This window comes from Tachypleus tridentatus, chromosome 13, assembly GCF_004210375.1.
Source record: "Tachypleus tridentatus isolate NWPU-2018 chromosome 13, ASM421037v1, whole genome shotgun sequence".
NCBI lineage: Eukaryota > Metazoa > Arthropoda > Merostomata > Xiphosura > Limulidae > Tachypleus > Tachypleus tridentatus.
The window spans coordinates 155,399,258-155,687,615 of NC_134837.1; the positions used below are offsets into that span (position 1 = coordinate 155,399,258).

The 288,358-nt window shown below is 32.5% G+C and overlaps 6 protein-coding genes across 18 annotated transcripts; all 6 read right to left on the bottom strand.

Annotated features, from left to right (window-relative positions):
* Nucleotides 1–2,521: 2,521 nt before the first annotated feature.
* On the bottom strand, nucleotides 2,522–12,414 carry LOC143237203 (lysosome-associated membrane glycoprotein 1-like). Its single transcript, XM_076476194.1, has 5 exons — nucleotides 12,227–12,414; nucleotides 7,114–7,343; nucleotides 5,962–6,178; nucleotides 5,080–5,250; nucleotides 2,522–3,857 (listed from the first exon to the last, which is right to left on the bottom strand). Exons 1-5 carry the CDS (start codon nucleotides 12,285–12,287, stop codon nucleotides 3,709–3,711), a joined length of 828 nt encoding a protein of 275 aa, XP_076332309.1. The 5' UTR covers nucleotides 12,288–12,414; the 3' UTR covers nucleotides 2,522–3,708.
* A 2,363-nt stretch (nucleotides 12,415–14,777) lies between these two features.
* LOC143239133 (monocarboxylate transporter 13-like) lies at nucleotides 14,778–53,058 on the bottom strand. The gene is given in 7 exon segments (XM_076479976.1): nucleotides 14,778–17,241; nucleotides 30,820–30,945; nucleotides 31,372–31,762; nucleotides 31,765–32,456; nucleotides 36,995–37,138; nucleotides 37,995–38,499; nucleotides 52,935–53,058. Coding segments are annotated over 6 exon segments (1,797 nt in total). The 5' UTR covers nucleotides 38,263–38,499; nucleotides 52,935–53,058; the 3' UTR covers nucleotides 14,778–17,065.
* Nucleotides 53,059–71,521: 18,463 nt separating this feature from the next.
* LOC143240889 (4'-phosphopantetheine phosphatase) lies at nucleotides 71,522–132,024 on the bottom strand. 3 transcript variants are annotated; one of them, XM_076484117.1, is made up of 17 exons: nucleotides 131,905–132,024; nucleotides 117,706–117,826; nucleotides 115,653–115,738; nucleotides 114,431–114,648; nucleotides 111,146–111,329; nucleotides 110,726–110,818; nucleotides 103,765–103,936; nucleotides 102,220–102,404; nucleotides 98,084–98,165; nucleotides 97,161–97,255; nucleotides 89,278–89,433; nucleotides 86,084–86,196; nucleotides 82,760–82,847; nucleotides 77,758–77,962; nucleotides 76,852–77,006; nucleotides 74,951–75,120; nucleotides 71,522–73,169 (listed from the first exon to the last, which is right to left on the bottom strand). In XM_076484117.1, exons 2-17 carry the CDS (start codon nucleotides 117,800–117,802, stop codon nucleotides 72,959–72,961), a joined length of 2,310 nt encoding a protein of 769 aa, XP_076340232.1. In that variant the 5' UTR covers nucleotides 117,803–117,826; nucleotides 131,905–132,024; the 3' UTR covers nucleotides 71,522–72,958. The 3 variants fall into 3 exon arrangements, with proteins under 3 accessions (XP_076340232.1, XP_076340234.1, XP_076340233.1); XM_076484119.1 differs by having other exon boundaries at nucleotides 76,852–77,002; nucleotides 77,754–77,962; XM_076484118.1 differs by lacking the exon at nucleotides 131,905–132,024 and adding an exon at nucleotides 131,801–131,819.
* Nucleotides 132,025–145,694: 13,670 nt separating this feature from the next.
* LOC143240343 (glucose-6-phosphate 1-dehydrogenase-like) lies at nucleotides 145,695–168,116 on the bottom strand. Of its 2 annotated transcripts, none has more exons than XM_076482613.1 (11): nucleotides 167,811–168,116; nucleotides 154,892–154,929; nucleotides 152,572–152,680; nucleotides 152,091–152,308; nucleotides 151,406–151,564; nucleotides 150,153–150,278; nucleotides 149,948–150,041; nucleotides 149,576–149,792; nucleotides 147,105–147,310; nucleotides 146,653–146,822; nucleotides 145,695–145,982 (listed from the first exon to the last, which is right to left on the bottom strand). In XM_076482613.1, the coding sequence occupies exons 4-11, from the start codon at nucleotides 152,264–152,266 to the stop codon at nucleotides 145,892–145,894; spliced, it is 1,239 nt and encodes a 412-aa protein (XP_076338728.1). In that variant the 5' UTR covers nucleotides 152,267–152,308; nucleotides 152,572–152,680; nucleotides 154,892–154,929; nucleotides 167,811–168,116; the 3' UTR covers nucleotides 145,695–145,891. The 2 variants fall into 2 exon arrangements, with proteins under 2 accessions (XP_076338728.1, XP_076338727.1); XM_076482612.1 differs by having other exon boundaries at nucleotides 167,776–168,076.
* A 21,412-nt stretch (nucleotides 168,117–189,528) lies between these two features.
* Nucleotides 189,529–216,935, bottom strand: LOC143239809 (uncharacterized). 5 transcript variants are annotated; one of them, XM_076481337.1, is made up of 7 exons: nucleotides 216,838–216,935; nucleotides 207,644–207,779; nucleotides 205,391–205,516; nucleotides 200,640–200,770; nucleotides 199,415–199,447; nucleotides 198,495–198,652; nucleotides 189,529–192,341 (listed from the first exon to the last, which is right to left on the bottom strand). In XM_076481337.1, the coding sequence occupies exons 2-7, from the start codon at nucleotides 207,771–207,773 to the stop codon at nucleotides 192,227–192,229; spliced, it is 693 nt and encodes a 230-aa protein (XP_076337452.1). In that variant the 5' UTR covers nucleotides 207,774–207,779; nucleotides 216,838–216,935; the 3' UTR covers nucleotides 189,529–192,226. The 5 variants fall into 5 exon arrangements, with proteins under 5 accessions (XP_076337452.1, XP_076337449.1, XP_076337447.1 ...); XM_076481334.1 differs by lacking the exon at nucleotides 216,838–216,935 and adding an exon at nucleotides 210,884–211,042 and having other exon boundaries at nucleotides 200,646–200,770; XM_076481332.1 differs by lacking the exon at nucleotides 216,838–216,935 and adding an exon at nucleotides 210,884–211,042.
* A 2,837-nt stretch (nucleotides 216,936–219,772) lies between these two features.
* Nucleotides 219,773–259,858, bottom strand: LOC143237465 (uncharacterized). 6 transcript variants are annotated; one of them, XR_013020079.1, is made up of 8 exons: nucleotides 259,624–259,856; nucleotides 257,912–258,028; nucleotides 257,390–257,479; nucleotides 255,129–255,332; nucleotides 250,707–250,927; nucleotides 249,192–249,320; nucleotides 242,885–242,974; nucleotides 236,050–242,289 (listed from the first exon to the last, which is right to left on the bottom strand). XR_013020079.1 is itself a non-coding variant. In XM_076476743.1 (5 exons), exons 3-5 carry the CDS (start codon nucleotides 257,471–257,473, stop codon nucleotides 250,856–250,858), a joined length of 360 nt encoding a protein of 119 aa, XP_076332858.1. In that variant the 5' UTR covers nucleotides 257,474–257,479; nucleotides 257,912–258,028; nucleotides 259,624–259,856; the 3' UTR covers nucleotides 249,038–250,855. The 6 variants fall into 6 exon arrangements, 1 of the variants encoding a protein (XP_076332858.1); XR_013020080.1 differs by lacking the exon at nucleotides 236,050–242,289 and adding an exon at nucleotides 219,773–220,109 and having other exon boundaries at nucleotides 249,192–250,927; XR_013020081.1 differs by having other exon boundaries at nucleotides 249,192–250,927; nucleotides 257,912–257,942; nucleotides 259,624–259,858.
* Nucleotides 259,859–288,358: the final 28,500 nt, after the last annotated feature.

A 288,358-nucleotide genomic window follows, 5' to 3' on the forward strand; every position in this document is an offset into this window, starting at 1 on the left:
TTATCATCTATACTTCATATTGATGGCATTTTGGGAAGCTCCTCCACAGTTTACCTCAGCCCCCCAACGAAAATATCCTGGCGCCGCCACTGTAAGAAATCAACACTAGAAGCAAACAATCTCTGTATCGTATGTCATGAAGATAAAAAAAGACGAGTTAAGGGATGCAAGCAGTTAGGATCTACAAAGAATCGAAGAGGTGACGTAAATAAGGTCATGTGCTAGAAATGTCTTCACTTTGGAAAGGTTACTGTGTTCCGGCTGAGAAAGCTAAAGTTAACTTGCCGTCAATTGCAAATCGTCATTCCAGGAACTGTCTTCTGTCTAAAATAATTGACTTGTTATGCATGATCAATGTATATACTGTCACAAATACTGTGACGAGTGCAGTTAATTATGCCTTGTCTCATAGTTCTGTACACAGAACCTTAATGGTACTGTTCACTCTAGGATATTTTCTATGAAGGTGTGGTCAAATATATATATATATATATATTCTGAGGCACTGGCTGCATCTTTAGCTTACAAAATATCTATCATTAAGCATACGAATGCCAGAGAAAAGCGATTTTTTTTCGACTTCATGTCAACAGACCTCATCAACAGAATTTAAACCTGACTGTTATCAAATGACTAATTCGTACACCTTGAATCAAGGTTACAGTTCATACGAAACACATTAACATGTTACAACCCCCAAAAAATAAGAAATTTGGTTTTTCACTAATATGATTACAGTTTGATCCTCAATTAAGCTCATTTAATTCAGCGCACAAGCAAGCAAGTTGGATTTTTTTTAAACCTAACAGCACGTGAACTTAAAAAACAAGCAGGTTACAAACACAGTTCAGACAGTTATTTCATTGTTTTGTTTACTTTTGAATATCGCGCAAAGCAACACGAGGGTTATCTACGCTAGCCGTCCCTAATGTAGCGCTGTAAGACTATAAGGAAGGCAGCTGGTCGTTACCACCTACTCTATCAACGAATATTGGAATTAATCGTGACATAGCGCTCTCACGCCTGAATGGGAGAGTATGTTTAGTGCAACGAGGATTCGAACCAGCGATCCTCAGGTTACGAGTCGAGCGCCAAAACTACCTGACCACACCAGGCCAAACATGAAGTACGAGAGCTCATTGGTACCAAGTTTGTTTAATTAAGCTACAACGAGTCTAACAATTAAAATTGTTAAATATAATATTTCATATAAATATACTTTGAAATCGCATCACAAGTTTCAGCTATGACGTCATGTTTCATTTCGTTCGAGATGTAGCCACTAATCCAGATCCGCCTTTTAAAAGACAGCCGCCTTCACTACCCAGTGTTGACGTATGCTTTGAACGAGGATTACGAGGGTATATTGCATCTCCAGTGAAGCATGCGATCTTGAGACGGTGCCGTATCTACTACTACCCAGTGGCACCACTGTCGAAGTTAATCTCGATTAACTTCGCACCTTCAGCGAGAGAAGGACCCTAAACTAAAAATCGTTTGAAGTTTGACAGAATATTAAAAAGCCCAATCCGCGATAAACGCGTTATAGTAAGATATATTTTACTTTTTTGTACAGCGTATTCAGATTCCATTTTATGAAAAAATTGAACATTAACATTTCCTTGCGGAGTATATGTATGTATTTAAATATTGTTCTATACGGCGACTGCTCAGCGAGATTAACCATTTCTTGTAAATAATTTTTATCTTCTACATATGGCTGGAAATTATCGAATTTGTCAATTTCGCATTTATTTTAGCACTAAGTGTTCAGATTAGTAATCTAATTTACTAATGGAAAATATACAAATAACTGTTCCTTTCCACCTTTCGAAATTTCACAAACAAAACTAAATGTTTAATCGTGTCTCCTTACAAAGGGAAGCGAACATTTACCATTAATAAGCTTACGGTGTATAAGCTTACGGTGTACAAGAATTTATCACAGTTTCTCTTCCTACAATCTTATCAAGATTGTACGGCTACTGGTAACAAACGTTTCGTAACCTTAGATGACCCTGAACAATTACTAATGTATGTAGGTGTAATTGGGTGTAATGTGGAAATCACATGAGTAGCAATCACTAACATAAACTTCTGACTTACGTCATCGATCACACTAATCACATTTTAACCTTAAAAAACAAAAACAAGTGGCGTTCTAATCACGTGCTAAGCGTGTACTGTCTCCCCCCCCTCCCATTCTTTATTTGCAAACTACTTCGAAAACGTAAAACTAAACGGAGGGTAATTACGTTTAACCGCCTACGTAATTTTATTCACCAGATCATTGGTGTACTATACGTGTATTTATGTTGTTTAAAAGCTTTAAAGGCAATCAGGTTTTGCGATTGAAATTTAAAAGAAAAATACGTTTAATCCTAGAATAAAACTTGAAAGTTCCAGCTGTTTCGATGAAAACAACGATACAGGAAGAATACGAAAGGCTGAATCACAAACACTCAAGAAAATATTTATTCGGTATAGTGTTCCCTAACCGTGAGAGAAAATACTAGCAGAGTTTATTAATACCAATAGTTTATTAGTCTTCGTTATACTTTAATACAATGTAATCATAATATAATTAAAATAAAACTGCATTACTTTTACGTTTTTCTAATTACAATAAATACTTTTACAACCTTGTTTGAATTCTGAATAACGAAAACTTCTAATCACTAGCATTACAACACTACCCATGCAGTTTAACTGCATATTTAAAACAACTATTTGATCTATTGTGAATGTTCTTGTTCCAGTAAGCTAGGATGCAACATATTAAATAAACATTTACACTGAAACAAATAGTATACTTTGAAAGCTCTTCTCTTTTGTAATTCCACGAGCTATTTTTCAGTCATTTCATCCTTTATAATCTTTTGAAAAAGGTTAGAAAAACCCAATGAAAGTTCAGAATAGATACTGAATTTCTCTTCATGTTGTAAACATCTTAAAAGATGAAGGAAAATAATAAAAGCTTACTTGAAAGTTTCTATATAGTATTTTGGATACTCTTCAATTATTCAAACTAAGAAGTAACAGTTAAAGTTAGGCTTAAAGTGCAACATGTTACTCACTATATGCTCAGGTACAGTACAAGTCAAAGTTTCTTTATATTAAACCATCAACAGCTTAAAAAGGCAGAAATATTACTTATGTTAACTTTTCTAATGTTAAGAATTGTTCAGACAGTATAGTGGGAACATTATATACAATGTGTTCCTATAAAAAACATTTCATAAGATGAAATATCACTTTCTATCACAGTAATATTAAATTTAATACAAGTTCTGTTCACCCTATAATAAAAATTGCACATTAAAGTGGGAAGTATTTGGATAATTAACTTTAACAGAAGTATACAATACTCACTAAGAATTAGTTAAGATGCCAAAGTAGTATCAATGGTTATTACTAAAAAACAAATTAAAAGCAGTTATATTTACCAATTGCTAACTTGATGAATTATTGAAATAATCAAAAATTCTAGTCATTGTTACAGCATAGAGCTCTTTAAAAAAAAAAAAAAAATCAAATAAAAACAGAATTATACAAAACAGTTTACAAATAATTATTGAAAGTTTTTTTTGTAGAAGTGAAATTCTAGAAGTTATATTCAGAAGTTATTGTCACTGTACAATTTAAAACATGAAAAGATTTCAACTGGAGATAAATAAAAATGTCCAAAACAGGAAGCAATGGTATAATCTACATTGATTGGTAACTCTTTTTACGGTTGCGATGACGACCAACTATGTATGCAATAAGCACAATCAGTACCAATCCAGCCAAAGCACACCCAACAGCAATTGGAACAATATCACTAATTTCATCATCAGCAATACATTCAAAAGTATCTGAAAAGTAAATTTTATAACCAACCTTTAATGAAATTCAAAACTTTAGCTGATGGTCAGACCACAGTGAAGAATCTTAATTAACAATTAAGCCTAATTTCTCCAATGTTTAGAATGAAAGAAGAAGACTATGGTTTTAGTTAACAAGATTCATACAAAAGTCTTATTTTTCTAGTGTTGATTTCTATAAAACAATGTAAAATTAAACTTAAAAATTACTGCAAATGAAACATGTTAAATGAACAATTTAAAAAAAATTAAAATAAATTTTATTTCAGTATTAAAGTATAGAACACTGAAAAATTTAGTGTCCTACAAAAACAGGTTCAAAGTTACGTAAAATTCTACAGTTGTCTGGAGCAGCTTAAAATTTAAATTAAAGGATAAGTCCTACCAAAGATGTTTTGATAGAAATATGCTTAAACAAGTTATGTGGCTTACCAGGAACATTTACTCTTCCCAAGGTTAAGTAATAAAAAGGGAATGTGCATGCAAATTGAAAATAAGCTTAATATGACAAGTAACCTTAAAAAGGAGTCTTCTATCCCTCACACCCACATTATTCTAATTAGCAAACGAGTTTAAAAATTGGAGGTGTGTATAAATAGAATTTAAGTTTGGTGACACACTGAATGTCTAGGAGTCTTTTCCGTTTTGCATCACAATTTGTTACTTGGACTGTATGAAATTGTGTCCACCCAATGACACAGCAGTATGGGTATGGACTTTTAGTGCTAGAAAGAAAGTTTCAAAACCCACGATGAGCATAGCATGGTCCATTGTGCACCTTTGTGTTTAATAGCAAAGGTAATAAAACATGAGTGAGGTTTTACATGTGGTAGAATACATTTAACATTGTAGCACTGGATGCTCCAAGCTAGCTTTAAGGGTTAAGTACATAGGAAGAAAATTGAATGTGGTCACAAAACAAAGTACTAATGATACAGATCCAAAAATAAAGTTAAAGGACAATTACCTTTAAAACTGAAGAAGTAATTTAACGTCTATAATTAGAATAATCAATCTATATAAATAGTTTAAGATTACACATCTTCTGTTGGTCAATTTGAAATGTTTTTTTTTCATTCAACTTTCATCACTTAGGGAATATGTATTTATGTATAAATAGAGGCACAAACACTTATTCACTGGAATGTTTTTCAAGAAGCACATGAAACTAACCAAAATGTTTAGATGATAAAAGTTCCAAGTACAATCTTACCTTTACTGAAGTCTGAGCTGTTATCAGTCCTGAAAGCTTCTACTTGGAGGTTTGAGATGGTCATTCTTACATTTACATTAAAGTCAATATTCTGAGCCTTGTTGCACACATAACTTTTACCCTGGTCTACTTTAAAAAGAGTGTCATTGACTTCAACTTCTTTCGTTTCATCTGTTTGAAATTATGAAAAAACAAAGTGAGCATGACTAATGTGTTATCTTCCTTTTTTGTTTATGGTACACCAGTTTTACAAAGTACTGGAAGAATAAAGACAGTATTACTTGAATAATAAACTTGCATCAGTTAAACTAGTCTCATCCAAGTTATCCTCTTATAGACATGTAATTGAGTGAAGTAGGAGTACACATGCATTTCCATAGATTTTACTATTATGTGAATGTCTTAGACATTCAGTTAGAATCAATACCTTTAGAGCTTAGCAAGTTATGCAAGGTGTAAACATTAACTTTTATTTGCAGGAAGTGTGTAAACTTAAAATGTTATTAAAAACTGTTAACTATTTAGATTTACCAAACACTTTTCAGTAGGTAAGCGTACAAATGACTTAAGCAGTGCCAGCTTTATACACACACAATGCAAACAGGTGCTAAGGGCTTTGCACAGGTCTCAAAGACAAGATACTTTTTCCTTTTGCTATTAACCAAGAAATAAATGCTCATTTTACTTGACATTAAATTCAGAGTTGCTAAAGTAATAGCAAAACTTTAAATTTAGTTAATACTTTCTCTCAGATGTACAAGCAACTTGTGCTCTTTAAAATAAAAGCTACAACTCTAATTGTTTACAGAATTTAAGATTTAATTACATAAAATTTATTCATACTTACATAATGCACCATATACCATTGATCACCAAACTTACTTTGATAAGATGCATTAGGAAAGTTGACATCATCTAGAGTATAATTCAGCTTCATTTGCGTTATTGACACCGTTTTGTCACTCTTAGTAAAGGTCATCATCAAGGAATTGTTATTGAAATGCAACACAATAATCTGAGTATAATTTGCTGCTGAACATGTACTACGATTGGTATCAACTAAGGAATGTTTTGGAACAGCAAGTTTTCCAGTTCCTATCTGGAATATAGGAATGGACTTTTAAATCTTTGAAATATTTAATGAGTACATATTAAGTGTATTCATAAAATTCAATAAGGAATTTTAAAATAACCAAATATTCTGTAGGATTTTCAATGCCATGATGTAATTTTAGGTTTCAAATGTTACTTTAAAAAGATATTACTCTAGATATGACTAGAGTTTAGTCTGTTTCTTTGCATTTTATAAAACTTTGTAATAGAATATGTCATACTATTATAATTAGCTTGATTAAAATGTCATTAATGTACTTAGTGTCAAAATAAAGATGGGGTTTCAAACTACTGACCCTTCTGGCTATCAAGTAGGTTTGTTTAGATAAGAAATGCCTGGTGAAATTCACACAAACTAACTTACTATAAATTGGCAGAGGAAAGAAATATCACCAACAACATACAATAAGTAATATAACACCTAGTCTATACAAAAGAAAATGAACAATTTTGAATGAGTATGTAGATTAATAAAATGGTGCAGTTAAAAGAATCTATAGCTAACACCATGATAGCTAATTCTTTTAAAGTATGAGGGATTATATATATATATATATATATATATATAAACTTTGCTATGTAACGTTTTATTTAATATATATATATAGTTTGGCATACATGTCAGTATACACACACTGATAAAACAGAACAAGAGGGTTTAGTAAAATGTGAGCTTTAACGTGGATACAATTTATATACTATATCATATACATTAAAAAATAATCCCAGTCACACAGATGATAATCACTAAGTTTACATTAACTTTTATGAAAATATGAATTATTTACTTAAGACTCCTAGAAGTGTCTTCACACAGCACAACTGGCTTACTCTATGTAAGCTAATATGCATATTAGCTATGCATTTATTTTAAAATAAAACATTAAATGAAATATGACATCTAAAAAATAGTATACTTGCATTTTTATTAGACTTATATTTGATACTGAAAAAAGAATCCATGGTCAAGATAATACAGGTTTCATTTTTATTTTTAACTGTCCATTTATCATTGGGTGCTGAGGTTGAAGAACTCTGTGCTTCAGAGGAGGTTGGATGAGGGGTGTCTTCAGTGTCATTTTTAGTAGTAGAGGGTGGATGAATAGTGGTGTCTTCAGTGGATGAAGTATTATTGATGTCTAGTACAATTTCTAATGTGAAATCAAAAGAGAACATACTGTATGAAATTTGAATTATATTTAAAAGTTTACATATAATGAAACTGCTAGTTATAAGTGACTGATGTCTTATGTAACTGAAGTGGCAGTGTAATATTTAGGTTTTTAGAATTCTCCTACTCTACTTTACCTTACAGCAAGTTAATTGGAAATTACACTTCATAAAATATGAAACTACAACACTCACAATTAATATTTTAAAACACTTAACCAGGTTAGTCTTTTCAAAATGAGAACTCATTTGTATGGTTTTTTAATTATAATGAATATTTTGTCTTTATAACAACTAGTTTAATTGCATACTAAGTTTGGTCCTTCAGTTAAGAGATTTTGAAACAATGCATTTTAACAAGTATAAAACCAAAATCAGAGAAAGCATTAAGGTCACTGTACCCTATAACACTTAAAAAAAAATATATTTTGCTCCTAACTAACCAACAATTCACACTTTATACATTTTAGGTTCAACTAAGTGAGTAAATACGTGTCAGTTGAAGTGCATACCAGTAAAAACAAAACACCCAACTAAAAACATTGGATTTCATTTGGGCCATTTAAAATACTTATTTGCATGTTACTTTAGATCATTCATGAGGCGTTTTGTTGAAATTAGCTTAGAGTAAGCCCTGAAAGGTCAGGTCAGTTTAAATCTTAGACCAAATTAAATGCATTACCTAGTTCTGCATTCTTTATTATAGTACTATTCTTCTGGTAAGCTAAAAGTAACAATATTTAAGGTTAAAATTATCTTGTTTTTGAATAACAAATTAACCATTTACTCTTTCCACTACCAATAAATAGATAGCAGAGAGTTTGTATTTAAAATAAACAATTACCCCATAAATCTTTATTCATAATATTAACATTTGTATTATACAAAGGGTACTTTCTGAAAAGCTACTCTAATTACTACCATATATGAATAAAAATATGCATTTATCATTACTTTATTCTATCATGAAAGTTTTTATTCAATTTTTCAAAAACCCCCAGCATAATTCAAATTTACCATTTTTCTCGTAAAAGGTCTTAAAGATGTTTTGAAGATCAAATAAGCACTTCAAAATAGCATACCCTCATTCAAAAACCTGAACACCCAAGTTAAAGATTTGGGTATATTACAAACAGCTAAAGTGCAGTTAGCTTAGTTTCACAAAAATCAATTTATGCTAGTTACAATATGAAGTTATTTACAGATAGCTACTTTTTTTGGCCTAAAAAGTAACATCTTAAACTAATACCAATTGAGAGAAATTTACTAGAAATAAGAAAACAAACAAAAAAACAACAACAACTTAGATTTATTGTTAACTGCAAGTATAGGAATGATTGAGAGGAAAGAAACTGGGAATCTTCAGTAGAAGTGATCATTTCTCTATTGAAAGTTCAATATTGTGCTCCATATAGAGGTAAGGAGTGTTTTGTTACAAATTTCAAAAATAAGCTAAGATCTGAAGAGATGCAATAAAATATTCTGTTGTGAATTCTGCAGCCAAGTTATATGGATATTTGATCAATGTGGACAATAAGTTTGAAAGGATAAAGAAAATCTCTTGTCTAATGATTAAGAGATGGCAGGGTTAAAAGATATGCAAAACCACTTACAGTTAAGGATTTTACCAGATAGTCAATGTTTTTTCATTAAGAGAAAAATCTGTCTTACAATATCTTTTGATATTCTTATAAAAAGGAGAAAGTTTATGCAGATGAAGGTAGTAGTATAGATTGGGTGCATCTGGATTTTCAGGAAGAAAATAACAAAATGTCACATGAGGTTTGTAAAGATATCTAGGTGTAAGGATAAATTAAACTTGGACAGAAGAGTGGCTGGATGGAAGAAACACTAGATTAATGTTGCAAGCAAGATTACCTCAGGGCCCACTAAGGATCTTTAGAGTTTGTCTTACATCAATAACAGATGAAGGTATGGTACATTACATAATTTGCAGATAACAGTCTTGCATGTTGCCAGCTGCAAAGAGGATGCTGCCAGTTTACAAAAAGATGTAGTTAGTGGAGCAAATAAATAGCAACTGGATTTAAGTAATATAAATGATACATAAGTTATAATTTAAATTACAAGTATAATTTCAATTAAAATAACCTTAAGTGTCAAGAAAAAAAAAAATCTTTGTATAATGGTTGAATCTCTTAAGCCATCCACACAATATGCTGTTGGTAGTGTTAAGGCAAATAGGATTTTAGGTTGTATCTACAGATACTAGTCTGTAAAAAGACTACTTTTATTGTATAGACCAATAGATACTGCATTTGCAGTACCTCTTAGGCTCCTTACCTGAGGAAAGACATTAAACTACAGAGATTTCCAAAGTGTTCTTTTTGGAGAAAAAAAAGACGAGAATGAAGCTATGTATGGTAAGACTTAGAGATAAGGCACAAAAGCCACACAATATTTATCCTAGAATCATTAAGAAAAAAGTAGGTGGCTTATGGGTTGTTAATCTCACTATGCAGATGAAACCATTAAAAGTGGTTAGATGTTGGATTATTGCAGATGTTAATATAGTACTTTATTTTAAATATACATGTAGCAATGCCACAGCGAGCTGTCTGCTGTGTACAGAAAGTGGAAATTAAACATCCAATTTTAGTGCTGCAAGTTGAAATGTAATGTTATACCACCAGGAGACATAACATGTTGCAAGTTTATTGTCCCGAGAGATACGAAGTTACATCTAAAAAACATTCATGCACTTGATAGCTTAAATGCAAGCATTGTATCCACCACCATGTGCTTGATCACACTGCAGAAGCAAAGATCCAGGTACATTTAAAGTAACAACCCAGGCCTGTTAATGTTGTTGTTAATTCTTTGTCTGCATTATTATTATTATGTTAATTTATTTTAACAAGTTTTAAGAGTGCTTTAAAATGTTAATAGATCTGAATAAATTCTTATAATCCTTATGTCCATGGAAGGATATCAGAGCTATCCTATAGCAATTTGTATGAAGAAATACAATAAGCTCTTTTTCCACCTTGTAACCTATTTTGCACATCAAAATAAAGTTAAAGGATTGTTAGCTTGCAAGATCTTGACTTATCAAGAGTTAAGTGAGTGTGTATGAACAATAAAAAACTATCATGCTAATACAGACTTATAGACTGGATCTTATTAAAAGAGGCTCCCATAGGTAAAGAAAACCAGAGTTTTGTTTTTTCTTAGATACACTAAAAGAAGTGGAAAAAAAGCTTGCAAGTTACAATAATTTATTTACAACTTTTGAGTGGATTGAAATACATCAACTCAAACATCAAAACAGCTCAGAGATTACACAGATAATAAGGAAATAGTAATTTAAATATTGTAAGTATAGGCAGGGGGAAATTAAAAACATTTACCAAACCTGGCACAAGTGTTTACCACCTAGAGCAAAAGGACCAAGTTACAATGTGCTTTAACTTTACACTACATTGATAAAGCCATAGAACAAAGAATATACAACAAAATTATACATCCATCTTATCACAGAAGTAAGAAATTAAAATATACCTGATGAAATACATCAAGACCATTTTACCATCTATCATGTTCACTCTTCTATGCAAAATATTTTCTCAACCCAAACGAGCCATTTTTGCATATAAACCATGCAGCACAGTTTCTATTGAGAAAAGATGAATCACAAGAATGGCATCCAAAACAAACCACTCCTCCCTACTGCTTTTTACAATTCATCTAACATAGAATTAGAGTTTACTAAAAAATCACCCATTTCAACAGTCTAATTGCACAGAAATCAATAGGCACTAGATAAAGTACCCTAACCAGCAAGATTTATAGAGACTAGGTATTAAGTCTTCAAGAGTTATGAAGGAGACTAAGGATCATATTAAAGAGATCTTTTAAATGTGGTGTATCTTACACAAGTATCACTCATACAATTTTCTACATTAATGTTTTACTTTACTTTGTCATGAGCCACTATGTATTTTTCACTTGGAAAGCCTTCATTATTTCACACTTGTTGCTCGTAACAAGTATGCATTATGGACTGTTACTAGATGTGGGCTGTTACTAGAGTTAATTGCTTTAATCAGTTACCTAGGAGCAAACATTAATTAGTAGCACATAACTAATTGATTGATTAATATTATGATTAATTTAAAAACTGAAGCCAGCATTTCCAGTTACTATAGCTTTAAGTTATTCCAACAACTGCCAATAGAAAATCTAATGACATCATTTAAAAATAAATTAAATTAATTGAAGTTAGCATTTCTCATTATTCCAACAATTGATTAAATCAATTCTAATAAAAAGAACAAAACAATTGAAGTTCTGATAAGAGGGAAGAAAACTATTAACTAGCACCTGAAAAAAAAAAAAAATTTTTTTCGCTAACCATAGTATATACAAGCATACTAAAAAATAAGTCCGATATTAGATACACTTTACCTTGACATTTCTATTTACTCTGGCGAATTCCTTTACAAAAAACAAAGGAGTTGTACTGACTGTATAGAACTTTTAGCATTTTGTTTTTTAAACATCTAAAAAACATTAAGACGTTAGACTGGAGTAGTTTATTAAAATACGGTAACTTGTATTACAAATAAACAATGCAATACAAAACGTAATAGACTGAACTAGTGGATGATAAAATTTTTAAGATACAAAAAAACAACGTTTTTATTATTTAAAAAAAATAAAATAAAATCCAGTAATAGTATTTTAACTACTTCTGAAAAACAGTTCGTTTCAGAAATAATACTACTACTAGTAATAATATTAAAACATTACGTAGATAGTAACAAGTTAATCGGGTACTAACTACCGTAATAGGAACTCGTATTCCTCTTACGAAGTCTTATATAGTAAAAACAAAAATTACCTTGCTCAGAAGAAAATGCCAAGAAAGACAATAATATGAATGCAAGACCTGTCAACTTCATTTTGGATATGTCGTTATAACAGATGATAATAACTAGAACCACACCATTCACTACAACTCAACTCAATACCTCCTAATACTAACGAGTGCGAACCTAACTTAATTATACTTGGTGGAGGAGGGGGGGGGTTAAGAGGAGAAATCACGTGCTACCTTTTCATTCATTAGATAACCTCTCTCTCCTGATGAATAAGTATTTATAATCGCATATCTAGCACGGAGTGTATAATAGTCAATAGTATGCATGACGTCATATTCGGTGTCCTCAATTGCAATATTGAAAATAAAGGTAAACCTTTTGTGAGGTTGATGGGGTTTAAATAAAACTTAAATTTACAAGGTCGCTCACAATCACTCGACTATACAAAAATCACGAGTTATGTTAATTCACGGCACGACAAATCGTTTGTGCAGATCTATAGCATCTATAAATCAGTTTTCGTGAAAGTATCAGAATAAGTGGTATCACCTGTTTATCCTGCCATTACACAATTTAAAAAAAAAATTATGCAAACATTTTTACTGTATTATTAAAGAAAACAAACTATTTAACGATTAAAATACACAGTACTGTGTAAAGCAATCCACAATAAAGTTTAATCCAAACTAACGAAACAATATCAAATTTAAATGAAAACTTCTACATTGTACAGCGATATCAAACCAATAGTAGTAGTAGTACAAATACTAGTATTCCTAGCTAGCGAATTCTACCTTTATTTTGTTTACTGTTCATTTATTATTCATTCTATCGTTTACATTAATTATAAATTATTATTTATATTAGAGCATTAACTTATCTTCTATCAACAGCAGATTTATTTTTAAGTATGTATTACGAAAATGACATAAACCTACCCTAGTGGTGACGTAAAATATGAATGTTGTCATAAATTAATTAGGTTTTCGGTAGTAGCAAGTTACGATTTGTTTGTTTTGAATTTCGCGCAAAGCTACTAGAGCAATATAAGACTAGAGGGAAGGCAGATAGTCATCACCACCCACCCCCAACTCTTGGGCTACTCTTTTACCAACGAATAGTGGGATTCACCGTAACATTATAACGCCCCTACGGCTGAAAGGGCGAGTATGTTTCATGTTACGGGGATTCGAACCCGCCACCATCAGATTACGAGTCGAACGCCGTAACCCACCTGGCCATGCCGGGCCAGCAACTTACGAGTTGCAACCTTGTGACATAAAACTGTATGAAAACCTTCCTTGGTCTTTAAAACGAATTAGTTTACAAGATATAGTTAGAATGAGTTATGCTCGATATTGTACTTGATATACCGTACGTTGTTATACCGTTGTCCATCTTTCATAAAGATGGACTGGTTACCTAGAATAATAATTTAAATAAATATTGTATATATTGTCTAATTAGATATGTAACATATTCAACAACATGTAATTAGTAAAGTAGTAAAAACTAAGTCACGGTTCCTTAGTAACTTTAGACGACGTACGCCTTACACAATCCGACTCGTAGCTTGATATGCTTACAAAATACTATTTATTTCATTGTAATTTAAATAAAGAGGGAGTTGTAATATACCTGACAGAAAAGACAATTTTATTAAAATGCATTTGTATACTGGGATTGAAAGCTACACTGTGATACAGTTTATAATTTTAGGCAACTGTAGTCTATGGGACATAGAAAGTAAGGACTAAGATAATATAATAACTATGAACTCTTTCTGCAGTTCCAGAGGAAACGCTGATATTTTGTATAATTTGAAAAACGGTTGGTGTCGCTTTGTATGCGAGTGTTGTAGTACTATATAAAATCAATATCGCTGACTGTTTCAGATAAGTCTAGCATTTTTTAAAATAATAATAAAGGCATACTTTAGTGGCTTGTAACCAAAATAACCTGCAGAAAACCTGTAACAGTAATTTGTTACAACGCAGATACAGGCAAGGTATATGCTGAGATAAAGAGGATATTAAAGAATATATAATTTTTGGAGAGTGCTTTGTCATCTCCAGTATTGGTTATAGTGAATAATGAATGTATATAAAAATTACTTAAGTGAAAATGGTAACTCTCGTTGATGCTTTTTCCTTATTACGAAGATATGAATGTCTGAATACATTGGAAGGCTTCCATTAATCCATCGTTTTAGATTTGGTATTCATATACTAACTAGTCAAATTTTGTGATGAATACAGACGTAAGAATGGTTTTAGAATATATGATTCCGTGTCAGAGTTTTGTATCAGGGCTTGTATAAAACATCCACCAATTTTAAAAGACTAATGGAGCTTGTTAGTTTATGTTGACAACTTTATACTGTTTATTGAAAAGAAATAATATTTACATGTTTTTGTTTCAGAAATCAAATGAGAGTACAGTATATTATATAAATAGAAAATATAGTAGAAAAAATACATTAAGCATTAAAAATTCACTATTTAACATTGCATATTTGCAGCAAATAGCAACATGTTAAATGTCTTTATTTACAATTTCAGTGAGTTAATAAAAGTTTTATTTAAAGAAGTTTTAAATAGTTTTTAACACTATCTAGCTATCTGTTTTACAATACTAACATTTTAATATAATAAAAATGCAATAGAAATTACAATTCAAGTAATTCAAGAGCTATTGTAGAATTAAAAATTTACTTGATTATATTTGTTTGTTTGAAGTTAAGCACAAAGCTACACAATGGACTATTTGTGATCTGTCCACCACAGGTATAAAAACTGTTTCTAGCGTAGTAATTTCGCGGGCATATCTTGTACTACTGGGAGAGGGGTTATAAGCCCTTTTAAGCCGTAATCAATAATTTAAAATGTTATGTGCAGTTACCCAAAGAAGTGTTCCGAGTTAAGTTCTCGTGATTAAACCATTGTTTCAGCACAAGTTGAAATTTGCTAAACAAGTTAAGACAATTAAGACCACGAAAGAGTGTTTGTTTGTTTTGAATATCGCACAAAGTTATCTGTGCTAGCCATCCCTGATTTAGCAGAGTAAGTCTAGAGAAAAGGCAGCTACTTATCACCACACACCATCAACTCTTTTTTTTTTACCGACGAATAGTGTGATTAATCGTTACATTATGACGCTCCCATGCCTGAAAGGGCAAGCATATTTGGTGTGTAGGGAATTCGAACCCACTCTCCGTAGATTGTTGCGAGTCGAGTTTCCTAACTACCTGGCCGTGCCGGGCTCAGAAAATATATTACTCTTAACTAATCCTTTTAAACAGAATTATTGGTTCACAAAACTCATCCATAGTTTTCTTATATTCTAAAAGCATTTTTTATGCTCTAGATTTCATATTTTGAAATTAATTGACAATATATTCAAGAACGTAATGTAAAACATTTACTGGAACACATTCTGTATCAAACATGAGGATCAACTGTTGTTGAATATTGAATGTTATCTATAAATGTGGAATCTCCAAGTGCGACATTTCAAATGTACATCTGTAATTAGGTGTTATCAAACAGGCCGAGTTTTTGTATGCAATAATATGCATCTCATTACGACAAGCTGGATTATATAATATAGGTAAAATACTATTATTCTAGCCATAAAATATTTCATCAACAGCTTTTGATGGTAGGTTAAAGTTCACCAAAGATATTGCTGTTAGAAACCTACAAAATGCTTAAAATTCTACCAGAGGTTTTCAGCATAGATATACTAAGTTGAACAAACGCAAAGGATAAACGTATGATGTTCGACCTGCTTCGGACAGGAAAGAGTTTTAAATAATAAAATTTCTACGAAGCGAATGAAATTCGGAAATTTATTTACCCATTAACAAGGGGAAGATTTAAAAAATATATACTCCCTATTTAAATGGCTTTTTTTCATAAAATTCATACGAAATAACTCTGTAAATTATTACAATTATTATGGGAGCATTTATTCATGTTTGTTACAATCTTTTTTTTTAAGAAGGAAAACACAGTGTACTTTGAATAGCAGAAGTATCTAGAAAATGAAGGAAAACATGTTAGGTAAACTAAAAGTTTAACTTCAAAGTGTGAATTTCGATTAACAAAAAGCTCTTACAAGAATTATACCTTTTTTGTTACTCACATCTAAAATGTTAAAAAAATATTTAACTTTTATAAGAAGTACAAAATTTAAGCATTACTGTTTTGTTGGTGTTCAAATATGATGTAGTACAATACATGAAATGATACTTATTTTCTTATAACCCATCAGTATATAACACTTTTACTTCACTATAACATTGAATATTTTTCAGACAATATTTTTCAAATTTTGTTGTTAAACTTAAGGATAGTCAAACCAAAAGTAAACTTAGAATAAATAGTGAGAACATGCATTTTTTTTTATCAAGATTGATCTAAAGTTGTACAATGTTATCAGACTTTTCAAAAAATCTGGAGTTTGATGTTTTTAAAGTTTACTACAACTACTGGCTATTACGTTTCCAAAATTCTAAAATATAGCACTATTTTCAGTGAATTCATAAATCATTTTACTGTTTTCTTTCAAAAATACATTTTAATATTGTTCAGTACCATAATATTGAAAATGTTTAAACAAACTTACACATCTCTTCAGGTCATTCTTATTTTATAATAACTTTTGAAAGAAAAAGAAATATTCCCAAAATGTTTTCTAAATCATAAAATTTCCTGTCATAATAAGAGGTAAAACAAATATTAGTCTGATTGATTCGTCTTTGACAAGCTATGGTAAAGTCAGCACAGCTGAGCTTGGATATACACATTTAACAACGAAATGATTTTGTTATGATATCGCTATTAAGTAATTGTATATTAAACAGCCGTGGAAACTTCTTGAAACCTCTGTACTTGGCCACTTGATTTGGTCGAATGACTCTGAAACTTTTGAAGATATGGTAAACAAAACATCATCAGTCCACTTATAGTTATCACAGCTCCAGAGACAAAGAAACCTGGATCATATGATCCTGTCACATCATATAGCCAACCTGCAATAACAAATTATTAAAGAAAGTCAAATGTAACTTCAGCGTTTGTATTATTGAATATTAAATTTGTATCTAACAGAAATTATTGGAAAAGTTTGGATCAAACAGTAGTACATAAATTCATAACCTTAACACGAAGTGTTATTTGATGAATCCGACTCTGTAATTCCTGTGTTGATGCATCCAATTACTCAACATTATCTTTTGGCAGATATACTTTCAGCTGTATTTGAAATAAAACTTTCAAATTGAGAATGGTTATGTTCCCTTCCCCACACATATATATCCATGTTAGTATTTTTCTCCCTTGTAGTGATAGGTTGAGGAGCTTGGATATTTCTACCTCACCATAACAACATGCAAAATCTGCAGAACTTATTTTGAGACACATATTAATTGAAAAAAAGAAACCAAACGAAGGACAAGTATTCAAACAAAAGCATGAAGGACAGTGAGGAAATGTATCAGTAATGGAGTGTATTCCAAGCATTAAGAGTAAAAAAAGAAGCCAATGACTTGTCTTATTGACATTAATCCGACACGTTTCTAGCACTGGAAAAGGTAAGAAAGTTTTTGATATTAAATATCTAATTAATTGAAAAGTGTTCAATAAAAAGTAAGTGGCGGTCCCTTGATAGGAAGCAACATGTGGAAAAATATGTGAAAAAATCGATGATAGATGGCGTATGGTATTAACCAACCATTAGATATTCTTGATGATGAGAAACCCACTTGAAATAAAAATGTATCTCAGAATAGCTGGTATGGATATTAACATTTTTATTGATAAGCAGAGAACAACGTTTCGACCTTCCTAGGTGATCATCAGGTTAAGAAAGAGAGAGTTTGAATGTGACCGTTGACGGACACATGTCCTAGGGACGATAGTTTTTTTTTTGTTTTTTTTTTTGGAATTTCGCACAGATAGCCCTCGAGTAGCTTAGTGCGAGTAGCTGCCTTCCCTCTAGTCATCACCACCCACCGCCAACTCTTGGGCTACTCTTTTACCAACGAATATTGGGATTGACCATAACATTATAACGCCCCACGGCTGGGAGGGCGAGCATGTTTGGCGCGACGCGGGCGCGCCCCACGACCCTCGGATTACGAGTCTCACGCCTTACGCGCTAGGCCATGCCAGGCTAGGGACGAGAGTAAAAACGGGTACTGGAATGTAAGGAACGCTGCAGCTGGATGTTAGGTTATTAATTAGTATAGGTATAAAGGTGTTACTTTATATTGGTTTGAATTTGGTTTTAGTTACACCATTGTTAATCGTACACGCTCGTGCAATCCTAACGAAGCTAATTTAAATTTTAAAAAATCATGAACAGAAGAAATGACATTTATTTCATCCAACAGTGAAGAAAAGAAAAGCTCGAAATATAAAGAACTAAATAACCTACAGAAACAAAAAAAATTAATTTAGACTATTAACTGGCCTGCTGCATTCAACCAGACATTTATGGACTCATGCAACGCAACATCAATCAACTCAGTAGTACGAATGACAAGGAAAAGAAGGTCCGCCACAACAAGAAACAAGATAAACTAAGGTATCAACAACAAAAAAGACGTCAACACGACGAACCACCAACAAACCTCGTAATTAACAGATCCGACCGAAAATTAAGCAATGAAAAATACATCTACTCAACAAAGGACTCAATTTCGCAGTAACATCTAGAAATATTCCATCCATCGAAATGAAAGCCTGCCTTGAAGACTTAGTTAGAAGACTGGTATCCACTCTACACAAACTGAAAACACCAACAAAACAACGAAAAACAACCACCAGAAAGAAGAAAACTTTGACAATAATTCCACCGACAACCAACAACCTATCTTTTCAGGTAGAACTGAAAACATCTATTTCCATGAAACACCTCAAAACAGTATCTTAAGCAACTTTTTCAAAAAAAATTCACACAAAACTATCAACATAATTTCACTGAAAATATGTCTAAAAACAACCTCACACAAAAAGATATTCATTCCATAAACAACTTAAAACAAGACAACAACATCAAAATTCTAAAAGCAGATAAAGGCTTTGCTATAGTTATAATGAACACAAATGAATACTTTCAAAAAATGAACAACATCTTGTCAGATACTAACAAATTTAAACTAATAAACACAAATCCACCTGAAAACCAGTTAAATAAAATACTACTACAAATGAAAAAAAACAACAACACAATCTCAAAAAACATTTATTCTTACCTACGAAAACCGACTAACGCACACCACAACTATACGGCACCCCCAAACCTCACAAACTCGATTATCCACTACGACCCATAATGTCGACCTACGGATCATTTAACTACATCCTTGGTAAATATATAACGTGGGAATTTTATAAATATGTAACATCAACTGGCTCCTTTTTCAAAGACTCTTTCAACTTTAAATATATTCTTAATCAACTAAATCACAGAACCTTAATGGCTAGTTTTGATGTAATCTCCCTCTTCACAGAGATCCCAACAACTGAATCCTGAAAGATAACTTTAGAACTTTATATCCAAGACCCAAACCCATTGATACATATCTCCAGTAACCAGTTAGCAACCCTTATAGAATTCACTATCTCCAAAACTAACTTTATGTTCAATAACCAAAACTACCTACAAATAAATGGCCTAACTATGGGGAATCTCGTGTCATTTTTATGACACAGATTGAATCACAAGTGATCAGTTGAGCTTTACACCCACCACTATGCTGGTACTGATATGTTGATGATACAACTGCTGGATTCACATCTACATAAAACACACTTAGTTTTTTCAATCACGTTAATTCGATACACCCCAACATTAAGTTCACCTGTGAACAGGAAAAAAACTTAACCAAATAGCATTTCTTAACCTCAAAATCACTAGAACTGGCACACAATTCAAAACAGAAATCCACAGAAAAATCACCCATACTGGATTATACATGGGACTCAACATGAAACAAAACAAAAATTCAACATATTAAGAAACCAAATAAACACAGCCACAAAGCTTTGTTCACCCGTTAAAATTAACGAAGAAATCAACAAAATAAAACAACACTTCATTAACATCAACAAATTTCCTAAAAAAAATCGTGAAAAAAATTATACAGACACACCTAGATCAAGAACAACCAAACAACAATAAATCCCAAGATACAACAAACTACAAAACCTTATACTGCTGCATACCATATGTTCCCGACATGAGCGAAAAAATAACCAACATTTGGAAAAAAAAACTTATAAAAAACATAACATTCCATTACCACCAAATTTATTCAAAAAACAGGTACAAAACTAAAGTCCATATTATGTAAAAATCACACTGAAAAACACGACACCAATATATTTTATAAAATACAATGCAACAACTGCCACGGCTTCTATATTGGAGAAACAAGCAGAAAAATAGAAACTAAATTCAAAGAACACATACACAAAAAAAGCACCTTCACACGTTTTTGAACACTGCAAATCAAATAAACACAACATAACCATAGAAAAATATTAAATAGGGAAACAAATATAAAAAAAAGCAAAATCGAAGAAGCCCTACTAAATCCAAAATTAAATCAATATAAGGACACCTTTATACCTATACTAATTAATAACCTAACATCCACCTACAACGACCCCTACAATCCGGTACCCGTTTATACTCTCGTCCCTAACACATGTGTCCGTCAACGGTCACCATTAAAACTCTCTCTTTCTTAACCTGAAGATGACCTAGGAAGGTCGAAACGTTGTTCCCTGGTTTGTTAGTAATAGTGTTAATACCCATACCAGCCGTTCTGAGATACAACCACTAGTTAGTTTTTGTTCTGGCTTTAATATATAAACCATAAATGTATATAAAACATCATATTTCTGGGGCTCATAAATTAGTTCTCTCTAGTGAATTCGGGCGCCAGATCAGGAATAATAAAAAAAAAGAATATTTGTTTTCCAAACACGGGTGTCATTCAGTGCACAAACTCCTTGTGAATATATAATGGTACCTTATCTAATATAAGAATATGTTAATAAATGATGTATAATGTGTGAGAATAAGAGAATGTTAAGAGATGTCACTGGTACATTTAGCAACATTTATTGAAGAAGTAATAGCATTGTTGAGAGGTGTTTTAGCTAGAACGTATAAATCTAAACACGTTTGAATGCATTTTGCGTATTACTTTAATTGATAACTTGTTTGTAATAGTGTTTTATTTATTGAGTCTTCTTGACCATTTGCTAGCTCAGAACGAAGAGTTTAATGATGAAACTTTCCAAGCTAATTTTGGGGTTGTAGATATGAATGAACATTTTAAATTAAAGTTTTGTGTGTCATATGAATATCAGTTTTTAAGTCAATTTTGTATTCCAGTCATAAAGTTCCTCGAGTTGGTGGCTTAATTGTGTATTAACCTATGATTGCATAAATTTATTGGCTACAACTAGCTTTGTTTGTTGTTGTTTTTTTACTCTCGCACAAAACTGCTTAAGCACTATTTGCGGGAAGGCAAGTAGTCGTCACCACTCACTGCCATCTCGTGGGCTACTCTTTTATCAGCGAATAGTGGGATTGACTGTCACATTATAATGCTATCACGAGCTGAAAGGGTGAACATGTTTTAATGTGACGGGAATTCTAACCTGAAACCTTTAGATTAGGAGTCGAGCACCCAAACCACCTGGCCATGTTAGGCCGACAGCTAGCTTTCTGACTTTCTGTTACAGTAGTCATTGAGTACTGTAACACTCTTTTGCCACTTTCTATTGCTCACATGTAACACAGATAATGCAACCCTTTAATAATAAAATGCAACACATAAAGGTCCTTAACACTGATTCAAATTAATATAATTTCGTGAACATACGAGTTGATAATGATACAATTAAAATTCACTCACCTGATAATAACCTCACCAGCAGATTCTCAAGTGTGATAGTAATCTTACAACATATTTTTGGTGCACTTCTTTTTTTTTTTAGGCATAACTTTAGTGTTACTTTCTTATGTAGCTAGTTCCATTCTCTTTTATCTGTTTGCCATCTTTTGACAATGCCATTTCTATGTAGGGAGTTACTCTATCATAGGCTAACTGGTTATCACTTTCAGATGCAAATTTGAGATTTTCATTCAACTGTTTATAAGGTTGCTCCAGGCGTGTAAGTGAGGTACAAATCCTTGATTTCAATTATGTTAGAAAAACGAATGATCGGTGGTCAATGTCAATGCTCTCTCAATAAGTGCAAACCTCCTTTGTACCAGTGGTATTGGTCCATACACTGGCTGACTGATATGGTTTGCTGTAGTGTTCCTATCATTAAGTCTGATGGTCTCAACTGTGGAGCTAGACATCAACCAACTATCCTGGAATCTGGAAAATATCCAAGCTTTAGAAAGCTTTCATTTGGTTTGGGTATTCAGTGCCTCCACCAGTCATAAAAAGTTTTGCAGTGTTTAAAAGCATCAACTCAAGAAACACTGGGACTTGAAATGCTCTTTCATAGGGTGTACCATGTTTAAGCAACAACTAAGCTACAGATTAGAGAATTCTCCCATGTGAAATGTGTCAACCAGCTGTGTATCTTCATGCAAGGCCCCGACTACTAGAATGCCAAGATAGCTACATGAACCTGAGAATAGACCTAGTAATCCACTCTTCTCTATGAATGAAATATGTGTCTGGTCTTCATTGTTTTGGTGTTCCATGATGTAGCAAGCTAGATACTCGCGGAGGGTACCAAAAAGGAATGAATAATTACTAGCCAAAAGGTTCACGATTCTTTAAATAGAAGAAGTCCAGTTTGAAAATCTAAAGTCGTATGAATTTGATTTGTTAAAAGTTCATCCAAAAGTGTAGATTGTTAAAAGTGTTGTAACTTTCCAGTTAAAACCATGAGTTGTTACTATAACCCTTTTAGAGACAGGGTTATAAAATTATACTTTGTTCGAGTGGCATTTTAATGGATTTAAAGAATACTCATTCTCTTTGTCAGTCATAGAAAATATATTCCTAACATCTGAGAATTTTCAGTTACTCAGATTTCACTGATTTATGCTTCGCAACATCTGTCATGTTCTGGTGGTTAGGGTACTTGTTTTGTAACGGTCGCGGGTTCGAATCTTCACCAACAAACAATCTCACCCTTTTACTTACAATGTGATGATCAATCTTATTATTCGTTTGTAAAAAGTAACACAGGAGTTGTTGAAGGATGGTACTCACTGGCTACCTTCCCTTTAGTCCATCACTGCTAAGTGAGGGACGGCTAGCACAGACAACCCTTGCAAAGCTTTGTGAGAAACTCAAAACCAAAACAAACAAAGCAAAGCCAATACCTAAAGCTGTGTTGCCCCTTGTTATCAATGACACATAACAACCAAATTTACTCTTCAACTCAGTCTAGTTCCTTTCATTACTATCTGGCTACACATAAACTGAGCCTGGGTATATCATAAAAGGAAAAGCATTGAGACTTTAAACACTGGTACCTACATGCAACCGTATTTTTAAATCTAGAAATATGCAGTACACTTTATGTATAAATCAAGTGTATTAAAAGTGACCCAAAATAAATAAAATTAGTTAAAGTTTACATTAAAAGAGTTAACACGAAACTATAAGGATTTTGTTAGTTGAAAAACGTATTTGAATGTTTATGTTATACATTCTACAATCGGTTTCTTGATTTTGAAGGTGACGATGATTATTGAAGTCACGAAACTGGTTGAAGAAATGAGTAAAGAAGAAGAAAGAAAGAAGAACAAGAAATAAGAAGAAGAAAGATATGTAATAGTAATAGGAGGTCTGATCAAAAAGTTCGAAGACTTCTTCTGTTACAGGTACCAGTACAGAGTCAGTGAGCTTTACTGAGGTGTGTACAAAGTACAAATAGTGATCTACCCCACGAACAAGCCATTTCTCGAGACCTTATACCCGTGTTAGGAGAAACATGTTAAAAGGCATACTATCTCTTGCCCCTGTATTAATAAAAATGGACAAAAAAAGAAGAGCAGTGTGTTTCTATAAAGTTTTGTGTGAAAATGGTAAAGGAGGAACAGAAATCCTCGAAATATCACGAACTGCCTTTGATGATGACTGCTTAAGTAAGGCTGTCGTTTATCAGTGGATAAAACGCTTCTAAGATGGCCGGAAATCAATAAAAGATGGCCATCGTTCTGGGCAACTGTCGACATCGTCCACTAATAAAACGATCGCTAAGGTGAAAGAAAAGATTCGAAGTGATCAATGATTAACTATCCGCGAAACTGCTGATGAACTGAATATTTCCTTGGGATCATGTCAGGTGATTTTAACTGAAAAACTCTGCATGCGTCTAGTGTCTTCTGTGTATGTTCAATAATTTGTGGCAGAAAAAAACATTCCTGTGATATCCCCCCCATATTCTCCCGATCTTGTCCCTCGTGATTTTTTTTCTGTTCCTAAAAATCAAAATTAAGTTGAAAGGAAAGATATATGATGACATTCCAATCATCCATAATAATGTGAAAGCAGAACTTAGTTGTATAACAGTTGAAGACTTTCAGCATTGCTTCCGAAAATGGCAGGAACGTTGGAACAAGTGTGTAACAGCTGGGGGAAGATTATTTTGAATGGGATAGCATATAATACTGATGTATGTACATTATTTTTCTGAATAAAAGTGGTCTTAGAACGTTTTGATCACACCTCGTATATATGTAAGTGCAAAACTTGGCTTTTGTATATACCTATCATCATTACACATCAAAATATCATACTATATACATATGTATCACCATTAAGCATCAAAGTACAGTAATGCGTTGTTGTTATCTATTAACGATCGGCCCGGCATGGCTAGGTGGTTGGGGCACTCGACTCGTAATCTGAGGGTCACGGGTTCGAATCCTTGTCACACCAATCATACTGTCTATTTCAACCGTGGGGGCGCATTATAATGTCACGTTTAATCCCACTATTCGTTGGTAAAAGAGTAGCCCAAGAGTTAGAGGTGGGCGGTGATGACTAGCTGCCTTCTCTCTAGTCTTACACTACTAAATTAGGGAAGGCTAGCGCTGATAGCCCTGGTGTAGCTTTAAGTGAAATTAAAAAATTAAACAAACAAACAAAACAATCTGTGAGCCATCAAACTCAAATATGTTTTCAACCATCACAAAATAAGTAATAATAGACAGCCTAATTAAGCCTCTTAAAATAAATTTATCATCAGCTAGAATAAATACTCGCCCTATTGCTACAGCATATATATATATAATAGGCGGTGTGCTCCACTCAGTTTTCATAGCTCAGCTAGATCAAGTAAGCAATTCTATTGAATCACTGTCGGCATTTCAGTTCAGGAAATTACTTAGTAGCTTTTTTGCTCCAGTCTATTTTGTGGTCGGCAACTAGTATAACTTATAACAATTAAGCATCTATTATCTAATATCTCTCAGTAAGGTGATAACAACGCTTTCGTTGAGTCTTCGAACTTCAAATAGTCATCTTTAGCTGTACTAACAACATCAACTGTCCTAAATTGTATTAATCACGCATCTACTACCCCTTATTCTGTGGATATCTCCTATAGTAAAACTGCTTGATTGCTTGGAAATACCACTTGATAACTTAGAAAACAAGGATCACGAGGCTCTTTTAGTTGAGATTTGGATTTCTATTGACCATATCCAGTTGTACAAAGAGGAAGTGCTTTACGTATTACATCTGTAAGCTCGTGCCACCCTAGTTTATGAATTAAATTAGGGGAAAATGGTACATCAAAGTGTATCCATTGCATTGAAATAACGTATTGTAGCTCGGAGAGTAAGAGTTGCAGCTAAAGTTTAGAAATTTAGTAATATTTCATAGTTATGTTAATTGTTAACGCTCTAAATATCACACCTATGAATTAGTGTATGCGTCATACCATGAAATACCAACCGATAGATCAGAAAGCAAGGATTACAACATCTTTTCGTATACATTTGCTAACTCCTTGCTGTCATCCTAGTTGTGCAAACTAATGATGTATTAGATATTGTATATACTGGCACAACTCCCTCTAACTGTGAAGTACTCAAGTGGTAATCACACAATATAGTGCATATATTGTACCATGAAATACCAGCTTTCATATAAATTATTACCACTTATTTATAGTTACTAATTTTCCAATCAACTGATTGCCATGACTGTTTCATAATCTATTAATTCCAACTGTATAGATTAGGAAGTTGTTCGGCACAGTTCAGCCAACTGTTAAAGCTGTCTTTTGCCTCTAACTCCAGTGTTTCCTCGCCGCAACTTTAAACAAGACCCTCGGAGCCCTAACCTGACAATAAGACCACCCTCATATGCAAAAACGGCTCGTTTGGGTTGAGAAAATATTTTACATAGAAGAGCGAACAACGTTTCGACCTTTACGTTGAGTAAAATATTTTCTCAACCCAAACAAGCCGTTTTTGCATATGAATTTCTCAACAAGTGGGTTTCTCGACATCACTGATTATTATTTCATCAAGACCACCCTCAGTCCTATTAATCTCGAAAGAAGATGGACTTGACACAAAACTACCATGGGAAACAACAGTATATTTGCATTATTATTCAATAAATATGTATTGTGCCAATGTCTATGGTTAGAGTGCCGCTAACAAAACATTCTTTTTTTATCCAATGTTGGCTTCTGGCTAGTAAAACGTGAAACAAGTTACCAACACATTTATGGAAGCTAATGTGCCAAGACTTCACTTAATGGTAACAAGAACAAATGTGACGAAAATATATTAAGCTCCACTACAAATTACCAGGATGTAGTATCATTCATATCATTTGTTCATTAACAAAAAACTATAGTTTCTAATAACTGATATGCCAGTAACATTCACCAAGACCAGCTTAATACAAAACTATAAGACCTTTCCACGTGTGTAACAGTGCTGAAGGTAAAATTATTGCAAATCAAAGTTTAGCATATTATGTTCTTCTGGAACTTGTAACTAAGTGTTGAAACCTGTATTTAGTTTTAAAAAAATAAAGTATGATTTCATATAGTATGTAACGAAAGAGTTTAATTTATATCTAAATAACACAATAGCCTACGACTTGGAACTAGAACATATACTCGAAATGTGTGTGCTTTTTAACAAACGCTAAGTTATAACATTTAGTATGAATTGTTAGTGTTAGGTTTATTAAACTCCTACAGAAAAGTATCTTTTGTGACATCGGGCTTTGTGGAGTTGGAAAAACTAGATTGACAAAATCTGTGTAGTCAGTGGAAGAAGAGCACAATATAAATAAATATAGACTAATTTGTAAATTAGGTATAGTTATTAGCCTCGAAATTCATGTTGCAACGTTGTTTGTGAATTTAAGCCTACAACTTATGTCAAAGTGAATGTAGTCTTCTACAAACATTATAGAAGAAAGAAACTGTTTCATTGCTATTGCACGAACTGTTTGCATTACCATGTTTATGAAACAATATAAAAGAAGTCATCATGGGGGCCTGCAGGAAGGGGCATTTTTTTCCTTACATTTCATAAAAAGTTGCACATATTATGACGTAAACTTAAACTTGTAATCAAACTAACTATTTTAGTAATTTTTATGAAAACTGTAAATTTGTAGTCACGTTTAAGCACACAAAACACAGTATTTCAATCTGTTGACTTGAAATCTGAAAACTAATTTCTTACATATAGGTTTTGTCCTCCCCCCCGCTGAAAATATGTCTGTGGGCGTTTATGGAACTCAATCAACGATAAAATATGTTACAACATTGAAAAGTAAGATTCAAGTTCATGCCCAAAAAACTAGACTGCGAGTTTGATGAATTCAAATTCCGTCACCAACTGAAGAGATTCTATCAAGGATGCGCACATGCTGTGCTTCAAGGTAATTCTCATTTCATAATGCATTATGACATCTATGAATTGATTCTTTTCAGACCACAAAACTTAGTCTTTACATTTACCAATTATTTTTACGAAACTCTTTATCCTGTAATTGATTTGATTTTGTGCTTCCTTGATTTTACCATAACATTATTGTGTTATATTCTTCAACTTTCATGCCTCTTTCATCTGTGTGTCACTCCGCATTGTGTTATATTCTTCAACTTTCATACCTCTTTCATCCGTGCGTCACTCCCCATTGTGTTATATTTTTCAACTTTCATGCCTCTTTCCTCCGTGTGTCACTCCGCATCTGTTGGATAAGGCAGCTATCAATGTTTGATAATTGTTACAGTTTTTAGCTAGAAAATTGGTTAATCTTGTTCAGATAAATCCTTTTAAATGAGTAGCAATATGAATAGCTGGGCCCGGCATGGCCAAGTGGTTATAGTACTTGACTCGTAATCACACCAAACATGCTTGCCCTTTCAGCCGTGGTGGTGTTATATAATGTGACGGTCAATCCCACTATTCGTTTGTAAAAGAGTAGCCCAAGAGTTGGCGGTGGGTAGTGATGACTAGCTGCCTTCCCTCCAGTCTTACATTACTAAGTTAGGGACGGCTAGCGCAAATAGCCCTCGTGTAGCGTTGCGCGAAATTCAAAACAAACCAAACAAACCAATATGAATAGCATGTTTTTCCCTATTGTACTTACTACATAAATTATATAATATAGCTTTTGTCTATAGTTTTGGGAAATATTTCCTTTCATGTTACACTTGAAACATCTGTTTACTCGTGGTTTAAATTTTCCATTCCCACAACTAGTTATCTCCTTGCATTTCTCTCAAACTATCGTTAGAGGTTGTTGATTTTCCAGTCCTACTTTATATTATGATCCCGTATGTTGTTCGTGGGTGGGAATATTTTCCCGACAAGTGTTGAACAGATTATTCCAAAATGATAACAAAGCTCATGTAGGCAATTTATGAAAATTAATGTATGTGAGAGCGACAAATTCGTTGAGATTCGTTTTACTGTGTAAATGAATCTAGGCACTTTTTGAACAAAATAACAGACTCTTTGATCACATAATAAGCACAAAAACAGTGTGTGTACCTACAGTGAATGAGTAGACAGGCCCTTTTCTCTTAGTTGGAGTTTAAGGCTCTTTTCTTCCTCTCTCTCAAAATTAAATACTCAAAAACTAAGCACGCTGATCTTCCAAAACGAAAATAGGTCCTTTCTGTTGGTTGGCTAACGAAGAAATGAGCTAAAAAGCATGCTTGAATCTAATAATTTAACATGCTTTTCTTGCCCAGTAGACTGTATCACCTCCTAACATTTGTTCTCTAACAGCAATGGCCAGCTATCACTTTCAGGATATGTCATAATCAGCTAGTTAAGGATGTTCCAGTTTTAGTCCATTCGCCCCCCAGTGGCTCAGCGGTATGTCTGCGGACTTACAACGCTAAAAACCGTGTTTCAATACCCGTGGTGGGCAGAGCACAGATAGCCCATTGTGCAGCTTTGTGCTTAATTCAAAACAACAACAACATCTAGTCCATTCAACCAATTATATACCTTATTTTTATTATGAAATATCATTGTGAGTAGATGAAATATTACCTAATAAAGAGATCAAAGTAACTAGAAATGTTACTATCTTTCTGGACCATATGCTGCTGCCATGACAGTGTAAAAACTTGATGATAAAGAAAAATAGAATATTTCTGTAGAAGGTATAAAACAAAAGGTATATTCAAATGTCGCATCTATAGCTTCAAGAGGATACCTTTACTAGCTCAGTTTGAAGACTCATCCTTAAGATGTTGTCTCCTTGGATTAATTCCAGGTGTTTATCCCTCATAGTCTCAGTTGCAGTAGCCGCAGTTTCACTTCATGTCACTTCCCTCTTTTTGTTATTATTTGAGAGGAGTTATTACCATGACGTACTTCTCTATTGTTCATGATGTGCGAGTAATTAATATTGAAGAAAAGTGTTGTTGGGGATTAACTTTATGCAGAGGCATGGATGAGAGGTTAGGCTAGCTTCAAAATTTAGTACATCAGAGACTGGACTTTTAATAACAATAGAAAGAGTATTCATTGTACCGCCAAGAAGTAAAATACACTCCAGAAAAGGTAGAGTGTTGTAAGCTATAATTTCAATGTTATAGTTCATCTGTTTTACAAATGAGTTAATAATCATAATGAAGACACTGGATCTAGAACTCATAAGAGTAGTACTAGCACCTAGAGACTTTCCATACTTGGTAGAATAGACTTACAGATGAGAGTAGTTGTATGAAATGTTGCAATTTTTTTTATAATTGAGTGTCTATGTGTGTTCTACTTTTATCATTTGGTAAAAAAATAATGCCAACAATAATAAGAAATTAGTTTATTAATTCTGCAGTATTTCAACAAGCTAAGTTCACTTTGACACAAAGTTTAGGCCAATGTTCACAAATAACGTAGCACAGTATTAAAACATAAACAGATCTTCTTACCCATACAGTAATGATACTGTAGTAGAGTAAATTTGTCAACAGGAATATTTTTTTTCCTTTTTGTATTTACATGAACGTTATTGGATGGAAATTACAAATACTTCTGTTTTGCTATATATCTTACAAAAACATATTTAATGACTTTCATCTTATAGAATGTCTTTAGCTTGTTTAAAACTCACCTGTTATTGGAGGACCTATAAAACAGGCAACTCCTATAAAAACCAGAAGCAAACCAAAAGCACTTGTCAACGTATCCAACCCAAGAAGATCCACTAAGATGATGGAAGTAAGACTTACATACGCACCTGCAGGAAGAATCTTACGTCATAATTATGATCTCTGTCATAAATAACAATATCAAATCAAACTAATTTATCATAAACTTAAAATTAACATTCATATTAATAGTAATAGTGAAAATTCAATGCTGTTTGTAATTTATTTTGATGACACTTTAATTAGCCCCCCTACAGTAGGTTTCGATACCCGTGGTGGTAGCTTTGTGCTTAACTACAAACAAGCAAAATAACTCATGAAAAGGGAATTGAGATTTATACCCTTATTATCAGACACAAAATATGGCTACATACTGTAGCTACTCGTTTAATCATGCAGTTCAAATACGTGTTTCAGAAATAAATATTCAAAAGCACATTGCAAACATATAGTTTTAAAAAACTAATCATAAATAATGTACCCTAAAAGACGCTGATTAAAATAATGTCTCTCACCTGTTGTTACACCAAATGTTGCAGCATAAACAGCCATCAGTATGTAAGTGTTGCACAAAGAACTCAAAGCAGTTGAAATACCACAGATAATCAGACTGTAGTTGTACAACCAAAACCTATTCACCCAAATTTTGTCGGACAGATATCCCAAGATTACTCGACTTGCAGTATTAGCAATCCCAATCACAGAGAGAAGAAAGCTAGCATTTTCGTCTTCTGCAATACCCATTTCCAGAGCTCTAGCTTTGATGTACAAATAAGGAACATTGAACCCTATGCTGGTAAAAAAGTTGGAAAATCCAAACAGAAGAAAAACGATATCTTTAAGAAGAGAAAAATCGATCATTTTATGTAAGGCATCTCTCATCTCATTAGAATAATGAAAGTACCTCAGTATTTTCCATTCTTTTCCTGATGAAATTCTCTAGGGATAGATATAATACTTGTAGTATTTGCTACTGGAGATGACTGAAATTTAGGAATATTCATAAGACTTGCACTATAAAAAATATCTTTATGGTATAACGTTTCTTGTTGATTATGGTGGTGGTGATAAAGTCCATTACTATTATCTGGTGATGGTGAACGTACAACAGAAAGAGTACTATTTCTACGGTTTGCTGCGAATTTCCCTTTGAAGTTAAAGTTGTTTTCAATCAAAATGTCTGGATAGGATTGAAAATGTTTCAGTATAGCGTTGTCAACATTCACCACATATCTCTCTTTCTCATAAAATAATGTGTTTGCATTTTTATCGTCAGTTTCAACTTTAGTTTCATTACAAAGCTTGTTTGGTTTGGACTGAGAAACATGGATTCTCGTGTGACTTTTTTTAGGTGGTTTTCTTACTTGTAAGGGTCTATAAAGTGCTCCAAAAACAATACCATTGAGTAGTATACCAGATACAATCATCATTGCGCCTTTCCATCCATAATAATTTACTAACCAATCCGTTAGTGGAGCTAAAGCAAAGATTCCAAATCCTGAACCACAAACAGCAATTCCAGTAGCAAAGGCACGCTTTTTTTCAAAATAACAAGTGACACAAACAATGGCTGGAAGATACATTAGGCCTATTCCAGTTCCTAAAAGAGAAAATATTAACTTCATCGTCAAAATATAAAATGTTTTTTTAAAGATTTCTAAACCTGATCCAATATAGTTAATGTGAGTCATTTAAGAGGTGGAAGCTATCACTGAACACATTATTACCTATACCTAACAGTACACAAAATGCATAACTTAATACATTTGTTAGCATGACAGTATATTCTACTAATTTTTTTAAAGAATAAATGATAAGTATATGTATATTTAAATTGTTAATTATCAGAAAAGTACTATTTCAATTAGAATTTTAAGAGAACATTATTTTGTGTGACTGTATGGTATGTGGGTATTTATTTTAATATTACTGCAGATAACTGATTTTCTGGCTCTCTTTTCAACAGTCTGATCAGTCAGATATCCATAGACATTGTGTTTGTTGATTTGACTAATATATCTTCATATGGTATAAAATAACTTTCCGTGTCATTTTACAGACCTACTTAAAGTGTATGTGATGATTGACTGGATATCTTGTGGAAATAACTTATGTGCATGCGACTTATGTTCCTTTTACAAATGGAGATGCTTTTTGATTAAGTTGCATACTGGTGCCTAGGGCACATGGACAGCTTTTACAACTAACTGTTTTGTCTGTAGATGCTCACCTGTTACAAGTCCTCATATTTTTCTTACCATTAATAAGTTATGATTTATTATAGATCTCGTTTTTGGTGGTTCTGGTTCACCAAGTAAATCCATATTCCTTTGTTTTCCAAATCCTCATTAGAAATTCTAAGCCCTCAACTTGGACGTATATTTATGATCAAATGTATGAATATTTTGCCTTAGAAAGAGCTATTACGTGACTTTTGGTGGCATCACAGTACGCACAAGACACTAAACAATATTAAAATACAGTTCTAATAATTAGATTCTACTTTTACTTTATATCAACTGTGGTCAATACGCAACCAACTGATATGATTATATGGCTTTGGAATACAGTTGCTTTACTCTTGGGCTAGTCACATACATTCCAAAGGTATCATTTTCCCTTTGGATTTTCTGGGCTATTCCATGAAAGTTTGCGTTGGAATATATCTTAGGCTAAAGCTACAATAATGTCTTTAGTAAAGTGTTGTGCAGAGATGTAGAAATACCTGGATTTATTGAACTCAAACTTTATGGTACTTAAATATGTATTGTACTAATTTTACACCCTGTGTAAGTTTTCATCAAAACCTCATATAATGTTTATTAATTTATTGTATTTACATGTGTGATGATTCAGTATCATCATATTTGACCATTTCATAACATATGGAAGGTTACATATATAAGTCTCAGACCAATGTGCAAATGGTTGTGCGTGGACTTTCTGAGAAATTAGTTTATACAAGAAGGTTATACAGAAATCTGTATAAACCTGGACGGGTTGGTTTGGATTATGCAGATATAAAAATGGTTAAAGTATATAATTTAAAAATTGTGGAATAACACACTTTGATCTATCTATAAATAGAAGTTATCTACACAGTTCTCACTCAATTACATTTTCTCTAGCTCTTATTTGCTCTTATTCTCTTGCATATCGTCTCGTTGTCTTTCACCCTATCAGAAAGCTCATAAGTAGAGAGATTAGAAGCTTAATTAGTTTGGTTACATAATACAATGTTAATATTACATAATTTTATTTTTCTACGTTCACATACGTCTACTTGTCTGTTACGTTCATTTGGTATGTGTTTTCAAAATTATTCTCTGTAATAACTTTTCCTGAACCTTAGAATTAAAACAAAAATGATGAAATGGGATAGAAAATATATCATTTAAAAATTATATTTCGCCTCAATTAACAAGGCATCATCAGGTGCTCAGCACAATTGTACAAGACGATTAAATACACCCAGTTGATGACGTCACAAACAAAACTAAGTTCAGCATAAGTATACATTTAGTCCTTGTGTTGTTGTTTTTTTATCAAGCGTAGGTATTCCTCTATTAAAGTGGTTATTACTAAAGCTGACAAGGTAGTACTGTTACGGTAATGAAGTACTGTGATTATTTAAGTAAAAAGAGTGATCAAGAACATTATCATTTTTAAGTAACAACCCAACTAAAATAGATAAAAGAAACTGAACAAATTTTAATTAATTTTAAAAAAGAAATTTTAAATTGATTGTCTTTATAACTGCTTGAGAACCAGTGATCCAAAATCACCTTACATTTATGTATTACCCGAGATACATAGATATCATGTACCTCTAAAACCTCCTGTATCCACTAGAGAAGTGTTTAATTATAACAAAGATAATTGTTTAACTTAGATATTAAGTTTGTTTGTTTGTTTTTAATTTCGCGCAAAGCTACTCGAGGGCTATCTGTTCTAGCCGTCCCTAATTTAGCTGTATAAGACTATAGAAAAGGCAGCTAGTCATCACCACCCACCGCCAACTCTTGGGCTACTCTTTTACCAACGAATAGTGGGATTGACCGCCACATTATAATGCCCCCACGGCTGAAAGGGCGAGCATGTTTGGCACGACGGGGATGCAAACCCGCGACCCTCAGATTACAAGTCGCACGTCTTAACACGCTTGGCCATGCCGGGCCATCTTGTAAGTACTCATGTGTCAGCAGTAGTCATATTAAAAATTTAAAAATGGCGAAAACCTCAATATTAATTTGTGCGAAATGCATATATAAATCTTTGGGCATGTATAATTAATGGCCTAAAACTCTGTGCTCCCTGTAAGCCAGCAGTAACTTTGCGAACTTACAAAAATAAAACCTGGGGTTTGACTCCCTGTGATGGAAAAAGTACAAGTGATCTATTGTGCTAAAATAAAAAGAATTTAAAAATCTCAAATGGACAAAAATATATATATATATAGCGTATTTACAATATTATTTTCGTCACGCCATGCTAATATGTGTCAACTGATTAAATTATAATAGATCTGAAAGAAAAATTTGGAAGAACTTTAAAGTGTCTTTTAATTTTATTGATTTAAAATTGCCACATTGTCATTGCTACATTTATATTTGTCGTACAGTCGTTAAGATTGTCTACCAGGGTCTATTAACTATGGAAGTAGGTAACCATCAACACTCTAGTATCTACCACCCACTTTAAGGAATTGACTTTCACTCTTGCAGCGCATCTACGACTTATCGTGCGAGGAATATTTTGTCGTATCCTACAAATTCGAACTCGACACCTTTGAAATCTAGCTCTACCAAAGGTATGATTTGTTTTGGTTTTGTTTCGAATTTCGAGCAAAGCTACGGGAGGGCTACCTTCGCTAGCCGTCCCTAACTTAGCAGTGTAAGACTAAAGGGAAGGCAGCTACTCATCACCACCCACCGCCAACTCTTGGACTACTCTTTTACCAACAAATAGTGGGATTAACCATCACATTATAACGCCCTCACGACAAGGGCGAGAATGTTTGATGTGGCGGAAATTCGAACCCGCGATCCTCGGATTACGAATCGAGTGCCTTAACCACCTGGCCATGCCGGGCCTCACAGGTCTGACCTGTAACCTAAGTGTTATCACTAATATTTTATTTTAGCACGCTTAGTAAGAGCCAAGGGAGGTTTTTTTACTGTAAAGTTATTGGTTAAATATTTTAAATGCTCAAATTTTTAAGTTAAAAAATGTCTATTGATTTTTAAAATTCTCACGCTTTCTTTTTACACAAATTAAAAAAAATATTTCAAAACTTATGAATTTTTGTTTCCAAGGAGAAGTGCATAGAAAAGCACAGAGTTATGGTAACACTTACTATGAGATGGTAGCTCTTTGTGCTCTTCTGTGACTGTGTTTTAGAAACTAATGACATCAGTTGAGAACGTCATCTTTATGCTGCACCTTGAGCTTGCAGGCTGTATATTTAAGTGTAATACAGTACTTTGATTCGGACACAGTGGGCATCAATGTGTCTCTGAAAGGTTGCTGTTTTCTCTTGGAAAACAGTGTCACTAATACCATGTTTTCTTGTACTTCGTTGTCAGGGATGTGATACATTTAAGAACCTCCATGTCAAATGGTATATCGAATCGATCAGGATATATAGATCGCAGTAAAAATAGTACCAAACGTCTGCAATTTCAACTAATGAGAATTATCCCAAAGTTATGGGGGGGGGGAATCCACAACATTTTAGCATTTCTTGACTCATACGCCGTGTGTGAAAAATATAAAAATTATACTTTGGTAAGTGGTTTGTTTTGAATTTTGCGCAAAGCTACACGAGGACTATCTGCGCTAGCTGTCCCTAATTTAACAGTGTAAGACTGGAGGGAAGGCTGCAGTCATCACCACCCACTACTCTTTTATCAACGAATAATGGGATTGAACGTCACATTATAACGCCACTATAGCTGAAAGGGCGAGTATGTTTGGTGTGACGAGGATTCGAACCCGCGACCCTCGGATTACGAGTCGAGTGCCTTATTCACCTGGCCATGCTGGGACTACTTTGGTAATTGCACAGAAATTTCGATTTTAATTTCATTTGTGTTTTTAAGCGTTATTGCAAAGAAATGAAGCAGAAGAATAACCTACCTGTGCATACACCAATGGTAAAATATAGATACGTTATATTTGGAGAAAATATACTAATAAATAGACCGAAATATGCTAAAACAGAACCAGTGATGGTCACAACTCGACAGCCATATTTATTGGTAAGAGCACTGGCTACGGGGCCTAGAAAAAATCACAAGAAGAAAATGTTGTATTAAAGGAAAAATAAGATTAATATTAGAGAATATTATATCTTATAAAGATATAATTTACAAATGCATTTTTTTTTACAAAATTACGTTATGATTCACTTAAAACCTTTAAAATACCAGAAAATCAAAAACCAAAATAACGTGATTTCAAATAAGTGCATAATTTTCTGTAATTTATATGTGTTAATATTCTGTCTGTTAATAAACTGGCTTATTTTTATTTTCTGCTGCTTTTGAGAAAGCAGACGAGAGAAGTTTCAAATAATAATTACAGTAACCATTATCAGTTAACTTTATTTTCTCGTGACTAGACTGTATATTACGTAAAAAAACTACCTTGATTAATAATAGATAAAAATTTTATAACATAAGAAAGTTAAAATTTCGTAGTATTTCTGCACACCGCAATATTATCAAGCGCGAAACCGCTATGTTACTTAATACTGTTAACTGATTGTTGTGTTTTAATTGAACAGCACACACTTTTCGTCAGTACAACAAAATTTGGCTACTCAGTGGATGTTTCACATTTAAATATTTTATCTGAAACGTTACGTTCTGGATGAAGATTCCTCATGAAATGGTTTATATATTATCCGAGTTAGACCTAAGTTTACATGCTTACACGTTGCAGACTTCAGAACAAATATTTTTATTTTCACTTCGTCATGTTTTCTACGGGAATCTATATCAGTTCTTTAATCCTTCAGACATGACTTAATATCTTTTAGTACTTTAATAAATGAATAAATTATTTCCGTGTGTAAAATTTTAAAATTCGCCTATTTAAACGTTTAGATGAAGATAATATACAGCAAACCACATACCTACAATAAAAGTTACGCCGACCATTATTGAAGCAACCCATGCTGTCACTCCTTTGGTTTCATGAAAATATTTCAAAAATTCCACATAGAATATTCCAAATGTGTATGTTACGCCATCAGCTAGAACATGGATCATGAATGATGAAAAAACCACTACCCATCCCCAGCCGCCATCTGGTGGTAAAAATGTAGTTTCTTCAGGATCAGGCGAGTCGTCTTCCGTATCTTTATTTGATAGAGACAGCTCTTCCGTTTCGCTTTTTTCCATTTTGCTACACTGTATTTAATACACACCATGTAACACTCGCGAAATATGTTTAAGCAATTAAATATAGTTCAATAAAAGCCGACAGGTAAGGCTCAATTTAGGCATAAATGTTCGGCATATCCATCATTGAAAGAGAACAGAATAACTTGGTAAATCGTATACGTAGGTCAGAGAACGATTTTCACGGTTTAGTCGTACATTGTTGCCGTTGTATGACTGAAAGCTCGGTAAAATTGCCTGTAATTAGAATGTTATATTTAATGTATTAACTCGTGATATAACAAATACAATAACACCGACAAATGGTGATAAAACTACCACCTCTAAATATTTAACGAAGGATACGGAAACTAGGTGAGATAAAAATGTAAAAGGTTTTTGCAAAGAGTTATGGCTGTTTACAATGTTTATATTTTACTTTGTATATTTTTCTATAGTTTACATAAATATATATTAGGTGCAAATTAATTTATATTTTAAAAATATTTAGTTTTAGTGTATTATTTATTCAACAACATAGCGTGACGGTAATTTAGGTTAAAGTTTATAATCATATAAAGTATATAACCAGTGGCGGTCAGAAACGTCTGTCTCTGTTCACCCCGGCCTAGCATGACTAGGTGGTTAGGGAACTCGACTCGCAATCTGCAGAGCACGGGTTCCAATCCCCGTCACACGAAACATCCTCATCCTTTCACACATAGGGGCGTTATAATGTTATGGTCAATCCCACCGTTAACAGTGAGTGGTGATGACTAGTTGCCTTCCCTATAGTCTTACACTGCTAAATTAGGGACGCTAGCGCAGATAGCCCTCGTGTAGCTTTACGCAAAATTCCGAATAAACAAACAAATATACTGATTAAGTACACTTTACTACAATTACAGCTTTTACAGGCAGTAAAATTTATTTTTGAGAACAGATACGATGTTGTAATCACTAGTACGATCATTCTGAAGTACTTCAAATTTGTGTACTTAATAATGATTGAAGTGTATGCTTTTTAATTTTGCGCAAAGCTATACGAGGGCTATCTGCGCTAGTCGTCCTGTATAAGCAATTAAATTCTTTTATAGAGTATTTTTATGTCATTTTCGGAAACTTAACGATTTTTTTTCATTAAAATATACTTTTATTCTTTCTTTGTCACATATCTCTCAAGCATCATGCATCTAAGTGCCCATGCTTTATTTTATTTCCGTCTTTTTTACATAAAATTATTTCTAATAGCGGTAATAACGACATAGTTTACGTTTTTATTATGCACGATGGGCCCGGTATGGCTTAGTGTGTTAAGGCGTGCGACTCGTAATCTGAGGGTCGCGGGTTAGCATCCCCGTCGCACCAAACATTTTCGCCCTTTCAGCCGTGGGGGCGTTATAAAGTCATGGTCAATCCTACTATTCGTTGGTAAAAGAGTAGCCCAAGAGTTGGCCGTGGGTGATGATGACTAACTGCCTTTTCTCTAGTCTTATACAGCTAAATTAGGGACGGCTAGCACAGATAGCCCTCGTGTAGCTTTGCGCGAAATTCAAAACAAACAAACAAACATTATGCACAAATATATTTCCGATTTGAGATTTCAAATAGGCCGCGCTTTTTGGCATAATAAGCGCTAAAAAACAGATCTTCTTTATAGTGACAAAAATGATTTTAACGTTTTTACGAAATCTGGTACGTTTGTTGAAGTGTATCAGACTTTATATGGCCCTATACAAAGAGAAACAATTGAAAATCTAGTAAAAGCAATGGAAAATGTCTGAAATTGTGAGTTGAATTCAACAGCGTAAAACAAAACCAATACACAATCTAATATAAAGTAGGGACAACGATCAATACAATAACGTGAGAAAAATGGATACGCCAGTATTTAGATGAGAAATAGTTTTATTCGAATTTCGCGCAACGCTATACGAGGACTTCCTGTGCTAGTTGTTCCCAACTTACAAGTGGTAGAGAAAAATCAGTTAGTCAACACCACCTGCAGCCAACTCTTAGGTACTTTTTTTACCAACGAACAGTAGAACTAATGTTTACATTATAACGCCACAACGGCTGAAAGGGTGACATTTTCTAACATTTCAGTGCTGGGGTGTTCGAACTCGTGGCCGTAATATTGCGCGTCGAACACCTTATTCACCAGGTCATGCCTAACCTTTACGAAATTTACGTGATCATAAACATGTGCTTGTATTTACACTGGATACGTAGCTACATGTCTGTACAAAAAATTGCCCAAGTATGTATTTATGTGCATACAGGCTTGTACCTCAATTGTGCTAAAACATTCGTAGAATAATAAAAATGATTTCAACTGACTAATTTTTAAATAATGGCAGAATAATAAGAAAAATCCGATATAAACTGATACCATTATCAGTGAACAGATAGTTACGGTGTTTGAACTATTTGTATAAATAACACACTTTCGTTTCACTCTCTGAAACTTAACACGATCAAACGCTACATATCTCAAATAATGAGAAAGGCCTTTGTCTGAGGAGTCCAACATGCATATTGACTTTTCAACTGAGAATAATCTTACCTGGTTTTGCTTAGTCAAACTTTTCAATGCAGCTTGCGTGGTACATAGTGTCGTTTTCATCACGTGAAGACTGGCTTTGACTGCCTTCGATTTTAACTTTAGTTCTTTATTTGCAAAGTATTTCACTCAAATAACATTTAACCTGGTTTTAACTTCCTAACAAATGAACATTATATTAAATACAATTTTTATGAGTTTTCTCGACTTACTTAGATCTAAAATACGCACGTGTAGTTCATTGAAAACCATATGATTATCACTTTCTGAAAACACGCATTCAGTTTGTTTCCATTACAAGTTTACATTTATCTTACTTTGCAATAATTTAGTCTTGGTTCGTTTCATAGTCTGCTATAAACACCTTTTAGCTAATTGTTTCTTTACCACAATTTTTATTCTTCGTTTTTGTAAGTTTCTTTATCTTAACTCGTAAAACTGTATTTGTATATTTGTTTGAAGTTAAGCACAAACCAATACAGTGGGCTATCTGTGCTCTGCCCACCACGAGTCGAAACCCGGTTTCTAGCAGTATAAATCCTCAGACATATCGATGTGTTACTGTGTCATACGTTGAAAGTTTATAACGGTTTCATACTCTATACGCTACTATAAACACCATTTCTTTACATTATTATCACACCGAACTTACTCGCCCTTTCAGCCGGGGGAAATGGCATTATAATGTGATGGTCAATCCCACTGTTCGTTGGTAAAAGAGTAGTCCACTGCTAAATTCGGGACGGCTAGCACAGATAGCCCTCGTGTAGACATGCGCGAAATTCAAAAACAAACAAATACATTGTTGTTTACTTTACGGGTAGTAGTATTAAATGAAGTCATGCCTACGTGATTTTCTTTATCTGACCGCGTAAACTTTTTCAAATAGACTAGGATTTACCGACCTAACTAATACATAATGCCTGCGAGACTGTTTGTTTATTTGTTTGGAATTTCGCGCAAAGCTGTTCAAGGGCTATCTGCGCTTGTCGTCACTAATTTAGCAGTGTACGACTAGAGGGAAGGCAACTAGTCATCACCACCCACCGCCAAACTCTTGGGCTACTCTTTTACCAACGAACAGTGTGATTGACCGTCACATTATAATGCCCTCACGGCTGAACGGGCGAGCATATTTGGTGTAATGGGGATTGGAACCCATGACCATCGGATTACGAGTCAAGCGCCTTAACCACCTGGCCATGCCGGGCCCTGGCTGTAGAAAATCGTAGCTTAAATGGCGTGCGTGAAAGTAATGTAGTAAATAAAACTGAAGCGAAAATCATGGAAACCATCGCAACTGTTTTACGGGTCCTTTGAAACGAAAATCATGGAAACCATCGCAACTGTTTTACGGGTTCTTTGAAACGAAATCATGGAAACCATCGCAACTGTTTGACGGGTTTTTTGAAACGAAATCATGGAAACCATCGCAACAGTTTTACGGGTTTTTTGAAACGAAATCATGAAAACCATCGCAACTGTTTAACGGGTTCTTTGAAACGAAATCATGGAAACCATCGCAACTGTTTTAAGGGTTCTTTGAAACGAAAACATGGAAACCATCGCAACAGTTTTACGGGTGCTTTGCTTAATAGCTTTTTCCAGCGATTAGTTTGGGTGCACAGGTAATTCATTGAGATATTTTGCACATTACAAATCAGGAAATGTTTGCAAATAACCCATTACAAATACATTAAATAATTCTGCTACACTGTATAAAGCAACTGAAGGATAATTATAATTTTTTTTTTAAACCATAGTTATAACAAGCCAAAGTCACTGTTAAAACATCGTCAATCATTCTTTCCATTCATTCTTATACAATATATAACACAAGCAACCTGTGATCAGTAATATGATCGGAAATATAAATGGATAGACATTCAGCTTATACTATATATAGTGTAGTTGCCTTACACAGATGTGATTTAAACGTAACATTGAAGGGAATCACAATATTGTAAATGTTCCATTTTATTCATGAACCAAGATTAGGCCTCGAAGAAGACAATTTAATGTTTCATTCATGTGAAGATCCATCGGACAAATGGCATAAACTTGCTTATTGCTGCATTAGCTAAATGTCTCTCATAGTGCTATTACCGGAATGTTGGACAACTTCTAAGCCAATGGTGAATTTGCTCAAACGCCTTACCAAATCGAACCACCTTCCACAACCCATGAACACTACCATTATCTTCAATTTCTAATACTCTTGCCCCCTTCCAGTGGCATAGTTGTACGTCTTGCGGACTAACAACGCTCGAAACAGAGTTTTGATACCCGTGGTGGGCAGAACACAGATAGTCAATTGTATAGCTTTGTGCTTAACTACAAACAAACAAGCAAACCGTTATCGAAATATCAGTTTGAGTGTAAAAATAAAACAGTAGTGCCAGACTACACGTATTATTTGTGGTGATCATACTACATATTAAATGAAATGTCGTGAACAGTAAAGGTTTTAACAAATTTCACCAACCTTAGACTAAATGACCATTTACTTGCATTTCAGACCTACACTTCTTGTATAATAGACCTACATTTCAGACCTACACTTCTTGTATAATAGACCTACATTTCAGACCTACACTTCTTGTATAATAGACCTACATTTCAGACCTACACTTCTTGTATAATAGCAGTGGTGAAGTTATTCTTGGTTCTTGATGACGAGAAACCTACTTGAAATAAAAACTTATCTAAGAACGGCTGGTATTAAAATTAACACTTTTATTAATAAAGCGAAGAACAACATTTCGACCTCTTTGTTAATCTGAAGATGACCTAGGAAAGTCGAAACGTCGTTCTCTGCTTTATTGGTAAAAGTGTTAATACCCCTACCAGTCGTTATGAGATACATTTCAAACCATTTGATAAATCATCATGTAAATCGTTAACATACAAACTTCGCCTCCTCCAGTGACACAACGATATGTTTGTGGACTTGCATCGCTAGAAACCAGGTTTCAATACTCCTTTAATTACTTTGCGCACCATATTTGACCACTAATGGGTGATTTCAATTTTTGTTTTTTAGCTGCACTATTTTTAACAACTTGCTAGAATATGATGTTCTGATTAAGTAAATGGATGCTGTAAATATGACTGGTGTATTAAACAATACTCGTTAAAGGCAGTTTTAGTGAGTTTATGTTACAAAAATAGTGATATTCAAACAGTTTTTACAAAGTTCACATGGAAATATAAGTTTAACTCAAGCTATTTCGGATATTCATTACGGGTAGTAGTTACATAATGATTTTATTCAGAGCTAAAGCATGTAACTTTACCTAAAGGTTAGATAAAATATAATTTTTCTTCTACCAAAATTAGAAATTATAGTCCTTGTAGAATGGCCCGGCATGGCCAAGTAGTTAAGGCACTTGTTTGGTAATCAGAGGATTGCAGGTTCGAATTCCCCTCACACCAAACACGCTCGCTCTTTCAGCTGTGGGGGCGTTATAACGTGACGGTCAATCCCAGTATTCGTTGGTAAAAGAATAGCCCAAGAGTTGGCAGTAGGTGGTGATGACTAGCTGCCTTCCCTCTAGTCTTACACTGCTAAATTAGGGACGGCTAGCGCAGTTAACCCTCGTGTAGCTTTGCGCGAAATTCAAAACAACCAAACCTTGTAGAACAATTAAGTTTGTGCGAGGACTAATGTACTTTATTAGAACAATGTTCCATGTCCAGAGTTGTCGTTGGTTTTACTTCTTCCATCGTTAGTTATACTTAGTTCGATGGTCAGAATCATGCACTATTGTTACATTTCACAATTTTCATCGTGACAAACGTCTAAAGAGAACTACGAAGTCAGTCTTAAACCACATATGTTGACAAACTTTTTGCAGATTCTCTGACGCACCTGCATATCACCTCTCAGGGAATCATTCAAACAAATCAAAGGCAGGCACAAATATACATTAAAGGTGCTTTGGAGATTTGACAGGTATATGGGTATGTGTTATTGCTTTGATTATGTTTTTTTTTCTTTTCATGAAAACAGCAACTGATTTCACGGCATAGCTGAAAGTTTATGATATTATGGCTTGTCAATATTCGTCAACTTCAACCGTTTATTATCTTGTTAATACTAGAAATTGCTGTGCTTAGTTGCAATGACTTTTGATTCAGCCAATTTTCCTTCATTAGTATGGCTTTCATTTGATAACTGAGGGCGTTTCTCTAGATTGGCTTGAAGTTTGTAAATAGTTTTGTTTTGTTTTCATAGAAAATACTGAAATAGGTATAAAAATACTGAAATAGGTATAAAAATACTGAAATAGGTATAAAAATACTGAAATAGGTATAATATCATATGTAACGATGTGTCATACATTTCTAAACGTAAAACGTTTGTCATTAAGCCTCTATTCTTAAATAACTATTCGATACAGACGATTTTGAATGTTTTCTAATCATTTCACTTCAACTCATCAGTTCAGTTCGACTAAACGTTTTCTTTCTATTTCCTTCTAATTGATTTAGGTTAACAGGCTTTTGTTTATTTTATTATTGCTATCTAGAAATTTTCACCCCCTGGCTTGGAGGTAAGTTTAAGGGAATATAATCTAGCTTCTTTTTAAGATTCACTGTAATTTTTAAGTATCAGACCTTTCTTTCCGAGTGTTACAGCGGTATGTCTACGGACTCACAGTACTAAAAATCGGGTTTCGATACCCGTGGTGGGTAGAGCAAAGATGGCCCATAGTGTAGCTTTTTGCTTGATTCCAAACAAACATATGAATACCAAAACGACAGAATAACGTGATTTCATAAATATACGACTAGTTTTCAGTACTTCATGTGTGTCAATGTTTCGTTAAAGTTTAGGAATTGTCTTGTTGATGTTAGCAACTAAAATAAGGTAGTGTTACCTCAATACATGTTATTTTAGCTTCACTACTGGATGTAATCTTCTAAATCTGTTTTTCACTTCATGACCTCTATCTGTAATTGTTTTGATATCTCTAGTCATCTCCTCATCATTTAGTATTTTCTAATAGTACTTTGAACCTTAAAAGTACAGATTTCAAACGTCAAGTTTTAAAGCGAAAAATCTGCTAACTCTAGACCAAACAGTGGAATGAAACAAACATCACAGTCACACCGCTATTATTTACAAAGACTTCCTTTATACTGATCTATCTATATAATGATGTTAAACGCTTCCTTCTTAACTGGTTCAATATAGGTTTCTAGGAAGAAGTGTTTCAATAATATATTAGTTACGGTGTACAGTAGTGTCATTTGTAAACCCAACCATTCTTTCACCCCTTCATCTGAACTTCTGCCATTACTTAGCAAGAGTCACAGTTGAAGACCCGTTTAGGTCATGCGTGTGATATTAAGATATATGTGAATCATGAGAAAGTTGGTTAAAACACGACAGAATGTTAGAAGTATTCTTTGAGATATTGTGGTGTTTTATCACCCTATTTAAATTAAAAGCTGCATAGTAGAACTAATATTTTTTGAGTAGGTATTTAACAATTTTTAGTTCGCGCCCGAATCGCGCCAAACATGCTTGCCCTCCCAGCCGTGGGGGCGTTATAATGTGACTGTCAATCCCACTTTTCGTTAGTAAAAGAGTAGCCCAAGAGTTGGCGGTGGGTGGTGATGACTAGCTGCCTTCCCTCTAGTCTTACACTGCTAAATTAGGGACGGCTAGCACAGATAGCCCTCGAGTAGCTTTGTGCGAAATTCCAAAACAAACAAACAAACAAATTAACAATTTTTAAAATTGAAATGACAACTAATAAAGTTACATTTTTTCTAAACTTGATAACTGTTTTTTGAAGCTATTAATAACTGAAATAAGAAACAAAGTCAAATAAAAAACATTGTAAAGCGGTTAGTGTTTTCTCCAATAACTTCTGGTGAGAAATGAACTTTTAAAAATTTGGTCTGCTTTTCCTTAGGTATGAGAAAATATTTCTGTTGTACCACCCACAGTGCTAAGATACGCTGTTGTTTATTTTTAAGCACAAAGGTACACAAAGGGCTAATTATGCTCTGCTTACCAAGGGTATCGAAGTCCGGTTTCTAGTAGTATAATTTCGAAGACATACCACTGTGCCACTATGAGGAAGAACTTGAAAAACCCAAAACAAAATGGGTTGATATCGTTAAAGAAAGTGGCAAAAGGGGGTTACTTTCTTTTAATATTATCTATACATCTTAATATTTTCGCAACTACAAGAAATCCTTACAAGGATATCAAAGCAATATGGAAGAGAATAAATTATATCAAAATTTGATTGAATAAAAAATAACTGATGGACCTAATCATAAACTTGTATTAATACCTTAGCCTTTACATTACTTGAATGCGTTTATTCGTTTTTAAGCACAAAGTTACACAATGAGCTATCTATCTGTGTTGTGACCATCGCAAGATATAAATTTCAGACTTAACGCTGAGCCACTGAGGAGCCTACTTAAATGCAAGAGAAAATATCTATTTATCTGACAATCAGTTTATTTAAAGTTACGTCATTTAATTTATAAAATACGTGCTAATAAAGACTTTTAACATACCTGTAGACATAGCTTAAGTATGGTTTGTTTGTAGTTAAGCACAAAGTTACACAATGAGCTATCTGTCCTCTGTCCATCCGTGAGGATGTTGTAACGTAACGAGTAAACCCACTATTCATTATTAAAAGAGTAGCCCAAGAGTTTCCTTTCACTCCTCAATTAGAAACAGCTGGCGCAGATAGCCCTCGTGTAGCATTGCGCGAAACTGAACCCATATTTTGTGGCTAAGACTCATTTAAAGGGCTTTTACATCATTACGCAATATTGGTATTCAGCCACTTCTGTGTTTTGTTTATAACAGATTTTAATAATGTTTTTTTCTTGGCCTTCGTTTGTGTTTTCTACAATATGTTCATCAAAATCAACATTGCAGTTAAGTAGTAGTTCATTTCCATTTTACAGAGAAATACAAAGTTCACATATGCTACAATTCTGCCTATGGCAGGCTCTGCGTTTAAGAAAGGTTATAAAATTATATCATTTTACTTCTGCCAATTCTTAAAATAATGTAAAGTGTGCATTCGCTTTTAAATTTCTACAAAATAAAAGAAGTATTTACATTCGGTCCTTATATAATAAGACAAAGCAATGTGGTAATTTCACTTTTCTTTCTTCTGTTCGGCTTTGACTCATATATTTCTCATACATCCAATGCGCTTCCGCTAATTGAACTAAAGGCTTAATCCTTTAAGATGTGTTAATAATTCACTTTTATTTTTGAACTAAGTCTTCCACAACTGTTCTTAAACTAGTGTCGCGTAAATTAGTTGAAACTTAATTTAAAATCAAACTATCAGAACTGTTCTTAAACTTGTCCAATACAAATTTGTTGAGACCTAGTTTAAATTCAAACCACCATAATGTTCACAAAGTTGTACAACACAAATAAGTTAAGAGACCTAATATACTATTATAACCTGGGCCCGGCATAGCCAAGCGCGTAAGGCGTGCGACTCGTAATCCGAGGGTCGCGCTAAACATACTCGCCCTCCCAGCCATGGGGGCGTATAATGTTCCGGCAATCCCACTCTTCGTTGGTAAAAGAGTAGCCCAAGAGTTGGCGGTAAGTGGTGATGACTAGCTGTCTTACACTGCAAAATTAGGGACGGCTAGCACAGATAGCCCTCGAGTAGCTTTGTGCGAAATTCTAAAACAAACGTGCGAAATTCTAAAACAAACAAACATACGGTGAGAAAATTGTTTAAAAGTAGCAATGATTAATCACTGGAAGTTGTTTTATCAAACTTTTTACGATAAAAAAGAAAAAATTATCGATAATGTAAATTCATATTTAAATAAAAAAAATGAAACCACAAGTAATATCAAAAGTAAGCTAAAAGTACAGTATATTAAATTAAAGCGCCTATTAATAGTCTCTTTTAATATTGGTGATAGAATAAAGCCTTTCAACTACTGATTTTTATAGTAGGCCCATTTTAAACCTAGTTTATTTTGTAATGGGGCTATTCAAAACTCTACAGATAAAAGAAATAGACTTTATAAACTCATAAACACACCTACGTTAATTCCTGAATCTAAGCATGCATAAATTGAAATTATGTTTTTTTCTTATGCATTATATAAATTATAAAATGTTTTTTGAAATAGTATTTCCCACAGGAAGCATCATAAAGTAAGGTAGTAAGGGTCGCATTTTGATGGTGTGACCACAGGATTTATTATTCCAGGGTTGTTTTTCTTGATTACCGTGCTTTTCCGGGCTTGTGTAATATTTTGCAGCAAATGAGTTTGAAGAGTGGCACAGCTTGGAAACTATTTTCCAAAAAGAGTGCTTAATGGACAAGAGAAGAAGTTCAGTGTTAAGCGTTAATCATGGCCCAAGATAATAGTATGACCTAGAAGACGTCTTTCTCTGGATGTTGACTTTTTTCCATTTATGCATAGACATATGTCTAAAATGTTTTTTTTCTGGTCTCAGGTAATAGAGTATGCAATCTGGGACCTTCAGAACTGTTGACCTCATTTTACCCCTACGTTTTAATGTTGATTCACAAAACGTTCGGGAAAATGAAGGTGATTATGGTAGCTACGTGAACAGTGGTCTTAAAACCAAATGGAAAGAAAGGTCTTTAATAAAATCTTGGCTCGGCATGGCCAGGTGATTAAGACGCTCGACTCGTAATCTAAGGGTCGCGGTTTCGAATCTCCGTCACACTCAAACTGCATTCCCTCTGCTAAATTAAAGATGGCTAGCGCAGATAGCCCTCGCGTAGCTTTGTGCGAAAGTTCAAAACAAATACTGTGCCTCCTGTCCTTGAGCCCAACTATGCAAAACAGTGGCTTAGACTGAAATGTATAAGGAAGTAACCCGGGAATTCTTTACCCTTGAATATTGGAGAAGGCAATAGATTTGCATCACTGTTGAGACCTTTTTGGAAACGTCTAACAGTCAGTTGAGACGCCCATGAGATGACGGTCATGGATTGTTATCAGTTTCCAGGAGCATCTACATTCAGTAAATCTTTAGTCCTTGTTACTGGATAACAATATGATGAGTTAACGTATGAAACTTTCTTACACTGCATAAGCAGGGGCAAATTTAAGTCTAAATACCTAGTTAGCTAAAGAAAAAAAAAGTGGGGCAGTGGGCTCTATTCATACCAATATAAATATACCTCAAGCGAAAGTAGATAGGGGCCCTGTCAGGTTTAGCTCACCATTAAATCCGTCCCTGTTTCTATAACCCCTAGTAATTAAAGCAGTATGTTTCACCTTACAGAAAATTTTCAACTGACTCATAAGTTCATTTCATGAACATGAACAGATGCGAGACAGCGCAGCTGTTGGACTTCATCTTTCATTAACTCATGCAGACTCCTCTTTATGATCAGGGGTGACAACAATAATGGATGGGTTATATTAGATTGTTTGTTTGATTTCTGTATTTCGCACAAAGCTATTTGAGAGCTATCTGGACTAGCCGTCTCTACTTTTACAGTTTAAGAACAGAAGGAAGCTAGTTATCACCACCCACCGCCAACTCTTGGTTTCTCTTTCACCAATGAATAGTGGGATTGACCGTCACGTTAATAACACTCTTAGTTACTCGATTGAAAAGATTCTGAAGTGTCACAGAAAGTCATTTATTTCACAATATATATTTTTTATCCGGGCGAAATAAAAGAATAAATAGACATATAACTAGAATATAGTATTATGGAAAAAATCTATATTTAAACATGCTTTGGCTGTATTTGAAAATCACTATTAAAGCCAGGAAGTAGATAGAATCACAATGTTATTGTTTGTTTTTGAATTTCGCGTAAAGCTACTCGAGGGCTATCTGTGCTAGCCGTCCCTAATTTAGCAGTGTAAAACTAGAGGGAAGGCAGCCAGTCATCACCACCCACCACCAACGTTTGGGCTACTCTCTTACCAACGAATAATGGGATTGACCGTCACATTATAACGCGCCTACGGCTGAAAGGGCGAGCATGTTTGGTGTGATGTGGATTCAAACTCACGACCCTCAGATTACAAGTCGCACGTCTTAACCCACCTGGCCATGCCGGACCCACAATGTTATAAACTCTTATTAAGAAAGGAAAGAAATAAACTATAGCAGCATACACTATCACATATGACGCGTTTTTCCAGCGTCATTATGTCATCAATTATATAATTAAAAAAAAGAAGATGACAAACAAGTAAAATCGTGTCACGTACAAACATTTTCAACGAAGTACTCTGGTAGTTTGTGTGTCTGTTACAGACAACGAACGGAGGTATTCAGACTCTGGAAACTAGTCGAATTTTACTCTAAGTTTACAATTTTTGGATTAAATTATGTACGTAAGTATATTTGTACTAAATGCTCTAAAACATTCCTTTAAAGCCAACTAGTTTTAGAACATTCACATCCTTACTATCTATCAAGGGTTCATGTGAGATCACTTACAAAATCATAGGTCTCCCTTTTAGTGGGCCCGGCATGGCCAGGTTGTTAAGGCACTCGACTCATAATCCGAGGATCATGGGTTCCAATCCCCGTCACACCAAACCTTTCAGCCGTAGGGCCGTTATAATGTGACCATCAATCCGACTATTCCTTGGTAAAAGAGTAGTCCAAGGTTTGGTGGTGGGTGACGATGACTAGCTGCCTCCCCTCTAATCTTACACTGCTAAATTAAGGACGGCTAGCGCAGATAGTCCTCGTGTAGCTTTGAGCGAAATTCAAAACCAAACCTTTTTAGAGTTTCTTTTGTTAGCAGTTAAGCACAAAGTTATACAATGGATTATCTGTCCTATGTCAACCACGGGCACCGAAATCCGCTTTCTAAAAATTAACAATTTGGAAAAGAGTGAATAATTATCTGTAAAAATGATATTAATATATAAATTTTAATAAGAAAATGTAAGTAACGCCAAAACTTCAAACACGTGTATATCTTTATCTACGGTATACTGATCAAGACCTGGAACTGAGACGGTATGTATTAAAGGGACAAAGGAATCAATATATTAATTCATTGGAAAAACACACAAATATATGGTCTTGCTTCTTCACTCTGTATATTATTTTTCCTACTGGGAGAGCGAGTGATCAATGGCTTATTTTTGTTTTAAATGTATGATTTCTACGACTGTATTATTTTTAGTGTGTAAATTATCGTTAACATTTACAACGTAGTGGAAACTGTGTATTTTAATTCGACTCTTTGTAGCAGGTGAGACCAACTGAATGTTGCTAAGCGACAGCAAGCGTAAAACAATCTACTCGCTTACAAATATATAAGCCGTATATTCCACACTGCAAATATTTTCTTCTTAAAATTGAAGAAAATAAATAATATATGTGTGTGTGTGTTTGTACACAGATAAGAATAAATAAAAACACAAAATAACTGTGTACTCCGGACAATTCTGGGTATGTATATGACGGTTACAGAAAAACTGCGTATGTAGGAATATGTTAAGCCTTTTTAATATCGAGTAAATAAAAAAATAACTCTCAGTTTCTTCCTGTAACATCCTAAGGAAAACTTTCCCACTGCTAGTTAACTGGATGCAATGTAGCCCACTGAACTTATATTGATATTGTAGATTATACCTTGTGTTCTCGCCTAGTTATACATTAAAACAATACACGTATACCAGTGTAAGATTTAAATAAAACGCAATATATCGCTCTGATTTTAAATTTGTAATATTTTGGGCCATTTAAAAATATGATTATTTTTATTATTACGTAATGTACATATTTCAAATGATAAATGAATCATGTCATGCACTTGTAACATTGAAAGTTTGGTCTTATAACATAAGTTATCAGTTAACTGTTAACTATGTTGAAATAAGTTGAACAAACTTAATTTGTATTCCACGTGTTTGTATAAAACTGTTTTCCATGGAGGGGATACTATAATCTGTGTTTAATACAAATGTATAATTGTTGCAAACATTTATACGTAGTTCAGAGCTCTTGTAACAGAGAATGTCAGAGAAAAGTTGAGAATACCCGCAGAAATAGTTTCTAATTTGTAAATGAAGAAATGAGCAATATCTACTGAACAATACTGAATTAGAATAAGCTAACAATTACTTGAATAGTTCAACTACTTACCCTTTCAAGCGACAAAAAAGGATGAAATATACTCGCTTGGCACAATAAACCGTCTATCAGACTTGCGTGATCAACCTAACATACAATTATTTAACTAGAACTCAGCTGTTCTCGCGATTTCACTTGTTCTGCGAGAACTTACACAAGAACAGAGCATATCATTGACTCACAAATATCTTTGTACAATGGGCGATGCCATCAAATAGTGTATACAATCAATCTGTTTTTTTTTTGTATCAGTTTACGTAAAAAAAGTTTAGATGCAATGCAAATAAGTAAAACAAGCTCAAAATAATTTTGGAAAAGAATGAAACTAATGTTATTTGCAGCTTCATGATGAAATTCACTACTGTAGATGAAATCAACAAATTTATTGTTTAAAAATTTTATCGTTTCTTTGTGGCTGTTTAGTAAAGATACATTAATATTCAATTTAAATGATTTCCATAAGTTTATATAAAATTTAAAACAGATTTGTTTGTAGTTAAGGGCCAAGCTATATAAAGGGTTATCTGTGCTCTGCTCACCACGGGTATCGAAACCTGATTTCTAGCGTTGTAAATTCGCAAAAATACCATTATACCACTGGGGCCCGTAAGGGTTTGTTCTTTTAGCAAAAATAAAGATATTATATTGTGTATAATTAAGTGAAACGTTTTTTGTTTTGCTTTTCAAACTTTAACTTCAAATTTCGTTCTAATGACATGAAAGAGCAAAAATATTATTACAAACTTTTACTTTCGTTAGTGGATTCGGTGAAAATAATTCAACAGCTGGTCCAGATAACTATAACAACTGTGTTTCTACAAGCTTATAGACAGTGGTACTTATAAGTTATGTCGACAAATGACATTTTAACCATTCACTGAACTTCTTATGTATATGTCTTCCCAAACAAATAAACCTTATATAGCTTACTCTTAGAATTTCTAAACTTTAGAACTTTCTAGGCCTGCCTTATCGTCATTATTACAACCTGCGTCTCCCTCTAGCCAAATTTAAATTACAACCTTCAAATATAATATTTAATAATATATTTATGGCAGTTTGAAATTTTCAGGGTATCCATTCTTGATCATGTGAATATCAACATGAAATACAACAAAATTATATAATGTATAATCACATAGTACCTTTTATGCATTGAAGTGAACAAAGTAGAGAAAAGAATAATGTTTCTTTATTAATAAATATCCCACACAAAATATTAAACTGACTTTCTCGCAAATAATAAAATATTATTAGTATCAGGCATTATTAGCTAAAAGTAAAGTCAAATAAGAACTTAAGTAGTTTCGTGTAATATCTTTAAAATTACCGCATTTTTCTGATTTATACTTTTGTGCTAATTGAGAGCTTATAGTAGTCTTTTAAATGTTGACGTAGTGTCATGAATTTTTTTGGTTTATTGTTTGTATTAAGCACAAAGCTGCACAAAGGGCTATCTGTGCTCTGCCCACCATGGGGAATTTCTTTGGAAGACCCAAAAAAGAGTTAGATAAATGTATTGAAATTTAATTGGCAAACATAAAAATACTGTTTGTGGGTCTTTGATATGCTTATAATGATCAAGTTGTTTTGTAACTTTCAGAAAAGAAGAATTCTATAGAAATAATAGCTTTGGTAAGAATATTCTGTATATTTAGTTACCATACTTAACTGTTTCGTTTTCTTTAAAATGCTTCTTTTTATTTCTAAGTCTAGGTGACTTTTTCATACCTCTAAATGTTGCATAATACATAACGCATTCTGAGTTACTATAGGAAGTATTTCTAAAAATGCTCGAACAAATAATAGAAACCTCCAGCATATAGTTGGGTATGTGATCAAATTAAAAGAAAGAACATCGTGTTATCCTACAGAATACTACAACTTTAGTGATATATGTTGCAAGCCCTCTTCATTCTTAGTACACATTTAAAAAGAAAAGTCTCGTAATATTTGCATATTTTGCCTGCGACATTTCTACACTTGTTATACACATAAAGCTCTTCAGAACCTTTTCCTGTTCTTTGTCTGACACACATTGTAAACTTCCACTTAAACGAGGATGGGCAAATACTATATTTATTATTCATTCACACTTCACGTAATTAATATATCCTCTTTAGTTAAACTTCTGACCACTAAATGCTGCTGTTGAATCAGGGATAAGACTATTGTTCATACACATTTGAGATGGGAATTCAACCATTTCTCAAAACTTCTGAAAAAAAACAAACTCAACTTTTCTTTGATAGTTGAAAAGAAATCCTATACCTAAACTTTTCCCTTGTTCACTTGGTTTACTAAGAAGTGAAATGTTTCGGTATAGGATTTATTTTCAGTTATCCAAGAGAAGAAGCTGGTGTTGTTTTGTTGTTATTTTCAGAAGTATTCTTCGTATATTTTTTCTTCTACGATATTAAAAATCTGAGGGTTACGAGTGCTGTGCTTTATCATTGGGTATACTTTACTGCCTTCAGTTGTAATATTTAACAAATATTAGACTGTAAAATAAAACAGGCCATCCCACATTTACTACAAAACTTTCATAAAAGTATCCAATCGTAAGTAGTTCTTCAGGACAAGTTATAGGTAATGATGAAAAAAAGAGAGAGAGTATTCACTAATAGTGTACGGAAACTAAAAAACATGCACCGTATTTACAGTTCATAAAACACTTTATTGATGTGAATGGATAATATGTAATACGGCAACCATGGTTACTGTAGTGACCACACCTCACTCGTGTTGGAAAAGTTGTAAGGAACACGGTGAAGCGTGTTTGTTTGTTTGTAGTTTAGTAAAAAGCTATACAATGGACCTTCCGTGCTCTGTCCGCCGAAAGTATCGAAATACAGTTTTTAGCAATATAAATCAACAGATATGTCGCTGAGCCACTGGTGAAGGAGTAGGCGATAAAGTGTGTTAACTAGCCTTGTTTTTTACACATAAACACTCCCTAAAATTTTATATTCATTTACTTAGCTCCCAGTGGCTCAACAGTAAGCCGACGCCAAAATTCCGGTTTCGATACCGGTAGTGGGCAGCACACAGATAGTTTATTGTGTAGTTTCATTCTTAACTATAAAAATGAACCATATCATTTACTTAAGTTACAAAAATCTCAACTAAGTATCGAATACTTGGAAATAAGAAGTAAACCAACATACTTTTCTAGCTAATAAACTCTTAAGACATTGAAATTATCACAATGACTCCAATTTTAATAAATCAAAGTGAATGCTTATTTGAACCAGAAATAACAATGTTTAATAGAGAAACATGAAATTTTTGAACTGAGAAGTGTAATATGAGATTACAATGAAATTAACAGCAGACAACCTATAATTAAGCACTTTATACTTTGGCTGTCTAATATCGATAGTGCATCAACACCAGTTTTTGTTACAAGACGTTGCAGGTAAGGCGTTTCACCACCTCTAATCCTCAGGTCTAGAATTATTAACCAACCTCTTTGTTACGACAACCAGTAGTATGAGAAAAGTCAGTTGTTCTCAATTTTTTTAATTTTCTCTTAATTTTTACATTGGGCTAGCCATCCAACCACTACTGGAGTAAAAATTCTTAGAAATACAAGAACTTGAAAAGGTATTTCATGTTGTTCTTGGAAAATTTAACATTTAGTCTACCGTAGTGGAGATTTAGCAAGATTTTATTCAATATTCGGAATAAACAAACTACACAGACATTTGATGTGTATTTCTGAAGATATGATGAATTAGAATAGATGGTATTGGTATTGTGATACGCAGGCATATCCTGTTTTTACCAGCTTTAGTAATATACAAATTTTTGTACAGCTTATTATTATTATTATTATTATTGAATCTAAGTGGTGTTAGCATAAACTTGTTTCTTTGTTTGCTATAGAACTGCCTATATATTATAGTTGACTACTGCTGTGAGAAAGCAAGTGTCACTATCGACTACCAAAAGGAAAACAAGTTTACCTGTATAATTGAAGCACGTTTCCTCAGTTTAATTTCTATACTGAGATCGACAAATGTAGTCCTATTTAGAAATCAGCGTGTTTATTTCGACTGAAAACTACCCAAACAGAAAGAATGTTGTGAAATCAAGTAGAACATACTGAGTTTTCATGTTTTTAAGTACATGCACTTCACTTTTCTTTCTGTTTAATAACAAACCTTATGTTCGTCTTGCTAAACTTGTCTAGGCTCGTTATTTCATATGTACTAGGAAAATACTAACCACATATTAATCTTCTAGTTTCCTGAAAAAAGTTTATTGTTATTAGCGTGTCTAAATATTTGCTACTTGTAAGGAACTTAGATTTCACCTGAAAATACCAAACTATATATATAACGTTTAAATGTTTTTATACAGCGGCATAGCTGGAGGCTGTATTCTTTGAATCTTCATTCTTGCAAACTTGTTCACTTACCATAACAATATTTTTGCTATTTCACAGAATGTCTGTAAGACAGTATAAATAAATTTTACATTATTATTACACCAAACGAAAACAATTTTTTCATCTCCTTCAGGTATATTAAGTTTGATTGTGTTTTTTTTTTTCAATTTTTAATACAAGTTGCTTGTACTTAGTTTAACGTTTTATGTCATCAGAATGCATCCAGCAGCAAAACGAACTTATTCCTACCTTTAGGCTGTCACTTATCGTAAGATCTTGTATAGGATAAATGTGCCTTGCCATAAAATGAATATCATAACGCATGTTTTACTAACAGATTTACAACTAAACTTTCAGTGGGTTCTGCTCATTAAGGATTGTTTGTTTGTTTGTTTTTGGAATTTCGCACAAAGCTACTACTGTGCTAGCCGTCCCTAATTTTGCAGTGTAAGACTAGAGGGAAGGCAGCTAGTCATCACCACCCACCGCCAACTCTTTTACCAACGAATAGTGGGATTGATCGTACATTATACGCTCTCACGGCTGGGAGGGCGAGCATGTTTAGCGCGACGCGGGCGCGAACCCGCGACCCTCGGATTACGAGTCGCACGCCTTACGCGATTGCCCATGCCAGGCCCTCATTAAGGAACAGACATAACTTTGTTTAAATGCTGTTGCGTTAGTGGACATAAAAATGAATAATATTTCAGAAATTTTAACTGTGTGTAATTTAAAAAAATCAATAACTAAATTACTGTCTATAAAAATCTATATATATAAAGCCAAAATGTGGTAGTTTGTCATTCTCACAACACCGTCTGTAAGTACACAGTGCAAAACCTGGACTTTTTTATGTCGCGCATGCACGACACGTGTTTATCATAAAATATTTTAAGATAGCTGAACAAAATGTTTGACAACAACCTTTGTTTCTATAAACTTATAAAACTTTAGGCAAAGAATTTATTTCAAACTGACAAACAGACTGAAAACATCCTAAGAAAAACATAATATAATTAACAGGCGAAAATTCTTTATTTCTTAAAGATTTTAGTGTAATTGAACAAGCAAACATCTCAGGATTTATATCTTGATTATAATTACACTAAAATAAGCCACTGATGAAGCGTTCATGAAGTAGTTGTCCAAAGTAGTTATTTCTAATAAGATTACGTATCTTTGAACAAAGAGCCAAAATTTATGGTCCACAGTAAGTTTACAAACTTAAACACTAAAGACCGGTATTCAATTCTCTGCGTTGAACAAAGTGCATTTAACTCATTGTGTAGCTTTGCACTAATAAACCAAAAATACAAGATTATAAAATTTAATTATCATAAATTATTCTACGGTTTACAACTGAGCTACAAAATAATCGCTTCTTTTATAATTTGTTTGTGAAAATGGTTATCAAAAGTGATCCAGTTGAAATTATCATAAACTTTAAAGGCGTTTTTCAGTCGTCGGGTGAGGTAAAAAAGAACTGAAATTTAAAAATATAATTTTACATGTTTCGATTATTTCGCTCAGTAACTTTCTACAGGGTGGCCCGTAAGTCCCTACCCATCCATATGTTATGTTATATTCAATTACGCATTTATTATAAATTTTTCTTTTTTCAGAGAAATATGGCCGATTTAAGCCCATTTACACTTGAAAATGTCTCACAGAACATGGCGTCGCATAATATTATCCAGCGAGAATGAGGGACAGCATACAGATACACTGGATACATAAAATGTATGGATTGGTAGGGACTTACGGGCCACCCTGTATATACCTCACTTCTGGTAAGCTAACGTGTTGTTAGTCTAAGCCTACACTATGTTAAAACAAAAAAAAAACTTTTGAATATTTATTCAATTTGAATAAAATCTATTACAACGTGTGCTCATGTGCGTAAAAGACATATTTACAAATTATTTCCCATTATTCCTCGAGTTAAATTGTCCTAATTTTATCCAATTTTAATCTAACCTCAAACTTCATTTATTTTTCGTAATTTGATTTAACGGAATTATTTTTCCCTAATTAGTGAAATAATAAATTAGCCCTATAAATACAGTGTCGATCATTTATATAGCCATACACATACATATTTCAACTAAATATCTAACGAATCAAGTCTCAAGTTAAACAAATTTAATTCTGCCCAGAGTATTTAAATGCCCAAAGGTTTCAGGACAAACCAGAGGTTAACTGAAACATTGTTTTATTGAAGTCTTCGGGGGAGATATGCAGTCACATACGTCCGCCCCACGTTTTCTTTACAACGGTGAAGATTTGTTTGTTTGTTTGTTATTTGCATTGAACTATTTGTGTTGTGTGCACAGCGAAACCAATTTTACGCGTTATAAGCCCCCAGAAAAATCGTTGAGCCACAACGAGGCCCATCGACGAAGAAACACAAAACAACGGTAATCTTGAGGGCTTATAATTATAAAAAAAAACTGGTTCGATTCTTGTGGTAGACATAGAACAAATAACCCATTGTATAATTTTGTGCCAAACAAAGATACATGCACCGTATGCAGATGTTAAAGAGGTGTAGGTTTGTGTACGAATATTTGCATTTTACAAAGGTTTTTCGACATTACTGTTTACAACATCAACAACGAAAAACAAAAACACCTACAATGTGTAGGTTTAGTGTAGTGTAGCCTAAGTCTTCTCTGATAGTGAAGTAAAACTGTATTATTATTAATTTCATATACAAAGCAGAATCAGTAGTCTCGACATATAAAGATAATGGACACTAACACCATTTGTTATATCTCGCATTTCCCAGATCTGTTTTAATCTTTATTTCTAAAGAAATTGAGAATGCATTAACTTAATGGTCTCTAAACACACAACACCACTCAAAGTTATGAAGCTAAAATCCAATTAAGGCAAACAACCAGTTACGTATAATCAAATATCGCTTCAGGCCACTTAAGAACATAGATTAGCACTGACCCTAGAGACGTTTTTTTATCTAACACAAACAAACCAATTACATACTGCAGTAAAATCGAAGTTATGGATTAGTTTTAGGCCATGTGCTTCTATAATATTATATGAACATAGATAAGCACTGACCTTAGAGACGTGTTTTTTATCTAACGCAAACAAACCAATTACATACTGCAGTAAAATGGAAGTTATGAGTTAGTTTTATACAATGTGCTTCTATAATATATATGCAACGATGTGCTCAATCTTGAAAAACGTTAACAAGTTGGTTCTGTAATAACTCTTCAAAAATGATACATAATGTGTGTGGGGAAGGACAGCATGAACAGGGGACTTATCTTTTTTTGGAAAAGAGAAACAAACAAACCAATTTGTTGATAAGTAGATGGTAAGTTATAAATCATGGCTGTTACTTCGTGAATGAGTCCTAAAAGTTTGTTTGGATTTAAGTGCAAATCTACACAATGGGATATCTATGATCTTCCCACCACGGATATCGAAACTCGGTTTCTGGCGTTATAACACAGCAGACATATCGCTACGCCACTGCTGAGCGTCAACGAAGAGTTTTTTGGTTGGTTTTGAATTTCGCGCATAGCTATAAGAGGGCAATTTATGCTAGTTGTCCCTAATTTAGCAGTTTAATACTGGAAGGCAGCTAGTCGTCACCACCACCCACCAACTCTTGGACTACTCTTCTAACAACAAATAGTGGGACTGACCGTTACATAATAACGTCCCCACAACCAATGAGACTACATTTAATCACGACACAACAAAAAGAAGTATTAATTTTAATGAATAAATCAAAATTTCTCAAAAATAGCACTTAAAAATATGGTGAATATTAGTTGATGTCGTAATCACTACACTGATTCCATATATTAATGCATAAGACCACTCTCACGGATGTCTCTCTCTGTTTAAGAAGGAATCCCTACTTGGCATTTCTCTGCAAATAGTGGTCCCGAATCAGACAATTCGATGCGGTTCCTGGTACTCCATCACCTCACGTCTTCAGCAGATGCATACCACTAAGCACTATATGATTCGTTTTGTTCGTCTCCCATTCTCACCGCGAATCAGGTTTTCTGACCATCTCCACTTGTTACCCATGATGGTTCTAAGAATGCCCTCGACAGATCCCATTTGTTGGTATTCCTCTCTCAGATCCTCTCCACTGAGCCACTGCCATTCTTTCCTGATGCTCGAGTGTCATTGCTAATGTCTCAACTCCATATATCATCAGTAGCAGCACACATTTCTCAATGTTATAGTGGGCAACAGGTAAATACTTTATACTGAAATGCTAATGTTGGTTAGAGAAGCGATGTGATACTAACCTATTAAATATTCTTAAATGTTTTGTCACTATTTGAATTTCAAGCAGGATATGAGTGTTCCTAAAGCATGTTAATTCTTAGCTAACTTTGTTTGGCAACAAATATATCGAAGAATTTGTTTTACCCAGCAGGTTTACAAGAAATCATGGAGAAGCTCATAATAAAACGATCTAATAATATTGAGTTTAAAATGATTAACTTTCCGTGTAAATGTTTCATATAAAAGCATCAGTTAACCACGGATACTTACGAGAGAAAAGTGCCATGAAATTATAGTCAAAACTATTTACTAATATTACAATAACGATGAAAAAAGTTTTCAATAAATTACAAGAATGCAACCGAAAATAAATTACTGGGCATTTTAATTCGATGCAAAATGGCCACAATCTAAAATGATTGACAAGAAAGTTCGTGAAACAGTTAAATTCGCTGATAAAACTTTGTATTTTGAGTAAAAACAATGTATAATTTCCATTTAAACCATATGAAAAGAATTTTCATTCAAGAACCCTTCTCATATAAAATTATATCGGTAAGTGTTGCCCCCACTCAGTGGCACAGCGGCATATCTACGGAATTACAACGCTAGAATCCTGGTTTCGATACTTGCGGTGGTCAGAGTACAAATAGTCCGTTGTGTAACTTTGTGATTAATTACAAAGAAATAAAAACAGTAAATGTTACTTTTTGTTTTAAGCTTTACGATTGCAATATCCACCATACTTACATAATGTTGTGCACTCGATTCCAGCACTAACACATTTATAACTCCCTCTACATCGATTTTCTACTCTGAAACAACAGAAAATGTTCTATTTTCATCATACAATTACATTTGAAAAATTGGCATTTATCCTGACGGGTAAAATGGAAGGAAAAAGAGCGAGTGGCAGGTAAAAATTCACTTGGTTCAGCGACATTAATATGGATTGGAAATTAGAAACTCGAAATGGAAAGATTGTGCAGGTAACGAGGAACAGGAAACAGAAAAAGAACCACAGTCATTGGCCCTGAGGATTTTGACTGAAAAGAATATAATGTGTTAATCGAGATCAGTTATAAAATATCTGCAAATCTGTCATTTAATATTTAATTGGGAAAAATTATTTTTAAAAAGTTTAATTTCTTCTCAGACTAGGTAGATTGTCCTTTACATATGAAAGTGCACTTCCGTAGGAGTCTTCGATATATTTTTTTTTTTTTACATCTCTAATAAAATACTCTAAGATCTGATTTAGACCATTATTTTCATCACCACCAGTGGATAATAATAAAATACATAATTGAGGTTGATATGAAGAAGATTCTTTGTGTTCAGAAGGATTTGAACTGTTTTCATGAATAGTTAAGAACTTATTTAGGTTTCCGCATAGCCAGGTGGTTAAAGGCGCTCGACTCGTAGTATGAGGGTCGCAGGTTAGAATCTCCATCACACTGAACATGTTTGCCCTTTTAGCCGTGGAAGCGTTATAATGTGACGGCCAATCCCACTATTCGTTGGTAAAAGAGTAGCCTAAAAGTTGACGGTGAGTGATGATGACTAGCTTCTTTCCCTTTAATCTTACACTACTAAATTATGGACGGCTAATGCAGATAGCCCTAGTGTAGCTAGCTTTTCGCGAAATTCAACAATAAACAAACAAAACAGCTTGCGTACTTCATAGATATAATGTGGCATACATGGAAAACATTAATTTCTAAACTAGTGCATTTACGTATAAGAAACGCGAGTTATTTGAAGAAAGAGAGATTCATTTCGGTGTCGTGATTATTAATAGAAATGTTAATTTGAGAGGTTTAGAAGCGAGGAAAAATGTCAGAAGAGTTTTATAACCCATTCACAGTAATTTTGGATTTAAGAGGTTGAAGGTTGGTATCATATCGTATAAACTCAAGTTACCTCCCAATTACCAGTTCAAGCAAAACGTTGGGGTCATTGGCTTGCTCAAAGAATAGACACAAGAAAGATTCGAACCAGCAACCTATTGATTACAAATCTGAAAGTTTTTCAGGCTCCTAGAGAAGATAAAAATACATCAGCCTTTCAAGGCTTCTCATGCTAATGACTGCAATTATCTGGATAATGAATTATTATTTAAAAATACATATTACTGAGATACATACACAGAAAACTAGTAGTAACTAAAGAAATAATAATTACCTAACATATGAATGACCTACAGTAAACCGAAAATCTGATTCACTAACCACTAGGTCACAACGTCCTTTACACAATTCTATTTACAGCTGTGATTATCTTCATTCTAACAAGTGCAGACATACTATTATGGATGTTCAAAAATTGCTACCTGAATAAAACCTGTTTCGAAACTTCCAAGCAAACAAGCATATCGACTTAAACTGGAGCTTCATTGAAGAGCAGAGATAAAAGATGATTATTTAATAAAGTTAATAAGATTAGTTTAATCGCTTATGGGATTTCGTCTGAGCAGTAGCAGTTATATCAGAAGCAGGAAATTAAGTGTTTGGAGTAATGAACTAACTCTTTAATCTCATTTGTAAAGTTATTTTAAAACAAAATTCTCAAAAGTCGTACGGTTAGTTTGGTTTTTGAATTTTGCGCAAACCTACACGAGGATTATCTACGTTAGCCGTCCCTAAGTTGGCAGTGTAAGACTAGAGTGAAGTAAACTAGTCATCACCACCCACCTCCAACTGTTGAACTATTCTTTTTACCAACGAATAGTGGGATTAGCCGTCACATTATAACGTACCCACGGCTAAACGGGCGAGCATGTTTGGTTTGACAGAGACTCGAACCCGTGACCTTAACATTACGAGTTGAACACCCTAACTACCAGCCCATGCCGGGCCCAAACGGTTAGACAGGCAAATCGTTTTACTAAGAGTATGAAGAATAACTGCGCAGGATCAGAAGCGTCATTTGTAGAAGTCACTTCAGCAATATGACCACTCTGCCGGGCTCTCAAAGTGACACTCCTAATTGTAAAGTTATACAAGGCATGAAATATCAGTTTCTGAAAAAGCGACATTTCAGTAAAGCAAAAACTCCTGTAATATAAATTACAGAGTAGAACAATAGTCCGTAACCAGGGCTATTACGAATAACATTGTCAGGGGTATCAGAAGAGACTTTAAGGCAGTCACTCTTGTATAATTACCGTATATCATGAATACGTTTCTGCAGATCAGTGCTTGTTAAGCACAGATATATACTATGGTGATATTAGCATTATTCAGCTGTTAGACTTACCGTCGGCCACTCACTGACATATTGTATCGTTTGGTGAACGTCTTAATTGGTGAAGCGTGATCATAATTAATTATACATTTCATTAGACAATGGTATGATACTTTTTTTTTAAAACTACCTTCTTAAATGTTGCAGGTATAGCGTAATTTTAATTCTATTAAAATTATATGGAGAAACCGCCAGGGGCTGAATTAATAATGTATTGTATTAATTGCATTGTAACTGCCATGTGTCTGAACACAGGTGCTTGCAGTTAACTGCAAAAAGTAACAAAACTTAGAAGTACAGAAGGTAAATTATGATTCCACAGTGTTACGTATCAGAAAAGATTACAGCCCAACGTCCCATCCGAATCATTGTTCGACTGAACCTTCTCGGTGACTCCAACTGTTAGTGTGTGTGTGTTCATAACGCTAAAAATTACGATTTGATGCCCGAAGTGGGCGGGACACACACAGTTTATCGTGTAGCTTTGTACTTAACGATGAAACAATTTAACTGCAATCAGGCTATATTATTTTGTAATTGACACACACCGAGTTTTTTTGACGTTGATGATCCATTTTTAACTTTCTTCCGCTAAAGTTCCACTTCCAGCCCAATAATTTACAAAACGTTCACTTTTTTGTCACAAGTAGAATTATTCCATTCAACATACTTGTTTGTTTGTTTTGGAATTTCGCACAAAGCTACTCGAGGGCTATCTGTGCTAGCCGTCCCTAATTTAGCAGTGTAAGACTAGAGGGAAGGCAGCTAGTCATCACCACCCACCGCCAACTCTTGGGCTACTCTTACCAACAAATAGTGGGATTGACCGTAACATTATAACACCCCCACGGCTGAAAGTGCGAGCATGTTTGGTGCGACCGGGATTCGAACCCGCAACCCTCAGATTACGAGTCAAACGCCTTAACCCACCTGGCCGTCAGTACAGCCATGATAATACTAGGAGGGTATGGTAAATATCGTATTACTTCGGGTTGGTACAAGTTTCCATTAACATTTAGAAACGATGGGGGAGAGCTGTGAACCAGCTTTCCACCTTCTGACAAATATTTAAATACAAAAATCTCAGAATGGCATTTGACCATTCACATGTGGCTATTACAGTTAATACATTAAATTTATTTTTGGTTAGTTGGAACAAATATTTCCAGATATTTTGTTTATAATTCAACAGCAATAATACCCCTCTGGATATTTTTGTAGTTCTTGTAATATTACGTTCCAATTACCTTAAATTATTCTCATGTACAGAGTAAGATGTGCTCTCAGTAATCAATGCCATTACTTCTATAATGGATTTTCCACAGTTCCTGCAACCTCTAATACGTCCTCTCTAATATTAACCTACAAGTTTCTGACATGTGGCAACATTTCAACACAAGGAAGTTTTCATATCTGATATGTCCAAGTATTTTCACTCACCAATTTCTCTTGCTGGGCCTGATAAATATGCCACATGTTCAACACGTGTTTGTATAATTCTGGTAAAACAGTTTACATATGACTCAAATATTTTGTGTTTAAGAAGTATAATATATACTTCATAAAAAGATAGTCAAAAATAAGCCACTGAATATTAGAATATAATAAAAATGCAATTAAAACATTCTAAGCAAAGTTCAACATAGCTAACATACGCATTTTGTTAAAATGACCCAAGTGGCCCACATTCCCATAAAGACCTGATACAAGTTAATAATAACTTCCAGTCACAATAAGCTATAAACTTAGTGAAGCTACAGATAATCCAGCCAATCAGTATAGCTAATTAAATATACTTTTCTTACATTTCCATTAATAAAGATTAGGATGCAATATTTAAATAGTTAGGTACTCTTGATGTTACTAATACATTCAGCTGTAATTTCAATAGTATCTTAAAAGGTTTGACACGCATAGCAGATTTAGGTTAGTTTTTGGTACACATTTTAAGCTAATAATGTAAAAACAATCTTAAAGTGTAATAATAAACAATAAATAAAAAGGTACCGATATTTTATATCCTAACTAGAATAACCAATACTGCTAATTAAAGTAATTGAATCTTAGATATCACAGCACATTATTAGTGCTGTCCATTTATGTTTCAAGTTTTTATATTGTTATTGAACAAAAACTAACTTTCAATCAAAGAAAGAAAACTTTTGTTGAGTAACAATATTATAACCATACAAGTTTGTTTTTTGTTTAGAACAAGACAACTTTATTCAAAAGTGTACAACATATCTAATTATATTTTTCTTTACTGAACACTCACCAAGTTTCTTAATATCACAATTACATTTTAATTTGTGAAGACACTTATTAATGCATTCAATCACAGCCCTATCAATGTAATTAAAACAAATATTTGTCCAAACAATTTTAAATTTCTACATCTACTACTCTCAAAACAGATAGCACAAATAATAAATTATTTTATATTTGTTGTTAAGCCTTATGTTCACCTTTCTACATTTATTCATAATACATCGTCTTTATTTTTATCAATTATTATTACAAACTTGTCAGTGGTTTTATGATCGTGTACGATACATGACAACACAGTCATGGAAGTTCAATAAATATCTGAAACAATATAATGACTAATAATGATATACAATTTTTATAACACAAGATATATCAATGTAAATGCTTTACCAAAATAACAAACAATAAATCCAGACCAATCTCAGTTTCTGAAAAGCTTTCATATAAAACAATCCCAGAAGAAATACTAGGAAGTGAAACCTTTAATTTAATAAAAGTAATAAACTAAATATTTGAGGTTGTCTTCCAGTTGGAATAATTATTTCCCATATTAGTAAGACATTCTACATATACCAACTTTTAAAAGATGGAACTTACTGTAAATTCTTTTTTGTTCAACTTTCTTTACAACTAATCAACTACAAAACGTATGCACATATTTACTTTGGTAGGTAATGCTCTGGGTACATCCAGTAATAGAACATAAATCATTATGACTTTAAAAAATATTGGTCTTAGATATTTAAAAAAAAAATATATGAAAAAACCTTTCTTTGTCCAAATTGTCATTGAAAAGTAGCACAATTTGAAACTATATGCATTTTACTTCAGAATTTTATTATAATAAAACTGATAATGGGTAGACAGCCTGTCTTGCAACACACTTATGTTGCCAGATTTCTGTGAATCATATCTTTTCCAAATACACATGGAAACAGTAAGTTAAACAGTGCTAACAGTCTTTCATTTGTTACTCAAACAGAAGTCTTTTTCACCTTTAAATTTGATTAATGCAAACTTGTACAATACAAAATCCACTATACCAATAAAACTACTTGGTTTATAAAGCAGAAGCCTGAAATAATAACTTAGCATCAAATAAATAACAGTTAAAAATCACTTATAAAAACAAATTTTCCAATATTATTTATTCAAACTATTATGAACTGTCAATATGCCCATTCATGATCTACCAATACATACCCAACAACTCAGCAAACTCTACAGATAAGAGACCTATACACAGTTTATTATGATGTCAGTAGCTTTAAAAGGCATTATTAGTTCTCAACTTCTTGAAACTTACACAGTTGTAGATGCCTATTAAACATTAGTGCAGGCAATCATAAGCCCAACAATTAATTACAAGTATAATGTATTGTTGCAGTTACTTTCAATGCTGGTACCTAAACACTGATGTTCATCCACTTATAAAGTATGCAAACATCTTCTACTATTGCAAATTTTATTTATCAAGTGTTTTAAGGAAATCATTACTTATCTGAATATAGGTTGCCAGGTGTTCTTTAGACACTTGTCTTTACATATACTAAATGTACTCGATGAAAATAGAAACTGATAATAAACAAAAGTTGTTATGAATGATGAGTAAAGATAACAATTAAGGTATAGATCATAAAGACATTTATAGAAAACATGTATAAACACCTATTACACATTAATGCTCTACACATTACAGAAAATAAAATTTTTTCCATCACACTTAACCTAGGCAGAAACACTATTTGTAATATCTTTTTTAATAACAAAGATATTTCGATTACATGTAGCTAATTCTTTATTAAACAAGGTTATATGTATTGCACTTGTCCCTTGGAGAGAGGGATATATTAAACCTAACCAGATATTTTTTGAAGATACAAGTTTAGTTAAAGCTGTATCACACCTAGATATATTATTTAAACATTAAAGTTTAATTAAAGTATATAGAATAAATGAAGTAGAATAATTTATTAAAATATAACAGCTCCAGAACAGGTCTACAACTAACAAACATATAAAATGCAAGGTAAAACTTGAAACAGTTTCTAATGAAATACATTTTCTTTCACTCAACACTGAATTTTATTAGTTATTTTCAACTCGAACCACAGAACATTCAACATCTTACTTGTAAGAAAATGATTCAGCTAAGAATAAAACTCAAGCAATAGCATGCAAAACCTGTGTAGTATAAACAGTAAAATCTAGCATTTATTTTATATATACTTGGGTTAATGATTAAAGATACATGAAAAAGAGATACTTTCATTTATAAGGATGATGTTTTGCTTGCTACATTTATCACAATCACTTGACCATACCATGTTTGTTTATCATAAATATAAAATATGTTTTTTTAATTCTACAGCCAATCAAGTTATTGTTTCTCGAAATCAAACTGTAAAGCAATTTTATAAAATAGTCACACGGAAGTTTCTCATCTTCCAATTTGATTAAAGTTGGATCCACTATACAAATGAAATAGTATCCAGGTTATAAAGTAGAAAGAAACTTAGTATCAAGTAAATAAAGGTGTGTAAAATGTACAAGATTAAACAGCAGTAACTTTCTTTCATATCAAACTGTTATCCTAACACAGTAGAACCCATGCCAAAAGATGTGCATTTTCACTTTTTATATACATATTACAGGCAAACAAAAAGGAAGCAATAACATGGAATTTGTTTGATTTTTTTACAATTTATTGCACACTTGTGTAAAAAACGTTTCTGTTCCTTACAACATTCCAAGTATAAAATTGCAAGGCATAAGGTGCATCATCTGAAGATAAAAGTTACAATTAATCTTCTGATGATGTTGAATAAACATTTTTTGAAAAAGCTGATTATGAACAACATTGTGTGAAGTATGGTAGTGCTGATACAGATTACATTTTAAAAACACCAGGCTTAATCAGTTTCAGATAAATTTCAGTTATATCCAAAAGTATTATGTTCTTTATTTGTTAAGTATAACAGCATTTTACAATAACTTATGACTTTTAAACTGTGCCTAATCTAAATACTAAATTGTATACCTCAGTCACAAAATACATCTCTATTATGAGCTACACATGCTTATCCTACATTAATTCAATTCATGTTGTGTGTTGTCTGAACTCCTCGCACAACTTGTGGACCTAACAGGACCAAGCTTGATACGTGGATTTGAGATAGCTGTAGCTAGTTCCCTTACAAAGTGTCAAAGAAGGTCACTCAGGAATGAGTGGGCTCTAAAAGTAGGATTTTAGAGTACAACATCAGATTTTGTGTTCTAGCCCTCTTGGAATCCAGAGGGTACAATGTCTGGAACTGAGATCAAACTCCTATTCATAAACTAGTAGAACCAAACATATCACACATGCCCAGGTACTGCAGATGATTATCCTAATAAGGTCTATCCCAAATACAGACAAAAGTATATTTATAATTATGAGCTGATAAATGTCTGATAAAATTGAAATTCAAAATTTTGCCCCTTTTGATCAAAATGTGTCTACAAACCATACTTTGACTTTTTTTTTTTTTTAAGAAACAGCTAATATTTCCAAAATTAATTCTACAAATTTTGTTTGAATTTCATAAAATAATTTGAACTATATCCAGTTTTGCAAGCTTTAGCTAAAGCACACACAAACCATTAAAAAATTATTCCTACAATTCTCTAAGTATGTCAGTTCTAAAGCAACAGAATAAATTTTCCTATACTTACTGATAACTGAAGTCATGTTTTAACTTATTTGTTGACCATAATAAAATTCCAGCTGATTATTCAAGAAAAAAACATTTTTAGCAAAACATTACTTGCATTTGTTTTCTCATCTTACAAAACTACTTCAGAATGAATGTACATTGTGGTGAAATATTTATAATTCTAGTTCTATACTGAAACAAAAATTACTTCCATCCACTTTTATTTTCTGGCATGGAAATTTTTGTACTGCTATTTTTGGCATAGAAGACAAAAGTGTTACATAAAAACTAACACAATAATTAAACAGTGCCTGGCATTCAAAAGACGACTTAGAAAGTGTATAATTCTGGGGTGTTAAAGTATGTTCTCCACATGGATTTTTCTTTTTTTTACTCCCTTCCCCTAGAAGTTGAGAAGATAACTAATTTTGGTAAATTGAATTTACAAATTGGTAAGGAAAATCAGTAATGATTAGATTTGATAAATTCGAAAATCTTCATTGCTTTTACTTCCATTTTTTGGTAAAGTTTTTCTAAATGTTTTCTTTGATGCATTATTAACCAAATTAAAAATCAGTGAATCTTCACTTGGTACTTAAGCATGATTTATGTTGTTTGTTGTAATGATTAGAATTATACCACGTCTATCTTGTACTAAAAACGTAAATTAAACATTGTTATAATTAATTTGCAATTAATAATAAAAAAAATACTACTATTCCATCTCAGTATGGTTTACCATATCAATTTTTCACGTTTCAAATTTTACAGTATTCATATATTACAATATATTATCCATCATAACAGCAAGGCAAGAATATATTTGATACACATGAAATATCAATTACAAGCAAATTATAACACTTGTTTCAACAAAAATTAACCATTACATTAACCAAATAACTTCAAAAACTTGTTTCTACATTTTCTATGTAATTAGTCAATATAGCCCAAAGTAACAGTAAAAATATGAAATTACAACACAATTTAATAAGTAAATTGCAACTGAAAACTGACATCTTGAAAATTATATTTCTTAGAAAAACTTAGTTCAGGAAAAAAGACAAAACTATCTTGATAAATCTACAGCATTCACTTTAACACTTATTTTGAATACCACAGAACTTTCCTGTTAAAACATTCAAAACCACTGTGTTATATATTAACATATTAAATATTTAAAACTGAAAAAGGACAAAGAACTTTGTTTACAGAATCCATTTAACTTTTATAAATAATTTGCAATCTTTTTTTATCAGTAGTCAGTTATCATGCATTCCATTTAAAGAGCTTCACTACACAGTTTACATAAAAATAAGCTATGGTGACAGTTTTTACAGAGAAAACGAAGCAGTTCAAGGTAAACAAAAGCATCTGTTTTGCTTTATTGACCTCACTCAAACCTCCATCAGGTCTTTTCTGAACCTCAAGCAAAATAAAGTAAGTTTATTACAGTGATTTATAGTTTATATGTCTAGATAGAAAAGTTTATATAAATGAAAATTAAATATTTCTTTGGATTTCCTTTTAAACTTTTAATTTCATGTAGTATATAGTTCTACTGCACTACTAGTTAACTATCAAACTTAAACGTTTTGATTAATAATGAATAAAAGCAACTATATGTTCCCTTTGAATCTGTTTAGTACATGACATGTTCTAGATTTCAGGTAATCAATCACTAAGATTTTCTTTTATTGAATAACAATCTGTCTCCACTGAACCTGTTAGGAAAAATATCAGTTCTAGAGTCTAAGTAATCCACCAGCTAACTAACCATAATGATGTGTTTTTATACAAAAAGTAAATGTTTCCATCACACTTGCTAAGTAATCATCAGTTCTAATGCTAATAATGTGAAAATTGATTCAAAAGATGTTTCATACTTAAACATAAAATCTTCAAAAAGTCTGCTACCTAACCACCAATTCTAGATCTCAGGTTAACCACAAGGTAACTGATTGCTTGGATGGATTTTCCTATAAAACATTTCATGTCTGGGACTCTGTCTTTAAACACCAGATCCGTGGTTCTGTTAATCATCAGGTAATGAAATTTCAGCAAGATGCTCATTTGAGCATGAAGAGAAAGGTCTCCAACAATTTTGTTTGTTAATCATCAGTTCTAGAGATCAGGTTAAACATGGTAACTAATTGCTAAGATGGTCTTTCATACTTGAATATAACAGAATACATGACTCCACCAAGTCTGTTGGCTAACCACCGGTTTTTTATGACAGCTGCTTTGATAACTTCACATGTAAACTTAGTGTTCAGGTTGGTATGAATTGCACGACCCATGCCTTCCAACAAAATCAGATCTGTGCCAAGACGATTCATCTCTTCAGCTACCTTCACATTCAGACGACTGGCATGTTGGAAAGACAGTAAAAAAAACAATAAACCTAGGTAAGTGAGTTAGATAACTGAATGTGTATTACAAGATTATAATTAAAACATAATGATAAGTACACAAAGTGTTGTATTCATAAGCATTCAATTATTTCAATTCTTTATACATAGATGTATGATTTATCATCTTATCAAAATGAAATTTAAAATTTTAAAGGACAAGTGTATCTATATTAGATATTTTAACACAATCATTTGAACAGGAATTAGTATAATCTTTCCGTTACTTGCATAATTTTCAGTATTCCTTTTTTTATATGAACACCACATGATTTTGTTTAACAAGTTATTGCATGTAATTAGTTTTTACTAATTTTCAAAATGTACTTCTACAATTCCAGTAATACATTTCTTGTATCAAAATAACTACCTATCCTCAATTATTGTTAACAGTAGTTCATTAAAGGTTATTTTACAGCCAGGCAATCCTAAGTTTTCATAATAGCATTTAATATTACTTACCTCACTTATTTAAAACTATATAAAAAAAATGTATTCATATTAATATTGTAAAAAGCTTGTATGTCAAAGACTTCAAGCTTACAGAGAGAAAACTTAGAAATTTAAAGAGAAATTTTTTTCATGAAACACAAGTTTTAGTGTTTTATGGCACAAAGCAGCTAGGATATGTGCATCAGTATGAAGGCAATGTCCAGACGTGTGATACAAGTTTTTTTTTTTTTTTTTAAATAGGTGTGGGTTATTTTTAGACCATTTACCTTATTGGATCATTAATTTGCTTTGCAATACTACCAGTTGATTTTTTGAGCTTTAGGCCTACCAACTGCCAGAGTCATTAAGGTTAACATATTGAGACTCCTCACTATTACTAAAAACGTGTGTAACACTTGATTGATTGTTGTGTTGCCATGCAGCTTAAAGGGAACACTGATCATTATTACAATGAAACCTAATGCAGTGATAAAGTTACTCCTAAATTCAATTTTCTGGCATCATTTTCATATCCATAAGGTCTGCACAAACCAAATGGCAAGGAAAATGCTATATACAAAAATTTTTTGCATAAGCAAGTACAATTATTATAAATGTCATTTCAGCATGTTTGTCTGCTTTAATTATTAGAAAATTTGATATAGATTATGATTCTATTTGAATACAGACTTTTTATATTTCCAAAAAAATAAATAACCAACTGAATCTACTACTTAAAGTAAAACTATGCTAGAATTTCTTCATTTATTTCAATACCAAATTCACACTACTGAGTGTTTGAACTACTTTTAATTGAAGAATCATACAATATTCCATGATGTATCAAAATAATAGAGGTTAAAAGATGGGGTCAAATGTAAAAAAAAAAAAAATCTATGTGAAGATAATGATGCAAAATATAGGTGTGTACCTAAATAAATAACTATAAATTAATATTATTTAACTCATCTTTAATGTTTTTTTCACTAAATTAATCAGAAATATATTGATATAAAATCATGATCAAATAAAAGAAAACTTAAAAAATAAAAATAACTTTTTTATCCTAAAGCATTAAATAAAATGAGTGTACAATAACTATTACATGTGTAATAACAAATACTATCAGAAAACTAATGTACGTGTGTTTAAAAATGTATCTATACTTCATACTTGTGTTGTGATATGGTACTAGTACTAAGCATTATTTTAGTATACATTGAGTATTAATCTTTAAATTATTTTACAATTTTTTTTTTTTTTACTGTCAAAGTAGAAGGACTGTTTACCATATATTTTACAAACCTTAAGTCTAAGCATGGTGATCCTTGACCTGAATCCACCACCACAAGTGAACCTTCAGTAAAGGCTTGCTGGATATCATTACATATTGCACCAATTCTTGGTATAAGAACATTTAGTTCTTGAACTGTTACATCATTCAGAGCTGGTTTGGAATTGGCACACAGAATAATCTAAATAGAAATCATTTAATGAATAGCCTCATACCTGCCTGCCACTCAATTCACTTGGAAAATTAAGAATATAACAGTTTACTGTTTTCGAATATATACTTACATTTACATGTCTTTAAAGCTATAGTTCTCATCCATAAAATGAACTGCTATTAATCAAACATGTAGCAACATATCAAGCTTCCTCAATTCATACTGTTGATACAACTGTGAGAAATTTTGACAATTCACAAAAGTAAATTAAACTGGTAAAATAGATAAAATGAAATTTATTTTACCATGTCTCAGGTTTATGATGTTAAATGTTTTGTAAATTTGAAAAACAAAACTCATTCTCATTGGCCCCTGAATAAATTAGTTAAATGCTAGCTAAAACTAAAGATGAAATCAATCTAATGGAGAAAACAAGTATTCATGAAATTTAATGTGGTTGTGAATACATTTGTCAAATTGAAAGAAATTTAAAATAAAGGAACATAAGAACACTGTGTGTGTGTGTGTGTGTGTGTGTGTGTGTGTGTGTGTGTGTGTGTGTGTGTGTATTAAAATAAAGAACTAGTAAGGAAAGAAATTATGAAAAAGAATTATTACACAAAAGTCGCACATTTATTGTGTTGAAACTGATTTTGCAATAGAGTATACTCACATGTTGATAGTTTTACAGGGATTGTAATCTAATCACAACAAACAATAGAATAAATAGAATTGAAGATTGTGTTCCTTAAATATGATCTTCCTTGTGAAAGCCTGTCACAGAGCAAAATGATATAATACATGTAAAACATTTACAGTAAACCATTAATGAGATCTGCATATATTTGAGATTTACACCATAACCAATGGTGTCCGTGATCTATATAAAATGGACAGCACCTTGACTGCTGATAAGTAACAAGCACATTTCAATACATCACATCATTCTTTTAAAAATACGACTCAAGACTAGAATTTACCCTCTATTAATAAGGCTTGACCCATGATGTGCGAGAATTATTGAAGCTGTACAGGCTCAGGTAGAAAGTGAGAAAACCAGAAAGTGAACAAAGTATACAACGAAAAGCTGCACAGCAGCATGAAAACAAAGTGTAACTTGAAAGTAAAGGTCTCACAGTATATTAGCACATTTTACTATATATTTTTATTTTATATTTGCTCCGATTACATTTTGTACCAATAATAGTTATCTAATTTTTATTACTGATTTTACTCATATGTGTATCACTTGTACTTCCATAAGTATTTCCATTACTGAATATATACAGGTGTTTGTGTTTCATTGAAAGGAACACACAGAGGGCTTTTTAATGCATAAATACTGTCAACCATTATAGCTCTTAAGCAACAAATTTTACTACAGCTGCAACAGTCCCTCTGTTGCAACCAAGGATTACTTTACCGATTCTGGTCTGGTGTCTGCTCTTTTGTCATTCTAGCATCTTTCTAGAGAACTTCCCAATTTTCCTACACAGTTTGAAGCATGAAATTAATAATGGTGACATCAAAAATTACTTGGAAGCAAAACTGTTTACAAGTTTTGCTAGTCTTAAGTATTAGTTCTAGAAATGTGTGTAGAGTTTTAAGATATCCTTTACCTATTATAAAATAAGATTATATATTTAGCATTTTACTTTATCATATCCATAGATCTGATATAACCAAGAGAAATTAAATTAATTTTCTGGATACTTTGTTTTGTCTTTAAAATCAGAAGCATTATCACTGATTTTTTACCTTAGTACCTCTTCTAATCAGCTCCCGTGCAAATGGCATTACACCCAAAACAACATCCATCCCACTGTTATCCACAAAGATGGCAGCACATTTATGTGAATGGTTCCGAAGCCTATCAATCCATTGGTCTAAGTTGTCACAAAGCCATGGTCTAGCTAAGAAACAACAAAACAAATTTATGATTATAATGAAAAAAATCTTCAAGTAAGACTGCTTCAAGTATGCTAATGAAAATCACAATATACACGTTTTAGAGGTGCATACGAGAACTAAACAACAACTAGAGTAACAGTTCATAAAAAGGATTTTATTCTCACCCATCACTTAAGCACCACGATATAAATATTACAGGAGCATCTTTTTAACAAAACAAAAATAACAAAAAAGCTAATGTATCAAACTTAAAACGTAAGTAATAACAATATGCAAGTACTACTAGTAAGAGATGAATATCAAATATACTCATATAATAATAATAATAATAATAATACCATGACAAAGCAAAAAAAATCCTCAATAAAAAAAGCATGCTTGTACACTAATCTGTTGCAATTTCAGTTTCTTTTATTACACTAATTAGTGTTAAATTTTATTAAAATAAGTCATATCATAAGACAAAACAATGTGTCTTTTATTCTAATATTACTTATTTTTAATACACAAAAATATGCTTAAGCAAAACTGTTTAGTAGATAATTTTAAAAGGATCGTTCTTCTAGCCCATGAAGTAAGTTAAACAGTTTTGAACTTTAATGTTCATTGAGTACCTCCGAGTTACCACACTACAAGTACTTTAACACCCATATGCTGCGTACCAATAACAATTCAGGTACACAACTAAGAGTTACAAAATATATAAAAAATTTATGAATGTATATGTAATTAAAACTGATAATAAATACCTGCCTTGTAGTTTTCCAAGTGCTTCTTCAAAACCAAAATTACTGACTTCTAATAACGTAGCTACTTCTTTAGCTCCCCAGTCAAAAACATTTCCTGCTAAAAGTCCTACCACCAGTGCTTCTTGGCGCTCCTCCCATGTCATTTCATCTAGTTCTTTTAACTTCTGGCTGAGTACCTTTAATGCTTGTTCATTCTCAATTCTCTTTTGCTAATTGATAAGATATGACAGAAAAAAGAACTCAGAGGATAAGACTTTGAAGCTTAAACAATTTGTTTTTAAGTGCCTCATGAGCTCAGCATTTCATTCATATACATTTTGCAAGATTTGCTTTTTCCGCTTAAACTAACAATTTGACATTAAGACCAGTCCTGGATAAAGTAATCCATAGAAGTGCTACTTCAGACCTTATTCTGGTACACTATGGCAGACTTTGGATAACTTTTGACAATAAATAAATAATCTTAACAGAAGACTATCTCCTAGCACATAAAATTGAATGAAGCATTAAGTATTTGTGTGCGTGCGTGCGTGCGTACATTTTGCATAGAACTCGTTAAGTTTTCTTTTAGGATCTATAGATACCACACATGAAAGAATCAAATAAATAAATAATCCTATTCTTAAATGAACAAGTACACACTATTAGTGAACAAACTGTAAAACTGTTCTGTATAAATTTATATTTTTTTGCTTTGTTACACCCAAAATGCACGGAGTTATTATTATTTACACTCTTGTAGTACACACCTACAGCAAAGCATGATCAGCACATTAGTTTTGCTACAGTAACAGCAGATAAAATACTAAAAAAATGTTTTCCAAACAAACATTTTCCATGTCACTTGTATTTGAACATTTTTTTAGCTTTAGTTTTTCCCATTTCATTACCTTTTAATTTTTGTTTTGGGCATTTTATTACAATAAAAATAACACTGGTAGATTATCTGTATTAATTTCAACTAATATTGAAATAACAGAATGCATTATGGCAGTTTTTTGGGACTTGAGCACTGATTGAGAACCAAATGACTGTGATAAGCTGTGGTACTGTAATTCTCTTTAGTGAAAACCACTATTGTGCCAGACTTGAAGTACATGTTAACATTACTAATAATTTTAACATGATAATTTGTGAATTAAGACAGTTATTTAAAATGTAAGAACCAAGATATAATAAAGTACAAATATGATTAAAAATAAAATAACTTAAGTATCATGATAAATGGAATAAATGTTGCCTAAATTGTATGTCTTAATTAATTTTACTGAAAAATAAATAAAATCTAGAGATTTCAAATTTACTTACAAACTGAATTTTATTTGTCTGTTGTTTTTTTAAATTTTGTGCAAAGCTACTCAAGGCCTATTTGCAGTAACCATCCCTAATTTATTGATGATAGACTAGAGAGAATACAAGCACCCTCATCATCAACTCTTGGACTACTCTTCAACTACCAAATTGTAGATTGTCATATTATAATACCACCACTTCTGAAAAGACAAGCATGTTCATTAACAGAAATTTGAAACTAGGGCTTGCAGGCTGCGAGTCGAATGCCCCAACCACCAGATCATGCAAAGCATTGTTTGATTTCAAACAATACTTATCTTTCCTTGACAGATAGTTTAGGCACAGTATTCACACTAAGCTGACTGAGAAATGGGTGACAACTGCCTATTAGAGAAACTTAAAAATAAAATGGTGACTATAATCTACTTATGCAGCTCAAATATAATGGATGATGTTTGAAAGTCTTTCTGCCTTTCATCTTTGGGTTAATTTGTACAAGCCACTGCAAAACTTGTATAGTATCCAGATAGAATAAGGTTGTATTTCAACTGGTTTCTTTCTGCTGCTAATTAGTGGAGTGCTGGATGTGGATTCAACCAGTAGTAACCACACATTGCAGATTTATAGGCCCAAGTTTCTGTTTAAAGAAAGTTTTATTATATTGACATAAAAAGATTATTTTAATTATTTTCCAAAATTTGTCTCAGTTCATATTTCTAGTTTTTTTCCAAGTCTATTTTGTGACCAGTTGACACAGTATGTCCTGCAGTAGCTGAGTTACAAGATTTGTCTTGTGCTGTCGTGTCTTTTTACATTTGTTCCAAGTTGTCTTCCCGTTTCTCCAATGCTGGTTTTATTACAGTAACATGATATTTCATAGATTATAGTTTTATATTTCTTGTAAATAGGTTTCTAAGTAGTTTTAATCAGGGTAGATCTTACTGTTTTGCAAGATTTCTAAAATACATCTATTTTCACATTCTTGGCTACAAGTTATAGTTTAACCTGAAGATGATCTAGGATCAAAACGTTATTCTCTACTTTATTTTAATTAATATTTTAATATCCATACCAGCCACACATATACATCATGTGTATAGTGTTTTAATTCTTTTGTTCCCCACAATAAACAAACACTGAAACCTGGTGATAAAGACTGCAGTAATAGTCAGTAGAAGTAAAGCAAAACCATGCAAGACATGAAAGAGAGGTAATATAATAATAATCTCAAAAGATGAGAGTTTCTCTGCAAATCACCTGCTATAAAATGACAAAATACCAATTATAAAATGTTTAAGTTATAGCTGTTAAAGTAAAGAATTATTATTTTCACTGAAGTTTCAAAATATGATTTGCAGATGTGTACTCAACACACGAAAGGTGTTCTGCAATCCAGACAAGTTTAAACAAGTAACACGAGACTTCTTAACTATTTACCCTTGTATTTTTTGCTGCACGTGACAAAGTTTATTAAACTACCTTTTGTTTGTGTTATTGTAATGACAAAATCCAGACTAATAATCCATATTTTAATAGTATGTTTTAAATTCTTAATTCTACAAAACAATATTTTAATAAATCATGAATTTCCCCCTAGTGTGACACACAACATTTTCTCTTAGCATGTCACCATCCCTATTTTATCTACCACCCCTTAAAAAAGTATGAAATTAAACTTAATTTACTCTCTATAAAATAGTCGTTGCTCAAATAAACCACATTTATTATAGCATTCAACTTTGTTTGATTACAAAGCTATCTACTAGAAAACCTCCTGCCATATCCATCTGTCGAATCTTCTCTTTCATAATTTGTCAATAGTTCACTCTTACATTTAATTATACATCACCTGTAACCAAGAAATGACATGTTGTATAATATTATGTTCTGAATGGTTAAATGTCAATTTCACTCACAGTACAAACAGCTTTCCCACGAGAAGGTCAACAGCTAGCTTGGATAAATTTGTAATAACTGTTGTTGCAGAGTTAGAAAGCTAGAAATTTTTTATTTCTTGTTTTTCATGTTTATTCTTCATGCATAATAATATAAACAACTAAAATGTAAAAATAAGGATATTTTTTAACTTAGTTAAGATTACATAAAGTCAAATAAATAAAAATAAAATAATGTTTCATGAGGCATAAATGTGAGCTGCTTATATTAGCTGTAGTAGCACGTGGATAATATTATTTAAGAGCATAACACGAGCTGCAAATTCCAAGTGATTTACAACTTATAAGCATACAAACTGTAGTTAGTCATGGTTCAAACAGCAATAAAACAATAAAATTAATCATAAATAGATATATACTGTTACAAACTTAGAGATAATTAGGATAAATGTGGTTTTATATTACAATATGAAGTTAGCATAAAAAGAAAAAAAAGGTAATTTAGATTTATTTCAATAGTTTTTTTGGTGGTTACAAGACAGGTCAGAGTGACCACTCCCAATCTGAATTAGGTTAGAGAAAATAGTAAACTATCAAGTTTTACTAAAAAAAAAACGTTTGAAATGTATTTAGGAGGTCTTGGAAGTTTGAGGTATCTGAGATAGGAAAAGTATTTTTAATTCTAACATAAAAATTGCTTTGTGCACACTATTCAAAACAAATACTCAATATAGTTATGGACAAATCTTTATTTTATTAGAAATGCTTCACTAAAAATATTTTTCATATACTAAAGACTTGTAATATTAAGTGAAATACTGCCAAATTTTGTAAACATTACACACTATATTAAAAGTTAGAAGAATTAAAAACTTACAAGAACTTTAAATGAGTACAAAAAAGTCATGTGGTCAGTCATATAGACTGACCCTATGTTGAAAGAGTTAAAACATTGCTTATTTTGTTGAATTTTGTACAACAGTATTTAAAGGTTATCTACATTAGCAGTTTCTAAATTTAAAGTGATAAATTGAGAGAAAGAAATGATTGAATACCACTCATTACTCCAAAATGTAAAATGTGTATTTTAATTCTGGTTGTAAATGGACATGATTCACAAAAACCTCAGGTTTACAGATAGACAAGTTAATAACTCAGCAATGTGTAGTTCTCTCAGAAAGGAATTTTTACATCAATCCAGAACAGAAAAATCAAATGATCTTAATTATGAAAGCTTGGGTATTAATAATTTTAATCTGGATAGGTCTCATCAGTTAATAAAAATACAAAGGAGAAAAACATTTACAGGCTGTGAAAAATGGTACAAAGGAGAAGAAATATTAAAATTTAGAAAAAAAATGTAAACTAATAAATTTCTCATGTGCTAATTACTGGTGCTATTGTGCTGTGCAAACTTTCAATTTGTGGAGACTTTTCTTTATAAAATTACCACAGGTAAGTGATAAAGGGATAGTAGAAATAAGTAGAGGGTTATGATTATTTCTGATAAAGTGTTTCCTTTTACTATAACAGTTATCACTTCTTGTAATATAGAAGTAATAATTGTATTTTAGGTTTTAGCTTATGATACATGTTGAATATTACAGCTGTTCAAATTATGGTAAACATTTTTACAAATAGGTATGCATTACTATCTGACAAACAGTTTAAAAAATAACTGCAAATTTACTTCAGAAACAGACACAAAAATTCTTAATTTTCACTTAAATATTTTTTTTTTTTTACACATTTTGGTTTAGGAGTTTTAATTTTGATAATCATTAAAGATAAGAACAAAAAATATATAAAACTACTTACCTGTAAATAAGGGTCTGGGAAGTTAAATTCATTCAAGCAGTGTTCTCTCATATCAAGCAAACTACGCACTGTCAGAGAGCCATAAGCACTAAAGAAAGCAAGAGAGAATAAACTTTTACCCAAAATGAAAATTTATAAATATTAACACTTCCAATGAATATAATACTGATTATGGATTTCACAAAAAAAAATTTAGTAATATAAAAAAAGATTTTTAAAATTAAATTTACTAATTAAGAAAGGATATAGTTTCCTCACTAACCTAGTATTACTTTCGTATAGATATAATGGAAGAATAAATTTAGAAATGGCACTACAAGCAAATTACTTTTTTTACTTTGAACACTAAGAAAAGTGGGATTTATTATTACTACTACTTTTCTTTGTTTTAGTAGCAAGGTAAAAGTATACTGACAATTACAAAACTTTTTTCTAAGTGACATATGTTAACAAAGGAACAGGTTATTAATGTATTCTAGTAGAATCCCAGCTTTTAAACTTACAAACATTGTATACCATTCAGGTATCAAGTGATAACACCCACATCAAATTTAACAAGTACAAGAAAAAATATTATTCTATTCCCTCAATTTGTTACACAGTTGTATATTATTATTAGGTTGAGAAATAATTCGCGAGCGTTTTTAAATAATTTCATTCAAGCATTACATGCAAGACTATACAATACTTCAATGCATGAACACATTACACCCAAAACATTTATTCTGATACTTTATTTCATGTAATACCTAGGTATATAGTATGAATTGTTTTAAACGAAATTGCAAGAAATTAAATGCGAAAAGCAGATGGTGTCGAAAATGCTTGATTTTGTCCACTTGACATTCCATTTAATGAGCTGAAAATGAAAGCAAAAATTAAAGACATATGAAAATCAAACACACCATCTATTAGAGCAAAAAATTATCTACCAAATGACATGAAATATTTTGCGAAAGCATTTCATTTATGAATATATTTTTTTAACTTGAAAAAAACGCTCACGAATTATTCCTCAACCCAATAGAACTAACTTATCATTATATAATATTTAGAGAATATTCAAAATATTTTCTCTGTGGACTACATTAACTTCCATTTTTGTGCAGTCTGATAACTCTTCAATAAGCAATGAAAATATAATTTTAAAAGATTCAACCCATTCCAAATTATAAGCTTATAGTTGCTAAGAAACTTAAAAATATGTTTTAAGTCAGATTTTCATCCGAGTTTTCCTTATATTTCGGTGGTTTTATCATTACGGCCCTTCAAATGTCATCTTTTTATGATACTACAGTATGTGGTCTAAAGAAATACTAACAGACCTCAACTAAGAAAATACCTAGAGGTAATGGCTAAAAATAATTGGATAAAAAAAGACTTATCAAACTCAATATAAACAAATAGTGGATTTTAACTGTAATATATTATTTGCCAACATTTTGGTTACACAAGTATTCCACTTAGATGAACAAAGGATTCTAATACACAGTTTGGATACTTATGAATAAACCACTAATTTTCTTTTCAATTTTGTTAATGTTTTTCCATTAAATTATATGTTTTTAAAGGTTACAGGAAGTTGCTTCAACAACAAGAATTAGATCTATTTAATAAGTCACAGCAATTTTTTTTTAAATTAATACTACTGTTAAGTTTCAAAAATACATTAATTAATAAAATCAGAGCTTTCCTCCTTTAAAAGTTGCTGTTACAGTATTTGGGCCTGCAGTTTCAAGTAACACACTTGAAGATGAATCAGTACTATGGGCCAAAACATTGTAATTATTATAATGAGAAATTTCTTATAGGTATTGTTATTGTATTTTTGAATTTATTATTCAACTTAGTATGATCCACACTAACTACATTAAATTTATCATATTCAAAAAACACAGATAATTTATTATTTATATAAACCAAACTATTCAACCTATACAAAAGCTAGTGTATGTCACACTTGATTTCTCAAAATAGGTGTCATAAAACAGAAAATGCATATATCCAGATAGAATAGCTCAATTACTGCCCATCACAATATTAGTGTGGCGGTGAAAGGGGGTTGGAGGGTAGAGGTGTCATGAAACCTTAAGAGTAGTAAGTACAATACACGTAAAGTTATAGTGTGAGATCTAGCCTAGAGCCAAATGCATAAATTTATCACAAAAGTAAAAATACTGATTCCATTTTAAACTTAAATTGTTTCTGTATTAAGCTATTTTCTATTATATTACCAAAGTTTTTAATAAAAAAAATCAAACCTCTTTAATAAACAGACTAAAATCAACAAATATTTTTCCAGTTTTATTGTCTATATATTTCATTTTATACTGTTAGCACATAATCAAACGATATTATTCTTTTATTGCTAAACAACGACATAAAAGCCATTGTTTGAACATATTGTATAAAAAACAGTGTGTTTTAGTAATACTAAGTTATAAATCTGATTTTTACCAATAATTATTCTATTAATATACCACAAATTCATTTCATGAATGATCTTAATTTTAATTGGCTCACAGAGGAATTTACTGACATCTGACTGCCCCAACTTCACTTTTCTGCCTCTTCATTGGTCAAGCTTGATTTTGCAAAAATTTATTTCAGTTAACTATGAAATGTGAGGTATGGGGTTTTCTATGGATTGGGATGGTAGGATATTCCCCATCATTGTTGATGGAGTATACACTAGTTTATTAAATACAAATTAACCTTAACTAAGAATATCAACAAAATCATAATACTTAGCCTGATAAATGTAATGGTAGTGCTAATTTAAAAGTTGAGTTCTTAACATCACCAATCAATTTGTCAGTTTTTACAATTTTTCTTTATCATCTATAGTTGGTAGGAGCAATTATTTCAAATATCAATGAATATCAAACATGAAACTATCTGATCAAATTTCAAGATAAAAGGAGGTAATTTGCATCAAACTTTGGAAAGTTTCACAACCTGAATAAAAACAGAAATATTATAATCACATTACATGAACTTTTAACAGCAAAATAGAGATACTATTTAGAAAGTTTTAATTAGGTTTAACATATCTGTAAGAGAATTTCTCTAAATTTCTGAAGAAACTTCAGCTCTTCTGTTAACCAGTGATAAACCATAAATCAAGAAATTCCAATTTAAAAGCAGAACATTAAGTTTATTTTTGTTTGTTTTTTAGTTACCCAGTAAGATCTGAACAAGATTTACTGAGTTATATACAATTTAAGTATTTATGAACAGAAAATGATATCAGTGACACTCTCCTCCAGTCCAAAAAGAGGAACTACCTTTAAATATTATCTATTTCTAATTCTTACTACTTACAAAGGGTGGCTTCTCAGATGATGAAGACGACTCACATACTTTTTACAAAACTTTTCTGCACGTTCCTGAGCATCAACACGGTGTGGTTGACTCTTAATAGCTCTATCCACAAACTGTAGGCCAATAAAATAAACACAAGGTACACAAGTAACCACAGGAAAAATGTGTTTAAAACTTCAGAAGTAAAATATGTATACAAATATTAAAATGCAACCATTTATTTGAGATATGTAAATAAATGTCTAATAATAATAATAATAATAATAGAAAAGAAAAACTTTACTCTTACTGTATTAACAGGTATTAAAGGTTGCAGCAATAAATGCAACACAAATCTTATTACTCAGTACAACAAGGTAAGCATTAAGACAGCCTGTACTATTTATTACTAAACAGAAGGACAAGCAACATAAAAAATCAAACTAATTTAAATTCTACTTTAAAAACACAAATCATAAATACTATTCTAAATCTCTAGGTCAACAATAAGCAAGAATCTCCATACTAATAAAAATTGTTTGTCGAGCTTCTTGAGCAACTACACAGCTATCTGACAATTATCCTAAATTTTGATGTGGCTAACTAAATGAAAGGTAGATAGTCACCACTATAACCAAGTCTTGGGCTAGCTAACTGCACAGTGGGATTTGACTGGCACTCTCACAAAATGCAAACCTAGCTCTAAAATTCAGTGCATGATTTTGCTTTGGTAGTTATGAGAAAAAATCATGTGCAGGAGATAGTAATAATCTAGTAAAAGGCTTATAATATGAATAAGTAAAAACAACTGTAAAGAGATTATTCAAAGAAATGATACAAAGAACATACATCTATGCAACAGTTTTACTTTTCCTTGTTCCTGGGTAGGAAGTATTATTTCCCAACTGCTTATGCCTAAAGTAAATGGAAAACACCTATTTTTCTCTTCAAACTTTGCTTTTGTTGACCTGGGTAATGAAACTTTCAAATTTATCCATTTTCCACAACATTATATATAGATTCAGTGCTGAGCAGCTGGTAAAGAATTTTCTCAACCTTACAAGAATTTTCAAGAACTTTCCAGAATGTTGTAGAACTTACGAGAATTTTCTAGAACTTTCCACAGTAATATATATAGGGGCTCACCATTCACCACTTCAGTTTAGTTCTAGCTGCCAAAGGAAACACATAGACCTAACTGATTTTTATCAGAGATGGCATCAAGAAGCTGCATTTCACCATGATATATTTCACCATGCCTGTCAGAAATCAAGACCAACCATGGGCACCTCATTCTACTTGCAGTGCTCATAGGGATACAGTAGGGATACAGCAGCAAACTACAACAGGAACCACAATGGACTGAGATCTCTGTATGGAGGCACAATGTCAAATGTGAGCCACTAGTGTACCTACAGAAGGGGTTGTTCCCACCACTGCACATAAAATTGCGTCTTATGAAACGATTTGTCACAGCTCTTAATAAGGAGTCTGCAGCCTTCAAGTACCTTCAAGACTTCTTCACTAAGCTGTCTGAGGCAAAGGTCAAAGTGGGTGTTTTTTATTGGACTACAAATAAAAAAGACACTGGAGTGCACCGAATTCCCCAAGAATATCAGTAGGAAGGGAAAAAAACTTGGGGCAGCTTTGTTGCAGCAGTTCGGGGCTTCTTGGACAATCAAAAGGCCAAAAATTATGTGGAACTTGTTGAGACTCTGGTGAAGAACTACAGCAAAATGGGCTGCAGGATGTTCCTGAAAGTCCATATCCTTGATTCTCATCTTCATAAATTCAAGAACACAAGAGCATACTCAGAGGAGCAAGGTGAGCACTTCCACCAAAATATACTGGTCTTTGCTACCAAGGAGCTAATGACGAAAACATGATGAAAAACTATTTGAAGGCCGATACATGAAAGCGATTTACATTACAGTAGCAAATCTTGAAAAACTACTCACTTCTAAACATTTTTGTTAATTTTTGAATAACTTTAGTATAAATACATGTAAATATTGATTCATATGTTGTTTTAATCATACCTTATATAAATGAAAATGTGTACATTTGTACATAGAAAATAGGTTAATTTATAAATTTCATTATCCAGGTCACAAAAGCAAAGTTTGAAGGAAATAATGGCCATTTTCTGTACTTTTACAGCATAAGCAATTAAGAAATAACATACTATCCAGAGTGTTACATAGTGTAGTATGAAGTTAGTAGACATCAATAATAGTTTCTAATTGTAGACAAAAAATAAAACAAACAGAAGTATAAATTAAGTGTTGATAAAGAAGCCAAAAATTAAAAAGTATATAAAGCCTTGAGAATTAGTACACCGATTAGAAATACAACAAATAACCAACTGTAATCATTCATAAACTTGATTATGACTAAGTCAAATAATACTTTGCCAAAAAATAAATTTCAAAGTTTAAAGAAAGTAAATATTTGGAATAAATCCTACCCTTGCCAGTGAGATATGAAATTGAAACAATTATAAACTGTACAGACATGACAAATGCATAAAATAACCCTCAATTCTATGAAATTGGTCAATGAAAAGATCCAAGAAAAGCATTCATACTTTGTAAAAATCAAAGTAATAATTATAGCTTTATGTGATAGTATTTGTCCTGTTAAGCCATATCAGAGGATATTTTGATTGGAAAATAAATAATGGTACATTGATTCATTGAAGGATATCATCCACTTGTCTACCAATGATTATTGACATCCAAAAAGGTAAATTAAACTAGAGAAACAAAGCCAAACTGTACTAAATATCATCAATGGAAAACATAGAATTAGTTTTGATAGATCATAGAGAACAAACTGAACTATCCAACACAACAAGATTCCTGAGAAACATGTCATTATGACGTACAGAAGTGTCATGAAAAACATATTCAAGATATAAATGTGTCACAAAATTAGCAGTAGAAGAGACTGACACATGGTTGAAGCAAAAGTTTTCTTTCCAGACAAAAATACAGGCATCATGTATTTGTATGTTAATCTTAAAGAATAAAAAAAAACAAAAAAACTATTAAGACAAAGATTCACAGCAGTGTCATCTAATGTTTGAATTAAAATTTTAGAAGCTTTTAAATAAATATACATGTTGCTTTTTCATGGTTAAATATGTACATGTTGTTAAGACCTAACACAATTTTAATCATAAATAGCATAACACTGACTAGTTGTTATCTTACTTTGTCTATTGCATCTTCAAAGCACTGTAGCCAATATTTTCGAGCTTCAGTATCTTGAGTTAAGTCTACAGTATCAGGGAAGTAGTTACTAGGATCTTGTAAAAGGGGACAATGCACCAACTGCCAGTCAAATCTGTCCATTTCAAGCTGATGAAACTGTAAAGGAAAGAAAATGTGTTAAAGATACTCTCTACCACATATCATGAGTTTGTCTTTGTAACTACAGGAACAAAATTAACAACCATAAACCAGTCCAAAAATTTTGTTAACTACAATAAACAAACAGCAATTACATGAAAAGCATTTTGGATAATATAGTTAAAAATAACTAAAAGCAAGATTATTCAAATGATTTAATGCAATCTAGTCATTATAAGTTACATTTGTCTGATGTATTTGAACTGTTATTTAAGACTGCCTTCACTAACACGTTTTGAGTGTGTAATTAATTAATAGAATTGTTTATTTTTTTCCTATACGAGCATCCTTTCCTGCATGTTATAAATTATGTTATATTCAAAATTTAAAAGTACTTTATCATCATAGTATACTTATAAACTTGGCACCAAAACATAGCTAGTATTCAAATTTTAATATTATACAAGTCTTAAGTTCTTAATTTTATAAGGATTTTTTAAAATCCTACTTTCCTCTAATATGAGAATTGTGTCATCTGCTCTCCAGTTATTTCTTCTTCTCTATTTATTTATCACCCCTCAACGAAGCAAGAAATTTAGCATAACTTGCTCATTGTAATATTGTTATTACTTAGGTAAAGCATGATTTTTATAGCCTTCAATCTTATTTCATTACAGGGTGATAAACTAGAAATCAGACCCCTATTGCAAGCCCACCTATCACATTCACTCTTTTTCAAATTGCCAATAGTGCTCTCTGATATTTAATACTATATTACTTATAACTAAAGAAAGCCAGTTTTAACCTATCAAATGACATATTGCTCTATATTGTTTTTTGTAGAAATAATTGCATATTTTGCTTCTACTTCAAACTTTATTCCTACAGGAAACACTTTAATGAGCTTGGCTGAATGTATAATAGCTCTTGTCACGTAGTCAGTAAGCCAGGAAAGTTGTAATAGTTATACAACATTTTCTACATTTTACGTATTTTATTCTCTGTTCTTTGCTTCATTTATTAATTTAAAAAAATTATTTACTGCAGTAGTACCATCAGTATGAAAAGTAGGGTTAAGTTTCATTTACAGATGACAGTTATATATATATATATATATAAAAAAGGACCTTGGTAACTACTATATTTCTTGTTTCTTGTGTATTCTTTATTTGTTATTATGAGGAAAATAAAATTTTAAATTAAAAAAACCTTTTAAGTTACACAAGGTAACAAACAAACAATTTTCACAAGTTATATTGGACAGCAATTCCAAGTTGCCTATTCATGATTAAATTTGATAGAATAACATGAGCTACACCTTTGCCAAATGATTTACTTGTTTGGTGGGATTATTTAGTTAGGCACAGCTTGAAGAACAATAAAACTAACAATTAAGGTAGAGCATATGTATACTGTTATCAGTTTAAAGCTATTTAGGTCAAGTGAATGTAGTTTCATATAACAATTTGAAGTCATTGTAGAAGAAAAAAGGGTAATTTAGATTTATTTTTTTTAAGATGGTTATAAGGTCAGTCAAATTTATACAAAGTTAGGGTAGAAAAAAAATAACAAAAAGGCAAAGTTTTACTTGATATGAAAATCATTTTGCAGTTAGAGCTATAAATAATGACTCCATACATTCAAGGAGAAATATTTAACGAAAAACACTTCATTAAAATTCTGATTTTTTTGCTTACAAAAAGACTTATTACTTACTGAAAGCTCGTAAAATTTTGAGTAGATACATGAAGCATATTAGAAGTTAGTATGGACACTAAGGTAAATATGAAGTCACAAACTAAACCAATTCAACTGATTCCATAAAGTGTGTTAATAAAAAATAAAGTAATACCAAAAATATGTTGATTGGCATGCAAATACTTTAGTATGGGGTGTGTGTGTGTGTGTGTGTGTGTGTGTGTGTGTGTGTGTGTGTCTTTGTTGCTTTCTTTGCCTTTAACATCATAGCACAATGCCATTTTTAAATCCCTTCTGTGCATGTTATTGAGTTACATTCAAACTTTAAATAAAAACAGCAATTAAAACTGCAGTCACTTGATCTAAACTTTATGAGCTACTATATGATACTGTGAGAAAATAGACTGTTGGTTTAAAAGATCAAATTAAAGTTCGACCACTCTTTCATTAACATCTAGAAACTTTCACAAATTTCTCAATAAGGGTTTGACATTCTGATATTTCTACACTTAAAATCAGCTACAGCCACTTACAAAGACAAAACTGTGTTACTTAGTAACAACTTAAGGTTGAACAGCATGCTTATAACAAATATAAAGAACAGATTTCACACTATTATGTTATAGCCTAAAGAGACGTATCTGGCTATGGATCTGTATCATGTGATAGAAAAGAAGCTTAGTCCATTGTTCTCTTGAGGGGTACATAGTGTTTGACAAGTGTTTGCCTTATATGTATTAGTTAGCTAAACAGTTTGATAGCACTTGTGTTTTATTTCTATATTTTAGTAAGTTATGTATTATTTATGTTTTAAAATGCATATTTTAAAGTTTTATGATTGTATACATTTAACTTGGTGTAGTTTGACATTTGGAAATGTCTAAGCAAGATGGCATCATTCCTGTTTGAGAGCATTAGTGAAAGAATTTGTGCATGACCTTTGCCCTATAATAACTATAAAACACCATGAGAACAGCCTGGCAGGAACAGCCTGGCAAACTTGCATCAAGAATGAAATACAATGAATTAGAAAGAAAAATAAATTCTAAGTGAAAGATAAATACATGAAATTAAGCATATCATAAAAAAGTTTGAAAAACATTCTAAGAACATTTAAAAGTTATCTGCATATTTCCATTTCTTAATTGTAAACATTTCATTGCACTATATATTGAAGATAATACCTAGAGTTAATGATATAACAGAAAACTGGAAAATAAAATATAAACATGTACTTTAAAAACATTGGATATTCATTTGGAAGGTGCTAGAGATTATGCAAATGAAGTGTGAAAACTAAGATAATAAATTGTAGTTTTATACTTATAATGAAATATCTTTACATGTGAACTATTCAGTCTGACTGCAGATAAGTACATTAAATAATGTTTTCTTATAGCTAGTAAAATGTTTTTTTTCTAAAACTACTAAACTAACATTAGTAGTTTTAAATTTGAATTGAATGATATTTCATCAAGTTGTTTCATTTTTATAATAACACAAGAGTTACCTACCTACAATACAAGTAGATTGAAGTCATAGGATTAATCATTGGGTTAAAAAAAAAAAATTCATTCCTACTAGAATTGAAATGCCTTCCTCTTATATTACATATTAAATATCATAGTTTCAGGAAGGGCATTGCAATTTGTATTTGGAATAGGTTATATTCCATACCGTTTCAGGCACATATTTGTTGTCTACATAAAACAGACATATAACAGAAAAAACTGTATTTCATGAAACATTTTATACAAGAATTATTACTAGAAACATAGTTTTATACATCAAATATTTGTCGTAAAATTTGTAGTAACAAAGGCAATTTCTCTGGTGTGCAGTTCAACTTTAAATTTCACTGCAGAAAAAAATATTGCAAAACAACACTTGTCAAATTTAATGTGTTCCCTTAGGGGTTTGGAAGCAGACACTTAAGTGTCAAATATTTCCAGTAAAGCAATACAGTGCACTAAACAGGTTGTTTCATATCATTCCATACATTTATCATTTTAGTGAAACCTTAAAGCTAAACTAGAAAGAGTAGAAGTAAACATTTAGGTTTGCATATGAATTCCAGAATTTTTTTTTTAATTAATAAAAGGTTTAATTCTTTAATCTTAAATTTTTTTATTTAGATACTAGTAATAAAATCTAATGCTAGGTTAAAAAAACATTTCACCCCCAGTCTTGTATATTTGTAGTTTTATTAAACTGCTCTTAATAAAAAGAAAATACCTGAATGTTTCTATCCTATGGAAAACAAAAACTTCACACTACTGTAAAAATCAAAGAAGCTATTCTAATTAAACAATTAAAACCAGCAAGAGCTAGAGTATCAGGGGTTTTAATTTATAATAATTTTAATCTTTATTCATTTGACCACACTAATTTTGTACATTTAAATAACATTGATGTCCCCTTTATAAGCACAAAGTTATACAATGAAGCATCAATACTATGCCTACTGCAAGTACTGATTCCAATTTTTAGCATTATAAAGCTTCAATCTCAGTGTGGTTTTTCTTTTACCATTTTATAATGATAAATGAATACGGTACTTTCAAGAGTAGTACATTTTCATTTATCACTAGTCAGCACTTATAGATTTTCAGTGCTCAGAAGCTAGAGAATCTTGGACACTATTTGGGAGCAATCCCAAATAAAGAAAATTGTACCTTCAAATTACTATTGATAAATGCTATTTATTATAGAATTAAATTACTGATAACAACATAGCAAGCTAAATATTAACAACAAAATAATATACTTCTCACAGTAACAATGCAATGGTGACATTATCTTCAATCATCTAACCAGCCAATATTACATTTGTATCAATAAACATTCACACAACACAGTTACAGAAGGTACTAGTGCAGGGGTTCCCAACCGGTGGGTCGTGACCCCCCTTGGCAGGGGAGTCAAAGCCTTGTTAGAAGTAGCTTGGGATAACATTAATTTTATTTCATCAATTACATTTTCATGCTCTTACATTTTTTTTGTTTCGGTGCAAAGCAAAACGTGTGCTACGTCAGTTCAATGTCATTAGGTAATATTATGGGTGTATGTATGCGTGCCTGTGAGTGAATGTGCCTGTGTATGTGTCTGCAACTGTATGTATGTGTGTACTAGTGAGTAGCGAGTATGTGAGTGCACGCGCATGTACGTATGCTTGTGTGTCTGTTTAGCTGTGATTAAGTGTGTGTGTCTGTTTAGCTGTGATTAAGTGTGTGTGTGTGTTTAGCTGTGATTAAGTGTGTGTGTCTGTTTAGCTGTGATTAAGTGTGTGTGTCTGTTTAGCTGTGATTAAGTGTGTGTGTGTGTGTGTGTGTGTCTGTGTGTGTGTCTGTTTAGCTGTGATTGTCCGTTGCTGATTGGTGGATGACGAATGTGCGTCGTTGCTGATGTGCCACTTTCCCTCCCAATACTTACCCCATCATTACTCTACCTGCACCCCCCACAAGTAGTCAGTATAAGATCTACAGTTGCCAAAGCATTCATTATTCAACATTTTTATTTTATTTTAACAAGGAGATAAGTAAGCAGTAGAGGCAAGTTGTGTCCATGATTAAACGGTGCAGATACTCAGAATGCTACCTCAACATTGGCTTCACCACTGTGCTCGCCAACGACGGCATTGAGAAACCAAAGTGTGTTTTGTGCCATGCTGTCCTGAGTGCAGAGTCAATGAAACCATCAAAACTCAAGCGTCATCTCGAGACGAAACATCCAGAACACGCAAAGAAGGGTTTGGATTTCTTCAAACGGCATGAACGGTGTCTTAAAAGCCAAAGAATCGATAGAAGTGGGTCATTTCAGCAGCAGAGTGCAGCCGTAGTGGAAGCTTCATATGAGATTGCATTCGAAATTGCTAAACAAAAAAAGCCTCACACGATTGGAGAAACACTTCTTAAAGCCTGCATGATGAAAGCAGTAAATCTTATTCTTGGAGAAGCCAGTGCAAAGAAGATGCAGCAAGTATCCTTGTCAAATAATACTATACAGAGGTGCATTTCTAAAATGTCTATGAATGTGAAGAAACAGGTTTTGACTGAAATCAAGGGTTCCCCTTTGTTCTTCTTTCAGCTCGACGAGTCAACAGATGTAAGTTCATGTTCTCAGTTGCTTGTCTTCGTGAGATACATTAATTCAGGTGACAAAGACGAATTCTTATTCTGCATTGCACTTGAAACCACAACAAAAGCTGATGATGTCATGGAAAAAGTTTCAACTTTTTTTCAAGACGAAGATCTTCAATGAGAAAACGTGTGTGGGGTTTGTAATGGATGGGGCACCGGCTATGCTGGGATCGAAATCAGGATTCCAGTCAAGAGTGAAGAAGCTAGCACCTCAAGCAAAGGGCATCCACTGCATGATTCACCGATATGCTCTCACCAGTAAGACTCTCCCTGCCTCTCTGCAGGAAGTGCTTGAATCTGTAATCAAAATTGTAAATTATGTGAAGACTCAAGCACTCAACACTCGCCTATTCAAAGAACTATGCAAAGACATGAATGCTGACCACGAAGTCCTTCTCTTTACACAGCAGTACGTTGGTTGTCGAAAGGAAACGTTATTAATCGTGTCTTTGAAATGAAAGATGAAATAAAGCTATTCCTGGAGACTCAAGAAAGGAGAGATCTTCTAGCTCACTTCGAAGATGAAGCATGGAATAAAAGGGTTACGTACCTAGCCAACATTTTTGACCAGCTGAACAAGCTCAATTTGAAGCTTCAAGGAAGGGAAACACATGTTCTCCTTTTTCAAGATAGTCTTCGGGCCTTTGCTTCCAAACTGCAGAAGTGGCGTCGGAAAACCAATCTTGGAAAGATCGCTATGTTTGAAAAACTTTGTGGAGTGACGGATGAGTCTCAGATCCAACTGGATCAGTTCCTCAAGGATGAGATTACCGAACATCTTCAGTCTCTAGAAAAGGAAATTGAGCGTTACTTCCCTGAGCTATCACAGGAACAGGAGGCCCTGGTAAGGAACCCATTTTGTACTGAACTTGATGTATCCAGTATCCCAGATGATATCCGAGATGAATTTTTGGATCTAAGGAACGACTCTTCAGCTCGTGATCTCTTCAAGGTGAAATCAGTGACTCAGTTCTGGTGCGCTATGTATCAGTCATACTCCAAAGTCAGCATGATAGCTTTATGTGTCCTTGTTCCATTTGCTTCTACCTACTTGTGTGAGGCAGGATTTTCCACTCTTGTCAATATACAAACAAAAAATAGGAACAGATTGGATGTTGGAGATGACATGAGACTGGCTCTAACAAACGCTTGGCCACGAATTTCAAAGCTTGCTGCTGAAATGCAACATCAGGCATCTCACAAGCTGGGTTGGATAGCTGTTCAAACCTATGTTAATATTATTTTAAGAAATATATGTTCTTTTTGTGAATTCAGGTTGAACCAATGTGATTTAATTTGCTAATAAATAATTACAGAATTTTTAAATATTTTTTTTAGATGTTTCTTTCCCTCTCCTTCACAGAAAATGAGAAAAATTAAGCTGCTGATAGTAAGCCCTAAGTAGGGGGGTCACATAGGTTTCAAGCTTTTAGGTAAGGGGTCACGAGTGCCAAAAGGTTGGAAACCCCTGTACTAGTGTGATGCAGAATGAAGGCTAAAATTGAAAAATACAATTTTCTTAAATAAAAATAAAATATATTCTGCACGAAAAAGAACTTATGTATAAAACATTTATTTACTTACATTTAAACCAGTGTGGCAAATGTCTTAACTACTTTTTATGATTTTGTTCAAGCAGAATATGTAACATACAGCTTTATTAAAAGAGCATAAATATTTTTTATCTGGAATTTGCTTAGTGCTGTGGGAAATAATAATAATAATAATAATAATAATAATAATAATAATAAGAGCAACCACTTTGGAATCTTGACAGTCAAATATTTATACATGTACAAATTTGTCATAGAAATGAACATTTTTAAAAAATTAAAAGATGATTACTAAAGATAAGTTTTCCATTTCATAATTAATGTGAATAAATTCAAGTTAAAGGTATTATCTCACCATTGCATTATTTTGAGAAGACAGCTGAGCAGGTATTGGACTTCTTAAGCCTGAACTTCCTGCATAATTCTCACCCCACGAGTACTTTTCTGTGTCTGAAATAATGTGTGTCAATCACCAAGTTTGTGTTGATTTTAAAAATCAGAAGTACTGAATGTTTACTCTTATATAAAAGAGCTATTTTGACACATCTATTCTTTCTTACTCTCAATTTATGCTACAGTATAGTTTAGTTACTTGTAATCTTTTTAAACTACAAACTCCTTTACAATTTTTTCAACTTTTAATGCAAAAACAAAAAATATTTCTCTAATATACTGCAAAAACAAACAGTCAAGATGCTAGAGATAAATTTTAGTAGCTGTTTCAATTGGAGATCCCAGTACAAATTTTATGCAATAGTCCTAGAAAACATATTCATTTAAAAGTCCCCTAATGATGAAGTCAATTTAGTCTGAAAGTGACATTATCAGTCTAAAAACAACAGTTTTACATTTTAAAATTTGTGGTTCTCATATCTTGTGCAAGATATACAATTAAAAATCAAATAACTGTTGTAACATATACAAACATTCTTTAAAGATTCATATTTTCTCAAAACTTTCCTTCTATGGTAAAAAAACTTAAACAAGTAAAATTTCCAGTCAGTGACACTAAATGTGTAAACTTCTATTCACAAGAATCAATCACAAAAAGGTTTATGGATCATCACTAATATTTAGTAAAAAACTATTGTTTGTCATAATAACAGGCTGAGTAGCATGTTGGACTTTCAAAGCCTTGAAATGCTTTTTTTATAGTTTATATTACTGTAACATACTTCTGCCACCAACTATTTAGTTGTTACAGTTTATAAATGAACATACTAACTTCAATTTTATTCAATCCCTACCAAACACTGATTACATAAAAATAAAATTCACCATCTTCTTCTGCTCCTTTCAAAAATGCTCCAATAGCTCCTAGATAACCTTCATGTCGAAGAAATAAGGCTTGAACTTTTCCCTGTAAATATTACATATAAATTAGTAACATCTTAATAAAATTCAAAACCTCAAGCAGTTATGAACAAACTGCATAACAATACAAAAATCCTGCTTTCATTTCTATTTGACTTATGTCTACAAAACATCACACTAAATGAACCAACACAAAAGAAGAAAAAAATTAAAAGGCAGCTTATCTCAAAGCAGCCTCCTGTTTGTATTTTTGTAGGTTATTTAAAAGCTGTGTTGATTACCACTGACTGGAACATCATTTTGTCAGGTAACTTTGTTTTGTTAAATCAATGCATAATTGAGTCATCTCTTGTGTTCACCACATGGAATCATATGTCCCCCAATGGAACTGAAAAGCCAACATACTAAAAAAGGGAACAGGAAAAAGCAAATCTAAATTATCTCTAAAAATTTAAGGATTATACTTAATTTCAACCTCAGAGGTCCCCTGGAGAACCCCAACAGAACTAAACATGTCTTCACTTCACTATGAACAAGATCCCAAACACTCTCAACAGAGAGAGACTCCCTCATTCCCAATTCTTGTGCAACACAAGATATCAGAAGTGGGATGAAAGAAACCTGATTTGCTTCTGTGCCAAAAAAATAATTTTGAAATTCACACCATAAATAAACTTGCTAATTATTTATTTATTTTTATGGTTATTACAGAAATCAACTAGATAATACATAACATTCAATACATCTCAGAACAATCATAATACTGAGAAACCCATTAGTGATGCTTTGTTGAGAAAAAGTGATAATATTATGAGAGGGTAATGACAAATATTGCTAAGACTGAGGCAAGGGAAAAAACCAGACCAATGCTTAGAGTGGCAAAGAAAGAAACCCCGACAGATGAGTAATAGCTATCTGTTTGATAGGTGTTTTTTGAAAATATTTTCAGGTTCGCTCCAATGTTGTTCATTCATGAGATTGCCATATTATACTCATAAATTTTACTCACAAGTTGTAAATACACATCAGCAGACTTGATGATAAAACAGCCACAATATCTCTAATTGCATTTTAATCCTATGACATCACAGCATACAACTGTACAAGTAGAGACTACTGTAACTAATAGAGACAGAAATGTTACTGTATGCATGTTACTAACAATAATACTGCTTTACAGTAACACTATTCATGTGTCAATGTTTCATTTTTTTCATATTAACTTTCTTATTTTAAATAAAAACTACTAAGTAATACTTTTATACTAACCCTACAATTAGTGGCTACTACCAGTGCCATTTTTAAAGTTCCTTTCTGTGGATGGTACTGCATCACATTCACATTTTAATTAAACCATCATCTTACTATCAACATATCAATGAAAGTAACATTACAAGGGTTGTTACAATTTGGATTTTTATGTTAGCTAAGTTTTTATTACTTTGTTTCAAAGCAAACCTTTCAAAAACAAAATATGAACTGCATTTTTCCTGTCACGTGATTTACACACTTTGAAAAATCTCGAATTTAGCAGTCAAGTAAGCTGACAATATACAGGAGTTTCTTCTACATGCTAACTCTGTGTTTTGACTTCTTTGACATGAGATCTAAAGTTATACAATTGTATTCACTGGGAAATAAGAATAACTTTTCCAACCCTTGACAGTTGCTATGTCCATATTTTATACTTTGCCTTGAGATCTACAATGAACATATTGCTAGTTTGGCACAAGTATGTATGATCACAAGAAAGAACTAAGTTTACACTATATTCTACTAATGGTTAATTTAAAAATGGTACACAGTTTTCCTTTTGGTGTCTGTAGATGCCATTCGTACTGTTATCTACTTGATCAACTGTTGTACGTATGGTGGTCTCTTATCAACATATGCTATAGTTAGAGAAGCTAGCTGTTAAATTGTGTTTAGGTTTTAATTTTATATTTTAGTTAAAATGTATTATTTGCATTTTAAAAATAATGTTTGAATGGTTTAATGGATTTTGAAAGATTATAAACAAGATGGCTTGTACAAGTGCTACCTTGTTCTGGCAAGGTATCTCTGCAGGAAGTACATCAAAATATTTTCATAAAACCCCAAATGGCACCACAGTTAACACAGGGGCATAAAATATAATATATGAATAATTGGAAAGGAAAATTAAAAATAAACCAAAAAAAAAGGAACGACTTCAGTAGATCTCTACAAAAGGTTTTTGTATTTCAATTTGATAATTTAACATTTCATTATCTTAACAATAACAGATAGTGATACAGTAAATGGAAAATAAAATATGAATATTTACCTTAAAAAACATTTCACATTCTTTATGAGGCTCTAGAGATTATATAAAACGTAAATGTGAAAACAGTAAGGCAAAAAACAGCATTTTTATACTCCACATAAAAACCACCTTACAGGCGAACTATTGAAAGTTCAAGTGCAAATAACTACATTAATAATGAATTTTTTTATTATAAGTTGTACAACAGATCAAAAGCAAATATTTTATTTTTCTGAAACTACATACTTTGAGGAATGTTCTTGTCAAATTTTTAAACAATTTTATTTGCACATTTTAGTTTTAGAACAAAATACCACAAGAGCAACATTACCTATTAAAACAATTAGGAGCCAGTAGTCATATGGTAAAAGAACTCAAATTATTATTATTATTCTGGTATGGTTATTTGACACGATGACAAATACTAACATCACATCTCAGAATGGCTGGTATGTGTATTAACACTTTTATTGATAAGCAGAGAACAATATTTTGACCTTTAAGTCTTCTTCAGATCAACAAGTCTTTGTAAACCTAATGATCTAGAAAAGTTAAAATGTTCTTTGCTTAACAATAAAAGTGTTATTACCCATACCAGCCATTTCAAGTGGGTTTCTTGTCACCAAGAAACACTAACATCATCAACACTCAAATACATTACCATTACATAATTTATACATTAACTGATATCTCCATCTCATAAGCATACTGTGGTTATTGAGATAACAGCTGAAAAACAATACTAAAACTATTAATTAAATGTTCTCAAGTTATGAATGTTCATCTTCAGCTTCAGTCTTTATTCCTTCCAATCCCTTGCCATTTGTTTGTTGCTTGACAATTAAAGTTTTTCTAATATATTTACTTGGATATCCAATGCATTAAATTATAGGTTATTAGGTAAACATAATGTATTCAGTTACTCAATGGCAAAAGTTCAACTGTTTCTACAAAGTATCATAGATAACAAATAATGTCATATTCTCAAAAACCATGACATATGTCATGTTATTATTATTTACTGTTAATGAAACAATCTGTATTTCAATATATTTTTTATTATTGGATTTTCTTTTCCAATAGGTTTCCTTCACGTTACTAATACTGGCATTCGTATTTTGCTTTATAAATATCTTTCTTAACTATCTCTTGTCATATTCTACCTGTCTCTTAAGAATGATCATTGTCAGTGATCTCTGCAAAAGCTTTACTACACATGACATTGTGTTATAGGCAATATTTAATGATGTATATTTTGTTTTTATCATTATGAATTAAAAGAAAATTATACAAATTTTATATGATTAATTAAATATACAAGTACACCTAAACTGTGTATAGGTGTTGTATTTAACAATTTTCTATAACAAAGTTTTAGGATGAGATGAAACCTTCTCCAGACTCCTTAGCTCTATTTAGGTGAGAATCGAGTTATTATTTGACGGCTGCCTTCATACTTCATGAATATTAACAGCAAACAAAAGGATTGAAGTAAACAATACAATGTTCATGCATAAAATATGTACATGGACATGCTAAATGCACCAAAATTACAAGCTAAACTGATCAAAATAATAATTAAACAATTCTATTACGTAACAACAATTTCAAACAGTATTTAATAAATCATCCAATTACAACATGTACATGTTCCCTATTTATAAAATAACTAAATTTCGCAGTGTAAATACCACACACTTCTTTATAATTTACATCAATTATTTTATAAACTCAATTTTGAGGGCTTTAAATAAACATTTTTCTTAGAACAAGTATAATTCCTCTGTAGCTGTTATTAATACAGAGATATGCTCACCTTACTCCAATAGTTAATGGCAAATGAGATGGTATGCATGCTGAGAGGTAGCCCACGTAAGAAGTAGCCACCAAAATACACTCTGGTTAGGCCGTGCATCATGGCATACAAACAAGCTATCTGTCCTATATCGTTGCTGATCATAAACAACAAACTACGAGCAATATCACCATCTTCAAAATGTCCTGTTTCAGTAGAAAAGGTAAAACAATTTCATTTCAATATTCACATCAGAAAATTAAAAAAATGGATGTAGAGAATAAAAATAATGTCTTATTAACAAGCCTTTTTATCTCATGTAAACAACAAAACCAATTTCTTTAACATGAAAAACAATTATAAAAGTCTACATCACATGGGAATTGAATTTTCAATAGTTTTATATTAAAATTACAAGGTTCTCAAATACCACAGAAAAGTAAAACAATATTGTTAGATGTTTTACAAGAGTATCCATTTATAGCACCAATCACCAAATTGATTAATAACTCAAAGGATACCTTAGTCTATTTTGTTATCTTCTGTATTGCAATCATTGTGCTTGTTTGAATTGATTTATTTTTATCTAAGATAAGAAAAATATCAATAAACTTGTGATTGTGAATAATTAAAGTAAATGTCATATTGATCAAATTATAGAGAAATCTCATTTATACGACAACTCCCATTTTTAAAAACCATGGTAAAAGAAACATTGAGTGTCATAACATCCATTTTATAGGTCTGCAAAATCAATACTATAATTGAATAGCCTGCAGATGGATTAGTTGTAAGAATTAGTGATGACCTCAACCAAACACCTGATGTGCATGTGAAGACTGATGTTATTTGGACATTCAGCAATGCTGCAAACCAAACAGGAAGAAAGGGCATGCAGTCAGTTGTAATTATAAGGTGGTTATGAATTTTATAGCCTAATTATTAATTAACAACACTGCCTTACATTTAATTTAATATGGCATCGAAAATATTCATTGTAATATCTTCCCCTAATATATTATACATAACCCATGATGAATACTGAATTTTAATATCCCAGTGGTTGTTCAATGAAATGTACTTACAACTTCCATCAGCAGTATTCTCAGAATGGGGTGAAATAACTCCAAACATTTGTTGTTTGATGTACTGCACTTAACACTGAATTTTAACATCTCACAAAAAATACAAGGCAAATTCAGCAAAATATCTTTTATGAAATACTTTGAGTAAATTCAAACCATTACTAATCAGGATTTAATGCAAAGTGTGCCAAAACTTGTACGTGAAAGATCTTTAAAAGTATACAAGTGATTATTCTCACAAAATATTTATCACTGAACCACATGTAAATGATTCAAAAAAATAAACAAAACAATCCATCAAAAGTGCATAAATAACTACAAGATGATTAAAAAACATTTACTTTCTGTATTTTTACTTTTCATTAAGTTTATTTTCTCAGAAAATTTTTATGAATAATTTCAAAGATGCTGAGTTGAACTTCATCTATATACAGCATTGTTACTCTCCATTACAGTTGGTAAAGCACTTTATGTTACTCACCTCGATTAAAATTGGTGTCTCTTACTGAATGAATAGCTTTCCCAAAACTGCAAGCTAACAAATCACTGGGTAAACCCATTCCACTGTAATCTCCTCCATAGATGTCTTTAACAAGCATATCAATGTTTCGGTGATCTCCCTTTTCTGCCAGTTCCAAGAGCTCATCAAAACCCTATATTGTGTAGTATATACTTAAGTTAAGAAAAGTATATAATATGTATTACTTAGTTTTACAACCAACTAATTGTACATGCTACATAATATATGGAGAACAGAAGTCTATTTGATTCTTCAAGGCTGTCCTTGCACAAGATCGTTCATAAAAGTAATCATTTAAATCCACTTTCATTTTCCAGGACATTGCTGATTCCCTTCTTAAAATCATGGAAAGATCTGGCTTCCAATACTGCTAATGGCAACTCATTCCACAAGTCAGACTGTGTAAAAAAAATCAGTGTGTATTAACAGTAGTCTACCCTGTCTTTTCCAAATCTCAATTCTTTGTCCTTTAAACCCATCATCTTCAGGATACAGAAATCACTGATCTACAGAAATAAAGATCTATCAAATAATTTTGTAAGTTACAATAGCTTCTTAGTCTTTCCTTCAAAAGAAAATAAAACAAGATCTTAATATATGCCTAAGTTAATTCTTCTATCCATAAAATCATTCTAGTAGCCCTTCTCTAAGTCCTTTCTATTAAGTTAATTTCTCTTTCTTAGATAAGGATACTACACCCTTGTGCAAATTAATTAAAGCAAGATGAAAAATTACGATTTTTTAAATTTTTTGCGTTTTATTTCTGAGAATCCAAAAATTACTCGCAAATTAATACATGATATGACCACCTGTATTTTTCAGAAGATCATTAATCTGCTTTGGCATCGAGTCCACGAGTTGACTGCAATCTTTACAAATTTTTGGATCGCGGTACCACACCTCAATTATGGCCTCAATTAGCTTCTTTCGTAGTACAGTTTTCCCCAAGTCTTTCTTTACAAATCACCCAAAGATTTTCAATAGGATAAGTCTAAGTTCCCAGGCCAGTCCAGCACCTTTATTCACGTTGTAGTCATAAAATTCTTCACAAGTTTCAACATGTGGCAGAGCCAGATCTTGCTGAAAAATGCCAGATCCATCTGAAAATATCTTTCAATTCTGGAAAGACTCTTCTCTGCAAAACTTCAATGTACTGTGGTCCTCCCATCGTACTTTCTTCGGTATGCAAGCCTCCAATGCCATAGTAGCTGAAAAAGCTCCAAAACATCTTCAAGAGATGTTTTATGAACTGATTGATGCAAGATTCTAGAAGTTTCTCACATGGAGATCTGCAAACATGCAGACTTCTTTGACCCTCTATGAAGAAATGAGTCTTGTCACTGAAAAACCATGTGAAAAAAAAATTGAGTGACATAACATCCATTTTATAGGTCTGCAAAATCAATAATATAATTGAATAGCCTGCAGATGGATTATTCCTCCATTGTTCTTGCATCCACTTCTTGTGTTTTAGACCCCATTGATACTGCTTTTTCTTCATTGAGTTGGTAAGAAGTTGTTTATTGACTGGTCTCCTTGCCATTCTAACACAATTTCGAATGACATAATATTCCTCAAAATTTCGTCATATATCCCAAAAATAGATCGACCGTACTGCAAAACACAGTTAATGATGCTGTCTGTGTGAAAAAATGACTATTAAAGGAAATTAGCGGGTCCAGTGAGCCTACGCCAGCCGCCATGCTGAAAATAGTGTAAAATGGCCATTTGTTTCAATTAATTGGCATAAGGGTGTAAAACTGGACAGAGTATTCCAAGTGAGGCCTAACATGTAGTATAAACAAGTAACCATCTTTTTTTTACTTTTAATCAGTATCTATAAATACATCTAAAATTTCATTAGCTTTACAACTTGCAACATGGCATCAATAATTTTAGTGACCTATTCATTATTGTGCCAAAACCATTTTCTTCAGTCATGCTACTGTACAAGTTCTCATCTATAAAGTGTATGATTCAAATTTTAACTAAAATGTAATTTCAATCTCATAACAAATATCTAATGAAATTATTTTTTTAAAATTTCCACATCTGTGATGTGTCACTAGACTTCTATTTCCTATTGTATCATATTTTTACTCCTACAAAAACCTCAGGATAGTCAGTATATCAAGAAACCATACAATATTAATTAAATCACTTATTACTCTACATTGACAGTTTACATTCTGCTCTATTAAACTGTACTTAAATGTTACTCCCAGCTGTTTCACAAGCTGAATTTAATAACTGTTCAGACCACATACTGAAACATCAGAAAAGTATAGCAAAAAAAATGCTATAATAACAAAACCACTACCAGGGAAGAAAAATCATAAGAAATAAGAATAGATAAGTATTTGTTTCTAAGCAAATGTAAAGATATATTTTATATAGGCAGAAAAACATTAATTTATTGAAAAGTAAAGGATATACTCTCAATGTAATATCTGAACTACTAATGGAAAAGATCACTAAATAATTTAAAACAGTATGTTTGACTACATAGAAATCTCTTATATAAGAATGTTTATCTGATACCAGAGGTGAATGATTCAGAACAGGTTACTGGAACAAAAGGAACTTAGCCACTTCCTTGACCAACATTCCATACTTAAAACTACTTATATTTGTATGTAACAGCACTTAGACATTCCATTTTACATTACTTGATATTCACAAAAATGTTTAATAAAATTATTCTTATCAAAGAGGATAACAAGAGAAATAGATGTATACAAAAACTAAGTTGGCTATGAATGAACAAACATAAGGCAGAAAAAGTAAAACAAGAGAAAAATTCAGAATCCCTGAAGCAAAGATTTACAATGTATCATTCAAGATGTACTTAAGAAAAATGCACTGATTTATATTTAAAGTAAATTATGTTATCCATATACCCAGTACCATAACTATAGTGAATTGTTATAAAAAGATATTAGTACTTGAGCTTAAAATATATCAATAACTTACTTGAAAATAATAAGTTATCTATCTCATTATTATTGGTGGTACTGATGCATCATTATTAGCCACTGTGCAACTATGTATGAGAATTTATACTTAATTAAAAAACAGACAGACAGGCATTAATCAAAATGTTGATAAATGTTCAATGTCAGTGTTAGAATGGCATACTTTATGTTCATATGTATTTAAAGTTTTCTATTTAGAAACTCTTTCTGTAGCCTTTCTTTTATTTCTTATTTTGCTATTTGGTCACTCAAAGCTATTACACAGTTATTAGTAAGTAGCTCGGTACAGGTTTTTATGGATTTTTTTCAAGATCTGAAGCTCTAGTTTTGCAGTAAGGGGGACAATTATTGTTCAGTACATAGATCAAATTAGATATAATGTTTAATGAGAGTGACAACTGGTTCCAGTAGAGATGACTTAAACTTCTCAAATTGTTTAGGACATAGCTCTGCAAATACTAAGTAGCAGTAAGAAAGACAAGACAAACAGTTGATGGTCATTTCAGTCTCCAACAAATGTGCTGTATATGAGAAATATACTTCCACATCATAACTCTGAAATTCATCTAAAAGCACATACTTAGCTCTGCAGTCCCTTGAAATATATTCAGGTATGTGTTGTACAGCATAGCAAATATTTTAAAAAAATGTTAGTGTTTCTTTGGTCAGTTTTCCCACATTTGTAGATCTTCTACATGGCAAATAAACCCAAACCATAAATTTATCCATTTGGTTCTCTTACTCATCATGGTATCTAAAGCTCTTGTTTTAGTATTTCTATTAACTAGCAAATATCAGTCAGACTGTTTCAAAACCTAGTTGACCAGCAGAGACAGATATCTCCTATCAGTCTAGCATAAGATAAAATCAATCTGTTTTGAGATTTGTTGGTTGGCATATGAACGAAGGTAATCATCTGTATGCCCCTTTTCTTTTGCTGCCAAAATCCAAAGCATGACAAACCATATTATGAAGGTAGTCACAGAGACAACAGTAGTTTAAAGTTCATGTACTAGTATTCCAGAAAATTTAAAAGATATATATTTATACAGTAAAGTATGTATCTCGAGAAACAATGATCTTAAAAATATATTTTTGTATAGAATGTGAACTGCTACAGGTGACTGTTTTACTACAAGTACCATGCTCAAATTGTATATCAAAAAAAAAAAAGCCAATAAAAAACTGTATGCTGGAAAAAGCATAACACAATTACATTCCCACCTATAGTTTAACATAGGTGATTTTTAGCAAATAATTATAAAGCACTTCTTTAAATTGTGACAAAATTATAAGACCAATTACATCAGAGTAAACAATATTTACATAGCTAGAGATCAAATGTATGTAGTCAACATAACTATATTATATAAATAATGGCTGTTATATTAATAAAGTAACCAAAATGTATTAAAAGATTTTTCCTATGTTCTTTATTTCTATTCATTAATATGTACGTGTTTATCTATTTTTTAAGAGTTAAGAATGAATATAATCAAGAAATTACCATTTTATGTGGCAATAAAACAAATCAATAATTAGTTCCTGTGGCAAGCAGTTTTTTTCCTAGCAGACAAGCTGCCTTATTTCTGTATTTGAAACTTGCAATCTCCCTCTGTGAAAATAGTTATTGATAAAAAAAAAAAAAAATGCCTCTCTTTCCCATTCCTTAACAATTTGCTTTTGAGATCTCGTAGTTTCAGAGAGACAATTTTGTCCCATTAGTTATTTCTAAAGATCTTCCACCTCATAAACATTTAGAAAATGAGTCAGTAAATGCAGCAATATGATGGTAATTAATATTAAAAACTGCACAATATTGCATTATTTGTGTCTGAAAATATTTTGTTTTTGGAAATTAGGTGGCAAATTTATTTTGGTATTTTTCCCAAAATCAAATCAAATGCATTTGCCATTAATGTTGAAGCTTTGTGCTCAACAGTACTCTCACTTTTAGTGGTATTTTCCATTATAATAAATTGATCCTCAAAATGAATAATGCACACCAATGCATCCCTCAAAAGGAGAAAAATTGTTATTTTACCTTTCACATTATTTTCTCATTTTATCCTCTGTAAAATCTGAATGAAATTAAAACTTTAGCCTTTCTTCACAGTGTACTTTGATTTACAACCAAAAATGCAACGTTTACAAAGCATTTGAACAATAACCTTTATTAATTTTAACAGAAACTTTTAACAAAACAAAACAAACTGCAATACTAAGAATGAAGTACTTTACTTGCACCAAACAACACCAAAAATATCAAACAATGAGAACCCTATCCTCAACAACCAGGGAGCAACAGGCTGATGGTCAGATTCTACAACCTACCTTTGCAAGTGTGAGATGCAACAGTGTAAAGACTGTGTTTCTAAGGGTTGTGATTCAACATATCTCCTAGAAAGAATTTCTGAATAAGGAAGCAATATTAATTACTTCATTACTACACACATTATCATTAACAATCTCAACAACAAAAATTTTGAACTTACAATAACTATTTGAAGAAATTACTAAAACTATTAACTACAGAGACTTAGCAAATCCAGAAGTTATCCTTACAACTTTAACCACTCATCATAACCATCTGTTGAAAGAAAACAGAAGCCTCTTTAGACAGTAACAATGAGAATATCATTAACAGAATGGCTCCAAAGTAGGCTTGTTAGAACAGAAAGCAATCCAGCTTTTGCATTAGCGGTTTTGTTGGACCCTCTCATTAAAAGGTTTTTTTTTCCCCCGAGGGAAACAAACCGAGCAATGAAATAAAGGTTTTGTGGAGAAAGCACTGAAATTGTCAATTTCACAATCAACTGTGGTTAAAAGATATATTTGAAGTTACACCATTACCACTATCAGCTGTTAAAAGTTTACAAAAGGAGATAAGTAACTCATTATGGAATTCCTACAGCAAAATATCAGAAGACACCTATGGATTTAATTACATTGGTCAAATAAGGAGATAGCTGCAGCTAATGGAACTGGAAGCAGTGTGTGTGTGTGTGTGTGTGTGTGTGTGTGTGTGTGTGTGTGTGTACTGAAGCAAACAAACTGGCTGCTTTCAAAAGAATGTTTTACATCACAGCCTCAAACACATTCTTTAGATACTAAAAAAGAATATGCAAGTGAAAGTTTTTAAAACATTCTACATGGAGATGCTCAAATACATTTTTTCTAGTTATTTAACAAAGTTTGGATAAGTCATGTAGTTAATGGAAAGCATTAGACACAGTAACAATACTTTTACAGTACCAAAGTCGTGTATCAATTTAAAAAAAGATAAGTCACTCTGTTACATCATTAGGAAACTAAGTAATAAATGAAATTATTAAAATAAATAATCACACTAATATTTTAAGAAAAAATACTAGACTGTATCAGTATTTTTAAAATATTCTAATAAAAAAACTCAAATATTGTTGAAGTAAATGATGCCACTGGTTAACTCTAATAAAAAAAAAAATATATCTCAATTTTACCAACCATGAAGCTATACATACTATAACTCTGAATGTATTAAGTACATCATCATAAAACTGGGCAAGCTTTTAGTAAATATTTCAAGCTAGTTGTACATAAAATCAGAGTTTTTAAAAAGCTTGTAGTACAGATTAGCATGCAAATTTACAAAGCCTTTACTGAGTCAGTCTGAATGAAACAAGTTTCAGGTTAAGAAACAAATTTTGATCTTACAGTTTCATATTTCATTTGCATAATCTCTACAACCCCAATACAAATACCCATTTTTTTAATCAGTAAAACTTTATATTTTGCCTTGTTTTCTCTACTCTAACATTAACTATAGCACAATCACTAATGGACAGTGAAACGAAATTTTGAAAAAAAAAAACATGAAACAAAATGAGTAATACTATTTTTATATTTTTAGAAAAATGAAAATCTGAAAGTGACTTATTCAGTCATAAGTTCAGGTAATAACTTACCTCAGCATTTGTTAAAAGAGAGCCTAAACCCCAAAAAGTTCCTCCTCCCATAGCTGATCCCCCAATACGCTCATAGCTGGATTCAGATTCTACCTGTAAGAAATAAAATAGTTACACTGCACCAAACAAATCAACAAATTAATCACACTCTACCCTAGCTTGCATGACTTAAATCATAACCTTTTCACTAATACAGAATTTTTCCCTTTTCTCATATTCTGATTTATAAAATAAACTAAAAATATTCATTCTCACAAAACTACTATATGACTTTTGTTTATAATAAACATTCCTAAAGATGGCGTTTTTGGGACATATGCCTATGTAGAAGAGTTTTATACTAATTAAAAATTTCACTATCATTTGTTTGACGAATGAGTCCTGTAATTCAATAACAATCAAGTAACTGTCTTCACGTACCTTCATCACACTAACTCCTGAACCAATATTACAAAGCAGATATGGAAATACATTTGGATCCGAACTAGAGAATTTGTATTCTGGATTACCATGGCGACGGTACTGAAATACTTCATCTGGTATATTTTTCAACAAAAAATTACAACCTTTAATAAGACATTCCATTTCATCTTCTTTATCTACCCTGTACCAAAAATGAAAAAACAAACAAATGTAAACTAAGTCACCAATTTGTTATCAGAATTACCTTCACTGTAAACAATAATTATTTAATTTAATGGTAAATCTAATTAGAGCTGAGCAATTTAATTGATTAATGATCATAATTAAATCACCCATAAATAGATAACGTGTTGATTAATATTTTTGTTCATGATTGTTCCAACAATTAATCAATAGAAATTATGACTGAATTGACTGTCACAATAAGCAACTAATCAAAATTAGGATTTCCAATTATTTACTATTTTTCATTATTCATATTATCCAGATAAAAGTAACAAATATAATAACAATATTTTGATTAAGCATGAAGCTATCTGGATTTGGGGAAGTTTTCTCACAATTTGGTCTAAATTCCCATGGCTACTAAACTTATTTACCCTGAATTTGTTACTGTAAAAGGTACTAAGCTATCTGCCATTGTCACTAGCTTGAAACTGCTGGTTAGAGGAAAAGCAACTGGTTGGCAGCAACATCACTAAACCTCCATTTCCTTAAGTATTAAACGTTTTTTTATATATAGTGTTGTTTCTAATTTCTAACTGTACTCTGTCCCTTAAGATATGAGCATGTGCATGTCTAGAGTAAGGTTTCACAGGGCGTAGCATTTCTTCCCCACATTTTTTTTGCCAGGTGCAAATCCAGTCAGAGGAGTCGAAGGTTTGAATGCCCATTTTCTTTTCTGGAGTTAATAACGGTTATTTATTGTTGTATATAAGTAGGTATATCTATGGGAATCTTGGGGACCAAACTCCCTCCAATCATTTCTTTTCAAAATGTATTATTCAAATGCTATATAAGCAGGCATGGATTTAGTGGGATCAATGCCCTTTCACTTACATTTTTGAGAGACTTAACTTTCTTACTTAATGTTGTACAAGTAAACAAATCTAGGGAAGGGTGCTGAACTCCTTCCATTTTTTACAAAAATAAAAACAGCCAGACATCCTCACATTACTCTTTAGCAATAAAGAAGAAACATTACATGCCAGTGTTTTTATTTGATTGGGCTATCAATTACCCTAAAAGATCTGTTGAAAGATTTCTGAAATCATTGTGGAGTCTAAAACACAGTTAAGACCTCAGCCAATAATAGATTATTTCTAAGCATATACAGCAATATATATATCAATTAAACAATGCCATGGTAAATGTTTATGCCTTGCCTTTTTTCAGATACTCTGATAATGTATTTAGAATTTATAGATTTGTTTTCATCAAAGTTAGTATTTAGAACATATGGAACTTTCATAATAGGCTTGTTACAGAAGTGGTTTTTCATTGTTTAGAAGTTAGAACTCTCATGACAAAGATGCTTTTATATTACTAGTATCTAAAATAAAAAGTCAAAATAAAATAAATAGAGGCCTATTATATTATTTAATTTGCCGTACTCTGTCGTGGGTTATAATTTCACCTACTGAATGCTCATCAGCACAACTTGGGTCAGCAAACCAAAGAAATGGTAAGGCCTCTTATAATGGTCATGTGTATATAATACTTATTATGTATAGAGACTTTTTTAATAGACCATTTAGCAATCTCAAGAGAAGTCTAATGTCATAATCAAAAAGTTGGTCCACTGCCTAATACACAATAAATTTGGCAGAAAGCACAATATTATTCACATGTCTAAAATAATTTGGGTTACTAAATGGTGTGTTAAAAAGGACATTTACATTAATATTATAAACCTGGAAAAGTATATAGTATTATTGAAATAGTTAATAAACCTTGTATTGTTTCTAAATAATATTTGATGCACTTGTGTTGCATGCATAAATTTTGAGGTAAACAATTTAGTATTAAAAATAAAAATTATATAATGTGCCTGAAGTATGAAGACTAGATTTCCAGTGACTTTTCATATTTTTATGAACTGGATAAAATCTTTTCAAACATAACTTAAAATCAATTGTTATATGTTAATCCTAAATATATTTCAAAAATGTTTTAAGTCAAAAATATTTCAGAATTGATATTTTATCATTTTCTGATCTTTATTTAGTGTAATTCGTGAAGAAAAATAAAAAAAAATATTTCACATTTCATTTCTACACAGCTTAAAAGTTTTGCCTCTGAACAAACAACATGGCTGTAAATATATTTAAGAATTAAACCAATTTAAAGCTTACCTGGTGCATTTACAAGGCCCTTAAATTATTAACAAGTATTTCATAATAATCTGCTGGAGGTTTTAACACTGTCTCATGTTATCTTGATGTTTCAAGTAACCTTAAATTAGGGAAGTCAAAAAATAGCACAAAACATTTGTAATTGGAGGTCTTCGCATTTTTTATTCAGAGGGCGGCACTTTTGTTAAACTATATAGTTTATATTTATCAGTGATTTCCATAAACTATTGTTAAATTTCTTTAACTTATTTGAACAGTAAGCCAATAGTAGCTTCTCACCAACCATGTTTAATAATAGGTTATAGGTTCAGAACAATTTGATCAGTATACTTCTAAATAACATTCCTTTCTGTTCATATACTCCTTTTGTTATATATTTTACAAGTCTGCTTAAGAGCTATCTATGTTAGCTGTTCCTAATTCTAAAGTAATAAACTACAGGGAGGGCAGTTAATTAACATCAGCAACTCTTGGGTTACTCTTTATACATCAATAGTTGGACTGACAATTACATTATAATGTTCCCACAGCAAGAAAGACAAACATGACAGTGGGTTTTGTTACCACAACTAACAGATTCCAAGAGCCCTAATCACCAGGGTCCTCTTTTGTTTTGATTTAAATCAACAGTCCTTGAAGTTCAGAAGACAGATACATCAATTACGTCCTTTTTATACAGCACAGATACATTTGAAATACTTTTATCAGAAAGAAGAATGGTTCTTGTATCATAAAAGTTCACTAAAAATACAGTTAACCAAAACCATACAAAAACTTAAGAGAACACAATTAGCCTCTTATTTACACACTTAAAGTCAGAGTGAATGTAAAAACAATTAAGTTAAAAAAAAGAATAAAAGTAGTTCTTCCAATGCACCTATGTACTTTTAATTGAAAAATATACTGCCAAAAGATATGGACAACATACGTCAATCCCAACGTTGAGGTTAACAAATCTGTGTACTTGTATGCTCCTCCTCCAGTAGCTTTGATGGTCTTGCCTTGCATAAAGTCTCGAGAACCCACAAGATTCTGTTGTATAAAGCTTAAACAAGTCTCAATGTGTTTAGTCTCAAATTTGATAAAATGCAGTCTTGCACCTTCCACATCAGTCTCCGCCATTTCATACTTTGCCCCATCATTTTTCTATTCCAAATTATAAGCAAAAAATTACTGCCAGCAGTAGAATAAACTAAACAAAAATACTTGTCCAAACACAGTTCCATTTAATACACCAATCAAAGTTATAGCTACCTAACTGAATCATTGATTTAGTTGATGTAATGTTGTTTAATTAAATCGGTATTACAAATTTATGAAGCTTTAAAGCATTTTGTCACACAAATCTCAACACTAAGTATTTTAAGCTTATAAGACAACAAAAATGTTTGATATTTTTAACTTATAAAGAACGGTGAAATTCAGAAACTTTGAGATGCATATATGCAATTTTTTTTTTTTTTTTTTTAAATCGAAAACTAACTTCTATATACCAATCATCAGTAAGTAACTTTTCAAACTCTACCAAAGACAGTCTTCATTGGATATCATTAAGTCTTATTTCTAAATAATAATTCATTTTATGGTCTTTGTAAAATATTTCAAATTAATTCTCCACAATGAAAGTCAATAGCAGTTAAATAATGTATTATGGGAAGGGAAATGAGAGTTAATGTGATAAAAAAGGAAGTCAGTATTTTTCCCAACTCTAAACACACATTACCTACAGAAAAAAACAAAACACATTGAGTCTTCAATGCTTTATTGGTGCTATTAGTGCAGTTATGTTTTAACATCTCTTAAAAATTCAATTACAATTCAAATTTAGCATTTCATACTGTCTGTGAATCTTCTATCTCCTACAGAATGTAGTACATTGAATGACATAAGACAGAGCTACTACAGTGAAACAAAAGAATTTTCATAGTTCAGTTGTGGAAATCTAAAAAATTATAAACAAACATTTATAAATAACTGACAATTAAATACTTTAAGGGCTATTAAGTTATAACATCTGTAACCTTGATTTTGTGTTTTAAATTACATGGAGGTAATATAATTTCTTTGCACTTTCCTTAAGGGTGAGGGGCTTTCTACAAACCTGAAGAATCAAGGATTAAGTACGACTTTATAAAAATATATACACTTACACCTTCTTTTGTCTCTTCATGAAAATCATATGAAGCTCTTTTATAAGAAACAGTTGAGTAATATGCTATTTTTGTCAGTGATCCACCTATAAAAAATTGCAATGTTAAAGATAAACAATACTCTCCAAGATTTTAAACTTTGAGTGTAAATAATATGTACAAAAAATGTTCCTCAAACTTTTATTCATAATTTTCCATTTCAGTAGATGTGATAGTTTAAATTACTCTCTTTCAGTACAACAATACAGCAGGACATAGAAATTAATGATTTCCACGATTAGTACATTGTTTTTCAAATGTTCTTAAAAAGGTATTAAAACTTAGAATACTAAATTAGAAAAAGGCTTTAACATGCACTAACTATAATTACAATATTCATTCTTTAACTCTAATTATAAATTTTTATACTAAAAATTTCTACTTACAAGCACTTTTAAAGACAGCCATTAAAATCAAAAAATGAAGTCAACTTTCAATTAGGGTTTGTTTTAAAAAAATTAAATTCCACAATTTTAGTAACTTACAGCTAACATTTTTAAATACTACCAAATATAAACAGTAATTAAGATTTAGCATATGAATCTTATAGAAAAAAATTAAAGACTGGATATTTGCCTTGCTTAGTGATGAGGAGAAAAGTAGGCTCAATATCATCTATGGTCTTTTTTTTTTTTTTTTTAAGTGTAGCATTCATTCTAAAAGACAAAAACTAAGTTACTGATAGAAATATGCATTTTAGATATTTTTTCCATTTTGTTGTACAATTAATAGTTTGATTATGTTTGATAATAAAAACAGTCCTGCAATATTGTAATCACATAATTACTACAATTATAATTTACAACAAGTGAAAGAAGGGGTAATAATTTAGTAGGCTGAAAAAAAATTATGCTTTTTCCGGTTTTTAAAATACTTTATGCTTGAAAAAGTGTAAGATTCAGTGAACTTAATTTATAGTTCATTATATCATGGTTTTTATTAATATAAATTGTGACTGGATAATAAAGAGATTGAACATATAAACTTTAAAACAAGCCTGACACTGTCAACAGCCAATCCTGTTACTCATGTGCTGACATGGATGTGGTGGGTTATTGTGGTCCATATTTCTTCCAAAGATAAAAAGTTGAGCTATTTACCAATATTGCAAAAACAGACACAGTTCAGTTACCATGAACATGTACTGCAAAACTATGGTACAACTTCATTTCAGATTAGTGCGTTATGACTTAAAGACTAAATAGATTAACAGTAATGTCTTTTTATGGCTTAGTCTAGCAAATCCTACACCATACATGTCCCTTTGAAATTTAATAAATTTTCAGGTTTGAAGAAATAAAATGCAAGGAATATATACAAAAGTTTCTGCAAAGTGTAAATATAAATACATTTTTCATATTGCTGCAAATTATTTGCATATGTGTAATTTTAATTCATAAAACCTAATCAAATTTTAATTATACATATTTTGTGTTTAGAAGTTCCTTAGAAGATAGCCTCTTCAAAAGATAATACAAAATCATACAGTTGTTTTGGGATGAGTTAGAATTGTATGTCATTGACTTATGTAATATCTAAGATTTTGGCCTGGACATACAAAGAAAGTATCACCATAGTTCTGAGTACTTTGTTTCTCTCTTTCCTGTTTGGTTTCTGAACCCTAACAGCCAAACAAATGCTACCAAGAACTAGAAAAAAAGCTGACAATTTGGTAATTACACAGACAGTTGTGTGAATACAGATTTTGTGCATTTGTTAACTTCTGTTTGCTTGTTTTTCCTTGCTGTTTACATTCAATTTATTCTCTGCTAAACAATCTCAAACTTGTATTTTGTAGAAACTTTTGACTTTTCTGTCATATCAGTCTACTTGATAACCTACTAATAATGGGCAAGCTCACATCACTATGTTTTTAACTGAGAAAAGGTTGAACTAATGTTTCCTTTAAAACTTGTTAATAGTACAAGAAATTAGAACAGATATTTGTATGAATACACTACTTTTATAATATTAAGTCCTTCAAAACTACAAAAATAGTTTTCATTTATCTTACCAATATCAATGGCAAATCGTTTAACATTTTTCAAGTTCCTGAAAACACTATTCTGTTCTGGAAGGACAATACTCCTAGCTCCAGTTTGAGATGTCATTTTCACAAAACTTTAACCACGTTTCTGAAAAGAATTTTTGTCACATTAATAAGCTATAAGCAAGCATATACTAATATGAAAATTCAAAGCTTGGACCTTATTGATTGGTTAATTTGGTGTTTTATGGCACAAAGCAGCTAGGCTATCTCTACCAAATATCCAGTAAAAAGTTAAAATTAAAGTAAATTTAGTAAAATTCATAAAAGGATATTAAGGTAAAACAAAACAAAGTTAAAAAAACAACATAAATAACATAAAAACAATTTTTACATCTAGTTTACAATGTTAAAAGAAAAACTACAGTAATGGAAGTTGTAAAAAAGACTTTCTACAGCATAATTGTAATTATCATAACTCATCAGGAACACTAACATGTAAGTTCAAAAAACCACAATCAGTCACCTGAAGTTTGCCTTTCCAGTCCTGGTTCCAAGTTATTTGGCATTATGGCCATTTTCAAAAAGTAAAGTAATAAAAGTTTTGAAAAACTTGTAGCAAAATTTTAATAACTCACCATGATGACTAACGGGTAGTTCAAACATCAGTGTTAGTCACCTGAAGTTGGCCTTTCCAGTCCTGGTTTCAAGTACTTTGACATTACATCCATTTTCTAATTTCAAATCAAATAAGATGAACTGAGATTCTTAAAAGAGAATCTCATTAAAAAAAGGTGTAATGTATAGATTAAAAATCTTAAATGGCATTTAAAAGATTAATGGCCTTTAAAAAACCAAAAACATTTTCAAAGTGGACAGTGTCACCATCGCCAATAACACTGTCCAACATTACGAACAAACCTTGGGACAGAACATGTTTAAAATTGTGCTGTCATTGAGAGTCATAATGATGGCAAAAAAGTAAAATGTGGCATTTTGTGACCTGAGTGTTACACAGACTACACATTTGTACATCAGTTCCAGATAAAAGAAAATGATGAGTTAAAAAACTGTGACCAATACATAGACCAGTTAGAACAACTTCCTCTTTCTGATCCTTAAGGAAGCAAGACAGTCAAATTCCAATATAGGGTTTTATTTGGAAAAGCTTGTTTGCATGTTGCTTACTCCAAGTAGACTGCCTGCTGACATGGAGCTGAATCTTGAATACAGGGCCATAGTCCATGTATGGAACAGGCACAGCAGTGTTAGTGCCAGAGCAGAGAGATTTGACTACAGTTTCAGCAAGCTTGTTCCCACGAATATCAACATGGCCTGGGATCCAGAAAAACTGGATAGAAGCAGATGTTAAAGAGAAATGGGCCAGTCAGTTTTGAATAATCGGCAAGAACAGGGTGTGAACTAACATGAAGTGATTCCAGGGCCAGTAGAGAACTAAGCAAGTCAGAATAAATAGTGCAGTTTGAGTACTGCTTAGCTTCTATGTGATCCAGGGCAAGAGAAATGGCATACAGTTTAGCAGTGAACACAAAAGCTGTAGAAGGAATTCTGCATGCAACCACCAAACCAACAAACCATGGCAGTGACCACACAGACACCTGATTTCAAACCATCTGTATGAATAGGAATGGAAGGATGGTTTGAAAGATGTTCAGCAAATAACAGACAGTATTTCCAATTAGGAGTGTCTGCTTTTCTCAGATGACTTAAAGATAGATCACATTTGGCAATTGTAAGAACCCATGATAAGTTGGACTGACCAGTGGATACAGCAATGTTATCCAAGGACAGACTCAATTCATCCAACTGCACCTGGATACAAAGGCCAAAAGAAGCAATGGCAGATCATCTGTTCTAAAAGAGTATAGTCCACTGAGGAAGGAAAGTACAACCCAAGGTTGGATGCTTTGGTAACAAACAAAGTTTCAAAGCATATAGTAAAAACAGTTGCAAACAAAGGAGGTGCAAAGAAGGTTCCTGAGATTATGTATAAGCTCTGAACTGGTGAAATGCAGAAAGCCCCATTGCAGAGCTGAAGTCCTTGATGATGAATGGAGTCCAGCATCTTTAAGGCCAAGGTTCTAGCTGAGCCATAGACCAGTGATCCATAGTTGAGTTTTGATTGAATAAGAGCATAATATATCTTTAGCACTGAATGTCGATCTGCTCCCCAAGTGGTGGAAGAGAGGACATTGAGGATGTTCAGTACTCTTGTACATTTAATGCATAGCTGCTTGACATGTGGTATAAAGATCAGCTAAAGGTCTCAGGGACCACAGGCAGCACAACTTCACCAATACAAAGTTCAGGATCAGGGTGAATACCCCATTGGTAGTAAAATTGCATGTAAATGGTTTTATAGAGAGAGACGTTAAAGCAGTTTGCTGTGATCCACTGAGGGCCAGTTTGCATGATCCAGCTTCCACTGGGCAGACAGGTCAGGTGGCAATGACCACAGCCAGTCTGTCTCAAAATTATAGGAAAGTGATCACTGCCTCATGGATTATTGTCAACCCTCCATGAAAAATGGGAGAATAATGAAAGGGAGCAAACAGAGATCAATAGCAGTAAAGGACTGACTAGGTGCATGAAAACAAGTAAAAGAACCAGTACTGAAAAGAGAAAGGTTGTGATGAGAGCATATGCTCTACAGAGCAACCCCTCCTATCAATATCAGCACTTCCCAGAGGGGATGTCCATTAAAGTCCCACAGGATTAGAAAGGGAAATGGCAACTGTTTGGTGAGTGCAACAAGGTCTGATTGATCATAGGTCTCTCCAGGCAACAGGTAGAGAGAACAGTGATGGTATGACCCAAGAAAACAGATGGCTACAGCCTCCAAGGGTGTGTCAAGTGGCAAAGACAGGGTGGGCACAAGCTGATCAACCAACAGTGCCACCCCTCAATGTACTTGTCCATCACACAGCCTGTCATTTCTGTACAAAGAAAACTACCAATAGGTGATTGTATCGACAGGTTTCAAAAATGTTTCCTGTAAGGAAAGACATACAGGATAGTAGGAAGCAATCAGCGCTTTGATGTTATCCAGATTAGAACATAAACCTCGACAGTTTCATTGTATCAAGGTTACCATTTTTATTTATGTGTAAGTAAATTGGGTGGAGAACCCTTCTGTTTATGACCACATCTTTTTTCTTTACTGTGTCTATTCGAGGGAGGTTTATTGACCTCCATGGATCCTGCCCTGAGTCGATTGGGCAGGTCTTTGCAGTTGGAAGGGGATTCCAAAGACTGAGGATGTGAACAAATGATTGTTTTGCATCTTGGGGTGAGAGAGGAAGATGGATCCGAGGAAATGCCTGTACCCGGAACCAAAGGATGTGGATCTTGGGATTTGTTGGAATATATGTAAGGGACAGAAATGGGTGTTGAAGTTGATTCATCAACATTTTAACCATGGAGGTCAAAAGGCTTTTCATTTGTTTTGAGAATGATTCTTTTGGAGGCACAGAGAGATCTGTCTGCACTCCCACTGTAGTAGTGGAACAAAGTGCAGCAGCATATGTTCGAGATGAAGTGGTGGACAGCAATTTTCAAGCCTCAGGATAAGTAATGTTATGAATCGTTTTCAAATGCAGCACCTCATTTTCTTCCAACCATTTAGAGCAAGAATGAAAGTAGGATGGGTGAAAGCCATTGCAACTGATGCAATGAGGGTCCATTTCACACTCATAGGCATCATGGTCTTTGCCACCGCAACAAACACACGTCAGGGAACCACAACACGACGTCCTTGAGTGACTGAACTGCTGACACTGAAAACATCTGAGACGGTGTGAAATGTATGGCCATACCCAGCAATTAAGATAACCTGCCTTGATGGTGGCAGATGGACGTGGTGACATAAATGTTAGAATGAGGATCTTGATTGGCATTGTAATTCCATCTTTGCAAGTGGAGATATGCTTCACTGCAGAAACTCCCCAAGTGGAGAAACCAGCAAGAATCTCTGACTCAGGGATGTTCTTTAAATCCCTCTCAACAATAACTCCTCATGATGAACTCAAAGTAGCATGAGGTGTAACCTCAATAGGTGTATCCCCAATTGCCTTTGAATGCAAGAGGAGTTCACTCTTTTGAGATGTGGATGTTTCCACCAATATGTCACAAGATTAAAACTTCTTTACTAACTTTGGAGAGCCAGCAAGTCCTTTTAGACCCTTCTGAATGAAAAAGGGAGACATTTGTCCTAAAGGTCTGTCTGAAAGTGATTGAAATATAAGAATTTGAGGTACAACAGATGTTCCAGATGTTGAATATTGCTGCTCAGAATCTTCAAGACATGGTCATTTACCAATGGAATGTTTCTTCACTATTTTATTTACATTTTTATTTGGAGGATCCATAATAAAAAAAAAGAATATTTTGGTGCCCATTGACCCCACCCAACATGAAGCCCTAAGAGGGAACAGACTACAGTGCCAAACAAGGGCACTGCAGCAATGCCAGGGTTTCATCAGCATCAGAATAAACAATGTCCACAACACTTGTTGAAAACAAACACTGGTACTAGGTTGATGCTAGCCCAAGTGGATCAGCCAACTGACCCAAGGTGGGCCACCCCAAGGCTGCCTGTCTACAGGAATTCAAGGCAAAAGTGGCGTGTTAGAGTTAGACCCCTCAACCACCAGGATCCTCTCCTTTCCTTCACGAGTAACCATACATGGCAAACACATCGGTGGATGTTTAGATCCCAGAAAACAGAACCTTCCCTGGGAGGTCCTCTCACCATGTACAGAAATCCACATCGAGGGAGGATCTTATTGATCAGAACAGCTTACTGCATGGTTTTCATCATATTTAAGAGTAGATGGACAATATAAATAAACTAGATGATCAATTGTGAATGTAAAGTTTGCAGTTTTAAACAAGATTTCACTGTAAGATTTAGAAGTTTATAGTGTTAATTTCATATACAACTTGTAATTAGTTTTATACAAATTTAATCTTATATTTATGTATTATAATTTCTAAAATTAAAGCCCATAAACTGACCACAGACTTGAGGGTCAATTAGTAGAATATTTTTCAAATGATACATGTTAGCAAGCAAAAGATAAAAAAATAAAAAGGTTGGCAACAAATCCCTTCCATCATCATTTCAAAAAAAAATTGTAGTTGTCACTACAAGACAGTTTGTCTAGTTAGCAGGTCAAAATTAGTAAGAGTAGCAAGTAGTTTTCAGTATCTTTGCCATCAGAAAAATAGCACAAACAACATTTGTAGCAACTGGAATCAAATCAGAGACCACTGAATTACTGACAATCTACTACAATGCATGGTAATCAAGTTTCATAAATTAAAGTTATAAAGTTCAGTAACTTTTCTGCATGCTCACTTGCCTAAAACATGTGCAATCAAACCATGAACATGTTTACTGAAAACACATACTTTTGTCTCAAATATGGTTGATATGGGTATTAACACTTTTACTGATAAGCAGCTTAACAAAGATAACCTAGGAAGGTCAAAACATTGTTCTCTGTTTAGCAATAAAAAAGTGTTAATACCCATACCAACCATTCTGAGATGCATCTTTATTTCAAGTGGGTTTCTCGTCATTACGAGAAATATATACTTTACCCAAGTACACTTCACATATTCAAATATCAAATATCTTGATGGAACATGAACATAAGTTAATTGGGCTTCACTGTTTGAAATATCAGTCCTGCAAATGAAACTCTTTTACAGGATTTTCAATATTTCAAAGAGCTTTTCCTCATACTCACACCACTTATAGTTGATAGATATAAAAGTTTTCTATTTTATGGTGATTTATTAATTATAATGTAAAATATCATTATTAAATATCTTAATTTTTGTACATGTTTCTCACTAGACATAACAATCACAAGTGTTTGTTAAAATGGTTATTTCAGTTATGGTGATTTTTCAAATTCTAGACTTTATATGTGTTGTTGAAATGCATGTGTAGTCATTTTAACATGGTGTTGGATCATTTAAAACAGCTTTGCTTGTTTTATTAGGGCCCGGCCTGGCCAAGCGTGTTAAGGCGTGCGACTCGTAATCTGAGGGTCGCAGGTTCGCATCCCGGTCGTGCCAAACATGCTCGCCCTTTCAGCCGTGGGGGCATTATAATGTGATGGTTAATCCCACTATTCATTGGTAAAAGAGTAGCCCAAGAGTTGGTGGTGGGTGGTGATGACTAGCTGCCTTCCCTCTAGTCTTACACTGCTAAATTAGGGATGGCTAGCACAGATAGCCCTCGAGTAGCTTTGTGCGAAATTCCAAAAACAAATAAACAAATTGTTTTATTTTTTTACCTTCAGTTCATCAATTACAAAATTATTTAATTTTTGAACATTCTGCTGACAGAATTTGACATGTTAAATGCTGAATCAAGAACACAGTTTCAATCTCCTAAAAATATACTTATGGATATATTTCGAAATATATGTACAAGATGAAAAATTATAACTATAAAACTTGGATGCAGTAATCAAATGATGTCAACTGCCAAAATATCTCTAACTTTTATAAATATTAAAGAAGTTTTTTTTTTCAACTCAAAAATATGTTTGACAATTGTTTTATTGAAATAGAACCATTTCTTACTAATGAGATGCCAATTTTATTCAAAAAGTGATGAATTTTTGGCAACAGTGTGTTCTTTATCATGTTGAAAGATACAAGCTATAATAATCAAATCACCCACCTAATTAAATTCTCACTTTAAAACAAACACACCCAAAATTACAAACAAAACCTTCCACAATGTCTTAAAAAAAAGTAATAAAAAAAAAAGGTAGGTTATATAGAAGTTATCTTGGTGAAAAATTGTCCTTTTTCCCCAAAACCTATCAAGACATTGTCCAGTGAGACTTTGTATACCCATTCACACAGCTCTATTGCAGTTAAAATTAATTTCATTTTGTTAGAATTCAAGAAATGTAAAATTGGCCAAACACAGCCTAATAATTAGCATGTTAAGACTGCAAATTTGAGGATTTATGGTTTGCAATTGGTTACGAAAGAGATGTGTTTCACACATTCAGGCCATGATTGAGCAAAAATGTGACAGTGGGTGTTAAAGAAGAGGAAAATGAGGCAATTAACTGATAAGATCAATTATCTATGAGTATGATGATACAGACTGTTACAAAATAATTGATAAGAATTATGATTAAATCTATTAAATATTAAAAAAATATTTAACTGAAATTTGATTTGATTATTGTTCTTTTTTGTTATTCCAACTACGTAAGTAAATCAAAATATTGCTATTGTTGTTGTTTTTTCTTTTTTTATTGTATTGTTTGTTATGGTAAGTAATCATTAACTATGCATGGTATGTACCATCAAGTGGTGTTTCAAATTGTCTTTACTCAATTTTTATATAACTGCATTTTATACCTGCAATGAAATCAAACTTAGATATTACTGCTTGTAACAATATTCACTCAGGATATCTCCTACATACTGGTTAGGTATAACCGTCTGAAAATTTAAAGTCAAAATCTAGACAGAAGTGAAAAATTAGAGAAAGAAAAGCCAAAGTATTTTTACACAGTTTTGAATCAGAATGACTATATGGTATGTGCAAGATGCAATGGGATTTTGGCACTGCTCAATTTATAAATATATTACAAAAATTCTTAGGTTTTAAGACAAAAAAAGAAATCAGTATTTAATACTTCAAAAGACATGTATGTGTATGTACATTATATATAATGCATGTAATGGAATATTAACCCTAAATAAACAAATATGGATGTAATGGAAATTATTCCTTCTATAAAACATTTCCTTTATTAAATGGTATTTTCCAATTATGCATGCATTTGATAAAGAAATGTGAAATCTCTCCAATTTTAAAAACTTTTGCCTGTTGGTACTGAAAGGGAAAGTTAACTTCTCCAGTTTGGCAGTCTGGCTTGACCTCTGATTTGGTATATAAAAATGAAATCCAGTACTAATTTTAACTTCTTTTAAAAGAAAATGAAAATAAACTTGTACATTTAATACAACTCAAATTACACAAAACCTTACACAATGAAATTATATAAAAAAAAAAAATCTGCAGGATTTTCTTCAAATTATGGAACTGTATGCATTTATATGTATTTCACCCAAAACATTATGTAACAAATGCAATGCTTGTAAGTAAAATAACTGCCACATAATAAATCTTCATATTTCTAGTTATATTTTTTAATATATTTCACTTGACACACTAGGCATTCATATATAAAAGTATTGTGACTGTCATGTTTTATGGAATGCCATAAAACTATGTTAAAAGTTACAAATAAACTTGTTCTAATTCCAGTTTTATTTACAATTTGTCACATAGGCATTTAAGTGACAAATTATTCACAATTTTATATCATAAATTTGTCAATATATACATTATATAGTGCAGCCCTTTTTACTGCATCAATAATAAATGTATTATTTATTCAAACTGATAAAAAGAATATAAAATTGCACACATTACTATTTGTAAAATTTAATAGCTTGTCAATATTTCTGAATAAACAACTTACTTGTTACTGAGTTGTAATTCAGCAAAGATATTACACATTTCATGAAATAGCACAGATAATGACACTTGTTATATATCCCTTTTCTTATACTTAGGATATTATTTATACCATTAGGTGTCTTCACACTAACAAAGAAAGCTATGTTTTATTATACACAAACAGATTGTATTACTTCAATGGATGGTAACATATTTTACCAATATAATATAATTAGATTTTAACATTTTATTACAAAAATGTATAGGTGCAAAATAAGCACATATCATAGAAGCAACAGCAAATGAATATAGCTTAGTAAGACATATTGCTAGCATATTTATGTTTAAAGCATAGTAAACTGTAATGTGACAACATATTGATGAGCCAAATGATCACTTGATGTCTAGATTTATCAAGTAGACATGTGCAAATCTGTACAATTTTTTACATTTTCAAAAACTTTGTCAAAGTCAACACCACAATACTGAAACATTTTATTACATGCTTGGTCTTTGGTACATTCAGTTCACCTACCTGACTACCTTGATTCTGTCTGTGTCCTTTCTCATAGCATTTTAAACCTGGAGGAACTCGGACACCAGAATAAGTGCACATTTTTTTATCCCATCTTTGCCTTAAAATATTGTTTTGCAGTTATTCTCAAGCTATCTCTAATGCTTTTACATAAGCAAGAAATGGAAAGAGTGCAACATACATCATGCCCATTCTATGTTCATCCATGTGCAATAATATATTGTTCAGTTACTGACTAAACCAATAAAACTGCATCTCACACAAAACAAAAGAATGCCATATTTAATATTTAGCTTTGCCTGTTTCAGACGCACCATGGTGGAAGGAACAAAATCATATTAATAAAAGAAAAAGGATGCGTCTGTGTGTTAAAAACTTTACTAATGCAAAGTTATAAGATGTGAATATATAACAAATTCATATATTACTCTTTATATTGTAATCTGTATTCATGTTGTTAAAAAAATTCCAGAACATACACGAACTGGTATTTCAAATAGTCTCAATTTTTTAGTAGTTTTTCAAGATTTGCAACTGTACTGTAAATCACTTTTACATATCAGCCCCAAATACAGTTTCCCATTATGTTTTTTTTATATGCTCCAAGGTCACAAAAGCAAAGTTTGAAGAGTAAATTAGGTCTTTTCCATTTACTTTAGGCATAAGCAATTGGGAAATAACACTTCCTGCCCAGAAACAAGAAAAAAGTAAAAATTTTGTTATAGTGTTATTAATGGTACTTTCCAATTAATTTAGAGGTTACTTACATGATTGTCTGATTAACCTTTAAACATACAGCTTCTTACAAGCTCTCTACAAGCAACCAACAGGTATATACTAGCTAATTAACATTTGAAAAACTATTTATTCTAAAATGGTATTGCTATTTTTTGCACACAAAAAAATTAATATTTATATGTTCCCATTTTTTTTTTTTTTTTTTAAAGATAACCTGGACATTTCCTATTTGGCAAAAAATTCCCTAATGTTTTTGTGAAATACCACCATACAAATGCCATTATGTTTTCAAAATAAGTAGTAATCTCAAACTGGTCTTCTGCAAATCAAATAAATTAATAAATAATAGGAATAGGTTTTACCATCATTGATAAAAAAAATAAAATAGAAATAGCCACTGATAAAAAAGTTAGTTTTATGTACACTGCAGAAATAGCACAGAAAAAGTATTCAATAAAGATTTGAGCCAGAATATTTTGTTGCTACTTTCCAATACTCATTAAACAAAATTAAAACTTGCTTGATTTGGTTTTACTTGGAGAATAAGAAACATGTTTCCAAATACTGCAACTATTAAAAAGTAAAAGCACTACCATTTTAAACAATATTAACAAAATACCTTTATTAAAAATGATCTCTGTTTGCAACTTTTGTTTGTTTTGCATATGTGTATTCCCTACCTAGGAAAGTCTACTTGTGTCTGCTAACAAAACATTCTGCAAACATTGCACATTCACCACTGTGTTAGACTTAGTTTTCTTTCTTATTCATTAAACCCATCTTTACAGTTTACCTTGTGTTACATGGTGTTTTTTCATAAAAGAAAATTTCTGTAACTTTCAAACTGATACAAATGAGCACAAATATACAAAATATATATTAAAAATTAATCATACATATTTACCCAAATAGGATATAATAGTCTATTTTTTCTCTATCCAACCATATCTAAACTTTCTTTAGAACTGAGTCCCAAGGAATGTACAGTCCAGTATGGGCAATTTTTTGGTGGATTTCTGTTTTAAATTGCATATCAGTTCTTGTAATTTCGAGGTTAAGAAATGATATTTGATTGCTTTCTTCTTGTTCACATGTGAGGTTAATTTTGGGATGTATAGAGTTAATATGATTGATAAAATTAAGTGTGTGTTCTATAGATGTGAATCCCACAATCATGTCATCTACATATATGTACCAATATAGTGGTGGATGTAATGCTGTGTTAATTGCTTGTGTTTCAACTTGTGTCATAAAAATATTGGCTAGAACTGGTGATACTGGGTTGCCCATGCTTAGGCCATTTGTTTGTATATAGTTGTGGTTGTTGAACATGAAGTTTGTCTTCATCATGGTGAATTCTATGAGGGTTGCTAATACAATTTTAGTGTTAACAAGTGCCAATATTTGAACTTCTCCATACTAGTTGTTGTAATACTATTTTCACACTGATGGTATACCATTTAACTTTTTCCCGACACTTTACTTGAAAAAAGTGACTTCCACTATAACAATATAGTATTTTTAGAGTTACTCACTACTTCCAGTCATACCACTTGCATTTTCACTTATTTTAGATATCAACAGTATAAAATATATTTCTCAATAAAAATGTAGCTATACAAATAAAATAGGTGATTTTGTAACAAATGTGCAGGAGGCCTAAAAAATACTAGCTTTTATGAAAACAAACATCTTAAAAATTAAAAATTCATCGTCAGGGTCTTCAAAAAGAAAGAAAAAAAATGACCAAAGCAATGTTTATCTGATATTTGGGTAACTGTATAACCTTAGAAATAATCAGTTATTACCTGGATTTATAGAGATTTTCTGAAAAAATAAAATAAAAAGGGATAAGGTAGGTATGGCTCCTTTGAACACTTTCTCTAGATTTATGCCTGCTTATACAACATTAAATAATACAGTTAATTTCTGAAGAAATGAGGGAAGGAGGATCTAGACCTCCTAGACCACTCCACAAAGATCTGTGCTTGCTTATACAGCATTAAATAATACAAATATACAATTCCATATGATAAACTTAACACAAATCTAAAAGAAAAAAACAGTAAATTTACTACTTATCCAACACCTAAGTAACTATAGACACAGTAGTGAATGTTGTTAGCCAATTGTTTTTCCCCTAGTCAAAGTTAATGACAGTGGCAAATACTTAGTGGTTTTTACAATAACAAAGGATTATTTTAATAGTTGAAATAATTGAAACAAGTAATTAGAACAATTAATTTTGATTAGTTGGTCATTTCCCTTACAATCAGCAAAACCATTAAACTTGGAATAATCAAAACAGTTATTTTGAGTATTTGATTGTTTTCCTCCAATTAGTATAATCAGAAATTTGATTAATCAATTGTTGGAATAATTAAAAACAGTAACAATTAAAAATACTACTTTTGATTTTATCTAATTGTTGATTAATTTATTAGTTTACATGACACTAGTCAATGTAGCTGCTGCTTACATGTAATTAATTATATTGCTCAGCTCTTTTTGGAAAAAAGTTTTCAGTGAACTTGCATTACAACATTGATCCTACAGAAGAAATGTATCTTTACAAGTCATCTTCTATTTCAAGATTGCCCTACATTATTTAATTCTGTTTGCATTTAGTTAAGAACAAAGCTACACAAAGAACCATCTGTACTCTATTAACCACAGTTTCTAGCATTGTAAGTCTGCAAACTTATGGCTTTGCCTCTAAGGAACCATTGTTTGATTCATCACAAAATATACTGGATTCTACCAAACCTGCATAAAATGCAACAAAATCCCAGATATAACTCTCCAAGCAGTTTAGCAAACATGCAATGGTTAACTCTGAGATTGCTTGTTAATACTTCATTATTAAACCAAATTTTTCTTTAAAAATATACTATAAACATCATTCAAATTTATAATTGAGATTTTTATCATTCTTTTACAAAAACACTTTGCTTTTTTGTAGGTTTTATGAATATACTAAATTTACAGTTACATTTACTACATTTTCTTTAACATTTGATAATTTTATATAATATAATGATATGAGAAAAAAACTGCTGTTGTTTCAAACTGTTATATAAAATAGTCCAATACAAGTTTGCTTTTCAAGTAGATACACATTGTTTCTACAGCTATTAAAATACAAAAATTATGGTTTAAATTCCAAAAGCTAGTAAAACATTACAAACAAATATGCCTAAAAATTTGTGATAAAAACTGCATTAACTGCAAATGTATTATTCTTCACATTGCTCTTAATGTGTCCTTTGCAAATTCAAAAGAGGTCTGTAAAAATATCACTTCAGATCTACCTTTCATCTCCCATAAATTACTGCCCATGAAGCCTTTCATTCAAGGTCAAAACTCTTCAATTGAGATAGGTAACAAAACACAAAGGACCCTAAAAAACTATTTATATATACTTCTATCTTTTCTAATTCTAAGTATTAAAATATGTGCCTAAAATGATTAAACAATACTTGACTTATATTCTAGATTACAAGTAACATCTGTAGATCACAATGTTTTACTACTGTTGTGTCTAACAATATAGTTTAATGAAATATTCTTTTAAACAAGTTTCAATATAACATATCAGTAGTACAAGAACTAAAGTTAACAAACTAGATAATGTTCTTCCATATTGTATGAGATTAGTTTACATTCCTCTGATTTTGAAATTTAATGGTCAAATTAAGAATGTGGAAAAAACATCTGAAATTAATGTGATCTTTAACACAAATGATTGGCCTGTTAATATTCAGTTTTGCTAACTGATTATTTGGTTTATTCTCAACCCAATTAAACATAAAAGTGAAACCACCATAAATGTTTGGCTTATTTCATGTCTCACATTTTCAGCTCTTTTTCAAATGAACAGTTATGCAAATTAAACATTTGAAATTCACTAAATCACTAAATGCGCCATTTACCTCATTTTACTAAATGGTTATATTAACACTAAAACACGCATGCAGTGTCAATTTGGAAATCTTGTGCATAATACTTCAACATAACTCAATTTGAACTGTTAAATTAAAAGTGTCCAAACAACTTAAATAACAATTATATCATAAATCAAACAATTATGTAACCTTTACGTGTGTTTTTTTTTTAATCACGTCAACGTCACATAAATAGCAGTGACATAAATATATTTCAGTGATATATGCTTCTTTCTTCAGTTTAGCAATGCTGGATAATTCATAACATTATGCGTAACATAACATGATTAAGTAATTAACAGGCAACGTCGTCAACGAAATTACTTCGCTTGCCAAGACTAAAATAACTTAGTATTTTATTTCAAGAAACTGTACCTTATTTACGAGCTATCTTACGAAATAATAGCTAAACATTTATAACATTAACAAAACTCTTAAGCTACTTTTACAAATTTGATCTACGTCAGCCTTGAACTTACTGCCCAACTTCTGCTTGTCAAATTTTAAGAATCTTTCCTGGTATATTAGTGCATGTAGTAATAACACTAACACAGAACTGAAGGTTGCAGCTGACTGGCACAGTGCTGTCCTCTCTAATCATATTTAACACTTGACAATGTCAAAATATCTTGACGAAAAATTACAAATGGCAAGTGGGGGGAGAAGAAAGAAAAACCCAAAGCCTGTGGCTAAAACTTTTATATAGAGCATACACACACACATATACATCAAATGCGATAACACATAGTTAATGTATTAAGTAACGTCGCTATGATCGTGAAATATATTTATTGAATGAATACATCACAAGAGCAAATTAATAAATTTGGTAGGTATAGAGTGATACAAGATTTCCATCAAAACTAACAAAATCTTTACTAAGAAAGAAATGAACAGGATACAATGTATGATGCAAGCACGTTTGTGTAATTGCACTGAATGCTGGACAGTCACCTTTAAAGCAGTTCAGAATTGTTCAGCCTGGCACTACTGTCACTCAAAATTTCCTTCTAAACTGAATGAGCCACTTAAGATTATGTTTCAGTCTGCCTAAATTTCACACCTCTTAGTATTCCAGTGGTATCAAATTTACCCTAAATGACTAACATTACCTACGTGACTATTCATTCCCATATAATCATAACAAGATTGTAACCGCAATACATCACCTGACCTGTTATTGGAAGACACTGCTGTTGATTTTCATGAAACTATTTCCTCCGTGGATAGAGTAGATGTTATAACCAAGTAATTGATAAAGAAGAAATGTAGTTTGATTGTTTGCTTTTGTTTGTCTTTAATTTTGCACAAGTTTGTTTGTTTATTTTTGCATTTTGCACAAAGCTACACGAGAACAATCTGCGCTAGCCATCCCTAATTTTTCAGTGCAAGACTAAAAGGAAGGTAACTAGTCATCACCACCCACCACCAACTCTTGACATCTCTTTTACTAACGAATAGTGCAAATTACAATTTAACACAGTTGCAGACTATTTCAAATCGTAATACATTGCGTAATAAATAAAATTAACTCAATTTACAAACATGCGTTAGTAAAGAAATACTTGGTCTGGCATAGCCAGGTGGATAAGGTACTCGACTCGTAATCTGAGAGCATGGGTTCGAATCTCCGTCACACCAAATATGCTCGCCCTTTCAGCCGTGGGAGTGTTATAATATTATAGTCTATTCTACTATTTGTTGGTAAAAGAGTAGCCCAAGAGTTAGCGGTGGGTGGTGATGACTAGCTGCCTTCCCTCTAGTCTTACACTACAAAATTAGGGATGGCTAGCGCAGATAGCCCTCGTGTAGCCTTGCGCGAAATTCAAAACAAACAAACAAAAAATACTTTAACTTTATTTTGCTCTTGTAAACACGCATAACACAGGCAATACAAATAAATTAGAGTAAATAACAATTATAAAAGAAAGAATATACAAAAAGCAAACCCTGACTCATTGATAAAAAATGGCTTTGCTTCCATTTATCTTAATCTCACCAGCTCATTTGTCAATAGTGCAGCAAAGGGTTTTGTACTTGGCACTATGGCGTCCTTTAATGTGCCTTAATCTTAAATTAGAATCCTCTTGATTTTAACCAATTCAGACCATAAGTAGCTCACATCCTCTTCAAGTTGGACAGAGGCATAACTCATATCCTGGTTACAGAAGATACAAGGCTTAGACTGTATGGTGGTCATCACTTTGAAATGCTGCTTATTCACTGTTATAGCATGGGAAGGTGCATAATAACTCATCATATCTCATTTGAAAGCTCCACTCCCAACAGTATCTGGTGCTGTTCTTGGGACTGCTTTTCTAGTGTTGCCTCTATCAATTTTGAGATATAGACTACTCACCTAGTCTCTTCTGGCTTGACAGCTGTTGATCAAGTGGTTAATAACAACTTCCTCTTATTGATGGAAATTTCCATTTTTGACATTATTTGTAGTGTGGAAAGAGCCAGATGGCTCATCTAGACAACCATGGTAATATCCAAGTTTTGGAAAAGTCCTTCTTGGATATTGATATGTAATGCTCTAGATGGAGATGTATGTCTGGTCTCTTTGATTTTTTGATACATCATACTCTCTGACAGGATACTTTGGAAGTATGTCCTGCTGCCAATTACAGATGAGGTTTGCTCCACTTTTAGTAAGTCCTTTACAGTAGTGGTATCTGATGTTATGTCAGCTGACAGCTTTACTCTTCTTAAGCTGATGAAGTCACGATTATTGTTGCTACTCCCTCCACCATCAGTATATCCAATAGAAGCCTAACTCTTTAGAACTTACTGTGGATGATGAAGGCTGTCTAATGACAGACGTAGCAAGCTCTCCTATATCTGGTGCATCCTCATGTAACACATTTTCGTCCATGAGCTTGGCTATGGTGAATGTCAGGCTAGTACCAGGAATCTGAGAATCAGCCACGTTGTTCAATTATCAATTATAACAAAAATCTTGGTCACGGTTGTTCTAAGGAAGTGATATATTAGGCAGAACGAAAATACGGGAAATATTTGGCAGTAAGACAGGATCCCTAACCGCTGGTTAGTCATAGAAATAAATAACCAGAATTGTCGAGCATTAGTCTAGAGTAAAGCATAAGGCCAGATTAATTTAAATAGGTGAAACTTCAGCAAGTGTGCGAATACTGTGAAAATGAGTATTGCTCAGTTACAACCATGCCCTTCTCTAAAATTCTGCTGGAGGTGGAGTCATAGAACTACCTTAGTCAAGAGACATTTTTATGGGTTTCATATATACTCGTAGCCTATACTATCCATAGAAGATGCATTTGTACATCTCTAACTTTTTGGTTTTCAGGCTTCATTTTGTCTCTAACTGATCATTACCTACAGTTATGCTACTCTCTGTCGTACTTGTTAACAACAGTCAAATTGACTTACATTTCAAACCATTCAAGTCCACCTTGCTACTGTCTAGTTATCATATGAATAGACTCTCACTGGGAAGGAATGGGTTCAATATTGCAAAACCGGTTCCTAAACACATGATCTGACACTTGGCAGACACTAAACAATGCTCCTGACCATTAAAATTCATTACTGCGCACAATTTTCTTTCATATACAAAGCCAATACTAGCTAGTTATAGTTACCAATTTCCCCCATGTAGGTGTTACTTTCTGCTCTTAGCAGTACACTGACAGCTTACATTTTCATCCATCTTTAACTGCACTTTGTACTGCAGCAACTTAAAAAAATATTTAGAAAACTGAGTACTTATAAAATATTTGCTCTCCAGTGACACAGTGGTACATATGAGAACATACAACACTAGAAACCAGATTTCGATACCACTGGTGGGTAGCACACAGATAGTCCATTGTACAGGTTTGTGCTTGACTTAATCGAAGAAACAAATAAACAAATATAAAGTATTTCAATCTGAATAATCTAAAATATTCCACTATGACCAACTCAAGGTACACCAAATCTACATTTGGTATGATATTCAAGTTAATATATTTACAAACGACAATTTCACTTTCTCGTAAATATTTCAATCTGATTAAACTGTAACGTTTTGTACAATTCTTACTGAAAAATATCACGCAAAGCTATGTTTTCTTTCAAATGTAGTGTTTGGTTCTTTGTTACTTTTATTCTTTTATGAAATTCGTTACATTTTGGATATTTCAATGTCAAAGTTGAAACATTGTGAGTTACCCGAATTTTTTTGCAATTTATCACATAATAGAACATACTATCACAAAAGAAATAAGTAAACTCGCCTTTTTAGAATTCCCTCAACCTCCTCCCCCCCCCAAAAAAATGGAATGGGTTAATAAAATAACAAGTAAAATGTATCTTGAAATAATACCTTACAGGAAATATAGCAAGTTAACATTTAATTCAAACACTATTCTGTTTCACGTTTCTTAACAGTTGTGTTGTGCCATTGATTAATTTGTGTTATACAACACTCGTGAACAGCTTTATGTAGTATCCATAAATGTAAGACCACATATGTGTATTTATTTATACATATTGTTTCTTTGTTTGTAAATTTCGCGCAAAGCTACACGAGGACTATCTGCGCTAGCCGTCCTTAATATAGCAGCGTAAGACTAGAGGGAAGGCAGCTAGTCATCACCACCCACCGCCAACTCTTGGGCTACTATTTTACCAACGAATAGTGGGATTTACTGTCACATTATAATGTCCCCACGGCTGAAAGGGCGAGCATGTTTGGTATTACGGAGATTCGAACCTATAATTCTCAGATTAGGAGTTGAGTGCCTTAACTACCTGACAATGCCGGGTTGGTTAACCTATACAAAAAACGTAAGTAAGGGTACTGTGGAAAATATCGTACGTAAAAAAACATTTTTCAAATATTTTTAGGTTGGATTATGAAAAAGATTTGGGAGTGTTTTTATAAGAGAGAAACAAAAACACACTAATCGTGAAACAGAATCACGACCCTCTTTATTTACATATAATAATTCTGTAAAAGGTTTACTCTGTGCTTTATTGTCAATTGTAACTTTGTTACACGATTTAATTCACTTCTTTTTATCAACGTTTTGGAGTTTAAGATACAGTTATATATGTACATTACAAATTATTCCATGACCATCTGGCAAATTCAAAGGTGACGAACAAAACGAATGTGTCCAGTCTCCTAAAAAATCATTGCAGCAACTACTTTGGATCCTATAACGGTTGGTCCTGTTCAAAAGGTTAACATACAAATCCTGGAGCTTCGTCACTGGATGCATGCTTTGTTTGTTTGTTTGGGAATTTCGCACAAAGCTACTCGAGGGCTATCTGTGCTAGCCGTCCCTAATTTAGCAGTGTAAGACTAGAGGGAAGGCAACTAGTCATCACCACCCACCGCCAACTCTTGGGCTACTCTTTTACCAACGAATAGTGGGATTGACCGTCACATTATACACCCCCACGGCTGGGAGGGCGAGCATGTTTAGCGCGACGCGGGCCTGGATGCATGCAGACGTAGGTTTTATCAGGCAGTTATAAACACACCATGAAAGATTTTATCTGAATTAAATCAACACTTTATATGAAAATCGTTATTCATTAACAATAAAAGTGTTAAAAAATTATATTATTGTTTTCATTTCAGCACCCGTAATAGTAATGTTATTTTCGCTTCCATTGCTATTTGTTACGGTGGGAGTACCACTTATAATACTTGTATTATGGTAAGCATAAAGTTTCTCTTGGTAAAATTTGGTTATTGTTAGGTGCAAAGCCATCCAATAGGATCGAACTTCTAACTGTAATGTTATTAACCTTCAAGTTTACAGCTAGTTGGTTGAACAGTCTAACAGTTTAGAAATACTTTAATCTATTTAATGTTTATTATCATGATATTTAAACTGGTTTCTTATTATGAATGTTTGTAATGGTATTTATGATTCTTATAACAATTAAAAGTTTCTAACTTGTAAACGGCTTACGACCCAGGAAGGTGTGGAATTTTAAAACTATATAATTAAACTCGAATTTTTTTACTGGTACTTAAAGTAGGCAAAATAATTTAGATTTAAGTGCTAATTGTCCGAGTTAATTAGGTTTACGTAATAGCCAATCAACTCATTTAGAATAGAACTGCTTTTTTTCATTTTTATTTCTTCCTCTTTTACCCTAATCTAGAATCTAATTTAAAATTGTTCTCCTGTAATGAAAATTTCTTCTGTTGATTTAATAGAACTATGAACCAGTCACCCAATGTACTAGTGTAATACCAGTTACCCAATGTACTATTGTAATACCAGTCACCCAATGTACTATTGTAATACCAGTCACCCAATGTACTATTGTAATACCAGTCACCCAATGTACTAGTGTAATACCAGTCACCCAATGTACTATTGTAATACCAGTTACCCAATGTACTATTGTAATACCAGTCACCCAATGTACTATTGTAATACCAGTTACCCAATGTACTATTGTAATACCAGTTACCCAATGTACTATTGTAATACCAGTTACCCAATGTACTATTGTAATACCAGTCACCCAATGTACTATTGTAATACCAGTCACCCAATGTACTATTGTAATACCAGTTACCCAATGTACTATTGTAATACCAGTCACCCAATGTACTATTGTAATACCAGTCACCCAATGTACTATTGTAATACCAGTTACCCAATGTACTATTGTAATACCAGTCACCCAATGTACTATTGTAATACCAGTTACCCAATGTACTATTGTAATACCAGTTACCCAATGTACTATTGTAATACCAGTTACCCAATGTACTATTGTAATACCAGTCACCCAATGTACTATTGTAATACCAGTTACCCAATGTACTATTGTAATACCAGTTACCCAATGTACTATTGTAATACCAGTCACCCAATGTACTATTGTAATACCAGTCACCCAATGTACTATTGTAATACCAGTCACCCAATGTACTATTGTAATACCAGTTACCCAATGTAATATTGTAATACCAGTTACCCAATGTACTATTGTAATACCAGTTACCCAATGTAATATTGTAATACCAGTTACCCAATGTACTATTGTAATACCAGTCACCCAATGTACTATTGTAATACCAGTTACCCAATGTACTATTGTAATACCAGTTACCCAATGTACTACTGTAATACCAGTTACCCAATGTACTATTGTAATACCAGTTACCCAATGTACTAGTGTAATACCAGTTACCCAATGTACTATTGTAATACCAGTTACCCAATGTACTAGTGTAATACCAGTTACCCAATGTAATATAATGTAAAGTTTGACAGATTATATTACAATTGTTGCTGTTTGCCGCTTAGCTCAAGTTACTTTTAATATAAATGTATATCTACTGATGTCTGTAACTATAGGCATACTTATCAAAGTTACTTCATCTCTTTCTTTTAGTATTATGATTTGGAAAGAACCAAGACTTAATATATTTCAAGGTAAAATGAGAGAAATAAACCTGAATTATGTAAAATATCTACAAACTGGATACTTTAATGTAAAATCCATGGAACATCCAGAAGAAACTACAAAAGACGAAAGAACAAAAAAATGATGATGTGAGTGTTAACAAAATATTTAATTCAAGGTGCTATTAAGTAATATTTATATTTGAAAATTATGAAATGAACACAAAAATGTAGTTTTACTTTTGTTTTTTTCTGTAAACCATAAAGTTATTACATAACTGGATATCTGTGCTGTTCCCACCAGTAGTAACGAAACTCAATTTCAACGCTCTAAGCCTTCAGATTTACCACTGGTGATGAAAACTTAGTTTGAAAGCAAAAATTATTATTTTCTGTTAAAACGGATTTTGTATTATTTTGGATTTACCGAATGATGTTGATTGTTTTTGAATATTCTTGCAACTCTGTATAACAGATTGTCTAGCGTGGATTGGTGGTTGGTGCACTACAGTCGCTAGATCGAATCCTGCCACCATTTGCTTTTATAAATTTAATGTAATCTAAATTACATAGCTTAAAAGTAGGCACATTTATACAAGTTACATGCTAAATGCCCTGAAGAAAGCCTGCTATATACCAGTAAACAGTTTATTGAATGTATTTTTAAAATTGTAAACTTCTCAAAGAACTATATTTTCATGTGTTTCTTTTCTTGGATCGTAATGTAAAACGTTAAAGATTATTTTTTGAAAAATATTTTATAAATATTTGGCGCCATTCTGAATATCTTATAGTTAGAGTGCAGAAGAAATTGATTGTGTGAATACAATAGGAATTGTGAAACCATGAAAATATTTACTAAGACTTACAGAAAACAAAAAGTGAGTAAAAATGTGAAATTATATAATAAATGAATTGCATTTGTGTCATTATATCATATTGTATTAGTTAGTTGAAAAGCAGTATTTGTATTTTTTCTGTTAAAATTTCTCAGTAGAACTAGTTCCTGAAGAGCGAACATTGAAGTTACGAAACCCAAAGAAGAAATTAATAATAAAAAAAGCAAATAAAAGTTAGAAATTCCAATATTTTCTTATTCGTATACATAAGAAAATCTTTTTCTTTTTATGTTTTGAATATGTATCCCAGTGGAACGACGGCAAGTATGAGGAATTACATCAGAAACCTGGTTTCGATACCAGTAAGAGACAGAGCACAGATAGTCTATTGTGTAGCTTTGGCTTAAAGAAACGAACAAAGTTTTGGTTAAATATACATATTTTTTGTTTCACTAGAATAACACTAAACCAAAAGCCTACAACCATCCTAAAATTGTGAAACATGTCTTTACATGTTCCAACGAAAAAGATAAAATATATCTTTAAAAGTTTCAGTGAGAATCATTCTAAAACATTTGTATTATCTGTAGACCAGAGGAAGAACCTCCTCCTCTCTCCCCTTTCTCCAACTTACCTCAATTGCGGATCTAAAATACACTATTTTCCAATAGAAGATGTACGTATCAACAATATTCACGTCCTTCTAATGATTATACGGCACAACAAAGGTTTTGCTTCTTAAACACTGTTGGGTGTTCCTTATAGATTTTGGCTGCTGATCACGAAAATCACATCCAAATTTGCCCATCACCTGCCGTTTCATCTAAATCTTCAGTTTTGTCATGTTTTTTTCTTATATTTGTGTCCAAAATATTTCGTTTCTGTCAGAGACCTACGAACAATGTTTTGTGCAGTCTAGGCATGTCCAGGCATGACATCAGGCCTGGTTGGAAGCTGTTCGATGGAAGTATGCAGCCCGGGCATGCCTAAGCAAGTCGGTTCGAGACTGCAGGAATGGCGTTTGCTGTCACCAGGTACGAAAATTTCTGTTTTTCGAAGCCGCCAAGATGATATAACCAAATTCTTTGCACAAGTTGACAGTCTCTGTTGACATCGAAGGATTGTTCTCTGCTTTGGGTTGTGAACATGACCCGCAAGAGTGGCGTCTCTTTATTGATTCATCAATGTTAAACCTCAAAACTGCTCTGTTACACAATTACAACGTTCGTCCTTCAATACATGTTGGCTATGCAGCACACATGAAAGAAACCTACGAGAACATGGAAATGTTGCTGAAGCACATCCAGTACAGCAAGTACAACTGGAATATCTGTGGAGATCTGAAAGTCGTTGCTCTGTTACTGGGACTGCAGCTCGGCTATGCAAAGTACTGTTGTTTCATCTGTGAATGGGACAGTCGTGCCAAAGAGACATTCTAGACAGAGCTGGCCACTCCATAAAAAGTTAGTTTCAGGACAGAAAAATGTGGTGCATGAACCGCTTGTCAACCCAGCAAAGATTTTTTGCCTCCTCTTCACATAAAACTGGAACTTTCGTGAAAGTAATGAACAAAGATGTCAAAGGTTTTCGTTATTTAAGACAAATGTTCCCAAGAATAACTGAAGCAAAAATCAAAGAGGGCATTTTTGTTGACCCTCAGATCAGACATGTTATGAGTGACAATCGGTTCGAAGATCTGTTAGTTGGGCTGGAAAAGATTGCCTGGAAAGCCTTCAAAGATGTTGTTGACAATTACAGAGCCCAACATTACATTCAGCTGGTAGACATACTTCTCAAAGCATACAAAACAATGAAGTGCAACATGTCACTCAAGATTCATTTCCTCCACTCACACTTGGACTTCTTCCCCGCAAATCACGGTGCTGTCAGTGACGAACACGGTGAAAGGTTTCACCAGGACATTGCTACAATGGAAAAACGATTTCAGGGTAACTGGAATCCGTCAATGCTTGCTGACTACTGTTGGACACTGCAACATGATACACCGGACATTGAATACAAACGAAAATTAGGAGCAAAACACCTTTAATTATGTTGAACTTAATAGCTTATCAGAAACATAAACGCAATTAAATACGTTACTGCCGTTAAACAGTTAACTGTTTATTTCTCAGAGATCCTACGTAATGAAGCAAAACCAAAACTATATTTGTGCATACCAACTAGGTACCTGTCACAATCAGCAAAATCTTTTCAGGAAGCAAAACTTTTCAAAAAAATTGTTGTGCAGTGAATTAGTGGTCACTGTGAGTGTGAACAGAAAGTATTTGTCTTTATTGGTCACTTGTGTGGCTCGAATAACCAGAATTAAGGGTAGAGGTAGGTTATAAGGTAGGGGTCTTTTAATGCTCACTCTTTCAAAATGTTGGTCAAGTTCAAAGTAGGAATACTCTTCGGAATCTGACGAGAGACAAACAAGTTTTAGTATCTTGTAGATTTCGATATCAAGCCCTTCACTCGTTACTAACAACAAATATACTTTATACATCTTAGTACCATTTTTCATGTTTTAAATCGAACTTAAAGGTCGTTGGAACATGTGCATGATGGAAGGAAAACTGAAGTTTTTGTTGCTGTTTCAAAACGGTAGTCCGTCACTTACATTCAGTGCCCCAAACAGTTTACTTTTTCGTTGTAAAGCTCAGAATCACGCAATGGACTATCTGTGCTGTGCCCACCAATGGTATTGAAGCCAAATTTGTAGTGTTATAAGCTCTCAAACTTACCGCTGAGCCACTGAAGGAACTCAATATAGTAAATAGGGTGCTATATATATATATATACACACACACACACATACATACATAATTATTTATTTAGGAAAGGTAAGAAAAAACATCATAAGGAAGGATAGCATGAATCTTATGCAGGATATCAAACCTTAGAATAAATACAATTAAATTTAAATTCATGAGGTAAAAGAAAAACATCGCAGCCGCAATACAAACATCCAACACCAGGGCACAAATCGTTATATGGGTCATCATGTAACGCGCTCTCGTTTTATGAGGTATAGCAGAAGTAAGACCATCCAGTTTAACTTCAATTTCGCTGGCATACCGTGATTAAAAAGAAACATTTAAGTAAATGTGGTGCTATGGTCCACAATGTTTCACACCTTTAGCACTTTTTTCGTCTATAGCCAGATGTGAGAAGGTGGTTATTGAGAATAATTTAAAAAACGAAATAAAAAAAGAATTGAAAGATGAAAAAAAGCAGTAAGTTAAATAACATAATACAATACATCAATGGGGGAAGACAGCAAATCTCCGTATCACGTTTGGACATATATACCAATATGTCAAGGTATTAACATAATTAAGGTGTAGAAAGCCATTTTAACTAGCCATTTCATTGCCACATTGTGATTTCTAAGGAGGTTGGGGTAAACTTCCCAGAAGCCTTTTGAAAATTTAATGCTGCGAGATTGACTTTTGAACCATTTTAACTACAAATACTGCATACGTGCAACTTAATGTACTGTAATAAAAGAAGCAGGCTCCAATACAAGAGTTGTAGTTATACATGTTATGAAAAAGCGGACACGTCATGGCCTGACTAAACTTACCTCTTTCTACGGCTAACAACTTAAATGAACTTTCAATTTTTTTTCTACATCCAGGAAGGAGAGCAGTCTTCTGATTTACAACGCTATAATCATGAATACGGCAGATAACCCGATGTAGTTTTGGAAACACAATAAATTTTTCCTCTTTACCCGTAATATATTTAAAATAAAAAAGATTTAATATTCGTCACTGGACACTTTTTAAACCAAAAGGTTCTGTATCAAACTGCTAGACAAACGTACTGGCCTTGTGATTACATCCTACATGAAAACGCTTTTGGAACTTAAAATTTTAAGTAATTTAAAAAGTATTCAATGGGTGACCTAATATCAACATTCGGCTCCTCAGCTTTTATAGGATTTCGTGATATTGTTAGCTCTTCTCCCCACGACCTGAATGCAGTAATATTTTCAAACTTAGTTAATAAATTCCGTTCCAAGTATATTTACAACTAATTAACGAAACAATTGTGTTTTTAAAATAAAATAATATAAAACACGTAGATATACTGCAAAAGTAAGCATTGTTGTGAGTTTCACTTTAATATTCTAATATTTAAATGCCTCACTCTTCTGAGCATTAACAAAGTGGGTTTTTTAAAGAGGCTTTCTGAATGCCTCCATGAAACGGAAAAACCATATTTATCTAAAACAAATCAAGTTATATATACATTGTAAGGATATCAAGTCCATCTGTGGGACAGCAATAAGTCTACAAATTTACAGCTCTAACATCCATGGTTCGATTGCCTAATGTGACTTCGCTTTAACAAAAAAAGAAAGACGCCAAAATTTGGAGACAAAAAATATCCAACAATATTCAACAAAATACAGTCCTTGAGCATTGTAACAATAAAACTTCAAAAGGTATTTTTGACATGGTCAGGTGGTTAGGGCGCTTGACTCGCATTCTGCAAATCGCGGATTCGAATACCTCTCTTATAAAACATAGACCCTCTTTCAGCTGTGGGGGAGTAATAATATGGCAGTCATCCACAACATTCATTCGTAAAAGAGCAGCCCAAGAGTTGGAAGTGGGTAGTGATAACTAGCTGCCTTCCATCTAGTTTTTCATTGCCAAATATTTGGCGGCTGGTGCTGATAGCTCTTGTTTTAACTTTGCGTAAAATTCAAAACAAACGTCACTCCCCGAGCCAAAGAAAACGTTTTTTTAACAATGCAGACTAAAGTCAAACATGGCAGATAACGACAATTACACAAAAATCGACTAAAGTTAAGTGTGGCAGTGAAAGAGTTAAGGGCATGATAGCTCGGGGAAAAACTGTGGTGCCCCCTTCCCTTGTTGCCCTAAGCACTTGCTTATTTTGCTTAATGGTTAATCCAAGCCTGATCATGACTCATATCACTAGGGAAATGATGATATAGTATGGTCAAGTAAGTATTAGGTTATCAAAAAATAAATCTCCTTTTCGAATTGAGAAGTTTAGAAAAGTATAAATCAGTGTTGTAAAACATGCTTTAATCAAAGTAGGCATTATTTGCTTCAACACATATTTGCCAACATGTAACAATGCTGTTTATGTCCCTGTCATAGAAATCGGAGTTTATATGGTCAGTGAACTCCCTGAACACTTCTTCTGCAGCTGCCTGGTTTTGAAAGTGTTTATTGTTCAAAAGGTTGTCAAAGTGCTTGAAAAAATGAAAATTTGCAGGGGAAAGATCTGGCAAATAAGATGGATGAGGCAGAACCTCGATTCCCAATTCATTCAATTTTTGTAGCATGATACTTGACAGGTCCAATTTTTTGGTCTTTCCAATCACACACAGGTGGTTGACAATGCTCGATTTGCTTGTGCCTAGTTTTTTGCGAGCTCACATACTGTTGTGCGAGGGTTTGTCTCAACTGCTTCCCTTAATATGTTTTCATCCACGGATGGTTTCCTTTTACAACCTTCTTGGTCTTCAAGACTTATCTCCATGTGGAAACCTTTGCAACCAATGTTGAACTGTTACTAAACAGATCTGTGGCTGAATGCCTGGTTGATGTTCCATGTGGTTTTGATAGCTTTCCATCCAAGTTTGAAGTTATAGAGAAAAATCAGACAAAAGTCCTTCCTGTCAAAGCCACCTTGGGTGCTGCAAAACTTACTCTTAGTAGAGTTGAAATAGCAGCCAATTACGACACCTTGTAAGTAACTTAGTCTTATTATCTATAATTTTTGCAGTTGTTGACTTTAATGAAAGGCATTTACGAATACTCTCCTTGAATACTACCACAGTACAAACAGAAGCACACGTAGCAGTGAATTTTCTCGGAAGACAGAGCAATAACTTGTTACAGTCATGTAATGAAATATGCCATAAGTCCACAGATTAGGTGACCATAAGAAAGAGTGCATAAAAGTTCTTAATGTTTGCAATGACTTTAGTTAAGTATGGTTAACCCTTCCACTAAAAAAATAAATGTCAAGTTCTTGAAATAATAATAAAATTTATTATTATTATTATTCACTTACACAACAGGCAAGTAAACTTAGTTTTTCATTCTAATTATAAATGTTTCATAAATATTGCAACAAAAAAAAAGGCACTTCAGTCATATATTATTAAACTTATATTATTTGTAAATCAAATACAGAAACAAACTAAACAAAAAATTCAAAATCACAGTTCACAAGCTTGCTGGCTTCACCCACTTGTAGGTCCCATAGAACTTGAACCCTTTACTCTGGTATAATTCATCAGCTTCTTTTGGTCCACGACTGTAACAAGTACACATTTTGAATAAGGGTATACAGCACTGGTAACAAGAATAAACCTCTACCATTTACAATTAATAAAATAACTTTCATCATCAAATTTTTTTAAACAGCATTCAGAGATGAAGAATTTCCACAAATTCATAGCATATTTAGATCAAAAACTAACTAAACACATTAAAACTTTATTCTACATTTCACAATTGGGGGGGGTCTTCACTGTAAGAAAACAAAGCTTAAAATGGGAACATTGTTAAAGCAAATTGTAACATACATCCACTTTGTTATTAAATTAAGTTCAGTAAACCTTGAAATCAGTTCCATAATAGTTATTTAGTTAAAAGCTAAATGTGTGTACATCATTTGACAATATAACTTATACAAATAATTAGAATTGCTAATTCTAAGGTCTTAATAGCATTGAAAATTAATTTGATTTCTGGGATTTAGTAAAAATTCATAATGAATTGGAGCATTATCAATTACATTTAGTTCAACTGTATTTTTTAAAAACAGCTCCAACTTATACATTTTATTTCACACATATTTTTAGCAACATATAATTCCACAAGTAGCCTATAAAGAACACTAACAGTACTCTAGTAAAAAATAATTAAATGTCACTATCAATTGAAATATATTGGCTAAAATTCACAACTGCTGAACAACTCACGTTCCATAGGTATAGGTTACTGGTTTCACATTTTCTTTTTCAATCTTATGCAGTAGTGGAGTAAAGATTCGCCAAGCTTGTGCCAGCTCATCACTTCGAACAAAATGGATTTGGCTTCCACAGAATACATCAAGAATAAGTCTTTCATAAGCATCAGGCATAACTAGTCCCTGTTAAAATAATGATTGTTTTTACGATAATTAAAAGTGGAATATATTTACTGTCAGAAGCAACATTATGCAACTGAACTGATTCATCAATAAAATTATCAATTAGAGAATTCTCAAACTTAATGCTTTGCAACTTTTTCTTTCATGTTAATTTAATATTTTTATATTCAATTTATACCTTTGATATGAGGTATTGTACATTTTTAAATTATAGCTTTTTAACTTTTGATATTCACAATTTCAAATCAATCAAATATACTTTTCAACTCAAGAGTATCTTGCCTTGTATCGACTGCCATAGGTCAAATCCAATTCAGTTTCCTCAATATTGAAGGACATTCCTGGAGTTTTATTCATCATTTTAACATACACAGCTTCCCCTGGTTGTACTCTAATCACCAACTCATTTCTCTTGCTCTTTCCATAAAAGATATCACCAGCAACCTCACGATACTGTATACGAACTTCAGCTTTTCTCTCATTTAAGGCTTTTGAAATATAACAAAACCGTAAATCTTATCACTCAGCTTGAATATTACAATAAAGTTAGGTTATATTTATCTATATCATAAAAATATGAAATAAAACTACTCTGAATAATTCATCATTTGGAATTATTTTCTTAAGCGTTTCTGGTCAGTGAGCACTTTTGGAGTTGGATAATGCACAACTGCATAGTAAAGTTCAAAATATGAGTAAAAATAATAATTTCAATTATTTCAAACTTATGAATATTTTGTAGCATTTACTTAATATATCTGCAAAGTAAAAATTGTTCAAACTTGCATTTCTCCACAGCTCTCAAGTCTCACCTGTAAACATTTTAAAATATTTCTGTACATCCCCCAAAAGCACAGGTTTATATTTGATAAGAAACCAATCCATTAAAAATATAAATATCTTAGGTTGTTTTTTTCTTATGCAAGTTTTCTTTGAACCTTATTAATACAGCTTCTTAGTTTTCATTCTTTCATAACCTCACAACAGGTGCTTGAACAATTACTAATGAAACTCAACTTTAATAAACATTACAGGGAATGTTTGAATACCAGTTTATAACATAGTTTATAATCTATTTACATCAATGTTGAATGAATAATGTGGTGCAAGGTACATTATTAGTTTGGTGTGAAAGAAATATCACCAAGCTTCAACACAGAAAAGAATTAGAACAGTGGGAAGTTAAGAAGGCTTGGAAAGAAATCTTGTTTTTTTCTTCACTTTTAGGTTTACTTCCTGAATATTTTTAGGTCAATATATGTTTGAAAGCTACAGAAATTTTCTGTATCAAAGTGGTAGTTAAGCCTTATAAAGTTTAGACTATGCAAGGCAACAATAAAATACTTTGCAATTTAAATCCCTACTTATTGAGCATTATTATTAAGGATATCCCATCTAAGCAATGCATACAAATATAAAATAACTTATGATATACTGAAAAGAAAAATGCACATGTTAGATATATATCTAATTAAATATAGTTGCCTAATTTAATCAATTCTGGTAAATGTATACATTATTAATTTTATTGCTTTGTACTGTTATAATATTTATGCTGAATTCATTATTTGTTTTGAATGTGTCTAAAGCTTCACATAACACATGGTGAAAAACATTGTTGATTTTATTTCAATTTACCTTTACTATTCTCAAAAGTAAATAATATACACTGCCACTTGGGGAGAGCACTGCTTAATATAACATGCTCTGAAATTATGTTGAAAACAATGTCTTTCAACAATTGTTTGGGTTATACCAACAGGTTACAACCCCACCTATTTGCAAAAAGAATAATCAGTCATGTGGTCAGCTCAAGTTGCTCTGGGTAAATTAAGTCTTTTGCAAACTCAGGAATGTTGGATTTAGGCAGTTTGGTATATTGAATCAGCTTGAACAGTTAAATAGCCAATAAACATAATTGTCCCATATCAATAAACAGCATGTTGTTAATTAGTAATTTCACTTTGCATCCAGTCTATTATTCCATTAACATTGACTCAGTAAGAGACTTGGAATTAGCTTCAACAGATACATTGATTGAATCTTTGATTATGTGACAGACCTATCTGATACAGCAATACAGTTAATTCAATTACACCTGGATATGCCCCACTGTCACCATTTTAAAACTTACAGGCCTAGATCAATGATGAAACTTTAATTTTTGGAAGTGATAACCACTGCATTTAGTAAAACAAAGAATCAAAATAAGTATGTTAATGAATATTAATTAAACAGAAACTAACTGGATATGTAAAAGGTAACTTTTTGATAAATTGTAAAAAAAAATTTGTACAAACTTATATCAAATAATATGAGGTTATAAAGACAAAACTATATACAATTTATTTGTTCTAAGATAAATGGAAGAAAAAAATTACAAGGAACATCAATGACACTCCACTCCTAAAGTAGCTATAGAAGTACTTGGGAGTATTAGAGAAGCTTTGTCATTGTATTCAGACATCTATAAATCATAAGATAAATATTTGAACAGTGTAGCAGAACAGATATTTTATGCTAGTATGTTCATTGTAGTACACCCTTCTTTTTTAACACTTGTGCAACAGTTATCTCTCCTGTTCCAATGTTTCCTTGTTAGTTTTTCTACATAATTGAATTTCATTAGGTCTTCAATAATTTTAAATGTTTCCAACATCACTGTCATAACACACTGAAAACAATTTTGCATTGTAAAATGAACTCAGAGGGAAAGAAACATTATTAAATTATTATTTATTAAATATACTAACCCTTTCCACATCGAAGAAAGAAGGGTACTCCCTCCCATCTTTCATTGTTGACATAACAGGTGACCATGGCATACGTTGCTGTTGTGGAGCCTTTAGGGACAGAAGGGTCATCCAGATAGCCTTCTTTTGCTTCCCCTTCTCCACTGGGATCTCCAACATACTGACCTAAAACCACATCTTCAAGTTTGACTTCTGGCATACACCTCAAGACCTTTACCTATGGATTAACACATAAGCAGAATTGATGTATAAAGACTTAAAAAGTAAACTTTTCATGAAATTTCCAAGTTTACACAACAATACTCAGACCCCCCTTACAGAAGAAATATAAGAATTTTTGATGCAAAAAAAGATCCAGGACAACAACAATACCTTCTCATCTCGAATATCCTCTGCTCCTGTAGACACAGGCTTTTCCATTGCAACTAAGCATAGCATCTGCAACATGTGATTTTGCATCACATCCCTAAAAATAGAAGTTCAATAAAGATTATAATGAAATATTGTCATTTATTTAAATTCAAGCCAAGATACTAAACACTTTTTGGATTAATCCACCACTTGACATTGCACTTACCTAATAATGCCAAAGTTGTCAAAGTATCCACCACGTCCCTGAGTTCCAAATGGTTCTTTGAAGGAAACCATCACACAAGAAATATGTTCTCTGTTCCATGTTGGCCCAAAGATTCTATTTCCAAATCTAATAGTAAAATGAATTAGCATTATGTTAATTTAGTTTCACATTATGATTAATAGTGTGTGCGTGCGTGCAATTTCTTGTTTTCTAAATATAAAATTTATGAATGATAGCAGGAAGAAATCTATGCTCTATCTATTCTAATAAAGTGTTGAACAACAATTTAATTTCTAGTGTACTCTTACTTTTCGATTGAAAAAAAAACATGCTGTTTTAAACAGTGTAGATATTTTTCTGTTAATTAATTAAGCTTATATTATTTAACATTTTGAATGTTAAGCTCAATGCACCACAAATTAAGCTGCATCTTTGCTGCCAGCTTATAATTTCCTCACCTACATTTTTTTTTTTTTTTTAATCAGGTTTGTTAACATTTACTACATAATTCTAAAATTAAATTTTTAAATATAATTATTAAGCCCAAATACAATCATATTTAATAAAAATATTAAATTTGCATTTGAACTGAAAAACAATTACTACTTAGTCATAAGAAGGAATTGAGGTAATATCTAAACTTACTTGGCATTCATCAAAACTTGAAATATTTATGGAAAGTTGCTAGGAGTACATACTAATGTATAAAATACTCATAAGCCACTAGCAAACAAATCTTATATTTGAATAAATCTTAGCCTGAAAATGTTTCAACTAAAAAATATTAATAACTGCTGATATAAAGTACTATAAGCTTAACTATGTAACCTTGAAAGCCAATAATTAAAGTTTGCTTTACACACTTTGTTCTGATATATATATATATATGACAATAGTTTAGGATGTAAAAATTATATGTGAAAGCTACTTGAGGGATACTCTAATCAAATATGACATCTCACTATCACTCTTATAACACACCGATTGCCCTCAATGAGTTACATACTTTTTATTTTTATTTTGGCAGTCACAGATGTCACCTACAGAACAACAGCCTGGCATGTTGACCACTGAGTCACTCTCAGCCCAGAGACTTACAACTGTTCTAAATGCCATACCAACTTCATATCACTATCAATCTAGTCTAAGAAAGCTTACTTAAATGACATTCCCAATTCTGAATTAATTTCCCCACTATACACTAAATAGGTAATATTATATGTAGATTACATCCTGACTAAATTGAATCCTACCTCAAAGCCATAAGGTTCTGTACCATTTCCTTGCCTAGGTAGTGATCTATTCGATAAAGCTCTTCTTCTTTAAATAATGCATTAAGGTGACTGGACAGTCGAGCAGAACTTTTAGAATCCCGTCCAAATGGTTTTTCAATAATAATCCTTGTCCAGCCCCTGATAAATGAACAGTATTATAAGCATCTTATTATTAAAACACTTTTTTCAAATGCATGCATGTACACATTTTCAGTCACCCTTTCCTCATCAGAAAAGGAAAGCAGAACATAAACAAGTAAAATGATTTTCACTAACACAATTTTATTAGTAATATACATTATAATCAACATTTATATATTCACATTAATAAGATTATCTTGAAAAAAAGATAAGATATAAAATATTTTATTATTTGCTAAACCATATTCAATTTTATCACAAAAGTTTAAGTCTAATTAACACAAAACTAAGAGTATTAATAACTAATACAGATATTGATAGTTCCCAAGTTCATCATCCTTCATACCATTTACCGTTATCATCTGTATATATTTAGTAATATAAAAAGGAACTCTATAATCCAGCATTAGGAAAATTAAATTTAAAAATTATATGTATGTATATTATAAAAATCTTGTACACATTTTCCCATAACTCAATAAAACTTCTCTTTCCAGCAGAATGTATTGTGGCTTTAACTTACTTGCTGGCCATACAGTGATTTCTTATGTTAGTAGTTGATGACTCAAACACATTTGGTGGTAAAGCAAGGTAGAACAATCTGTTGCAACAATTATTCAATTCATATTTACAGATTTCCCGATTCAACTGAAGAAAATCTTCTGGAATATCATATGAACCACTAACATAGTGGTTCATTTTAAAGAAATCATTGACCTTTTCTTTTTCTTCATCTCTTACCTTTAAGAAATACAAAATAATGTATCACATACTGTAGCTATTAGTGAATTTTCCATTTTCTTAAGTAAACTGAGCACACTCTAAAACACATTATTATAATGAAAAGCAAATCATTCTGTAAAAATGATTTGCTTACAAAAAAGTTTTGAAAGACAAAAATAAACCAATTAATACAAAAATTTCACTTCAGTCTTAAAGATAATACAAGGATACTTGAATAAATTCAAAATAAAAATTATTTCCCACTAGCAAATAGAAATTACCTTAAAATAGGGCTCAGCTTTATTCCTGATGTCATGAACAGTTAGCTTGGAACGTGCATAACCTACAAAAACTGTTTTCTTCGGAATCAGACCATCTCGATACAGTGACCTTGTAAAATAAAATAAGTTTCTTATACAGACTAAAAACAATTACTACTGCAATTAATTTAAAAATATTTGCATGCATACTTCAAATTATCTTAATCCTTTTGGAACAGACTTGGTATAATATACACGAGTTAAGTATTTTTAATATAACTTTTGATGCAAGAGGTATACCTTTATAAAATTTGATAGGCATTTAGTAAAGATTGCAAATCTTCTGTATACAAAAGATTAAATATTTATGTATTATCTATAATTAAGACTTGTTTGTGAAGCTGTTGGGTCTGTTTCATTACTAGTCCAAGTGCAATATGATTTTCATGTTATGATTAAAAACTATATTTTATCCCCTAAATATCAAATATTATTTAAGTAATCTACAAAAAACCTTCTAAATACATTTCAAATGTTTGTTTTTAGTAAAACTTTATACTTGGTCTGTTATTTTGTCCACCCTAACTACATGGGAACTGTCTTTTGATTGACCTCATAACCACCATAAAAATTAGGAAATAGAGATCATGCTTTTTTTCATTCTAGGATGACTACAACTTATAAACACAAAAAATATAAGCATTTAATTTAAATAGCTTAGTTCTTTTAACACTATACATTTACATATATTTTTTATTTTTATTATATTGACCTTCCAATCATGCCTAGACAATATTACAGAAGTTGCACTGATGCAGCACAAATACACTTGTTATATAAAACTGAAATTTAGTCTACGTGGTTTAATGGACTAGTATTTAATAAAATACTGTCACATTTCAATTATCATACATTACATATGTATATACATCACTAACTTATTTTACTTAAAATATAGAACAGCAAATAAATGAATACAGTAAACAATTATATCTTCCAGTTACAATGACTTTTGTACTCATTTACTCCTCACAGTAGGTTTGTAAAGCCTCTTCAAATTTTGTACATGCAGGATGTGAAATAAAAATTTTTTTTAGGTTTCATATATGGATAATAACTATAGATATTACAGAAATTCACTGTAATTTATCAACCTTGGTAATCAAGCTGTATTTTGTCTAAAACAAAATGTAATTTTGAGCAATCTAAAAGACATAACCAATCTTGGTTAGAAAGAACAAGATGGCTTCCTAGCATTTTAAAGTGGCTGAGAAAGCAATTAGAGAAACATTCTGAGCTTTTGGTTAATTATTCATGTCATATATTGAAGTAAATGTATACAAGATAACATTTCCAAAAATAAAAAGAGGTGAGTAGGGTTACTTAGTTTGATTCTGTACATATGCCATATCTCAAATAGCAAAGATATGATGTTCTTGTTTTATGTTTCAGCTTGTAAATATTGGTAATTTGAATTCCTAATTCACATGAAACAACAGACCTAGTATTTTGACATTATAAAAATTTAATATGAATCAGTGCTGCAAACCTTCCACATATGATACAAAATTTGATTTTTAGGCACGTTCTTTCAGTAGTTACTATGCAATTAAAATAAATTATTACATAATACTAAAATTTGAATTACCTACAATTTAATATAAAACTTATTGACATAAATTCATAAAATAGTAGTTCAATAACATTTTGAATGCAAGTTAGCAAATACTATGACACGGCCTTTGACCTATGGCTCATTGTTATAGGGTTAATATGCTTTTTAAAACAGTTATAAAGTATCAAATTCTAATATTCAAGGATGCAAGGTTAAATATTGTATTGACAGTGTTATTATTCAACTAAACAAAATTTGTAAAGAGTTGGACATTATTAAATGAAAAAAATTATTATCAAGAATGAATTTTCAGTCAGTATATTTTAACAACATTGCAATATATTAGTAGAACTAAGCTGACTATCATTACCTTTTCACTATGAATTGTGGAGAGGTTCTGCATGAATACTAAACTGTCCCTCACTACGTGAATATATTTTACATAAAATTAAAGGTGTGTATACACACTTGAAAATGTTCTTGATGTTATGTATATCTCAAAGTAAAGCTTTCTATTACAAAAATTTATCTTAGTTGTTGGTTTAAAATACTCAAAACATGTCTACACATGTATTTGTTTACACCATCAGGTTATTTACTTTTGATTAAAGAAATTAAGTTCTATTAGACCTAAGTCCATAAGCTTTTACTTCAAACATGGTATTTGTCAAATATCAAATGTTATTCACAAATTATTTACTTAAAAAAATAATTAAATTTACTTACCACAATGTTGGATAAATCTTTTTTTTGGCAAGGTCTCCCTGTATAAAGGTAAACATCATATTTCTTACAAAAAATTAATTAAAACAACCACAAAACAACTATTAAGGAAAACTTATCACTAAAACCCTCTGAAACACTTATTGACATCACCAAATTTTCTGGATAAATCATGAGTGCTATATGTTCAGTATAGTAGCTTTCACAATCCAAGTTACTTGCATATGAAGTTTTCCTTTATGTTCACCAAATATCAAACTTTCTGAATAGCTTAGGCATTGTAGAAATTTATCAGTTTATAGTAAACATCAGCAGAAACCTTTCAACTATTTATCACTGATGGTGGTAATGCTTGATTTAGCTTTTCTACTCCATTAAATGCAGGCATTTTAAATGCACACAGAATTTTTGCAAGCAGTAAATTATATACTACTGGAGACATACTGTACCCTATAAGGTGAATTAGCAGTCAAATGGTTAATGGACACTAACAGAAATTTAATTTACTTTTTGCTAAATGTTTACTCACTTGAAAACCTCTGTATTTATGTAAACAAGTACAGCCAAACAATATGAAAGAGAGAGATTCAGGAGTAATTAAGTGTTCAGTTAATGTAATTCTATACTGAAAATTTACTCCTAAAAATTGTTTAAGAAGTTTCATTGACTAATAATGACTTAAAATAGAAAGTATGATATAAAAATTTAATGAATTAGAAAGTGAAGATAGAAAACTAGAAGAAAATCTGAAAGATACTAGCAAAACAAACTCTTGAATTAAACCTGGAAACTGAGTTGGTTAAAGTTCTTTCGTATCTTAGGACATTAAGTGGTTTTGGTCTTGACAACCACACATGAGCAAAACTTCTGTTAGCACTTCATAACCTTTTTACAACTTACTTTTGTAAATTCTTCTCATCTTTTCAAATTCATATTTTGAAGAAGTATGTCATTTTCAATACAGTAATAGCTAATTCAACACATGAACTTAATCATACAGTTAACCCACACTGAAACAAAAAACTTACAATAGAACAAAATACATAGGTATCTTGAGTTTCTGTCATTCCGTCTAAAGAAAGCTAGCTACACTACAGAGATTCCAAGTTATCTGACCTTTTGCTTCATGCTCTCATGATTTTAATGCATCAAGAAAAGGAAAATTATAATTACAGCAAGGAAAAAAAATATTCAATTTAGAAACAAAGAAAACTGGAATCAACATACCAAACACTCAACAGTAGGAAAATAGCTATGAGATATGCTGAGCATGCTTTGAAAATAATACCATTTCATGTAATTATTTATTTTTTGTTCTTTCTTGACCTATCACCACACAATGCATTTATATATCTACAATAAATCTTCTAAAATATTGATGTAATAGTTTTACATAAATACTGTTATAAGCATTCTAAACACTGATTTACTCCATTTCTGTAATTATTCAAAAGTATATTCAGTTTTGCCTTTCAGCAACATTTGACCATTGATTAACATAAGCACCAAACTCTTGACTGATCAATCATCACACAATGGAAACCACGTGAATATCATAATGTCACTTCCTAGACAAACCTTCAAATGTAGGCTGAAAACAAGTGCTATTTTTTTTTTCAATTTTCCTCAGAAAAAGGAACTTTGGACATAAAATATTAGATACATAAAGAAAAACTTATCACATCAGTATATTACTGTAGTGACTCACAATTTGTAGAGAACAAAGTGCTTCATAATACACGTGGAATTCTAAGAGTTATTTAAACATTTACTGTTGAATAAGGAAGAATGTATGATAAGTTTGGCAGTATACATGATTAGATTTCTAAAAGTTGACTGAAATTATTCATTTTTACCAGAATATTCCTATTAACTAAACAGTCATTCAAAAATAAGTTAACTTGATCTTACTTTAAAATATAATTTTTAGTGGTTGGGATATCCTTAACTTGTTTGTTTTGAAATTAAGCACAAATTTACACAATGGGCTATCTCTTTTTTTATCATTCCGTCTAAAGAAAGCTAGCTACATTACAGAGATTCCAAGAAGTTATGCAATTTTTTGCTTCATGCTCTCATGATTTTAATGCTCCTCTGCATAAAAATTTTCTCAACCCAAACCAGCCATTTATATATATATATAGGGGGTCCATAACTTCACTCTAAGTGGAGCATCAGTGAGCCAGTGTTTGTGTCTATGAGTGATTATGACACACATGGCAACATTTATTACACTTAAGCCCACTTTTCCATAAATTAGTAGAATTAAAGATAAAAAAAAACAAAAAACAGTAACACTTAAGTTTACAAGATGTAAATAAAGTTTTCACTTTACACTGTGTAGGGACTATCACTTACCAAAACAATAGCTACCTTCCACTATGCACCACTAACACTTAAATGCAAAGTTACTCTGATTAATTGGTGAGACTTACAATCTATTTACTACCATGAGAAAAGTTCATACCTTAAATTAGTAGTTTGTGTTACCACTATGAAAAAAATAGTTTTAGTATCAAAACTTTTAACTTATTATTGTATTATTTAATTTTTATAGTTGTTATTTATGTCACTTCCAGCATTTCCAAACATCTTCATTTACCCCCAGTTAAAAATCAATGCAAATTAACCGCCCTTTGGAAGATTAGGTGGTTATGATGAGGGAGGGATGGGGGGTGTTTTTCTCTTTACATCTGTCTGTTCATTAGGAAGCAACTGATGTTCCTTAAATAACAAAATAACAACACAAAGAGTTGTCAGTGTATTTATACATGACAGTCATAAAACAATGATGACTAGATACATATACAATAACATATATAGTACAATACGAGATTGCAGGTAAAGTGCACTCTGTTTAGCTTTCCTTCCTTGGAATCCTAAAATTCTGTCATGCAAAGAAAACATGCATTTAAATGATTCAATTACTTTAAACATCCACATTTTGATGAAAATGGTAACTGACCAAGTATCTTTTCATGTTTTACTACAAATCATATTTGCTGTACATACATCACAGAAAAATACATGTACAAAGCTCACTTGCCACTTAAATAATGAAGTAAGAAAACAAACTTGTATTTAGAAGTTATAATTTTAAAAGAATTCTCTCCAACCTGTAGAAAAGAAGCAATGCTTCACCATATATTTTGCACTTGGTTACTTTTTAGTCACAGATTTTCAAAAATACATTTTCATATAATATGTATAAAAGGAATGGTTTTCAAACATTCTTTTTAACCTTAAAACATAATGAAATAGTTCTTAGTTTAACATCTACTAAAAATATATATATCAAACTTTTTCACAATTTTAGATGTGGAGAATTTAAAATGTGTAACTAAAATGTGCCACTTATGACAAATGAATTTTATCAATGTCAATCAGAGTCAGGTTTGAATTTTCCAACTTTCAATTTTAAAACATTCTCTGATGCAATCAGTTTCCCTCTACTTTTTTGTAACAACACGAAAGTAAAGTGACATATAAACAATGTTGTAAAAATAGCAAAAATTTGCAAATTTAAAGCGAGCCTCTTGCTTTAATAATAAAGCCTTAATGCAATAATAACAATAATGCTCAAAGTTCAAACAAATGATACTGTAACAGATCAGTATCATTAAAGGTGGTCTCAGTACAGTGTATTTACAAATTAATTCACAAATTTCAAATTAATTTTACATATTTTACTTATTTGTATAATATTGCATTGAATAAAGGTTTACCTAATTTTTCCCAATTTTAGGACATTAAGTTTTGTTTCGTAATTGCAAGCTGCGACATGTTTTGCATTTGACAGCCAATATAAAAAGCAACTCTATTAAGCCATTTAATTTACTAATTCAACTACCTTAGCATAATTTATGTTAATTTCTATAGGTACAGATAGCATTACTAGCTCCATAAAACTTTCTCATATCTCATCAATATTGCCATATACCTAAATATTGAAAATGTCTTCCAACAATAATGATAAACAACAACTGGTAGATGTTATGGAAGAATTAAGCATTGCAGATCTCAATCATTGACGTAGCTGATGTAATCTTGTTTCTTCATCCAACAGTCTACCATTTCTACAGCCACAAGTTAACTTCCTGTATTTGAAGTTCTACCAGCAACCCGCTTTAAAGATTAATGTTTAGACAAATGTCAGCCTCTTAAAAAATTATGGTTACAAAAGTTCAAGAATATATCTACACCATGGTATATTGTAAATAGATTCTTCTACTACAAAATGAAGAAATAAAAAAAAGGATTATAAACAGATGTTTGGAAGTATTCCTTTGGTACAGAATAGTGTTTACCATCACTTCGTAGGCCAGATCTATATTACGGTTATTCAATTATTGTAAGAAATACCTCGAAAAATGTTCTCAAAACAAAATATCAACGTAACTGTGGGCCTGTGCCAAGTCCTAACCAATACACTGCAGAACACTGCATAAAGACAGCAAGACCAAACAACTTTTGTAGCAAAAAAGACTGATAATAAGTTGACCTAGCTCCACTGAAATGGCTAATCAACTCTCTTTTGCTACAGCTTTAGCACTGATGTTATCTTGTTGCAGGTCATCCATGACTGCCAATATGGGTTCATAAAACTCAATGTAAAAGCTTAGAACACTGTATCATTCTACCTTTCAGGTTTTGCATAGAAAAACTAGCATGTTCTTTATTATATCTGGCATAAACTGCTGTATTTTCATTTTCAGTACCCGAGATTACAAATAATACATACATTCAAAACAGTGTCTCATGAAATAAGCTAAAGCAAATGCGAGTTGAAAAGTGAGTCCCGCAGTAACCATAAAGATCTTAGGAAGAGTCTAATCAATAATTTGAGAAGAGTATGATAAACAAAATACAAAAGTTGAAAGAAATTACTCATAATTTCATAAAATATGTAGATGGTGTACAAGTGTTTTCATAAATACTAAATATTTAGTGTTGGCTTTGTTGTCAAAATTCCAAGATTACTCATTACTTACCCTTGTAGGATCAGGCAAAAATAAGTTTCACTTATTTTAAAGTTGATAAATTTATTTTTTACTGTAATTCCTAAAATTAAAACATAGCACTGCTCAAGAAGGTTTCTAGCATTAACTTTCTCTTGAGAGTAAATGGGTTAAGTGTATGGATATTGGGCACCTACTTGTCTTATTCTCTTATAGAAATGACATGCTCTTCAATTAGCCCACAAACTGTTTCTTGTCAGCAAACTGGGCTGACATACATTTACATACAATTTTCAAAAACTTTAGGAGTCTCACTAAATTTTTATGTAGCATTTCTGTAATGTTCATATCTAAAACAAGAACACTTTTCAAGTTCTCACTTTCAACTGCCAACAAAAAGATTAGTATGTTGTTGTCGTTTTTATGTAGTCTTACTTTTCAAAACTTTTCCAATTCCCTCGTAACTTGGAAGTTAATTTTCACTTTCATTATTGCAACTATTCTTTGACTTTCTTATAATTTAGTTAAATGTTTATGTATAAGTTTGCTAGTAAGGATAGTGAAGCTTAAGTTTTTATCAAAGTATGTGTTGCTGTTATTGTTGTTAATTGGTAAAACTGGGTTAAGAATTAACTTGATGTGTTACATTTTCACTTCAGAACACACTACTTGTAATTATTTAATTTTTATATGCTTGCCTAAGTTATATGGGAAGATATGCACTAAGAAAAGCTTATTATTTAATTGTCTTCATTGCTAGATAGAACAAACAGTGATGACTACAGCCTCCAAGTATCAAGTGGCAAAGATAGGAAGGGCACATGCTGATCAATCATCAGTGCCACCCCTCCATCATACCACCTATCATTTCGAAACAAAGAAAACTGTCAAAAGATGGTTGTATTGGCAGGTGTCAGAAATGTTACCTGTAAGGAAATACACACAGGATTGTAAGAATCAATCAGCACTTTGATGTCATCCAAATTAGAACAGAAATCTCAACAGTTCCACTATATTAAAGTGGCCATTTTTACTTATGTGAAGGAAAATTGGCCAGAGAATCCTTCTGTTTTCTACCACATCATTTCTCTTTATTAGAAGGTCTATCGACCTCCATGATCCTGCCGTGGGCCAAGTAAGCAGGTTTCTTTGGGTAAATGAAGATTCTAGTGACTGAGGATGAGAATAAATAGCTGTTCTGCATCTTGGGGGCCAGAGAAGAAGATGGACCTGAGGAAATGCCAGAAGCCAAAGGAAATGGATCCAGGGAGCCAATGGAAGGAATGGTGGGGACAGAGAAAGGTGCTGACATTGACTTCTCAACTCTCTTAACCATGGAGGGCAAATGCTTCTTCATATGGTTTGAATACGACTCTACTGACTCTATTTGCACTCCCATTGTAACAGTGAAATGGAGTGCAGCAGCATATGTTCAAGATGGAGTGATAGACAGTAACTTTTGAGCCTCTGTGTAAAAAATGATGTGAACTGTTTTAAAATGCTGTACCTATTTTTTCCTCCACCCACTTAAGACAAGAAGAAGAATATGAGGGGAGAGAGCCACTACAATTAGCACAATGAGGGTCTATTTTGCACTCATAGGTATCATGGTCCTTGCCACTGCAATGAGCACACATCAAGGAACCACAATGTTATCTTCGAGTGACCAAACCACTAACACTGGAAACATCTGAGAGGGTGTGGAATATACGGGCACACCTTGCAATTTAAATAACCCACCTTGATGGTGGCAGTGGATGTGGTGACATAAACATCAAAATTAGGACACTGATCAGCATAATAATTCCATCTTTGCAAGTGGATGCATGCCTCACTGCGGAAACTCCTTGGGTGGAGGAACCAGCGAGGATCTCCAACTTGGGGATGTTATTCAAATCCTTCTCAACAATAACTCCTTGTGATGAATTCAATATTACATGTGGAATAACCTCAATGAGTATATCCCTAATGGCCTTCAAATGCAAGAGAAGTTCACTCTGTTTTGGAGTGGATGTTACCCCCAAAATGCCCTCTGAATGTAGTTTTCTGACTGACTTGGCAAGCCCCTCTAGTCACTTCTGAATAAAGAAAAAAGGGAGATACTTGCTCTAAAGATTTGTCTGATAAAGGATGTAATATCAGAAAATGAGGTACAGTTGTTGAAGAAATTAAAGATTGCTGTTCAGAATCTTCAAGATGTGGTCATTTATCTATGATCTATTTTATTATTATTTAATTTTTGAGTTGGGGGATCCATAATAAAGAAAAAACATTTTGGTGCCCACTAATCATATCCACACTAAAATGCCAAAAAAAGGACACTGCAGCAATTCCAAGGTTTTGTAAGCACTATATCCAAACACCAACATCAGAAACAATGTTCACAACACCTGTTGATAAGATCCAACACTGATACTTAGTTGACCTTAGCCAGAATGGACCAGTCAACAGATCCAGGAATTCAAGGCCAAAATGGTGTATTAGGATTTGACCCCTCAACCACCAGGATCTTCTCCCCTTTATAGGTTGCACCATGAATGGCAAACATGTAGGTGGATGTTTAGACCCCCAGAGGAGGTAAACTGAAAGTACAGAACCTTCTCTGAAGGTCCCCTCACCATGTACAGAAATCCACACCAAGGGGCCCTTTTTTCAGAATATTTCAATTTTTTAAGGAAATAAAAAGTGTCAGACATTATTCAAATTCATTACATGACCTTGTTATAGTGTTTAACAGCAAACCTGTAAGTAGAAGTTTATAAAAATGTTCTTTCAATATTTCATTCTCACACAAATAATATATCGTATCTAAAAAAAAGGAGTCTTATAAGAATTTTAATTCTTCTAATTTAAGTCCTTTTTTTCTTGGTTTGTTTTTTTAAGTTTTCTCAAAGCTACACGAGGGCTATCTGTATTAGACGTCCCTAATTTAGCAGTGTAAGACTATATAGAGAAAGTAGTTGAATATCACCAACTCCTGGGCCTCGTTTACCAACGAATAGTAGCATTGATCATAACTTATACCCCCATGGCTGAAAGGGCAAACATGTTTGGTGCGATGGAGATTCGATCTCGCGACCTTCGTATTACGAGTCGAGCGCTTCCAACCACCGAGCCATGCCGGGAATTTTTCTTAGTTTGATGTTACTTCTGTAATACGTGGCTAGTGAGTAGCGAACAACATTTTGATTATTTCTAAAGTTTTTCAATTATCAAAAAACACTTATGTTTAGGTGAAAACTTTCGATTCAAGACGATCGCGCACAAGCAAACAAACTTTGTTTATTATGGTCTAAGCATCTTAGCTAGGTACGAGATTATTCTCAATTTTTCAGCCCTACGCTTAGGGCTTAAGTAGTTTTAATCATTTATCATTAGGATATCACTTAACTAGTTTCTCTTGTAATAAAACTACTAATCGAAAAATAACGCACTTTCAAAACAGTACGTCAACACCTTTACAACTGATCAATCTTTGGTAGATTTAACTGTCATACGCAAAAAAAATTACTTATCACTACAATCTCTGAAAACAATTTTGCTGTACAAATGCGTGAGATATTAACATCAAACGAGAACTTGAAAGTAAAAACAAGTTAAAGCATTTATTATGGCACATACTCATTAAACAGTTATATAAAAACACTAAAATGTCATGGAAATTTGGTAAAACCTTCGGAAAGGTATCTTACACCTATGTAAAAAAATGTATGTTAACAATCCGTAACCTAAATTGTAAATGATTTAAAACTTATAAATACAGTTCAATTGTATAATCTTGTTCATAACATGTCGTTGCGAATGAAAATCATTTAAATAAATAGTATCGTCAGCACTAGATGTGGCAGATGTAGTGACTGACATACTATATCATTTTACTTTGCTTTCATATATTGGTTCTTAGAATTATTAGTACGTGTACGAATTTTCCACGACAAAAGTATTTAAGTTTCAACTTTACACATGTACAGGAAACTAAACAGTGTCGTAGTGCCATATGTTATCAGTTTGAACAGCATACCCAAGAACTACACTTAGGATTGATTTAGCAGCTTTGTACATAGAAAAATAAATAAGCGATCGCAATGGACACCGTATCATTCTACAGAAAGACTAATATTAATATTCAGATCCTGTTTTAGCAGTTTGGTTGCTTTAAAAACACATTATTCCGCACTTGCGACACAAGGGAAAATTACAAACACTCGATATTTGAGACCTTCCCTACTTGAGAAATTCCCCATCTATTTCGCAAAAATTCCCAATGACGCTGCAGTTTTTCTCGGCAAACAGCAAAAAAAAAAAAAAGTCCACGACAAAACGTACGATATTAACCTCTGACCTATCATCCTTCAGCAGAAACGAGAAGAATCCCGGTTTTCCAAAAATATAAAGCACAGATGTCACCTGTTTTCCAGTTAATTTGTCTAGAAATGAGAAATACTAACAGAAGATATAAGAAATCCTACTAAACAGGAAACTAAACTTCACTGTGTAAGAAAATAGCATACAGAAAGTAGCTGGTACATGGAGCGTGTAAGTTTGTTATGACGTTGAGAAACGCATTTTTAAAATTTAGTTTCTCTGAACTACAAATACGGTCGGTTAGTTAGGGCGCTTGATTCGTAATCTAAAGCTAGCGGGTTCAAACTCCCGTTCCACCAAACATGCTCACCCTTTTAGCTCTGGGAGAGTTTTAAAGTTTTGATTAATTCCACTAATCGTTGGTAAAAAGAGTGGCCAAAGAGTTGGTGGTGGGAGGTGATGACTGGTTTCTTTGCCCCTAGTCTTTCCTCAGTAAATAAGGAGCGGCTAGTGCAGATAGCCTTCGTGTAGTTTTGTGCGAAATTGAAAAACAAATGGCAAGCCTTATTAAGTATTCAACTTTTATTTGGATAAGGTAATCTTAATCTGCATTCTAGGTAACAAGTTCTCTTGCTGAAACAAACTTAGCTGAAATAAGACTTTGAAAAACGTTCGATGTTTAACAGAATTTAAAAACAAAACTGTACACCATTACTATATTTGTTGATACTGTATGTTTAATTTAACTGTTAATACACAAAAATAACGTTGTGAATAACCTTGCTCAATCTCTGCAAGTTTAATATTTAAATATAATTATGGAGAGCCACTTTACCATAATCCTAACCATTGTAATTTCTTTTGCACTTGAATGTTTCCCAATAACTTTAATCTGAGAAAAAATAGGAAGGAGATAAATCTTATGGAATGTTACCAGATAATCAAGAGATTAACTGGATAATATCATTTGTTTTCTATGTGAAGTATTCTGAATATAACAGGAACTAGTCTGAAATTTGGAAAAGTCAGAGTAGGTTCTACTTAAGACAGTTATTTTTCTAACAGGTGATCAAATTATTGGAAGAGGTTTGAGAAGAACCATGGGTTTCCTTAAAAATAAAGATTGTTTTCATTCATTCAATGGGCTATCTATATATATGTAAAAATGGCTGGTTTGGGCATATTTTTCTCTACAAGTGGGTTTTCTCGTCATCACTGATTAATGGGCCTCCATAGGTATCAAAATCACATTTTAGTGTTGTAAGTCTATAAATAAAGACTGAGTGATGTGGTTTTTTTGGAATTTCATACAAAGCAACATGAGTGTTATCTACAATAGCTGTTCCTAATTTAGTATTGAAAGACTATAAGTGAAGGCACCTAACTACCCTCACCAACTTCCAACTCTTGAGCTACTCTTTTACCAATGAATAGTAGGATTGACTGTCAATTTACAATGCACCCATGACTGAAAGGGTGAACATGTCTGATGAGATGGGAATTCAACCCCACAACCCTCAGGCTGTGGGCCGAACATCCTAACCACCTGACCATGCTGAGCCAAAGACAATTTTAAAGGATCAAACAGTTCGTTGTTGTCTTTGTTTATTCAATCTATTTGAAATAATACATAAAGTGTTCTCTTGTCTAACCAGCATACTTGTGTATTCTTTGATGGGGCATAACTTTACTCAAAAAATGAAGCTATCTTAATAGATATTGTACATTTTAACTTTTGGAAAGAATTTAGTACGAGCTTTACAAAATGTTGAGAAACAAGAAATGTTATGAAACTAGTGGACAAGAAGTGGAAGTTAAATGGTGGTAAAATAGACATTTTCCTAATTTCTTTATTATTTGTGTTAACAATCTGCTTTGTCTTTCAGATTATATTTACTTACACATTGGTTTATAAAAGACAAAGCTAAGTGTTTGACAAGAAGGACCACAAATACTTTAACAACTGGCAGGAAAAAAAATTTTTTTTCAATATTGGAAAGTATAAAATTATGCACTTTTATGAAATTTTGTAAAAACATTTCTCTGACAAAAGGAGCACAGGAATTATTGTCAGAAAGTGCAGTTTAGGTGACATGGTTAAAAAAGAAAAAAATACTTAACTACATGTGTGCCTTTGGTTAAAATACCCAAGAAAATTATTAGATCTGTTTACAGAACTTTTAATTAAAAGAATAAGAGCATTATTGCAACCTCATACAACACTCTGGCTCCTTACTACAGGAAAGATTGACTTGGTGATAATGGTGCATAGACTACTTAATAATATTGTTAAAAGAGAATACTTAACTGATAAAATAATGCATTCTAATCTTTATAAACAGAACCTCAAGAAGGGTGTATTTAATTAACTATACTAATTGTCAGTTGATTTTTAGTTTTCTCTAATTACATAGTTTGTTCTCATTAGACAAAAGTTGTGCTAAAAAGAAAGACTTAGAAATTTGTGCTTGTTTGGTGTAGAATATAAAAACAGGTGACTTAATTCAGGTATTCAAATTTTATATGCATGTGAATAAAAACAAAGGAAATGAAAACTTAAATATGTGGAATAGTAGGTTTGAGTTTTGAAAGCTTAGATCCAGACTTGATATGATTGTACCATTAACTTAATTTACTTCTTGAAAATATCATTGAAAAGATACAATATTGATGAATGTGAAGACTTACCACTCAGTTTGTTGGTATTTTAACAAGTCAAGTAATCATCCACCACTTTTTGTCAAACATTTTTGTTTTAGAATTTTGTTTAATTGCAATTTTTTACCATAATTTTGGAATTATCATATGCAACAATATATATCCATGTTAACAATTATCTAGATCTTTAAGAAAATAGAACACACAAATAGGTGCATTCCTAAAATATATTTATCATTGTTATATTGGATATTAAAATATTTTGTATTGATGACAAAATGATTATTAATATTAATTACATATTTGAACTTAGAGTGTAACAAAATAAGAAACATATCAGACATGCAAGTTAACAGTGATACAAGGTTTCATGCTGTTTTAATTTAAGCTAAATACCTCTAGTTTGAAAATAAAACGTACCTTCAGTAACAAATACAAAAATAATAAGTTTTCCTAAACACTCAGTTACTAAACAATTTAAACTAAAGAAAATTACTTCTAGTGTCAAATTGTTTTAACAGTATAAGAGTTGAATTCCATTTTCAAAGAGCTAACATTCTCATGATTCTGTTGTCTCTAATACCAAATTTGTCTTTGCAACATAAAGAAAGAAATAAGGAGGAAAACTTTTCATATAAATAGGTATATACACATATGATATGGCCCTGAAAAAAAAGATACATTTTTCTATTTTGCAATTCTGTCTTGTGCTTTTTGACGAACGTGATCATGTGGTCAGAAAATGATGTATAACTGGCAGTGTCAGTGAACATTCTAAACTTTTAACTCTTAAGAGTTTTCTTCTCTGTGTCTAACCAACTTATTAATGTTATCATTAACACAATAACAAACACACTAACAGTAACAGTTCAAGTTCTAAAATTAGGCCTACTAGTACTTCAGGATCTTTTAAGTTAAACATCATTGAGCTTTAATTTTAATTTAAAACAACAACAAAAAACTTACAGATGCACCTAAAACCACAAATATATGAGAATCACCTTCTTCGTAAGTTTCTTCAAGAGTTTGAAGAGATTCTTTTAGTAAAGCAATAGACCGTTGTAATGCTTCATTTACTGCCATGTCACAATACTCCTTAGTTGATTTCCAACTTTTCACACAGAGTTAACAAACCAAAACGAACTGCAAATACTCTGAACTTGAGGCAGGTAGCAATCTCATATCTTAACTTTATGCGCAACCCATTTTCCCATTTGCTAACAACGGCCAATCATAATGCAAAGTCTCGTAATAGAAATTACATCACCCTTCTTTATTCTGGTTTATTCTTATAAAGTTTCTAGTTGGTATGTTTCAGACAAAACAAAATAGGGTTACAACGTAACATTATGCAATAACGGAAACGCACCAGTAAATACCGAATCTCTTGTGTCATATTGAATTAACAAGCGTTAGTTCTATTGAATAACCGGTATGCTTAAATTCACATGTCCTAGTTGTTGCATTTTATCGAAGAATAGCGATTATGTTTCATACTTTAATACACTTATTTTGAAACAATGAACGTCACAAGTGATGGAGGAACGAAACGAACAAAAACTAAAACTAAATTAAAACACCAAATAAATATGCAGATTGTTTATTTATAATTAAGCACAAAGCTAAACAATTAGCTATTTGTGCTCTGCCCACCACGGGTATCAAAAGCCGTTTTCTAACGGTGGGAGTCTACAGACATACCGCTGCGCTGTGCCACTAGGGGAAAAATATATATCATAGACACACTGCAAGTATGACCTGTTGAACAACCTTTTATCGCAAAAGTTTTGTTTGTTTTTAGTGGTGAAATACTATATGTATATGTATTTATCACATGATAAATGTGATTTATCACATTTGTCACATGATGCCACTAGTTATCAACGCAATTTAAATTATAGGAAAGTCGTCACATGCCTTAAGTTTTATACAAAAATGGAATGAGAAGTTCAAACAAGTGTACCATAAATTCACAAAAGCTTGTCTGAAATCACAGAAAATGTCATTTCTGGGATTTAATTTATATATGTATAAAAAATCCTTAAAGGGAGGGTATACGCAAGTCTCAGACTTATTCTTCACTTAGTACAGGCGCGGCATGGCCAGGTGGGTTAAGACACTTGATTCGTAATCTGAGGGTCGCGGTTTCGAATCCCTGTCGCACCAAACATACTCGACATTTCAGTCGTGGAGGCGTTATAATGTGACGGTCAATCCCACTATTTGTTAGTAAAAGAATAGCCCAAGAGTTGGCGGTGGGTGTTGATGACTAGCTGTTTTCCCTCTGGCTGACAATTCAGAATTAGGAACGCCAATAGACAGTTTTAGCGGATTTGCCACAAACAATTTTGTTTTTTGAATTTTGCGCAAAGCTACTTGAGGGCTATCTGCGCTAGCCGTCCCTAATTTAGCAGTGTAATACGAGAGGAAGGCAGCTGGTCATCACCACTCACCGCCAACTCTTGAGCTACTCTTTTACCAACGAATAGTGGGATTGACTATTACATTATAACGCCCCCACGGCTGAAAGGGCGAGCATATTTGGTACGACGGGGATGCGAGCGATCATTCAAACATATTAATAAACAACGGCCCATACTTGATACATGTGTGTTACAGAAAAAGTAGCACGCTCATTTCTGTGCTTATGAGCTTATTGTTAAAAGTATGGGTGCAGGTTGGTTCTGTGGTATAGCATAGGAATTTGGTAAGTGGAGAGCTAATTTTAATTTGTAACATATCACAAAATACTCCATGCACATTAAAATGTTGATGTGTTATAAGATTAATAGTCAATCCTCTATGCTGGAGAATGGTAGGGTGCTGCTGACTGCAAGAGATAGGCTGTTCTTTCTTTGGTTAGTAGTTCAAAATTCGTGACGGGAAAAGGGAGTTAGCTATGCCAAAAATACAATTATAAAATAATATAATGTACTATTAATTTGTATATTTTTATTTAATTAACCGATTATGATAAAAACTGAAAAACAAAGAGTTTATTTTCACTAAGGAATAAACTTGCTAACTAGCACATACATTTTTTGAACGAATTGTGTCGGTACCGTTGTACAATTTATTATATTTATGAAAACAAAACACAATCATAAGGTTTGTTTGTTTATTTGGTTTCAGGTATTCGTGCAAAACTATACAAGGATTATCTGTGCGAGCTGTTGTTGACAGATTAAAGCAGCGGTCCTCAATTTTTGGTTTATACACTCCTTTCAAGTAGTCATTGGAAAGATCACACAATTAAGCCCAGCATGGCCAGATGGTTAGAGAGCTCGACTCGTGATTTGAGGGTCGCGATTCGAATCCCCGTCACACCAAAATGCTCGCCCTTTCAGTCGTGGAGGTGTTATAATGGCACGATCAATCCCATTATTCGTTGGTAAAAGAGTAGCCCAAGACTTGACGGTGGGTGGTGATGACTAGCTACCTTACCTATATTCTTTCACTGTTAAACTAAAGACGGCTAGCGCAATTAGCCCTCGAGTAGCTTTTCACAAAATTCAAAACAAACAAACCGAAGATTCTACCCTAAATACACTGGCTATCAAGAGACAACTGCAATTTATAATATTTGTATCCAATACGTTCTTACTGTGGTGAGTTGAGATGATAAACAAAAATCAGGTAGTTCGCGAACAAAAGAGTTTCAGAACCACTGGGATAAATGATCAATAACACGTGTTCCAATAAAATAACAGGCTTTGACTCTCACTCTTATAAGTCATGACGCTCAGGGTGCGAAGCGACATTTTTTCACCAACAGGACACAAGCTATGAACCCTCTAGTTCAGATTCCGGCATAATAAGCACAATAACCATTTGGCAGCTCTAGGCTTAAAGGGAACTAAAATTTTCCATCAAAACTATCATTTTGACCATTGTACACAACTTTTATTATTATTATTAAATTTATTCTATACGTCATTGTCATGGAAACATTTTTATAAACATATTTATGGTCTCATTTTTCAAGCATAGGATCAACTGTAAAAATTAAACAGTTTGTACATTTTCGTCTTATTGGTATACCTTAATATAAAACTTCGTTTGTAGTAAAATTAAATTTTGCTATGCAATTTTTTAAGAATGCCTAAAATATATGTAAATGTTCGTAAATCTATAAATTATATGCTTACCATCAATAAAAATAGATGTTATGATTTTAACTCATAATATTATAAAATACAGACATTGTTATTCTTTTATTCTGTGTATTAAAATTATGTGGCCCGGCATGGCTAAGCGTGCTAAGGCATTCGACTCGTAATCCGAGGGTCTCGGGGTCGAATCCCGGTCACACCAACCATGCTCGCCCTTTCAGCGTTGGGTGCGTTGTAATGTTACGATCCATTTCACTATTCGTTGGCAAAAAAGTAGCCCCAGAGTTGGCGGTGGGTGGTGATGAGAAGCTTTGCACGAAATTTAAAATTATATATAAACATTCCGGGTTTTGTACAGGATGTGAAATCACGTTCCATTCACACAAAGTAAGTCATTATTTAATTTTATTCCTCTGTCTACTCCTGATTATCAAACTAATATTTACTGTTTGCCGTTTTTTTTTATTATTTCACAATTCAGAAGACACAACAGAAAATATGTATATAACGCATATGTAACATTAAACAAACTAATTGAAAACATTTCTTTTATTACAACGCTGTGGAATGTATATAATGTTTACAAATCCAGATAAACATACGCAATATGACTTGATATTAGTATCCTAATACTCTCCAAAAAGGTAAGGTATTTTTGTACTCAGATGTTAATATTCTTCGCAACTCGTTGAATCGATTCCATAATTCACATGTTTCAGAACCTCCTTCTCATTTTAGACGTTAAGGAAATTCCCCGTAATGATCAAATATAGGCCGGAAATCCCCAGGAAGTTAGAGGCTTTATTTGGGACACTGAAGTAAAAAGAAAAATCATTTCACAAGAGGTAAATACAACTATGACTTTAGGAAAAGAAAATAAAGGTTTGGTTACAGAAAACTGTCCTCAAAGAAATGAACAGAGAGCGCAACTACTGTCCTTAAATTAACATTGAGACTAACACATGACAGCAAGAATTCATGGGAAGTCAAACTAAATTGTTGAGTTCTTTTAAACTGTTTAGTCAGAAAAATTGCTGTACACAAAAGGTTTCCTTTGTTTGTGGTGCTGTGAGATAAGTTCAGGTTTCATAAGTTGCTTTTATAAACTCAAAGAAACTGATCAACGTGTATCATAGTAGATTTGTGAGGAAGAAAATCACTGTAATACTCTCTACCGGGTTGTGAAATTATTAAAAAAAAAAGCGATTTTAATGTTTTTGCCAGAATTATTGTTTGTTTGTTTTGGAATTTCGCACAAAGCTACTCGAGGGCTATCTGTGCTAGCCGTCCCTAATTTATCAGTGTAAGACTAGAGGGAAGGCAGCTAGTCATCACCACCCCCCGCCAACTCTTGGGCTACTCTTTTACCAACGAATAGTGGGATTGACTGTCACATTATACGCCCCCACGGCTGAGAGGGCGAGCATGTTTAGCGCGACGCGGGCGCGAACCCGCAACCCTCGGATTACGAGTCGCATGCCTTACGCGCTTGGCCATGCCACGCCTGCCAGAATTAAATGTGTCCTGTTGTATATTTGGTGCATTTTTTTCAGACCTTGTCCCATTGTTCCTCCTACTGTTGTGACGTTTTTACCTTACTTTCTGCTGAATAAATTTTACCTGAGAATATCATAAGAATATGAACGGTTTTTATGGTGTTAGTATTATAATTTTCCTCGGACGAGGTTTCCAGTTTTTATTGTTACATATTAAGAACTCAAGTAGCCGGAAAATTAAATTTAAGTCTAAAGGTTTAAAGAATGTTAATATTTATCAAATTTATTATATTTACAAACAACATTGATACACAAAATTTTCTTTCTTAGCACAAATATACTTTAATATACCAACAACAATGCAATTTATAATAGCGAATTATTACAAATAATGATTTATACACAAAAGTTTTACAAACAGTATTACGTCTTCTATGTAGACTGGAACTGAACATTTTATCAACGGTTTACAATGAGCGAATTACTTCTGGGTTGATAAACTAGCTAGCTCTTTGCTGGTTTTACACTGTTTACGGGCTGGTTTTTCAATATTTAATGTTCTCGTATAGATAATAGCGTCCGAAGCTAATTATCTGAGGTTAAACGGTCTATAAACGTTCTTGGCCAATTATCCGTAGTTTCCAATTGCTAAGCATTTATCAAAGTTTTATCTCCGAGGCTTATAATATACTAACTGCAGCAAACCATTAATAATATTATTGTCTCTCTGTGTGTCAATTTATACGTTTTAAGGCGAGATTATCGAAAGTTCACTTTACAATAATATTGGAAATTACTACTATTTTACATGCACACATAGTACATTGTTGCTTGTTATCCTAGATAATCTTCTACACATTTAGAGAATATGCAGGACTTTCACAATACACGTTTAACAATATAAGTTACATGCATTTCTAAATATATATTATATTGAAAAACATAGATATTAAAGCAAATACACAATTGTAAAGTTGTTACACCTTCCTCCTTAGAGAATTAAAAACTGGAGTTAGAGAATTCTTAACAAAGATGATATATATACGTATACAATACGAATAATACGTTGAATATAAAACTTTGTCAAGAATTATACATCAATATCATAACAATGTATAACACAATCAATACAAATAATAGTTTGATCATAAAATTACAAAGCACGTGAAAATGCATCGACACAAATGTTACCTTTTTGAATCAACACAATAAAAAATCACACAACTGAGGTGTTCCTCGAAAGCTGAGATAGGTTACAAAGGAGCAACAAGGATTTTCTGCTAAGGTTTTCCAATCAACTGACAGAGAAGAGATATGTGGATTTTTTTCCTTGCTCATCGATCAGTTTGCTTTTAGTAAATGGAAATTCACCAGTTGAACTGGATTCATCATGTCCATCATTGTCATTCACCTATGAATTGTTAGCGAGACAGTTATTCACCAGATCCCCTTCGAATCCAAAAAAATGTCTGAAACAAATCTATAATGTTGTCCTCTGGACACGTACTAATCATTTGTTTTTGGCTTAATTTCTTAAGCTCGAATCACAGTACATGAGAGAAACACATCTGGATCCTCCTTAACAATAAAATCATCCTTAGATAAAACAGTGAGCAACTAACTAATAATCTTAGGTTCAGCAACATTTCCCCCAGCCAAATCGTTTCCCAACAATAATGATACATCTTTAATTGACAGAGTAGGTTTTGCTGCAACCACAAATGGTCGTAAAATTAGATCTGACGTCAAATATATCATATAAAGAGGAGCACTAACAAAGTCACCCTCAATACCCTGAACAATAATACATTTGCCAGTGGCAGAATTCTAGTCTAAAGCAGTATACTTTCTAACAACAACGGTTCAACCACCCCAGTATCATGCAAAATACGTGTGGGTATGGGATTAACAGAGTCATTTGTCAAAGACACAGAACCAAAAGGCTAAATTTCTCTCCAACTACATCAGCCATTTTTATCAGTGGCTAAATCAACAAATTCAGGGTGATCAGGCGAAACTATGTCCATGTATGGACACAAACACACTGGAGGTTGTATCCTTTCTTTTTCCTTTTCAAACACCAACAATCATATATAACATAACCAAGCTTTTTGCAAAAATGGCAGACAGGCCTTAATGATTTGGATTAAGTTTTATTCCGACCGAATGAAGATTCTGAACTAAAGAAACTGAATCTTTTAGAATAATCCTGAACTTTAGTGAATTCAAGTGGATTTAGTGGCTTAGTCGAAATGGCAGGAATTTTTTTCTATGGAAAGTGGTTTTATGTGTTAAACTTTAATCAATGGAAAGAGCAGCTACTTCCTTTATTGTTTAAACTTACTTTTCATCCAAGAACGTTTTAGGTCGTCACTCGTATATATAGCGTTTAAATTCCTCAATTAGACATAAATGTCTTAATTTGTCAAAACTGCTTCCAATATGCCTAGAATTACACCATATATCAAAATAAATCTCTTTTTTTGAGTAAAGTCTATATAAGTTTGATTATTTTGCTTATGGTAGCCTTGAAACTTTTGGCGATAAGTTTCTGGTACTAACTCGTATTATTTAAAAATAGCTACTTTAACCTTGTCATAACTGGGGCAATATTCTACACAGAGAGTGGCATAACCTTCTTGTGCTTTACCAGTTAAAACACGTAATAATAATAATGACCATTTTTGGTGAGTCATTCCATGGTTTGGGCAACCTTTTCAAAATGTTGGAATTATTTATCAACTTCATTTTCATTAAATAGTGGTACTTTAATATACTTACTGAGTTCAAAGTTGTCATTTTGCCTTTCTCGATCGTAGTGGAGTTTAATTTCTAATTATTCAGCCAAATTTCTTTTTTTCGGCTTCAATACGAGCTTGTTCTTTCTCCTTTTCGGCTTTGATACAGCTTTTTCTGCCCCGAGACGTTTATTTTTCTTTAAGCTTCGGTACGAGCTTGTTCAAGCTCAAATTTTAATTTATCACTATATCTCAACTCTGATTGGCTAGTGGAGACACTAGAGCATTCCCCTAATGCTCAGACAACAAATCATCATTTACTAGTATTTTAATAATGCACTGTTTCACTTGATTTTTTTCATTTCATGCACATGATTGTCTGTTCTATGGTCTACTTATTTTAGAGAGTGACTTGAATAGAGGCATAATAGGTTTAACCCAGTCCTTCAGCAGCTCCTTCCTTACCCAGTAGAAGAGAGATTTGTTTCGCCTGGTGTGAACACGTCTTTATTCCTGGTGAAGTCTAAAGTCGTCAAGTTCTTGAGGCCTGAAAGTATTTGGATCACTAAATGGCGTGATGAAGACTACAACCTGTCAGAATGACTACCATAATCCTAGTCATTATATCTTAGAGAGAAACTTTCCTGAATTTTTAACCAGTAGCATTATTAGTGGAAGATGAAAATACGTAATCACCTTTCCTCTACATCTTTGTCATTCACTACTCACTAAAGCATCAGCTGAAATAAGCATACTGAAAACTCTTACGAACACAAGTCTGTTCTGTACAAGTTAAAAATCAGCTGCAATTCGGCCAAAGCTTCTTATAATACCACTTGGTTCTTTAGGGTACTCCTAAATGTCATCAAATGTATCCTTTCATGGAGTTCAAATAAGACTTGGAAGCATAAGCATATTATAATATAACCTTGGCTAAGTGAAGTACAAGGTCACCAAAATAGTTAGGAATTCGACCTCAACTAGCAAAAATTGGACTGGAAACCTAAAAATTGTTTGTTTGAATCAAAACCCGGTTTCTAGCAGTGTAAGTTCGCAAACATATTGCTGTACTACTGAGGGATTAAAACGTAAGATCAGAAAATCCCGAGTAGTCAGAAAGTCAACCAGGTGTGTAAGCTGAATAAAGTTGTGACTGCTTGTTTATAATTTACTCTTCTATAACAGTTATGTTACAAAAAGCATTACACAGACTACCTTGGTCAGGTGATATATTTATGGAGTTCATGTGTGTTCATGTTCTAACCATTCGTTGAACATATATCCTTACTGCCCATGAATTTCTTGGTCCACAGGCTTCACTGGGTTTCCAATTTACCACTACCTTATTATCTGCGATACCTTTTGTCGACATTGTAATGAAAATGGAAAGATTTTAACCATTCGACCCAGCTCTATTCCTTCCATTATTGTCTGATTGTTATGTGACAGTGTTCAGTTCTAGGAAAGTAATGGTGTCAAACCATCCGCATGAGCTGAATTAGATTTGCAGATGTCAGTTTATACTTGTGACTATAAGAATCGACTGAAGCTCAAGCCATCCATCCTTTATTACTTTTATCCACAAATAGAGTTAGTACTAATTAGATGCAGATATTACTTTCTGCTCCAATCCTACTACACTTACAGCCCGAAGTTTCATACATTTTATTCCAAATATTGTACTGAAATATTGTTAAATATATATATTTAGAAAACTATGTGATATTTTAAGTTACAAAACTGAAAGTATTCTATTACAATGAAATAAAACACAAGCTTACGCGTTTGTTATTTCAGCTGTTGTCTAGAAATTGACTTAATCGTGAATATTTCATTTCGATCCTGTTGAAATGTTATACACTCCTCTTCTAGCAAAATTACAAATAAAACTGTCTTCTTTCATATGTGGTGTGGGTCTTTCCATTATTGTTATCCTTCCATGAAAATCCAAACAAGTTTTATATTAAATTCTAAATTGTAGTTATTGTACTTTAACAGTAAATGTTTTGAATTTCGCGCAAAGCATCACGAATGCTATCTGTGCTAACCATTCCCACTTTTGCAGTGAAAGGCAAGACGAAAAACAGCTAGTCATCACCACCCACCATCAACTCTTGACCTATTCTTTTACCAATGAATAGTGAATTGATCATCACATAGTAACATCTCCAGCTAAAAAGATAAGTGTTTAAATGGCACGGAGATTCGAACTCGCGACCCTTAGATTGTGAGACGAGCGCTATAACCTCCTGGTCACGTTGGATAATTAAAATTAAAACTAATATTTATGTAGTTTTACTTTTCCGTCAAAGTGTCTTACAAAACATTTTAGTAATAAAGTTTTAAACAACATATTTAACACACTTATTTTCAATTTGTTTTTAAAACAATAATTTTTTCTCATTTACAAAACTTTAGATTATAAATGTTTTGCCTTATCAAAATCGTTTTTCTTGTCTGTATATCAGTAATTTTATGTAACAGCTTTTGAGTTTGTTGGATATTAAATATGTTTGGTGCTTCTGAGATGATTTTTGAAGTTTTATTTTTCTTGTCTAATTCATACAGGAGTATTAGACAGGAAGATTTATGCAAGACAACTACAGGATACATCTGAACTTAACTGAACTAGTGATGCCCGGCATGGCCAGATGGTTAAGGCACTCAACTCGTTGTAATCTGAGGGTCGAATCCTCGTTGCACAAACGTGATCGCACGTTCAACCGTAGGGGCTTTATATAATGTGACGGTCAATCCCACTATTCGTTAGTAAAAGAGTAGCCCAAGGGTTGGTGCTGGGTGGTGATGACTAGCTGCCTGTCCTCTCGTCTTACACTGCTAAATTAGGAACGGCTAGCGCAGGTAGCACCTCGAGTAGCTTTGCGCGAAATTCAAAACCAAACCAGATATCAAGACAAAGCTAGTTTGTACCAATCTTGTTTAAATTTAAAAAATGATCAGAAAGTATGATGCACAGAGATCTTCATGAATCAAAGCAAAAACACTGTAAGTATATTTTTTTACAATACTAAACTGTCATATTTACTGGATCTGTGAATTAATCAATAACTTTTTTCCTACTGTTTGTCTTTTCATTTACCTATTTATTATGATGATAAAAGCCACCCAGTGGCATGTCTGCGGACTCACACCACTAAAAATCGGGTTTCGATATTCGTGATGGGAAGAACATTGATAGCCTATTGTGAAGCTTTGTGCTTAATTATAAACAAACAAAAATGATGATAAAGTAGAAATGATGTTAATCCTACACTTTGTACTAATAAGAAACTTGGATTTACCCATAATGTGACTGATTTGTTTCGTGAAACACAGTGAAGACTGTGACCTCTAGATCAGTGGTTCTTGACCTTGTTGGAGGTACTGAACCCCGGAAGTTTCGTACTTGCATTCACTGAACCCTTCGTAATTGGAAAAATAAAATATGATTTTTTCAAATTCAAAACGTAAGTAGATATTTAATTAGTGCACAGAATGAACCATGCATCAGTTGCACACAATATCACTGTGTTCAAAGAACAAAACCAACAAAACATGAATTTTACACAGAAACAAAAATATAACTAAATGAATATTTACTGCAAATCAATGTGACTTTTGCTGTTGCCTTTCAGATACAAGTTCAGAAATGCGCGAGTGCCACTCTCATATCATTTTCGCAACAAAGTCTGTTTCTTTTCTTCGTTTTTATGTCTACCATCCTCGAAAAGGATTGCTCGCAAAGATACATTGTAACAAACGGTATGAGTATCTCAAGGACTTTCTCAGCAATAAGAGGGTACGCTACGATTTGGTGACACCAAAACGTTGAGAGCGTTGTTCTGAAAAGTTGCTGTTGAACCTGGCTCTGCTGAAGTTCAATGATTTCGTTGAGGTATTCATAATTGACATCTGCTGTAGCAACACTAAACGTGAACGGCTGTCTCACCTATGCTGGATATGACTCTCTGGTGAAGAAGTATCCGTCGAGAGACTTTGCGAGCTCATCTAAGTGCATGGCAGTTGCTTGCTTCAGTTCCCTGGATACAGAAATGTTTCCGATTTCAGACACATCTTCGATCTTACTTACACAGTCGTCCAGCAGGGGAAAGCTTGTGAAGTTATCATTCTCTGTTCGTCGTTTCCATAGCGGTAGCTATTTTTGAAAAGCCTTCAGGTTTTCTTCCGCTTTGATGATGTTGACTCCACCGCCCTGCATCTGTTGATTGAGAGCATTGAAGATATCGGCCATGTACGCCAAAATGAGAATGAACTCAGATTTTTTGAAGCAATCTGCATGACAATGTTGGTGTTCTCGCAAAAACAGAGCTATTTTCACATGCATGGCAAAAACACGATTCAGCACCTTTCTCCGGGATAACCACCGAACGTTAGAATGGTACAAAAGTACCTCGAATCGAGAGCCCATTTTATTACACAGCTCTTTGAAGATGCAGTGCTTCAGGGCACTACTTCGCACAAAGTTCACACATTCCACTACAATTTTTTAATACTTCTGCCAATTTTGAAGGCAAGGTTTTTGTTGCCAACGCATGCCTGTGCAGAACACAGCACGTTACAATGATGTGTGGTGCATCGGCTTTCACCAGCTCACCAAAACCAGATTTTCGTCCCAGCATGACTGGAGCTCCGTCCGAACAAACTGTAGAAACCATAATCAGTGATGTCGAGAAAACCCACTTGTAGAGAAATATATATGTTAAAACGGCTCGTTTGGGTTGAGAAAATATTTTACATATAAGAGCGAACGTTTCGACCTTCTTCGGTCATCGTCAGGTTCACAAAGAAAGAAAGAGGTAACTGACCGGAAGCTGACCACATGTTTGAAAGTGGTTGTGTAACTGAATGTCGGAATCTAGAGGGCGGTGTTAGATGTTTGAATATATAATTTTATATAATTTATTTTATTATTTTTAATATGGGTATAAAGATGTTCCTTTGTATTGGTTTATTTTGGGTTTAAGTTGTTGTATAAGTAAGGCTTCTTTAATTTTGCGTTTGTTTATGTTTGTTTTTATATTTAGTATTTGAGTGTTTTCTATGGTTATGTTGTATTTATTTGACTTGCGGTGTTCGAAAACCTGTGAAGGTGACTTTTTATTTTAAAGAAGCCTTGACCTCCGCCGAACTCCTGAGACTGACTCACCGAACTCCTGGGTTCGATTGAACCCAGGTTAAGAACCACTGCTCTAGATACCTGAAGCGCGGCCAGTGAAAAGCATTGCTTTCTCTTATCTATGTTGCCCAATGTGTGGAATACAACACTATCTGCATGGGTGAACTAAATAGTATCTACTAGAGAACGACAGAGAACCAGAAGTAACAAGAATTAAAATTGTTCAATCGTTTTCTGGGCCATATGTTCATGAGTCTTGCAGAGTGTCAGACTAAAAGGAAACATTTACATATTAATAAGATAAGCTAGAAAACATATAGTACGCCCACATACTACGCTTCTCTTTCCTATTATGTATCAAGCTTGTCTTCATGTCTGTAATTAAATTTAACTTTAATACAAATTTACTTTAAACTTGCACTGTAGTGGCACTTAGATGACACAACCTTTAAACAAAGAACTACACTCAAATACAACAAAATAAACTCATTTAACGATGAGTTAAAATCAAAATATTATATAATATATAAATAATAAAAATGAAACCACTTTATGATTTATGTTCAAATAAAGAAAATAATTATATGAACAATTAGGAATAAAAAGAAAACATTTTAATTATAAGATTCTTACACAATGCATGAGAATATAAAATAATATACTCAAAATAATATAATCAAAATACTAAATACCACAGAAATATATTAACCAAAATAAAACATTTTTAAATGCATAATTTAATAACTTTAAACATGCATATATGTGTACTTTTGATCTCTCGAAATATACGTATATGGATTTTCAGACTTTAATGCTATTGAAAATGAATTATTCAACTTTACTGGTGAGGAAACCATTCTACGCAATTTAGATAGTCTACCAATTGCTGTTAAAATGTGTTTTAATAAAAATTCATAAAATATTTTAATAACCGTTATCTTACCATCTGCCTACGTATAATACACACTATTTGATTACTATGAGTAGATGTTACATACTGTAAATGTGACATTAATATTTCCTCGTTCCATCCAATACTTTTCTAATTTATTGGGTTTTTAGGAAGCTTATTTGTTTGTTTGTTTTGGAATTTCGCACAAAATTACTCGGGGGCTATCTGTGCTAGCCGTCCCTAATTTAGCAGTGTAAGACTAGAGGGAAGGCAGCTAGTCATCATCCCCCACCGCCAACTCTTTCACCAAGGAATAGGGAGATTGACCATCACATTATAACGCCCCCACGGCTGAAAGGGCGAGCATGTTTGACACGATTGGGATGCGAACCCGCGACCCTCAGAATACGCGTCGCACGCCTTAACACGCTTGACCATGCCGCGACATTTTAGGAAGCAGAGATGTGTCTTTCTACAACCTGCTAAAATGAGTGCTCCAACTAATCTCGCTAGTTCTGTTCTATAATCTTCTGTAAATTATTTGAACATTAACGTTAAAAACAAACATCTTGAATCCTAATTACTTTGTTAGTAATATTCAACACTGAATATGACATTTTCTTAATTTCTTCATGATGTAATACCAAATTTTGGTTTAATAAGTTTAGTATAGTAGCTTGATTACTTAATAGATTAATCATTTCTTTTCATAATTTTCTTTGATCATTTAACTTCATGTTTAATTCCTTTAAATAATCTATAGTTACAGTACAAAAATAATGTTTTAAAGTACTTCGCCTGGCATTAATCTTCTGTTTATTTCTGTATAAAATAAAATTATTTCTAATATCATTTAATGTTTATAAATATCACTTTACTTCTTCCTAGTATTTTCTAGTTTATATTAATTTATCATTTTATATTAATTACTTTTAAATACTTGCATTGTCGAAACTTGACTGGCAAAAATGGTTTCCTATCCATACTTAAAATTTACAGTTGTTTTCAATGAAGAGTTAATTTTTTCTCTCAATTTAGTCAATAAATGAACATAATATATTACTTACTTCTATTTGTTTCTTGATGAACTAAAGTTTCATTATTCAGTAAATACTATACTTACTCTTTATTAACTGGAAAAAAAAAAAGTACAATTTGTCCGATTACAATGGCCACTTGCCTGTAAGTGCTATGTATAAACATACTACTAATTTACACTTCCCCACCTATAATTCATATGTTAATTATTACGCGTTAATTAAACACGTTATTAAATATTTTGTACAGTTATTCTAATATCGTATTATTACATCACTGTTGTGTGACTAGTAACACGTGGGTCAAACCTAATATGTCTTGATCGCCTGGTTGATGGGTATCATCTTAACGATTGTTTTGATACTGAACCTTGCGTTTCAAAAGTTGGTGTTAATATGGTTTTTAATTATATTGACGTCTGCTGGTTGACTTTGCATGTCTATACTATTTCAAGTAACTTGGTTTGGCTGTACTGCTTTGTGTTGGGACAATATTAGGGCTTCTACTGTTTAGTAGCTATGCTAATAGTTAAAGTTACCATACTCAAGCGAAGCATCTACAATCCAAGCTTTTATGAGGTTGATGTATTCTATCTTTAATTTCTGCCTAGAGGTTTCTTTATTTAACTGGGCCTTGCTCTTCTTGTAACTTTTCATGAGATTTAGTGTCTTTAACCGGTTGTCGTGTATTGCATTTTCTTACCGTATTGTTTTGAAAAATTCACAGAACTTGACTATTTAATTGCTATAGGACTTTTACACAACTTTGTTAATTTCTTTGTTTCTGTTTTCGACAAGTGTATTTTTTATATTTAAATGTCCAGTCGTTAGAGGTATGGAACACAAATTGAAAGTTCCAACTACAGTCATCGTTTCTGTCCACTGGTATCTTCCCATTTCAAACATAACAAGCCCTCTCGTAGGCACGAGTCCTATTATGTCCAGTACATCCTTATTTATATGAAACGAATGTTTACATTAAGTTTTCTGCATTATCCTTGATCGACTGAATAACTGGTTCTAAACTAACATCTTTAAGTTTAATGTTGAACAGCATTAGTTTTTAATTATCCCTTCTGGTCATAACATCTTGGACTTTCGTGTTTTTTACTTAAGGTTGGTCGTCAATACTGCCTTTCTATATTATTTATATTCTTCCTCGATGCATAGTTTTAGAGATAATTTTATCGGATTTTCCATGGTTTTGTCAAGGGCAATGAATGATATTTATTGTACCCTTGGAGTTTGTGGAGTCATTTTGCTATCTGGCCTTTTGGATTTTCAATATTTACAAGACACTTTAATGATCCATGGATCTTAAAAGTTTGATACATATTTTATTGAATGGTCGTCCACAATGAACATTCCAACAAGCCTTTTGTTTTTTCAAAGTAATTTGTTTAAAGGACGACTATGTCACAGAATGATTTAACAAAACTACAATAGTAAGTGCTTTGCGTGAAATTCAAGTACAAGCTAAATGAGGAAATTACCTTTTAATGACAACAAAGAACGATTTACAACTTTTAACAAAAAATTGTCCATAAAACTAATTTGATGTTTTGGTTTTTAGGATCCTCATAATACTACTTAAATCAGTGAAATTAAATATGTTGTTGTAAGCTACATTTACAATCTTTAGTTTCACATGTTTCTTTGCTAAACAGTTTGGTTTGGTTTGAATTTCGCGCAAAGCTACACGAGGACTATCTGCGCTAGCCGTCCCTAATTTAGCAGTGTAAGACGAGGGGGAAGACAGCTAATCACCACCACCCACTAACTCTCGGGCTACTCTTTTACCAACAAAGAGTGAAATTGAGCGTCACATTATAGCACTCCCACGGATGAAAAAGCAAACTTATTTGGTGTAACAGGGATTAGAACCCTGATCCTCAGATTACGAGTCGAGCACCTTAACCACCTGGCAATGCCGGGCATTGCTAAACAGAACTGCATCATGATGATGATACAATACCTAGAATATTCGAAACGCTTTTGAAAAGCATTTAGAAACAAGAGTAATTAAAAATACGAGTAGAGAGCAAGCAATAAGATGTTAAGAATTCAACAGATTATTTAACAAGCTTTTCAGTTCAGTGTTTATAAAAAAAAGTTGATACATCAATTCCCCTTATAATCTAAAACACCTCAATCATATCTCCTCCTAACTCTTTTTTCACGAGAAAACAACAATTTGAGAGATTTCAATCCATCCTCACATGACAACAATTCCATTTCAAGCAACATCCCAGTAACCGTTCTCTAAATCCTTTCCAACAACTCAATGTCTTCTCCTAAGGCAAGAAGTCTAAGACTGAATACAACATTCAAGATGTGGTCTAACCAGTAGCCTGTCCAACGAAATGATAACTTCGTTGGACGTATATTCAATGTTTATGTCGACACTAGCTAAAATCCTATTTGCCCTATTACTATCAGCAGTACACTGCTTGTTGGGCTCTAAAAAACTGAACTATTACACCAGTATTCTTTTCTTTCATGACAGTGCTCAGGTTATTCCCACCCATACTGTAATTATAATTAAAATTATGATAACCCACATACATTATCTTCCATTTATTTTAATTAAGACTCATCTGCCTTTTACATGTCCAGCTCACTAAATAATCTAAATCCTTTTGTAAAGTAGCAGCATCCTTCAAAATTGAAAGTGACTTGTTACACTCAATTTAGTGACGCTCTTTGAGAAAAATTGTTTGAAAGAAAAATACGTCTATAACATCTCAAATATTGTTGATGTAGGCAGATGAATAATACTTGTTTACCTAAAACGAATAGTTAAGAAACTTTCACAGTAAGATAGCATTTACTAATTAAAAAGCTTGTTACAATGTAAATAGCTGTTAATCTTTATTATTTTAACAATACATGCATAAGCCATTAAGAATATTTAAGAATAGGCTTTCTACCCGTTGTTAATATAAAATTATTTATTGAATTTTAATTTTGTTTTAGCATAGCCACCTGGTCCAGAAAGTGATTGAGGTAACCTTGTTACCTATAGAAGATGGTGTCTACCCTGCCAAATGTGATCTCACAGTAATACAGAATCTATGTTTAAAGAATCAGCATCTCTAGTACTCTTTACTGGCCAAAATGCCAATTTATGTTGCAGCTGACCAATGCTGTAACCTATCGTTTGGATAAAGAAACCGAGTTCGCCTTTATAACTGAAGTATGCTTTCCTGGTTCAGTTCAACTAAAAATATTTGGAGATCATTGTGTTTTACACAGATCACTCTCGAGTGCACGAAAATTGTGGGCCTAAACAGTCTAGTAAACGTACCAACTGTGGATAAAATAAGTGCGGTTTGATTTTCTTTTATTGTAGAGATATTGTGTTCATTTCATCGCATTTGTCCAACTTCTTTCATTTACACAAAAGAATTCAGATTTTTAAATGCAATATTCCATACATTTTCCTCGGCAAAGATGCTATTATTACTAAGTCTATCCTATACTTGTAGAAAACCTTGTTCATGCGAGAATAACACAATGGAATAAATTATTTGGCTAATTTACTGCTTTTTCAATAAGTGTCCAATGATTAAAATAATGTTAATCAAATTTCAATAAACTCTGACTGCAACTTACTATACATTTTTCCATAATTTGTGGATTCTTGACTATTATTCTAAGATTATGAGACATGATAATTTTGACGCAATAAATCAAATGATTATTTCATCTTGGTAGGTTAACTGTGTATTAAAAAAATAGTCAATACATTAAATATAACATCCAACGTATGAACCATAAATGCAAAACAGAAAATTTAATAAGCAGATGGCTACCATGTTGTCATCCTTGCACAATACTAACTCTAATTTCAAATTCATAGACCAGAAGAAAAAATATTAACATTTAACAAATATATTATTCCCTTCTGTTTCAGGTTGTAATATAAAAATACAGGCTTAATAACCAAATGCTGTTTTTTTAAAAAAACATGATTAACTCAATCTGAATACCCCACTAATTTCTTTTCAAAACAATCCCATTTTACTTCTTACCTACAAAGAGTGGTTCCAAAAACCTCCACTGCATACGTAGTTTGCTTGTGAATTTCGGGCAAAGCTACTTGAGGGCTATTTGTGCTATCCGTCTCTAATTTTGCAGTGAAAGACAAGATGAAAGGCAGCTAGTCATCACCACATACCGCCAACTCTTGAGTTACTCTTTTACCAAAGAACAGTAAGATTGACCGTCACATCATAACACCCACACAGCTGAAAGGGCAGGCAAGTTTGGTGCGATGGGGATTCGAACCTGCGACCCTCGGATTACGAGTCGAACGCCTTAACCACCTGACCATGTTGGGCCATAACACAACTTACTACTACCGATTTGCAGGCTGTATGCAATAAAAGTATCATAAACATACGACTTAATACCGATAATAGAAGAGTGCGACAACAATTTAGCAAACCACGAACTATAATAAACCAGTCATTGAAAAGAGTAAAACATGAAGATAGGTATGAAAAAGAGGCTTTGTGTATAACTTACAACGTCCACATCATAAGAATCTAAAGGGGTTTTCATTTTAGCACACAACATATAATCATAGAAGCACCTAAATAATGTTGAACAAACTAACTAAACTTTGATATATACCGGGATTATAACCGGTTGCACATAAAACTATAAATGCACTAAGTAGAGCACTTATCTCCACCACTAAGCGTTGACCACACTCAACTCTCGAAAATTACTGTATTCGTATGACTGCCGTTATTAAGACGCACACAATTTTTGGCAGGAAAACGATGAATAATAATATATATATGTCCAAATTTCATAAAATCCGAGTATAGAGGTAGGGATATTTTAAAATTTTGGTGACCTTAGGGTAACCATCGTTATCAACCAACTCTTATGAGATACACTCCAGTCTTATTCAACAAAGACACCAGTTCGAAGTTTAAGAAATGCTGAATCACTAGAAGGTTGCGGAGGTATTTAATGTAATTCAAAGCGTAAAGTATATTCTTTAAGCATTAGCACACAGCTTATTTATCTAATGTATCTCTAAGTATGACCCAGTGCAGGCAACTTGACAGAAAGCTGCAATTGGTACGTACAAAAGGCGGAGTAAAGTTGTCAGCAAAAGAAAACCCAAACTTGTGACTAAACTACCAGACAGCAGAACCAGATTTATAAATAAAGTGGAAGACAATATCTTAATGGATAAAGAAATTTATCAGCCAGCATAGAGAAAGCTATGAAGAGTTTTAGGATTGGCTTATGGGAAGCTGAAAACACAGAAGTGATGTTGGCTTGGGCTTCGATGATACATGATGATAGCCTTACAGAATTGCTTTTCATAAAGAAATTGTAACGTATTTGAAATCAAAATATATATTTTTTAACACACAAACACAAATTGTGAATATTTGTTGTTCATTTTTGTAGTGAACTACGGAATTAAAGTTATATATTGGTATTAATCTAATTTTTTTTTAAAGATTAAAGTGTTGTCTTACAAGATCATTAGATTTACTGTGTTGTGTCTATGTCTCTGGAGTTCACTGTTATGAATGTAAGACATTAATATGTACATATAGTCAGTTTTACAAGATTTTAACAGCAATTACAAATTAGACTACAACATTCTCGAGCACAGAAACAGTTTACAATTATATTTTCAAGACACACAAACTTTAGCATGACAACTTTTTCTAGAGAAAGGTGTCAAGATAGAGCTGAAAAGTTATCAAAATCTGTTTAATATATATTTCACTGATTTTCACTATGTATGGAATTTTGCAATCAAAATGAATTATATTCCAAATACAATTCACAATTTCATTCCCCGATTGATTAACACTTTTTTTCATTACTAAGATTGAGTATTTATCAAAAATTGTTAAAAGTTGATCCAAAGAAAAATTTTCCACTTTATACTAAAATCAGTTTCAGCTGTGTGACTCACAAACAAATAGTTAAAGCTTATTTCTTTCATGTGACTTCTTTTAAGTCTTATGAGTTCTGGTAGAGTTCAAAGTGCACAAGTCCCATGACCTTTTACAAAATGCCACTGAACTTGGTATGTATTTGATGTCAAGAATCAACTATTCACTTTATCCTACACTCCTAACTTAGCAACTGGATACAATATAAAATATACTAAAAACAAAACTGTAGAAACTGGATTTGAAGTTTTAAGAGTTTATGCAAATACAACATGCAAATTGTACAATGGACAAAAATATTTTTATGCTTTACAAAGACATCACCTTGCATTCCAACATTGTCAATTTACAGACACATACCGAGCACAAATATCTCTATAAATCATCTGATTTATTTTTGTACAAGACTTACACATTTTAATAACAGCTTGCTACATTTACTGGAAAGATGGATTCATTTGTCATTTTCTACTTGGAGATGGCATGCATAACATGTTTTTTCACTCGTCACATAGTAATGTACAAAATCTTTTCGGACTTAGCTTATGAAAAGTATTAAAGAACGTGAAGTATAGAAGGTTAATGGTTTAAAATACTGTTGGGATACCTGGCTATATATCAAGTTTTAATAATAATACTTCTAAATTTTTCTTCATGAGAAATTATTCTCTATCAAACTACAACTGGGTGAAAGCTCTTAAAATCACATCTAGAGACTTTGATAATGTTGAGGGATTAAAAATAAATATTTATATACGACATGTAAAACTAATATTAAAAACTGGACTGCATATCAAAAGATAAAACTTACCATGCAAGTTACAATTAGTGAGAGATATGTAATATAAATTTGTTTTGTACACAGTATATAATAATTCCATTACAATGATGTACATGACTGTTTAACCATTTATAAGAACATGTATTTTATATCTTACGCTGTAGGCTTATATCCTGCACCTGTTATCCTTAATTTAAGGAGTCATTTTGATCTATTTTTGTATTTATGTCGAAGGTAAATATACTAATTTAACTCAACTGTTTATTGTGTGCTAAAATAAATAAAAAACACCAGCTCAGATACTGATAGATGAACACATACACATTTAGCTTCTATTATTTTGTACTTTAAACAGTATCAGCAAAATACGAATGCATGATATTGATCCCATAGAAAAAATGCTCAGAAAAATGACAAAATAAGATTTCTAAAATAATAAATAGGATTATTCCTCAACGTAGCCCTGACATTACTACTGAAGTGTGATTACCCTGAAAAATGGATTCTTGAATTAAATCTTGTCATCATTGAATTATAGTGATGAATATAAATATCTGTTGTTTGTAAAAAGAAGTCAATAACTACTGCAATGATAACCCATAAAACTTTATTCTCATTAAGAGAACATATCTAGGTTTGAAACAGGATAAAACTTTAACCATCACCTGAGAAGCACCAAATATACTTAACATTTAAACTAACACAAAAGCTATTACGTGGAATTGCGGATATACTTTTAAAAAATCTAATGACAAAACATTTACAACCTTGTAGCTTTCTCTTTTTTTTGATTCTGCACTTTAATACAGCACAAAAATAACAAAACCAAATTGTTTTAAATCCAGTACTGAAAGTAAAATAAGGGCTACAAAATTTAAAATCTCATTATCAAATTTTCTTGGATTACAAAATCACTTTAACATAAGAATAAGACAACATAAGGTAGTATTTCTTACTTTAAAAGTACCGTTACTACAATTAAGGGTACAAGACAAAACCCAAAGAAGTAAAAAATTTTTTAGTTCTACAATACAACTGAGTACTAATGCCAATCTCCTTTGAAAGGAAGTCATTAAAAATGTATATGTAATTATTATAATTTTAACAGATGTTCCAAAACAATAGTACCAGATATATTTATTTACTAAAAACCAAATAACTGGAAACTAAGTTATTGCAAAATGTAGTATAAACATTTAATATTTTTGTGGTTATGATTTAAAAAACAAACAAAAGGAAAACTTTATTTAGTATTATATGTATTTACTGTGTGCATGATATTAATATATATAGTATATACAAAACTACATACATTTTCAATCATTTCAGAGGCATATCACGAGATCCACAACTTTGTACATTATGGTCAAAATCAAAACTTTCCTTTGATAATTTTGTCAAATTATTTCACCCATTTTCATACCCAAAATTTCACCAAACAGTTCAAACTTTTTAAATCTGATAATTTTATTTAGTATACAGAAGCTTTTATTTGAAAAACTTAAATTCTCTTTCTTATCAAGTTGTTGAATTTTTGGACTAATCTTTTATACTATAAGGTAGAATACCAATTTGAAGTTATTGTAGTTCCAAAAGCCACAAGAACTAAAATTTAAACCACAAAAATAAGATCTGTAAGGTTAAAAATTGTAGTATGCTTACTAAAATTACTTACTGCTACATCAAACACACAGTTTGGCAGAAAATAGTTGATGTATTAAACACTATCAATTTTCATCCAAACCCCTTCACTTCTAGAGAACTTTAAGTTCCTTATCACATGCCATTTAACTCAAAATCAAGATGACAACTTTGGTTAGCTATAACCAACTACTCAACTGGTCTCACACAAAACTCACTGTTAAATAGATTAATTAATGTGCTAACAGTTCTCTTCATTATTTTGTACATCTTCAAAATACACTTACTCATACCCAATGTGAGCATATTTCACACACAATGAACTTACATTCCCACTGTTGTAACATAAATTGTATGTATAAATATAAAATAGTTTATACTCTAACATTCACTTGTTTCTCTTTTCAAAACTCATTCTGTATTCAGATTGGACACACAATCATTTAAAACTGTGTTATGAAAATAAGAAATTCACTTGTGTACTTTAACAACTCAGTTTTATGATTTACTGAATATTTCATTTAAGTTAACCCTAAAATAATTACAGAAAATTAAACTCATAATAGTTTTCAAGCTTACTGTGAAAATGGATAAGCTGATAGAACTGAAAGTAAAATGTTTACAATTAATTAGACAGCAGACTCAAATATTTTAAGGTCATTATTGTATCAACTTCATACAATACAGATGACCAGTTTTCAGCATATCAGCACCACAAGAATAAAATATCCCTGTATCACCTTGCCTTTGAAAGTTTCTTTTGAAACCCAAATCAATTACCAACATGTCAATAATTACTTGTTACAACATATTTCTAGATTAATCCAGGAATTTGACTATAATAATATTTTAAAGAACACAGCTCTCCACATGGTAAGTATGTATCTAATCAAATGACATATATTAATTTTACACTGTTTTATAAAAATAAACTGCAGAATGCCACTAATGAAAAACTAGTGGAGGTGAAATAAAAGCAAAACTAAAGTTTGTTAGTCTATACAATCTACCAGTGGACAGCTTTGGTCCAGTAAGTTACAAAGATTTAAACTACACAAGTAGCAATTTAAAGAAACAGTAAAAACTCCTTCTCCCACGGCGACAACCTTCACTCCCAATTGAACTTCAAAGTTTCACTGTGACAAGGTCAACGGGGGCAGCTATGTTCATTTCTATGTTGAAAATCTGACAAGTTGTAACAAGCCAATTTATTATTTTTTTTTACAAATGCTTCATTCAGGCTTGTTGTCAGAGTAGAAACTATTGTTCTTTTTAACTTTGCATAAAGCTCTGAATAAATCAAGTTGTCAGCATTAGTTACTGAACTCTGATCTACTACACAAAACAACAAATTTTGAATTATAGCAAAATGTTAGAAGCTGGAAAATGGAAAAGTATACATCAAGATTTCTATATTCATATTTTCTTACTTGCTGCCTCTTGCTGAGAATTCATAACAACCACCTCAACAGAAGAAAGATACAAATGTAGATGACGAACAGCTCACCAACATCAAAATTGAAGATGTCCACAGTGCAAGACCAATTTATCTCTGCCAGACAGCAGCTAGGGTGCTAGGAGCTGGATCTCACCTGTGCCAAACGACCAACACATTCAAGAGGCTGTGACGTGGGTGGGCAGAAGAGGTTAGGCCTTCAATTCACAATTGCGGGCAATGTGGCCAAATTCACCACAGTGGTAGCATTTATTGCCAGTACGAGCAGATCGACAATTACGAGCGATGTGGCCCTTTTCATTACAACTAGTACAGAAACAAAAAGGAACTTTAATGCTTTCAAGGAAATGGTATACAAGATATAAACATTTAGTCTGTGATTCTGACAAATTTTACTTTTGTTTAATAGCAACTTTACATATTTATTAACAATGCATATATTTCCATTTACTAAATAATAATTAAATATATACATATTTTTAATCAAAAGTTGCTTATTGAAAGAATAAAAAGCATGGACATTTTCTTAGTTATTAAATTAAATGCAATATCTAGTTTTTTTAACACTTAAATTTTTTTAAAAGTAGCTGAAAACATACTTTATATTTAGAATTCTAGGAAACATCTACAATTCAGCGTCCGATGTTTTTAACCTCACAACTCATACTCACAGATTCATCATGCAGTAAGAAATGCCAATCCCTTGTTTCAACTAGTAAAACAGTGCCAGCTATAATTAATTTAACCAAAAAATATAATACAATACCTAACTCCAAAAATTGACTTTAAACTTCTGTTTTAACTTTAAACAAAACTACTGTAAATATTAAGATTTAATGTACATAATATATAAACTCCCACAAATAAAACTTACTTTTAATAACCAAAATTTTTTTTTCTTATATTTTGCCAGCCAGAAAAACAAAGATACTAAGTTGTCTTTATACTGGGCAATATAACACTAACTTACCAATAAATAAATTAATAATAAAGCAAACCCAGAACATATTTGAAAATAATTGTTCTTGTGAAAAACAAAAAGCAAGGATTCAGTTATTTATATGGTTAAATATCCTTAACTAAGCAAATGATTTATATATTCAAACAAATGTTTAAATCATATGCAGATTTAATCTGAATAGCCAAACAGATTTAACTGTTTTCAATGTTCTGAAAAAATAAAATAAGGAAAAGTGAATAAACAGAAGAATATCATTCTAAGAACTTCACAGAACTAATGTATATACTCTAAAAAGTTACTCTACTTAGTATAATCAAATGTATGTAACAATTATTATAGTGCTTTCAATAGGATGGTTATTTCCATATACATTTTCTCTTACTTTTCAGATAAAACAGCATTTTAACACATCTGGCTACAAATGGTAATAAAACTTCAGAACCAACTTTTTTTCTGACTACAAAATAGATTAAACAAAGCCACTAAAACTTGACTGCAGTCAATAAAATCTTACATTTTAAATAAATTCATTATACTTCAGTTTACATTTCATGGTCTAAAAGTACTTCAGGTGGTAAGGGTACCACATTATTAACCAAGGAACTGATAATTTAAAATGACTGCTACAATGCTAAACTTTGTCACCCACCCAGTTCTACCATTCTCACCACCAAATACAAAAACAGATGCACCGTTATAATTAATTTGCTTAAAAACTTTAAACATCTTAGATTCCCCCCCTCCTTTCACGAGAAAACAATTTCAGAGATTTTAAACCACCTTGTATGACAACCCTTTAATTTCAAGGAACACTCCTCTGAATCCTTTCCAACAATCAAATGTTCTTCATAAGGTAAACAGACCAAAACAGAACACAACATTCCAAATAAAGCCTAACCAGTTACCTGCAACATGAAATCTCTTTAGACACCTGATCAATATTTCTTTAGGTTTAACTTAAGACCATATATCACTTGCCACTAGGAACAGCATACATTTGGATATCTTAAGGGACTAATTAACCAGAACACTAAGATCCTCTTTACCCATAAAACTGTTAAAGTTATAATACCGTAAGTTATTTTCATGTGATGCCATCAAACTACTGTTTCACTATATTGGAATACTGTTAGAAGTCATTCTACAGAGACACGGGAAACTGCACAACTAATCTACGAATGATAAGACTATTCTGTCACATAGTTCAGTGTGTTAACCAAAAAGGACTAAACAGAGACACTTCATTGGTTATCAGTTATCATAACCAACTAGAATGTAAAAATAAAATATCTATCAAAAGAAGACATACCTAGTTTGTGTGAACCAATTATGCTAACATTTAATTCAAAGATAGCTAGTAAAATCATGTTCACAGTACTTTATATTTAAATCAAAATTAACAAAAATTAATTAAGCAAATAAGATGGTCATACTTGTTAGTCACTGCAGCAGGATATACAGTTTGTGTTGATTCAGACAGCATGAAGCCAAGGCCGAATCCAACAGATTGTATTTTAACTAAAGTACTTTATAAATTGTATTCTATGTTTATAAACTTTGATCTCCATTATCTGTAAACACATGAGAAAGAGACTCATTTCCTGATAAATGTAAGGCATTTACCAACAATAAATTGAATGGCTTACCCTTCTACTTTTAAAATACATGTTTTATAATTTGTAGCTTTGCAAAGATTTTTAAGAATTTAACTCTAAGGAATTTCTGCAGTTTTAGAATGATTTCTGTATGAATTTCTTTCAAAATCATTGTGTAACTTTCCTTTTGAGTACATGAGTATCTACAGATAGTATGTCTGGGCAAGGATCCATGTATTGACTGTGGTACCATTATATACATAAAACAATTTAAGCAACTGATGTAAATTATGAACAACCATTTTATATTTTACTTTTCAAAAAGGTGATTGGTACCTCTCTGTCAGTGATATTATACAAACTATTTAAAAATACTCTGACTATATTTTTCTCTTACTCTTAAACCATTGGACCTTTATTATGATATAATCCTAAATAGACACCTTTAAAACTTGGATACAACAGCAAGACATTTAAACCAAATAGGGTTTTACAAATGAAAAGCAAACAATGAAAGATCATGAAGTAGCCTTATTATTACAGCTGGCAACATCAACAGAGAAAATACGAATAAGAGATATCAAGATGGAAAATGTAGCTGAAGTCTCCGTGCACACGGAGATCTAGTATTTTGTCCATTCAATATGAACTCAACTGCTGACTGTAAAGAGCTTAAGAATTTAGAGAAGAGAGATTTCTAAAATCACTTTGTCAATGTTCAAATGTGATCAGGAAAAAGCATATCATATGATGGGTATGTTAAGCTTTAATGTATTACTTAGCTTTTCAATATGTTACACCTTTTCTCTATGAAGCCCATACAGCAACTTTGGTAAATTTCAATGTTACTTTTGATGCATTGCTTTCTACTTTGAAGGATCATGAACAAGTCAGTTATAAGTATCTATTCACTTTGCTAAGTAATAAAAAATCTCTGTTCATGAGATATTTGCAATGCCTTATCTCAAAATATATTCCACATGATTTTGAAACCATCTAGAAGAATTACAATATAAAATTCATACAAAATTTATTACAATATGCTACATATCTAAATGACCCATATGGCTTCTGTGTCCCGTCTTTGAAACAGTGTACTCCAATCTGAAAAAATACAATAGAAAACAGAAACTGACATCCTTCAAAAGGGTATTTATTGTCATATTAAAACCACATGTATTACCTTGCATTTATTGAAAGACACATCTGTCAGATATTTCCCCAATGATCTAATTCCTTTCATGTAGCAACAGCATCCTCCTCACAGCCAAGCACCCAAAACCTTAACACTATCAGCAAATATAATAAACTTAACCATTCCTTTATGCCATTAATTTAAATCAAAGAGAAAAGTTCCCAACATTAAGCTCTGAAGCACAACACTTGCAACATTAATCCAGTAGTACTGAACTCCATTAAAAACAAATGCTTTTTGTATCTTTCAGTATTTTTTTTTATTCTGTAATGTATCTTATCCCTTACACCACAGAGATAAGTTTAGCATGTCTTATATGGTATCTTGTCATACTTTCTGAAAATACAGATATACCAAGCCTACAATTTTATCCTCACCAACATAAGCAGTAACACCTTATACATGTTATATAGCAGTAATGCCTAATTTTCCTTAATGAAACCATGTCAGTTATCCAACAGTGTAACAAACAATGTTTCTCAATGGAAAACAAATTTTCTAGTTGTTAAGTAATTAGAATACTCTAATAACAAAAGCTACAAACAAAATTTAGTGAGCTGCCAATACCAATAATATATTCATCATTTCAGTGTTAAAACTGTTTGTTATAAAGCACAGAGCTACACAACGAACTATCTGTGCTGTACCTATCAAGACTATTGAAAACTGATTTTTGAGTTGTAAGCCCTCAGACTTATCAATGAGCTACCAGGGGCTAAAAAAACTGAAAGCCTAAATTTTTCAATTTTTTTTATTTCTTCATTTATAATATCTAAGCATTATCATAATTAGAAAATGTGCTTTGATAAACCTGTTATTTACCTACATTCTTTATTAAAGACTACTGAACCAGTAATTCTCAGGATAAAAATTCTCCAACTGCTATTTCAAATTACTTTTAAAACTTGTTTGATTTTTTAAACATAATGTAAAACAGTATCTTTCTTAAAGCTTCTTTTGCCATTCACTTACTAGATCTTTAACAGTAAGTAAACCAGCAGCACTAACTGTCAGCATTTGGCAACAGAACACCAGTATATTCACAAGTTATTTCAAATATATTGCAGTCATTTCTGTATATAATATACATATATATCCTCTTTCTTTGTGAAGCTTCAGAGCTAGAGCTAACTAATCATGGAATACTCATTTCGTAAAGTTTGACGTCTAAATATTTTTTTTTTTTAGTTTATTATGGAAACACATACAAAAACCTTATTTCTACTAAAATAACTATTAATTCAACTTCATCTTCTCACAAAAAGAAGGCTATGTCATTACTTTAACAAAGAATGATACAAGTCACATTAATACTATTAATCAAGTTTTTCATTACTGTTCAACTGCACTGATGGGAACAATAAGATACAAATATATATAATTATATAGATTTATACAACTTATAAATATTAAAATTGACAAGAAATAATGAAAGGCAATAATATTTTAAAAGTTAATTTTTTCAGCATGTTAGTGGATTGTCTACAGATGTGATGTATGTTGTTACTTAAACAAGCTGAGAAAGTGTTATAAAATTAGAGGGTTTCACACTCAAACAAGAAATTAAAGTTTTTTCTATACATATATATAAAATTACAGGAATATACTGCTCCTCCTGTAACATGCAAGAAGTTTTGAAATTCTATTTGAACACTTGGAGTTCTTAGAATACTATACTTCATGCTAAATGTCATTTTAAGTGTACAATATTTACTGTTTGTTTTACCTGTGTGTGTGTGTGTGTGTGTGTGTCTGTCTGTCTGCACCTTGTTGCTTGGGATTTGTCCCAAGAAGTGTTATAAACAATGCTGATGTATTAAAAGCATCATGAAGATTTATGAAAATAACCAAACAAATATATTCTCCTTTTATGGTAGAGATTGATAAGTTAAGGCAACAAAAGTTATAAGGATTCAGTGCTTGAGGAAATTTCTGAGCATATGATACATTGAAACATTCACTAAAATAAGTTTAGTATAATGCTTTTCACAGTACAGTATTAATTTAGGTCAACTAACTATCAAACATTTTGAAATCAAATTTCATGCAACCTAAAGATTGTCTATGGAAGTTAAAAATTATAATAAACACTTTTTGATGTTATAAGGTGTAGTTCATTTATTTATAAACCTTAAAAACATTCATGTTCTATTAATCACACAAAATATTGGTGTTAAACACATTTAAACTCTCAAAGTACAATGTAAGTACTGCACCTAGATGTTATATTTCATGAGACAATTCACAGCTTGAAGGTATACAGACTAGTTTTTATACTAGTGTCAAAACGTTTCTAGTGAAAGGTATCTAATAACTGAATCTTGCCAATGATATAAATAAAATAAATTATTAACAAGCAAGAGGAAAGTTATCAAACTTCCTGGCAAACAAGTAAATCAATGATGTGAATAAGAAAAATATAAAACATTCACTCTGAAGAAACAAGTTTTAGAATAACAATTTATTCTGACTTAATAAATACACTATAATACGAAAATAATCCATATTATACAACCAGAAGTTACCATACATTAGTAAAAATTTTAAACAATTACAAGTTCTATGCAATTAAACCAAGAGATGAATTTATAATAAAATGTCCAACATCACGACCAAAGTTCTTTGCCAAAAGAAACAATCACAGAAATTTCCCATCCTCTACAATGATTAGTTTTGGAACAAACTAGCGAGTAAGAGGCTTTACTCACCGGTAGCAGACAGTATCATCAGCATCACCACCATCCCCAGACTCTGGACAATCCCGACTTATATGTCCAGTTTCTCCACAGTTGTAACATTTCCGATCATCCTTTTCTCCTTCTGGACAATCCCAAGAAATATGTCCATTCTTACCACAAACATAACACTAGAATTAGGGTGAATAAATACAATTAAAACAAATTTTAATCAAATCTCATAAAAAAAAAATAGTAAGTGTTAATTGAAATTATCAACTCAAAACAAACCAATGCAATATCTAAAATAAAAAGTATAGTTGTTTTCTTTTAAAATTTCAAACAACTGGGTATATATAATATTACATCTTTCCAGTGCCAAACAGACTTACAAATTTACTAATCAGTTAATTGAGTTTTAATTTATTAAAAAAGTCATGACAGAAAAGATATCCAAATTTTTTCAAACACTATTCTTCAGATCAAACATAACACTATCAATCATGAACAATCATTTTTACAAATGATTAAACACATCATAGTTAGTAATTAGATAAAATCACATGAACACTTGTTTTAATACTTATGGAGAACTATCAAGTGTTATTCTACTTTTTAATGTGCATAACTATGTAAGCTATTTATTCTGAGACAAAAAAGAGCTACAACTGAAACTAGTACACAAAACAGCAACTGTTTTATATCTTATTACAGGATGTGCTGATTGACCAGTTTATAATCACTTATTGATAATTATCAATGACAATAAATTTTTAACAGTTTGCAGGTAACTCACATTTCAGGTAATTTGATCCACAATTCATTTTCTTACAAATTGTAGTTTTTCTGAAAACACCCTCTTGTTTCTAAAATGTTACAAGTTTTTCTACCTTTTCAATATTAACAAATTTCCTTATATCAAATTTTAACCTCATATACTGGTATATACCTACATCAAAAACTGCATGATGAGGAAGTCCAACAGCCTAAGTATGAAGACAACTGTCAAAAGTGTATCTTTTGATCTAAATCAACATTAAATGTCAAAAAACAAAACATATTAGTTTAACAGCACCCAACATTTTCTACCCTAAGCCTCCTTTAGCTCTGGGTATGGGATACAGGAAAGATGCAGCATGGAAGAAGGTACACAAGGTTTATCTATTTTCATACCCTGTTATTGGTCACCTTATAATTTTACTTATTTTTGGTTAACTTCATTTCAAGGATATTCTAAAATACCATATGGCTTTTCAATAATACTGCTTCCTATGGAAGCAGCACAGGCTGAGAACCACTGTATTAGTTTTTATGAATCTGAGAAGGCTAAACAATGATCAAGGTTAACTTTCTTCTTTGTAGTCATTAAAATATGGCCTACTCAAAATTGGTCAATTACTAGCAATCAATTTTCATTACTGAAAGATTTTCTTATCAATGTGTTCATAAATGATTTGCTTTTTCATCAGCAAAAACACAGCAGTTTGATCTATATTTTATTTCAGTCAATTCTCCTGGATTAGACAGGCTTTCAAAATATTACAGTTTGTTAGTTATTACAAGTTGTACTGAATCAAGTAGTAAGTAGCAAGAACACAACAAATAAGTGAATTTACATTCAGAGAAATTCTTAGAGTTTTCTCATTTCCAGTTAGATCAAACCTTCTAGGTAAAACTGAGAAAAAATTAACAAAAGCAAGCATTTGTTTTAGATTAACCCTATGTGGATTCGTGGGATCAAATCATACATGTGATGCCTTCAGAGTGCCAATTCAATATGGCATGTATTTTATGTCACAGTTAAATAGAAGACAATATACAAGGATACTGAAAAGAAATAATTGATATAAATGCAAGTACAATATAAATATTAAGATAGGCAAAGTATTTTTATTCTTCACATGAATGCCACCTTGTCAATTTATATCAGACTGACATTGTCAATACACAAATATCTTGAGTATAAATACTTTAACACATCTAAATTTTTATGTACAACATACTTGTAAATTTTATTGACAGTCTGCCTTATTTCATGCAATTACATTTAGTAAATTTGAAATTATAGTCAACACTTCTTTTCCAAAACATAGTTGGTCTATTGGACACATTCAGTGATAAACATCTCTGCTATTATTTTCTAAGTTAATAAAGAAAAAAAATGAAAATGAAACTCACATTTACCTTTCGGTCATCTTGCTCACAGTCCCTGGAGATATGACCTTGAGTTCTACAGATGTAGCAAGTCTTTTCCTGTTCCCTACACTCTCGAGCAATGTGGCCAGTTTTTCCACAGTTGTAGCAAGACACTACCAGATAAGAAAACAGTTGTATGAATTATAGTAGTACTCTGGAATACACAAATTTCATTGAAGTATTAAAAGGCATGTTTCTCACATTATGAGATTATTTAAAAGGTTCACACCACACAAAACACACTTAACTACATTAGCTGACTTTTAGTACAATATATATCTTTACACTACCTGAAGTAATTTGAAAATGGTAAATCATATCAACAGGTCTACAGCCCACTTTTCAGTTTTATTCCTTTTTTTTTTTAAGAAAACAATGCTAAATGTTTTGAATATATTAATTCAAAAGTAAATTCATTCACTATGTAACTTCTACATCTGTAACATACCAAAATTTATCTTACAATGAATTAACTTAATTTCTAAGTTTTCTACAATGGTTTTGTTGTAGTGTTTGATTTGTATCTCATTAATAGCTGCTAAAAATTACAAACCACATAAGTGGAGTATTCTTAAACTCACTACAACCATTCACTACCACTGTTCGTGCTATTTTAATTCCATAATACTAATCTATGGCTAATATTGTTCTGCTTGCATTAAATGTGCGTGTATAAAAATCACTTATTATCTAATTATAATCAACCATATAATAATAATCTTAAAAATATGACAAAGTATAATCATATGATACACCAAGCTACAGTAACAAGTATATATGAAACAGTCATTGTAACATCTCTGCTAAAATAATTCTATTAGAAATCTCACTGTACAACTTATCAAAAGAAAAGTATTTCAGCAGCCAAATACTGCACATGTGCTTGGCATAAGCTTGATCTTTGGCTGTTAACTTCTGAGGGTAAGACCTTTCCAGATTTATTTTGGTTTGACTTGCATGCAACATTAAACAAGAGCTATCTATGTCATTTGTCCCTAATTTAGCAGTTACAGACTGGAGAAAAAATATTTAATCAACACCACCCACCACCAACTCTTGGGTTGCTCTTTCTGAAAGGGTAAGCATGTTCAGTGAAGTGGATTTGAACCCACAATTCTCAAATTACAAACTTAGCATCTAATCACAAGGCCAAGCCAGGTTTCTCCAGATTTTGGAAAGGGGAAATTTCCTCCCTATTCAAAGTGGATCTACTTAAATTATGACATTTTAAACACAGACTAAGTTTTGTTAACACTATTCCATGAAAAACACTGAAAGTAGTCTTTTGTCTTAGAATTTCAATTGTTCTTATTGATTAAAAAACTTCCATTTTATGTTTTAAGTACAATTCAATTTAATTGATACTATTAAAGAAATCTTTATACAATTCATTTTGCTTATTGAAGAAGTCTGTGCTTTGGACCATTAATCATAAAACACACACCAGAACTGAAAATATTTTTTTCAGTAAATTATTAAAATGATCTCACTTGTATCTTTGTCATCATGGTTATGATGTGTACTAATAATGGTCTTGATCAATACCAATTTATATCTAACAGAAAACTGTTTTCAATAGTTATTTTTGTATATTTTGTGAATATAATAAATTTAAAACTTTCAAAAAATTGAGTAATGAATGTTTTGCAACCATTTACTGTATTTGCTAAATCTAACAAAGCTTTCCTCATATCTTATGTAATGTTTCTTTTAAGCATGTGAAACTTTACATATTAAAGTGAAAATGTCTAAAGATACTATAAAAACAATCCTAGATTTGTGTTGTACAGTATTGTAAAAACTCGTCTGTATTTTCTGTTCATCTCTCCAGGAGTTTGGCTAATAAATTTCTTGATAAACCACAAGCTACTACTCAAACCACTTCATTCACTCTATATTGATGTAAACAAGTGTTAACATGCTCTATCCAAATGCATCCTAGCCATTAGGTGCAGTTGTTTTTAAAGCAGAGCTTGAAAGTAATTGTTCAGATTACATATTGTAAGATCACAAAAAGTTAGAATAAGGAATGTAGAAATAAAACAACTCAGAGGGGAAAAACTGAGAAAAAGACAAAGCATTAAATTTCCATGATACAATACTTCCTTTGCAGATATAATCCTGTACCTCAAGATGGGTATACAAATTCCTTATCAAAAGAATTGATAATGGCTTTGTTCACATACGAGACTCCTCAGAGCTAAGCACAAGCGAATGTTGGAATATTTCATTCATTTTTGTGTATTACACTATGTAAACATTAAATGATGACAAATTATCAACTTCCCACTTATTCCATTTCAATTTTCTATTCGTAAACAGCTTAATTTGGAGGGAGGAGAATTTCTATTTAACAGCTACATATTTTAGTTCACATTGTGTGCAATATTTCTGCAGCACTGGTATAAACACAATATTATCAAGAAGCTTGTAGTAACATTGATAAATGCCACCATAACAAAAGTTGCATTAAAATTTAATGTGTTCAGTATATGATTTAAAAGATTATGTATATTACACCTACTTCTCTAAGTGAACTTTCAGCCTTTTGCATATAAGATCAAGGGCTTGAGATATTCATGTATTGCCAATAGGCAATGTCATACGATTTTAGTTTATGTTGGAAAAAATTCATATATCTTTACAAAGGCACCTGTTCTTTTCTGTTTATCTAAAGCATTGTAGACAAACATATGGATCACCCAATTAGCAACTAAATAAATATAGAATTTAATTTTGTATTTATAACACCTTCTAAACAATGGTATTATTCACTGGGATTAGAATGTATTTCTTAAACTTTTATAGATGCAACATGAACAGCAGTGTTTGGACAAAATGACTAAACTTCACTGCTATTTCTCTAGATGTGACAGAAATCAAACTACTGTGTAGTTGTTTTTGTTTCATTGTACACAGACTGAATAAACTTTCCAGAAATTTTGCTTTTATATATATATATATGAATTTAATACTAATTTTTTTTATTACATCAGTAATACCAGTCTATTTCATACTTAGTCTGGTTATTCTTAGGACTAGTACTCTAATGGTGAGAACTAGCAATAAAGTGAGTTTGCTGCCAACTACTGGTGATACATCACTATCAGAAATTGCCGAGACAACATGACAAAGCAAGAAATTTAAAATATTCAGAAAAAAAATGTACAAAAACATAATTTAAGCTGAATAATTTTCAGTTGTTTTTTCAATTTTTAGCCCTGAATACACATGCTTCTCATTTGAAATGAACATTAAACTGGTCAGTATCAAATGGAAAAGGGTGTTGGGTTCCTCCAGAAAAGCTCTAGTTAAAACTGTGCTCACAACTAAAGTTAAAAGGTTATATACATTTTACAAAAACAGTTGCATCTATAAGAGCTAAATCATTCTAAAAAACATTAACTGAATCAATATTTAATTTTTACGAAGGATAAACTTCAACTTCTTAACCTTCTACTGCAATAGCTTTTTATGAAAACTGTGTAAATTACTGGGATATTTCACTCCTGACAAATAATTATTAAACTACCATTACACATTAACAGATTTTACCCTTGAATAACAATGGACAACACAATTTTACAAATTAAATTACATCGTCATTCAACTACATATTATTCCATGCATGAACAATATTGAGCTTATGGCACAATTACTGTACATAATTTAACTTCATGGATTTGTGGTATGTATTACACTATACATGTAAATTTGATTTTAAGTACAAAAATTATATTTTCTTCCTCAAACAACAATAAAACATTAAGTTTTTATTTGGATGGTCTTTAAGATGTTTATCTTTCAGCAAAAATTCACCTTCATGTTTTTTTGCTCTTGCCCAAAATTAAAGATTAGTTTGTGTACTTCTGTTGGAAAGTTACTTTTACTGTTTTAAAATAATGATTTTCTTAAATAACTTTTCATATACATTCTCCACATGTACAAATTAAGAGATCTTGTAAAACACAGGATCAAAAACTAAAATTAAAATATAGATATACTTCTAAGTGGATAAAATGCCATGCTTGACAAAATGCTGAATGTTTAGGTTTAATCTAGTAAACTAATTTCAGCAAATGGTACAGTTTTAAGCCAGATAAACTAGAGCTACTAAATAGATACTTTAGAGACCTTTTGAAAGTTTTGATGGTGTAAATTTAATATTTGAAAACTTGCTTTTGATAGTTTGCACAAGTGTTTCACTTACATCATTCTAACAGCCTACCAAATTTTAGAAAGAACAGCAAGGGTGAAGCTGGAAGCACTGGTTGAGTTGACATGCAACTGTGCAAAACTGTCAACTCTGCTTACACAACACAAAAAACTGTTTCAAGTAACTTTTAATATATACTAAGACCACATCTTCAAAGTTTCTTATTTTACATCTCATTCTAAGCTATTGGTAACTGGAACAACACCAACCCACATCTTATAGTGACTGTATGTCCAGATGCAATTCAAATTACTAGACAATTTTAATATCTGTAACTGCAGCAAAGAGGCTAGTATAAATAACTATGTTATATCCTTATAATCAAAACTTGGAAAGACACTACTTGCAGTAAAAGCTATCTTTAAGTTTGTGCATGCATAATACCACCCTGGGTCACAAGTCTTCATCTCCTCTCACATCCCTCCTTCGCTCTCTACAAAATTAAGGTACCTCAACTCACCCTTACATCTAGAAACATGCGGCAAGAGTAAAGGAGAAGGGAATTATGGGAGCATACTCTCGTCTGGGCCGTTCTGACAATCCTTTGCTATGTGTCCAGTTCCATTACACCTATAACATCGGTCTTCCTGTTCTTTACAGTCTCTAGCAAAATGTCCAATCCGATTACACTTGTAGCATTTTTCTGAAATGGAAGATCAGAAAAAATTACTTCTTGTCTTCCAACCTCAGTCAACTTAGTGTTTTCAAAATGCCATTTTACAAAAACTGTGGGACATAAATTTGTACAGAATCTATTCAAACTTTCAACAAAAATTGGAAACTCGTGTGTTTGCATAGTACTGAATTTATTTGTAACATTCAAAATAAGTATGCAATTATTTAACTTAAATCTCTATGAAGTTTTGACTGCTTACTTGAATAATACTTGAAACCCTGTGTTGGAACATAACTGCAAACAATTCTAAATTCAATAAGGTTATTTTCACTAAGAGCCATTAGTTCCAAAAACCTGTTTACATGTCTCAGATTTGTCACAACAACAGTTCACTTATTTAAAACAAAAGTACAATAAACAATACAGCACAGAAGATAGATTTCTATGATGTTAAGCACAGCAATAAAATAGGATGAAATATATAAAACTGCAAAGAATCCTAAAAATAAGAAAATTAAAACATCCTGTTTAAAATTCAAAATTGGAATTCTGAACAGAATCAAGATGATTCTAAATAAAATAAAGTTAATTTGTCACAATAATATTTAATTTCTTCTTCTTACTTAAAAGTTTATAAATCAAAATCTTATCCATGTTAAATACTTTCAGTTCTTGATTCATTAGACACCTGTGATAAAACAAAAAATTATTACATGCAAAAACAAAGCACTAGTTTAGTAATTGTATAAAAGTAATTTACAGAAAAAAACCTAAATATAAAAAATTGTTATAATAATGTCAAATAATGTTTTTAAGTGTTTTACTGAACTCTAAGTCTTGTTGAAAAATTATTTAAGATTCAATTACTTCTGTAATCAATCCAGCAACTAACAATATTAAGGCAAATAAATTTAATTACATTTAGTGCATTTTGAAGATTAAACTTTCAACTACAACACTCCTGAACTCTTAATTTTCTCAGGTAACTATATCATGTGTAAGATACACTCTGCTTACCAAAATTGCTTTTTTAAAAAAATGTTATATGCTATCCCACTTCACTGACAACATTATTAGCCCTCACACTGCAGGTTGGGCTAAAGCAACTTGACTATGTAGAGACCCCTCTCCATTTTACTTAATATGGTTCTTACTTGTATCACTTATGATAAAAATTTTAATATAAGTAGTATCATTTGCATTTTTTTTACTTATTTAAAATAAAACTTCTTGAGCAATGAAACAACACTTAATTTTTTTTATATGCATTCTTTTAAATACCATTGTCAAAATGCTTATATTAAAATACTAGTCTCATATGTCTAAAACTAAAAATCAATAGTTGCAAATACATAAGTAAAATTATACTGCATAAAACCCAGTTAAAAGCAACTCAGTTTTTTATAGAGCTCTTTTGAAGAGTACAGCTGTGTGTGTGTGTGTGTGTGTGTGTGTGTGTATACACATATCCTGTGCAAACATTTAACTTTTGAATAATGATATCTCTTCTATGCAAGAAAAACATTTTATAAGTGATACTTGACACCACTGGTACTTGGTGAAAGTCCATAACTATAATTGAGAAAAAAATAATTGTATGTTTTATAAATGTTTCATTTATTACAAAAATAATTTTGCTTGTAAGGGCATTATTTATCTGTGGAAGGTAATGCTGTATGTATATTAAATGTAAAAGCAAATTTATTTCTTCAATTAAAAAACTTGTACTTCTAAAATTTCATAGAAGGTAGCTATAGCAATTTTTTTAGATAAATGTTAATACATAGTGTGTAAAAAGATTTTCTTTAATAACTCATTAAGAAAACAGAAGCAAGCAAAACAAAACAAAACATGATGGATTTCTGGTATATCAAAAATGTCTTAATCTTTTACAACTAACTTTATATTAAAATACACATTTTCAACATCCAGCCAGCTAAAAATAAAGTGAATGAAATATTTATCTGAACATGATGATTACATGTATGAAATAAAACGAAAAACATATGCAACTACAAACCTCTGCTATTTACTTTCATTCTAAGTAACCAGTGTCTGTGTGTGGTGTATATAAACTTTTTGAAAATTAAATGTAATACAATGAATTTTGATGACACTACAGTTTAAACATGTTCAACTTATATTAAATTTTACCTCGCAGTGGGTTACGACCACCCCGAAAACCACCACCTCGTCCTCTGTATCCTCCTCTTCCATCACCTTGTGTGCATTCTCGAGCAAAATGTCCAGTACGGTGACATTTATAACACTCTGTGGAACTCATGTTTTGCTACAAAATACCAAATAATTCATACTTGTTAGTTAGGCATTACACAATCAGCTACAACTACATATTCCAACTAATAATTTGTATATTTACAATTTTATGAGCCATTCCTAAACCATTAAAATTAATTCAGTAAGCAATAAATTTGAAGTTTTGGGGTATGGAGCTAAATTAAAAATTTCAATGTAGAATAATTTCTAGTTAAAGGTAAGGTTATCATTTTAAGAATCCGACATGCTTTTGACAAAATCAACCCTGTTTAATCTGGTACCTAGGATGTGTTATTCTTATCTAACTATTAAACAAGTCTAACAGAAATGTTTTGATTTATAATTTGATTTGAATGTATATTAAGATTTGTTTTAAAAATCCTAACAGCTAATTCAAATTTGAGATTTGCTCATCCAACAGCAGTTTTTGTCTCCATAAACAAAAGTTGCCAACATCAAGAACAGCAACAATTCTGTTCTTTGTACAAACCTACTGCTTATGTTTTGGCTCAAATCCTTTGAACATGGTTATTTCTGAAGTTACTAGTGTTGAAAATTAAAATTCAACTGAATGCATTTTCCTACACCTTCAACTATCCTAATGCTAAATAAAACTAAATTTGGGATACTATTTTCTTACGTAACCTACCTGTCACAAAAAACCCTTTCTTCCTTATATTGATAGTAATTCTCAAAACATTTGCTTTGTATCTCCTAACCCTTTTTTTATTGCATCTCTTAAAATAAGCATATAACATTGTTTTAACTATCTTTTGGTACTGTGTGAAAGGGTAATAAATTAGTTTCCCTGAAGTAATAACTTTGGAAGCTTGAAGTGCAAAGGTAGTTTTAATGAATAAAATATACTAACAATACAATTTCCTCTTTTTATGCCCCCTATTAAAGAAAGGAAACATCTAAACCCAACTCTGATTTTTTTTCAAGAACCTAATTCCCTCTTAAACCCACTTAAGGAGCTGGCCTCCACTACTGCTGATGCCAATTAATTCTGTCCATCACTTGTAAGAGCCCAAAGAGGGATGGAAGGTTGTCATAAGAAGGCAGGTCAAGATCCCCAATATCTTCTGTTGAGAAACAAATCAAGATACAATCAAGGTGTTTTAAGATTGTTAATATTTTTTTTTTACATAAGCATGAGAATGGTAGAATTTGGAGACTAATTTTGGCAAAGTAGGTGTCATCTTCAGAAATGGATTGCTTTCCAATATGGTGAAAATAGTAACTTTAATGGAGTTAACAGAAAGACTTAGTAAATACTTGAATAAATACTGCTTAGTATGTGTGTGCACGTGTGTGTGTGAAATTAAATAATTACATTTAAATGAAAATTAATAAACAAAATCTAGAGGAAGGACTGCATTAAAAACAGCAAATCCCAACCTCTGATTGATTATATTATAACCATAACCTTTAAGGCTATTATACTTCATAAATTTTGAACAATGCAATGAAAGATGCAACAGTCAGCAACCATTCATGTACACTGAATAAATTTTAGTGAAATGATAATTACATCCAAATGAAGCTAGATAAATAAACAAAATTGGCTTAAACATTTATGGTTATATTATATACATACATAATTTAGTGGATGGGTCAGCTTAGTACACATTCCAACAGGTCCTATGCTCTCCTTAAATGTTGTGTTAAGTTAGGTCTACCTTGTCTCTTCACAACTTAAGTTTTTATCCTCTCATCCTTTTTTGTTCAGAATAAAGCATAAAAAGTCAAGGACCTTTATCCTAACAATTATCTGGTTAATGTTGTAAACCAACAAGATTACTTCTTAACCTTCTTTTCTCAAATATTAAGAGATCTTAACTTATTCCTATAAGGTAACTGTTATATTCCCATAGTCATCCTTGTAATCCTCATCTGAGCTTTTTTATAATAGGTCAATAACCAAAATCTTACACAATATTCAAAGTCACTAACTAGTGGCCTGCAACCAACATCAATAAACACCCAGGATTCTTGTATGCTTTACTAAAACAAAATAGTACAACTTCAACATCTTGAGCAACTTATTCACCAGTATGTAAAATACTTTCCTTGATCCATACAATAAGCTGATTTCCCACTTACCAGAGATCTGGAATTTTTTCAAATTTATGCAAGTTAGCAGTTTTATTTTTTTCATTTTTACATTTTACTAACCACTAAAAAAGTTATTTTTCATGAATTTCTAATTTTTATAAGCTTATACAAGCAAAAATAGTTAAAAATTAATACAAGGCAAATATTCCAGATTCATGATAAACTATGATAACCTCAACACATTATCTTGAAATTCCTGTAGCTTTAACACACATTGTTCAACTTACCAATGTCTTTCTATAATGCCTCAAATATCTTCAGCAGTTAGAAAAGTTAAAGTATAACATATGTAAACTATTAGTTATTATACTTTTCAGTATCATTAATATAAACAAGAACAAGCAAAGAACGTTGAAGCACTCCACCAGTAACAATGGTCCAGTTTTAATAAACTACATTAATAAATTATCATCTCACATCCAACTATCTTAAAATTCATTTAACTAATCTTTCACAAAAACTCCTTCTGGTGTAAGTTCTTTGCCTAATCTTTAATGTAGCACTTAATCAAAAATGTTGAAAATCTAAGAATAACAAGTTCACAATCTTTCTTTAATATCTTTAAAAATTTCCACCTTACAGAAAAGGCTAACTGGCTTATAATTTGAAGCATAGCTCTTATCACTCTCTTCAAAAATAGGTTACATGACTTGTATTAACAAAACTGCAGATATTACAAAATCAATGTTGGTGATGGAAAAGCAGTTTAAACTTTTTCCTAATACCCATGCCATATATACAACGACACAAATTCTTATATTTCCTATGATATAATCACTGTCAATTCTAGTTTTTGCTTGTTTTCTGTTTTTCACACATACATGAGAAAAGTTTGTCAACAGTTACTTAAGTATCACCAAGAGACAAGATTCAGGCTAGCCTGAACAAGCAACATAAATCAATGTAAATGAACAGCATGGAAGTACAAGATTTTGTCTCATCACTAACCAGAATATACTAATCTCTAATTTGAAATAAAAAATTGTGATATTAACTCACTTGAAGATCAAAAAGGAAAAAAGTGTGGCTATACTGCATCAACCAAAAAATTTGATAAAAGATAGCTAGACAAGCTTGGCTGATAATATCACAGATTTTAAGTGCTGGAATGGAAATAAAACTTCCCAGTTGATTGATCCACATATTAAAAACTGGAGGGCTCAAAGGTCACAGTAATTACATTTCATCTGAGCACATGGAAAGCATACAACGTATTTCATCCACAACAAAGTATGTGCATAATGCAAATATGCATCACACTATTTCATCTATCAACATACAAAGGTGGTAGGTGCAATAGGAGAGAGTGAGCTGCAGAAAAAAAAGTCAATTTCATCACATTTACAAATTAAAAACCCATCAAAAAAAAATATAAAACCTAATGTTTCAGAAGAAATAAAGGACTTTTAAGTTCATTGCAATGTTCAGGTGATAAAAGTCCTCCTGATTAAAGACATGAGAACTATGAAAACAGAATTTATATGAATTAGTGAGGAAAAAATTAAATACCGAAGTGATGCAGCAATTTATATAAATGGTAAGACAAGAAAAGTGCATTTCTGAAGTTAGACGTGCAAAAAATATATGAAGAGAAGAGTTAACTGAATGATAAGTAGTTGGCAGATCAAGATCAACCATTTAATTAGAAAACAAACACAAAACAGCTGAACATGAGAGTGGCCTACAATTGAGGCTCTAGGTTTACAAGTCACATAACAAATCCTATAAATTTCATTTTATGAAATTTAAAGTGAAGCTTAAAGCCAATATACACCAGAAAAGATTTTTAGTTTCCTTCAGTAATGAAATGTTCCTAAGACCCCTCTTGGCCTAACTGATGCACTAATAAAAATCTACATTTGAAATTTGATTTCAAATAAGATTTAATCACTATATTGTTAATATTATTTGGTACTTTGAGCATACAAGTTTACTGTTATGGCCTGTAATACAGATAGCCCTCGAGTAGCTTTGTGCAAAATTCAAAACAAATACAAACCTCTTCAAAATGCCTGCAGTCACATTTGTTGGGAACAGAAATTCTTATTCACAATACTTATCACTTTTTTTTTTTAATTAGTCAACCAACTACATAAAGCCGAAAGAGACTATTTCAATGCCAGGTGTTTCAAAAGTATGCAGTATATCAGCATTATATTTTAGGCTATGAATCATGTGAATGAACTGATAAATGGTAGATTTACAGGCTAAATTTGGATGGTAATCATTAATGGTAATGGAACATTATTCCAGATGTGAATGTATAACTTTTCACTGACAATTCTGGTTTTCTTAGGAAAGCAAAAATATGCAACCTGGTTTTGAAGAGATTCAAATATTTTCAAAGTAAACTCAAAGAATTGAAAACACTTGTTTAAAATACAAGCTCTATCAGCAATTATTCATACCATACCATATTGCTGCTTGAGCTAACAAAAAAGTCAGATGCAGGAAAATCTATATAGATAAAGCAACATAATCCTCTTGCAAATAACTTATATTAATAAAGTTCATAACTGAAATACATTCTTTTAATAAAATGAAAACTCATATATTAAGAAATATTTCAATATTTTGTGACTATCATTGATTTTCCATTCATATAACATTATTTCATGGTTAATGTCAATATAGATACTCATGTTTTGGATGTGTAGATGGAAAAATTCTGATGACAAATTTAATGATTGTGTAGATCAAAATAATAACATAAAAATGAATGTGTTTTTCATTGAAATATTACTCATACATATAAATATTTTAACTGAACCAATGCCATTTTATTACTGTTGTCTTTGTCCATATTTTAATTATCACAAAAATATTTTCTAACAAAGAAATATGCACACATGTACCACATGGTAAAATGTCAAACAAGAAAAATTAAATGGTTAATGAAAGAAATTTATTAATTAAAATAACCAAAAGCTTACAAATGAAAAACAATAATCACCTATTGGCCCAAGAATCATGATACAGAGAACAAAAACATACATCTTGAACAAACATAGGAAAGATCAGTGATGTCGAGAAAACCCACTTTTACAGAAAAATATATATGTAAATACAGCTCATTTGGATTGAGAAAATATTTTACGTAGAGGAGCGAACAATGTTTTGACCTTCTTCGATCATCATCAGGTTCACAAAGAAAGAAAGAGGTAACTGACCGGAAGCTGACCACATGTTTGAAAGGGGTTGTCTAACTGAGTGTTGGAATGTAGAGGGCGTACTTTGATGTTTGAATATATAATTTTTAATATAAGTATAAAGGTGTTCCTTTGTATTGGTTTATTTTGGGCTTGAGTTGTTGTACAAGTAAGGCTTCTTTAATTTTGAGTTTATGTTTGTTTCTTTATTTAGTATTTGAGAGTTTTCTATGGTTACATTGTATTTATTTGACTTGCAGTGTTCAGAAACGTGTGAAGGTGACTTGTGTTCTTTGAATTTGATTTCCATTTTTCTACTTGTTTCTCCAATATAGAAGTTGTGGCAGTTATCACATTGTATTTTATAAATAATGTTGGTGGTGTGTTAGTCAAATGTAGTTTTTACACAGTATAGACCTTAGTTTTATGCCTGGTTTTTGAATAAATTTGGTATTAGCTGGGATGTCATATTTTGTTACTAGTTTTTGCCAAACAGATACACAATTTAAAACAGAAAAATCACCCATACTGGACTATACATTCCTTGGGACTCAGCACACGAAACAAAACAAAAACTCGACATACTAAAAAACCAAATAAACACAGCCATAAAACTATCCTCACCAGATAAAATTAACGATGAATTAGACAAAATAAAACAATACTTCATCAACATCAACAAGTTTCCTCCACAAACTGTAGAAAATATTATATGTACACACCTAGACAGAAAGCAAAATCAACCAACAAAAGTAAATACATCTCACTAATCAAAAAATCTCGAAACCATATACTGCTGCATACCATACATTCCCGACATCAGCAGAAAAATAACCAACATTTGGCAAAATCTGGTAACAAAATATGACATTCCAGTTAATACCAAATTTATTCAAAAACCAGGCACAAAACTGAGATCTACACTATGTAAAAACTACACTGGCAAACACAACACCAACATTATTTGGAAAATACAATGCAATAACTGCCACGACTTCTATATTGGAGAAACAAGTAGAAAAATGGAAACCAGATTCAAAGAACATAAAAAGTCACCTTCACACGTTTCTGAACACTGAATGTCAAATAAATACAACGTAACCATAGAAAAAACTCAAATACTAAATAAAGAAACAAACATAAACAAATGCAAAATTATGGAAGCCTTACTTATACAACAACTCAAGCCCAAAATAAACCAATCAATACAAAGGAACACCTTTATACCTATGTTAAAAATAATATAATAAATAAAAAAATATATATAAAACTATATATTCAAATATCTAAGTATGCCTTCTACATCCCAACACTCAGTTATACAACTCCTTTCAAACATGTGGTCAGCTTCCGGTCAGTTACCTCTTTCTTTGTGAACCTGACGATGACCAAAGAAGGTCAAAACGTTGTTCTCTCCTCTACGTAAAATATTTTCTCAACCCAAACGAGCCATTTTTACATATATATTTTTCTAAACATAGGAGAGAGATTTTACTAATTACTATAACATGGAAAAACTTTGAAGTCTTCTACTACCAACACTGTGTGATAGAAATAATAATCAGTGATGACGAGAAACCCACTTGTTGAGAAATTTATATGCAAAAACGGCTCGTTTGGGCTGAGAAAACACTTTACATAGAAGAGCAAACAACGTTTCGACCTTCTTCGGTCATCATCAGGTTCACAAAAAAACCGAGCGGTTTTTGCATATAAATTACTGTGTGATAGAATTTGGAGTAACCATTTACAACAATCAGACATAACCAAATATACAAAACACATTTTAAACCTTAACACTATTAATTCAAAAAAGTGCTATAATAAAAGTAATGTCTTATTTGAAATGTTATTAGATTTTAGAGCAAAGAGGGTTTTCATCCAAGTTGTGGTACAAAGAATTCATACAAGATTTGACTACTATCTACTAGGCACAAAAGCAAGCTGACTGCCTGGTCAATAATCAGTAGTCCTCAGAGTAATAATGACCTGTTTTTCTTATAGCAAAGCCACATTAGGTCATCTGCTGGGCCCACTGAGGGGAATTGTACCCCTGATTTTAGCATTGTAAATCCAAAGACTTGCCACTGTACTAGGAGGGAGGAGGTCATAATAATGAAGAGTAAATTATACATAAAATATAGAAGGGTAGTCATAAAATAGTTACATATAACCACCCTAATAAGCTGACCTACAACTGATTTAGAAATTCTGGTATCTGTGCTATTTTTGAAAGTATAATTCCTCAATTTGATTCTCAGTATATATGCACTATAATAATAATAATAAGAAGAAGAAACTCAATTATTGAAATTGAGACAGAGACTCTAGTAACACAAAGATTTGCAAAGACAAAATATGGTGTTTTAAAGCTTCAACATTTTTTTTATTGTAAACTAAAACAATAACTCCTTAGTTTTTTCATTATAAAATGATTAACTACTGGAAAATTCCTTGGGTTCGATGCCTCCAAAAATGAAAAATGTCACCATCTGATTCTTGGATAAAAATGCTACTAAAGTATGCAGATAAGGAAATCCAATTTTTCTTTTTTTGCATTAAAACTCTTTTTATACTATTAAACCAACCAGTTTTTGCAATATTTCCTCTCAAACCTAATAATTTTATTCACTTTTGAAGCCATTAGACATTTTAATCATCTCTACCATATTCTATGTGTACATCTCAAGGCCTATTTATTACATTTTTTCCCTTCAATTCATTTTTACTCTATTTACTACTGTTGTAATATTTTCAACTGTATTTTTCCTCTTAAGACATATCTATTCATATCCCTTTATTTTCTCCTTAAAACAATTGTCTTTATGGTATTTACCTTCACATCACTATTATTCTCCTAATTGCAAAAATATTCATAATCATGAAAAAATTGACTGAATTTTAATTAACTGAAATCAGTCTAATAAAGATTTTTTTCCCCTTTGATTGGTTTATCTACTATATGAAAAAATAAGATATTCTTGGAATAAAACAGTTATTTTCTGGGCTAATCAATGTGATCCAATTTACATCTGGAAAAATTCAAATTACATTATTAATAAATAACATTTTTCCAAATTGTAAAATTCAGTAAACTCCTAAGTAGATTATGGTGAACTTCTAATAAGGAAATATTTAGTTTTATTATGTAAATAACCAACTAAGAGATTATAATTTCTATGCAGATGGCTTGTACCAAACACTATTATAAGTTATTTAGAAGTTAAAATCAATGTTCAACTTGACTGCTCTTAACACGTTTTGAATAGATAATTACATTATCTGAAATATTATTCGAGTTACAAATATAAAACTTGTACAGCTATAGTTATAATACGTATATAACTTTAGTCTCATGTAAGTTACTTGTACTAACATATTTATAACGATATGGTACTTTACAGTTGCACTCGTAATATTGACAGTCGACGTCTTCATAAACGATTATAATTTACACATAGTTTCGCGCACACATCCGACCTCAATATTCTCTTCTAACAACCGGTACTTAATAACTTAAAGTTACACACAACAGCTCAATAAACAACATTCTAAAGAATAAAAATTACTAAGGTAAAAACTATTAGGCTTAACAAACATATGTATAAACCAAATACGCCATTAGCCTAACCCAAAGCATAACATTATAGATCAATTGGTACTTTTATTGCATATAAATATATCATCAATTTCATTTATGTCATGTAACTATTTTAATTTAGTTTAGTAGTATAGTATATTACATTATTGTTATACAGTCAATGTTCAATAAACATAACTGTTTTTTGGCTCATTTTTCCTTACCTTAGTGTTTACTCAAGAGAAACAATATGGATGAGATGCCACTTCCTAAAATCGCGCGTCACACGTGGGGTTTTGCACACGCAACGCCTAAGTTTACATACTGCCATCTGGTGTGGACAATTTAAAACACATTCAAGGTCTCTACATAAAGTTTTCCTTCGGAACCAACTATTACTAATTTAAACCAATAGGTAGCAGTAGTGCATGGGCTAGGTTATATTGCAAATTAGTCGATGATCTGGTTTAAAGGCTGAGCCTACATACAGTGCTATCCCTATTGTATTGATAAGATCTCACATGGCATGTATGTAATTAATTCTTCCTATTAAAACTCGTATACTATTACGAACGTTTCTCAACAACTGGTTAAGCTAATATTTAAGAATGTATACAAGCCAATCATAGTATCCACAAGTCAAGCTGATATTTTAGAATGTATATTATTGTTTGTTTTGAATTTCGCGAAAAGCTACTCGAGGGCTATCTGCGCTAGCCGTCCCTAAATTAGCAGCGTAAGACTAGAGGGAGGGTAGCTAGTCATTATCACCCACCGCCAACTCTTGGGCTTCTCTTTTTACCAACGAATTTGACCGTTACATTATAACACTTCCACGGCTGAAAGGGCGAGTATGTTTGGTATAACGGGGATTCGAACCCGCGACCCTCGGATTACGAGTCGAGTGCCTTAACCATCTGACAATGCCGGGCCTGAATGCATATTAACCAATCATAACACCCACAGAACACACAAAACTAGTAACGAGAGAAATAGATTGTCGCTAATAAATAGCACAGACAGATTGCTGATCCTCGAGCTCGTTAACGATATACAGAGAACTGTCCAGCAATATTTTGTATTCCTAGTTTCGTTACATTATGATCTGTATTATCTGAAGTATAAGTCTGGGTTTTATAGATTCCGTAGTGTGTATTGTTCTTTACGATAGATATACTTCATATGCAAATTAAATGTATCTTAAAACTAAATTCTTATTACAAATTCTCTTAGCTGAGTGTAGTAAAAATAAATGACGTAAAACAAAAAACTCGAATTATTTTCTGATGTTCAGTTCAGCGATACGTGAGCTCACACAACTTCACTTGCACAGAAAATACTGTCCAGTTACTGAATATAATGAACTTGTATTTCGAAATAGACCTCATAATATAAATTCAAAACGCTTCAAGTGAAAAAAGCGTAGGATTCATTGTGCATGAAAGATATTGCCTGGTAAGCAATTATCAACAGAGTTTGTTATCATGTAGAAAACGAAACCAACGTTTACAGTTCCTTCTTAGCTCTATTTATCCATGTTACTTTATAAATTTAGTGTTCTCGTGCAATGAAAATTACAATTTTTTATATTGCATATATATTTACCTATGTAAAAATATCTCCATAGTGAGAACACAGATTGGTGATGTCATTTTTATTTTATAGAAAAGCTATCACCCCTAAGAATTGTCCCCTTCTATACTGAATCAGGCCAAACAACCTGCCTGAGGCTTGTTTGTTTTGTATTTTGAATTTCGCGTTAAGTTACTCGAGGGTTTTTAGCAGTGTAAGACTAGAGGGAAGGCAGATAGTCATCATCACCCACTTTCCACTCGTGTATCTCTACCCTAACAGCCAAATGAACGCCTCAGGAGACGTTTTTGTTGTTTTTGGAATTTCGCACAAAGCTACTCGAGGGCTATCTGTGCTACCCGTCCCTAATTTAGCAGTGTAAGACTAGAGGGAAGGCAGATAGTCATCACCACCCACCGCCAACTCTTGGGCTACTCTTTTACCAACGAATAGTGGGATTGACCGTCACTCACGGCTGTGAGGGCGAGGATGTTTGGCACGACTCGGGCGCGAACCCGCGACCCTCAGATTACGAAGCGCACGCCTTAACGCGCTAGGCCATGCCAGGCCTGGCCTCAGGAGACATGGAACACAATACTGGAAGAAACACAATAACACACACATGTTATCATGAATATTTATGTTGTAAATAAGCAAATTTCTAGGAGAAGCCCAGCTGACCTCACAAATTAGACAAGTTAGAAAGTTGCAATTTTTTGTGATTAGAAATGTTATTTGTAATAATAGAACGAAATAACTGCGGAGTATTGAAAGTATTTATAAACTATTTCCTTAATGCATTTTTTAATATTTCGTTATGAAAACTAACATAAATGCAAATTGTTTGTGAGGTTGAACTACTGCAGTTTTGTGAAAAATATCGGAATAAACAGCATAGCCACGTGTTTTGTGATGTGATATTGTCAACTTCTATAAAGTACAAAGGCAAATATTTTTTAAACTTTTATTTACACTAAAAATAACTATTTTAAAACAACAAAAGAACATTCGTAACGTAAAGATTGATTAATAATATATGTACACAGAAATATAATTTGCTTGAAAACACGCACAATAACAAACAAAAATCACAAGACCGGTGATGCCTTTACATCTCAAACAAAACAGGACATATACATCGAAACGTAGGTTCAAAGAAACCTAGAAGATTGTCTATATTTTATTTTATTTCTTTACTTTACTTTTCTTTTGACCTCAAGAACATAGTTTGGTTCTCGTAAAACTATCTTATTGTAATTATTGGATGTATTATTTCTGGAAATAGTGCGTGAAAATAAAATCGATCCAGTTTAGGGAACATGTTTTCATTCCACAAATTGTCATCTCGAGGGATTCATTTGATACTTATGTCGAGAGGTGTTCAAATAATGAAATAAAATCTTTTACCAGTTATATGAAGCTGACCCTGTATTTGGTAATAATATGTATGTGTATCTTTCAATTTCAGAGTACTATTAAGTAAAGTAAAACAGAAATCTTTAACTGGTAATGCATTTGGTAAATGAGTAATTCCCTTAGCTTTTAGCAGGCATTTGGCTTCAATCATGCCATCAGACCCTATAACTGCATCTTTGGAGGTTGCTAAATATTCCTTCTCTGAAGACTCGTTCCGATTTCCGTAACAAGTATGTTTGATCTTTCCTTACTGCTGCGATACATACACAACAAAATTTATTAATTATTATACCTAAGAAGAAAAGTTTTTGTATTTTGACCGATAACAACCATTACTCCTGAGTTGACTGTGTATCTGTGCCCACAGCTTCCCTTACTCCATCGTCCATTAATAATTATAGTAACATAGGGAATCCTGTTTATATCCCATATCACCAGCTTCTATAGCAAGATGTCTTTCTCCACAACCGGCTGTAATAAGTTGCTTTTGGAGCAATGCTTCCCATTCCTAAAACACATAAAAATTAAATAATTTTTTTTTATATGTTTATAACTAAAATTACAACATCAGAAAATACCAGTTTGAAAGCCAGAATGCATATTAAAATATTCGATGTTATTCACAAGAGCAAAAACAAAAGCTCATACTGTGCAACCAACTTCATCAAATCAGAATGGAAATTATAATGTTTAGCTATAAATATTGAAATATAATTTCTATAATTTGACACACACACACACACACACACACATATATGTTTAAAAACTTTATTAAATTCCAATGAAACACATGCACACTTTTACACACTAAATATTTATCTCGCTAACGTTTTCTTCACACTTCTGAAAAGTGTTGAAGCTCAAACAAGGCATGTTCATAATGTAGCACACTATTTCAATTGTTAATCCCCAGCACTTATAGAAGTGAAACGTCAAACAGTAGGACATCATGATGCCCTACTTCTGGTCCGTTGTCTGTTTGAATTATCATGTTCTCATCACTTACAAATTTAAATACTAAAATACTTTTCAGTCCTCGACAAAGGTCACGGTGATGTGATAACCTCTTCCTATGAGTTTCTCTAGGCCCGGAACGTTGGTATCAGCACATGGTTTTTCTTCTATCATATACAGTAGTTCTTGGGTATCGTTCAAATTGAAAACTAATAAGAAATATATACATATATAGATAAATCTTTATGCATTAATTTACATGTTGATTCTCATAAACGTTTCTTTCTGAAACGAAGTTTGATGTTTGTAGATTGTAAGGTTTATCTATAAATAAAAGTTAGTCTGTTGCACCTGAAAGAGTGCTTTATGCTGTAATATTTCATAGAGGTTTTGTGGCTCGTCTACCTTTGTTTTTTGGTATTTTAAAAAAAAATACACCCACGATTATTTCGTTTCCAACTGGGGAAATTTCCTTTTGTTATAGTCATGTTTCCAACAAGCGTCCAAAGTACAAAATATCACGATGAAATGTCTTTTTATCACTGGGCAATATCCACATTTGGGTACAAGTAGCTACTGTGTTCCCTGGGTTACTAGTTCATTAGCAGTGTCTACCTAACCAACACTTCATGAATGTTACATTAATGACCTTCACAAGCAGTACAACATTTATATTATAATTAATGTTAAAGAATACCGTAGACTAAGCTAATCCTCTATTCAAAGGTATATTTTTTAAACGAAAAGGTTAGTGGTTGTTTTTTGCCGGTAACACAGCAACACTTGTTTGTTACTATACCTGCTGAAACAGCTCTAGGTAAGTATATAAAAATATGCAAGTATGAATACTTGCTTTTTTCAATTATAGTTGAAGTTTTGGAAAGAGAAAAGGAGAAAGACAGAAGAATGGGTGTATGTGGGTTACAACAAAGCCTTATCGGGCAAACTGCTGAGCCCACCGAGGGAATCGAGCCCCTGATTTTAGTGTTGTAAATCCGTAGACTTACCGCTGTACTAGCGGGTGGCAAGAAGAATGGAGCACAATTATAGGCCTATTTTTCACTTTGAAATAATAATCAGTGATGTCGAGAAAACCCACTTGTAAAGAAAAATATATTTGTAAAAACGGCTCGTTTGGGTTGAGAAAATTTTTTTACGTAGAGAAGCGAACAACGTTTCCTGACGATGACCGAAGAAGGTGGAAACGTTGTTCGCTCCTCAACGTAAAAAATTTGCTCAACTCAAAAGAGCCGTTTCTACATATATATTTTAGTTTTCACTTTGGTTACGACGCTTGACTCACAAACTTAGTCTCACCACAGCAAATACGTTCGCCCTTTCAGTCGTGGTGGCGTTATACACATATTCGTTGGTAAAAGAGTAGCCTAAGAGTTGGTGGTGGGTGGTGATGAATAACTGCCTTCACTCCAGTCTTACACTGTTGAATTAGGGACGGCTAACGCAGATAGTCCACATGTGGCTTTGAGAGAAGATTAAAAAAGCAAACAAACAAAACAAAAAATAAGTCTCTTGCAAATGTGTGTTCTTACCCCTTGTAAATTAGAGTAAAACAAAAAGAAATGCTTGGTCAAAATGGCCCTAAATTAAACAAGAACTTAAGTAAAGCAAAGATTAAATAAACACTATAAAACTGAACAATCCCAAAGGTCAGTATTTCCATTTTTTAGTTCTTTTAGGTGTTCCCAGAATTTATTAAGCAATACATAAAAACATCACGAAGTGAATTAAACATTCAAAAATGCAAGTAACTTATTTTTGTGTTGACAAAGAGATCTTGATCACTATAACGTGGTAATACTGTCAGAATAGTTACATGTAAAACAGTTATTGTTTCTTGATGACGAGAAACTCACTTGAAAAAAAAAAATCTCAAAACGGCCGGTATAGATTTTAACACTTTTACTGATAAAGAGAGAAGAACGTTTCAACCTTTCTAGGTCACCTTCAAGTTAAGAAAAAGAGAGTGTTTGAATGTGACCGTTGACGGACACATGTCCTAGGGACGAGAGTTTTTTGTTGTTGTTTTTTTTGAATTTCGCACAGATAGCCCTCGAGTAGCTTTGTGCGAGTAGCTGCCTTCCCTCTAGTCATCACCACCCACCGCCAACTCTTGGGCTACTCTTTTACCAACGAATAGTGGGATTGACCATAACATTATAACGCCCCGCGGCTGGGAGGGCGAGCATGTTTGGCGCGACGCGGGCGCGCCCCGCGACCCTCGGATTACGAGTCTCACGCCTCACTCGCTAGGCCATGCCAGGCTAGGGACGAGAGTAAAAACGGGTACTGGAATGTAAGGAACGCTGCAGCTGGATGTTAGGTTATTAATTAGTATAGGTATAAAGGTGTTACTTTATATTGGTTTGAATTTGGTTTTAGTTACACCATTGTTAATCGTACACGCTCGTGCAATCCTAACGAAGCTAATTTAAATAAAAAAAAATCATCAACAGAAGAAATGACATTTATTTCATCCAACAGTGAAGAAAAGAAAAGCTCGAAATATAAAGAACTAAATGACCTACAGAAACAAAAAAATTAATTTAGACTATTAACTGGCCTGCTGCATTTAACCAGACATTTATGGACTCATGCAACGCAACATCAATCAACTCAGTAGTACGAATGACAAGGAAAAGAAGGTCCGCCACAACAAGAAACTAGATAAACTAAGGTATCAACAACAAAAAAGACGTCAACACGACGAACCACCAACAAACCTCGTAATTAACAGATCCGACCGAAAATTAAGCAATGAAAAATACATCTACTCAACAAAGGACTCAATTTCGCAGTAACATCTAGAAATATTCCATCCATCGAAATGAAAGCCTGCCTTGAAGACTTAGTTAGAAGACTGGTATCCACTCTACACAAACTGAAAACACCAACAAAACAACGAAAAACAACCACCAGAAAGAAGAAAACTTTGACAATAATTCCACCGACAACCAACAACCTATCTTTTCAGGTAGAACTGAAAACATCTATTTCCATGAAACACCTCAAAACAGTATCTTAAGCAACTTTTTCAAAAAAAATTCACACAAAACTATCAACATAATTTCACTGAAAATATGTCTAAAAACAACCTCACACAAAAAGATATTCATTCCATAAACAACTTAAAACAAGACAACAACAACAAAATTCTAAAAGCAGATAAAGGCAATCCCATAGTTATAATAAACACAAATGAATACTTTCAAAAAATGAACAATATCTTGTCAGATACAAACAAATTTTAACTACTAAATACAAATCCAACAAAAACACATGAACAAAATACTGCTACAAATGATAAGACCAACACAATCTCAGAAAACATTTATTCTTACCTACGACTATACCACAACTATACGGCACCCCCCGAACCTCACAAACTCGATTATCCACTGACACCCATAATGTCGACCTACGGATCATTCAACTACATCCTTGGTAAATATATAGTGTGGGAATTTTATAAATATGTAACATCAACTGGCTCCTTTTTCAAAGACAATTTTAACTTCAAATCTATTCTTGACCAACTAAACCATAAAGCCTTAATGGCCAGTTTTGATGTAATCTCCCTCTTCACAGAGATCCCAACAACTGAATCCTGAAAGATAGCTTTAGAATTTTATATCCAAGACCCAAACCCATTGGTACACATTCCCAACAACCAGTTAGCAACCCTTATAGAATTCACTACCACCAAAACTAACTTTATGTTCAATAACCAAAACTACCTACAAATAAATGGCCTAACTATGGGGAATCCCGTGTCATTTTTATGACACAGATTGAATCACAAGTGATCAGTTGAGCTTTACACCCACCACTATGCTGGTACTGATATGTTGATGATACAACTGCTGGATTCACATCTACAGAAAACACACTTGGTGTGTTCAACCACGTTAACTCGATACACCCCAACATTAGGTTCACCTCTGAACAGTTAAAAAACTAACCAAATAGCATTTTTAACCTCAAAATCACTAGAAGTGATACACAATTCAAAACAGAAATCTACAGAAAAATCACCCATACTGGATTGTACATTCCCTGGAACTCAGCACATGAAACAAAACAAAAACTCAACATATTAAAAAACTCAAATAAACACAGCTACAAAACTATGTTCACCCGTTAAATCAACAAAATAAAACAACACGTCATTAACATAAATTTCCTCAAAAAACCATGGAAAAATTATACGCACACACCTAGACCAACAACAAACAACAATAAATCCCAAAATACAACAATCTTACAAAACTTTATGCTGCTGCATACCGTATGTTCCCGATATCAGCGAAAAAATAACCAACATTTGGAAAAAAACTTATAACAAAACACAACATTCCAGTAAACACCAAATTTATTCAAAAACCAAATACAAAACTAAAGTCCATACTATGTAAAAATTACACTGAAAAACACACCACCAATATAATTTATAAAATACAATGCAACAACTGCCACGGCTTCTATATTGGAGAAACAAGCAGAAAAATAGAAACTAGATTCAAAGAAAAACCGTCTTCACACGTTTTTGAACACTGCAAATCAAATAAACACAACATTACCATAGAAAACATCAGATATTAAGTCGGAAAACAATTTAAAAAAATGCAATATCGAAGAAGCCCTAGTTACAAAGCAACTAAAAGCAAAATTAAACCAATTTCGAGGAACACCTTTATACCTACACTAATTAATAACCTGGCCTGGCATGGCCAAGCGCGTAAGGCGTGCGATTCGTAATCCGAGGGTCGCGGGTTCGCGCCCGCGTCGCGCCAAACATGCTCGCCCTCCCAGCCGTGGGGGCGTTATAATGTGACGATCAATCCCACTATTCGTTGGTAAAAGAGTAGCCCAAGAGTTGGCGGTGGGTGGTGATGACTAGCTGCCTTCCCTCTAGTCTTACACTGCAAAATTAGGGACGGCTTGGTGTAGTGGGCTGACAACCTACTAACTTAAATACCTGTTGAAGAATCCGCAAGCGATTGCGGCCCTATGTTCCTTGGTGGAATCTAATGGTGATAACTAACTAACCTAACTAATTAATAACCTAACACCCACCTACAACGCCCCCTACAATCCGGTACCCGTTTATACTTTCGTCCCTCAGACGTGTCCGTCAACGGTCACATTCAAACACTCTCTCTTTCTTCACCTGAAGATGACCTAGGAAGGTTGAAACGTTGTTCTCTCCTTATCAGTAAAAGTGTTAATATCCATACCAGCCGTTCTGAGATATACAATTATTGTTTGCATTTTTCTATTCCGGTGTTCATTGTTGAATTTTACTTTGGAATGAACAAAGAGATCTTTGAGCTTGATATATCAATCTGAGGGCATCGTCAGAGTTGTCTCTTGCCTCTAGATACAGCATTTTTTTCACGTGACTCATTATGAACAGCTAAATAGTTACTCTCAGCTTAGTCCTCTTCTGATTCCTTGTCAGGCTAATGTGCAAAAGATTTGAGGTAGACGTACAACTGATTGACATACACAATGTCAATACACTTTTAGACTTCACAGCTGCTCTAAGCTGTGCGTCAATAATGGTCTCGTCAAGCCACTTTCTTGTTGCTGATCTGTACCAAAGCCAAACCCAGTTTTAACATAGCAATTCTTTACATAACTTAATTATTTCACATACTCACCACATTTGTTGATGCTTGAAAATGATGTGGATCTTAAATGTGAACGTTGCTGTATGCAAACCGAAGTAGTATAAGTAGATAACAATTTAAAATCTTAAGACATTTCGGAAACAGAAACTACGTAAAGAAAGTCTAATGATCAAATTCATTTGATTAAATGAACAAAACAATGCATTTGTTTATTATTATAAGTGATGCTATAAATTTGTGTTAATATAATGACTGTCTTTCTGTACGGTAGAGACCCATGCTAAATCTGAGTTCTCAAACTTCTTTTCTTGGATCACTCGAAGTGTGAACTGTGCCATCTATCTATTAATAGAATCCTCATCTTTATAGCTTGTCGTCACTATGACAAAAATTGTTCCAACTTTCACAATCTGAATATTAGATGAACAGGCACTAGTCTCATTGTGTGATGAGACAAGTTGTGTCTTGTGGCTCGGATAATATTTATGATAAGGACAGACTCCTGCAACGTAGTTGTCGAACATGTAATCACCTGTTCTGAATTTTTCAGGTCCCCAGTCGTGTTGGTGTGATTTACCTCAATGGTAAAATGGTGAACTAACTACCACACAAGCAGTATTGGGTGTTTTAGGAAGACTACAACTACGAATAGTTCAATTTATTTGTCTTACAGAATCTGCTTTCATGAACTGTGATCATATTACTGTTAATTTACATGACTATACATTCTGTTCCATCCTTCAACTGTAATAACACTGTTCCAATTCCACAGTCACTGGCATCATATAACAATAACTCGTTGTTTTGAAGCCTCAGCACTAGGGTTTCTACTATAGTATGCTTCGGGGATTCAAATGCTTATTTGAAAGCTTTTGTAAGATTCAATAATGGCGTGGCAAGTTTAGAGAAGTTAGCCAGAAACCATTACTAGTATTACACAGAACTGAATATTTCTTTCTTAGTCACAGGTGTAGGCTAATATAACATCACTGCCATGTAGTAAGTTTTTGTAGATATTTTATTCCTGCCCACTATATGGCGAACAAATTCCACTTCTGTACTTATATGTTCACATTTTTTGTTTTAATTTCAAGGCTGCATTTTTTATCTACTGTAATATAATTTTCAGTTTTTCAGCAGCAAACTCAAATGTTCAGTTAAACACTGAAACATCTTTGACATAAAACTGCCACTTCTCCTATGTAATATTTCTTAATCTCTTGAAAGTGGCAGACACATTAGGTGGACGAAATGGCATAATGGAAGACTCATGCAAACCATCTACTGCTCTGAAATCATCTTAAGCATGCTCTTGTATCCAACTTGAATTGTCAATATTTGGATGCGATGTTTAAAACATTAAACAAATGAGAATCTTTCGATGCATCCATACATACATTTGTTCACATCAAGGGAAAGTGTCAATGCAGGGTATCAATTTAAATTAGATGCACCTTTCTTCTTTTTGACAGTCAGCACTGAAAATTACCAAGCACTCTGTGAGGGCCATATGATTCCAACTTTTAACATATTATGTCTCAGTGTTGACTACAATTCTAGTATTTTGGTGAAGCCTGCTCAGCAGTTATTTATTTGGATGTGTGTCATCTATATCTTTTTATACTAAATGTATACTATATATATTAAATAGCACATTTCATATTTTGGCTGTATTATGATGTTACATGGTATCAAATGCACAAGATTTGTTCTATAGAAAGCCAAAGAACCCAACTTCTGTACATAAGAGTACTGTCATTTCCCCTCCAACATACATCCATACATTTTGCTGTTTCTGGACTTGATCTGGTTGGCATTGCACAATATTTTCATGGAACATCAGTTTACTAGTTGCACAGGCGACATTAATTGATAAGCTCTGCAATTACGCCTATAATGGCGATTCTAGAACTGATATTGGTTATATATAACATTGTTTTGTTGGTGACTTCTCTTAGATATCTACTTTTACATTCAAATTTATTTATTCTCCATTCACCAGAATGAAGTTTCTGTTAACTGGCCCGAGTGTTTTTTTTTGCTTGGATGTCTTAATACACCACGAAATTTATTCTCCTTTTTACTCCTTTATTAACTAGAAACTCTTTCTTTCGCCCAAGTAATTTAAGAATAATATACCAAGACATATTGCACTTCCCACCTCAGTGGCCAGATCTAATTGGGATCCTGTAATTGCTAGAGCTGTATCTACTGTTTGTTGACTTTCCTGCATCTGTTGAGCTGTTAGTCAAAACCAATAGCCTTGACCACCCCGCTGTTCAGCAAAGCATAAGTGTTGCTGGTTCTTCAGCATCTATTGAATCACTGGTCAGAGCCAATAACCTCCTTTACTTAAGATTGGGAAAACAGTTTTAGCTGTTCAGCAAAATATGGACAGTTCACTCACCTGTGACCCAACATACCACAATCAAAGCAGATGCTTCACTTGTTCCAGGATCATATTTGAGAGAAAGTATAGGCAGTGTCATAAAAACTACAGAAGAACTGTACATTCACTGGAAATCAGTGCATTTGGATCTCAGTGCCAGGATGGGTAGATGACTGATTAATTCTTGACGTACCTTAAGGTTAGTGTGGTGGAGGTTTCTTAGTAGGATAGTTCGTCTGAGATGTGGTAACAGCAGTTGTCACTTCAGGTTTTTTTTTCATCTGCTGTAACTGGATAAAAGGTACCATTTCATACCTAGAACTATAGAAATTGCCTCTGTAAGATTGAGGATTACCCTCACATCTATGTGGTGCCTTACTGTCTCACTTAGAAGTTCTTTGATGAGCTTGTCGACCAAAATGTCGTCTTTATCTGCAGAAGCCATTGCAGGATATGCTTTACTGTTGAATAGTGGAGATCACTCTTGATGGCAATTTTTTGAGCCTCGAACTTTGTCAAACTGATTGCTCAGTTCTCCACTGTAAAGAATTATTAGTCAACTCAACTAAGGCTGTCTTCTAGTTGTATTTCGTCAACATGTTTGATATAGTTTAGGGCTGAACCATCCAAGCTCATGGTCATGTGTTGGACTACTTTCTCCCGAGTTCAATAATTTCAAGTAGTTACCTGTTTGAAATACTTCAAAAAGTGATCACGTTTTCATTTGTCGCACTTACGAACATACCCTCGGCTTTACTTAGAAAGAAATGTGGCAGAAGCTAAAGCCTTTCTGTTCCAGGTTTTCAACTATTAACATACTGAGATACTACAAACACTGTGAGTACTGTGCAGCAGGTATACTCAAGAACTCTGACCTTCAGGCAAGTACATGGCTCCTGGTCCAAAGTAGCACAGCAGTGAGTTGATTTTGTCAGCCTATCCAGGTGCTGTATTTGATCTTAGGTTTCTTCATGAGCTATGATTGTTCTGGTAGTATATTTACTTTGATGAGACTTTCTTTGGCCCCATAGTTCATGATTTTTGAAGTGGATACCCATTGCTTCACTTGCCAGGAAAACAACCTGACTGATCAGCTTTATTCATCAACAGCTCACCTAGTCCTTTTCACGTAGTTATGACGAAAGCTGGAGTTAATCTGGTTAAGAACAACCTGGGAGTCCTGTATAGATAAACCTCATTCATTCTCAGGTTTACCAGATACAATTTTATCTTGACAACTCTTACTTGTTTATGATTTTATTATGCTAAGATCAGTCTTTAGGAACAAAGTCTGATCTTCTTTTGTGTGTGATTGTCTGAACTTCCTGAATCCATGGCTGCAGAGTGATAGTGGAATAATGGACTTTTGCTTCATCTTTAAATGTTTGATCCAGGTGAGGACTTTCCTTGGAACCAATGATTTTCTTGTACAACCATCTCCCTTCTGCAGCTAATTTTTCTTTTAGGTTATGAGTAATTCTGCTTGCAGAAAACGCCATTCTTTAAGTGAAAAACATTCCTTTAAACATTGTAACACAAGAGTTTGTATAAGAGCAATACACACATATTAGCAGAGACAACTCTGCATTAATATTGTAGTAACAACATTAAAAAATGTCTCTTTTCTATATACTTTGTGATTACTTTCTGGTGAAAGTGATTTCCCAAGATTAAATTAGATAGAACTGCACTCTGAAAATTGGCAAAATATATCACAAAGTGATGTTGCATTTAGTTACAACTTACCAAGTTTGAGCTAAGAAATAAATGGACTTTACACACAATGAAAACAATTTGTATTTATCTAGAAGACACAGAAATAGAGTATGTATACTTGCTTCTGAACATTTGATGGCGACCTTTCATTGGATTCATGAATTAAGGATTAACAGCAGTTTGAATGAAATAAACTTTCTTATTCATGTTACCTGAAACTGCAAACAGATAAAATAAATATTTTTGAAACATTCTACACAATAATATGGTAGAAAATTCATGATATGCATATATACATGTTCAGTGTTTTATTAGCAATTTTAAAAGATTAATTGTGTATGCACAGAATCTAATACCGCACTTGAACTTTAAAGATCCACTATATCTTAGACACGTCAATGATTCAGTAGCAAGATTATTGATAGAGAAGGTGAGCACCTGCTTCAGTAAGCTCAGGTATAAAGAAGAAAAGCTATACAGCACAACTTGTAAGACAGCCTTAAGCATGGTCCAAATAAAAAATTAACTTCTACGATTATCTGTATAGTCTGGAATTTACAATTCTGTACTCGTAAAAAATATAAAAGGAAAAAATCTTAGCATTTTCGATATGTCTTCTTGATCGTTCTTCCTTTACTCTGAAGAAGACAGGTCTACCTTCTGCAGGAACTAGAATTTCATGTTCTTTTTTTATGTGATTTATCACAAATTTTTTCTTGCGTTTTATGCAACTTCCACAGACTCTTGGAGGATGGATGGATAGATAAATACAGAAACAATATATTATGAACTTAAAACAATGGGCCATTCAAAATAGCCCCATGAAAATAATACGAAGCATTATCAATGGATACCGATATTATAAATCTCGGTAATCCCTTGATAGTAGGTGTGTTTAGATTAAAGTTTTGGTTTGTTTCTTTTGCATTTCGCACAAAGCTACACGAAAGCCATCTGTGCTGACTGTCCCCTAATTTAGTAGTATAAGACAAGAGGAAAGGCAGCTAATCATCACCGCCCACTGCCAACTCTTGGGCTGCTCTTTTACCAACGAATAGTGGGATTCACTGCAACATTATAACGCCCCCACGGATGAAGGGGCGAGCATGTTTGGTGTGGCCTTCTCTCTAGTCTAACACTGGTAAATTAGGGACGACTAGCGCTGATAGCCCTCGTGTAGCTTTGCGCGAAATTCAAAATAAACCAAATCAAACCTCCTAATCTATTAATAAAAGTACACACAGAGTAAGTTTTTACTTGGTTGGGTATTACTAATTCTTGGAATAAAAGTGTTCAGAAGCATTAGAAAAAAGTCGCTGGGTAAAAAAAAAAATGTATAGGGCTGGCTACTAAACTTGCAAAAAGGAACTAAAACAGATAAGAATGTTAGTGGACATATCATTTGATCTCGTTAATGAGCACATAGTATACTAAACTATCTCGTCTTTAAAAGGTGAATAAATCCCCACATTACTGGCTTTCCTCACTTGGCAAACAAATAGAACCAGAACTTTCTATCACAAAATGTTACTTTATCGTAAAATAGTGATAAAACTAATATTCTAAAGTTAACTAAAAAAAAACATAATAATAAAACTGAGATTCTATTTAAACATCAAGCTTCTAATAACTAAAGTGAGGAAACCAGTAACGTAGGTATTTTATACTACACAAAGTTGAACTGGCTTAGTTTGGTAATGATCATTACTTGATGAAGCGATATTTTTTTCTTTGTTTGGTTCCTTTTTCAAGTTCAGTAGCCAGCCTTACAGAGCTTTTTTTAATTTAGCGATAAATTTTTTCCTAATACTTTGTTTACTTGTTATAAAATGGTATATGTGGGTTACCAGGTTATGGTGTGAAATTTAAAATTTTATAAATTTTGCATAGAATAATAATGAAATATGTAGTCAAAGATCCTAAGGACTGTTTTTCTCTATGAAATGATGAAAAAATTATAGTTTCTGCTAAAACTAGAAAGGCAGTAGGCGTGTTAAAGATCATGATGAGCGAAAATAAGAAATCTCAGTTTTGGTTATTTGCCTGTCTATTCTAGTGACTATTTTGTATAGCACCTCATATCTAACTTCTGATGACCTGTATATGTAGTTTTTTCTCCCTCACCTCGTACATAAATATAGGGGTTGGCTTCCTAAAGACACTGAATGTACAGTGTACAAAGCATTAAGTATTCTTTGTGTCACAGTCATCTAATATTCACCTCTTGTTGGTGGGTAACTCCTCTTTCACCTTGTACTTAAGCTTTACAAACAACAACAAATTGATGTAAGAAAGCAGATTTAAAGGAGTTATATAACATTGTTTACACTAAAACTACGTAGGCACAAGGCCTGTTCAAGACAGATGATAAGAAATATCCGTTTTAGCTATTTGCTGAATTTCGACTTTGGAACGTTCTGGATCATTGAAAAGCAGCATATACACTGGAGATAAAGTGATTATGTTAAGTAGTTCTTATCTAGCTTCTGCAGAGAAGAAAATTTAGTTTACTTTTGTATTGCTTTAATATGGGAAACCATGCCATCCCTATGTAGATAGGGCTAGCGCTCTCTCTAAAAATGCAACCTATGTCATAACAATAGCTTACAGTAAAAGCGACAAGGAAAAAATGACGCATGTTAAACAATCACTTGAAAATTAAATCATGGCATGCTACAATGCCACAGTTGTATTACAATGGATACATCAGAGTAATACGTAATGCTGAGGGTTTGTTTGTTATTTGTTAGAAGCACATTCTAGCAGCCAATTACCAAAACACACACAAGAAGAAACAGAGGTCAAAATACGTGATAAGTAAAATAAAGTTAAATTATTTATAACGAATTTCTGAATTTAAATATTTGAAGGAGTGTAAATACATATGTTTTAAATTTTTTTTAAAAAAAGTATCACAGAACAGTGCATTACATGTAGTTTTTAGCGTTTGTTTTAGTTTCTTGAAAAACAAAAGATTTTTCCATGATGGAAACAAATAAGAACTAACTATGTCTAAGTGATGCATTCTGGTGCGTATCTGGTTATTTCCATAGTAACATTCCATCAGCCTATACTAGAACGGCACTGTATATAACCATATACTTATAAAACTAATTAAAAATGCATACCAATATAACAAACAAAAAATTCACATTTTACAGTAATTTAAAGGGGTGGGGGTCCAAGGAAAGAACTGATTGGTTTGTTTTGAATTTCGCGCAAATCTATACAAGTGCTATCTGCGCTAGCCGTCCCTAATTTAGCAGTGTAAGAGTAGAGGGAAGGCAGCTTGTCAACACCACCCATCGCCAACTCTTGGGCTACTCTTTTTACCACCGAATAGTGGGATTGACCGTCACATTATAACGCCCCCACGGCTAAAAGGGGCGAGCATGTTTGGTGTGACAGGAAACAGAATTGAATATAATGAAGTATATTTATGTACTAAACACTAAGAACGTATAAATAATATAGGAGACGTCACAAATCGGTTGTTTAAATAACACAAATTGTGTATTTATTTCACAAGAATCTTCGAGATTTTTCACACGATAAAAATAGCTTCAAAAATGTTTAACATTGTATGTTACATTTTACTGTGTTTTACCATAAATGATCTGAAGCTCGAAGTGCTTAAACCATAACTAGCTCACATATTATCTCCAAAGGATTATAATAATATGCAGTTCATTAATAATATGGAATTAACTTGTAAGAGAAAATACACATAAGTGTCACATAAGGTCGGGTTGTTTGTCGACTTTTGTACAAACCTACTTTACGGGTATATATGCTTAACTACCACTAACACCTTTTCACACACACACTCACTATCGGCTACATTGCGCCGGAAGTGAGGCGCTCACAACAGTAAACAAAGAAATAAACAATTCCCGGAAGACCGGATGACCTCCATATCACTAAACACTATATATCACTCGTTCAATCACACTAACACTCCTAGTTTGCCCCAGAAGAATAAAGGTCTACCTTTCGAAAGCGCTCGAATTAGAGGATTTCTATTTCATTTTCACTGACTTGGAATATATACGCCATAGAGAAGGCAGCGAATCTTTACCAATGAAAAGTGGAGCTCACTATTACTATTACAAACATGTTCAGCGATAGGATTCAAAGTCACAATCGAGTTTATTCTATCCTATGCTAAGACTGTTGTCATGTTAGGTGTAGGATCTATGACTTCTCATGTTAAAACAAAAGTCCACATAGCTCCATAGGTCAAGAACTACAAATACAACTAACATTTTATTTCTGTCAAAAGCTGCTCCCTTTTCGTATTCTGCATAAACCAATATTCTAGTCCATTCTATTTAGCTGGTGTAAAATACAATACTCTGTTGAATATAAAACTATGAAATCAAGATGATGATAAAGGTAATTTATTTTTTTATGGATAAGTTAACAAAATAGCTTCTCAGTACTGACAAACCCTTGTAAATAATTAATATTTTTTCATTGATGAGTTGAAAATAATTTAATTTTTGAATAATGTAATTTTTTCCAGAATAAAGTTATACTTATTTCACTCAATTCAGGTCTACAACTTCTTTATGAGTGATCTATCATTTACACCACTGGAATTACTTTATATGACATATTATACACTTTTAATTTTTTCTATAGACCAATGGGCATTGTTGAGCAAAGTCACACAGATAATACTGTTTAGACTGAAACACAAAATTTATAGCACCATCAACATCTAACATGAATATAGATAGGTGTGTAGCCTAAGTGATAAGGAAACATCAGTGGAATATTCATCTAAAACGTGATAATAAAACACAAATAAAAGGATTAAAAGAGGTTTATGGTTTTGAATTAAGCACAAAGCTACAGAATGAGCTATCTGTGCTCTGCCCACCATGGGTATCGAAACCCGGTTTTTAGAGTTTTAAATCAGACATACCGCTGGGCTACTGGGGGCCCTGGATTAAAAGAGAAAAAGATTTGTAAAATGAAGTTAACTTAGGGAAATAAATATAACTTTATTCTGGAGTTCATACTTGGTTTTTCATTATACAACATGTCTAAGTTACTTTATAGTTTCAAATTAAAATCTGTATATAAGACAGCAAATCTTCATACAATAAACTTACAATTTACTTAGTACTTGAAGTATTTAACTGATGTTATATAAAGCTTTGTCTGACATAGAATACATTTATTTATTATTATCTATCATCTTTATTTTTGGAATATCACAGGTTCTAGGAATATTAATTGGTAATGTAATATGCCAATCATAACATGAAAAAAAATGCTATTTTAAAGGGAAAAATAAATACATAGCTTCCATATCAGTTTTGAATTCTGAAAATAAAAGTTAAGGTTAAACAACAACAAGGTAGAAACAAATCCTTTGAATATTCATCACTTAAGTGATAAAACAATGTAGTTGATTGTGTTTAGAAACATAAAAAAAAATAGTACAATGTATTATTCAGTTTAGTGTTCTAATAAAATAATGTATCTGTGAAATTTAAAATTGTTAATGAACAAAAGTGTTATGTTCATTAACCTATGGTTGTAAGATTACTTGCAACCCACAAAAACACTTGCAGTAGTTTTCATGTCTTTCCTTTGAGTTTTCCTTATTTCATCATTTTCATGCAAGCCATTTAAGGTACATTCTGTTTCAGACCTTTTATAAATATATTAGATCAATAAATCCTGGTATATTTGTAAAAATGTTTATTCAGTCAGACAAACAAGCTGACATAGTTATAACTTTATTTAATAAAATCATACATAAGAACCTTATTAAACAAAACTACATGTAAACAATAATGTAATGCAAGTGTTTATAATAACATTTATGATAGTGTACAGAGGTACGAAACAGTTATGAGCATTCAGTATATGAAAACGTTTCATGAGCTGGAACAAAGAAACTCATATAAATTAAGAATAAAATCCATAGTAAAGAAAAAAGTAGTCAGAAGATGTTTATAGCAATCTATGAAATGAAATGAAACTATATTATTGTAAAGTAAATGTAAAGTTGTAATGAAGTGAAATTCAAATGCACAAATATCTGAATGTATGTTAACCAAGTGATAAGCATATGATTTTGAACAAACATAACATGTGTATTTTAGACACAAGTCAAAAAAGCCCACAGAAATTATATTTATTGTAACATTAATTTGATTTTAGGAAATTACACATGGGTTAATTGTTGTCTGTGAGGGATACCTTGCAGATAAAAAAAAACAACAACTAAAATTTGAAACTTGAAGCCAGTCATCATGTAAAGACAATGAAATTGTGCCATCATGTACCATACTTGTTGCATTGAAAGGACTGACTAAAGAAAGAGAAAAAAAAGTGAGGTGATTCTGACTTGAAAATCCAATCTGGACTCTCCAAACAAAGAGTTTTCTAATGATAGGAGATTTCTAATGGTTGATTAAGAAATTTGTGAGAAATGTTCCAGATAGACAAACAAGCATATTATTTATAAAGCTCTAGACATGGAAACAAAGATATACAATAGTACTCTCTTTCAAAGTAACACAATTACTAACTTCAGAAATTATTTTAAAAAAACATATTATTTTGACACTATTTTCTGGGAGTTATCAAACAGGCAGTAAGTAATTTTCTTCTGAAATGTGTCCTAAGTAAAAACAGTCTTACTGACAAATCTTTATGATACTAACTTAAACAAATAATACTAAACAATATTTTATACAAGTGCATGCACACACAACCAAGCCTCACTTTCCAGAGAAAGCAGTTGGTTATTCCTATGAAGATACAATAAGGTTAATAAAGTATCTTCATAGTCTATTAAAATGAAAACAAATGCTTTGATATGTTACTTTTGAAACCCTTACTAGCATTTAAACATGTAAAAATATTACTTCATTAGTACTTTTGTCACTATGTGAAGGAACTAAAATATCAGGATATACTTTCTTTACACTGGAAAGGCTGATCCGTTAACTCAGTGACTGCAGTTACTCTGAACATATGGAATTTTTGTAAACCATACACTGCAATATAGTACACTTGCATCCTAATATCAGATGTAAACTAACCTATTTGGCAAATCAGCAACCAATGGGCTAAATATAATACTCCAACTACTGCTTGATAAATCATTGAATTAAGACTAACTGGGCTGCTGACAAAAATGTAGATTTCAATGGATGCAGGGACATATGATATGTAAGCTTTATTTACTGTTAAATATATCAAATTAAGTTTTACCTATAATATAGGCAATCTTAATAAAATTAATTTTATGAACAAATAAACTTATAGTAATGTTCCTGACATTAAGCATTTTAGTATATCTTTGATACTGAAAAATGATGGTTTTATTACATTTGAGAAAATAACAAGCTATGTCTTGTATTCAAGGAAAGAAAAACATTACAGATATATTAATTGAAATGAAATCAACTAGATGTCAATATGTAGGTGGAAATGAGACATGATAGTTTGGCAGAATTGAATGAAGGAGCCACACATATCACTCCTATTGGTATAAGGATGTCACATGACAATTTGCATGTGAGATACAGTGGAACCACAATAATCTTAGGTAAGCGAGAATGCATAAATTATGTTGCATATAGAGGATAGTACTGAATGAAAATATCTATACATGTACCATATTGGAAACATGTACTACCACAAAGAACTGGTGATATACATATTTATATATAATGTAGGTCAGAGGTTGTCTCACAGTTCTCCGTGATGTGACAACCGCTTAGCCTTATTCCATACTGCTAGCATGAACAATTACCTGAGTGGAGTGTTGCGTGGGACATTATCAGGCTGCACAGTGACACACACACCTAAAGTGACCTATGAAGACTATCCAGGTATGATAATCATTCCAGTATGTTATTGACTAAGTGAATATAAATCAGAAGCCAACAATGTATAAACTTTGGTGAAAATAATGCATTTACACGAAAGAGTTCACAACTGAAGAAAAAATAAGTCTAACAGTGGGATCCACTAACGTAGACATTGTCCTTATATGGACAACGGAACAAATGAGAGGAAAGTCACAGTGACAAAAAATAAAACTTTCCAGAGGACTGAAAAAAGGCTACATAATGTAAGAAGAAAATGTGAACTGAGAAATATAATAAAATACTTCAGTGAGAACTAAACTGCACAAAAGATCAAGTATCAATGAATGTACATTGGAAAGATAGGAGGATCAGGGAAAACATTTGATTATCCTCTTGTGCTATCTTGAATAAAAGAAAATAATTTAGCATAAAAACAGTCCATTCCATACAAGAAGAAAGCTCACAACATGTAGTTCCCATGAAGGTCAGATAATTGACAACCTGTTGACAAGTGGTACAGAAAAGTTTTCTATAAATCTTCAATAACAAGCATGAGAACAATGATTCAGAAAACTAAACATTTGAGAAAAGGACAGAAGTCCAAAGGTTTACAAGATGAGTTTTTAAGAGTAGCACAACAATCCATAAACATGAAGAAAAAAAACCCAAAACAATAAGAATGACAAGCACTTGCCCAAAAACTAAAACAAAAATTTTCTATCACCTCTGATGAATAAAACAGATAATGAATGATACATGTATTAAAAAAGTTCCTATTATGATTAATGTACAACAATAATGAAGAGCTGACATGTTAAAGATAAGAAAGATAAGGGCAATTCAATTGTAAACTCACTTTACAGGCAAAAGTCCAAACAAAATACAAGTACAAAAATGTTTATGAAAAAATAAAATCATAATGATTTAAGAATGAGGGAATGTTGCAAGAAAAAAAAAAGCCCTTCTCCTTTGACAATTAGAATTGAAAATTTGCAGACAAAAAATAACAGTCAGATGATTTTCAAAACAAAATATAGACAGTAGATAAAAGGAGAATGAAGATAACCATAACACCTTACTGCAAAGCAGATAGGTGTGTGTGTTCAATAAACTCCTATTATGACCTAAAAGGAAAAATAGAAACAGGAGATTTAGAGTGAAATTAGTCAACAAGTGTTAAAAAACAAAAAGAAAAGAATGTGTTACCAGTAATATAATGAGACAGGAAACAGCTATGTATCCATAATTAGTAATTGACTCAACAATTGAGATGTCCATCAACAAACATGACTATTGTCTATGGAGATGAAAAGCCATATGTAGATCATGGAAAGTAGAAAAGTAAGCCAGAGATACATTAGTCTTGTTGGTGACTGAAATATCAAAAACTAAGAGTGATTTGTGTTCAGAAATGTTCATCTCTATCCTTTTTCTTGTTGTTTAGTATATCTCCTTTGTTCCACATCTACCACTTGAAATGTTATCTTTATGCAGGGATGTATTAACACAATTTTACTCCATTTTATTTTTGGATTAGAAATTGCAGATACCATCGGAACTTGGTTTCACATTTCCTTACAAAATGCTCCATGTACAGATTAATCCTTATCATTAGAGAAATTCAAAGAATTGCAGATACTGTGAAAATTACAATACAAATTTGACCTGAGATCTTTCAAAATTCTACAGTGAATAAAATCATATACTCAATATTGTAAAGACATATGGGTTTTAACACTTGGCAGTAAATAGGGAGGTAGGTATTTCATGTTTATTGGCACAAAGCTAATAGGCTATCTGTGCCAAACAAGATGTAGTATACTATAATGGTATATGGAAATTACAGTAAAAATACACAAAATGTAAAATTAAGACCTGCCAGGAAGACTGAAGCATTAAATTCAAACTTGCTCTCAGTCACCTGAAGTTGACCTTTCTAGTCCTGGGTTCAGGTCAATATAAAATTAAAATGTGTAAAAGAAATCAAGCTAAAACAGTGTATAGTCCAATAAAAAACCTTAAACTAAGTTAAAAAGACCAATGGCTCTTAAAAATGTGAAAACATGAGTGAGGCAGCCAGTATCACCTTTGACATTAGTTAATGTAAAGGGAAAACCAACCTTAAAAACACATTTAAAATGGCATCACGGCATTCTTGGCGGCAGTAAATATATTCAAAAACTTGTATCTATACTGTTTTCAGTTTGAGATTTAAGAACATCCCATTAGCCTACAGTAACGAGACAATAGAAACATTAATTAAGAGAACACGGTTTGAAGTATACATTAGTCTTTCAGTCACCAAATAGTATAATTATCACGCCACAATCTGAAGACTGGACAAACATGTGACAGTAGGCACTTCAAAGTAACAAAATATTTTATTGAAAGTGATGGGTGTAAGCTGAAAGGTACCATTTATTTGAAGCATTAACAAAAATATTTAAAGATGCTTCTTACATCTTCAGTAATTTGTTCTGAAAATTATGTATTATAACATAAGCAAGTATCAAATGTTGAAGAATGTAAAAAGTAGGAAATTTACTCCTTTTAAATATTTCAGTAGGTTTGAACTTGTAGATTTAGGGAAATCTCATACTGGTCCCTGACTAGAAAGGCCTCAAGATCTATCTATTAGAATAATACTTAATGAAAAGCAGTCATGTAACATCTTCTATTTCAACAGTATTTCCAGAAATTTAATTGCCCATCTGAAGTTAACACTGGCCAAATGTTCAGTAAGCAACATAATTGCACCTTTTACACCACATTTTCTAACAATCAAGCAATGGTAATAACAGATGAAAAACAGGACTTTGTGCTAATAAAACTTAACTCCATAATAAAAAAGATAGTTTTTACCCAAACTATATTGAAAATTATCACAGTGAATGCTACAATCACAAAAACAGTGTAAACACACTTTTAGCTATAAATATTTCATTCTCTATAAAAGCTTCATAAGATCAATTTAATTAAAATATTCATAAATGCTTTTCATAAAATTCATATATATTTAAAAAGGCATTTTATTTAGGTACATATGCTTCAAAGAACAGATGATGAGATATCAATGAAAAATATGTGCAACATTTATCGTGATATACAAATCTTTGATACATTCACTTACGTGATTACTTTAGAATAGTACTTAGAAGAGATTCCAAAATAAGCAATCAACTCACAACCAGTGCTTAGAGAACACAATTCCATTTTCCTTCATTAATACACTGCTACTGAGCAGTTAAAGTAGCTATATATATATATATTTGTATGTTCATAAATAACATGAAAAGAAAACATGAGAAGTTTAATAACAGTATTTTCATTAAGTCATTTTGTCTTAATTTTAAAATGAATGTTCACAAGGAGAAAGTCAACCCATCATCAAATGTTAATAAACACAACCAGAAACTGATGTTACTAGTTTGATTTAGAAGCTTTGTGGTCACTGAATAATCAGAGCTAAAGACAATTCCATAATAACAAAAAACCATCAAAACACCTTTAGCATAAAAACAAATTATTCATAATGCTTAAAGAAAAAACAGAAAAAAAACATGCAGTACTTAGGTGCATTCCTTTATATTTATGACTGTATACACTAGACATACTAACATCTACGTTTGGCATACAGGTTTACAAGTGAGCTCTTTAAAATGAGTAGAAGCTGAAATTTTGTTATAAAGTCTGGAAGTTGAAAAATCGCACACAAATTCAAAGTTTGGGACATATTTTTGAAGCATAACATTAAATGTCTTTTTTGTAACCTGTTCAACTGTTTTTAAGGTAGAATTGTGTACACTAATAGGCCAAATTTCCCATAGAGTAGTATCTCTGATCCAAAGTCTCACCATTCACACTATCATCGACCAATTAATGTCTCAAGAACAAATTCTCAGTGCTTATTTTCCTTTAAATGAGGGATAAGAGACATAGATACCAAGTAAACATATAAAGTGAAGAAGAAATATCATAAATAGAGGACAAGCAGCTTCCAATTATTTGATGCTGTATGGCTTCCTTTATCTTCTGGTGAACTCTATACTTATTATGCACTTGTTTTATGTGCTTTTTCTCTTCTCTATCTAGTATCTTCAGGAAGGTCTTTTGTTCAGGGAGAGTAAAAGCTTCCCACTGAAACAAAAGGCTTCGTGAAACAAAACTGGCAGAGAGAAATTTTTTTTCTATACTGTCGACAAGAAGAGTTTTCCAAATCCACACTTATATAGGTTTTATATATGGAACTTGATTTGTTGTATTGAAAAGCATGACTTTTGCTAGTCTAATTGTAATTTGTGCATTCACAAATAGTATAAAAACACTACAGAGAGTACAAATTTGTTATATAGTTAATTTCTGGGATACAGTAGATATACACACATAAAACTATTCCATGAAAAAGTTTCGCTATTTAATTCTATAAAATGCTTATAAAAACAATGTCCACTGAGCCTAGAAACAATAACACAGTATATCTAAGTTCACATAAAAATAAAACACAAAAAATTGTTGTCTCATCTCATTTTCTTCCACACATTCATGATATGAAAAGCTACACACCAATATCTCCTTTATCATCTCTTATAAGCATTCACGATATATGAAAAGCTAAACATATTAGTATGTCCTCTATCATTCTCCTATATTTGTTCACGGTATGAAAAAGATACACCTCAATATCTCTGGTATCATTCTCCTACATGTGTTCATGATATGAAGAGCTACACACCTTAATATCTTCTGTTCCATTCTTTTGGAGAACAAGTTGTTGATCATCTAGTGACCCCTGTAGTGAGAGATCCAAAGGTCTTTTCCACTCCTGAATTTGTCGAAGTCGTACCAGACAGTTTATATATAGTTATAAGTGCATAAATTTAGTGATTATGACACTAGAAAATTTTCAAAAGTTTAACAAAAATTCTGAAACATAAATATGAAAATGAACAGTTAAAGTACATCTTGTATGGAAATTATCTTAAATACTGGAATTTATAAATAGGAACAAAACTAAGTCATGTTTTTTGATAACTGGATATTAATGTAATTGCTTTGGCACAATCTTTAGGTATGAACTTTATTTCAAAATTTACCTTTTAAAAGACCTTAAGACACAGTACTGAAAAAACTATAATCATATATTATTGATTTTTTTTTCAATTTTATTGACTTAAAATATTCTTGTTTGTAATTAAGCACAAAGCTCTGCAACAGACTATCTGTGCTTTGCCCATCATGGGTATCAAAACTCAGTTTCTCGCTTTGCTAGTCTGTAGATATATGACAGTGGGACTTACTCAAAAAGAGTTAGTATGATTAACAAAATATTGCCACATATTCAAAGGAGATATTGATTTGTTTATATGAAAAAGGTACTATGAATAATAGTTTATACTAAACCAAATATCTTGTTATTGTTTACTGACAATACCATTCTTTCTTTAAGAGTATAATTTAATCTCTCAAAACTTTCATGTATTCCACCCCTCTTTTATTATTATTATAGATCTGTATGCTCAACACTTTTACATATATTCATATAATTTAAGGACAACAAAACCTGTTGATCCATTTAGGCTGTTCTTTTCACTAAATTAAACTTTAAAATGAAATTAACTATTCAAAGTCAGCCATTATTAAGATATTCATCAAACCTTGCATTAAACTCCCTTAAATTAACATCATTCTCCGCATCTGAAGGCAACCCATTCCAAAGGCCAAACATTATTAGAAAAATAAAGCATTCTTAGGTGAAGATGACTCCTACCCTGCCAGAGTTTATAGTTGTCTGTTATTCTTACTATTAAGTACAAAATATTGATGAATTAACAATATATGTTAAATTAAAAATCTTAAACATCTCAATCAGATCCTAGTTATCATCCTAGTAATCTTTTTTCCAACAATTAAATGTCCTTTGAAAAGTAAGTAGCCTGAGACTAAACACATTATTTTACATGTGGCCTAACTAGTGCTCTACACTTGTATTCAGTATTTTTGTTGATACTACATAAAATCCTGTTTTCTCTGCTTCTACCAACAGCATGTAACTTAGACATCTTAAGAGACTGGTCAACCAGTGCACCAAGATTTTCTCTGTCATAACCGTGTTAAGGTTATTTCTATCAGTTATTTTCATATTTCAAACTGTGAAGATATAATTAAAAGTCATCTGTCCTTTATTTATTTGCCTGACTCCCTAAAATATCCAAATCCCTTTGTAAGGCAGTAAGATCCTCCTTATAACCAGGAACACCCCAAATTTAATGTCATCAGCAATTTTAAACAATCTATTGACCATTCCTTTATCTATGCCATTGACATAAATTAAAAAGAACAATGGTCCTAACACTGATCCTTACATTACCCCACTCATAATAATAATCTCAAGTTTGACTGAACACTATTTATAACAATCTGCTTTCTTTCATCCATCCAGTTTTATATCCAGTAAGCCACCCTATCCCCCACACTTAAATAATTTTTTCAACAAACTTTTAACAATGTACTTTGCAAAATGCTTTCTGAAAATCCTGATTCACAAAATATCTTCTACCATCACACATAAGGAGTAACCTCTCCAAAGAATGTCAGAAGATTAGTAAAGCAAGAGGTTCTCTCAGTGAAACTGTCATGACTATCTAACAAAACGTTAAGCTTTGATAAATTACTTCAGAAAGATTTATGATGTTTTGATGGTATACTCCATCTTATTTTCCTTTGTAATTCAAATGTATCTTTGAGAAGCATTTGCTGTTGTAGTTTTTGTGCTTTGTTGTGTATTTGTAATGGGCAGTAATGCTTACTTATTCAATAAAAATGTGGTTACAATTAAAACATTTTTAATCATTATAATATTTGTAAGTCGTGCTATTATAAAACTTGTTTAGTCTCCTTTTAGAACTGGGATAGTGGAAAGAGTGTTAATAAACTAACAGTATTGTGGACTTTAAATAGTTCACAAAAAACAATGAACTTTTGATAGATTTATCGACAAAACAGCTTATATCCATTTTTCTCAAATGGCTCTATAGTTAAAAATCAGAGATACAGTCCCATTTCTCTTTCATTTCTTAAAGTACAAGGGTCTACTTTTAAGTTATTTTTGTTCTAAGGATGTTTCTGTTAGTAATATTAAACATTAAGCTAATCCAGGATGTTTGTTTTCCAGTGAGTTTACAGCTAGAGAAGTAATCAGCAATCTGTTGAAGAAATTTAAAGTTGCAGATAACCCTTAAAAGTATGTCCTCTATGAGAGATATTTTGATAGCAAATGTCACTGTGTTGGGTATACTGTTACCAAATATATTTTAATTGTTTTTTTTTTTAAATGATTGCCATGCTTTGAAGTTTTTAACTTGCTAATTGTTATGATAATTTGCAAACATTTCTACACAGACTTGGTCAATTTGACCAGCTATTTGACTTTTTTGTGTTTACACAGTTTTTATAGATTTAAAACTACTAACTTTCGATATAATGTGTATATTTTTACAAAATTTAGCATCCTTTCAGTAAACACTAAGTCTTTCACATATAAAAATCATTTTTTTAGTGAAGTACTTTTAATAAACTAAAAAGAAACGATTTGTCATTGTTTATATCATATATTTATTTTGAAGAGTTTGTGTTCAAAGTGAATTTCATGTTAAAATTAAAAATATTTTACTTCATCTAAAAAAAACTCAAGTTTCAGTTGTGTAATCTCTAAAACTTCCTAAATACATTTCAAATGCTTGTTTTCAGTAAAAGTTTATATTTTATCTGTTATTCTCTCCACCCTAATTCTGTACAAGGTTGGTCAATGTGACTAACTTTATAATAACAAAACAAAAATAAACTATATAAATCTAAATAATCCTCCTTTTCTTTCTAGAAAGACTTCAAATGCAGTATGAAAATGCATTCATTTATCCTAAAAAAACTAAGTTTTATTCTTTTATTGCCCTTTGAACCATATGTAACTACTAATCATGACATTAAGTTTTAAATCACTTGGGATATGTGCAGCTTATGTTAAACTATCAAACTACATTACTCATGAGCTACTCTGAGATGCTCCTATGTGTAAACCTCAAATAACCTAAAAATAGTTACTTTTATAATAATAAAGAAAGGAAATTAAAAACAGGAAATAAAGTACTTACCTAAGTTTTTTTTTTTTTTGCTCTCAATTGTCAAGAACAGTTAACCTTGCTCTTTTAATCTAATGGTAGTAGGATATTAAAAATATTTTATTTAATTGAATAATTATGGTACATTATCTGTAAGCACATGTACAGCTAGAACCTCACAATGAACAGATGTAGGGACCATTTCAAGGGATAGAAAGTAAGTGTCCTTCAAAAGCATCCAAAGATCACCCATGATCTGTTATCTCCATTGAGACAGGAACATACATGGAAAATTACAACACTTATGTACCACGTGTACTATAAACCAAGTGTAGAAATAGGTGTCACATGTATGGTCAAAAGTGGAAGGAGTATAACTAATAAGGTAGAGACAACTACATCCCAATCAATGTCATTCTCTGGATGGGACTGCATGGGAGCTGGAGCTCAACACCACCCTCCAGATTACACCATTCAGAACTGGATCTCCTCTAGAAATATATAGAAACCTCACCCTCCAGATAGAACCAGGGTGCAACATTCAACCTCCAGGACATATTGCAGGGAAGTGTATATTCTGAGACAATTTGAGTGAAAGAGATAACACAATTAGCATATATGTGAGAATTTATGTTGACTGGATCATCTTTAATCCAGTCAACTCACTGCAAACTGACATCTAGGTGATGGTAGGAAGAGTGATCACAAGTGGAGGAGTAAATAGCAATGTAATGTATCTACTCCAAAGGAAAATAATCCCCCCCCAATAGGAGAGCACAAATGTTGGGGCACAACAGCAACATCTTGATCTCACTACACTGAAGTGGATTGCATCTATAAAATACATGAAAACTAACCCTCCAGGATGCACCATATGGATGGTAGAGTATATGTACTTGTAGACATGTAAAACATCTCCCTCCAGGTCCCACTGCACAGAAAAGGATCACATCTAGAAAATATATGAGCAACCTCACCCTCAGGATGAAATTGTACAGAAACTTGGTACAACTTCCACCTCCAGGACCCACCACATGGAAAGGTGGAGTGCATGATTGGAGGATCACATGCTATATTCACCAGTAGAACATCACTACTCTTATCCTCTACTGAGTGGAAACAAACATTCAGGGTGACTCCTCCAAGATCCACTACTTCAGTGGCTCAAAACTGGAAAGTGGCAAGGACCCCCATACTACACTGGAATAACAAGGGTGGATAAACTATAGTGAAGAGTCAAGAACAACACCAACATCAGGGACAATGCAATTGCTAACCATGTAAACCCTATAATGACAAATCAGACTCCCTCAATTTATTCAACTGAAAAGATGGCAGGGATTGGTAGCTATCCCCTTCTACTTTACCCATGCAGTTCTGTAGGTTAGTAGAGTACAGAATGGGCATATTAAATAAAGTAAATATATCACAATGGAAAAAAACCGACTAGCAATCTTGTGGAGCATGCCATCTTAACAGTTGTTGTTTGTCTAGGAAAGTAGCAAGGACCCCCCATACTACATTGGAATAACAAAGGTGGATAAACTATAGTGAATAGTCCAGAACAACACAAACATTAGGGACAATGTAATGGCTAACCATGTAAACCCTATAATGAAAAATCAGACTGCCCCTCAATGGTCCACATGGGCATGAGAAGAATTCTTCTGGTGGACAGAAGCCAAATATGTTTTTAAGATAAAAGGTACTTTTTGAGGCAATGCAATTTCTCGCAGTACTGAGATTTTTCCTTATGTATGTTATGAAAAGAGAGTATATTATTCTTTAACCCATATTTCCCTGGGACTGTAGCCTCCATGACCCCCCATCTCATCACATACGATCTCTTTTTAACTTTAAAAATTCCTGTAATTAATTTGGTATTTTGGAAAAAATATTATCTTTTTAAGTGAGAATTTGTTTTGAAAAGCATTCCCTTTTGAATATCAATTTTACTCTTTGTTGATCAAAAAGTTCCATGTTACATTTATACTTAGTTTCAACTTGATGAACATTCAATACCTTCTGTGTTACTTTATTTTCCACTTTCCACTTTGAATCATAAAGAATACAAAAAAAAACGGCAAAAGATTTGTTGGTGACCAACATCTTGACTTTTCAAAATGGTGTTATCATTGCTTTTAATCAGACTAGGTATTGCAATTTTTGGTAATATGTTTGAGATCAATTTGTATCTAATAAATAATGCATTCTTTTATTTTTTGTGAATTGTTTGAATAATAAATTTAAATCATATTGAAAGACTAACAACTGAGCTACTGAAATATTTTGCTGTTGCCTACTGTAATTGATAAACGTCACTAAACGTACCTGATGCCTTGCAATAGAAAATTTCTGAAGCTTTCAAATGGATGTAATTTAACATAAAAACATTTTCAAGTGAACTAATGTCTAAACAACCCAAACAAAAAGTGGCATATCTATAATTTGTCTTTAAATCTTCTTAGTTTCTCATTAGGTTTATTATTGCATCATCCTCACAGAAACTTCAGTTAGACATTTCCTAAATAATCCATAAATTACAGCTTGAGACATTTCATTTATTCTACTTTAAAATAAATAACTTACAATTTATTCTGTATAATAATATTCAAATGCTGACTACAGCTAATTTCACAACAACACTTCATTAACAATTGTTTAAATAACAAACTATAATGAAGGCAATGAAGGGCTGTAATAATAAAACCATTAAGAGAGAAGAATTAAATGAGAAACATGACATGAATAATTATTTTTTTAAATTTTTTAAAAACATATAGACCTATAGGGTAGTGGAGCAGACAATGTTTTATTTTCAGTTTAAAAGATTGTCAGTCAGTAGTTTTATAGGCACATACTCAAAACAACTTCCAATATAGTATCGGAAACAAAATGTCTGATGTAATACATTAATGTTTTTACCTCAACTCTGTTTGGTATTGTAGGTTTCTTTTTTTGTAACAATTTGTGTTAATTTAGTTGTGTCTTTGTCTGTCTTACAATCCAATGTGACCAGATCTTGGCAAACTGTATGACACGTCTAGTTGCAATCTGTTAAAGCAAAGCCAGATTCTTTAGGTGAATAAATTTGAACAAATGTTAAATATACATGTGTAATATTAAAAGCATTGCATATTATACTATTATTTAGAAAGGTATATTATGTCAGTATATGAAATTTATATTTCTGAACATCAGAGCTGCACAAAAACTATGATAAAGTTCTTTACTATTAATACAAATTTAAAATAATTTCTCATTTCAAAAATTATAAATATTTAAAATCAACAAAAGCTTGTTAATGAATATATGGTAGAAGGTTTATTAACTGATAATGATCTTCAAAATTAAAACATTCAAAATTCACATATTAATATCAAAATCACTAGGAAACACTCTGTGAAAAGGCAGAATGTATAAGCTCAAAAATACTTGGGCTTTATCAATAATTGCAAATTTTAATAATGTCAAATTTTAAAACATGGTAATAAAATAAGTTATGTGATCAGGATCTTAAATACTAAGTTATAAGATTCAATTTCTCAAAAAACATTTTTCAGCCACTTATGGAAAACTTTAACATAAAGGATTCTATTTCAAAATTGCAAATTTTATAACAACCATAATAGTAAGCTTTGGCCCATTTTACTCAAATCTGTATTGCCAAAAACTATAAATGTAATGAAAATAATGAAAAAATGTTTTAAAAAATAAGCAGATACTGAAATTAATATTCAAATAAAACTGTCTTCACTTGAAATAAAATATTTTAGCATAAACATGTAACTAATTGAGAAAGTACATTGTTCTATCAAATATTAAGTAGCCTCATAGTCTTTCTAAGTTCAACCTATGAAATGACAGTCCATCAACAAAATTTTCTTAAAAGGTGCACTAAATAAACTATATGATTCAAAAACCTCTCAGAGTAACTTATTTTTTAATGCTACCATATCTACACAATTTTTTACTACAAGTCATCTAACACTTTATAAAAGGATGGGATGATAAATATTCTAGTGCTTTAATTTGTGGACAAAAATTGTAAATTATGAAACAATTTAATTTGGTGAACTAAATAAACACAAAATTTGGTGTAAAATGAAACTTAACTTTATACAAGTTTTTTACAGCAGTTTCAGAAAAAAACAAAATTTATCTCTGATGATTTACTTCTAAAATTTGCTAAGAAAGATTTATTTTATTATCAAGTCCAACATTAACATGCATATTTAACATTCTTGTTTCTTGGATTTCAAGGTATAGTTAAAATTATATATAGGTCCAAAATGTTTTGTGGACTGGTTCTTGAAATGGTTCAACACAATAATCTTCAAACACAGTTCATAAGAATTTCCAAAAAAAAATGTTCTGATAATCTTTAAGAATAAAATTTGAGTTTTAATATTGATAGTTTGCACTTAAAAAATCACTTACACCTACACTGCAAGCAGTGGTTAAATTTATATACTCCCCATATAAAGTTTCCACACAAGTCACACCAGGTTGGACTCTTCAATTATACGGATTGAAAGTTGTGTCCTATGCCCTGTTTTGAAGGGTCATACTCTTTTATCACACCAAAACTAGCCAGTTCTATAAATTCCAGTTTTTTCATACTTTGAGAAAAAACTGGAATGACTCTGTTGAGGGTTATGCTGCAAACAAAAATAATTAATGTATTATCTTCAACATGTCGTTACATGTTTTTTTTTATCAGTTCTTTGAAAGTTTAAAATTCAGTCTAGCTCAACAAAACTAGAAGTAACTTAAAAACAATGACATTGGACACATGAAATAAACATCCACAAGAATATAACTTACTACAATAAAAAAATTGTTAAAAAATTTAAAGAGAAAAATGGGGTTGACTAATTTGTATGTATTAACAAACAATGCATACAAAATAGGAAAAAGGAGAACTGCAAGGATATATATTCATAATAACCTTGTAACAGTAATTTTGTCTCAAAAGATGATCAAAATTTAAAATAATGCCAAATGTATAGAAGCAAAAATATTTAGTATTTAATTTTATATCCAAGAGGTCTTTTAAGTATTAACTGACCATATGACATAAAACATCAAAAACTTAAAAATTTAGAAGCAATACAAAAACATAATTAATTAGAAATATGTACAATTAAAACATAATTAACTGAAATTGTTTCTTAGCAATATAAAGTACATACATGGTTAGGGACATACAATTACCTGTAATTTAAAATACTGACAGATACTTTACTCATAGTGACAAATTATAATTTCTAGCATTCCTATGACTGTAGAAAGGCAGCATTATTGTAAATGTTTTAAACTGTATTTCACACTAATAATAGTTATTAATTTTTGAGAGAGTCAAATAGTTATTCAAAATTATTAGTTTGTTATTATCTTATTTAATTTGAATACTAATAAAACATGTAACACTTAAAGCAATGAACCATTTGCTATTAATTTTTACTAATCTAAATACAGTAACAATTGAGTAATCATATAAAATACTAAATACATGTTTTCACTTCATCTTTTTAATATAAGCATGTATACTAATACTAAACATGCACTGAATAAACACTTATATAATAAGATTCTTTGTGTGTGTGTGAGAGGAGAAGAGAGAGAGAGAGAGAAATAGATAAAGTGTCATGTAACACCTCCAAAACCATGGGTCACACCAACTTCTATGTGGTACACCAAGTGAACTGTTTCAGTCCTAAGATCTGCAAAGAGATAAAAGTTTTCACCCTACCCTGTGGAGAATCCAACAATTTTTCACAAAAACCCTTCTCCTAAATTGCTGGATTCAACTTTCAAGTGATGCCAAATGAATCATCTCAGTTTGAAATTTGCAAATATTAGGGAAATTAGACATTTCTCAAAAGCTCTTATGAGGGATTCCCTGAAAGCTGGAATTAATTCACATTAAAGTGGCAATTACCATTAAACTGAAAACAGTTTAAAATAGTACTTCAAATATTATAGTGGCCTTGTAAATGTGAGCCATAAGCTCATGGTTTGGTTTGTATTAAATACAGTGCAATAAGTTTTTTTCTAATCAACTATACTCATAATTAGCATTAATTTCTAAACAATAATAATAATGTACTGACTTTTGTTACTGGCTGATTAAGTTGTCTTTAAGAACATACTTAGTGTTTCATTGTCTGGTTCTATATTCAGTAACATTCAATTTTTTTAAAACTCCTTTCTAGCTTCCTTTTCCATTATTATGGAAATTACAACATTCACTTTTCGAAATTGATGAGTTGAAGTGGTACATGTCTGTTATTACTCTTAGTCTCCTGTTAAAGGTTTCTCTTTAGATTCTTTGATCACTTCTAAAGTAAGCCTTTTCTGCATCTTAGAGTGAACAAAACCAATTTTACCAAAGATTACTTAGGCACTACAGTAGATGAAGGGTAGCTAAGAACAGCAATATCCATGAAGCTACTTTTCTCAAAAGAGAAAATCTAAAATATATATTCACTACATCTGAGTGAACAATCTCCTTGATTCTAAGTCACCACCACTTCCTTCCACATAATTTGCAAAGTTTTCTTTTTTCTGTTTCAAGCAAAGTTAGACAGTGCTTCCCTCTCAACAATATAAGATGTAGTACCAACAACTGGAATGATTCATCAATATCCTCTTCCTAGAAGTAGCCTTCTTCCATGTCATCATGATCCAAAACATTTGTAGCTGTGTGAAGGGCTAATGCTTCCACTGACAGTTTAAAGAAATTAATGAATTGTTCTTGTTCTGGATTATGGTTAAAGCACATTCGAAAAAACAGAGCTCTGGGTATGGCTTACATCACCTTTACACCAAGACTGAACTGTGGAGTAATTTGTTGAGCATCATAATATTACCTATCACAAGGATTCAGAAATGGAGCCCTTCCACCACATAATACTACAGAACAAACAAATGACTGTTAAGCACAATTTTGTTACTTTGCTGTCACATACTCAAAAAGCCTTTACATGTCAGAGAGTGATGTGGAATTAACAAATTAAGGTTTACTTGGCAATGGTGAAGCAGAACATAGTCGTAAGGAGTCAGTGTATGCAGAATGCTCAATATTAGAGACACAGTACACACTCAAACTGTTAATTTCATCTTCATTTTTATAGTGCACTATCTTGTTCAGATACACAAGTAGGCCTATTAATAATTTATGGTGTAATAACACTGGAATCTGTTTCCAGAATAGAAATGTCTCATCTTCAATAAAGAATTTCTTGCTTATTTAAGAATTTTCATGAAAACTAAACAAGAGCTATCAGCATGCAGTCATACATAATTTCAAACTGATAGACTAGAGGGATGGCAGCTATCAACGAAACTGACTTCCAAGTCTTGAGCTAATTTTATGTGATCAAATAATAAAACCTGACCATTTCTTTTATAGCACATCTATGGCTCTAAAGTATGAAACATACATTTTAGGTAGTGACATGCAAACTATAAAACTTCAGGTTCACAAGCTTACTTACAGCCATGTCCAGTCCAGAATTTCTTATAATTGTTCATGTGGTTACTTTTTCCTGTAGTGTTGAGAACATAACTTTCTTCCAGTACCCACAACTGAAAGTTTCCAATGTTTGTCCTGGTTTCCTAACTTGTAGAAAATACTAACACAACATTTATTCTTGCACATTTTTACTGCATATTTGCTACTATGCTTCATGACCATGTAAGCATAAATTTCATCACAAACTACTTATCTTCCAAATTTGAAAGCACATCTACAAAATAATGTTCTGGAAGCTGTCAAATCATTCTTGAAAACCAGATTTGATGACAAAAATGATTTAAGTGTTCACAGCTATTCAGAGTTGACTGAGTTTAGTGAAACTATTAAAAAAAATATTTCACCTTTTCCTTATTAGACAGCAGGTACCATAGACAAAAATATTTGATGGTAGGCACTGCTAAGTATTCACACAACAGCATACTGATTGTTGATAAGTTGTTGGGTGTAGGATTAATTTATGGTATGTTATGTATACATCCTTTTGGGAAATCAATTCTAGCTATCTGAACTAGGTAACATCTATTATACAGTTAAAAACTAACTAAATAAAGTAATGAAAAACTGTGGTAAACATACCTGTATGAAAATTACCACCAAATGTGAATTATGGCATGCATGAATCATTATTGGGAAAGAAGAATGTGGCACATGAAAAGTGCTAATAAATGAAGAATAGTGGAATGCATACATGAAAGGCTACAAGTTTCATGACCCATGTATAAGGACTAAACCAGTCAATTTGGGATAATGGTGTGTATGTGTGGGTAAAAAACAGTTTTATTTAGAAATTGAGTGATGTTATTTTTGATCTGAATAAAATTTGAATACTGAACCTACTAAACATGTATTTTTTGTTGTTTAACAAATGAATATCCGACATTAAATCTTTTGGACATTGCTATCTTATTTTGCCTTGTATTTCACATATTCAAACTTTTTGATTGCACAAGTGATAGACAGAAACCAATCATCTGCAATCTGAACAGCAAACAATTTTATTGCATATAAGAAATATTCAAAGTACTTCCATTTCAAATGATGCTCATGTTTTCAAAGCACAATGATATTTTTAAAGTGATCACAAACAACTGTATAACTAGTTATTATTTAGTGCATTCCAGAAAATTAAACAAGGAGGAAAAAATAAATCTGTTTCAAGTGGATTTTCACACAAATGACTTAATTATGTTCAGTTGCTTCAGAAATCTCAAATTATTTTCTACACAACAAACAGACACCTACTTTAACTATATATATCCAATTTATTCTGTACTTACAAATTAATAATTCATTTATAGAACTTGGTTTGACACAAATACCTTTGGTTTCTGTTTACAATGAAATGGGTTTCCGAAGTTCTGCAAAAACCCTGAAGGATTAATGCTTGGTCTAATGAGAGGATTAGTATCAGATGAGCTTTCTTGTTTTCCAAAAATTGGGGTTGCAGGAGAGGTGGTTCTTCCAGCTCTGTACTGTGCATACATATTAGCTCTACCCATCAAACAGAAGTTGCCACCATAAAACTGAATTTAAAGATATGCAAATGTTATAAACATATTATGCCTGATAATTTCTCACAGTTTATCTTTTAAAATATTTAATGGTACAGGTAAAGGTAAATACAAAAAATTGATTCCCTACTCTCATTTGGGTAGTATGGCATTAAATCTTAACTTAAAGAATAACAAAGAGTGCAGTCACTCTTTCTTGGAAAAAGCAAATCTTTGCTGTATAAAAGATTACATCTAACGTCTGGAACACCAAAAAGGTTAGTTGAACCACTTATTCCTTTACCACTACATAACTGAGGTGCATTTACTTATAAACTAAAACTATTCAGAAAAGCTCCAGAAGAGCAAAAATGAAATAACATTGTTATTTTGAAAGAATGTCTTTAATGAGTACAAAACAATATTCTAAACATTGTAGTACATTGTACCCATTGTAATATGGACAATTAGCAACAAAGAATTGTGAACATTGTTCAAACTTGGATTGGCTTGAATATACAATTTTAACTTTAACAGTTCCAACACCTTTTCCTGTTAAATACTCTAAACTTCTGTTTAGATATAAAAATGTTCCTATGATGCACAATCCAATATAGAAAGATTGAAAATTAAACATATATATTTTGAATAATTCCCAATACGTCCACATCAATTATCACATAAATCTACTATGTTTCAAAATCTGTCTCTGTGTGTGTGGACAAGTGCTTATATGTAAAATTAAGTAATTTTGTCCAAAATTAATGGAAAAGTTCAAAAACTCATAAACAAATACATTTGAGTTACTATATCGATTCACAGATAATGTCAGACTGTAAGACTAAAAGGTATGTAAATGACACATCCTTCATCTGAAAGGTTATTTTCAGTAAGATCACACTATTTCTACCATGTTTCACAATTCTCTTTCATTGTGCAAGTTTTTAAAGCCATGGTTATGTCACGAGGTTCAGTACTATTCAGTGTCACAATACATGTGTATTATAGCCAACTTACAGGTTATGATATTGAAATAAGTCTAAATATACAATTCATCAAGTTAACATACAATACACTTGCACAATACTACTTGTACATGATGAATATTCATAACTGCAATTATCTGACTGACAAAAATTCAATGGCATGATTTGTTCAGTGATTACATTTACACAGAGTCTGATACTCTAAATAAAAGCTCTCCATGTTAAAAAATACAATATAAGATATTTCTCAACAAAATTCGTTGAAGTAAAATGTGATAAAAACAACCCACATAGGTATAATACAAAACAAATAAAAAATATTAAATTCATATATACAATTTTTGATTTCCTATTGTCTTGTTTGACCAACTTTCTCGTACTCCTATAAGACTCTTAAATTTTTCATCATAGGAGTCAATTTAAAACTTCTTAAATGCATAGAGTTTTTCATTTTATCCTTTATACCATTTGTTAGCCAATATGATTTTTACTGGCATCTCCCATGTTTATTTTAAAAAAGATGTCTTTCTTGAATATTTAAAAATGTATTTAAAAGAAATTTCAATATCTGTTTATTATTATCTCAAATTAATTTAACTACCAATATAGAACATACAATGCTTGTCACATCCCTTCAAATTTCCTTTTTTGAAAGTTGTGACCAAAATCTCATCATTTCACATCTCCATGTGCAAAAAAGCATCAAACTTAATTCAGCAACAATGACTTGTACCCGGACACCCCCAGTATTCACCCAGTCAACCACTTATATAATGTAAATTGACAATAAAAATAAAATAGCACTGTTCCTAATAGGTGCCTTGATCATTGATGAACAAAACTGCCTATTTGGTTTCAGAAAAACCTGTGTCCCTTCACAGTTTGACTAACTTTTCCCAATCTATGTGCTTGATAAGGCAGAAACTTGAAGAATGTATTACTGGCACTAGAATGTGCTACCGACTCAAAACAACCTATATATCTGTTGCCTTCCTTGGATGTGTTAGCAAGTGGCTTACCTAAAAAACCACTGTGAAAATATCAGCTAGTCCAAGTCTTATCTTCAAATATACTACTTATCTTTTAAACTATTATTCAACTCACATTCAAAATATTCTTTTTCCAAACTCCTCTTTCTTCTACAGTGACTGCTATCCAATCAATATGCTTCTTACCAGTTTTCATCATCACTGCCTAAATTGAGTTTAAACAATTTTTACTAAAAAGTTGTAAAAGCTTTCTCAAACACCATGCTACTTAGCCTACTCAAGTGAAAACCATCTTTCACATACCACTTACTCCTACTCTCAACCTTAGACCATAGATCCAACCAACTAACTTATTATTTTAAGAATATTCTCAATAACCTCTCATTTAAGCTTTGTACTCTGATAAGTTACTCATTCTATAACATTAAACATTACTGTATGAAAAAAAAAAAGCTTACACATTTATCATTCAAAGATCTAATTCATGAAAATACAATACAACATCCTAACAATTTTGGTTACCTAAATTAAATTCCCAAGAAATTTTCTAAACTCTAGATAGAAATGAAAATTTCTAATCTATCTCTTATAAGTTAAGTTACTTATATTAAACCAGAACTAATTCTATAAAGCCTACCTTTTACTCTTTCCAACATGCTGATATCCTTCTTTTAGATGGGGGGAAAACTATAACATTAGGTGGCCAAGTTATTACATACCTATATCTTTATCTACATATGTGGGTCATTCCATGCTAAATAACCCAGAAAAAAAAGAACTCTTCCCAGTTTATGTCATAGATCTTCTTGAAAAAATTCAAACAAAAACTTCATTCTGATTTGTTCAGCCATGCAAAGTCCTAAAGTTGTATACTGCATGCCTGAATAATCAAAATGAAGGTTTTGTTTAAATTTTTTCAAGCAAGTCTATGACATAAACTGGGAAGCCCTAGGTGAGTTAGCATGGAATAACCCATGTGTGTGTGTATGTTTTTATTAAGGTAAAAAGAGTGTTAATAGTAGCAATGAACTAAAACTATTGGTAAAGTCAACACAATATACTAGGAATGGAAACTGGTATCATCTTTCTGTCCACTATATTGTAATATTTCATGCACATAATCCTTGAGCCAGCTATGCTTATTAATTGTGCTTTCATCATTAAAATGTTTCTCCTTCTAGAGCTATTTGTGCATATTAATAAGAAGAACCTGATAAGCCCTCTAGTACATAAAATAAGGCATGTCCAGTACATTCACCCAAATATATCCCATTTGTTTTCAAATAGAGATAAAATAGTATCATACTACATAAAGTTATTGAAAAACCTGACTGTAATCTTTGTGAATGCCAAGTTTGAACTGCTTATCAGATCGCTGTAATAAGCTCCATGCAAGTATGTATGCATCAATGCAAATTATGAATATAAGCAACACTGTGGCCACCACAACACTGAAAGTTTTAAAACCAAAAATTAGTTAATTACATATTGTGAAAATTATTCTTTCTACATTTAATTTACAGTTTGTTTCATCAAAAAGTCAAAGAAATATGATGATATGAAGAACACCCTGTACCCTATTAAGTGTTCAAATTTACTTTACTAGTCACAGCTTTAACTATTGCTTCACAAGAGCTAAAATAAAATTCAATTAACTATTAAAAATGTCATAATTTATTTTCTGATCAGTATAGAGATGCAACTAAAACTGATATAAAATGCAACTTTTCTACTGTATGTAATGTCACTATTAACATTTAGTTTTTACAATTTTGAATTTCTTTTTTGTAAAGTTCCTTCAGTTTGCTCCAAAATTTAGTTCCCAGCAATTTGTATAGTTCTGACATTTTCAATTAAGAAGTTGAAGCAAAAGCACCTAAGGGATAATAAACTATATATGACATCTATAAATGCCCAGATTGTCCCTTAAGTTAATCCTTTTCACCACCAATAAGTCTGAAAGAACAAAGACAAAGAGTGAAAGAGATAATACATTAGCAATAAGTTGAAAATAATGTTATGGGAAATCTTTCAATAATAACTTTAATTTAAAACTGCTATAACACTCAGAAAATTACCAAGATTACAAAATTCATCTTTAAACACTAACTTACGTACCAAGTACCATTATTAATCTATTTGTTTGTAAAAAGTTAATTAGGATTAGGTCTGAGTAATAACTGATACTCATAATAGTAATACCAACTGTGTTAGTAGTAATAATAATATCATCAATTTTCACAAGTTAACCAGGTCAAATTTGACTAAAGACTGTATTAACCCAATTTCAACATAAATTAACGTCGTAATTTGTAACCTTTCTCCGTTATCACACTTATTAATTAATACCTGATTATAATTTGATAAAACTAGTCTGCGATGACCGTGCTATAACAGTCAGTCCTTTAACGTTTTTCTGTTATGATTTAGTTTCATTCTAATTATATACGTTGCCATCAAAGAGTAAGACATCTAACTCCCCACACACAGTGAGAAGTTAAAACAGATATATACATTGCAACATGCTTTACTCAAACACCTGCACAATATCCAAGCATCATCTGGTAGATAATATTTAAAACATTCTCAGCATGAAATTCCTGATACACGTAGTAAATGCTATTTTCATATGGGGTTGGTGAAAGAGCGTTTTCTTTCTACAATCTACATGATAGAAAGACCCTTTACGCTTTTAATGCTAGCATTCTTCCAGATTCTGTAAAATATTGGTTTGATCCACTTTTGTTAGCTGTGTTCATGGAGTTTTTATCTAATTTTCAATAATACACACCAAACACTTTATCTTTTAATATTTAATTTGAAATTAATTCCCCAGTGGTTTCGATACCTGTGGTGGGCAGAGCACAAATAGCCCATTGAGTAGTGTTGTGCTTAATTCAAAACAATAATAACTTGAAGTCAAAATAATTGTTTGTTTGTTTGGAAATTTCGCACAAAGCTACTCAAGGGCTATCTGTCCCTAATTTAGCAGTGTAAGACTAGAGGGAAGGCAGCTAGTCATCACCACCCACTCTTAGGCTACTCTTTACCAACGAATAGTGGGATTGACCGTCACATTATACACCCCCACGGCTGGGAGGGCGAGCATGTTTAGCGCGACGCGGGCGCGAACCCGCGACCCTCGGATTACGAGTCGCACGCCTTACGCGATAGGCCATGCCGGGCCAAGTCAAAATAAAACGAAAGAATATTAAGTGTTAAATCAGAATAATACTTTTGCTATAGAATTATTTCAAGCAGTTACTTTGTACTGTGCTCTAAGTTACGTTGAAAGTTTTAGGTAAATAAAACAATTATATTAATATGCTATAATGAAAATGTTTTATTTGAAAACATTTGCTAAAGTATCAACTAGAAAGATTAAAAATGTATCTTAGCAAATTTAAAACACTTTCTTCTTAAAGCGTGGTATGATGTCAAAATCAAAATATCTATGGTATTTACTTGCAAAGCTTATTTTCCCCAAAAATGTTAACTAGGTTCGCTAATTAACAGAAAAGATATGTTTGTTTCTTTGTAGTTAAAACAAAACTACACAATGTGTTATCTGTACTCTGCCCACTACGGGTATCGAAAACCAGTTTTTAGCGGTGTGAAACCTCAGACACGCCGCTGCGCCACAGGGAGGCGAAAAGATTGTCTGGATAAATTGCTGTGGATTCACGCATATCATATTTTTTCTATCTCTTTTTATTAGTTTAATATATTTTTTAGAAATTTCTGTTTAAGCACTTTTGTCATAAATATACGATTTAGAAAAAGTTGAAGTTACTTTGTTCTCTTTGACTTTCTGATTTTGTCCTCTATAGTCTTGTATAATATTTACATTAAAATCGTCAAACGTGGAAAATGTTTGTGCGGTATTTTGTCTTACCTGTTCTGCTAAACTGTGAAACTGATGGTGATAAGGTGATGTAGAAGGTTTCACCAGATCCAACACTTTACACAACTCAAAGAAGAAACTGGCGGTATAAATTAGCCTTTTGTTATGTGTGAATTTCTTCAAGTTATCTAAGCTATACATACTATTCAATGCTTCACTAGCACGTAAGCTCTGGACTGTATCAATGCATTTACCAATGGATAAGCTTCGACCCATGTTTTGAAACAGTTGATGAAATGAAAATGCAGTGGTAACCTTTCCCAGTCTCCCAGAGTGAAAACAAAATATCCAAAGCTATCCTCTATAGCAGATACCCAGGTGAGTTCTTTCTTTGGGAAAAAAAGGCTCTGTACATATTCAAACCAGTGTCAAACATCTTAACTCAAATGCAGCCAGTTGAGCTACTACTAAATGTTAATACCAGTAAATATAGCAGTTTGATGTCCTCTAATACTTGTGTCATGCAAAAATGTGGAGAATTTCTTGTCTTAGAGCTCTTAGAACCACTAGCTGCATTCCATCTGAGAATAGCACTCTATGGTTATAATGAACTCATAACTGATCATAGAAGTACCACAGATTTTGTAAATCCATACTAAATTCTTCTATTATTTATACTGACTAGATTTTCAGATCAAGACATCCCAAAAATAGACGGGATCTTACTATCTGATTAGATATTCTTTTTGTATTTCCAACTTTGCAGGACCAAGCAATACACTAGGACAAATTCATAGTTTTTGCAATATCGTTATCCAACTTGCTATCATCCTTTACAGACTTTTAAAGTTCATTAACCATTTCAGTGAAGCAATATCATTTACAAAGACAACAGTTGCAACTATTTCCATCCAATAACTTTAAGTGTAAAACTATCATGTATGGTTACATGTTCTTCTCCACCCTTCAACCACCATAACACTGCTATAGTTCCGTTATTTTTGTCATCAGTGTCCAATAGGATTTTGCTGGGTGTTTTGCGTTTATATGCCAGAACTGGAGCCTTTCCAAAATAAGGTTTTAGAGACTGGAATGCTTGTTCACATTACATGTTCCCCCCAAAGTGCATTTCAGGTTTAGGTAGAGCAGATAATGATGCTATAATTTGAAGAAGTTGGCCACAAACTATCAGTAATATGATGTAAAACTAAGTGCCGACTTCTTATTTAATCACAAGTTGAAACCAATCTCTTCTCACTGCTATTTTAGCAGGATCTGTGGAAACTCTATTTGTGTGTATGGTATGACCAAGCAATTTCACTTTTGTGAACATGAATGCTCATTTTCCTGGTTTAGGTTTCAAACTTATTTTATTTGTTCACTATCATACTATTCTTAGGCCATCAACTCCATACTAAAATGTTCATTCTGACAAAAAAGATCATTGACATAAACCAGATACCTGTTTCAATGCAAACTCTTCAGCATACATTACATTAACCTTTTGAAAGCGGCAAATGTATTACACAGACCAAAAGGTACGACATGAAATTCGCTTTTATACTGATAGAATTTGTGGGTCATTTCTCGTCATTAAACTTAACTTTCTAGGATCTAGATATAAAGTGTTGAAGAAATGGCAACCTTCTAACACTTCCGTACATTCATCTCTTTGTGACAATGAGAAAACATTAATGCAAGTTGCTACTTTCATCAATTCAAAATCAACAAAGAATTTTGTTGTACAATCATTACTAAAGCCCATCAAGTATCCTCTGAAGGTTGCATGGCTTCACCCTTCAATTTCCATTTACCTTGAAACTGGTCCCGTTCCTAATGCTCCAGGGATGCTGGTACTGTGGCTGCTTGATTGCATATGTGCCACCTTTATTTATGTTGTTGTGTTTCACTATTGTTCAACCCAATATGTCATCTGGTTCCACAAATACACTGGCCTACTCAACTTTGCCTACTCTGCTGCTCGGCAAAGTGTGGGCATTGTTGATTCTCTGGCACCTGCTAATCCATTAGTTGGAAATATTATACCTATCAACTTTGCTATTTGAGAAAATTTCAATGGATTACTTTCCAGTAATTCAATATTGAGAGACAAAGCCAATGCTTCATTCCTTTCATTTCATTCAACGTCCAGGTGGAGGTATAACAGACTGGTAAATAAACAGTGGAAGACCAGTATAGCTTTACTATTTCACTGAAAACCAGTGTAGTTACATTTCAGTGCTGGGATGTGTGAGTAACTGGTTAACGCTTTGCATGGCTCAAAACTTGTGTGGTGGTACTACCTTAGGGGGACAGTTTATTTAAATTGTACCTACTCATGAAGGAAGCTGTCTTTGTTAGAGTGAAGATGATGTCACTTACACTCAGAAGTTTCTCAACATCTTACTTTCTTGAGAATGTCATTGTGATTCTCTAAAGACAATTTAGAGCAAGGTATATGGTGCAGATGGTACATATCATCCATGTAAGTGGCTGGATCCTCATTGGCTTTCATATTCGAAGCAATGAACTCAGCTTAATGGATCATTGATTCTTCAATGGGTCGAACATTTGGCACAACTGAATCTCAGTCTTTTAGTTGATTCTTCTTCAAATACTTTATGGAGTTCAAGATTGGAACATCTCAGCTCAGGATTAGGTTTTGGACTGTCTGCTTAAAAAACCACCTATTCTAGCCAATTACTTGTCTGAAATGATAAACCAGAGAACACTGAGGGTAAATATACTCCTTAGTGCCTAACTCCCTTTCCAGGTTATAAGTTCTTTGACTTGTGAAAAATACAATTTCCTTGCATTTCAACTTGAACTCAATAACATAAAAAATCAGAAAAGAAGAGGCAAATACACTGAGAAAGAGAAAGACAGATATTGTGTAATAACAAATCCATGTTCGCAGCAAAAACTTCGCTTCAAACGTACTCTGCAGTATTTTCAAACTCAATTATTTCCCTTCGAATAATGGGGTATGAGTTGCAGAATAACAGGAAGTTTTGATAGAAAATATTTAATAGGACAAAATCTGAATTATCTTAATCTCGACTTAGTTTGATAAAAGGGAAGAAACTGGACACAATATATAATACAGGAAACAAATTTAATTATACAAAAAATATCTAAGGCAAAAAAATCAACATCATGTTCGTATTATAACTGATTTTGGACGAACCTCCGATTTAATGTGTTATGTACGTTACGCATTTACGATTTCAAATAGCCGGAAGTTTTAATTTTAATTCAGAAGTTAATTGAATGTCGATATGTATTAAATTTTGTGATATTTGCCAATAAGATTGATAAACATAATTTTTCTGTTTTAACACAAATATATTTTAATATACATACTACAGTATAATTTTAAATAACTGGTTATTGCAAATAGTTATAAGAAATAATGATTTATATACAAAAGATTTAGAAACGTACAAACAATAACGAGTTTTCTATTCAGTCTAGATCTGAATACTTTATCGACAGTTCATGAAGAGCGAATTAATTCTAATTTATATGCAAAAGTTTTATTTACAAACTTAAAAATAATATTAGTCCTCTATTCCGTCTGGAACCGAATATTTTGTTGATGGTTCACAAAGTTCAAGTTACTTTTATGTGGAGACATAGATGCAGTTCACTTAACGGGAATGCTACCTCACTCTATTTTTCACAAGTGAGTTTTTCCCTACGACATTATCTCATTTTCTCGTAGAAATACTAATGTCGGATGTTAATTTTTTGAGTCTTTTAATGTTCGGCATCTATAACGTTCCTGGTCAAATATATGTGGTTTTCTGATTAATAAGCGTTTGTTACAATTATAGCTTTCGAGGTCTATAGTGTATTAATTGTAGCAACCAAGCAGTAATCTAAAACTGTCTCTCCGTGTATTGTGATGGCTAGCTTTTTCATTCATTGAGCGAGATTCTAGAAAATTCACTTGGCAACAACATTCGAAAATAGGCTAATGCTTTTATAAAACGTATATTGTTGATTCTTACAGTCGAGAATCTTCCACAAATTTACAGAACAGGTGGGATTTGCGTAATACTCATTTGATAATGTACTCTATATACATCAAACTGAAACAAACGTAGATATTAAAATAAATGTATAACAGAAAATCCATTACAAGTAGTAAATCAAATGTATTTAATTCAAATATTTTATGCTTTTCTAATCTGTTTAGAAACGTATTAGTTAGTTATCACCATTAGATTCCATCAAGGAACATAGGGCCGCAATCGCTTGCGGATTCTTCAACAGGTATTTAAGTGATAAGGTTGTTAGCCCACTGCACCGAGCCGTCCCTAATTTTGCAGTGTAAGACTAGAGGGAAGGCAGCTAGTCATTACCACCCACCGCCAACTCTTGGACTACTCTTTTACCAACGAATAGTGGGATTGACCGTAACTTTATAACGCCCCCACGGCTGGGAGGGCGAGCATGTTTGGCGCGACGCGGGCGCGAACCCGCGAATTACGAGTCGCACGCCTTATGCGCTTGGCCATGCCAGGCCCTAGAAACATGTATGAATATATATTTTTGTTTCATAATAAGAAAACATGGTATTATATATAAACAAAAAGCAATAATACTATTATTTTGCAGTTGTTCTCCATCTGATTGATTGGGCACTCTCACTTCAAAACAAGATATGTTGTATTATTTGGGCACTTACTTGATTTGCCAGTGAAAATAATTACCGTTTATTTCTAAACAACCTAATTTACAGTAATCCTTCCCACAAGAAAGTACATGTGATACTTTAGTTGAATGACCTGGTTCCGTGAGTAACGAGGGCGAAAGGAGCTTAGTGGCTTCCTTGACCGATTTTCTAGGTTGAGAATTCAGACGATGTGTATATTAACTAAGGGAGTAGGAAACACATTGTATGGTTGCAAAGCGCAAAATGAAGATACTTGCATTATCAGAGCAACGAGAACATATCAAGTAGTCAGTGTTATTTTCAATTTCTTATTCAATTAATGAGTATATTACACTACAAAACGTTATTATTCATGATTATTTTCGTGACCTCAAATCTAAAACAGGTAGCAGAAGTCTTAAATAACTGGCCCAATATGGCCATGTGGTTAAGGCGTTTGACTCTTAACTTAAGGATTGCGGGTTCGAATCCCTGTCACACAAAGAATGTTCGCCCTTTCAATTGTGGGTACGTTATAATGCGAAACTCAATCCACTATTCGTTGATAAAAGAGTAGCCCAAGATATGGCGGTGGGTGGTGATGGCTAACTGCCTTCTCTCTAGTCTTACACTGCAAAATTAGGGATGGCTAGCGCAGATAACCCTCGTGTATCTTTGTGAGAAATTAAAAACAAACAAACAATGTTCTCGTGTATTTTTACGCTATATTTAAAACAAGGAAACTTAAGTAGAAATACTTTGTATTACGATCCACTACATGTAATAGATTTACTTATCCTAAAGTCAAAATTTGAAAGTAACTTAATATTTCTCCCACACAGAAGAAACCTCTATTTTAAAAGTGAGTTATGTTTCTGGGCATTAAAGCATTAATAGGATCAAATAAAGACAGGAATTCTCTTCACCGAATGTTTGTACATTTAGCCTTCCATTTAACTTGAAACATAACAATCCTTGAGGTTCCTGAAAATAGCACATTAATTTAGTAAAAACGGCTTAGTTTTAAAAGTTTTCTTATCTTCCTAAAGTTTTGTTTTAGAATTTCGCACAAAGCTACTCGAGGGCTATCTGTGCTAGCCGTCCCTAATTTAGCAGTGTAAGACTAGAGGGAAGGCAGCTAGTCATCACCACCCACCGCCAACTCTTGGGCTACTCTTTTACCAACGAATAGTGGGATTGACCGTCACATTATACACCCCCACAGCTGGGAGGGCGAGCATGCTCAGCGCGACGCGGGCTCGAACCCGCGACCCTCAGATTACGAGTCGCACGCCTTACGCGCTTGGCCATGCCAGGCCACTCTTCCTAAACAGTGGGATAACATAGATCTAGACTTACTGACAGAGTTTGTTGTTATATCTGTTTTTTGGCGAGATTATCCACGAAATTCCAACATTAATAGATACTTTTTAGTTAATGTGTGTTTGAGTATGTGTGTTTTTTTCTTATAGCAAAGCCACAGCACGCTATATGCTGTGTACACCGAGGGGTATCGAATCCCTGATTTTAGCATTGTAAATCCGAAGTAAGTAGCTGCTGTTTCACTAGGAGCCTTACTAAAATTAAGTACGTACATAAATAAAATAATCATACATAATCACTGTGGAAGAAAAAAAAAACATTGAAATGTTAATGTATCCAGACACCTCAAATTTTAACTCTCGCTTTGGAAAAACCATGTATCAATAATTTCCGACGATTGTTGTTGCCACATTTAGGATCTAATTACTCGCAGCTCAAACATCGTCAAAAAATTCCTGAAATAAAAATGGTTTGTGGCCTTTTTTTTAAGTATACAAGATTATCAGAAGTATTTATCATAACGTTTTCGTAATCAGTTATAAATAATTAAAAAAAACGCTCCTAGTGGCACAGCGGTATGATTGCGGACTCACACGGCGAAAAACCGGGTTCCGATACCCGTAACAGGTAGAGCTCAGAATGCCCACTACGTAGCTTTGTGCTTAATTCGAAACCAAGAAGAAATACAAAGTTCCTTTGTTTTACTATATTAAAAAATGAAAGCATTGAAGCTTACTCGACAACAGAACGCAGGTTTAATTTTCAGTAATAACGAGCATCTCGGCCTACTCCAAGCTGGAGTTACATATTGTTAATTCCGACGAATGTTTTTATTAAGTTGGTAAATTTCTGTAAGTTACGAGAAATATGTTCGCTTCGCTGTAAAGCAAAACGTAGTACAGTAGCAAGTCGCTAAAGTTGGTAATTAGTCTCATACAGGTTAAAAAGAATGCAGATGAAAGCAGCAAATTTGTGTTCCATTTGAAGAAAATTACATCTCACGAGGCACAGCACGCTTACAACATATGGATAGAGCAAGACAGGCGTTGCACTTATTCTGAGAATATATCGATCTTTGCTTCAATAACATCTCTCAATTTAGATTATTCCGGTAGCTGTCAAGCTCATTTTGTATGCGTAAACCTTGATTAAACTATTTTTCTCGCTAGAATAATTTCCACGAGGTGTTTTGACGGAATGATTTTACCAACAAACATGTTACTGCTGTTCTGCACCTAAAATTTTATTTTTAAATACCAGAATTACAAATTATATACCGAGAATTTATAAGTACAACAACAAAACTTTCTGAATCAATTTAATCTAGTCACTACAGTCAAAAGTATTTTTATTAAACAATGGGATTACATGTATTTGTTAAATACCAATCGTTGATTAATTGTTGTTTTGAATTAAGCACAAAGCTACACAATGGGCTATCGGTGCTCTGCCCACCACGAGTATCGAAACCCGGTTTTTAGCGTTGTAAGTCCACAGACATACCGCTGAGCCACTGGGGGGCATTAGATTAATAAAACTGGTAATTATCTTGAAAGCTTCCGGTGACTTTTCTGACCACAGGCTATTACACTTGTCACTGCTGCTTAGGTCTCTTTCGAAATACTTAATAAAGACAATATACGTTTGTTAGCATAAAAATTATTATGATTAATGCAAAATTTTCTAGTTACCTGTCACAGTTCAGTGGGAATTGTTCCATTGGTTAATGGATATCAGAGCAACAGCATTTAAGTACACCTTTAAAATTGTTCATTCTTTTCACTACTATAATATCTCATGATACGAAATAGATGTGCTCCTGGAGTTTCATTTGTATGATGAAATTTCGAATCCATATAAATATAATAGTACTGTCTCTTGTATATCCATATAACTGCTTCGCAGGGTATGGATGGGTCTTCATCAAAATGTGTAGGAGGTTCATTAGGTCCATGAGGTAGAAATACATTTTCAGTTTTGCGTTTTACAGTTTTTATGGGCGCTTTTTTTACAGTATATTCACCCTCTGTTGATAAATCTTCACCAAATTTGTCAGGAATATTTTGTTTTGGGTTCATGAAGAGATACATACAAATTTTCAGTTTTTCATTTCGTGTTTTGCGTTTTTTTTTTTTTACAATTACGTATAAGTGAAGCACCTTTTCATGTCTTAAGATAACCATTCATTAATTATGAACGTATATAACTTCCACCCAAGGGAAAGGTACTCCAGGTAGTATTCAATAATTTATAACGTCAACAAAACAGATTTCGTAACTTACCAGTTCATATTTTAAACTCGACCTAACTTATTATTCATATCGTAAACAAAGACAATTTGTTTGAAAAATTAAAAACTAACATAAATAAATGAAACTTAATGTACGTCACCATATCTCCGTCTATGGCTTTGATGTGGAGTTGTGGGGAGGGCTGACAGGATCCATCGATGACGGTGGTCCAGATTAAGGCGGTTCTCCTTCCTCCATTGGCAAAAAAATAAAATTGCTTTCAGAAGAAAGAATGAAGTGTGAACTGTTTTGCCTCTCTTCGCTTCACAGACACCTATTGCAAAGAATCCTGGTCAACACATAAAACTTGACAGCCGAGACGAATGTTAATAAACAATATATGACCTTGTCGATGCGAACGCATAAGAATCCATATATTTTAACTATTTTTATTCTTATTTATATTGTGCTGTCGATCAATAAATTTATTATTTATTTATCCATATCATATTATACTTTATTTTTAGTTTCCTGTGTAAAATAATTGTACAGTTCCAAAGTTAGTTATACCAAAGTTTCGTTTATCGAGGTATTACTGTATATTATTTCTTCCTTTGCTTTATTCGATTTTGTGATCTGAATAAACTGATATTCTTTATATTAATGTATTTGGAATTGAAGCTACGTTTAAGCAAAAGTTTAATTTAGGTGTCCGAACAACATATATCTGAGAAAAAAGGTCTTCACGTGCACGTATATGTGTGTGTTTTTCTTATAGCAAAGCCACATCGGGCTCTCTGCTCAGCCCACGGAGGGGAATCGAACCCCTGATTTTAGCGTTGTAAATCCGGAGACACACCGCTGTACTAGCGGGGGCATGCATGTATATTCTAAATAAATCGCAAATATTTTAAAAAGATTCTAGTATTACTAAAAACAAAGGTGGCCCGGCATGGCCAGGTGGGTTAAGGCGTTCGAATCCTAATCTGAGGTTGCGGGTTCGAATTCCCGTCGCACCAAACATGCTTACCCTTTCAGCTGTGGGAGCGTTATAATATGACGGTTAATCTCAGTATTCGTTGGTAAAAGAGTAGCCCAAGAGTTGGCGGTGAGTGGTAGCTGATGACTACTTGCCTTCCCTCTAGTCTTACACTGCTAAATTAGGGACGGTTAGCCTTAGTGTAGCTTTGCGTGAAAATTCAAAAAGGAAGGTAAATTTTAAGAAGAGTAACTTATATTAGTTACTGTTTATAAAACTTTATTTAACAGTATATAATACTCACGTGTATAAAATACTGTTTTGTTATACACAGTATGTAAATGTCACAAGAAATGAATATTTTGCTGAAGTAACAAATATAAAATTTGGGGAAAACTGGTAGCTCCTCCTTTCATCATAACTTTAAAAACTGTCAGAGAATTTGAACAAAGAGCAAGAAGTTGCATTGCAATACATATTTTGTTTATAACTGATATCAATTTGTCAGACTTATATTCCTAATGAATACTCATTTTGATATCGAAAAGAAACGTTCAACAGAATGACAACTAACTCGAATACCCGGATGGTTAAGGCACTCGACTCGTAATCTGAAGGTCGCGGGTTCGAATCCCTGTCACATGAACATGCTCACCCTTTCACAGTTATAATTTTACGGTCAGTCCCACTATTCGTTGGCGAAAGAGTAGCCCAAGAGTTGGCGATGGGTGGTGAAGAATAGCTGCCTTCCCTCTAGTCTTACAGTGCTAAATTATGGACGGCTAGCGCAGATAGCCCTCGCGTAGCTTTGCGCGAAATTCAAACCAAACCAACTCGAATAATCCAGCTGAGAGGCGTTACTAAGTGCTTAAAAGATTCGGGGCTCGGGCCCCCACAGACACGAGAATTTTCGATGCTTCAGTTATGATATCGATCATGCTTTTTAATTTGATTTTTTTCAAGACATTTTTTTAGAGGGAGGGGAATTCGAGACATTGTCAAATAGAATCGTGCACGAGCCCTGTGTGCCAGCGCCTAGCGACGCCCTCTGATCCAGCAGTTTTATTTTGCTACTCTCCGATTGTTTCGTTAGTCTGAACGCATCGAACTTTAAAATTCGTCAAAACCAGAAACGTTAGGTATCGCTATGAATTGTAGTAAGATTTCGCAGCAATACCGAAGGAATTATTAGTTTTTCTAAAATTTTCACAGTAGATTAAATGGAGCATTTAATAAATTTAAATAAATGTTTATACTGAAGGCAGGTTTCATAGTGCTTTTTTTTTTCAATAACTTTTCTCGCTGTTATTATAACTCATATTACTAGTAAGACATAACATGAATTAATTGAAAATTGTGTTAAAATACCTTAATATGATTACTGGTATTTCTAATTTTACACACACACACACACAAAAACACAAACCTAATGCCAAATAAAATATATTTTATTGATCGATAATTCAAAAATCTGATATTTTTCAAATTATTTTACCAAACATTATAACACATTATCAAATTCAAGTATTAATCATGTTATTTATACTGTTGTGGTGAGCCTTGAATAGACGAGACTGTTGTAGTCTGTAGCAAAGTGTAAGGCTAATGAAAAAATGCATTAAGTCTTTACGTCAAACATTCTCTTTAATTTCTGTTGAAAATGGAAAATAAATTCTTAACATACATATATATTGCTGTTTCTAGTTTTTCGTATGAAATATATGATAACAGCTTGCGACAACTTAAGTAACACGAACGACACACTACGTGCAAACTGTTCTTTATTAACTTTAATAAAATCTTAAAGTTTGCGGGCAGCTGGTGATACATATTTTTAATACGAAATATCTTTTGTTTTTAGTATTGCCAGTGTGGTATTCCAAAATTACACTTAATATACTTTGCTAACATAACCATCACAGTTTGGGTTGAGAACCTTAATGACGAGTGTAGTAACGGTATTGATCTTCAGAGGAGTGAGCATGTGTGTTTTCTTATTACAAAGGCACATCGGACTATTTGCTGAGTCCACCGAGGGGAATTCAACCCCTGATTTTAGCGTTGTAAATCCATAGACTTACCGCTGTACTAGCGGGGGACTTAGAGGGACGACTTTAATACATTATTTTTTGAAAATGGCTTTGTTTCGCTTTACCTCAACAAAACCTAATTATCTAATGTAGGTGTGCAGACAGAAATATATTATAAATATTTTCTTATTGAAGTAAAACAAACTTATTTAAACTACAGTTTTACGTCATTACACAAAAATATTTATAATTAATGTTAAAATTTGGACTACATAGCTATAATTACAATAATAAGCTTAGCCATAATAATAGATTTGTTACTTATTGGTAGTTTTACAAGGTAGATATATAGTTAAATGCAAAATAATTTTCAAGACTTGTATGCGTTTGCACCTGGGCCCGGCATGGCCAAGTGTGTTAGGGCGTGCGACTCGTAATCTGAGGGTCGCGGGTTCGCATCCCCGTCGCGCCAAACATGCTCACCCTTTCAGCCGTGGTGACGTTATAATGTGACGGTCAATCCCACTAATCGTTGGTAAAAGAGTAGCCCAAGAGATGGCGATGGGTGGTGATGACTAGCTGCCTTCCCTCTAGTCTTACACTGCAAAATTAGGGACGGCTAGCGCAGATAGCCCTCGAGTAGCTTTGCGCGAAATTCAAAACAAACAAACGTTTGCGCCTGTTTTACATTCGTGACTCTTGTTTCTAACGAATGCTTTTGTAACCCAAAAGAGGGCTCTGTATCTACGTCACTGCGTCAGTAAAGCTTAGGTTCACAAACAAAGAGGTGTTCACGTGATTATCAAACTGTTTAACGTTGGGAGTGTAAACACAAAATTAGCATGTAAAAATATAACTATTTCTAATACCCACATTATAACAAAGCTATCAGAGAAAGACCATATGTGTGTGTGTGAGTATATATATATAATTGACTTGAAATGTTTCTTGCTTGTCACACCTTCAAATTGCTGGACATAAAAACAGATAAAGAAAAGTAAATATTTTGCTTTTTGTAGTTCGGCTCAAAACTACACAACGGGCTATCTGTGTTGTTCCCACCATGAGTATCGAAGCCACGATTATAGCATTATAAGTCTGCAAGCTTAGTGCAATGGGCGAAAGTAACCATAAGGAATTTTCAACCTGAGCGGAAACTTATGAACGCGTGCACTAAACGGTCAGGTTAGATACCCCCGGTTTCAGTTATAGCCGCTCCTCACTGAGAATTATTGACTGATAAGAAAACAGTCAGTCAAGCAGCATCTGCTAACATAAGAGCTTTGTCCAGCTTTTGCAGCCGAATAATGGAATTTACTTATTGTTAGTTTCATAACACGTCCATATCATAGCGAAATCATGCCAATAACTCTGGGTCCTTGAATTTCCAACGCCACATGCTATATTACTAAAACGTATTGGAGACTAAAGAAAAGCAATAGAAATATATCTATATTTGATAAATGACAAAATAATTAGCCATTTCACATTTTTGTTTATAAATCTCTATTTGTGTTCTACTGGAAAAAACAGTTGTGTTTATGTTTCAAGAAGTAACACACACTTATAAATGATTATCTAAATACTTTTAAAACCCATTTTTAAGTTTTATCATTAATTACACGAAGTTTGGTTTTGAGAACAAGCCAATGATCTATATAATGTGATTGATGCTTCATAACAGTGAGTAGTGATTGCCATTTTTACTTGAATTGCATTTGAAGTATTATGGAAATCTTAAGGACATCTCTAAACTAAATGTTTTTCAGGAAATAGAATTATTAAATTATTTTCTTGTTCTGTTTGAAAGTAAGCGCAAAGCTACTCAATGAACTATTTGGGCTCTTCTCACCACGGGTAAAGAAACCTAGATTTTAGCGTTGTAAATCAGTAGACATACTGTTGTGCCACTAGGGGGCCATTGGAGTCTAATTAATTATTTTTGTTATAAGACACCAGTAGTAGGCCTATTATTTTTAACACTACAGTCTTTATATAGTTCTTAACAGTATTGGAACCATACTTTGTTCGCCATATCCACTGCCTGCGACGCGTTTTGCTCAATCCAGAGCACATTAGGCCAGCTAGAACAGAACAAGTACGGTATTGGTCGGAACACCAGTTACAAGCAATTTCTTACAACAACAATCGTTACAGTGTGAAAGCCTTTTCCAAAATGGCGACGCACGATTATAATTAATTATAGTTGTCGTAAGACACTAATACTGGGTTTATTATGTTTTTTACCACTGCATTCTTTATCTAGCCCCTTAGGGATGATCAAGAATTAGGAGATTGATCAAGAAAATGTTGTTGACACGCTTTCACTTAAGTATGGCACGTAGTTGATTTACAAGATTAATTAGTTTAAGCCTCATTAGAAACTTTTAAGTATGCTACTGTTACACTATTAACTGATTGCACTAAAAGGCTGATTCTTCTTTCAGTGCCGTTAGGTATCTTCATACACGTAGAAAACACACAATGATGCCTTCAAAAAGGGGCATTGACACTAGTGTATCTTGAAGACGTTGTCGTAAATAACGATAAAAAATTCGATTGTAATGACAACTCTAAAAAAATAATAATATTTTCCGAGATCTTTCATGAATTTGTTTATCTTCGGACCATACTCAAAACTTGTAGCATGATGCATGCTATTTAGCTACTGAAAGACAGCATCTGTTACCTTTATAACTGTGAAATGAACCAAGCTTGAAACTTCAATAATAGAAAACCTCTTTTAACAATAAACTGACCAAAAGGCTTCTGAATGTTTGTATATTCATAAACTATGAGAAGTAATAGCAATTACTACAGGTATAAGATTGGCCAACTTGTTTTGAAACAGGGAGAAAATCGTTAATAAAAATCGAATAGGATTGACATGGATTTTACTGCGCCAACTAAATTAATGTTCCTGTATTTAGGGTTACTATTAATTTTTAAGAAGCTCAGGCTAAAAAGCCGCATTATTAACCTTTTTCACAAAGACAAGCAACTGAATTTCTGACACCATCAGAGGAAGTTGATGTTACTAGTCAGTGCTTATTTACCGTAGAGTGTTTGACACATTAACTATATGTTACGAAGAAGAATTTCTGGGTTGTTGGTTAGATATTCTATCGAAGAGAAATGGTTAAATTTTTATAAATATAGCAGTACTATAGCTTGCTTGTCTATGTAACTAACTAGTTGACAGGGTGTAGATGGATCTCCACCAAAATTACTATGGAAATTATTTCGGTCCGTGTTGGGGTACATACACATTTTAAGTTTTGCGTTTTATGATTTTCACGGGCGATTTTTTCTTTTACAATTACATATAAGGGAAGCAACTTTTCATGTCCCAAGATAATCTTTCATTGTCGCGAACTTATATAACTTCCGTCCATGGGACGAGTACTTCTACATGCTCTTTTGTGCAAAGTAGATAAAAGAGACACATGGAATTCAAAGTTGAATTTACTGTTTTTTCAAAGCACAATATTTAAGCTTAACCTTAAACCTGACTGGCAAAAAACTGATATTTAATGCAACGTTCGAAAGAAACCTATGGCCCAACATGGCCAGGTGGTTAAAGCACTTAACTAGTTATCTGAGGGTCGCGGGCTCGAATTCCCGTCACATCAAACATGTTCGCCCTTTTAGCCGTGCCGACGTTATAATGTGACGGTCAATCTTATTATCCGTTGTTAAAAGAGTAGCCTAAGAGTTGGCGGTAGGCGGTGATGACTAGCTGCCTTCCCTCTCGTCTTACACTGCGAAATTAGGGACGGCTAGCGCAGATAGCCCTCGTGTAGCTTTGCGCGAAATTCAAAGAAATCTATTTTAGCGGTCTTCGTTGCTGATATACATACACATATACACACACACACATATATATATATATACAAATATCTCCCTTATTGTAAAAAAAAATACGAGTCACATTTCCTTACCTTCAAAAGTTAAAGCTTAGCCGTTTAATAATTGAAACTAAAATGCAATGAAACGAAGTTTGTTTATTCCTATTGCGAATTTTAGACGTTATTAAACGGGCAAAAATTCAATATAATATATATATCTTGCACTACTGGCGAGAGTAGCTTGTCATACGAATGGAGAATAACGCGTAATGTTAACAGGATGGACCCTGTAGTCGAAGTTTACTTTTTTGGCCAACACTGCTGATGTTTTAATTATCTAGAGTTTCCTTCTAAGGCTCTTTTAGTTGACAAATATTATTTGGTATTTCAAAAAGTTAACAAAGGATGGAAAAAAAACAAAACTTCTTTGTACACTGTTTAGGTTATAAGGTTTTTTTCTACTTGCATATATACTGTATGTTATTCTTAGGTTTAGGATTCTTAAGCAGGAGGTGAATGTAACTTGTTGGCAGTAAATTAAAATAAATAAACGAACGGCACTCATTTCACTCGTTTTCAAAATAATCGATATTATATATTCGGAAATACTATGTTGTCTTCTTCTTGTCAAAAGTCCACTTAAGCCTATTCAACTACGATAGAATTTCAGTTGACAAGCCCAACCATTTTTCTCTATTACTATTGACAAACTATCCAAATATAGTTCACATACTTCATCGTCGAGTTACCATAGTTGTATCCTTCTTTCCTATTTCCGAGAATCGTCTGGATCGTCTGCCGATTTGTCAAACTCAAAATCCACCGAGGCTATTTCAATTATTTTAGAATGTTCTTTGACAAAATAAACCATTCTTCTTAACGTTTTTCTTCTACTGTTAGTTTTCCTCTAGCATATTAACCGTTAGGCTATTCCCTCCTACGACAGTTAACTTTACGTTTAACTTTATTTTGGTCGAGATCCTTCTCGTAACTTTTTCGTCTGTTCTGTTTTTGTCTCTTTTCTTGCTCATCTCATTTTATTTATGTTTATTACTTAATCGTCTGTTCGCTATATACTCGACAACAATGAATTACAAACACAACTCATAATAATAGTCTGTTTTTAACTCTTTTATAATAAAAAACTAAAGAATAATAAAAAACATTTATTCACAAAATAAATAAATTGATAATATCCACACTAAACGGTACTTTACATCATAACACACTACTAACGGAAGTGTAAAGCTTGATATGAAGTTGAAGATCTTTCGAATTGCAAACAATAAGTCAAAATAATTTTCATATCTGTTAATTATAGGTAATGTTAATGAAAAACTTAATAGAATTGGAAATACCTTCTTAAAGACGATTATAAAACCAGTACATGGATAAGAACATTTGAAGGGTTTATTTCTTTGGAAGCTATTTCGTGACTGCTGAATTTTAAGGAGAAACGTGTCTACATAGGATTGTCTAATTGCAAATGTATGGTGTAATTGATATTTTGACCGTAAACCTGTTTGTAGTGGGAATGGATGAAAATCTAAACTGAACTAGGCCTTGATAAATTATGCACAATTGTGCGTAAATCCTTAGTTTAAAATCACCTCAGCGTCAACAAAGTTAAATGTTCTCTAGTGGCATAGCGTTAATCTGCGGATTTACAACTCTAGAAAGCGGGTTCCGATACCCGTGGTGAGCAAAGCACATACAGTCTATTGTGTAGCTCTGTGCTTAATTATAAACAAAAAAACACAACAAAGTTAAATAATAGATAAGTATGTGTATCCCATGACACTTCCATAAGTATTCTGTTCGGCCAGAATAATATTTGCCATTTTGACCAAAACTTCGCATACATTCGCGAAAGACCAAAGACCTTTCAGATAAATCAATTGGTATATGGAAAAGCTGAATGCTTTATGCCAAACGCTATGTAAACACCACTTAAAGGATCTTCGATTTCAACTAAGCTGAAAAACTGTCGGTTCCATTACGACGATCAAGACTTGAAGATCCATCTCGTTTTAACGGTTAGATTCAAGAACGGATCACTGTTTGATGATTACGTGGTTATTTTAAACCTAAGTGGGTTTAGTATCAGCAGCAAGTGTTAGCTGAACTGACTGAAGAAGGTAGCTAATCAGGAGAAGCTTCTGCAAATAAAAATATAGGTTAGGTGAGGTGGAACTAACTAACCGCTATCTTGACAGTTTACCTATTTAGGAAATAGATATAAAAAAATCTGAAACTAAGAGTTACTATAGGGGAAAATCTTTATAAAAATAAATTTCTATATTTCCTATTCAGGAAAAAGATAACTATCTTAACATTATTTATTGGTTTGATAAGCTACGCAATAGGGTATTTGTGATGTGCCCACCGCAGGTATCAAACCCAACATTTAGCGTGTCAAGCCCTCAGACTTACCACTGAGCCACTAGGGAGCTACAACATAGAGTACAGAGTTTTTTGTTTTGGATCATATTACAATTTCAGACTTATGTTTCAAATTTCCACAAAAAATGGAGGGACTGCTCAACCAGAGTTAGATTTTGTATTACAAAACTCATTTAAATTCAAGATTTTCTGTCGAGATCGAAAGTGAAATGTTTGTTCATAATTTAATCAGCAGGTTATTTAGTGGGTGTTACTCTTTGGCTTTCTACCTACAGGTACAAATTTAAACTATTTTATATCCTCAGCGCATTAATGAAGGTAAGGGAAGACATGCATACACAGGGGAAATATAAAACAATAAACTTACCAACAGAAATGGACTTCAGGTATACCAAATATATATATAGGGTTTGCCAGACTAACCAGTTTAGTTGGCAGTATCTAGTGTCATAGTGGTGGAAGGAAAAGGAAGAAGAAGGAGTCTTGGCGATACAAAAAATAGGAAATTTTTCAAATTTTGTATTTTTCCACTAACCACAAAAACATTGATTATATATAAAAAAATATGAACAGTAATGCATTTCTACATATAAAAGGAAAGCCCATTTTGCTGATAAAAAACAATTTCGGGCAAAGCTACAGGAGGGCTATCTGCGATAGCTTTCTCTAATTTAGCAGTGTAAGACTAGAGGGAAGGCAACTAGTCATACCCACTGCTAACTCTTGGGCTATTGTTTTGCCAAGGAATAGTGGAATTGACCATAACACCCCCACGGCTTAAAGGGTGAGCATGTTTAGCTGTCGGGGATTCGAACCTGCAACGCTCGGATTATGAGTCGAATGTCTTAACCACCTGGCCATGCTGGGTCTGATAAAAACAAACAAACAGAGGCCACTTTTTGAAGTGGGTTAGCCGTGAAAAAAGGACTTTCTATCTAACGCCGACCCCTGCTCTTGTATGCATGTAATGAATCTTTAATGTGTATATCCACGTATTCAACTAAGTCAGTTTAGGTACTGTTTGAATGAAAATAAGTTTGATTTGAAAAGTCTGTAACAATCAGTGGGCTAAGCATCACATGTGAAAAAAAATATGTTTTTTTCAATAAGTTAAATGAATTCATATCTGTGTCTGTGGATCTACATAAATCTGTCACATTTAAAACAAAACAACATTTGATTTTATAATTCATACAACATTTATTAAATATATGCGGGAAATAATTACGTTAGTACTAACAAACCAGATAATAATACAGGTCATTTAGCAATAAGAGCAGTTAGCAGAAAAAACAACAAACCATCAACAGTTGAATGTTATATATTAGGATACAGTGTCATTGTATCTCTTTAATTTAGTAGAATAAACATAGTGTAGAAAGTGTTATAATTTTACTAAAGAGCGTCAAGCATTAATACTGTATAAACGACTAGTTAAGAGTTTTGGAATAAATAAGACAGTAGTCTTTGATCAAAAGAAGGATTATAAAATACAGTACAAATGTAATCGTATTTCTGAATGGACTTAAGGATGTTCTTGTAAAATATAAGAACCTTCTGTTTTTATCTGAATTTGAGAACAACCTTGTACCAGAAACAGTCTTTCGCACAAAGACGCTACATATATATGTATGTATGTATATGTGTATGTTCCTACATTGATTGTTTACCCGGTAAAAGTATACATACATTCTAAAATATTTCTGACTTTATTGAAATCGTATTTCCAATCGTAATAAACATAATTTATGATATTTCTGCAGTAGAAACATTGAATGAATAGAGATAACAGCAAAAACTCAGATTTTTCCAGGAAAGCTTGTCGATTTTTTTATAAAAATAACATATTTGAATAGTAAGGATATATACGCAAAGAAGCGACGAATTACATAATTTGGATAATATAGATATATAAATAAATAGAAAAGTACCCTCAAATCATCAATACATTTTTAGTAGTACATTTTTTATAATAAATACTCTACAGAAGCGGTATATTTTTCAACAGCTGTTCGACATGAAATGATCTCTTTGTGATATACATTAACCTACTAGTAAGTAATCTGAAACCCACTCCAGAAAAAAAAATGTAAATTAATTAAATGAAGCTCGAAGTGAATCTACCTCGTGGAACGTCTTAAGCAGAAACACAGATACGTATTCGTATTTACTAGGAACGTCTTAGGCAGAAACACAGATACGTATTCGTATTTACTAGGAACGTTTTAGGCAGAAACACAGATACGTATTCGTATTTACCAGATTTGAATTCGGGTCTTGCGAGATTGTGTCGTACTCCTATCCAAGAACTTTGGGAAAATGTCTCCAAAATTTAATTGTTTGTGAAACTTTCTCAGGAAATGATCAATGACGGACTACAAATCCTCAAAAGTGTTCATGTCCGATGACTAGAGTGATTACGGGATAGTGTTAATGTCCGACCTTCAAACCACTGTTTTTTCCCTCGGTCTGAATGATCAGAACCCCCATCTTGAATAGAGAAACTGTCTTGTGTGGTAAGCGTGTCGTTGGTTTATAGACAAGCAAACGATTTTCCTGAAACTTTTAATGTATGAGGCAGCAGTCACCGAATCTTTACATGTGGTAGTCCAGCTGCTCAAATGGCCCCAATAAAAAGTAGAAATACTACATATTTTTATGTGACTTGCAAACAGACTAGTTCCTGGGAGGATAATCACCCAAATACAGATGTGTCTATTGCTCAAGAACTGTACAAATCTGGACTCATCAGAAAAATAAAAGATATGATGCCCTGAACGACAGGATGTTATTCCGCTGCTATCAACATACGGTGTTGCATAGAGTGAGAAGTGACTTCACTCTCGCAACTCTGCCATTGTACTCCATGCTATAAAGATAACTTATGATCCTTTTAGGTGAATTTGTATCTTTCCTACAATAGTAGCACCTGCTTAACTTGGTTTATTCTTCACCTAATAACATGAAGAAGCTGTTTTGTTTATTTTGGATGCCCAGATCATGAAAAAGCAAATATTATTGTTTTCCGATGTGACTGAATTATCATGGTCGCCTTATTCACTGTGGACTTTAGTACCGCAAATGACTTTGTAATTTCTCACTGTTTCTGACCGTTCAATCATGCAACCTCATAGAAATACGATTAATTCCCGGGATCCTTATGTTCTTTGCATCATTACCTAGACATATCTATATTTATATATCGGAATTTTTTGCATATGAAGTCATAGAGATGATTGGTTCTTATTTTTGGAATGCATATTTACTTATTTATTGGTAGGTTGCATACATGTTACACCATATCAATCGAAAATTTTAATTGTACGACTTTCAAGTGTGTTATTTTGATCTCTACATTTTTGTGAATTCCAAAATGATATTTTTGGCAACACAGTCCAACCATTCGCAATAGCTTTCAAAATTCTGACGTATGCTTAATTCGTTATTATGTCATTAGTTTATGAATAACTGTTCCAACGATTCTTGTATGCTTCCTTCGAAATTTTGCGGTTTATTTATTGGTTTAACGCTGTTTTCAAGAAAGTTAGTCTAAACTGAAATGCTAACAACCTACATTCTAGTTTGTTTGTTTTTTGGAATTTTGCACAAAGCTACTCGAGGGCTATCTGTGCTAGCCGTCCCTAATTTAGCAGTGTAAGACAAGAGGGAAGGCAGCTAGTCATCATCACCCACCGCCAACTCTTGGGCTACACTTTTACCAACGAGTAGTGGGAATAGATTCTAGTATAAAGTCGTTATTGTTCAGCTATTATTTACTAAGAGTTTGCAAATAACCGAGAGTTCAATAGATTCAGTAAGCAAGAACGAAGGAAGGTATAAATAGAGAACTAAAGAGACTAATCCACGTGTATAAAATAAAACACAACTGTTTATTTAATACTTACCTTTATATACAACGAAGTCAAGTAAACTATAGGTATTATCATATCAAATTAAAGTGCAATAATAAATAACTGAGGAGTCAAAAACGGTCTAAAGTTTGTGGATGTGTTATAAAAATGAAGGTTAAAACCCCACTATCCTGTCCAACAAGACTATCTCAAGAGTTGGCATTAGGTGCTGTTATCCAACTACCTTCTCTCTAGTATATCAGTTCAAAATTACAGTCAGCTATGAGCAGATAGCCATTAGTCTAGGTTTGCTTGCTTGTTTGTTTGTTTTTTTTTAAATTTCGCATACAGCTACATAAGAGCTATCTGCGCTAGCCGTCCTTAATGTAGCAGTGTAAGACTAGAGGGAAAGCAGCTAGTCATCATCACTCACCGCAAATTCTTGGGATACTTTTTTACCAACGAATAATGGGATTGACCGCACATCTTAAAGCTCCTGCGGCTAAAAGGGCGAGCATGTTTGTTGTGACGGGGATTCCACTCCGGGACAGATTACGACTCGAGTGCTTTAACCACCTAGCCGTGCCAAGCCCGTGTAGGTTTGTACTAGCATTCTGAAATAAAATAACAGATAATCGAGTAAAACATACAAATAAGGTAACTAAATGAAATATTTAAATTTAACTCTCAAATTATCAATTTATTGACATGTTGCTTCCTACTAGAGAAGTTCAGTATTGCGGTAATTTTTATGGCTTTGCTTCTTTAAACACCCAGTTCAAAGAACTGTCTAAAATTGTGTAAAAACTCATTTTAAAGTAAAATATATAAATCCTAACAGTAACTAGTAGGATTGTTTATATTTTTTAATGGTTTACATTATCATAAAACAACAAGCAATTTTATTCGTAAATAGTTTTGAAAAAAATATGTTTAAAAATCTGATGTAAACCAATATTCAGGCTTCATCACTAATTTTAGTGTTAAAGAAATAAATTATTAAAATGTACCAATAGATTGAGCTGTATTTTTATGAATGAAAATACAGGATGTTCGGAAAGTCACTGTGCACTTATATATTTATTAACAGATAAAACTACACAGTGACTTTCCGAACACCCTGCACATGCCCACTAGTGTAGGAATAAGAGACTCAAAGATAAACTTTGAGAAACTTACCACAGAAGAGGTGACACAGGGTACACACTAATAAATGAACAGAAATAAAGAAAAGAGCTCTCTGCTCTCAAAGAGATAAAGTAATTCTGCTAATTTTATACCAGTTTCATTAAAGTTTTGTCCGCATTTTTTCCCGGCATATATACTAGGCCATATAAACGCATTGTTGTAAAGAAATATGTATGTTTTTTTCCAGATTGTTAACACTAGCCTAATTGAGAAATAGGTACGATTAGTTACAAGTTTAGATACGTACGAGTGTCATTAGGATGGTTGAAGTTTCTGGAGAATGACGATAGAAGTTTGTTAACTGATGTGCGTAGAACGTCGGATGTTATATCTGAATTCTCTGTTTCTTAAATTCTTTAAAACACGTCGTAAAGTTTTTATTCTTAACTAATTTTATGAATAAGCCTACTAATATGAAGACTCTATTTGACAAGTGGAAAATAATTTGATATCAGGAGTAAAGTTCAAAGTTTAAAAGTGACAAGAGATTTAAGAACTTTTATTAAAATAAAAGAAATCAAAGATATTCCAACAGTGACGTGAAAATTTATTAAAAACATCAGAAAAGCCTAACAAAAATATGAAAGGGCCTTAGAGGGACAGAAACAAAAATGAAGAGAGAAACCCAAAACATAACTAGTAAATTAGAGAAATGATGAGATGGCACAACCAGATATTTAAATGGGTATTTAAAAAGTGTGTAAGCTAGTTTAAAAAGCCAAGTTAAGATGTAGGACATATTTAATAACGTACAGAGATATATTGAAGCCGTGTATATGAGATACTTTCAGGTAAACTTGTTTCTACGTAAGTATTATATAGATCCTCTTATTAACCAGAGAATCCAGCAGAAAATATGTGATGTAACCATAATTTGGCCAAAAGTTTGAGTTTTAAGCTATAAAAGTATTTAGACTAGTCATGTGATGTAAAATGTAAAATAATCTCTATTCATAACACAAGACAGTGTTGCGTAAACACAATACAATCACTACACTACTTTATTGTGAATTAATCAACAACTTTCTTCCATCGAAACCATTCACTTCACGACACCAATTAAAACTGATTAAAATCAGCTCTCCTTACAAAAACAGCTAACATCGGTTTTAGCCTGAATCGATATGCGCCACCACGTTACTGGTTATCCTCGTACAAAGACAAAAGATATATCTTTAACTATCATAAACTTGTCCAGCAAATCACGCTGCTATCAACAACCCATTTCGATACAAAGAGTGAAACTGCAGCAACATTTTCATTGGTAAGTTAGATACTCTATTAGAGAACAACAGAGAAGCACAGCAAATTAAAACAAAACAATTTCAATGGTTTTTTTTGATTGTGTGTTTATGTGTAAACTGCATAGAAACAGACTAAACGGAATTTGAAAAAAAATATTATGTTACTAAATGATAATGGAAAATATACGATATGTCCATGCACAGATGCAAGACTCGCAGCTGTAAAAAATAAATATTCAAGTGGTTGCAGTATCGTGAGAATAGATAACTGAGATGCAACTTTACAAAATAGCCCTGTACCATTCAATGGAAATAACAAATTTTCTTTAGTATCAAGGGGTAAAGACGTAAAGAATGCCATAGTACAGAAAACTTGAATTACAAAACTAATAAAAACCTACAACAATTTTGCCATTTACAGCGACATCCTATGTATCAGTTACTTTAATTATTACACCATGTTTCTCAGAAAATCAGGATCTATATAAACAAACCCAGAGTTTGGAATTGAAAGTCTTATATATTTTCAGCAATATTCATCATAACTGCAACCTTACAAAACCAATTCCACATTCTTGCTCATAGAAAACTAACAATCACCAAACATTCTCGCCCTTTCAGCGGCGGGGGCGTTATAAACTTTCGACCAATTCCACTATTCCTTGGCAAAAGAGAAGCTCAAGTGTTAGCAGTGGGTGATGATGGCTAATTGCCTTCCCTCTAGTCTTACACTGTTAAACAGGGACGGCTGGCGCAGATAGCCCTCGAGTAGCTTTACACGAAATTCAAAACAAACCAAACCAAAAACTAACAAACCACGATGGCAAAGTACCGAAGTATATAAGATTATATTTCAACATTTTTGTACATAAAATAAGGTTTATCCACTTTATTCTCAGTTAAAACAATTATCGCTTCACAATTATTGCCATGGTGAAACTACAATAAAACCAGACATCGTGGTCTTTTTTTTCAATCGATTTGAAATATATTATCAAGAAGAGCTGTCATAAAAGACCCAAATATTACATTGAAAAAAAAAAAGATAAACCATCACAGTGGTAGTAAAAGTGAAACACTTGTTTATCTGTTCTACCTAGAAGTAGTATTTAGAGACCTAGATTATTTGGTGTATGATTAGTAGTTCATCAGCACCAAGATTCATCTCTCCAACTGTCAAATGAGCTAAGAAGAGCTAATCCGTCAGATTAGGAGAGTAATGTCTCCTAATTAATGTCTACTCTCCGTTTTCAAGGAGAGTAATGTCAAGTTACAGTACTTCAACCATGCAAATAGTGGGCACTTAGTAGAAGCCAGTAGAACTATAACATCTTGATTACATTAAAAATCTTGGAAGGGATTTGTTATCCTTGTGGCCAACAAGGGCAACATATTTGTAACTCATGCAGTGAAAAGTGGGAGAATTTTAGAAGACATTGAAACTGTACTTCACAATAAAGTTGAAGAAGAGAAACTATAGTGAAGCTAGTAAACATTTGTGAAGATGATTTTGTGATGCATTAATATTACCACATCTTACCCTTTTATATTTAGTATAAAACGTATCTTTCTGTGTGATTTTCTTTTAAGTTTCCATGCAATTTCTGCATGTAGCCGTTCATATTTTGATAACTAGATGCCGCAAGGTCGAAAATATCCACATATCATTTTAAAAGGGAAAAGGTCACATTTACAATTTTTGTTTTTAAGTGTAAAGCTATCATGTTTGTGTTTCTGTATAAACTTCTAAGAAATTTATTTATTCAAATAGGAAGACACAAAACCATTACGAAGAAGCTTAGGATAATTAAATTGCGTTCGTAGAATAGTCAGTGTAGAAGTGTACACCTGAAAGACTGTGGAATATCGCACCAAAATCTCATCCAGAAACTTCTCTTTCTTTCTCTTGATTTTGAATCTCTATGAGTTTTTCTACTCCTGCCTTTAAATTTTGTCCTTCGCCCTAGCAACCAAACAATTAAGAAACAATAACAAAAATAGCCAGTTAAATTATACTTTTTCAAAATATTGTGAGTAAAAATGTTGTTTATTTACTCACTTATGTTTGGCCCGGCATGGCCAGGTGGGTTAAAGCACTCGTCTCGTAATCCGAGGGTCGCGTGTTCAAATACCGTTCACACCAAACATGCTTGCCCTTTCAGCCGTGGTGGTGTTATATAATGTGACGGTCAATCCCACTATTCGTTGGTAAAAAAGAGTAGCCCAAGAGTTAGCAGTGGGTGGTGATGACTAACTGCCTTCCCTCTAGTCTTACACTGCTAAATTAGGGACGGCTAGCACAGATAGCCCTCGAGTAGCTTTACGCGAAATTCAAAACAAACCAAACCTCTCGTGTTTACTTCTTTTTACCTTTTGTTGCCTGTTTTCAGTTTGTTCTTTATTTAACAGCCTTGAATAAGCTTTTAGTGAATACTTTGAGCTAGTTGTTGGACATTACCTGAATATTACAGTCTTTTTAAAGACAAAGTTGGCTTTAGACGAGAAAAAAGTGACTAATTTTTCATAAGAACTTTGTTATGAAAGCACACAAGTTCGACTACACAAGAACATTCGTGCCGTCAGTTGTGAAATATTCAGTTTCAACCAGAATCGATTGTTATCAACCATAGTGGAGACTTATACGGCTTTAGATACTGGAAAATACTTTTTTTTATGTGATTCACGTATAATCAAGCATGTGCATACTTTTTCATTCCGAATGTTTGAAAGTTTTCAACTTCGATACTCGTATTTTCCTCAATTGATTAAATTGTTAAATAAAAGCATACTATTCTACATTTGGTGTCAAAAATGAACTATGATCATATATATATACACATATGTGTGTGTTCTTAACCGATTTCAATGAAACTATTGTTACGAGGTCCGCCATGGCCAGGTGGTTAGCGCGGTCGACTTACAATCTGAGAATAATAGCTTCGAATCCTTCTCTTACCAAACATGCTCGCCTTTTCAGCTGTGAGGGCGTTATAATGTGACGGTCAATTTCACTATTCGTTGGTAAAAGAGTAGCCCAATTGTTGGCGGTTGTTGGTGATGAATAGTTGTCTTCCCTCTAGTCTTACACTGCTAAATTAGGGATGACTAGCGGAGATAGTCCTTGTGCAGCTTTGGACTAAATTAAAAAAAAACAAAAAAAACAGAAACTATTGTTACGTGTTATAATTCATTTCGGACGAGTCTCCAATTTAGTATGTTGCGTACATAACGTATTACTATTTCAAATAACTGGAAATTTAAATTTAGAAGTTAATTAAATATTAATACTGTATTATTATATTGATGTACGAAATTTATGACATTTGCCAACAAGATTGATACACACAATTTTCATTCTTAACACAAATACATTTCGATATACAAACAACAATACAATTTATAAAAATGGTTGTTAGAAAGAGTTATTACAAATGATTTATATACAACAATTTTACAAACTTACAGACAATATTGAGTCTTATA

What these genes read in the sequence shown, in the direction of transcription:
- LOC143237203 (XM_076476194.1), bottom strand. Translation starts at nt 12,287, where the DNA reads ATGAAGTTGACAGGTCTTGCATTCATATTATTGTCTTTCTTGGCATTT. An exon ending in GGCATTTTCTTCTGAGCAAG is followed by an intron (nt 7,344 to 12,226) that starts GTAATTTTTGTT and finishes ATTTCACATTAG; the next exon opens with AAATTGTACTAGACATCAAT. An exon ending in CAGCTCAGACTTCAGTAAAG is followed by an intron (nt 3,858 to 5,079) that starts GTAAGATTGTAC and finishes TTTACTTTTCAG; the next exon opens with ATACTTTTGAATGTATTGCT.
- LOC143240889 (XM_076484117.1), bottom strand. Translation starts at nt 117,802, where the DNA reads ATGACATCTCAAACTGGAGCTAGGAGTATTGTCCTTCCAGAACAGAAT. An exon ending in AGACACCAATTTTAATCGAG is followed by an intron (nt 102,405 to 103,764) that starts GTGAGTAACATA and finishes CTACTGAAACAG; the next exon opens with GACATTTTGAAGATGGTGAT. An exon ending in CCATTAACTATTGGAGTAAG is followed by an intron (nt 98,166 to 102,219) that starts GTGAGCATATCT and finishes TAATATTTACAG; the next exon opens with GGAAAAGTTCAAGCCTTATT.
- LOC143240343 (XM_076482612.1), bottom strand. Translation starts at nt 167,892, where the DNA reads ATGGCAGTAAATGAAGCATTACAACGGTCTATTGCTTTACTAAAAGAA. An exon ending in AATCACTGTATGGCCAGCAA is followed by an intron (nt 151,565 to 152,090) that starts GTAAGTTAAAGC and finishes TTCATTTATCAG; the next exon opens with GGGCTGGACAAGGATTATTA. An exon ending in CTTTCTTCGATGTGGAAAGG is followed by an intron (nt 147,311 to 149,575) that starts GTTAGTATATTT and finishes ATATTTCAAAAG; the next exon opens with CCTTAAATGAGAGAAAAGCT.
- LOC143239809 (XM_076481332.1), bottom strand. Translation starts at nt 211,027, where the DNA reads ATGTGGATCAATCAACTGGGAAGTTTTATTTCCATTCCAGCACTTAAA. An exon ending in TCAGAACGGCCCAGACGAGA is followed by an intron (nt 200,771 to 205,390) that starts GTATGCTCCCAT and finishes CTTATCTGGTAG; the next exon opens with TGTCTTGCTACAACTGTGGA. An exon ending in CTCATCATGCAGTTTTTGAT is followed by an intron (nt 198,653 to 199,414) that starts GTAGGTATATAC and finishes CCCTAATTCTAG; the next exon opens with TGTTATGTTTGTGGTAAGAA.
- LOC143237465 (XM_076476743.1), bottom strand. Translation starts at nt 257,473, where the DNA reads ATGATGAAAACTGGTAAGAAGCATATTGATTGGATAGCAGTCACTGTA. An exon ending in GGAAAAAGAATATTTTGAAT is followed by an intron (nt 255,333 to 257,389) that starts GTGAGTTGAATA and finishes CTTTAAATTCAG; the next exon opens with TTTTATGGTGGCAACTTCTG. An exon ending in ATTGTAAACAGAAACCAAAG is followed by an intron (nt 250,928 to 255,128) that starts GTATTTGTGTCA and finishes TTTTGTTTGCAG; the next exon opens with CATAACCCTCAACAGAGTCA.